Raw genomic sequence first — 280,871 nt, forward strand, 5'->3', positions numbered from 1 at the left:
CGATCCGGTTTGGTGGCGGTGCGACAATACTACGCAGCGCACCTTGCCCGACGTAGCTCCGACGCATGGATTCGGAGAAAATCCATTTTTCGCGTGTCGAAAATTCCGGTTTTCAACTGTGAGAATAATATACCTCAAGAAGCGCAATATCCTTTTTGAACCAGCCTAAGGTTATCCAACGTCAACACTGCGGTCGTGTCTTGCACACAGCCATCGAGTCATTACATGTAGCGGACCCCCAACGTGCGAATCCCCACTGTATCCCTTATCCAGCTTTTTAAAAGCGCTAATGGCTGCCGCAAACACACTCATTTTCTGGTAGGGATCAGTTGATTTGACGTTTAGCTTGGGTCGTTTTATACAAGGGTGGAGGGCGGCTGTCAACTGGGAGTAAAATTGAAAAGCCGCCAACCTACACTGTGAAATAATACTAAACGACAATTGTTTAAAACTTAATATATTTTGACTTTCGTGAAGTTTATACATGCCGCAGATTAAGAGATACTCTGCATTTGTTTAAAATGTTAAACTATATTAGACTGATGCTAAGATAATGTTGGCGATGTATTGTGTCAGTGGTTGAGATCGTTTGTGTCGTTGAGAATGTTTGCCATCATGTTTGCGCATAATTCCGATCATAATTGTAGTGTTTAGAAGTCCTAAATTGCAGTGAATTAAGTGCTTGGGAGGCCTAAGACTCCAGTAAGTCGAGAAAGAAATCATCGTTGATTCGACTTCCGTACCACCCGGAGCAGAACCTTACCATTCTTCATCTTCCACTGGTGGAAAATAGTTCCACGCAATCTGAACAAGATGTTTTTCCCGTTGGTATTCCGTTGCGCTTACTTCAATGGATTCGCTATCCATTCTCCAGTTATCGGTAAGTTATGACTACAGCAAAATGTGCATCAAATTAACAAATATTCTTCCCAACCATGTTTGCAGACAGACTATTGAAACGAAATACTAGCGAGTCCCCGGAAGCTAAGGATCAACTTCGCATCTAAAGTGTATGGCGTAAGTGGCCCCGGAAACACCAATTTTGGTTTGCGATGGAATAGTATGGATTTTAAAAACTTTCGCGGATGATTTCTGAACTATTGGAGTGAATAAACGATTTATGTTTCATTTGTTTTGATTTATCGTATTGGGAACCAAATAAGAATAATGGGAATAAATCCAGAAACAATCAATCACAAAAAGATAATCTCGGCGCATATAAATCAAACCTATACATGTCTCCGGTAAACTAAAGTTATACTAGGCCAGTTTTACCGCATTGAATACGGAACTTGGGGTCAACCAGGCGAATAGAGATTTAGTGTGACATGTAAACTATTTAGTTTAGATTTTTTTCAGAGTGTAAGTCCAGAACCAGTTTTAAGGCTTAACGCGAAAAAGTTAAAATCATTCTTCGCAAAATTACAGGTAATCAATGCGCTTGAAAGAAATTGTTTGCAAGCAGTTATTAGCTACTTGCTACTGCAGTGCGCTGTTGGCAATTTAATAAGAAAATTCTGCTAAATTCCCAAAATAGATGTTTGCAAGAAAATTGATTACGCCTTCACCATTGTTTGGTCGTTATTTTGTATGGTTTTTTACATTTTAGAACCAGTGACATGTTGGGGTAGCAATAAAGAGCCGCCAGTTCCACCCTTGGTTTTATATTGAATGGACCCAAGCCAAACGTCATATCGATAGCTCCCTACCAGAAAGTGAGCCTGTTTGCGGCAGCCATTTCGCTCAAGAAAAGTAAAAATTTCTGCGGAAGAAATGGTAAAGAAATTTCTTACAGTGAGCTCCATTTGAAATGACATTTCTTTTCAACTGCGTACTGCGATCAAAGAAAAATGCTTTTCTTGACCATTTCTTGCAAGAAATTTTCCACGCATCGAGATAGGCGATTACTTTTCTGTTGAAGTGCATGCATTGATAAAAAATACCTAGTAATGTCAACCATAACTGCATATTTAACTTTACCATGCCACAGTATGGTAACAATAAACACGTATTATTTGATTTTTACCACATTATAGTAATCATTACTATGGCTTAACGCCAATTCAAATGGTAAATTTAACTACATATTTTAGTCAGCCATCCATACAAAAACTGTCAGTTCCAAGTTTAAAGTTCGTGCACGACTTCATAATTATAAAAGAATTGAAAATAAGGTACTTTCTTCAAATTGTTACTTTAGAAGCTCGAAATTCAATTATTTGATTTTAGAGGACGGAGCAAGCCAACTGAAGCAACTGGAGAACGATAGAGGAGACTAATCCACACCGACAATAACGCCACCCTTCCACCACCGGTTCAACTAGCTTCATCTGGGACCAACCGGAAGAGGTGGAATGGAATGCGAGGGCTGCGGGACATCACCGCGTCGAACGATAGACATCTGCTGCCGGAGTTCGGCAATGAGATCCACAGATTCCCGTCCGGAGGGTGAAAGCGCAGAGATGAGATTACCGCCTGATGAGCTGAAGTGCATGTTAGATCCCCTTGTTTGGGATCGCAGCTGCTAGCGGTCTACATTTTCATGAATTCACCGGGACTAACCGGAGGGTAGAAATGGTTTCAGGCGGTTCCGGAGGTTCTCACGATGCATAGTTGTTGAGATTGGCTACTGGTGGCCAGAGTGATGTTGGCGCTATCACTCTGCCCACCAGTAGCCAACCTCAATAGCGATGCATCGCGAGAACCTCCGGAACCGCCTGAAACCATTTCACCTCCTCCGGTTAGTCCCGGTAAATTCATGAAAATGTAGACCGCTAGCAGCTGCGGTCCCAAACAAGGGGATCTAACATGCACTTCAGCTCATCAGGCGGTAATCTAATCTCTGCGCTTTCACTCTCCGGACGGGAATCTGTGGATTCCATTGCCGAACTCCTGCAGCAGATGATTATCGTTCGACGCGGTGATGTCCCGCAGCCCTCGCTGCTGCAACAGCATCAGATGCAAATCCAGTTGGAACGGCAGCAAGTTACGGTGTAAGCTGTGACTCTCGCTTTGTTGATAGCACCTTATTTTACATCATTCAGCAATCGATTTTATTTTATTTGATGAAACTGTTATTCCTCCCCATGTAACAATAAAAAATAAATTACAAAATACAAAATTTACCAATGTAAACAAACCAACTAAATTGCATATATCATACAACTACAAACAGGGGTTGCTTTTACTAAATCCATATAATCATTATTACCAGCAACATGGTAAATTTTACTACGACGGAACTCACATAGTAAATTTCACGATGGTATAGTCACGCCAATAATAAAACATGTTCTGTTGAAATCAAGTGGTAAAAATGTTTTAATTTCACCCTCGACATGGTTGGCGTTACTATGCTTTTCCTTTCAGTGTGCACTCAGGTGGAGAGGCACTTCTAGCGGAAATGGGTAAATTTTTGACCCATTAAAGGGTAATCGCAAACCACCGTGCACTGCTCATAAAAATGGGTACTTGGAATCCATTTAAAGGGTACTTCCAAGTTAGCGTGTAGTGAAAAAAGCATTTTCGTCTCTTTGTTTACACCGTGGATAGGTCCTGTAAATGTTTGAGTTGTTAAATATTTAGTTGCTGAAAATTATGTCTCAACGAAATTTGACGGATTTGTATTCCATGCTACGAAATAATGTTGTGTATAATAAACATTTATATACGGATACGGTAAGTTTATTTTTATTTTACTGTTTCTGCAATGCAACCCCCCGAAGTATGCGCTACACTCAGGCAAATTAATTAACGAACTTCATAAATTTTCTCTTATCCCGGATAAAAAATACAATACAAAAACAATATAACGTATTGCAACAGTACCATTCAATATATTGGAAATGCAATACAGTAAATATATTGAAAAATGACAATACAATTACAGTACAAAATATGAGCCTATGCATGCTATAAAACGTTTGACTTTTACTGTGCGCCCTGTTTTCAAGTTTCCCGTGAGAGAGAGCGAGACAGCACCAACACACGGCGCACAGTAAAAGTCAAGAGAACAAAAGAATTTATGGCACGCGCAGAGGCTCATTGTTTTGAACAGTTCATTGTATGGTATATGAGATTTTTGCAATATAATGTATGGGTGGTTAAGTATCGTAACAATACAAATATAGATATTTTCTCATACAAACATTTTGAAAATACCAAACGATATATTGTTCATGATTAGCAATTCGTGTATTGTTGTACAATACAAAAACAATTCAACGAACTGTATCATGGTTGCATTCGTCGTTACAGCTAATGTCAAGTGACTTCTAAAAAATTACTTATTTTTACTTTTTGAATATTTTTCACCCAACATTTCTTGCTTTCTGAACTTGTTTTGTTTATCTCTTTCAGCAAAGCTACATTGAAAAAAGCAACAGTTGTTTTACGCGAAAATAGGAATTTGACCAAAATTGTAAGGTATAAAACCAATTAAAAACAATACAATGTTCTGTTAAAAATATTATATTGTTTTTGAATTGTATATCTAAACAAGAATAATATTGCTTCGACATTCAATTACAATACGCTGTATTGTATCCAATGCGTTATATTGTACATTAATGGTTTATTCCATTCACTGAATGATACGTTTTTATCCGGGATGAAGCCTGGAAAAAATCTATAAAAACGGATTTCAAAAGTCTAATATGGATTTCATACCATTGAAATGGGAATCATAATCGAAAAAATAGTTGAATATAATAAACGCCTACAAATTTTATTGCGCCCCTTATGAATTTCATTGCTATTATTAGTCATTTTCATTGAAATCATGATTATAATCAAGTAAGAAGTTAAACCTAATGAACAATTACACATTTCAATGTTTGCCTTATGATTTTCATTGATGTTATTGGTCTTTTTCATTAAAATGATAAATAATCAAAATCGAGAAAATAATTGAGCTTAATGTATTGTGCATCCCGATAAAAATCAGAAAGAGCGCTTCGCTCAATTTCCACTTCTTTATTGTGCATCCCGATAAAAATCAGAAAGAGCGCTTCACTCAATTTCCACTTCTTAAGCAACGAACTTAAGTCATTGTGACATCCATGAGCAATCTATGTTCAAACTATCGTTGAAAAGAAAATATTTCTGTTTTATATCATATCGGTCATTCGGTGATCTATCGGATCATATGCTTTCTAACAACAGGCATGTTGATACACTTTCAGTTCATCTCTGTCCGGTAGAACGGGATTCATATCCCCAAAACTACAAAATTGATTTTCATTTATGAAAAGCAAATAGTTGCACCTTAAGCACCGCCAACAAATTTTCAATCGGAAGGATTTTGGCGCGCTCGAACTGACAAATCCTCCGTTGTGGTGAAACTTCTTCCGCCGACGTGATGTCGGACTGTTTTCAAAAACAGTCGAGATAAAAGCCGAGCCGGCAGAGCAATGACAGTTAGTTTGTTCAAAACCAAGGGGGTGGCATGAGCCAATATTTACCAACCCAACATCAATTCAACATGGCGTCCAGGGTTCTTGTTTTGATTATTTTGGAAGGACAAAACATATGTTTTTATGGGTAGGAGACATCAATGATACCTCGCTGATGCGTAAAACATTCAACAAAATGATGAACAAGTGAAAAGCCTCATCAAATACGACGATTCAATGCGATATATTTATTTGCCAGAATCTAGCACTAGCAGCACATGAGCCGTATGCTCGAAAATCAGGAGCAAAGTTAGGGCAAACCGACCAGAAAGTAGGTACCAAAACGATGTGAGGAAGAGCCGAAATGTATGCAGGATGACATTCGTGTCAGTCCCCTGTTCAAAACTTCGCTTCAGTCCAACCGGCGAACTCCAGATTGGTGCTGCGAAGTAATATTGACTTCGCAGCACTAAGGGTTCATTCAAATATTACGTAACGCAAAATTTGCCAATTTTTGACCCCCTCCCTCCCCCACGTAACAGCTTTTGTATGGAAAATTTTATATATTTGTATGGACCGTAACACAATGTAAGACCCCCTCCCTCCCCCTGTTGCGTTACGTAATATTTGAATGATCCCTAATCTGGAGTTCACCGGTTGGACTTCCGAAGCGAAGTTTTGAACGAACTAACTGTCATTGCTCTGCCGGCTCGGCTTTTATCTCGACTGTTTTTGAAAGCAGTCCGACATCACGTCGACGGAAAAAGTTTCATCACAACGGAGGATTTGTCAGTTCGAGCGAACCAAAATCCTTCCGATTGAAAATGTGTTGGCTGTGCTTAAGGTGCAACTGTTTGTTATCCATAAATGATGACCAATTTTGTAGTTTTGGGGATATGAACTGAAAGTGTATCAACATGCCTGTTGTTAGCAAACATATTTTGCATCCGGTAGAAATCAAGATCAACACTTATTTGAAATTATTATTTTCTCGGGCCCCGAGCGTCACAGATAATATGTGAACAGTGCGCTATGTTCTTAAAATCGTTAGAATGCAGCGCCACACTAAAAAAACTGATTTCAAAATGCGGCGAGTTGAGGCGCGTCGCGAGTCTCACTGGCGCGATCCGGTTTGGTGGCGGTGCGACAATATGATCCGATAGATCACCGAATGACCGATATAATATTGCGATTTTTTTTACCACTTATGGTGGTAAGCTCCATCGCAGTTAATACGCCAATCGCGTATTATCCTCGATTTTATTATAGTAAAATCGAGGGTAATACACGATTGGCGTATTAACTTCGATGGAGCTTACCACCATTAGACTTTGATGATCTGAATTTCGTCTTTCTCAGATTTCTCCTTCGATTTCGCTGCCCCTTTTCGATCACCGCCGCCCATGCAATTATCCTGATGTTCATGACAGTTTACTCCGGCCGGCTCAGTGTTTACCATTTTCTCTTTGTTCTCGACTCACCAGCTGGTCTGGTTTACATAACAAAACCAGCTGGTCTTCCGATGTTTACACGTTTACAGTCATCGTCATTGTTCTAACATCCAGCTGGTGGTCGAAACTAAAGAGTCTAAATTATAAAGAGACGAAATCTGATCATATTCAAAATAAATCAGCTAGCAACTATGCCAAATCTATTACGCAGCACTGCCAATATTGAATCCCACGCTAAAAGTGGGTCACAGGTTTTATGTGTTGAGTTTTCACAGGTTTGGGTAACGAATGAAAAATTGACTGAATGTCTGGAAAACCAATGTAATGAGTAGAGCATTCAACCGACACTCAAGTCTTCAGAAAATATGCTACTTCAGAAGAAGCAAAATTTTCGTGGGAGGTAACATTTTTGTGTGAGTCGTTTTCAGCTTGTGTGAAAAAGTGTTTGACAAGTCTCCTGCTCGATTGGAATGACATTGACAGTAAACTTGGAATTCCAATTGGAACATTTCGCTTCTTTGCTTATAGTTTCTTTAGTCGAAACCAGCTTGTAGTGACAGAAATCAAGGATGAAAGGTAAATGGTGTTTGAAAATGTACCATCAGTACATCATTGGCAGCTTCTCAATTTCGTCATGGAAGTCTAATCATTCGTGAAAATTACAATATAAAACAGAAATATTTTCTTTCATCGATAGTTTGAACATAGATTGTTGTGAGTTTATCGTGTGTTACCTTAAGGCGAAGTAGGCCGTCATTGAAATTTGTACGCGTCGTTGATGATTGTTGCTAATTCATCTCACGATTTCGAATCAAAGAAAATCAGTTGGTTTTGCACTGACACAGCTGAAAAAGTATCAGCATACTTTATGCATGTAAGTGCGTACGGTGATACTTTTTCAAGTCAATATAAACTATCAAGACTGAGTTTTATCACTTTGAAATGCAAGCTGAAAAATCATCATTATTGCCAAAACGAATGACGGGCTACTTAGCCTTAAGTTCGTTGATAAAGTAGAGGAAATTGAGCGAAATTCTCTTTCTGAATTTTATCGGGATGCACAATAATACAGGCCATAGACATCGGTGAATGATTATTAAACAATATGATGCATCCGCAGACTGTAGAACAAAAATCATTAATTTTTAAGATGACTTTCAGTACATATCCGTATGACAATGTGTTGATAGTTGAACTTCAACAACATGGCATTTCTGCCATATCCCAAATCAAAAATCATTCAATTATAGTTTAAAGTTTCATTTGGAAAGCAAATGGTCCTAGAATTGAAATCATCCTTGTCAATCAAAACAAAAACATTGCGGCAACAGCGGGATTTAGCATTTCTCCGCGGGTTTCGCAGGTAATTGTCCCTTCTTTATTGTAGTATTATAAAGTATATTCACTTTGTATCTTTTCATTATTATCAAGGGGACCAAGAACAACTCATCGCCCTTATCCAGCGACTTTGGTGTGGGTAATGCGGACACTTAATGATCGCTTCAAGCAGATATATTACAGGCAGCTCATTAGTGTGTTGATTGTTAACAAGCGTAATCCATCCGCTCCACAGATTTTTATATGTATGTATTGTCATAATAATCAAAATAAAAGATGATTTGTCGATATTATGAATGATTACATATTTTCAATTCGATTTCTTTAAAATCCTAAAATAGAAAGCAATGTGGTTTGTTTATATACGTGTGTGATAATCACTCAATTTTAGGCATATTTTACTTGAACATAAATCATTTTTAGACTGGATGATTATGCGATGCGATTTGTAAACAAACGATTTTGACAGCGATGAAAATCATCTTGATTATGTCTGAAAATAGGTATGGGGCTCGGATGAGGCAAACATCATTCAATTGATAGCGGGAGATTTCGTTCAGTGTACCAGAAAGCGATCTTCTTTGTGCCGGCCATCGCCCATTGCACGGTGACGTCATCAGAAAATCGCTCTCTTTCCCTCCTCCGAGAAATCTGAAAACAACGGTGCCAGTTCCTGTCAAAGTTGACAGGTACTGGCACCATTGTTTTCAAGTTTCGTTGAAGACCGAAAGAGAGAGAATTTCGCCGTGAAATGCCTAATTAGCGCTCGTAAAAAGCTGGATACACAGTGATCTTCACGGAGAAATCAAATTACCCAAAAAATAAGTTCTTTTTACTCAAATTCGGGTAAAATGCATTTAGTTTTTACCCACGGTTGGGTTGTTTTGCGCCTCCCGCAACAGCAATGTTGTCAAAAACAGAGAGAGACGCTCCGACCCAGCGTCGAAGTTCAATGTATCGTGGTTTTGCCTAATGGTGGAGAAGGACTACGAATGGATACCGGTGATGCATCACTTTGTAATTATAACACTTTGCTTTAGTTCTAAAGATGGTCACGGAAGGTGAACCTTCTTCATCAATGTCCGAAGTTGGAATCGTCTTTATTCAATCATATACTTCAAACGTAAACATAACAATCAAGAAAAGACCGAAAGTTCCTGGTTCATAGTTTACCAAAACTAGGTTAAACAACATCGGCACCAAATTCCAATGTGTCAAATATTTATAAACTTTCGCGTGGTGTTGTTCCACACATGCTACGTTTGAGTAACATGTTATTGAACAAAACGCACTTCAGCGACTTCCTATGAATTTGATCAATTCATCTACTAATATTGAATACATTACTCAACACCTTCCCCTTTTAGGAGAATGATGTTATATCATTCTATGACCAAGTACTTTTTGTCTTAAATTTTTATTAGTCGATTTTTGTGTACAATTTGGTTTTGATTTGTAAGCATATTTTCTATAGTAACATTTGGGTCTATAATATTTTTAACAATGTATGGTCCTGAATATAAAGCATCTAATTTTTTTCTATTTTCGACTGTCAACCCTACTTTATCTCCTACTATTATTTCAATCGGTTTTACATTTTTTTGATTTTGTATCGTTTTCAATTTTGTTTGTTCCAAATAGTCTTTAGCTCTGTTGTAAGCAATTTTTAATCTGTGTTGAAATTCTTGATGGTAATCATCTACGTTATAAATTGGATTTATTTTTGTTGATAATAGTTCCTTATTAATTTTTTCTGATCTGCCAAATACTAGTTCAAAAGGTGTATAATTTGTTGAGAAATTTGGCGTTGTATTATAAGAGAAACAATAATAATTTGTCCCTTCATCCCAATCATTTCTGTGTTCATTGGAAAAGATTCTTAAATATTCGTTTAAACATTTATGATTCCTTTCCAGTGAGCCAATTGTTTGGGGATGATATGCTGTTGAGGTGATATGATTAATTTCAAAAAAAATGTTTATTTTTGTAAATAATTCGTTTTTATATTCTGTCCCTAAATCTGTTCTTATTGCCTTTATTGTAGTTCCATATATCAACATAAAATGTTCAACTATTGCTTTTGCGATTGTATGTGCTTCTTTATTTGGTGTTGGAATAATGACTATGTATTTACTAAGATCACATTGTATTGTGACTGCGTATCTATTGTTGTTTATTGTTTTGACAAATGGTCCAACGGTATATATACTTATAATTTCAAATGGTTTAAGTGGTGTAGTTGTTTTAACAAATTTTTCACAAGTTTTTTGCTGGTTTTTATTCATTTTACACGCGTTACATTTTCTTACGAACTCTGCGATTGTTCGTTTCATTTGCTTCCATTCATATTCTTTCCTAAGTTTTTTATATAATTTGTTCTGTCCTATATGACCTCCGGTTGGTGTGTTATGGTTTTTCTCGAGAATCTCGGATATCATATGGGAATCAATAATTATTTTTGGTCGTTCAAATAGTACGATGTTTAGTTTTTTGAGTATTTTGCTTGCAAGTTTCTTCAATATATCGACGTCTAATAATTTCATAAACGTTGTGTTAACATCAAGACCTATTTTGTGCATGCTTTTATTTTCAGCAGCTATTTCAATATCTCGAACCATGTACTCTAATGCGACAGGTTCTTGGAGACAAATTCTGTACTCTCCTACTAATAGAAGAGACTTCTTGTAGTTTTTATTCATAATATATACTACACATTGTACGAATTTCTTGTTTCTTTTTATAACTTCGATTTCAAGCTTTGGAATACCTCTAACCTCCTCATTTGACAACGAGTCATACATCTTGAGTTGATCAAGCTGCAAGGTGACTGTTTGATTTGGGTTTGGGTTGTCTTGTTCTTTGACCATGCTTCTAGTTAAAACGAACATGGATTTTAAATCATCTGAATTCAACTTTATTCGTGATAAAGCATCAGCGACTATGTTTTCTTTTCCTGCCATATATTCAATTGTAAAATCGAATTCTTCAAGATCCAATCGGATTCTGGTTAGTTTAGAAGTTGGATTTTTCATTTTTCATTTTTCATAAACTAATGGTCTGTGGTCTGTTCTAATTTTGAATTTACGTCCATATAAATATGATTTAAAGTAATTTATAGACCAGTGTATAGCAGCTAATTCTTTTTCAATTACAGCTTTGTTCTCTTCACCTTTTGTAAAAGTTCTACTAGCAAATGCTATAGGTAGATCTTTTCCATTGTGGTTTTGAGACAAAACTGCACCACATGCGAAGGATGAAGCATCAGTGGTTAAAGTAAAATCTTTCGAAAAGTCGGGAAATTGTAAAATTTGAGGTGAAAGTAGTTTTTTCTTCAAATTTTCAAATGACTCCTGGCATTCTGATGTCCATAAAAATTTTACATCTTTTCGTAATAATTTATTTAACGGTCGTGCTATTAAAGCAAAATTTTGAATGAATTTCCTATAATAGTTACAAAACGCGACGAATCTTCTAACTTCATCAGCATTTTGTGGTGCTGGATATTTTTCGATGATTGAAAATTTTGCGTCATCAGGTGTTATACCTTTATCTGAAATTTTGTGACCTAAATATGTGACTTCACTTTTGAAAAAATCACATTTTTCAGGATTTAATTTTAAATTGTACATTCTTAAACGTTCGAAGACATTTTCTAGATTTCTAAGATGATGATTTTCTGAACAGCCTATCACAACAATATCATCTACGTAAATAAATGCACATTCCGGTGATAGTCCAGCCATTGCGATAGTCATCATCCTTTGAAAATTATTAGGAGAAATATTTAGTCCAAAGGGTAATCTTGTATATTGATAATGACCATCGCTAGTGGAAAAAGCAGTATACTTTTTTGAATTATTTTCCAAAGGTATCTGGTGAAATCCAGACATTAAATCTAATGTAGTAAAATAGCGTGCTCTACCCAGTTGATCAAGAATGGTTTCAATCCTTGGCAGTGGAAATTTATCGGGTAAGATTTTTCTATTCAATTGACGAAAATCTATAACTAGACGCCATTTTTTACCAGAGTCAGATTTCTTTGGTACTAATAATATGGGTGAGTTAAAATGCGGAACAGATGGTTCAATGATACCATCATCGAGCATTTTCTTAACTTGGCTATTTATTTCAGTTTGTTGGGAATGAATCTGTTTGTAGTTAGGAATGTAAACGGAGGTATTGTCAATTAATTCTATTGATTGTTCGTAAAAATTATTTGCTGTTAGCCTATCCTCTGATATATGAAATACATCATTATAGTTCATCATCAATTTGTAAAGATTTTTCTGAGTTTTGTGTGAAATATTCCCAATTTTCACTTTAGTAATTAATTCTTCAATCCTATTACTATGCTTAATGTTCGAATTTGAGACGTTCATTATTTTATAACAACTTAGTTGTTCTAAAGTAGGTTTGAAGGGTTTTACTACTACATGCTCATTTAATGTATTAATAAATTTTACGTAAGGATTTTTCTTATTTATAATGGAGTTTCCTATAAAAATTCCATGCTGAACTTCTTGTGAGCAAACAAGTAGTTCATCTTCTTCATTATCTGGAACGTCAATTCTTTTCACCATTTCACATCTTCCAGGTATAATAAATTTTCCATCTACGTTATCTTCTATGGGAATGGTAAAAACTTCGTTACTTATACTGATATTAAGCAACCATAAATCATAATCTATTGTACAACGATTATTTACAAAAAAATCTCTTCCTATTATACCATCTGTCGGTATTGGAAAGTCGTTTTCAACTATGTGAAAAATTTGATCTATCATATGTTCACTAATATTTATTGTACTTTTGGTACTACCTAGAGAGGCTATTGTACCTTCACCTATACCTACTATATTACAATTTTGGTTTGGGAAGTATGTTTTGGTGGGCTTAACACATTTCGCTTTGATCACTGATATATCAGAACCACAGTCTACAATAAATGTACACTGAGTGTCTGACAGATCAGTTTTGAGCAAGACAAAATTTGATGCTGAAACTCTTATTGAGTACGCCCGTACTGTACCTCTAAAAAAGGATTGTTTGTCACTTGTTGTTGGTTTGATTGGTTTGTTGATTGTTGTTGACTAGAATTTTCCTGTGCAACATACACACGAGAATTCGTACCTCTTCTACCTCGGTTATTTGATTGATGACTGTGGTTTCTATCAGGGAAACTGTTTGTTTGCGGTCGTGGCTGATACTGGAAACGATTTGCAGTATTTGTGTTTCGTCCCCTATAAGTTGATCTTCTACCTCGATAAGTAGAAGTTATCATCCTAGGCTGGTGATTTGAAAAGGTTGGACATGGTTGATAACGTGGTTGGTGGCCATTGGTCCAGAAAACTTGTTTCTGTTGACTTTGATCAGCCTCCAATTCAGTTACCTTGGTGATTGCAGAAGTAAGGTTTTCAAATTGTCCGGCTTTAAGTATTAGTTGGATTTCGGAGTTCTTTACTCCATTGGTCAACGCTTTTACGGCAGCTTTAGATGCTAACCTGGTTGCGGATGCTAATGGAACGTTTTCTGTTAAATAAGTTTTTTCCAACTCCAAAGCGAGTTTTTCAATTTTGTCAGTAAAATCTACGATAGTGGAAGTCTGTCTAGTTGCGTTCAATTTTGCAACTACAGCTTCAGGAGACTGCGTAATTCTGCATCTCTGTTCCAAACTTGTAATGATTTCGTTGACAGTTGCAGGAGCAGCATTAACAGCTGATCGTGCTTTGCCTTCCAATCTTGAGAGTATCACCTGAATGGCGATAGCTCTATTATTATCGTTTACCATCGTATCAATAGCTCTCAAGGCGGCGGTCGTACCTTCAAGCTTATCTGCATTGCCATTGAATTGAGGCAAAAGCGTAGCAATAAGCTTCACAATTTCCATATTATTTGCCATGGTAACTTTTCGACTCCCTTTTTTAAGAATTTCAATTGCAAGTACTATTTGTGCTACTTGTTTGAACTTCAACAGATGAATACCTGTATCAAGCCTGGTATCAATAAAAATTTTAATCTGGCTGTAAATATCACGTACAGCTTTGGTTAAAAATCTTTGTCTTGTTTCATCAATTAATTGAAATAATTCTATAAGATTGTCATAAATTTGTCGACTTTCACTTGCTTTAGCTTGCAAAGTACTCTTTAGATATTTTCGGTTTGGACACTTTTTTAGATTTCTCAAAATATTGGAAAGTTTTTTAATTAATGGATCGATATCTTCATCCATTGAATTTTAAAACACGAAAAACCATTACACACTTTGTTCAAAGATTACCGGTTTTACACATTTACAATTTAACACCTTTAACACAATGATTTATACTACGTCAAACGCATTTTACAAATTTACAACATATTACTTAACACTATCTATTTCTACTAACCTTTGATTATAATTATCCACTCCATTACTTTGTATGTGTAGTTTGATGCGCTCAATCCTGGATCAACAACAGCCGTATCAGCAACAGTAGCGGGTTTACAGTTAATCATTCTACCACTCAACGGCTCTACCGTGGGTTGTGCGGGGGACTCTGCTTTGTTGATGCCTTTGGTTCGCAATGATGTGACGCTATCCATAAGCGCAGTGTGGTTGAATTTGACGATATTGTTAACTTTCGCGCACTTCGCGATGACATTACGATTTTCACACTCTACCACATTCGCTATAGCGATTGCAACAGCTAATTTAAATGATTCAGTTCAATGTTTTGCACTTTATTTGCGGTGCTTAATGCTTTAAGAGTTTGCTTCTTACAGCATTTCCACATCATTCTCACTAATTTTAATGTTAATAAGGCACTCGTTATAAATAAAATTATCCACAGTTTTATATCGTGCTGGTTATGAAGCTGTGTGCTAATTTGCTGATTTTCAATAATAGTGACTTGCTAGTCACCTAACTGTTTAACGTGTGTGTTTTGGTCGTTACTTTCCGTATTTCCCATTTCGTTCGTTTAGGTGGCACTTTTTTCGAACGAGGCCGGGCAATGGAATCGCACTTTAACTGTGTCGGTTACAGGTTGTGGATGGTAATGTTTTCTCTGGCAATGTTCTTCGCTTCACTTTCTTACGCGAACGTAATTCTTCTTGCTTACCAATGAGCAAACAGATGGGCGAATTTAGCCTTATCGGTCACTTCTTTCTGCTCGATTATTAATTGCATTACTATTTTACACATTAATGCCATTAGTACAAGTCCAATAATCAGTACCACACACGGCACTTTGCCTGAAGGCCGCCAATTATCGGTCATGACGAATATATTTTTTGGTTACCGATTAATGGCACATTTTTGCTCACTGTTACACCAACTTCACTTTTTCGATAACTACGAAGACTGTAGGCTTAGGGCACGTGTCGCCATATCGTGGTTTTGCCTAATGGTGGAGAAGGACTACGAATGGATACCGGTGATGCATCACTTTGTAATTATAACACTTTGCTTTAGTTCTAAAGATGGTCACGGAAGGTGAACCTTCTTCATCAATGTCCGAAGTTGGAATCGTCTTTATTCAATCATATACTTCAAACGTAAACATAACAATCAAGAAAAGACCGAAAGTTCCTGGTTCATAGTTTACCAAAACTAGGTTAAACAACATCGGCACCAAATTCCAATGTGTCAAATATTTATAAACTTTCGCGTGGTGTTGTTCCACACATGCTACGTTTGAGTAACATGTTATTGAACAAAACGCACTTCAGCGACTTCCCATGAATTTGATCAATTCATCTACTAATATTGAATACATTACTCAACACCTTCCCCTTTTAGGAATAAGTCATATTTGGGTTCTTTCGAGTTTACCTAACGTTAAGTTGTTTTAACCCATCACGGAGACTTCGAAAGCTAACGCTGGGTAGATTTTTTTTGCACTGGGTTATTTGTTTTGCCGTTGTCAAATGAAAACAACCTAGCGATTGGTATAAGCCATTTTACGAAGCCTGGTCAAATGACAGGAGACCTGGGATTTTTCAATCATCGACGTCAGTTTTCGCGATGATGATGGTTGATGACTGTGCGCATTTCTAGCGTAGCTTTTCATCCAGGCGAAAACTTAAATGGAGAAAAATTATTAAAATATTTCTGATCACAAAAGTACTTTTTTATGTGCAATATGGGTAACAAAGAGGTAGCTGATACAATAACTAGGTGTAATGTTGCAGTAACGAACATTTTTGGATCTCTTTTTTGTCATTTTCTCCATGTCCTCGTTTGGTAAGATGAGGCGTTATTGAAAATCACGCTGGATTTAATCCCAGGTCTCCTGTCAATTGACGCCGTTGCGGCGATCAGCTGTTCCGAAACGTCTCGTAAAATGGCTCATATATCAGTTTACCCAAGAACTTCGCTCAATTTCCTCTTCTTTATCAACGAACTTAAGGTAACACACGATAGACTCATCGTGGCATCCATGAAACAAAGCGTTATATTGACTTGATTGACATAGAAGATCTGAAGACAACATCGAAATTTTGTTTGTTTTTTTTTTTTGTACGCAGGTAATTTTAGATATCGTTTCCAGATCTTTTATATATTATATCTATCAAGTTAACTTTTAGCTATCAATATTATATTTTTTTGTAAGCTTTTTTCGCCTGCTCGCGTTGTTGTTCCGTACAAGAAAAGTGGAAATTTCCTTGACAGAATTGATTAAATAAATTTCTTTAGCGAGCTACATTTGAAATGACATTTCTTCACAACTGAATAGTGCAAACTAAGACAAATGATTTACTTGGCCATTTCTGAAAAAATCCCACGCGTCAATATATTTGAACATTTTTCTATAAGCCATTTTACGAAGCCTGGTCAAATGACAGGAGACCTGGGATTTTTCAATCATCGTCGTCAGTTTTCGCGATGATGATGGTTGATGACTGTGCGCATCTCTAGCGTAGCTTTTCATCCAGGCGAAAACTTAAATGGAGAAAAATTAATAAAATATTTCTGATCACAAAAGTGCTTTTTATGTGCAATATGGGTAACAACGAGGTAGCTGATACAATAACTAGGTGTAATGTTGCAGTAACGAACATTTTTGGATCTCATTTTTGTCATTTTCTCCATGTCCACGTTTGGTAAGATGAGGCGTTGTTGAAAATCACGCTGGATTTAATCCCAGGTCTCCTGTCAATTGACGCCGTTGCGGCGATCAGCTGTTCCGAAACGTCTCGTAAAATGGCTCATTCAGGCGCATAGTCCTCAGAACACTTCAAATGATTTAAGTATATTCATACAGAGGACTATTTCTTTAATGCATAATAGGTTTATAAAAAATACAAATCAATAATATAATTAATTAATTCAAATATAATTTATAAAATAAATGAATTTCAATTTAAGTTAATGAATCATTCAAATTGAAGTTTTGAACAAATTATTTGAACAAACTTATTATGAAATTAGATTAAGGTGAAGATGCATCGAAGCCAAACCTCAAATTTTCAAGAACATAAATCTATAGAACTAAACATCCGTTCAAGCTGAAAACTTAATCGATTGATCACCACCAGCGTGTGATCAATCGATTAGGTTTTCAGTTCGAACCGCTGCACTGTCTGGTTCTCTAGATTTGTGCTCTCGAATATTTGAGGTTTGACTTCGATGCATATTCACCATAATCATTTCAGACTGATTTCGCTTTGTGTAAATGAACATTATTTTTTACCATCATTGACATAAATTTTCTCACTGTGCGCTAAAAATAGCTGACTGAACTCAGCTTGGATCCGCACTAAACAGCAGCTGAATATTGCGGCGCTCATTTTAAATCCACATTCAGCGGCGGCGGTAACGCGCAGAAGATATGCGCGCAATTCAATCACAACGTCAAAATTCAAGTAGGCTTGGATTTTTTTTATTCTTCAAAGACGCAAATGTTTCAAATTTACTAAATCTGAAACATTTGGTGATTTACATTATCACTGCGACGGTATATCGATATTTTCAGATAATCGCATTACGTGGATTTATCTTGCAGAGCACAATAATATGCTTGTTCAGTTGTTGATTAGCGTACCATGTGTTGATTAGGCGATGTCGAATAGAAGCTCAAACATGATCAATATTCAGCTATGTGAGGTTTATATTTTGCACTGGGCGATTTATTCATCAATTCTAGGATGGCGCAGATGGCAAGGCATACCGCTGACGATTGAAAGGTCTCGAGTTCGAATCCAGTATCCAGGTTATGGTTGTTATATCATAATAATTGGGTATACTATATTTGCAGCGCCTAGAAAAATATTTTTTTGTTTTTTATTTGTTTTTAATTATTTTTGGACCAGTCGTATAAAAGCTGAACTAAATGCTTGCAAAACGTATTAAAAGCTGAAAAATAAAGTTGGAATTCAACGACATGCTTTAAAGTTTCTCCAAATTTGTGTGAACAACGCCTGAACAAAGGTTGGCCATGAAAAATATTAAAATGTTATTAAACATGATGCTGAATAAAACTGCCATAATGGTGTTTGTTAAATGAGTGAATGTTAGTTGGGCAATCTCCATATTCCTCATTTTGAATGATTATTAAACAATATGATGCATCCGCAGACTGTAGAACAAAAATCATTAATTTTTAAGATGACTTTCAGTACATATCCGTATGACAATGTGTTGATAGTTGAACTTCAACAACATGGCATTTCTGCCATATCCCAAATCAAAAATCATTCAATTATAGTTTAAAGTTTCATTTGGAAAGCAAATGGTCCTAGAATTGAAATCATCCTTGTCAATCAAAACAAAAACATTGCGGCAACAGCGGGATTTAGCATTTCTCCGCGGGTTTCGCAGGTAATTGTCCCTTCTTTATTGTAGTATTATAAAGTATATTCACTTTGTATCTTTTCATTATTATCAAGGGGACCAAGAACAACTCATCGCCTTTATCCAGCGACTTTGGTGTGGGTAATGCGGACACTTAATGATCGCTTCAAGCAGATATATTACAGGCAGCTCATTAGTGTTTTGATTGTTAACAAGCGTAATCCATCCGCTCCACAGATTTTTATATGTATGTATTGTCATAATAATCATAATATTATGAATGATTACATATTTTCAATTCGATTTCTTTAAAATCATAAAATAGAAAGCAATGTGGTTTGTTTATATACGTGTGTGATAATCACTCAATTTTAGGCATATTTTACTTGAACATAAATCATTTTTAGACTGGATGATTATGCGATGCGATTTGTAAACAAACGATTTTGACAGCGATGAAAATCATCTTGATTATGTCTGAAAATAGGTATGGGGCTCGGATGAGGCAAACATCATTCAATCAGCCTCCTGACACCGCCCATACAACCCCATTGAAAAATAACGAGCAAACATCTCTGGTTCCCGCTGGGAAGTGGTTCCCACTGACAGCTCAATGTTTGTAAACAAATAACCGTCTGAGGAATAACAATCGATGATGGCGAAATCTTTTTCTCCGAAATTTTTTTTTTTCGCATAACAACAGTTGTTCGAACAAACAAACGGTTACAAACTATTGGATTGCAGTACAGCAAGTCGATTTGGGTTGATGTGATCAGCTAAAATCACATTTTAGTATTGAAGGAAAAATTCCCTAATATGATTAGGCCAATGTACGTTGTTGCTCTTGAGTATGATGCTGACCACGAAAACATGGCTGCCTAGCACCGGGTTGCATTCAATTGATAGCGGGAGATTTCGTTCAGTGTACCAGAAAGCGATCTTCTTTGTGCCGGCCATCGCCCATTGCACGGTGACGTCATCAGAAAATCGCTCTCTTTCCCTCCTCCGAGAAATCTGAAAACAACGGTGCCAGTTCCTGTCAAAGTTGACAGGTACTGGCACCATTGTTTTCAAGTTTCGTTGAAGACCGAAAGAGAGAGAATTTCGCCGTGAAATGCCTAATTAGCGCTCGTAAGAAGCTGGATACACAGTGATCTTCACGGAGAAATCAAACTACCCAAAAAATAAGTTCTTTTTACTCAAATTCGGGTAAAATGCATTTAGTTTTTACCCACGGTTGGGTTGTTTTGCGCCTCCCGCAACAGCAATGTTTTCAAAAACAGAGAGAGACGCTCCGACCCAGCGTCGAAGTTCCATGGAATAAGTCATATTTGGGTTCTTTCGAGTTTACCTAACGTTAAGTTGTTTTAACCCATCACGGAGACTTCGAAAGCTAACGCTGGGTAGATTTTTTTTGCACTGGGTTATTTGTTTTGCCGTTCAGTTTACCCAAATTTAGGGTATCCCACGGAAGAGTCGAATTGCGTCAAAAGAAGTCAAAGTTGGGTTGATTTGCGGCTCCGTGTTCGTAGCCAGGATGTCCAGGGCGATAAGTGAATATCGCCCACTGTCAGTTGTGACAAATGTGAAAATATCAAAAATATAGACCATTGCTTTGTTTAATGTTTGTTATGGTTTGATTATCAATTTTTGATATCGTCAAATCAGCCAATAATGTGCCAAAATGTTGAAGCACATTCAATATTACAATGGTTTTGGAAGGAGAGCAAACTTTCAAAAGCATCCTGCAAGCCTCCAACTGATTGCATAGTTATTTTATTGCGTCGCTTCTTCGATTACGGATCATAAACATTAAACAAAGCTTCGCATTATGATTACACTCTCGATTCAATTTAACCGAAAATGGATAAACACATCAAGATGTTGACTACGCTAGAAGTAAGGAAACTATTGCAGAAGATTGATTTTGCTGGGAGCCCGGCTTGATCTTCCAAAATTAATTTCGACGAAAATGATGCAGTTTGCGAGTAAAGGCTCCCCCAAATCAACGCGATTTTATACGGCGACAGCGACAAAAAACTCGCCGCCATTTCGCTGCAGTTGAGCGTGTCTAAGACATAGCTACGTGATTTCGCAGCGATTTTCGTCTCTCTGGTCTGGATGGTTCCATATAAGAGTGCTTGCAGCTACAAAACAGCGATTTTTTGATGCTGTCGCTGAAACAATCGGGCTGAGTTGAGGGAGCCTTAATTTTTTTTCTTTTTTTTTTTAATTTCTTTATTAGTATCATTCCAAATATTACATTCATTTCTTATATATAGGTGTTCTGCGTTATTAGAAAACACTATCATCCCAATTTGGTGAAATAAATTTAAGATTTTATTAACATTTTGTTAACAACATATTACATTTTAGGCGGCATCCATTTATTACGTAACGCTAAAATTTGAAATTTTTGACCACCTCCCCCCCCCCCTCCGTAACGCTTTTTGTATGAAAAATTTCAAATTTTTGTATGGACCGTAACGCTTGAGCCTACTCCCCCCCTCCCCCTAGAGCGTTACGTAATTTGTGGATGCCGCCTTATTTGCCGTAGCAGTCCAGATTTTTTACAGGTGAGTTGATTTCACCTGCTTATAAGAGAAAAAAAACGCTTAAAATTTACTTAACCTAACTTAACCTAAATATATAACGCATTAATCGTGGCAATAGAAGATTGTAACGATTTTTGCCTGAAATTATTAATTACTTTATTTGACATTTGTTCCAATGTTTCAACATTGGATATTCTATGTAACTCATTGGTACTATACCAGGGAGGAAGCCTCAGAATCATTTTCAAAATTTTATTTTGAATTCTCTGCTGAGCTTTCTTCCTGGTATTACAACAGCTAGTCCATATTGGTACAGCATACAACATGGCTGGCCTGAAAATTTGTTTGAATATCAAAAGCTTGTTCTTAAGACAAAGTTTTGGTTTTCTATTAATAAGGGGATAGAGACATTTTACATATTTATTACATTTTGCTTGAATACCCTCAATGTGATTTTTGAAAGTTAAATTCTTATCTAGCAAGAGCCCAAGATACTTAACTTCATCTGACCAATTTATTGGAACCCCTCCCATCGTGACAAGATATCTACTTGAAGGTTTTTTATATCACCAGCTGTTATAAAACATGTACCGTTAGTAGTTAAAATGACAAAAAATCTAACAAAATTTGCACCAAATTAAACTTAAATATAACAAACACTGTTACAATTATATCAAAATTATCACAGACTGTGTTGCAAGAATGTTACAAAATAACAAAATTATTGCAAACTATGTTTCTGTTTATGACATCGGATGTTATTTGCAACAAACTTATAAATGCGATGTCAAAAATATAACAAATGTTGTTATAAATGTGTTACTAAAAATATAACAAGTTGAGTACAAAGCCATCTTGATATTATGTATCCGGTAGAAATCAAGACCAACATTTATTTATAATTATTGATTTCTTGGGCCCCGTGCGTCGCAGCTAATATGTGAATAGTGCGCTGTGTTCATAAAAATCGTAAGAATGCAGCGCCACACTAAAAAACTGATTTCAAAATCGCGCGAGTTGAGGTGCGTCGCGAGTCTCACTGGCGCGATCCGGTTTGGTGGCGGTGCGACAATAGCAAAATTTTATCAACTTCTGTTATTTGTAACTGATGCTGATAGGAATGTGTTATAATCTTGTTATGTGGTTCTGGTCGGGTTGACATCCCTGAGGTAACTCAGGTAAGTCAGATGTGAAAATATTGTATAATATTGGTCCCAAAATGCTGCCTTGGGGAACACCAGCTCTTATAGGAAGTCTTTCAGATCTGGAGTTCTGATAATTAACCTGAAGTGTATGATTTGACAGATAACTTTGAATTATTCTAACAATGTATGTTGGAAAATTGAAGTTTTTTTTTAATTTTACAATCAAACCTTATCAAGAACTTATTATAAAGATTCAAACAAATGTTTTCGTTATAGGATACAAGAGCCAAATCACGATCCAATTTACAACCTCACATATATAAGGATGTTCGGAAAAATGAACTGATTCCTGGTGTGCTGTTCAAAAGCTGTGGTTGTGGAAATACACAGAAAATGTCTGTACATTTCTATAATCTGATATACAAAATGAAGAATATTCGAAATAAATTTAATTACTATCAAAATGAATTTCATCCTTTTTTATGATTTTCAATCATCCAGATTTCAGATCATTTCGACTGCCTGCTGATAATAACAATGCGTTCGGTAATGATTCTTACAATTTGCTCGGTAACCATTAACGAACCGTTTGTAATATTTTGACAGCTGCGGTTTGGTTCAAATTACTGATTGTTCGGTGATTCTTAACTTTACCGAAATGATTACTGAGCGATCAGCGGTTTCTATTTCGGTAAAAAAAAATACCGGGGTCGGTGATATTTTCTAAGTGTGTATGCTAAAATATTTCATAAAATGCCAAGATAATGTTTACTAATGCCTAGATATTATTTTCTAATTTCAGAACAACTCTGATCATATCGCACTTCTTGACCATGGATTAAATGAAGCCGATGATCCTGAGCAACCCGCCTGGATTAGAATTTACGACGACATTGTTTGTTTACTCACCAGGTAATTTCAATGCCTAAAACTTCGCGTTCAAACCTAACGAGAAGTTTTCCGAACTGAAGCAGGATTCGAACCCATACTCCTTGACTCGATGCGGCTAAGTGCTTGGTAACACTAACCGCACGGCCAAGAAGCCCATGTATATAAAATCCCAGAGGTGTCTATATGTCAGTAACGTTTTGGGGTCATGCACAAATTACGTCACGCTCCAAGAAGAGGAGGGGGTCGAAATTTAGCGTGCCATAATTTGTTTACCATCACTTTGAAATTTTTCATTTAGCGTTACAACAGCAATGTGAGAGCATTACAACAGTCAATTACAACTGCAAATTGTGGAGCATTACAACAGTTATGACAGGATATTCTAGAGTTTTCTGAAACATTTTTATTTCAAATTCATGGAATATTCAAGACCTTTAAATCATTTTTGTTGTGTTTTGGGATCAGTCGAAACAGTGAAAATGTGGTTTTACACTAATTACTTAGAGAAAATTTATTCACGTCATCACTACTCTACGGTTCACAGCAAAAGATCCCGAGTTACGCTCGGGCAACGCGCAGGTTGCTGTGATTGAAATTCTGTAGCTAATTGGTCTTTTCACGAGATGTTCCTAATCAGCTGATCTTGAAGCACTTTGACAGTTTGTCTACACTGAAACTAATGTTGGAGTAAATACAACCGCTGCATAGCTCTTAAATTTAACGTGTTTTTCTTTACAAGTACTGCAATATTGTTTAAATTACTATGCCATCGATCGTGAGTATTCCATCATTGATCAATTTAATACGTTTTGTAAATTAATGCGATATTAACCATACACATGTATTACAGAAACTTTGAGCAATGATGAGCAGATTCTGCATATGCCGCCATGTTCCATCATAGATCAATGAAGGCAAATACGGACATAAAGTTCTCTACAGGACTCCACTACGATCGCGGTTTTTGATATCGAAAATTCCTGTTTTTAATGGACTAAAAACAAAATAAATTATCAGAGAATTTATTCTTCAATAAATAATTACGATTGATGTAATTGGATAGGTGTTTTTTTAATAGGTTGGAATAAATATAAGGAATACTTAAATTTACTGTATTATTGTGGCATGGGAATTTTGACTGATGGCTCAAATATCGTCGACATGGCAAAAAAGACCACGCTTCCCGTTTGAGATGGATGAGTAGTGTAGTCTGAACAAATCAAGTGGTGCAGCGCATTTAATTTAAACCTTCATCATGGTATTTTTACCGCAAAGCTGTTCTCAGTGCATGGAAATGACAGCACCGTGTATGCACCGTGTTGAGCGTGTAATGTTTCAATCGACCACCCTCGTATCTAGACAACATTTATGTTGTGGATTCACCATGATCGTGTGATGTCGAATGTTATAGGCCTATTCAAATGACGTCTCAAATCAGCTCATCGGGAAGCACTTTGACATTTATTCTATGAAAATGACAGGCCCGTGTTAGCACCGGTCCTCCACCGATGTAAACAAATGCATAGACGGATCTGTCACATGAAAAGGCCTATTGTTTATGTTTACATGTTCGTTCAGATCTACTCAAAAGTGAGTACGAGTACACTCAGAAACACGAGTAGTCACAGAATTACTAAATTTTAGTAAATAATGACTATAGGCCTTTTCATGTGACAGGTCCGTCTATGCATTTGTTTACTTCGGTGGAGGACCGGTGCATATACTAGGCTGTCATTTTCATAGATGAACTGTCAAAGAGCTTTCCGATCAGCTGTTTTGGAACGTCATGTGAATAGGCCTATTTTCTATCTGCATCAGAGGACTGACACGGCTGTAATAGGGTAAGTGTACCAGTTTTGGCCACCCTAAGGAAAAATATTGTTTATTTATAAATCAAAAGACCTTTGGTTACTGTCTGGACATTAAACGAAAGCTTTCAATCCATGCTCAGCAGGGAAAATATAAAAACTAATCAGAAATTTTGTTTTTGTATTAAAAATGGTGGTGGCGAATCCTGGACCACTTGCACCAGTATTCGCCACGATTTTGATTTCGATTCCTGAATTCGCCACTTACGTTGATTTCTTATGGAGGGTGGCGAATTCAGGAACAGGTGGCGAAAAATAGGTGCAAAGGAGCAAAAAGTTTAAGGAAAATGATTTTTTTCTATTATTTTCTGAGAAAATTTTGCGGTTTCCAAGAATGTTTCCGTATCATCTCAAAGCAATTTAGCAAACACTAAACAATTGGCAACCATATATGAAGTAAAACGGTATAAAATCTGGGGTGGCGAATAACTGGTACATGGCGAATACCGGTACACCTTCCCTACTGCATACATTTCGGCTCTTCCTCACATCGTTTTTGGTACTTCGCGTTTTGGCACCCACTTTCTGGTCGGTTTGCCTTAACCTGCTCCTGATTTTCGAGTATACGGCTCATGTGCTGCTAGTGCTAGTTTCTGGCAATAGACCATTTCCGTGAAAAAAAATTATTGGCTTATATGCTTTCTGTCAATTTACTGAACAAACTTTCCTAAGGAACCGATATGTTTTGGAGCCTTTAACTGTAAGAAAACAATGAAAAACTTGCGGCACGTTAGTGCACCCCTCGGTCCCCTACAATTTGTTTCACCTCGAAAAAATGCAGACCCCTTTTTCCCCTATGGTTTTGCCACCACGCTGTGGTGAATTTACGATCAGCTGGCATGACCAGATGATTTTTGTTTATGTTTTCATTCATCATAATGGGCTCCGTTGCGGTTTCGCTCCCTCCTTCCTTCACGGCTCCTGAAGTCTCCGTAATCACCGCGGAAACCACCTTCGCCGCTTCGGCCGGTTATGACCGCACCCGGCGAACACTACACGGTTCTGTAACGCAAGGATTGTAGTCGACAGATGCCTGGTCTCTCTGCTTTGTGCCGACGAGGATTGAAGGGATTGAATAAGCCGGAAGATTCCCGCCTAGAGACAGCAACAGCCGCTCAAAAATTCCTTGCGCGGCTGTTGCTGCCTCAAGGCGGAAATCTTCCGGATCAACAGCCAACAGATAGATTAAGGTATTTGCCGGCATGAATAGTAAAAAATAGCCTCTAATAGAACTAACGGTACCGTAATTGCTGGGTGGATGAGAGATTTATTGTTAGAAGGTGGTTTTGAATTTTGAATCTGTGGAGGAAAATATGTTTTCCTAAAGGAAGACTTGAATCGGATTGGAGTTGGAAGTGTGATTCAAAACCGGTTTGCGCCAGTTCTAACCTGGTTGTAACGTTTGTATGCGTAGTTTTTGTGGCGCTCCTGTTTGGGGCGCCCTGACCTGGATCACGGTCAGTTTGAGCGCGCACCTGATTTGACGTTTGCAAATGTAAACAAGCATCCCAATGCAGGGGTGGAATCGAAAAAATGTTGCAAAATCACCACGCTGATACCCATAGGGTTGAACAAACTGTGCCGCATCTCGAATTATTTTTCGAAATGTGGTGAGTATCCATGTTTTCAAAAATTTGTAAGAAAATCGGGAGTGCATATAAACAAAATCTGAAAGCGTTAATATTCATTAAAAATGATTGTCTTTCGAAGAAAAATACAAAAACTGGGGGTTAGATCTGACGGAAATGGTCTATTAGATATATTGCGTTGAATCATCGTATTTGATTACGCTTTTCCTCTTTTCAACATTTTGTTGAATGTTTTACGCATCAGTGAGGTATCATTGATGTCTTCTATCCAAAAAAACATAGGTTTTGCCAGTCCCAAAAGAATCAAAACAAAGACACTGGACACCATGTTGAATCAATGTTGGGTAGCTAAATATTGGCTCATTTCACCCCCCTGAGAGTAACACTGTCAAATGTAAAAATTAAAGTAACACTTACTCACTTCACATACAAAGGTATCGACCGTGATAATTTTATTTTGAATTTGTTTATCGGCATATCGGTCTATTTTGCTCGAAGTAAGAGGGAGCATGGAGAAGAAAGCAATGAATACTAGATGGATAGGTACCGTAAGGGAACGGCGAGAGAAATTGGATTAGATGTTGAAGAGGGCATACCATATGAAACAGTATTACTTGAAACGTCACTTCCTTGTGGCTAACGTCCCCTATGGGAACGGCTTGGGTGTGTTTTGAGAATGACACTGGCTGTCTTGCCGATAAACAAATTCAAAATAAACTTACTCACTTCGTTAAATCTGAAATTTGCAGGGGCCATCAAAAGACGATTTCCCCGTAGCTCACAACAAAAACACGTTGGAGATAGTTTCCCCTTTTATTTAGTGGCTTACACAATTGTTTACTCATTTACTTGCGCATTTCTAGAAATCGTGTAATGTTTTAGCAATAGCACACTAAAATCAATTCCGTCATTATGCGCCTTACCTAAGGGGCCCAGATAGCCGTAGCGGTAAACGCGCAGCTATTCAGCAAGACTAAGCTGAGGGTCGTGGGTTCGAATCCCACCGGTCGAGGATCTTTTCGGGTTGGAAATTTTCTCGACTTCCCAGGGCATAGAGTATAATCGTACCTGCCACACGATATACGCATGCAAAAATGGTCATTGGCATAGTAAGCTCTCAGTTAATAACTGTGGAAGTGCTCATAAGAACACTATGCTGAGAAGCAGGCTCTGTCCCAGTGGGGACGTAGCGCCAGAAAAGAAGAAGAAGAAGCGCCTTACCCAACTTAAACCCACGTTAATGAGTAGTTATTAGTTAACGTGAACAACCCTAAACTGTCAGATTTCCCAAAAGTGTCAGATAGGCCTTTTCAAGTGACAGATCCGTCTATGCATTTGTTTACATCGGTGGAGGACCGGTGCTAACACGGGCCTGTCATTTTCATACAAGAACTGTCAAAGTGCTTCCCGATCAGCTGATTTGAGACGTCATGTGAATAGGCCTATTCCCAAAAGTGGAGGGTCCGTGGAAATTTGCGAAAGTGAGTAGATGTCACTTACTTCAGAAATAATATATATTATGGAAAATAAATTTATTATTTTTATTTATAAATAGAATCAGAAAAAATATTCGAAAGGCATAACATTAATTTTATTATCTCACACATAAATATTTAAATGAATAGTAAATGAAATTATAAGTAATATAAATGGGATGTTTGATTCCAAATGTTTTCGCTTCTCTGAAAAGGAGGATATAAATCTCTGGGGGATCAATAGGGTTTTAAAGCCTAGTACCAATTTTGATGCCAAACGCTTAAGTTCATGCCAAAAACACATGTTTACTCAATTTTTAAATGTTTTTCGTTTGTTTAAGTTTAAGTTTTTTTTTAATATTTTGTCACATCCCGTGGCAGAGTTTATGAATGGAGAGTTCCGCAAAGAGAACTGGCAACAAGTTCCCCAATCACAAATCATTTAATTATTCTGGCCACCTATTTTACTGTGTGCGCTTTCCAGTGACTTCACTCAAATGCACTCTCAATTCGAAAGTTTTTTTTTACTAAGTCGCGAAGAACGAAATTGAAATTGATCTCTGGTTTTGTAATTATAAAGTAATAACAATGAAATGTTTAATAGAGAATTTCAACAACACATACGACACACAGAATGAACTCAACATTTTGATCGTTTTCGGTTTCCGCGCGACGAGCAACTGAATAAACAATGAATTTCTCTCAGCCGTTGGAATTGACCGAAAACAGTCGGATCTGTAGCGTAAATCTGGGTTGAATAACTAATATATAGTTTTCAAACTATCCAATTTTGTATAGTTTATTAAATTTCAGTTGCATTTCAACTATGAAACGGAGTTATATATTTCCACTGATGGAGGGAGATTACTTACATTACCGTTACATTACATGTAACAAGAAGGTGGTTCATTCACAAATTAAAGGCCCTAAAAAGCAATTATTTTGTTACATCATCGTATTACACCGTAACTTAAACCGTAGCAATATTTTTTTTTATTTCGTCACGATAACAATACTTCTCTCGCCCATCAACGTGTTTGTTTATTTTGCTCGATAGGTTGACGATTTGACGGTTCAATAGGTAGACTTGGTTTCAGTCTTCGCGCAACTCTCCATTCATCGACTCTGATCCCGTGGCTTAAACTCAAATTTTGGGTATATTTTGTTTTCCGTGTGTAAGCACATTGTGAATTCACGTTACCTTCATGACCGAAACTTTAATGAGACAACAATGTTTTACGCTCTTCTTGCGATTGCTTTCGTCTCCTCTCCAAAGAGAGATTTCTGAAAAGCTCGCGCGTGAACTAATTCAGTGAGTTCCATGCCGATCTCATTACGGTTGCGGGTGGTTGCTGTATTTTATAAAAGATGGGCAAAACAAGAGTCAAAATACGCTAGTACAAAATTTCTCGCATGAATTTTAGACAGCCCCAATACGGTATTTGAAGAACAAAGGGAGTGCAAATTATTAAACCTCCAAGGCCATAGGCTTTGTTTGAGTTGCAGAATAGCTAGCGTGGGTTTTTGATTTATTTAAGTGAAGACCATCATCTCAACAAGTTCGATAGTGTTCGGTGTGAGCCAAGTCAATAGTCACTTTTAAATTATTTAAACTTGTGCTCTTCGCAAACCACAGTTAAATTTTATGAAGGCTAAAATCGCTGCGAAAACCTAAATTGTAATCGAAGGTAACAATATCTGAAACGATGTAAATTGTGAATACTAAATTATTCAATTATAGTTAGGGCCAAACGTACTTCGGTAAAAAGCGATTCAAGACTGTGTGATTTGAGACAAATAAGTTGGGTAAGGTGCATCAAGTTAAACGTCTGGCGAAAATAATACAACTTTTGTCCGTTGAACAGATTTCACCCACTGTTCAGCGTGGGTGTAAGTGCTGGGCTGGCCAATCTACGAAATCGTGAATCAGCGTTCAATCTCCGCGCAGTTAATCCGGCCCTGGGAAGCACGTAGGGGATTTTCTCACTGAACGACATCTGCTCACGCCGCCCCGCCGAGAAGCGACCGATTCACCTTCGCCCACCTCGACTCTCCACACTGCCGCTCGAGCCTACAACTTACACCGTGAAAGCTCGTGTATGAGTCTATGCTCAACTGTTCTAAGCCCCTGGATGTCGGCTACCAGCGACTCGAGGTAACGCCGGCGCTGTTCGTGAGTATAGCGTGATAACGTCGTAGCATGCCGATTGGTCGTTTGGTTGGAGCTCCGGCTGATAACACAAACGGATGGTGAGCAGTGGTTGACAACCGCTGATAGACGTGCCACAGTGAGGTGAATCTGTCGAAGAATGCGAGCTGAGATTTGATTCGGAATTATCAAGGATCGGTCATCGTTGGAGCAAAGGCGTGGCATCTTAACGCCGTAGGGTGGCCCACCCCACCGAAGCAGGTCAGAATTTTCCGTTTTTCTTTTATGAGCTCGAAGAATGAAAATGTACATAGTGTGACGTCACCTTAGTTTTAAGCTAAAATTGAATTCGAATATACGCGTATAACAGAGTAGTTAAGCTTTAAAATAAGATAGTCGTTCATTATTGGATTTTTAGAGTTGATGCCTTCATTTAGGGTGATAGGGGTAAATTGATCTTGCATTTGTTTAATAATTTATTTCCCTTTTGGCTTTAGAATCGCGTTTGATTTAATGAATTTGTAAAGGTACAGCTGACCCTTCGTAATCGCTATTTGAGATCGTCGTGTTTGAGCATTTTTGACCCGCCCTGAAGAGAGCCTTAAGCCGGGCCTCTAAATCAGCATCAGCAGCCTCTTGAAAAAGAGTGGCGCTTAAGCTGTTGCATGCTAAGAGCATAAAACATACGTTACACGTGTCCCTTCCGAAATGTCAGATAGGAACAACCCCAGTGTTAAAACTTAAATCCTAGTGATCCTTTATATAGAGCTTAGTGACATTTGAACACACGTAGACTAGCATACGCTCGTCATACACAGTTTGTTTTTGTTTTCCTCAAAGAAATTTGCACACGCTTTTCAGACTCATCAAAATGCATATGGAAATATTACCCAATTTGAAAAATTTACACCCGTTATCTGGGTGTTTTTCGAGACTGAGTGCATATTGTTTTCCTCTAAGGTTCACAACTACATCTACACTAGGGCACCCATACTATTGGGCGTGATAACCGGAAGCGGAAGTAAAATGGAATGATTTGGCAACATACCAACAGTGCTGAGTTGGCTCAGCGTCGAGAACAATATTGTAACACTGACATGACTTCCTCATTGCTAAAGAGTGTATTTTGTTTCGTTATAGATCTTTGAGCTACATTACCAAACAAATAAACAGCAGAAAAAAACAACAGCAATAAATCGCATTGACAAAAATTCAAAAGAGCAAAATAATCCATTATTGTTGCTCTATGCAAAACAACTTTCACTGAAATAATTTCAAGCGGATTACATTACACCTCAAGAAAAGTTCAAAACAAACATAACGCATGTTCGTTTGGCTCACGCTTTGACAGTTCTCGCTGCTCGATTGGCTCACACTTTGACAGAAATGTCAGCTTCCGCGAATCTCTCTTATAAAGGATCACTATTAAATCCCTGTTGTGTTTTGTCGTCTAAGCGAACGTCAAACATGATCAAAAATATCAAGGTTCATTTATGGACCTAATTTTTAAATTTAAGTTTTTGATATAATAGGGTCAGTGTTCCCTTAGTGGACAGTCCCCTATAGTCGCACTAGTGGCTTTTTATGGCCATTTGGCTATAAATCTTTTCAATATATTTTCTGACATGAAGATCAGCTATTTATCTAAGTACCACTGAGACACAGCTTGATTTTGTTCAAAAAATGATCGAAATAATTAGTTTTGCTTAAAATTTGAGCTCCCTTGCGCCTATAGTAAACCCACAGACAAACAGACGTAACACTTAGAACAAATCTCAATCAAAATCATAGTCACGAGGACATGTACGCCAAATGCTAAAATATGTGTATTTGGCCGACGGGCCAACAGATGGCGGTAGTGTATAAACGTCAAACACGAACAAAAACGATGTGAGCGCTGCGGGTGGCAGATTGGCCACTTACCATATTTTTGAATCGACCGTTAAAAAGGTGGTCGATGGACAATGATGAGAGTGTGACGTCTGGTTGTCTGTGGTAAACCTATTGTTCCTATAGTAGCACTACTGAGAGAAACTATTTTTTATTAGGGCTTAGAGCCAGGGTCCAATTCTGACGTCTTATTTTCAAAATTTTTGTTTCTTAATTTTGCAAAACGTTTCTTGATTTCTTTCTGCAAATCCTGCCATATAATTTTCAAAGCAGGATCGCGTGTGCGTTGAAATTGCCTTCTCCTCACGTTTTTAAGGCGGATCAAGAGTTAAGGATCATCGTTTATAATCGTATGGTTGCCTATAGGCAAATATAATGCGCCACCATCATAGAGGTCGCTGGGGAAGAATGAAAGAAATGTCACTGAAAATGTTTCTTTACGTCCAAAATTCAATTTTTCAACCCAAAAATTGGGTAATAATCAATCGATTGTTGAACTATTTTCCATTGGCATAATCATTTAGAACCATTATTCTTGCGATACGCGTGATTTCACAACAAATTTAACCACTAACAAAGAATCCGGAAGTTTATAACCTATGTTGCCAAACACCAATTTTCCAATTTTATCCCACTAATCGTACATGAGCACTGACCGGATCTGTACATTTTCGTTGGAAAACAAGTTTATTATGTTTTTCAATGCTCTCTGATCGTCTACAAAATAACTATTCCGAGAAAAAGTTTAAATTGTGTGCTCCTTTCTATGCTGCACACGGTGCGTTCTCAACCCAACCTCTGTTTTGAAGGTTCTTCTATTAGCCGCCAGATGTCGGAGTGATCGTTTAGCTTTGAAAATATTTGCCTATTGTAATTTTCACGAATGATTAGACTTTCATGACGAAATTGAGAAGCTGCCAATCAATAGAAGTAATAAACCATAGAAGAAGAATGTCGCTGGCGTCGCAGCAGGAACATCTTTTGCTGGCGGAGATAGGCGGGGCTATAAATGTCAACGCGAAAATGTATGCAGTTTGACACTTATGTACCCGACATGTTTCTGAGCGAGAACAAAGGGAACATCAGCGACATTATTCTTCTATGGATTATTATTTCTATTTGCCAATCAATGAGAATATATACCGAGGTGGGGAAATGACATTTAGTGTGCGTGACATCCGTGTACGGTGCAAAATGTTTCACCAATACAAGCGAGCGAGCTCCCATAAGAAGACATGTAAATTAGTGACGTAGTTATTTTTGTTTACGTTTTTTTCTCTTTACTAATACACAGCCATTGCTTCTTCTTCCATACCTTAGTATATATTCTCATTGGCTGCCAATAATGTACTGATGGTACATTTTCAAACACCATTTACCTTTCATCCTTGATTTTTGACACTACCAGCTGGTTTCGACACACCAGCTGGAGGTTAGAACAATGACGATGACTGTAAACATCGGAAGACCAGCTGGTTTTGTTATGTAAATCAGACCAGCTGGTGAGTCGAGAACAAAGAGAAAATGGTAAACACCAATGAGAATATATACTAAGGTGTGGAAGAAGAAGCAATGGCTGTGTATTAGTAAAGAGAAAAAACGTAAACAAAAATAACTACGTCACTAATTTACATGTCTTCTTATAGGAGCTCGCTCGCTTGTATTGGTGAAACATTTTGCACCGTACACGGATGTCACGCACACTAAATGTCATTTCCCCACCTCGGTATATATTCTCATTGGGTAAACACTGAGCCGGCCGGAGTGAACTGTCATGAACATCAGGATAATTGCATGGGCGGCGGTGATCGAAAAGGGGCAGCGAAATCGAAGGCGAAATCTGAGAAAGACGAAATTCAGATCATCAAAGTCTAAGTGGTAAAAAAAATCGCAATACATGTTCGAAAAGTTTTTTATTCGTACCAAAAGTGTAGTAAACTTTGTGGATTTTGTTTTTGAGTAGATGCTACATGTAGTAAAGTTCAACGTTTTTTATTCATATCACCCAATATTTCGATGGTTTTGGAAGGAGAGCAAACATTTAAAGGCATCCTGCAAGGATCCAATCAAGCAATCAGTTATTTTATTGCGACGCTTGTGAGATTAATAAGCGGTTTCTTCACCACCGCTTAGGCATTAAACCTAGTTTGACCATATGGGTAAACGTGGTTTACGGCTTAAGCGAAGGTGAAGAAATTGGCCCTAAGGATCATAAACATCAAACAAAACTTCGCACTATGATTGCACTCTCGATTCAATTTACCCGAAAATGGGTAAACACATCGAGATGTTGACTACGCTAGAAGTCGTCCCTTGCCATGGGGCTGGTCCATATGCAGTTATGCAGTGGTCCATATGGGCAGTTAAGCGGGCACACAGGGAATAAAAATATATTGCGCACTTCACCCCAAATTGGAATACCACACAAGTCGTAGTGCGCAGAAAAAGTGCAAGTTTGCATCGGATCGTCTTGACGTATTTGATGCACTTATTCCTTGCACTTTAGCACCGAAAACACCTTCAGGATTCGACGTAACCCTAAGCTGCTATCACACCTTGTGCTCACTCCACACTTTTGTGACGCACCGATTTGGGGTGAAACCATTCCCAAGTAGCACACATGTTATAATTGATGCATAATAACTATTATATGACCAAATGTGGTCATATATCAGTTGATATGCCTTAATTATAACATGTGTGTTACTAGGGTTAAATATCCGGAGTCTAATTCCGGATTACCCAGATATTCTTCTCTTCTACGATTTGATCTACAACAATTTGTCGATGTAATATAATTTTCTTTTATCGTTTCAGAACTCAAACCAAAATTGACGATTTGGTTCATATTCAAGATGCTCCTGCTCGTTTGGTACTCAATGAAAACGGTGGTGACGAATTAAAGGTATGTATTTATAAAAATTCACGGTTTACTATATTAAGAAGGTTATATATTCCGCAAACTGACAGCTACTTGACGACGTCATTCCTAACCACCTCGAACAAATTTGCGAAAAAAAATGATCTAGTGGTCCGGAAGGTATATGGTATGATAGGAGTGACGTCACATGTTTACAAGCAAACTTGACTGTTTACATCAGTAAAGAGCCTGCCTTGTTAATTTGTATGCCGTGATAAAAACTCAGACGGTTCAACGTTGTTAGAAGAAAAGTCTAACGTAATAAGCTGCTAATAAGAGTAATAAAATCGCTTTTTAATGCGTCTTATTTTAAAGTATTAAGCTAGGTATTGACTTCGCAGCACCAATCTGGAGTTCGCCGGTTGGACTTCCGAAGCGAAGTTTTGAACGAACTAACGGTCATTGCTTTGCCGGCTCGGCTTTTATCTCGACTGTTTTCGAAAAAAGTCCGACATAACGTTGACGGAAGAAGTTTCACCACAACAGAGGATTTGTCAGTTCGAGCGCGCCAAAATCCTTCCGATTGAAAATTTGTTGGCGGTGCTTAAGGTGCAACCAGTGCCGTAGCGTGCTATTGGCCAGGTTGGCACTCGCTAAGGCCGCCAGGCTATAGGGGGCGCCAAAATGGGAAATTTTTGGAGATACACATTTCGTGACCGGATTTTTAGGAGATAGGGTGCAGAACCACTTGGGCACTTCCATGATTCACTTTCAGGGGGGTGGCATGAGCTAATATTTACCAACTCAACATCAATTCAATATGGCGTCCAGTGTTCTTGTTTTGATTATTTTGGGAGGGATAAAACATATGTTTTTATGGGTAGGATGATGCTGTAAAACATTAAACAAAATGGTGAACTAATAAAAAGCGTCGTCAAATACGACGATTCAATGCGATATGTTTAATTGCCAGAATCTAGCACTAGCAGCGTATGAGCCGTATGCTCGAAAATCAGGAGCAAAGTTAGGGCAAACCGACCAGAAAGTAGGTACCAAAACGCGAAGTACCAAAACGATGTGAGGAAGAGCCGAAATGTATGCAGGATGACAGCCGTGTCGGTCCCCTGTTCACTTTGGCATGGGGGGTTTTTCTTAACCAAATTGTCTGCAACTTTGCAATAAGAAGCACATCAGTACGACGCATGTTGTGGCCAAATATGAGCTCTGTAGCTTTCAAAAAACCCCACTGCCGAAGTGAATCAAAAGTGCCAAGAATAGGATCCGGCTCCCTATCTATAAAAATCACTAAATAATATATTTTGATTATAGTTCTCCATAGCAATTGTAAATCAGCTTATACACGGTGCCTATGTTAAAACATCCATAAATTTAGAGTCTATTAACTGATACCTAATTAAAATAGTAGAATTTCACAGAATTGTTGGAAAGGTTCTCAACCAACTTGTTGCAGGTTTGTAACGCGGACACGTTTGGAGAAGGACTTTTCTTTTAGTTCAGTATCCCTACTATGGTGAGCTACGAAAGTAGTCACCAGTAGAGACTGATCTTACACAGTTGATTGCTAGTCAAACATTGATTTGTATTTCGATTATTTGAGTTTATATAGGTCTGACAATATTTGGGTTATACTATATTGCATATGAGTTAGAATGAGACAACTGGATTGCAAAACGAACAATTTGTGCATCTTCGCAAGGTCGGCAATTTGGGTGCCTTGGTGGTCCAACCCGATATGCGCAATGTAAAGTCATTTGCATATGGGTGGAAAAAGGAATAGGGGAAGACTCGAGTGCAGTAGCCTCGATGCGTATAGCTTATGGTGCATATGGTTGCTATTCTGTTTTGTGTAACTTGATCTACAACGTTTCTTGTTTGGAGCTAATGACTTACTTTGATTTGTTTATGACTTGAATTGTTGGGTGATAGGTATTCACGTAACACCTTCCCTTTTTTGGAAAAAATTAGCGTAATGAATTGAATTGGAATGTAGCTAATTTTGTATAATATTTCGTACATCCAATTGTCTCTTTTCTTTTAAATTCAAGTTAATCAATTCATAATATTACTAATAATAATGTATTACTAATTAATAGCTAATGCTGAATTTCTCACGTCTAACCTAAAGGTTAGACTTTTGACCTATCTCTTTTTTCACTTATTTTTTCTTGTTCATTATTTTTTTTAGAGATTAGGCTCGGATTTATTATCTAGGTTTACAGTTACATTGTTCATCACTAATATGTGTGCAAGTTTTGAAAAACATTTATTTTTTGATTTTATGCATAGAGTACGTTTTACATTATTTTTTTTATACTTTTATTAGTCTATTTTTATGTACTATTTGGGTTTCTTCATTAGTAAAATTTTTGATTCTGACATTTGGATGATCTTCGGGACCCTAACGAAAGGCGGAAACACGAAAGGCGGAATCACAAAAGGCGGAAACTCAAAAGGCAGACTAACTTAGACGTGTAACAATAGGCGGAAAATAACATAAGGCATAATCTAAAAAGGCGGAATTGTTCAAAAACGATTTTAAAATGCTTACTTAAGCTTCCAAACGATAATTAGATTGAGCTGTTTAGGTTCCTATTCATATCGACGTTTTCAAAATCTCTAAGCGGACTTAGAATTACTTTTGAAAAAAGGTGTTTTTTTGTTTTTCAATTTATATGTAGGTATTAGCCACTATAACCAAGAAATATCTTCCCACACCAGGTTGATGTTAGGTGAAATATCCGGCGCCTGTTTCTGTTTCTTTTATTTATTGTCGACTGTTTCAGCCTTAGGTTTGCGCTAAATTCTCGAGAAATCTAGCCAATTTTATTGCTTTTTCTTCTTGGCACTACGCCCCCACTGAGACACAGTCTGCTTCTCAGCTTGAGTTAAATGAGCACTTCCACCGTTATTACCTCAGAGCTTTCTTTGTCAAAGTTGTCATTTTCGCATTCTTATATCGTGTAATTCTACGTCACTAGCCCGAAAGACACTTGCTCGAAAATAACATTTGCCCGAATGATGGGCATAGTCTATTCTTTGGAAAGAAATATCTAATACATTATCAGGGATTTTTCCTTCTTTTAATCATCGGCTATTCTTTCTGAACTTCTGAACTTCTGAACTGAACTTTTACCTTGAATATGTTTGGCGCCACGAGCAACTAAAGAGCCAGTTGAAATTGATTCTTGTTTGAAACATATACTGTTTTTTCACCTAATATTGCTGCTAGTGGTATTCAAGCTGCTCATATTCGCGTTAAGGTGAAGATGAATCGAAGCCAAACCTCGAATTTTCAGGAGCACAAATCTGAAAAACCAAACATCCGTTTGAGCTGAAAACATAATCGATTGGTCACTAGCTGAGTTTTTCAGCTGCTCTTGAAAATTTGAGGCTTTGCTTCGATTCATCTTCACCTTAATGTTATGGCACAGAAAAACAGACGTAACAGCTAGAACAATTACTCATTTGAAACTTTGTCTCGCAAATGTTCGCATTGGCTCATGGAAACATCGAGTCATGGAACAGAAATGCTTTGGAGAGCTGCACAGAATACAAAACTATTAAATCATACTCTTTACTCTACTTTACTTGTGAAACTCAAATTTGATTTGTGAACATGTGACATCATTCCTATCATAGCATTACCATCCGGACAACTAGATCATTTTTTTTACAAATTTGTTCGAGGTGGATAGGAATGACCGGGGGGGAGGGGGGGCAGATAGCCGTAGCGGTAAACGCGCAGCTATTCAAGATGACCATGCTGAGGGTCGTGGGTTCGAATCCCGCTGGTCGAGGATCTTTTCGCAAATGAAATTTTCTCGATTTCCAGGGCATAGAGTATCTTCGTACCTGCCACACGATATACACATGCAAAAATGGTCAATCGGCAAAGAAAGCTCTCAGTTAATAACTGTGGAAGTGCTCATAAGAACACTAATCTGAGAAGCAGGCTTTGTCCCAGTAGGGACATAACACCAGAAGGAAGAAGAAGGAATGACCTAGGAAAAGTGTAACAGTTATGGTGGTTATACTGCCGTGAATCGCAAGTCAGTCCCATCTGCATTTTCGTCAAAATTGAGTTGAGTTCAGTTTTCAACATCTCTTCCAATGCTCTTTCAGCTGCGCTAATAAAATAATATGATTTGTTCGGAAAAAATAGGAAAAAACAGCAAGTCAAATTGTCCCATAATGAAAAGTAATCACATGTCAGTCCCACTACAGACTTTCACACCGTGGAATACAAAAATGTAACTTGTCATCATTATATTTTTCTCGGAAAGATTTCGTAGTGAAAAGCAAGTTGTGAAAGTTTCATTAAGATTGGAAAATGTTCCTAACCTGGAATTTTTTGAATATCCGTATGGAAAACGAGTTTGAAAACTTCACAGCCCATTTTCTCAGTGCTTACTTTTTACAGATGGGACTGACTTAGGCGGACTTTTTGAACCAGCAGAGCAAACGGCCGGCCGTTTGCTCTGCTGGTTCAAAAAGTCCGCCTAATTTAAATTAGCCTTATGTGATTCCGCCTTTCGAGATTCCGCCTTTCGTGTTTCTGCCTTTCGTGATTCCGCCTTTTGTGTGTAGTCGCCTTTTGTTAATTCTGCCTTTTGAAATTCCGCCTTATGTGTTTCCGCCTTTCGTGTTTCTGCCTAACGTAGGACACCCTTTTTTTATACTTTTATTAGTCTATTTTTATGTACTATTTGGGTTTCTTCATTAGTAAAATTTTTGATTCTGACATTTGGATGATCTTCACTGATAATTTCAAACGGACCTGACTAAACTTTGTCTAATTTTCTTCTATTTTCATTTCTTAACCAAACTTTATCTCCTATTGTAATTTGTATTGGTTTCGATTGTTTTGACTGTACAAGAGATCTATTTTGTTTGGCTTTTTCAGACATTAATCTCGCCTTGTTGTTAATCAATTGCAATTTGTATTTTAATTCCGTTACATATGATTCATGATTGTAAATTGGGTCTACGATAACTGTTTCTGAAAAGTGTGTTGGTAATCTGGCTTGTTTCCCAAAAATTAGTTCGAAAGGTGTGAACAGATGTTCCGAATGAGGTGTGTTATTATAAGTAAAGGTATAGTAGATCAACCAATTGTCCCAATCATCTTGCTGATCATTAATAAAATGCCTTAGATATTCATTAAGACAGCGGTGATTTCTTTCCAGACTGCCTATAGTGATTATCACGCCCAATGGTATGGGTGCCCTTGTGTAGATGTAGTTGTGAACCTTAGAGGAAAACAATATGCACTCAGTCTCGAAAAACACCCAGAAACCGGGTATAAATTTTTCAAATTGGGTAATATTTCCATATGAATTTTGATGAGTCTGGAAAGCGTGTGCAAGTTTCTTTGAGGAAAACAAAAACAAACTGTGTATAACGAGCGTATGCTAGTCTACGTGTGTTCAAATGTCACTAAGCTCTATGGTTTGAGGATGATAGGCTGTCGAGAATTTATGTTCTATGTTTAGTAATTTACACATAGTTCTGAATATTTCATTCTTATATTCGGTGCCTAAATCAGATTTGATTTGTATTGGGCATCCGTATATAAGAATACAATGTTCCATTAAAGCTTTTGCCAATGTCGCTGCTTGTTTGTCTGGTATTGGTACGGCAATAATATATTTTGACAGATCGCATTGAATGGTCAAGGCGTATCTGTTTCCTAAGTTTGATTTTGTTATAGGTCCGATAGTGTCTATAGCAATTATGTCAAAACACTTACTCGGGGTTGTTGTTTCGATGAATATTTCATTGGTTTTAGGTCGATGTTTATTTTGAATACATTTGTTGCACTGTTTTACGTATTCTGTAATAGTCCTTTTCATATTATTCCAGTAGTATTTGGATCTAAGTTTATTAAGTAATCTGCATATACCAATATGACCACCCGTAGGCGTATTATGGTTTTCAGAGATTATTCGTTGAATTGTTTCATCGTCCGTAATAATTTTAGTCGGCTCATATATTATAATTGTGACGTCACTCAATATTCTGTTGCATGCTTGTTTAAATACCTCTTGTGGTATAAAACTGAATAATTTGTCATTGTTTTTTTATTGCTAGCGTTTTGATATTTGACTTTAGAGCCATTTCATTTATTATCTGCAGATAATATGTTAAATCAGTTCCACCATTTTGACAAGCTAAATTCACTTGTGAAATAAGCATTTTCAGGTTTTTAGATAAAATTCGTATGATTGTATATTGGTTTATCAATTCAAATGTTATCTTAGGTACTTTAAATGCATCTAAGGTATTTACTGAATCATAAGCTCTGAGGTGATCAATCTCAGTTGCTGATGAATCAATATTCGTTTTATTCTTTTGTATTTTCGTCATAGATCTTGTTTGAATTGGGAGGCATGGTATTGTTTTGAGTTCATCTGAATCAATAGTAATACGCGATAGAGCGTCAGCGCTGACATTTTCTTTGCCTTTCACGTATTCTATATTGAATGTATACTCTTCTAGTTCTAGTCTCATTTGTGCTAATCTCGAAGATGGATTTTTCATCGAGAACAAATATACAAGTGGACGATGATCAGTTTTCACGATAAATCGTCTACCGCATAAATATGGTCTATAATGGGTAATCGCCCAATGAATGGCTGTTAATTCCTGTTCAATGGTCGATTTATTTTTTTCACCTTTAGTAAAGGTTTTACTCGCATAGGCTATTGGCATTTCAATATCACCGTGCTTTTGTGTAAGGACAGCGCCACATGCAATTTTTGATGCGTCCGTGTAAAGAATAAATTGTTTTGTGAAATCTGGGAATTTGAGTATGACAGGTGATAAAAGTTTTTGTTTTAATTGTTTGAATGATTTTTTGCATTCTGGACTCCATTCTAATTTTGAATTTTTCTTTAGCAATGCATTTAATGGTGCTGCAATATCTGAAAAATAGGGTATAAATCGTCGGTAGTAATTTGCGAACGCAACGAATCTTCTAACGTCGTCTGCGTTTTTCGGTTCTGGATAGTTTAAAATAGTGGAATATTTTGATTTGTCTGGCTGGATTCCTTGATCTGAGATATGGTGTCCGAGATATGTGACATCAGGACAGAAAAAATGACATTTATTAGGGTTAAGTTTCAAATTATATTTTCGTAATGCTTTAAAAACTGTTTCCAAATTTGATAAGTGATGATTTATCGAACATCCAATAACGATAATATCATCGATGTAAAGGAAAGCGCATTCCGGCGGAAGACCACTCAAAGCTATAGTCATCATCCTTTGGAAGCTGTTAGGAGAAATGTTTAGACCAAATGGTAACCTACAAAATTCAAAATGACCAGACGTTGTCGAAAATGCTGTATATTTTTTTGATATTTTTTCCAGTTCAATTTGATGAAATCCCGATGCTAAGTCGAGTGTGGTAAAATACTTAGCTCTTCCCAGCTGATCAAGAATTTCGTCTATCCTTGGAAGAGGAAATTTATCGGCAATAATTTTCTTGTTCAGTTGTCTAAAATCGACAACTAAACGCCATTTTTTATCAGAATTTGTTGACTTCTTCGGCACTAGAAGGAGTGGAGAATTATAAGGTGAAATGGAGTGCTGAATAATACCGTCATTCAATAGTTTTTTAACTTGATTGTCTATTTCCTGTTTGTGTACTTCTGGACTTCTGTAGTTTTTTAATATAAACAGGACTTTTGTCGTTTAGATTTATTTTCTGTTTAGAAAAGTTGTTGTGTGTCAAAGTATCGGTTTGTAATGCAAAAATATCGTTGTATTTTGCACATAGTGTAGCTAATTTATCTCTGACTTGAGTATCGGTAATCGTTTTGTTTAAATTCAATTCCTCAAAGGGTATATTAATTCTTTCATTTTTTTGTGTCCACATTCTGATTAAATGTGAAAATATCTTAATCCTTTAATGGTTTCAGACCATTTGGGATAGTATTTTGAATTGCAATCGGTTTATTTGTTGTATTTATAAATTTGATTATCGGATTTTCTGTATTTATAATCGCATTAGCGCAGAAAACTCCTGGCTTGATTTCTTGGGATGTAACTAAAGATTCACCGTTGATGTTTTGTGTGTTGATTTGTCGATAAACTTCACAACGTGGAGGTAAAACAAGGTCACCTCTCAAATTATCCTCAATAATTAATTCGAATGGTTCTGAGTCATTAGTTCCGGTTAAAATCCATGTGTTATAATCAATAATACATTTGAATTTGACCAGAAAATCACGACCCAAAATTCCATCTGTTGGTATAGGTATGTCTTCTGGTAGTACTTGAAAGTTTTGTGGTAATTTAGTTCCAATAGGCAATTGTATAAAAATAGATATGGTGCCTAGAGTTCCGATAGTATGCGAATCAATTCCTGCTATACTACATTTGTTATTTTGGTTTCGTTAGAGTTAATGTTTATATGTTTGATTTCGTTAGAGTTAATGTTTATATGTTTGATCAAAGATATTTCTGCGCCAGAGTCAATTAAAAATGTACTGTGTGTTTTTGATGCGGCTAGTTTTAGCGTTACGAAATTACTGTACGATGCATGTACTGCAAATATTTTGTTTACCTTCGAGATACTAGTTGTGAAATTGGAATTTGATTGGTTGATTGTTGCTGTTGTTGTTGGAATTGGGTGGGTTGATGAAACCCCAACTCACTTTGTTAGGGTTACCATCCGTCCTGATTTAGCAGGACATGTCCTGATTTTGAGCTTCTTTTGAGGCGTCCTGATTTATTTTTCATATTTTAAGATTTTTCCTGCTTTTTCAACACAGATAGTAGCAACAACGGAATTTCCTACCTTCGTTTCAATATTTTGATGCATCACAAAGAGGGATTTCCTCCATCTAACATCACGTGCCACATACCACGTCTAATCAAAGTTTCTGAAGAGATCCTTCACGAATGTTTCGGAGAATCGTGTAGAAAAAACTGTCGGTTTCCAAAGAAAATCTTTGACGGATTTCTCCCAAAAACTTTGAGTGATATTTTGTAGAACTCTTCATGAATTCCTGGCGAGATCTTAAGCGATCTCTTACAAGATCTCTATGGAAACTTAACGGAAGATTTTTTTTATGAAATTCGTAAAAAGATTTTTAGCATTCTTGGCATTATTTTGTCTTATAATCTCCTAAAAGATTCTAGGTGGATTTCATTTAAGTTTTTATTAGACTCTATGAAATATACTTGGCTGTTTTTGACATTCTTAGTTATTTCCTAGCGAAATCATGATCAGACAATTAACCTTTTTTTAAATCATCGGTAAATTGCTGCAATAATCTGCAGGATTTCGTGGGATATCTAAATTTGTACGTATACTCATACCTGTTAAACAGAAGCGTCTCGTGATTTTACATTACCTGTCCCCGACATTAAAAATTGCTAAAAAATCTTTGAAAATGCTATTAGGAATTTGAAATATGAGTCATATTTGGTATTTGAGCTTAACCAGAACTTGCACAGGTAGGGTCGGATCCTATTCTTGGCACTTTTGATTCACTTTGGCAGTGGGGTTTTTGAAAGCTCCACCTCATATTTGGCCACAACATGCTCCTATTGAAATGCTTTTTTTTACAAAGTTTCCGGTTGTGAAAATTTTTAAATGTCCTGATTTTGAGTTTTCAGGAGATGGCCACCCTACACTTTGTTGATTCGTAAATGGTACTTGTCCAGCTTGCGCTGCTTGTGGATTCACTGAGTTGTAGTAAAATCTTGGAAAGTTATTGTAATAACTTCTGTTATTGCCTCTGGATTGATTGTGGTAAAAGCCTCGTTGGAATCTGTTTTGCCCTCTGAAGTTTCCTCGACCTGTGAAATGTCTGTGGCCCCTGTAATTTGTATGGCCATTGAAGTTGCCACGTCCATTTCCTCTGGACGGACCATTCTCATATCTAGAGAATTTGTGGTCTGTTGAACGAATATGAAATATTTTGGTGGATGTTTGTGGTTCGTATTCATTTATTTTTTCTATTGCTGATGCCAGGGAAGTAAATTGTCCGGCTTTCAACAATAACTTTGTTTCGTCGTTTCGAACACTTGATACGAGAGCCTTTACTCCTGCTTTGACTGCCATTCTTGAAGCCGTATCAACTGGAACTTGCTCATTTATGTAAGCTCGTTCTAGCTCAGTAGTAAGCTTTTCGATTTCCTGAGTAAATTTTGTAATTTCGCCAATTTGTTTTGTGGCGTTCATTTTAGCCACAACAGTTTCGGGAGTTGTTGTGCCTTTACACTTGTCGTTCAATTTTCGTATGATTTCTTCCACGTTTTGGGGAATATTATCAATTGCTGATCTAGCTTTACCTTCAAGTCAAGTCTTTTTTTTTTTTTTTTTTGGTAGCGATAGGGGTAGTACTGGCACTCTTAATCTGCCCTAAGCTCCTTCCCAGCATTTGCTTTTATAAGCCTCTATTGCGTTCATCACACAGACGTTCCTAAGCAATGTTGCTCAAATGGTCACTGTGTACGCTAGCAGCAATCAGCCCTTGCCGTAGTTTTGCAGTCTAGTATTTCAGACTACTATCAAACTATGATAAGGCCTGAAATGCTACTAGAGTGGTTAAAGTGAAGAACGAAATAGTTTTATTAAAAGGTCCTCATTCCCCATTTCATTTCATCACTCACTATCGTCACTTTTATTTTCGACAATATAACATATATCACTCATCAACTTTCGTAATACACTTCTGATATACTTTCCATTATATCACTTTTCACATCACACCATTTTCATATAAATTCATTGTTATTACCATTTACCATCTGTTACCATTACTAAGTAATTAAAAGATATTCAATTTAAATGTATCATTATATTGTTGCTGTAGAGTCATTACTATTCAAACTACGATTTAGCACTATGATCAAGAAATTTACCGTAAAAAAATCACTTCGATCCATTCTTCTGCACTTGCTGTCATTATTAACACTTTTATCATGCACGTTTGAAGAGCTAGACAATAAAATTTATATTCAGAGAAATGATTGCACAAATGCACAATGTATTATGGCCATTGTTAAATTAGTAGAGTTCACATCATTATTATTATATTTTTAACAAAACTATCAGAATCACTTCCACTTTCATTTTTAAATTTTCATCACCTTAGATTTTATTATAAAATCACTATTAGCACCATCACAATCACTAAATTTAATAACGACGAGTGTAACGCACAGTTCCACCAAACACCCATTCTTATGTTGTATTATAAAACGATTTATCACACGTTGGCTTCGAAACTTAACCACCATTGCTGATTAGTACAAAGGATGCTACAGCTCGTGTAAACGAACTGAAACATCAACAACCAGCACTGGTTTATAAGTAACTAATGAGCCCTGGCGGTCCCTCGGTTCGAAGAGGACCTGATAATATGCCGAAACATATTAACAGATCCTCTGCCTGAATGCAGCCGTTTCATGATAAATCATGAACCGTTGGAGGTGTGCCAAAGTATTGGGAAGGTGATATGTTTCACAGACGGGTATTATTATGGTGCACCTTCTACTTTGGCACCGTCAAACCCTGTGATCGTGGCCAGGGATTATCAATTGCTAATCTAGCTTTACCTTCAAGTCTTGATAATATAGTATTAATAGCCACTTCTTTGTTTGCCTCATTAATTAGTGATTTACAAGCATTCAACGCTCCAACTACACTTGCTAATTTTTCACCATTACCATCGTAAGTTGGTACAAGCGCTGTAATTATTTTAATTATTTCGATGATGTGATTTGCCTTATTGCTGGGGTCTCGGATATAATTAAATGTTCAACCTACTTGGTTGGGGTCTCGAGCAAGAATATATTTCAAATTCAAAACTTAACTCTATCGAGTGTGGTCGCGATGCACAATTTTTGCTGCGTATGCAACGTGGTAGGTTATCGCTCTCCAACGACGGATGTTTATGCTCGCGAAGCATAACACCCGTCGTCGTAATTCGATCCACCTCATCGCATAGGCGTAGTTAGGGGTGCATCCACCACACGCCCTATTTATTTTATTTTAAATTTTTATCTATTAGTTGAAAATTCAAAAATATTAATGCTTTATCAAATATATAAAGAATACGTTATGATACTTGTTGAATACCTAATGATATTTACCTAAATTGAAATTTAAATCATTAACTGCTTGTAAACATGATGTTTCAAAACAATATGTCATTGATACCTCATATCGCCGACACCACCTCCTCAAAGTATGTATGAACTGATTACTCCACAAACATTTAACTTCAAAAATTCCAAATTGGATTGTATATTAATTCTTCTTATTCTTCTTCTAATTCTTCATCCACCACACGCCTTATGAAAGGTTTAATCCTACTTTTATGTACAATGTCTTCTTTGTCTTTAATTAAAATCTTCACATTTGGTTCTAAATCTTCCAAAATTTCGTATGGTCCGTTAAATTTTGCCTCTAACTTTTTTCCTGTCTCGTTTTTTACCCATACAAGATCTCCATTACTATACATTTTCTGCTTCGCAGTTTTATTGATTTCACCTGTTCGCTTGGTTTTTTCTTGAATTAACCTATCCTGTACTTCTTTGTGACAAATTTGCAATTTTGTTTTCATCTGTTTGCTATAATCGTCTATGTTATACACTGGTTCCGGAGTTGCTTCTGCTAAATTGGAAGGCATCTTGGAATGTTTTCCGAATACAAGGTAGAAAGGTGTATAGTTAGTGGTTGAATGAACAGTATTATTGTAGGCAAATTCATAATAAGGAATCCAACTTGACCAGGAAAACAGTTTATTGTCGCATTGAATTCTCAGAAAATTCCCAAGACACTTATGACTGTTTTCCAATGCACCTATCGTTTGATGGTGATACGCGGTACTGTTTAATTTTTCGATGTTCAGGAGTTTTGCTACTGAGGAAAACAAATCCGACATAAACTCAGTTCCTCTGTCAGATGCTATACGATTTGGTACGCCATATTTCAGAATGACGCTTTTTACAAATGCTTCAGCTACTGTCTCTGTTGTTTTGTTCTTAATAGGTGTTGCAGTAATGAACTTTGTCAGTTCGCACTGCGTTGTCAATATATATTCATATCCATCAGAGGGTATAAGTGGACCTACTAAATCCAAATAAATTTTATCAAATGCACTTTCAGCTGTCGTGGTTACGATCATTGGTGGTTTCGCAACATTGATTGATTTAAATTTCTGGCATTTTTTACAAGATTTTATAAATTTTGCTACATCTTGGTTAATGCCTTTCCAATAATATTTCTGCCTAATGGTGTTAATTATTCGTTTAATACCTGCATGACCTGCAGTAGGCAATATGTGATAATCGTTCAGGATTAACTTTTTCGTAGTGTCGTCAGTGATGACTTTAACTTTATCTGAAATTTTCAATATTGAGGGTACCCTTTCCGCTAAATCATTTTGCATAATATTTTCATAAAATTTGTGCGCACAATCATCGTTAATTCGAATATATAATTCTTCGACACTATATTTTTTACATATTGAACCAAGTTCCTCCCTTGTTCGCCGTAACGATTCCAAGGTATCTGTTGGTTTAATTATAATTTCTTCTCTTTCAGGAATCCATGTAACGTTATCAGAAAAATTGTTTGTTTTTATTATCAGTTGAACTATTTTTCTACTTGAAGCGTCATGGCCATTGATCACCTCTTTAGTAGAATTAGTATTTTTCTTCTTCGCCTGCATTCGGGTTGTTACGAATGCCTCATTGCTGAGTTTTTCGTGCATGTCTCTCAATTCGGTTGTTGAAATACGTGATAGCGCGTCCGCCACGGCGTTTTCACAACCTTTCTTGTAGAAGACTTCAAAATTGTATTCTTCGAGAGCCAGACGAAATTTCGTCAACCGACTCGAAGGATCCGTTAAAGTGAAAAGGTAAACTAAAGGTTTATGATCGGTATACAACTCAAATTTTCGTCCATATAAATAAACACGAAAATGTTGAATTGCCCAGACTATGGCCAACAGTTCTTTTTCGATTGTTGAATAATTTTTCTCAGCACTATTTAAACCCTTGCTGGCAAAAGATATGGGTTTATCATTTTTGTTGCTTAATACTGCACCGATTCCGTAACCAGATGCGTCAGTGTGTAGTTTAAATGTGTTTTTCTCGATAAAATCTGGATAATCTAACACAGGGGGTTTGATGAACCGCTCTTTCAATTGTTGAAATGCAGTTTCACATTCTTCACTCCAATTGAATTCTATTCCTTTTCCAGTCAAATAATTTAATGGTAAACACAAACTAGCAAAATTTCGTATATGCTTCCTGTAGTAATTCGCAAAAGCTACAAATCTCTTAACTTCATCAGAGGATGAAGGACTCTTCCAATTTTTAATAGTTTCAATTTTCTGTGGATCAGGTAGTACACCTTCCTTTGAAATAAAATGTCCTAAATATATCAACTCCTGCTTCAAGAAATTACATTTAGCGGGGTTGAGTTTCAAATTGACTTCTCGTAGTCGCTGAAAAACAGAAATCAAATTCTTATTGTGTTCGTCAAATGTTATCCCGAACACAATAATATCATCGAGGTAAATTAAACATTTAGTTAAATTTAATCCTGACATTGCCACTGTCATTAATCGAGAAAAGGATGATGGGCTTGTCTTTAATCCCATCGGTAGCCTGGTCATTTGATACTGACCGGATGGCGTCGCAAACGCTGTAATGGGTCTGTCCTCCGGTTTTAATTCACACTGGTAATAACCTTGTGACAGATCCAAATGAGTAAAATATTGAGAACCTGCGAGGGAATCGATTACTTCCTCTATATTGGGCAATGGAAATTTATCCCTGTCCTTTGGTTCAGAAAGGGGTATGGGAGCGTTCTGCCAACTCGGTCGAGGCAGATTTCTTGTGTGAACAAGTTACAACATGGACGTTCTAAAGTGCCAGAATGAAGTGTTGTGCTTGTGGGGAGCACTTGAAGATGGGATGGAAGGTCATTACTTCGCGTTCGTGCTTTACTCCTGCTTATCTTAAAAGTTATATACAATAACCTACCCTAAGTTTAATTATCGAAATTAACAGTTGCAAATACAATAATCGTTCTGAGCTCACTAACATGTCGTCGCGTTAATTTTATCATAATGATCTTTTATCTACATCCGTCGAACCATTCTGAATGGCCGTTGTGAGAATATCACCAAGAACTTCTCACATGCATTAAAGCTGAATTGTACTACATTGAAGCATTGAGGTTTTCGCTCTTTTGGATTCATTTTTTGTTGTTCGTCCTCAGTATTGTTGAGATGTCCTGAATGCCGCACATGGCGTACAGTGATCATTGCCATGGAGTTTTTCGTAAGCTGCATGGGGATTGTTATCATGGGAATCCAAAGAGCGAATTTTCTATGATTTCATTGTAGGCCAATGCAGCAATAAAGCATGTAACAATCACTAACATTTATTCTCTCTTTATCCTTGTTTTCATATCTAACCCGCTGTTCCTTCGGATAGAAGTGAAATTAGCACTGTGGACTGTATTTTTAACAATTTTTATTTAGCGATAAAATACGCGTACTGATCACGGCGTTGTACGCAAAGAAACTGAAAAATTGTCTCGGTAACTGACCCCTCTATTACTCACACTAATAAATTCAATTGTATAGGGTGGCCAGTTTATAACTGAAAGAAATGCTCGTTTTCACTCGTAACATACACCCCCGCGGTGGGTAAGACTCGCAGGATACCCTCAATCCACGATACTCGTTACACCTCGTCATTAATGGGTAGAACTGCTATCTTCGTGGTAGCTCGTCGATAAACTCCGCTGCTTGTGCGCACATCAACTACTCTAATTACACCGTCGGGGCCGGGAAATACCTCTTCAATGCGACCCAGCTTCCACATTGGAGGTGGCATGTTGTCTTCCTTGAGTATTACCATTAAACCCTTTCGCAATGCCGCAGGTTCTTTATACCATTTACCACGTCTCTGCAAGCTGGTTATGTATTCGCTTGACCATCGACGCCAGAAGCATTGCTTCCTTCTCTGCACTAGTTGATATTGTGACAGACTCATTGGCGTAGGAACAGGGGGGGCCAGGGGGGCCTGGCCCCCTCCAGAACCATCCAGGCCCCCCCCAGAATTTTTGATGATAATAAAATAAAAAAAATAAAAAAAAAAAAACAAACAATTTAACTTGCAGCAAAATCTTCTGAATCAATCTAGGTACATGACTCTTGTTATTGACAAAAATTTCTTCAGTAGTTACGTTATTTTATGTTGTAGAACACTATAGCGAGAAAACCTCGCTTGTCTTATACAGCATCAGCGTGATAGTTCTGACTTTGGTGAATCACGCGACAACCGAAAGCTTATCCATCCGGCTGTCGATCGATTGGTTACTGTTAGAACTAGCTTCATGTTGTATGCGGTAAGCACATTTTTTCTGACATATCCATTACCAAAAATATCGTGGTATGAAAAAGTGGAAGTTTGATCCCAAAAATTAGTTTTTTTTTCTGAACAATCCAATTCATTCTGTTTCAGCATAGAGCAGCACTGCAGTCTGATTTCTCATGTTTTTGGAGGATACCCTGCTCGAGGTGTGTGGTGATGATGATTACCCTTATGAGAATCCACTAAAAAAATCCATTTAACTTCAACTCGTATGATGTCCGAAAAAAATAATTGAAAAAATAGACAAAGTTACTATAGGAATTTCTCAGACAATACATAGCGGGAATTCTTGTAGAAAAATAAGAATTTTTCAAGGAATTTCGGCATGGCCAAGTTTTCTTCAAATGAATGGTAGGAATTTAACATGGCGTGAAAAAAATGTAACAAAATCGACCATAGTGACCTTAGCTCTCTTTGATTTTGATTCAATTTTTAAGTAGTTTTGCATGATTAAATTTATTGCTTGAACAATATTTTTTCAAGAAAGATTATTAATTCCAAAATTATTTGATTAATATTCAACAAATTTGTAGCACAATTTTTCAAAAAACTTTTCGATATGCATTATACAATTTTAGTTTAATCAAATACCTCAAGGAATACTTCAGAACTATTGCAAATCTTTTCGAAATAAGTCAAACAATATTGTTGGACTTGTTCATACTTTCAAAGCGAATTCATCCTGGTGGACATCCACTCCTATGTCAACTTTTTATTATCAAATTGGTTTCGGAAAATGTTCCCAGATTTCCCCTTAAAATGTTACTTTATCTTTCAAAAAGTTTTTGCTCGCAATTCCTCCAAAAAATAATTAATTCTGTTAAATCTAATTCAGAGGTATTTCGCTGAAAGTTCTATTAGAAATTCTTCTTTGAATTGCTTTGAATAGTTTTCCCAAAAATTTTATTACAAATTCTTCCTCAAATTTCATCAAAAGACGTTAAGAAATATTTCTAAAATATTTCACAAATTGCGTGTTTTCTTTTTTAGAAATTTTGGTTCAAATCCCCGGATCATTCAAGAATTGTAAAAAAAAATGATTTCAAAATATCCCTTACCCTATATTATAACTGGGAAGAAGAAAATTTATTAAGATATTCGTAAAGAAATTTCTATTGATTTTCCTTAAAACACTTCGTTGGAAATTGGTTCTTGGTTTGAATTTTTGTGCGATACGAAAACGTAATTTCTAGAGGCTTTCTGGCAGAATCCTGGAAAACCATAAATCAAGGAAGGATAGCTTTTAAGGATAAAAAAGATTCTGATGGACCTTGAGAAATTTGTTTTATTTGTTAATTCATTAGAGAATATTTTACTATCCTGTAATTTACCTGTAGAGAAGATATTATAAATTATCTTTCATTGTACCATTGCCCACCTATTGTTCGACTTGCTTCAACATTTTAATGTTTCTTCTTCCTTCGCAAACCACTTTGAGGAACCTCGTACAAATATTTCCATACTCCAAAAAGCATCGTTTTAAAGAATCTAAATCTAATTATACAAATTGTGAAAAATTACAGAATTCTTATGCGTATGGTTTCTTATTCCTGAAAATCCATCAGGAATTCCTCAACAAAATTTCAGAGTAATGCAGAAGTTTTCACTAATATTTAACCCTCTCTTTCCCATGGTAGCACAGGTGCCACCGATTTTCAACGAACGGTAGCTAAACCGAATTGGTACGAGTAGCTCAATAATGATTGGAATAAATTTATTCGCTCATTTGTCTTATCAAACATCGAAATAAGTGACCTTAGGGTCAAACTATTGGAAAACAATCAACTAACTATTGAAAAACAATAAAAAAATATTGTGATTTTGAATAATATAGCTTATTTGTAAAAACTTTTTGTTTTTTGAAACGCCATTTTGATAGTTAAATTGTCAAACAAAGCTGTGGGAAAGAAAGGGTTTAATTAGAATCTTGCATTTTCACGTTAAACTTCTACAGTACTACAAAACAGTCGATAATAAAACCTTCAAAAAAGTTTGTTTGGAATTTCTAGAGGTAGGAAAAAATGGGTTCTATATCAATATGTTCACCATAGTATCATGAATCTTCAGAGTTCATACTAAATATTATATAAGACTCAAGTTACAAATACTTTTAGTAAAAATTTCATACGTTTTAACATGGATCATTTTCTATTATAAAAGACGTCGAAAAAGAATACGATTTTATGTAGTAAATCCTACAAGAACCACTTGAGCTTTTCTGTGAGGTACATTGTTAACATGTTTCAGAAATTCTTAAATTTTACGACAGGAATTCAGTGATATTTTCCGAAGTATGTTTAAGCTGCAATTATTCAATAACTTATCAACAAGGTTATTTCAAACCTTTCGTTACTTTAGAAATCTGATATGGAGTGATTCATAGAGGAATTTATAAAGCAATCCCTAAAAATATTAAGTTTTTCCAGGAGTAGTTTTAGACCCAAAAAATTGAGTGTTTACATTTTTATATGTCTTTTTTTATGGAAGATTCCTGAGATTTATATTCGCAAAAAAAATGAGTTATTTCTAGAACCTGAAAGAATACTTGATGGAACTTCTGGAGATTTTTTTTAAGATTAAGAATGAATTGCAAGTGTTCAGTGAATCTGACGAAAAAAATGTTCAATTAAAATCCCAAAAGAATCGTTAGTGCGGTTTTATGAAAAAAGCTCTGGAAAATGCTAAGATGAATCTTTGGTAATTTTTCAGAAGAATCTACAAGAAACAATAACATAATTCATTAATAAATCTCTGTACAAATTACTCGGGAATCTTTGACTATTTTCACGGAAGAGATGTTGCACCTTAATTTTAGATAAATCAAAAAAATAATTATCTGTGAAAAAATACAGATTTCTTGCGGAGAGCTTCTCTGAGCAATCATGAATAAAATTTCCCAATTGAATTCTTTTAAATTGCTCAGGAAATTTTTGTGGAATATTGCTAGGAATCCTTACAGTAACACCTGGAAGAGCCAATTAATATTTTTGCAGGATGTCTGGATAATTTTGCTACGATTTCTTCAAACAATTCTATAGAGAAACCTTAGAAAAAAATTCAAAAGCAAAGTTGGAAAAACTGTTGGTGAACTCTCTGAAGAATTCGTGGAATGAATCCTTACTTGTTGATTGTGAAGTCATTTTTGGTGAGAATCCTATATATTTTTGTTCTATATTTTGGAGAAATCCTTAGAAATCCTAAACAAATTATTTATGAACACAGGGGGATACTTTAAACTAACAATTGGAATTTATATGTAATGTGTACCTAGAGGACCTTCGAGGAGAAAGTATTAAAAGAATTTGTAATGAGGAGTTCTTCAAACGATTTTTTAGGCAGTTCGATAGAGATTCTTCGAGAATTTTTCTGATGAGATCAAAAAGTCTGAGAATGATTCTCTTGGGGAATCCCAGGACGAACTCAATGAAAACTAGTAAAGGAGTTCTTGAAAAAAAAAACTGAAAAGTGCGAACATAATTCATGAATAAATTCCCGTAGGGATTCTCAGAGGAAACTCTTCAAAGCACATGATTTAATTCCTGAAATAATCAAAGGAGAAACACAAAAGACAATCCTTGTGAGCTTTTTGCTAGAATTCTTTAAAAAATTTTGACTGGTTGTAACCTGTTGAATCTGTTTCGTAGCGACGATTGAAATTTACAAATATCACTGATATGCCACGAAATGAGACAAAATTATAAATGAATGAAATCGATACAAATCTGTAAAAACTACCAAATTTGTGAAAATCGTGATTATTGCGACCGACATTACTTCTGTAAAACAAGTATTTGCTAGGCCCCCCCTAGGCCCCCTCCAGAAAAAATTCCTAGCTACGCCAATGGACAGACTTGTCTCGCGTAGATCTTCGTAGACTGGCTCAGCAACAGCAGTTAGTTCGCGGCCGATTAAAAAATGGCCAGGGCTTAAAGCCTCGTAATCCAGTGGATCGTCGGTTAACTGTATGAGGGGTCGAGAATTCAATATTCCCTCTATTTGAACCAACAAGGTGTTCATCTCTTCATATGTAAGATAACTCTCGTTCAATATCTTGTAAAGATGAGTTTTCATACACTTTACGTTCGCTTCCCATAATCCACCATGGTGCGGGGCGCGTGGGGGAATGAATTTCCAAGTAATTCCTCTTGGCTGGCAAAATTCGTTGACCCGTTGCTGATGAACCTGAGATCTCAAAAGTGTAACTAATTCCGTGAGTTGACGATCGGCACCATGGAAGTTGGTTCCATTGTCTGACAGAATTTCAGACGGGTTGCCACGGCGTCCAGCAAACCGATGAAGAGCCGCAATGAAACCATCCGTCGTTAACGAGGACACCAATTCAAGGTGTACAGCCTTAGTGACCATACACACAAATAGGCCAACGTATGCCTTCAATTTGATCTTCGAGCGTGCACCCACCTTTAGCAGAAACGGCCCAGCATAATCAATTCCTGTTCTTGAAAACGGTTGAGCTACAGTTACACGACAGGAAGGCAGATCGCCCATAAACTGTTGCGTTTCTGGAGGTTTAGTGCGAAAACACGTAATGCATTTACGCAGAACTCGATGAATTGCTCTCTTTGCACTAATAGGCCAGAACCGTTGCTTCACAATGGCTAAGAGGCCGTTCAGGCCGACGTGCAAGTTTTCAACGTGTAGCGCTTCAACGAGGATGTCTGTGAAATGGCTGCGTTCCGGGAGAATCATTGGATGCTTTTGATCCCTTGGTAGATCAGAATGCCTAATCCGACCACCAACTCTGAGTAATCGCTCGCAGCTGTCGTAGAACGGGTTCACGTTTCTCAACGCTCTACTGGCCGGTTTCTGTTTCTGAATCTGGTCAATATCATCAGCGAGTTCACAGTGCTGGACAACAAACACAATTGCAAGCAAAGCTTCGTTGTGTTCAACACTGCTCAACCATCCATATCGTCGCTCTTGTTGACGCTTCAATGCTCGGCAATTGAAAATAAATCTTTTCACATAGCCAAACAGTCGTTGCAACTTTCTCAAACTGCTTGAATTCATTATAACGTTGTACATTATGTTTTCTGTTACAGCAACGCTCGCTACCTGATCAGGTACAGGTTCTTCGAAGTCGGCGTCGACAGCAACTGCTACCGCTTGTTCAGTAGTAAACTCTTCAACGCTGTTAGATTCGTAATCTGCAACTTGAAGAAACGCAGGACCCGTCCACCAAATGGTACATCTCGTTAGTTCGTTAGGAAAAACACCTCGCGACACTAAATCTGCCGGATTTTCTTTGGTCGCTACATAGTTCCACTTAACGTTCGGCATCAAATTACGGATCTTCATCACTCGGTTTCTCACAAACACTGAAGTCTTCAAGTTCAATTTTCTTATCCAACACAGCACGATTTTAGAATCGGCCCATAGCACCACCCTTTCGGTGTCAAATGCTAGGGCTTCGCGCACTTTCTTCATCTGTTCCACCAATAAAACAGCCGCACACAGCTCGAGCCTTGGGATGGTCATCTCCTCAGGTTCCGCTTCGGTATTCATGGTACGATTCTGCTCCTTCATTGGTGCTACTTTCGACTTGGCACAGACCAGCTGCACTTGCACAGTACCGTCCATCTTCACGCTTCGTAAATATATGCAACAGCCATATGCCACCATCGAGGCATCAGAAAATCCATGGAGTTCTTCTTTCACCATACCATCAGCTGTCAGCCTCCGATCGATTTTGAATGAACTGATGTTGCAAAGCTCAGATCGTAGTTTCATCCAGTTGTATAATTCCTCTTCTGGAAGAGGCTCATCCCAATTCATCTTCTCGCTCCATAACCGCTGCATTATCATCTTAGCAATTACCACAGTTGGCGCCAAAAATCCCAATGGATCGAACAATTTGGCGGTCTCTGACAAAACCGACCGTTTTGTCGGTTTTGCAACATTATCATCCATCGGCCTAACTCGAAACATGAAGGCATCTTTCGTCGGATCCCAAAGTATTCCCAGAGTTTTAATCACAGCACTCTCGTCACCGTCGCAGAACTTCAGCAATTTTTCTTGTGATTGTGCCGGAATCTCTTCCAGAAGTGCTTCATCGTTCGCACACCACTTGTGCAGTTCAAATCCCCCTCTAGCAAGAAGCATTTTCAAACCATTCTGTAACTGCTTTGCATCATCCAACGTGTTTGCGCCGTCGAGTACATCGTCGATATACACCGATTTCAGTACAGATTTGCTTGCCGTCGGAAAATTGTTCTGCTCGTCTTTTGCTAGCTGCACAAGTACACGTGTGGCCAGATACGGCGCTGCAGCGGTTCCATAGGTCACCGTGCTCAGTTCTAGTTCCTTCAAAGGATCGGTTATGTTTTCTCGCCACAATATGCGTTGATATTTCCTATGCTCAGGATTCACCAATACCTGCCGATACATTTTGGAGACGTCGGCAGTAAAAGCATACTTAGGCATTCGAAATCTCAACACAATATCAAATAGGGAATCCTGAACGGTCATGATCATCATGACGTCATTCAGAGAGAGCTCCGAAGTGCTTTTCACAGAGGCATCGAACACCACTCTCAATTTAGTGGTGGAGCTATCTGGTTTTATAACGCAATGATGGGGGAGATAATACGCACCTTCTGTTGAATGCTCTGCTTCATTTATTATTCGACAGTGCCCTAACGTCAGATACTCGTTGATGAAGTCCACATACATCTTCTTCATCTCGGGAGACCGTTCCAATCGTCGTTCTAGTGAGTGGAACCTCTTCTCTGCTTGCATTCGCGATCCACCCAAATCCCCAAGATTGTTACGAAAAGGTATCATTACAACGTAACGTCCTTCTGGTGTTCGTGTGTGTGTTCGCATAAAATGTTCCTCACAAAACTCGTTGCTTTCATAGCTGGTTTCGTCCTGCTGGTTGTCAATAGCCCAAAACCGTTTCAGTAACTCGCACAACTGCTCGTTGCTAGTGTCCGTTGGCGAAGCGTGACACACTTCCACATTGTTGAGTGCAGCTCCACCAGCTATTGGGCCTCCTACCAGCCATCCTAACGCGCTTTCTTGTAGTACTGGCAAGTCTGACGACATTCGGTACTGTCCTGCTCGTATCAGTTCAAAAAACATTTCGGCTCCGATCAACATATCGATGCGGCTTGGCTCATAGAACTTTGGATCGGCCAGCTCCAGTGCATCCGGCATCGGCCAGCTCGATGAATCGATTTTCGTTGTCGGAAGCGGTCCAGTCACTCGAGGAACCACAAGATACTCCACAACAAAACTATGATCGCTGGTTCTGGAAGCCACCTTTGCGCTAATCTTGAACTTGACCATCGTGTTCATTCCATTGACGCCAACAATTGGTACATTTGCACTCACTCTGCGCAGGTTCAGAAGATTCGCCATCCGCTCCGAAATAAAGCTTGCCATGGCGCCTGAATCGAGCAGCACACGACAATCGTACGAAACACCACAAGAATCGAACACTTTCACGACAGCCGTTGCCAACAGAATCTGTTTTTTCGTTACGGTCGGCTCGAAAGGAATAACACATTTCGCTGCTGTCAGTGGTTGGTTGCCAGGGTTATCACCACCTTGTTTACTTTCTACGGGGGGATCGGTGCTGACAGATTTTTTTTCTTCGTAGTGCATGAGTGGATGATGCTTCTTTGGGCACGACGGACAAGCTGGTTTGTTCTTGCAATTACTCGTCCGGTGGCCCCTTTTGAGGCATCCGAAACACAAACCCAAATGCTTCGCCTTTTCGTAACGTGCACTCACTAGTAGGCCTTTGAAAATATCGCAGGATTCAATCAGATGCTTTCCTGAGCATATTAGGCATCCATCATCTGGTTTTACGACTGTAACAGTGTGCGTTTTGTGTGCAGCAACTCCAGATGGTGATTTCGAAATTGAAAGTTGACTCCTTGCTTTAACCGAACCAGTTCCTTGTTCGCAACGCTCCAATACGTGGCAGTGGTTCCTCAAAAACGCAATAGTGTCCTTGTACACCGGTAGTTTACCGTGTTCGACCGACAGCTCCCAAGCTTTCCTTGTGGCAGGATCCAGTTTCGACGCCAATAGTGTGATGATGATTGCTTCACCCATCGTATCCATTTTTAGTTTGTGGAATTGAAGCGATTCCACTCGTTTTACACAGTCGTCTATCAATGCTCGCAACTCATGGGTGGATTCCTTAGCCATCGGCTTCAAGTTTAATAACTTCGTTATGTGTCCATGGATTACCATCGGCAGATTCTCATAACGGTCGATCAGTATCTTCCAGGCACCATGGTAGTTATTGTCGTTCAAAGTTTGTTCGTCGATCGCACCCTTTGCTTCTCCAATCAAAGCTTTGTCCAGGTGATGTAGTTTCGTTGCATCCGAATCAAATACACACCTGTCAACAATATCACGGAATCTTGCTTTGAATTTGAACCACTGATCGTAGCGTCCATCAAATGTGGGCAAAGGTGCTTGCTGCAAAATCAACGAAGGCGGATTTCGTGTTTGAGCATTTGATGCGCTGCTACCCGGTTAACTGACGTCGCCGTCGTTCGACGTATTCAGCATTCTTTTTCGCTCCGCGATGGAAACTTCCGCAACAGCTCGTTGTTCCTCTTCGAAGGCTTGAATCATCTCACACAACGCAATCCGGGTGAATTCGTAGAGCTCCTCGAAGTCAATGAAATGGTTTTCAAACTCAGCTTTGCGGGAAACATCCGTCAAATAGATGCGATTCAGGAATCCATTAAACTCATCGTAACAAGCATCCACAGTCTTCAAATATAGCTTCAAAGCATGAAAGCTGAATTTGGTGTGGTCTTGGTTCGATGCAGCAATTGCCACCCGGATCCTTTCCACCTTGTTCCTAGACGCTTGGCAACACTGGTGTAGAGCCTCGACTGTGTCGGCCATGTTTTTTTCCTTATTTCGACGTTCTTGCTGCTCTCTCTGTTCACGAACACTTTGAACCGAGCTCGAAACTCTCTCTTCACCACGCGGTGTCAAAAATGGAGTCGTATTTGCAGGGAACAAAACTTTTTTCACCTTTCCGGATCGGAGGAACATATCATCACTTCCTCCGTCAATCACGATCAAGGAAAATCGGTTCTGCTTTCAAAGGGACACAAGCCCTTGGAATCAAATTTCGGCGCTCTCCAAGCCGATCACTTTTTCGCACTTTTCTGGCACTACTTAGCCAGAAATCAACTCGCGTCGCGAACTGTGCCGAACTTCCGTCGACCCGTCGAAACACGTCAATATTTTCCTGATCGCGCACGAACAGCAGGAAATCAAAGCGCTAATTCAATATCCGGTACGTCAAGGACCAATGTTCCTTCGGATAGAAGTGAAATTAGCACTGTGGACTGTATTTTTAACAATTTTTATTTAGCGATAAAATACGCGTACTGATCACGGCGTTGTACGCAAAGAAACTGAAAAATTGTCTCGGTAACTGACCCCTCTATTACTCACACTAATAAATTCAATTGTATAGGGTGGCCAGTTTATAACTGAAAGAAATGCTCGTTTTCACTCGTAACACCCGCCATTACAACGAGGAAACATCCATTGGAGAGAAAAGACATGGCAGCGTATTGACCGAGAAAAGATAAGTATCATATTTTTGTAAATATTATTATTACTGATTGCAAGGTGAATCAGATTAACTAAATTTTTAACTAATAACAAACTTGTTCCACAGCTATTTACAAAACACCACCCAAAATCCCTCCTTTCCCATATCCTTAGGCAAAACACTTCACTACCGCTATATGTATGACTGATTCATGTTCTTTTGACCTTGCATCATTCATACGTGTATTGGAAGTCAAGAGTAGAAGCAAAACTTAAAGAACCTTCTAGTCAAAGATGTTGCGTTGCCTACTTCCCAAACTCCAAAACCCCCTCGGTGTATTATGGACGGTGTGAGTTTTCAAACTTATGCTTGAGACTTGGCCCCTGACCCCCTTGTACATCAATAAAATAAAATAAAATAAAATAAAAATATATTGGGCAATGGGAATTTATCGTCTTGAAGATTTGTATTGACTTTCCTATAGTCAATAACTAATCTCCAATTCTTTGAATCATTGTCTGATTTTTTGGGAACTAGCAATAAGGGACTGTTCCACTCAGATTTGGTTTCTTCAATGATACCATCTTTGAGCATATTTTCCACCTGTTTGCAGACTTCTTTTTTCTGAGAGAAAGGAAGCCTGTAAGGTTTACTAAATGCTGGTTGGATGTTTGGCTTGACTGTTAATGACGGGCAATAAACATTGGTGGTACCAAGCTTATCGCCTTTCAAACAAAATATATCGGAATATTTCAAGCAAATTTGTTTAATAGCTTTTTCATCACTACCAGATAAGTGATTTAATTTTAATTCTTCCAATAATTTGCTCGCTCGAATTTTATCATATTTTTGACCATCATTTTTCAATTCGATAACATTGTAGTTTTCAGCTAATGTTATCTTTGGTTTCACATCTTTAATAACAACTGGTTTATTTGAAATATTCACCAACCGCACTGGTATTTTACCATTCACGGGATTTGCTATAGAATTAGCCACAAACACATTTGGTTGAACCACGCATGTTTCGGCTAATTCCATTTCTATGTATGTAATGTATTCATACCTTGGTGGTATTGTTAGATTTAATTCTCCATTCTGAATAATGAATTCCATTTTCATTTTTGCAAAATCAATTTTTGCTCCAAATTGTTTCAAAAAGTTTGTACCAATCAAACCAATAACGTTCGATGGTAACTGTTCCATAATGTGAAATCTTATGGACCAATGCACGCGTTCACTATTTTACGTTTGAGCGGTGCCGTGTTATTTATGTGACCATGGCAACTAGTGAATTCGGCACCGCTCAAAAGTCAAATGAGTGAACTCGTGCATTGGTCCATAGGATACTCTGCCAACTCATGATCTAAAGTTGTATCCACATATCCCAATGTGTGTGTAATTCCATTTACTCCTCTGACTTCAATGGTTGATGATGTGTTTGTTCTTAAATTTTTCGGAACATACTTCTTGTCTAGTAGACAGCAGGATGCTCCGCTGTCTACTATCAATTCTAAATTCTTACTGAATAATTTAAATTTAGCCCGTAGAGCCTTTTTCACACTGAAATTAGCGAAAAAGATCTATCAGATTTGCTTCTTCTGCTTGATTTTGTTGTCGGTTTACAGGTTGACGGTTTTGAGGTTGCTGAGATGTTGACTGACGAGGTTCCTCTTGAGTCTGTTCAGCCACATTTGCAGTATGGGGCCGATTGTTGTGGTTGTTGTTATAACGACCACCCCTATTGTTTCCGCGATACCCTCGACCTTGTTGCGAATTGCTCATTTGGGGCTGGTATTGCTGGTTCTGATTCTGATAGTAACCTCTACTTCTCCCGTGAAAATTCCGGTTGCCACGGTAACCTCTGTTGCCTTGGTAACCCCTACTATAATTGTTCTGGTACTGGTATCGTGGGTACTGCAAACCTCTTGAAGGGCCTGCAGACATCCACATTACACTCTCCGAGTCATCCGTATTCACTTCCAAGGCATCACTTATTGCCTTTGTCAGTGTATTTGGATTTCTCGCTTTCAAGAAAAATTGTGCTTTTGGATCTCGTAATCCATTCATGAAAGTTTTTACGGCAATCGGCTGCACTATGGCGTCCGCCGCTGCCTCATCTGCAAATGTTCCCTTTGAGACATGAGCTGCAGCAAGTTTAGCTGCTAGCTCATTAATTTGTTGCCCATATTCCGAAAGGGACAACTTTTTTTTGTTTGATGCTTGCCATCTCTGATTCGATAGCTTGGGGCGAAAATTTTATGGCGAATTTGTTCTTCAACAACGTCTTCGCCTCTGCTAGGGTTGCAGCACCATTGATTACCCCATGTGCGGGTCCAATCAATCGTGTTTTGAAAAATTTGAGCAGATCTGCCTCCGGCACATTCGAATAATGATCCTTAAGCAAATCAACTGCCTCAAAACAGCTGGTCAACTTCTCCGCTTCACCATTAAATTTCTCCACTAGTTTTAGGGCTATCCCTAAATCTAGCCTCGTCGTCATTTCCAATAATTTTAATTTTTCCCACAATAATTTATTTAAATCCTCGTTCACAGTTTGCAACTTATTCTGGTAATACAAAAATTCTTCCGTAGGAATTTTGTATATTAACTCTTCCAACAAATTTTCTGCCCTTTTAAAAATTTGATCACAATATATTTGTTTTTTCACTAAAGTTGCTTGCAAATAACTCCTATGTGGATTATTTTTTTAAATTACTCAAATTTACTACAAGAAACCCAATGAGTTCTTGTATTTTTAATATGTCCATTCAAAACTACACACCAAAATACCATTTCAAACACAGAAAACAGCACAAAACGCACTTACCTTTTGTACCTTTTACGGCGTGGTGGTAAATGTGTCGTACCTAAAATAAAACACGCTGTTTAGTATATTTTAGCTACTCATAACTACTTTTGATACTTCCCGGGTTTACAAATCCATCACTTGTCGGTATTGTTCAATGGCCATTTGTAGTTCTCGATGGTGAAATAGAAGGTCCTCTTGCATCTCCTCGGGATTGGTTGATCTGACGGCTAATCTCGCTGCTACGCTGAACACTGCTTCAACAATTTCCATCTTGGCTGATAATTCCTCTGCTGTACATGTAATTCTCTTTGCCAGCAACCTGTCCCAATACTGACCCTCGCGGAAGAAGAATTGTTTACACTGTTTTAATTGTTCCTCTTCCAATGTTCTTCTCTCAGCCATTGTACACCAAATGATTCAGTTTTTTTCCAATGTTTTATCATATGTTCATCTCCTCAGTTCTGTTCTTCGTCACACTTGCGCATTAAACTTGTGCAGCTGCTCGTCGCGCCGCTTGTTCCGCCACACGTTCCGTGTGTTGGCGCTGAATTTTGGCAAAACCGCGGAACAAAATGTAGCCCACAGCAGCCACAGCCAATGAACACAGTGCAATCGTTTGCGCTGTATGATGGCCTTCGCTCTTCTGTGCGACACTTGTGGTGGGTGCGATTATTTCATCTGCACTAAACCACCCCATGACCGAATTTGTTTCAGGTAATTACTGTCAATAATTATCACTCATTTACCGAAAACGCTTAACACTGGCTTAGTTGTACGATTTACTTTACGGCACGAATTTGCACGGTTTTGAACAACTGTTTACGGATCTCCAAGACGAATTGGCAGGATCGCCATGATTTGACTTAATACTTGGGTCTCGGATATAATCAAATGTTCAACCTACTTGGTTGGGGTCTCGAGCAAGAATATATTTCAAATTCAAAACTTAACTCTATCGAGTGTGGTCGCGATGCACAATTTTTGCTGCGTATGCAACGTGGTAGGTTATCGCTCTCTAACGACGGATGTTTATGCTCGCGAAGCATAACACCCGTCGTCGTAATTCGATCCACCTCATCACATAGGCGTAGTTAGGGGTGCATCCACCACAGATGGAAGCCATTTTTGTATCCTTTAATTTGGTTAATCGATTACAGAATATTATTGATTGAGCTAAATTTTTCAAACTTAGACCTTTCTTTGCAGTGCGTCATTTTAGGTCAATAATTCTATTTATTTCATCTACTAAGCTTCTACTAGTTTTCACAAAAATATTAAACTTGCTATATTCTAAAGCTGTTTCGTGTTCTTGAAGTTTTTCTAATATTGTCTCATATAAGTTTCGTACATAGGTTTTCTTGGTTATTAGAGTATTATGTAGAAATTTTCTATATGGGTTTTTTACAAAATTCGTTTTGATTTTGACTAAATTTTCAATATAGTTGTTGAGTTCGGCCTCAACTTCCATGTGTTTGTTTTTTGACTCACCGACTCACTCCACGATGCTGTTCCGTTGTTTCATTCAGTCCTCGAAGCCGCTTCGGTGCCAGTTTCCCCAGTTTTCCGCTTCAGCTGGATCACTTTGTAACCACTTCGGTCAAATTGGCCAATGATTTGGCAGAAAGTTTGTTAGCCCGTCTTCTTTCTCTTTTCACTAGTAGCTTATATATTACTAGCGCTAGTTGCACTGTCACTAACCCGATAACAATGTTCAGTTTTATGTCATGGCTTAAGTGCATGTCAGTATGCACTTCTTGGGTATTGATGACTGTTAGGTCATGATCACCACTATTTTTCACTTCTGGTGATGATTTTTCGTTTCCCATTTTCACTTATTTAGTTTTTTTTTCAAATTTAGAATGCGAAACCTATTATTTGTCCACCTAATTTATTTTCTTGTGCTTCGAAGTGTGTCATTATGCCCTGACTGGTTGTCACCAACAATCTGCCTGTTATAGTTGGCATTATTTTTAGCACATGTGCATGTAATTCTCTGCTTCTCACTGATAACACTGAAATTATTGGTTCGAATTTACTTGCTTCTTCTGATGGTTTCACCTTCACTTCGACATCATTTCGATCCACTATTTGTACCAATCGTTCTATTTCTAATAGGTTCAGTAAATTAACTATATTATAGCTCACTGGAAAGTTCGTTGGTCGTTTGGTAGAGATCATTTGGTCGGCGTTAAGTCAGAGTGGACCAAGTCACATTTTTCATATTTTGAGAAAAATGGGTTTAAAGTTTAACGCTCTGTAATTTTTGAACTCGTTTTAATTTAGGTTCAATATTTCTACACCTTTTTATATTACTTCCAAACAATATAATGTGAAGTGATATTCATGAAAAATCATAATTCAAACCTCTGATAGAACGATTTTTCGATGGACTTTGTGTACTTGGTCCACTCTGACTGAACTAAAGACCACCGTTCAGTGAGTTGGTTCACTCTGACTGAACAATTTCTAGGAAAATAACAATCATTTAATGCTTGCATGGTCAAACTGGGTGCATATTTCTAAGAAAAGCAGATTCCCGAGGAGGAAAGAATAACTCGCAATAACTTATGCATACCATATTTTGGTATCATATCACAATTAGGCATTGTTCAGTTATCAATACCTTATTTTGGTATTATAATGGTATTTGAAAAAATGTTAAAAATACTTCATTTTGGTATTCGTTAGTTATTGAGGACTGCTGGAGGTATTGAACTACTATTGAAAAATTTCACTTTTATATGAAAATCCATCAAGTATTATTTAGGTATTACAATATTTCATCTAATTATCAGCTTGGTATTTGTAGAATATGCAGAAGGTATTATTTGAGGTATTTTACCTCTTATGCAAGGCTCATTCATACCTCATTCAGGTTGTAATTATTGGAAATTATCTGGTATGGAATACCCCAATTTGGTATTCAGTAGTTATTTTCTTCTGCTCGGGTTATCAAGAACCTTCGACACCAGTATTGTAAATTCTTTTATATTCCATTGGTCAATACCGAGATCAGTGGCATTACGGTAGCTTGAAAATTAAGGTTTTACAGGGTCAGGGCTGGGAGGGAGAAACCGATACAAAATTTCTGTACGTCATAGTGAGCCGAGATTCCGCTGTCACGAACTGTCACTGTGAGCCCAGATCTCTAACATTGGACTAACATGAAAAAAGCGCGTAACTGATTAAAACACATTTTCGCATTTTATCAAAAGTGACAAAAATCGAATGATTATTATTTATCTTTATTTGAGTGGCTTTTCGCCCTTGGCGAGTTCGCCACTTTAAAACGGCAAAAAATCTGGCCAGATGGGCTAGCCTAGGCAGATTACATTGAAGATTTTCACAGATTTCACGATACTAATTACTTTACAGTTAACACATTCAAACAAACAGGTAAGATGAAAGGAACAATACTACAAGTTAAAATTTGAATTGAATAAAAAAGAAATCACTACAACGTATTTTTAAACGTTTAACGTTTACACGCTTCTTCTTTCTCTCTTGTTTCCACCAATTTCGGGCAAACTCCGGGTCTGTCCAAAACCGCCGTGGACTGGTCAGTACCAGTGATGGACTCGTGGGCGTTGGTCGCCAGCATTCTGTTCCTCCTACGAAGATGTGCCCAGCGAAAGAGGCTATGACGGGTGCGGGGAAAGACCACCCACCAGCTATTGGACCGATGAGCGACCGGTAGCAGCGGTGAGGATTCAGTAAAAGGTTGATCCTGACAGCATCCCTGATTCAAGACGATATGCCTTATGTAGGAGGCTGTTTCTCTCCTCCAAAACATCGTATCGTATCGTGACGGAGGGGAGATCGACTGACAGCCTGGGTGAGTTGGCTACAAAGTAGCACAATTGTGCCTAACTTATTGATTTTTGTTTCTTTTCAAGATCCAAATTTCTTTCTTGTTGTGTGTTGTTCAGTATGTTGATACGGCCGCAGACGTGGGACTTACCACCTGAGTTTTGGGTGCTCAGGGTGCCCAGTTACGGGTTTCGTTGCCTACTCAATGGTAGGTCAACGTTTTCACTGGCGTAGACGTGGGACTTACCACCCAAGTTTAAGTGCTTGGGGAGCCCAGTTGCGCTTAGGTTATCCGAAAACTCTAAAGTTCCGTCGGTTAGATGAATAGATTCTGTTTTTAAATTTCGTCAAAAAGTTTGGCATCTTTAAGGAAACAGAAAAGCGTAGCCTCGCTGCTTCTATCATCCTGTAAGATCGTTCGAATGCTTCCCATATCGTACTGCTTTCTCAGGAGTTCCAGAGTGGGACAGGTGTACAAAAAGTGTTCGACAGAGTTATGCACCTGGCAGGTCTCGCAGATTCTTCGGAAATTGGGTCCGCCACTCATCGAGTGGGAGACTCGCGTATGTCCCGTTCGAAGTCGGGAGAGGATAACTTGTTCCCTTCTGTCTGGGCGATCTTCCCATTTTCTAACATCCCCCTTAATTTTCCTGGTGAAGAGACTCCTTTCGCTGTGCCACTTTCTCCTCCATGCGTTGTTGATTTTTTCCCGTAGCCACAATTTGAGGTCGTCGCTCGGGACGGTGTCAGTCAGACGCGCGCTGTCTCGACCGGTGTTGGCACACCTATCCGCTTCCTCGTTGCCTGCAACTCCGCTGTGACCGGGTACCCACATAAGCGTGATGTTTTCGTTATCGTCAAGCACCTCTTGTATCTCCTGAATCCAAGGGTGCTTGTTGGTGTCCGATAATATTGCTGCGATGGTACTAGCTGAATCGGTGGCGATGAGTACCGGCCCGATGAGGTCCGATGGTTGCAAGATTGCCTGAAATATGGCAGCTGCTTCTGCCGAGAAAACCGAGCATTGGCTAGGAAGGCTCCTGCTTTCCCAAAAACCGATGCCGCACCAGCCTATCCCCACTTTTCCTAGGGCCTTCGACCCGTCCGTGTACCGAAAATTATATATTCTGTACTTGGTTCTGATCCGGTCCAGGAAAAGAGCTTGTGCGAGCCTTGGGTTGCCACCTTTCTTGAGTTTTTGCTTCAGATAATTATCCACCTTTACTTTCATGGCAGACCAGCTCCTGGCTCCGTTACGGTGTCGCTCAGATACCGGAGGGAGCTCTATGCCGGCCACGGACCTTAGGATCTGGTTGGCCTGTATTTCGATGCAGGCCTCCGATCCGTCGTTCTTGGTTCATTCCAAGAAACTGATGGCCCTACTACCAATGCTGTTAGCCAATTTGTATCGAAAAGGTAAGACTCCGGCTTCGGCACAGGCCGAGTCGGCTGGCGTGGAAGGCAGATGTCCAGAGATTATCCGGATCGCGTTGTTGTAGGTTCCCCCTAGGTTGCTGACCAGTTCGTCGAAGCGTAGACCAGTAATTTCGATCCCGTAGAACAATCGGCTGTTAACGATTGCGTCGGCAACTCGGATTCTGGACGTTCGATCGCTTCTTTTCCTTTTCCCGGATATAAGCTTCATTAAGTTGATTCGGTTCTTGCATGCCGATCGGACATTATTAAAGTGGGCTTTGAAAGAGAGGTGCCGATCGAGGGTGACGCCAACGACCTTAACGGTTTTCTTGTTTGGCATGGCAGTACCGTTGACCGTGATCGGCTTTTTTGGTGGTTGGTGTTTCGAATTGCAGATGTGTAGTCTTGCGCATTTGGTTGCTGAGATTTCAAAGTCCACTTTTTTTGCCCATTTGGCGACTGCATTTACGGCTGCCTGCAATTTTCGCCTGATCATCTTCGGGTGTTTCCCTGTGGCTAGCAGCAAGATGTCGTCAGCGTAGACCAGTACGTATACGCCTTTCGGCAACGATTGGAAGACACCATTCATTCCAACTAGAAAGAGCGTAACGGCGATAACCGATCCCTGTGGAACACCGGTTTCTTCGGGGATTTCTTTGGATTGATAATTCCCGATGCTGACTCGGAAACGACGGTTGGTTAGAAAATTTTTAACGAAGCTGGCAAGATTCCCAGTAACGCCCCAGTCCATTAGGCACTTTAAAATCCCCGGAGTCCAGGCTCGGTTGTAGGCCTTCGCCAAGTCCAAGGAGGCCATTTCAACGTGCTCATTCCTTTCTAATGCCCCATTGAGGATATCCCCAAGAGCCGCGAAATAGGTTCCGGTGCCGAAACCTGCCCGGAAAGCGTGTTGACGGTTGTCCAGAAGATCGTTTTTCTCGAGGTACTCAACCAGTCTTCGATTTGCCATGCGCTCCATCATTTTTGCCAAGCAGCTTGTTAGGGCTATTGGGCGGAAATCGCTGGGATCGTAGTTTGTACCACAAGCCTTCGGAATAGGCACTACCAGGCTGCATTTCCAGCTGTCGGGTAGGGTACCAGCTAACCATTCGCTGTTGATTAGGTCTAGTGCCTTTCTTTTTCCTATCGGGGGTAATTTTTTCAACATAGGATATCCAATCTGGTCTGGGCCGGCAGATTTTCATTTTGCCTTACTCAGGGCAAAGAGGAGTTCGTCCATGGAGAATTCTTTGTTGAAGTCCTGAACGGGGAAACCTGGCACTTGTGTCATAGCCAAAGCGGCGTTGGTGGGTTGATGTTTTTTTTGAAAGTCGATCGGGTATCGATGAAAGGACGAAAGTTCGCCAAAGTAGTCGGCCAGGGTGTCACCGACAACGATAGGATCCCGGGTCGTCTGGTTATCGGATCTGAGTGCTAGACCTCTGTTTTGGCGCTTACCCTGGATGGCGTTCACCCTACTCCATAATTCCGCGGAGGACTGGTTGTCGTTGATTTCGCCAAGGAAAGTGGTCCACGATTTCTCTTTGGCTTCCCGGATGATAAACTTGCATCTGTTGTTCGCGTCTCGATATTTTTCCATCGCAGCAGTTTTCTCCGGGTGGTCGGCCGGTAGTCGTCTGGCTGCGCGGAGTGCTTTGCGTCTTACTTTGACCGCTTTCTTTATGATCTCAGACCACCAACAAAGAGCCCTTCGCCCGGGGTTGGGACTAGTCCTTGGAATGGCTGCCGTAGCAGCCTCGATGATGCTGTTCGAGAATTGATCGATGGAAGACGGAGGGGAAGACTCCAGAATTTCCTCCACTCTGTCTTGAAAGATTTCCCAGTTGGCTTGGTCATAGAGCCAGCGAGGTAGACGGGAGGTTTTTGGAGGTGACGAGTTAAGTTGGATCCATATTGGGAAGTGATCGCTCCCCGACAGATCGTTGTCCACAGACCAAAGCAGCCGATCGATGATGTAGTGGGACGCTAGCGAGATGTCGATGGATGTTTCTACGCGACCACGGATGAAGGTTTTAGACCCATCATTCAGGACGCATAATCCTGTTTCGGTTGCAGTTTCAAAAATTGCGGAACCTCTGGCGTTGTTAACGCGACTGCCCCAGGTAGTGTGGTGACCGTTGCCGTCCCCAAGGATAATCTTTGGGTCAGGTATTTTATCGAAGGTATCGATCAGTCGGTTTTTTAGGTTATCTAGTTTACCGTTGGGAAGGTAAAAGCTGACGATTGCCATCGGGAAAGGCCACGAGATTCTGATAGCTACAATGGGTAGATCGGTGTCCAGTTGTAAAACCTCGTATGGGATTTCGTTGCTAGTCCCTAACGCAACCGAGTGGTAGAAATCGAATGAAAATCAATTCATGCACAAAATGTAAGTAATGTCACGTGAGCATCTTTTAATCTGATTGAATATAAAGCATTGAAAAACGTATCGTTTTACTTTTTCCAATGAAAATGAATATTTGGTGCATAGAAAACTGTGGCCCTTTTTTCATGTTTATCATGAAAGATCGAAGGTACACAACGAAAGAAAACTAGCAATTTTCCCCAAGCCTGCCTTGATTGTTGTTGGCAAGTTGTAGTTATCTTGCAGTTTAAACAAACGTTGTTTTATATTTCGTGTGTAGTATCTGTGCCTCCCTCCCAGGGTCAGGGCATTGAAGACCAGAAATATTCAAATATGTGTTCAGTCAGAGTGGACCAAGTGAAAATCTTGAGTACCGATCAAAATATACTGGTCCAATAAGCGTGTTCTAGCACACTCCATACATACACCACAGAACTACCATAAGCTTCTATCGGACTCTGAAATTGATTTAAAAAAATGCAATAATCAATCAGTTTATTGCTTTTAAACACTTGGTCCGCTCTGTCTGCACAGAAATTGTTGCAATTTCTGACCACCCATCCAAATATGGTAAATGGTCAAAAATCAAAATCAAATGCATCGAATTAAGTAATATTCATAAATTTCTATTGATGAATAAGTAAAAGAATCATTCGATGTCGAAAAATCTGACAAATCTCTTGAAATGTTTTCCATTTCCTAGCATTCCTCAGCGCGCTGATCATTTTCGCTATTCTGGTAATAAGCACTTGGTCCACTCTGACTGCACACTTTATCAATTTTTATTGATCATCCAAAGTAAATTTGTCACATACCTCTCGCAGTTTACAGCATTCATCAAATCTGGTCAAAGTGAAACGGAGGTAAGGTAATTTCGCATCTAATGAGATAATAATCCATTTTTTCCAAATTTTGTGCTTGGTCCCCTCTGACTTAACGCCGACCATTTCATCTAATTGCACTAGCACTTGTTGCATTGATCTAAGTGCCATTTTCAGTAAAACACTATTTGCCCATTCACGAAACGCGACGCGAGACAAGACATAACACTTATAGTTCTTACTAACGTCAAGAAAGCTTAAAAATTACCTTTCTGTCGACCGGTTTCGGGCGCGATGTAGCCCATCTACGGGACAATGTCCGACTGTTCTCGTACGTTGTTCGTACGCGTCCGAAGAGAAAATGTTACTGCATCGTCGTATCTATCAAATTGAACAGCTTCTCGTACGTTGTTCGTACGCGTCCGAAGAGAAAATGTTACTGCATCGTCGTATCTATCAAATTGAACAGACACGACGTGATGGGTGGATCGTCTTCATTCATCAGCGGTCCTTCGTCGTTGCTGATGAACATAGATTCCCATGCGTTCAAGTGCGAAGTTTTCTTTACGCTCTTTATAAGCTTCGCACTTTCCCAATCTATTTCATGATTGGATGTTATCGCATGGGCTGCTACACTCGATTCGTTAATTTTATTGGCCGATACTGCATTTCTGTGTTCTTTAAGTCTAACTTTCACTTTTCGGCGAGTTTGGCCTATGTAGGCAGCGGGACAATCCTTACAAGGGATCCGGTATATTCCAGATTGCTCGTCCGGTGGAACTTTGTCTTTAAGGTTGCACAATAGGTCACGTAGGGTCCTGTCGCTCTTGTGTACCACCTGTAGGCCTTGTCGATGAAGTGTGCTTCTAATGGGATTCGTTATTTTCGGGAAAAAAGGCAAACTGATCCTCCTTACATTTTCAGTTTCAGATCGTAGTGTTGTTATGTTTCGTCTGTGTTTTTTGCGTTTGTGTTTCTGCAGAATTTTATTCACAAATGATCGGTCATACCCGTTTATTTCGGCGGCCACGTGAATTTGGTGTTTTTCTTTGTTGAATTCGTCTGGTTCCATAGGTATGTTGTAGAGCCTATGTGCCATAGAGTGAAATGCGGCTTGCTTTTGCGCACCGAAGTGGTTGGAGTCGGATGTTATGTAGCGATCAGTGGAAGTGGGTTTGCGATAAATGCCAAATTTTAGTGTGCTTCTTCTTTTCTGCTTATCATTAGATCTAGAAAAGGTAGCTTTCCATCGACTTCTTTTTCTACTGTGAAATTTATTGTGTTGTGTTTGGCATTTAAAATGGTCAGTGTTTGCTCTAAATATCGCTCCTTCACAGGTGCGAAAATGTCGTCTACATAGCGCCACCAGATTCTTGGAAACAATTTTTCCTTCTGGGCGTCGACCTCGAAGTCACTCATGAAGACATCTGCTAACAAAGGCGAGAGCTTGCTGCCCATGCTCAACCCAAAGGTTTGTCTATAAATCTTTCCTCTAAATGTGAAATAATTCTGATTCATACACACCTGAGCAATGGACAGATACGCATCAATGTGGTTTGGTGGAGCTCGATTGCGTTCCAAATGACGACGGAGACTTTCCAGGGCTTCGGTGACAGGCACACTTGGGAACAGCGCAGCAACATCAAACGAAACCATTTTTCCTTTAGCGATCATCGTTTAGTCTACACATTTTACTTGCACTGATCACTGCGCGGGTTCACATCGCGGTAACTTGTCGTTTTAACCGGCGTAAAACGCGTAACTTCATTCAACTAAGTTTAACCTGAACGGCTCGCCATGTTGCAGGTTTGTAACGCGGACACGTTTGGAGAAGGACTTTTCTTTTAGTTCAGTATCCCTACTATGGTGAGCTACGAAAGTAGTCACCAGTAGAGACTGATCTTACACAGTTGATTGCTAGTCAAACATTGATTTGTATTTCGATTATTTGAGTTTATATAGGTCTGACAATATTTGGGTTATACTATATTGCATATGAGTTAGAATGAGACAACTAGATTGCAAAACGAACAATTTGTGCATCTTCGCAAGGTCGGCAATTTGGGTGCCTTGGTGGTCCAACCCGATATGCGCAATGTAAAGTCATTTGCATATGGGTGGAAAAAGGAATAGGGGAAGACTCGAGTGCAGTAGCCTCGATGCGTATAGCTTATGGTGCATATGGTTGCTATTCTGTTTTGTGTAACTTGATCTACAACGTTTCTTGTTTGGAGTTAATGACTTACTTTGATTTGTTTATGACTTGAATTGTTGGGTGATAGGTATTCACGTAACACCTTCCCTTTTTTGGAAAAAATTAGCGCAATGAATTGAAATGGAATGTAGCTAATTTTGTATAATATTTCGTACATCCAATTGTCTCTTTTCTTTTAAATACAAGTTAATCAATTCATAATATTACTAATAATAATGTATTGCTAATTAATAGCTAATGCCGAATTTCTCACGTCTAACCTAAAGGTTAGACTTTTGACCTATCTCTTTTTTCACTTATTTTTTCTTGTTCATTATTTTTTTTTTAGAGATCAGGCTCGGATTTATTATCTAGGTTTACAGTTACATTGTTCATCACTAATATGTGTGCAAGTTTTGAAAAACATTTATTTTTTGATTTTATGCATAGAGTACGTTTTACATTATTTTTTTTTATACTTTTATTAGTCTATTTTTATGTACTATTTGGGTTTCTTCATTAGTAAAATTTTTGATTCTGACATTTGGATGATCTTCACTGATAATTTCAAACGGACCTGACTAAACTTTGTCTAATTTTCTTCTATTTTCATTTCTTAACCAAACTTTATCTCCTATTGTAATTTGTATTGGTTTCGATTGTTTTGACTGTACAAGAGATCTATTTTGTTTGGCTTTTTCAGACATTAATCTCGCCTTGTTGTTAATCAATTGCAATTTGTATTTTAATTCCGTTACATATGATTCATGATTGTAAATTGGGTCTACGATAACTGTTTCTGAAAAGTGTGTTGGTAATCTGGCTTGTTTCCCAAAAATTAGTTCGAAAGGTGTGAACAGATGTTCCGAATGAGGTGTGGTATTATAAGTAAAGGTATAGTAGATCAACTAATTGTCCCAATCATCTTGCTGATCATTAATAAAATGCCTTAGATATTCATTAAGACAGCGGTGATTTCTTTCCAGACTGCCTATGGTTTGAGGATGATAGGCTGTCGAGAATTTATGTTCTATGTTTAGTAATTTACACATAGTTCTGAATATTTCATTTTTATATTCGGTGCCTAAATCAGATTTGATTTGTATTGGGCATCCGTATGTAAGAATACAATGTTCCATTAAAGCATTTGCCAATGTCGCTGCTTGTTTGTCTGGTATTGGTACGGCAATAATATATTTTGACAGATCGCATTGAATGGTCAAGGCGTATCTGTTTCCTAAGTTTGATTTTGTTATAGGTCCGATAGTGTCTATAGCAATTATGTCAAAACACTTACTCGGGGTTGTTGTTTCGATGAATATTTCATTGGTTTTAGGTCGATGTTTATTTTGAATACATTTGTTGCACTGTTTTACGTATTATGTAATACAGTGAAACCTCCATGAGTCGATATTGAAGGGACCATCGACTCATGGAAATATCGAGCAATGGAACAGCAATCCTTTGGAAACCATGAAATTTTGTTTTTAGTATGGTTCCATGAGTCGATATCGAGTCATGGAACATCGACTCATGGAGGTATCACTGTAGTCCTTTTCATATTATTCCAGTAGTATTTGGATCTAAATTTATTAAGTAATCTGCATATACCAATATGACCACCCGTAGGCGTTTTATGGTTTTCAGAGATTATTCGTTGAATTGTTTCATCGTCCGTAATAATTTTAGTCGGCTCATATATTATAATTGTGACGTCACTCAATATTCTGTTGCATGCTTGTTTAAATACCTCTTGTGGTATAAAACTGAATAATTTGTCATTGTTTTTTATTGCTAGCGTTTTGATATTTGACTTTAGAGCCATTTCATTTATTATCTGCAGATAATATGTTAAATCAGTTCCACCATTTTGACAAGCTAATTTCACTTGTGAAATAAGCATTTTCAGGTTTTTAGATAAAATTCGTATGATTGTATATTGATTTATCAATTCAAATGTTACCTTAGGTACTTTAAATGCATCTAAGTTATTTACTGAATCATAAGCTCTGAGGTGATCAATCTCAGTTGCTGATGAATCAATATTCGTTTTATTCTTTTGTATTTTCGTCATAGATCTTGTTTGAATTGGGAGGCATGGTATTGTTTTGAGTTCATCTGAATCAATAGTAATACGCGATACAGCGTCAGCGCTGACATTTTCTTTGCCTTTCACGTATTCTATATTGAATGTATACTCTTCTAGGTCTAGTCTCATTTGTGTTAATCTCGAAGATGGATTTTTCATCGAGAACAAATATACAAGTGGACGATGATCAGTTTTCACGATAAATCGTCTACCGCATAAATATGGTCTATAATGGGTAATCGCCCAATGAATGGCTGTTAATTCCTGTTCAATGGTCGATTTATTTTTTTCACCTTTAGTAAAGGTTTTACTCGCATAGGCTATTGGCATTTCAATATCACCGTGCTTTTGTGTAAGGACAGCGCCACATGCAATTTTTGATGCGTCCGTGTAAAGAATAAATTGTTTTGTGAAATCTGGGAATTTGAGTATGACAGGTGATAAAAGTTTTTGTTTTAATTGTTTGAATGATTTTTTGCATTCTGGACTCCATTCTAATTTTGAATTTTTCTTTAGCAATGCATTTAATGGTGCTGCAATATCTGAAAAATAGGGTATAAATCGTCGGTAGTAATTTGCGAACGCAACGAATCTTCTAACGTCGTCTGCGTTTTTCGGTTCTGGATAGTTTAAAATAGTGGAATATTTTGATTTGTCTGGCTGGATTCCTTGATCTGAGATATGGTGTCCGAGATATGTGACATCAGGACAGAAAAAATGACATTTATTAGGGTTAAGTTTCAAATTATATTTTCGTAATGCTTTAAAAACTGTTTCCAAATTTGATAAGTGATGATTTATCGAACATCCAATAACGATAATATCATCGATGTAAAGGAAAGCGCATTCCGGCGGAAGACCACTCAAAGCTATAGTCATCATCCTTTGGAAGCTGTTAGGAGAAATGTTTAGACCAAATGGTAACCTACAAAATTCAAAATGACCAGACGTTGTCGAAAATGCTGTATATTTTTTTGATATTTCTTCCAGTTCAATTTGATGAAATCCCGATGCTAAGTCGAGTGTGGTAAAATACTTAGCTCTTCCCAGCTGATCAAGAATTTCGTCTATCCTTGGAAGAGGAAATTTATCGGCAATAATTTTCTTGTTCAGTTGTCTAAAATCGACAACTAAACGCCATTTTTTATCAGAACTTGTTGACTTCTTCGGCACTAGAAGGAGTGGAGAATTATAAGGTGAAATGGAGTGCTGAATAATACCGTCATTCAATAGTTTTTTAACTTGATTGTCTATTTCCTGTTTGTGTACTTCTGGACTTCTGTAGTTTTTTATATAAACAGGACTTTTGTCGTTAAGATTTATTTTCTGTTTAGAAAAGTTGTTGTGTGTCAAAGTATCGGTTTGTAATGCAAAAATATCGCTCCTGGTTTTCGAGTATACGGCTCATGTGCTGCTAGTGCTAGTTTCTGGCAATTAAATATATTGCGTTGAATCGTATTTGATTACGCTTTTCCTCTTTTCGACATTTTGTTGAATGTTTTACGCATCAGTGAGGTATCATTGATGCCTCCTATCCAAAAAATCATATGTTTTGTCAGTCTAAAAGAAACAAAACAAAGACACTGGACGCCATGTTGAATCAATGTTGGGTAGCTAATTATTGGCTCATTTCACCCCCTGTTCAAAACTTCGCTTCGGAAGCCCAACCGGCGAATTCCAGATTGGAGGTGCGAAGTCAATAATAAGTTTTTGTACAGAAATTGTGATATTATTATCCTCCGTTGCATTGAATATTATGACTGAATCATGGCTCGCCGACTGCCAACCGATGAACCTGGATTGAAACGATGTGAGTTTTTATTTTAGTAATGTGAACATTGGAATTATGAGGATTCTAGGTCTTTAAGGTGATTATAGAACGAAGCCACACCTCAAAATTTCAAGAGCACAAGACCAACAGCGCCTCTCGTTGAAAATTTATCCCATTGGTCACCACCAGCAGGCAAGAAGTTTGATTGATTTTCAACGCGAACTGTTGTCAGATTCTCCAGTCTTGTGCTCTTGAAAATTCAAAGTTTGGCTTCGTTTTATAATCACCTTAAAGCGAGCCGAAAAAGATTGTTCTAATGGAATTACTTCGTCGGTGAAATTATTCGCTCCCAAAACGACAATTCGTCCGCTGGGATGTGCTGCTGTCGTAATGATTATGGTTTCCGAAAGCAATGTCAAACCCATTCATGGTTTCAAAACATTCGAAACAAAATATTTATTTTCACCGCTTAAGTGAAGTTATGTATGAAATTGAATGAGATCCAATGGTAGAGAATTCATTTATCTATACCCACTGTTATTTTTAGAGGCAGCGGAGAATGTCCCGAAACGTATTTTATTCTAGTACGAAAATCGTTCATGCGAAAACGCCTCCAAGCGTGCAACTCAACATAAGGTTACCCGAGGAGGAACAAATAACTCCCTAATAACTTTTGCATACCATATTTTGGTGATATACAGTGACTCAATTTCATTTTCGTACGCGGCACTGTTTTCATATCAAGTTGGTAGAAAACTAGTAAATGATGCAAAGATTCCGATATACTTTATCAATAACGAAGGTCATAGGTGTCATCTATTGTTTGGCAATGAAAAACTGTATTCATTTGCTTAAATCTTTGGAATAATGGAAAAGTATTGAGTTTGTGTCTATAAATTATCCAATTCCATATTCGTATACCTAACGAAAAAGAAATATACAACATTCAAAACTAATTTTTAATAGACTAAATGATTGCTTAAGTTCTTCGTTGTGTTGTTCAGATGTATTAGAGTACATTTGGAAAATTTATAAGCGGACATATTTGAAACTCAAGTAAATTTAAGAAAAATACCACTTTTTCCATGGTTTTTGCTAAAATATTCGGTAAGTCGAACAATAACTTACATTTTTTCAACGTCACTTACTTAAGAATGATTACTGCGAGTATTGAACAAGTTTCAAAAAATCATAATCAATTTTAGAGTAGCTAGGAGTGAATATCGACAACTTGTACTTTTGAATCTTAGGTAATATAACATTTGAAACAAATCCAAAACCCAGGGTGTCTACTACCTGGAAAAACCTGGAAAACCTGGAATTATCAGGGAATTTTGTTAAACCTGGAAAAAACCTGGAATTCTCAGGGAATTTCACTAACAATCAGGGAAATTTCTTTGAGGCAGTAATTCATGGTAGAATGTGTATATGACAGTGGATTTTCACGTCGAAACTTCCCAAAAAATTTCGGCTGCGCCGCTATCAAAGGGGCGTTAGCAGCTTAGTAAATCTTATCGACTTCTGAAGACATGATTGTCTCTATTTTTGATGAAGGGTCTCTGAAGTACTTTTTTAATCAAAATGCATATCTTGCTTGCAGTAAATTCTGATGCAAAATTATGTAAGTACCGTAATGTCCAATAAATTTCGACAAAACCAGTATTCCATTGATCTCTATCAGTTTATGCAATTGACTTTTCATGAAATAATATTTAACATATCATAAAAATAGTTTTAATATCAAAAAATTAGAATGACACATTGGGGCGAAATTAATAATCATAAAACAAAGCAGGTTTAAGAATTAAAAAAATTCCCTATCTAATAAATTTGGGTCACCTGAATCTGAATATGAAATCAAAATTCTTACAACTCGAGTATTTGATCATTTTATCGCAAAACTAAATTTTGATAATATGCTTAATACGCCTAAATGTAGGCAATTTCCCTTGAAATAAGCAGATTATTTGAGAATAAATGGTTTTATGAGCAAAACACTATAATTGCTATGCTGTATGATATCAAAAATTAGTTCAGTGGTTCATACTTAAGCTTACACAACATTTTAAACACTCAAAGTTGACATGTAGGCATAGCACCAGTGGATTGTTTAGCACCGACATTTCTAACTGTATTATTTACACCTTCAAAAAGTATGAATTCCTACTAAATTAGAAATTCGTACCCTAATAAAAATGAAATAGTTCAAAATCATCATTAGGCTTCTATAAACTTTAAAACATGGAATGTCTGTGGTGCCAACGAAACCTTCAGCATCCTTGGGAGGAAATGTTTTTTGGCATCAACCTGATGAAATTCACCCCAGTGATCAATTTGCCCCCGGATTACGGTACCGAGAAACCTTCAGAGACTGTCACGAAACTTTTCAACTAATTCTTTAACATTTTAATCTCAGATTTCTGGAGGAAAACCTTCAGGAAGAATCATAGTTGTTTCTCCGGAGCTTTCATCTGGAATACTTCCAGGAATTCCTATCGGGATCTCTCCAGAAATTCTTCTAGAGATAACATTAGAAATAATCGAAAGTGCGTTTGAGTCGTTGTCCGTTCATGAAGTAAACATTATCACAACGTAGGGAAAGAAATCCTGGCCGCAACATTCTTCTAGAGATTCCTCTAACAATTCTCTTAGAAATTCTCCCAGAGATTTTTATAGAATATTTTGAGTAATTTATGCAAAATTTGCTTCAGGAAACACTATATTAGAAATTTCTCTCGATATTTTTCCGTTAATCCTTCAACCGAATTTTCTAGTTGTTACTCTAGGAGATCTTCTAAGGATGTATTTTTTTTCCAAGAAAAACCGCAAAGGTCAATTCCAGAGTTTTTGAAAGAAACCCGACAAGAATTTCTACGTCATTTTATCCACGGTACCTCCAAAAAATTGAGAACTTTTCAAAGAATTCCTCAAACTCGACCCTGTGTTTCATCGTGGAGTTCTTCTAGACTTTTTTCTATAAATTACTCCAGAATTTAACAGAATAATTACAACTGCAGTTGAGTCTAGTACACGACACCAAAGACGACATAACAGTTGAAGTCGAAATACACGTATCTGTCAAAGGATACAAACTCTAGTGGAATTAAATGGTATAGTACTAGGGCAAACGCTCCCTTAGTGGAGGTAGTGTGTTTTGGCATGTTTCGTACTAAGAAATGATTATGTGATATTTTTCTATGATGCACGATGCGAAAATGATACAAGTAATCGAATAATATTCAAGAATTTGGCCCGTAAAACTATTTAAAACAATGATTATGCTTAATTTTTTTGCTCCTTTGCACCTATAGTGGTGCATCAGTACCCATAGTGGAGGGTCCCATAAGAAATCAATGGATGGCGCCACTAAAGGAACCATTCCTAAAACATACCTCCACTAAAGGAACAGTGTTCCTATTATTGGTGCAAGGCTTTTTGCAGGGAAATTTCAAATGAATCGTGATTTTTATACATTTGAGTGATAGAAGGATTTGAGATCTATCGAATGATACATTAAAATCATATATTTCATGGTTTTAACACCATGTTTTACCAGTTTTCCCTTAGGTGCACCACTAATGGTACACTTGCCCTACATTCGGTTTTTTATTCACTTACAAACGCAGTTCTTCCAAACATTTCTTCAAAAATCCCATGGAACTTACAAAAATGATAAAAATTTAGGTTCCATACTGATTAACACTGTAACATTTTGCCAGACAATTATACACATTTTTTTTGCTTTTTATTCAATTATCCCAACAATTTAACAAGAAAATCTTCTAAAAATTCCTCAAGGGTCTATGAGTTCTTCTAGTAACCGGGTGACTTAAAAACTTAAACAAGTTACATCAGAGATTGCTTTAGAAATACCTCATAAATAGAACATTTTCCCAAATTTCTGAAAAATTTCATTCACATTTCCACGCAGAAATGCCTAGTAAAATTCCTGGAAGAATACTTGTACAAATCTTTAAAGACTTCCTTGAGAAATCTTAAAGAATTACTGTAGGAATTCCTAAAGAAATTCCTAGAGTTATCCTTAGAGAAATTTGAAGTTGGAATCTTAAAGAAATTATGAAGGACAATATTTAAGAAATCTCTATAGGCATCTTTGGAGATAATTCTGGTTGTACAAGCTCGAAACGGAAGTCTTAAAGAATGTCCTAGGAAAATCGATGGAAGAATCACGGGATAAAATCTTGGACGACTTAGGGCTTCCTTGAAAAACATCCGAAAGAATCAGTAAAGACATTCCTGACGATCTCTGAGTTAATTTCTGCGGTTATATTTTTCAAAAAGCCAGGTTGTGTTTTTGAGAAATCAAAAACAAAATTATTTTACGAATTTCTTAGAAAAATTCTCGAATGGATTCCATGGATAAAAATTACTACATGAACTCATGAAGACATATAAGAGGTGAGCTAGCCTCGTGCTGGAAATCCACCTATTCTAGCCTAAGTAAATTTTTGGAGTAACACCGTGATCTTTGGGCAAATACTTGAAATCATTTCTGGTGAAATTCTTTGAGAAAATAATTGAAAAAATGACGAAAAACATGTTTTACAACATGTAAATTTAATTGTGAAATATTGTGACAAACATCTGTAAGTATTTTCGCCCATTTAGCTGTCTCAAGTAGGTATCCAAACTGCCCATGAATACTATTTGAGATTTCTTATCTGTTTTTGCATAAGTACGCTATAATCAAGAAACTTTAAAGGTTAAGCATATTGAAGCACTTCAAAGTTCCGTTAAGTTTACTATGATGATCAGAGCTCTCACAAGCGATATAAAAATGTGTCTTCTTATCAAATATAATTATGGCTTTGTATCAAATACAAATCAGTTGGAAAAAACTTAAGCTTTGATATTGTTCCACCTTGAAATAGCTTCAACATGCATTAAAAAGTTTGGAAGCTTTTGAATCAAATTATTTTGTCAATATTTTTTGTATATCTGAAATTGGAGTATTTCGTAAACCTGGAATTATTTTGTAGACCCTGGAAAAAACCTGGAAATATCAGGGAATTTCATTTATGTAAACGAGTAGACACTCTGAAACCAATTTTTTTTTGTCAATTTCTCTCAGTTTCGCTCCTAAATTGATAAACATAATCCATAGTTAATGTTCCGGTCAAAACATTGCCTAATTATTATTTTTATTTTACATTTCACTACCAAATATGTTTATAGAGATTTATAGAATAAATATTATTGCCGTAACCGCAACACAAACATTTTTTAAAATGATGAAAACAGCAGGATATTTTCTAGTAAAAAGTATAGCAGAGAGCATTGCTCATTCAAGTTATTCTGTATTTTTCTTATAATATCAATAAATTGCCAAATAGGGTGCTATTTTGGAAATAATTTGAATATTCAATCAAAGATAATTGAATATTGCGATAACATCAATTACGAGGAGGTATGTACAGCGTAGTTTAGGGTACTTTATTGTAAAACGAAATTTGTAGTTCAAATTCTTTTTACAGACAAGTTCAAAACTAACCTTTACCTGTTGTTTAGAATGAAAATTTGATTTACATTTGAATATAAATATAATTTTAGAAGAGTTTTAAAGCTATGGCACAATAATTTTCTGAGCTCGAAAGGGATGTAAACTGTTTATGATTCTCGTAAACTGTATACATTTCAACTAAATTTGTATCAGAGCCCACAAATATAATTAATAGATTGGATCCAATGACAAAAATGAACGTAATTGTTCGAATTATTGGATTTTATGGTAAAAATCATTGGAAAACCGGCATTTCTCATAATTTTACCTAAATTTCATATATGTCCGCTAATAAATTGTCCAAATGTACTTCACTACATCTGAACATCATATTAAAGCACTTCAGCAATCAAATAGAGCTTTTAAATTTGGTTTTGAATGTTGCATGTTCGAATTTTGATAGTTGTACGAATATGGAATTGGGTGATTTTTAGACATAAATTCAATACTTTTCCATTCATCCAAAGATTTATGTAAATGGAAACATTTCGTGATTGGCAAATAATTGATGACACCTATCACCTTCAATGTGGATAAAGTATTTTAAACTCAATACATTATTTAATAGTTTTTTACTAACTAACAATCCAGCTTTTTACGAGCGCTAATGGCTGTCGCAAATAGGCTCGCTTTCTGGTAGGGATCAGTCGATATGACGTTTGGCTTGGGTCCGTTCCATATAAATCGACCCAAGCCAAACGTCATATCGTCTCCTCCTTACCAGAAAGCGAGGTCGTTTGCGGCAGCCATTAGCGCTTTTAAAAAGCTGGATAGTTTCCTGTACGAATATGAAATTGGGCCACTGTATGATTTCTCTATACCATTGGATCGCATTCGGTTTCATACATTACTTCACTTAATCGGTGAAAATAAATATTTTGTTCCGAATGTTTTGAAACCATGAATGGGTTTGAAATTGCTTTCGGAAACCATAATCATGACGACAGCAGCAAACCCTAGCGGACGAATTGTCGTTTTGGGAGCGAATTATGCTGCTGTCGTTGAAGTGCGTGAAGATACCGATCAAGTCTGCCGGTTATTGCATTTGTCTAGTTCCATAATTCAAGGGACTGTCTAATAAGCATATTGTGTATCCAGTATAAATATTCCGGAACCTCACGAAACATTCGTCATAAGACCATGAACTATAACGTGCATAAGTGCGTGAAGATACCGATCAAGTCTGCCGGTTATTGCATTTGTCTAGTTCCATAATTCAAGGGACTGTCTAATAAGCATATTGTGTATCTAGTATAAATATTCCGGAACCTCACGAAACATTCGTCATAAGACCATGAACTATAACGTGCAAGCTTTTTATTTGGCCATCATTTTCTCCTACAACATCAAATACTGTTCCATGTTGGATGTTGTTCGGTGGAGACAGTGAGAACACATAAATCTTTGGTTTGGATACGACACGATATTTACGTTGAGGAGAATTTGCGTTTTAATAATTGGTTAAAATAAGCCATCAATAAAAAGTAAACCAGAAGATATGGAGATGGAGTTCGATTGTTGAACTGTTTTAATAAATAATATATTCACTTAACAAAATCTGAACTTATGTATTGCTCGTCTTCTAAGGCTGATAGAAATATTGATTTTCTTTTATGTCACACCCCCTTCAAAAATTCGAAAATTTTGAAGGGGAGAAAAAAATTTAAGGTCAGTTAGGTTTGTTTAATTTTTAAAATAAAAACCAGGTAAAATAATTATCCAGATGACGATTGGAAAAAGTTTGAGGTGATTATAAAACGAAGCCAAACTTTGAATTTTCAAGTGCACTAGACTGGAGAATCTGACAACCGTTCGCATTGAAAAGCAATCAAATAGCTTGCTTGCTGGTGGTGAGCAATGAGATAAATTTCCAACGCGAAGCGCTGTTTGGTTCTCAATTCCTGTACTCTTGAAAATTCGAGTTGTGGCTTCGTTCTATAATCACCTCAAAAATAAAAATGCGAAGAAATAACTTTTTTTTCATTTTTATTTTTTTGTCCCTTATTTATTTTTATTAAACCCCCACCCCACCCTTGTACCTTCCAAGTGGTCTCGGACATAAAAGAAAATTAATATTTGTATCAGCCTAACATTGCGATTTTTTTCACCACTTAAGCCTGATTCGCTGCTGACAAGTAATTTCTTGGCCTATCTTGATGCACGGGAAATTCCTGCAAGGAATCGATCAAGGAAGCGCTTTTTTCTGATCGCAGTACGCAGTTGAAAAGAGATGTCAGTTCAAACGGGAGTCGCTGTAGAAAATTTCTGCAAGGAATTGGCGAGAAATTTCTTTAGTGATTCCTGTTCAGCAGCAAATCAGGCTTTAGACTTAAGTGATCTGAATTTCGTTTTTCTCAGATTTCGCCTTCGATTTCGCAGCCCCTTTTCAATCACCGCCGCCCATGCAACTATCCTGATATTTATGACAGTTTTCTCCGGCCGGCTCAGTGTTTACCATTTTATCTCTGTTCTCGACTCACCAGCTGGTCATGTTTACACAACAAAACCAGCTGGCCTTCTGATGTTTACAGTCATCGTCATTGTTCTCGTGCTCCAGCTGATCGTGCTCTCGTCTTAAGGACATATAGGAAGGAATCCCTGTCATGGCAGGAAGAATGGCTTCCTCACACATACAAACACATTTGATGCTGGTTCACATTTTTTTCTCAAATTATTTCACTTACCTATAATTAATCACTCCCAAAATGCTAAAGGAACATAAGAACACTACTACCTTACATTTTTTATAGTTTTGTAACTAGTAACTAGTCTAACTTTCACAAATCGTGCTAATTTTCAACACGAATGACAAACTTTGCTACGTTTGTTTACACTTATTCACCCGCGAACGGAGGAAACTTTTCGCACAATTGTATCATTTTTGCTACACGTAGACCACTGTACACAGTTTACTTTCATTATTTGTTTATTGAAGAACACTTTCTAACTGATTTATGAAGAAAACTACTTAAAACTTTGCAGAGCCGTGCTTGAAACAATCACCTGATCACAACTTTTCACTTTTTTTTATTTTTCTAATTTTGGGTCGGTTGACCAAATGCAGTGCTGTCAGGAATATTGATGATTGAGTACGACATCAAGCAATATTATTTAGTTGAAGTGAAAAATACTCAAACTGATGCATTGATAACTGGCAACTATGCATTATTAATTACAACTTCACTATTACCAGCATGTTTCTTGTGTACCACTACTTTCACACGGAAATTTACGGATTCAACGGAGTTTCACCTTAAAACCAGCTGGTAGGGACTGAAATCAAGGATGAAAGGTGAATGGTGTTTGAAAATGTACCATCGGTTCATTATTGGCAGCTTCACAATTTCGTCATGAAAGTCGAATCCTTCGTGAAAATTACAATAATTATTTGTCTAGAATATATTGGTACAAACAACATCAAATCTTAGTTTGTTTTTAACAATGCATTTGATTGATACAAAGTTAAATTTTGTGTGTGCAAAATTCATACTAATGTTTTGTTTGAAATCAACTAATAATTGGTTGTATTTACTAATTATTTTTCTCCGTGATGATATAATTAATTTCGAAATTTTTATTTTCAGATCCAACAACTCTCTAAGGATGTATCTTTGTTGCTATCCGCCGTTCATGGCAAAATTAAGGCGTTGAAATCAAACAGTAGAGGTAAGTACCTTCGAACTGATTATAAATACGTGAGTTATTTTGTGGAATAGGGTAAGTGTACCATCGCTATAGTAAAAATTATGGCAATAGTAGGAACAAAAAGCGATTTATGTTATTGTTTCACTAGAATATTTCGCAATGCTTTTCGTTAAACGAACATTTCGCAACATTGAATCACGCATATGTCTCCATCTTAGCAGTTTGCTGACACCCGCACAGAAATTTATGTTTTCGTCTGATGAAACTATTAACTGGTCCGCTGGATATGATACACCGCGCGGCTGTTGTAAGTTTCCAAAAAAGCGCATTTGTCCAAAATTCCACGCGGCGAATGGTCAAGGAAAGGAACAACCGCGCTTGATGAAACGCCGCAATGTTATCTACCAGAAGAATGAAGTAAAAAGGGAGCAAAACCGCGGTTATTCCTTTCCTGTGGGGAACGCCGCGTGTCCTTTTGAGCAAATGCGCTAATACTTCAACCGATGAATGGTTGGTACCAATTTAGCTGGTGAGCAATTAAATTTATCAATGAAATACAAAAAGTAAAGCTATTTTACGGATGACTTCCATGGTTGAGTAAAACATTACTGTTGGCGCGGTAAAAAATAAGAAACCGTTTCACACCGAAATTGGGGTTTCCTAACTTAGAATTGTTGGAACAGAGCCACCCTACCAGGTTCTACAGTGGAACACTCAACAATTCACAGACTAGCAATGTCTTTCGCGTACAAAGAAAAAGCAGTGATTCCTTAAGGTGATTATAAAACGAAGCCAAACTTTGAATTTTCAAGTGCACAAGACTGGAGAATCTGACAACAGTTCGCGTTGAAAATCAATCAAAATGCTTGCTTGCTGGTGGTGACCTATAGGATAAATTTTCAACGCGGAGCGCTGTTCGGTTCTCTCGTCTTGTGCTCTTGAAAATTTGAGGTGTGGCTTCGTTCTATAATCACCTTAAACTAATGTATTTATTAACTTAAACAGAGATACTAAAAATAATAAAAATAAGATAAACACTTGCTCTCAAACCAAAACAAAACAATACTTTGTCCGTTCAATGACAACCTCGTCTAAGGGGTCGCACACTACACTGAAATAAGCTTGATGGTGAAAATTACTACAATGGGGGTTAGTATTGACAGACTCGCACCAACGATTTTCAACCGAAGTGATTTCATGATCAACATAAAAACAAGTATTGTATTTTTTACCATTATGGCAGGGGGTTTTTAAGGTTGTTGCCTCTACTAACGAATCTACTATTGAGTAGTTAAATTTACTAGAAAATTGTTATTTTCAAATTGTTGCAGCATGGTAATGTTATTTATGGCATTCGGTGACAAATAAATTGTGTTTTATAAAATCCAGCATAGAGAACAGTTTATTGTATTAACAGGTACATCGAAACGACATAGTATCAAAAACGTCATATATCGGAAACTATACGCATATTTGATTTGGGGCATAGGCGTTCTGCTGGTGGGTGAGTTCGATCGATTGGGCACCATGAAAATACTTCTCGACAATTGATAAGCGTCTGACGAGGAATTAACAAATCCATGCACAACTGAAAAAAATAAAAAAATAGCACTGAAAGAGCGACCATAAAATATGCAAACGGATACTATTTTACCATTAACATCTTTTTCATCAGCAAAAATTGTAAGTGGTACCAGATGATCTTGTTTATCTATCTGTTACGAATAAATTTCCAACTGAGTCAGGAAGTGGGCTTTATTTGCTGGAAGGAAAAAATCGCCAAATGGACTCTGAATGGGTTACATGCATGCCCTGATTCGCTACTCGCCACATAGTAACGCACATGCGCTAGTGTTTATGTACGAAAAATCGCTAACAGATAAAGCGAAAAATATTTGTATGGCGAAATGCATCTAATGAATTATTTCTCAAAATTGGGTACTATTTTCGAAAAAAATATTTGGTACCTGTTGTGCGTAATGATGATGGCTATCACGCCTACCAAATATTTTGTCGATAAAAGTTTCCATTCAGAAGATATTTGAATGTAGATGCCTTTCCCCATACAAAATAAAATGAGAAAACTTCTGCTGATCAACTGTGGTCAAGAGCAAAGCAGGTAATCCATTGAAACACACTTACCACCAATAAATTTCTCTACTACTCGGCCAGCGCTACTCAGTTAAACAAATTCTAGTGTTTTTGAACATTATTTAAAACAGAAAACTTCAAAACTTTGCCGGCGTTTCAACATTTGCACAACCAGATCGAGAATAAAATGGAGGCCAGTCTGTTTATAAACACGATTGGAAAATAAACATCGATGTTGAAGATTTAAACATGAATACCGTCAAATTGAGAATAACATGATATTATAGACAACGGAAATAGTTGATTGAGCTATAAATTGTTGAAATTTGTATAAGCTATTTAAAGACTTTGTGTTGTTAAATTTACTACGAAAGGATGACTATAAAAATTGTGAAAATAATAAAATGTGGATAATTTTAACTGATTTTATAGTAATTTTGCAAACATTTGGCCATAGTGCATTTTACTATTTGGTGGTCGTTCGTTTGACGATGCAATTTGTTTCAGTGTACAGTCTAGTATGAGGGGCCGGACACTATTCAACTTCCAATACTCCTCCTTAGTGTCGATCCCTCATAACACAACAGCTCCTCCTAAATCAATGCTGAAAAACTTCAAATCTGCTCTTGAATAGAATATCTCTTGAATTTATCCTGTTATCAAAACGTTAATTTAAGCTATTCGAATTCCCATTCATCCTTGCCTCACAACAAACAACGCACCTTTCCTCTCACCAGTTAGTATAACCTCTTCTCCTTTCATTATTCTGCATCCACTAGATGTGAAACAAACTGCAAATCCCTCATAAAGGATACAACTCACCGATAAAACATTTGCTTGCATCTTAGGGTCTGTCTCAATTGGGTTATTAAAATTAATTCGCACTTAAATTTGACAGTTCGGAAATTAGTCCCCTTCCAATTAATTAATGAACTGTCAAATTTAATTTTTGTCTGGTCCAATTCGCAAACGTTGCCTATTCAAAAAAATCAACCCATCAAGTGCGAGTTAACACAAAAAGTTATTCGAATATGAGTTTCTCATTCTTTATTTTTTTCTCTTGTGAGTTGCTCCACTGTTGGATAATGATTATGACTGATATCCTGGACGCGTATTGTGCAAACATGAATATCTATCCAGCATTCAAGAAAACCTGCACGTATCCATACAGATTTTCCACAATGCTCAACTGGGAAAGGGCCTGCTCCTTCGCTTAGTGTTCAATGAGCACTTCCACAGTTATTAACTGAGAGCTTTCTTTGTCAAATTTGCCATTTTCGCAATCGTATATCGTGTGGCGGATACGATGATACTTTTTGCCCAGGGAAGCCAAGAAAATTTCCATTACGAAATGATCCTGGACCGACCGGGAATCGAACCCAGGCACCTTCAGGCTTAGCTTTGTAGCCGCGGGCTTTAACTACACGGCTAAGAAAGGTTCCTGGAATGCCATGTAACTAAAAAAGAGACCGCGAAGTGGAGCTATCCACGAATAGAGTTAAAATTTGTGTATCTCTATATCTCCACGTTTTATACTGCATTACTGCGTGGTCGTACAATTCTTAGGATGGCAAAGATTTGTTTTTTTCCAACACATCAATGATTCTAGTAAGCTATTTTATCCTCCCCCTAGAGCGTTACGTAATTTGTGGATGCCGGATTTCTTGTGCAAATTAATGTCTGACACATTTGTTAAATTTTCTAGTAAAATTCTTGAATCCAATTCTTAATAAATATCTGAACTAACTTCCCGGTGAACTACTATTACCCAGACAACCAAAATGTACGTATAACGAAATCACCTGGAGGCTTTGTATGTGCAACATTTCACTTATAAGATGTCGCGAAATGCCCTAATACGTACAAAAGTGGAGGCGATATGCGTGCATATATTATGTGATGAATAATAACATACAATGCGAGTGTATAAATATTCCACCGAACTAACCTGCGATCTTATGCGACTTAACTTATGATAACAAATGTCGATTTTACAGCTGCTACGAATTGATTCGACTTACTTTGCACGATTGTACGGGACGAAACAAAATGTACAAATGAACTCAGAAAAGAAGAGTTTTATGCGAGGAAGCTCATCAATCTGACGAGTTTATCAACAATGTTTTGCGAGTTTAATGTGATTAGTATGAATAAACGAGTTGTAACATGAACTTTCATGCGATTTCTGGTTGTCTGGGTATAATAGACATAATTCCTGAACGACAAATTTGATCAATATTTTTTGGTTTCAATTTCAGTGAAGTGTAAGGCTTCTTTCATGAATTACTTTCTGTTGAGTTTCCTTCAAAAAGTAGGTCAAAATCCCTTCGGGCTATTCTCTAATGATTTCATCAGATATTACCACTAAATAAGCTCATTATGGTGGTCAGAAATTATGATGACACTTAACTTTCAAAAAATACCTAGAACTTATTAACAAAACCCAACAAATAAATTCCAGATATTCTGTCAAAAATGTCTGCGCAACATTCACCTGAATCTAGCAGATAGTTAGCAAAGAATGTTTGCATTAGAATAACAAAAAGCTTAAGAAGCTGATCCAGATTATCGTTTATTCATTATCAGACCACGAAAATTGTGACTTTAGTTACCATTTTTTTAATGAAAAAAGTTACTAGTGACTTTTTAGTGGCCAGGTCCGAAAATTTACCAAGTCACTAATAAGTGACTCGCTATCAGCCCTGTGAGCATAGTACGATGTTAATACTTAATTGGTATGTTCCTTCCATCCTAGCAAATGTACACTAATTAACAACACGGGTTGTCTGCATCCTGAAAGGACGTTATTTGTTAACTACATATTTCTTCCATAGTCGGTAATTTCAGTCAGAATGGATTTTACTATGCATCTCATGCTTCAGGGATTAATAACGACGTATTCTCCAAGAGTCATAGTGTAGTATCGTACTCGGTTTCATTAGGACCTCTGGTATTCTGTCCTGACTTGCGTCCAAGGCAAACTTGATTTTAGAGCATACTGGTCGCCTTGCCGTCATGCTGTAATTGAAAAAATTGGAATTAAATTATTTCTGAGAGCGGAGTTCATGGGAGGAGGTGAGCACACTTTGCAGGAAAAACTATCTGGTACCTACCGTTTCGTCACCGCTTCCGTTTCGACCGAGCAGCAATCTATTGCCCCACTTGCTGTGCCGTTCTGTAAGAGGAAGCATCGCTGCTATAAACAGTCATATTATGACCAGAATCTTTTTCCGTACTTTACTTACTTGTCGTGGTTTTAGTTCCGATCACATCCTGAAGCCAGCTGGAAGGTCAGACCGATGATTATATCGTAAACACCGTAAACACCGAAGCGCGAGCAAAAAAAGTAGACAACAAACACGAACGAGCGAATAATTCGCAATCTGTCAAAAATAAGTCTCCTCGGAAGCAGACTTATTTTTGACAGATCGAAATCAGAGGAGGGATAATTTCCAAACTGTCAAATTTAAGTTCGGACTAATTTTAATAGCCCAAATGGGACAGACCCTTAGGCACGTACAGCACATTCTTAAGTTTAACATCCGTTCGACGTCCATTTTCATCCTCCAACAAATCTACCACGACCCTTGACGTTGACAACTACATTCCTACCATAAGCCATTTTACGAGACGTTCGATTGACGTTTTCCGGCGGGCCGCTCATTGTTGTTGTTCAAAAAACTAGCATGATATCTGAATGGCGCTGGTCACATTTTTGTTAGCGATGACGTCCCCGTCTCTTTCAGCGCATGTTTCTACCTGGCTTACATGTATTATGTTACCTGTAAATGAAAAATACCTTCCCTGCTTGCTGATTTCAATTTTACATGCGAAAATTAAAAACTTTGTTTCATTGCCACCAGCGCCATTGTTGAATAAGCTCCTTCCAAATGTAACGCTAGAAGAAACGTAAATACATCGGCCCGCCAGAAACTTTCAAAGCTGGTAAACAAACGGAAACCATATGATTCGAAACGTCTCATAAAATGGCTTATCCGCTAATGTGACCTTCTCCTAACAGCGTTCCGCCTCTTCCAGAAAATGTCAATAAAAACTGTCCATCGAAACTTTGATTATGTTGCGTTGAAATGATAAAACATACTTGTTTCCATCGCTTCCATTTCTGCGTGAATCACCTTCACGTCGCTGTCTTTCCCATTGAGCTCGCCGGCCGCTGCTAACTTCTCACAGTACTGACGAATATGTCTCTCCTCTTGGCAAAAATAGCATACGCGTCTCATATTTCCTGTTTGGCTTCCGAGAATTACACGCCGCATTGCCGCCTCCTGCTTGCTCTCCTTGCACCTCTTCATTTTCACATCTCCGGCGCCACTCATCCAAAAGTTTACCTTTAACGTAAGGTACCGTGGGGCAAGTGGGTAATGGATTTCGCATAGTTGGGATTCTTCAAATTCTAGAGACCTTAAATTAAAACAAATGAGGTCGCGTATATTTTTTAGCTTGACTGCCACCAAATATGAGCCTATGCATGCTAAAACGTTTGACTTTTACTGTGCGCCCTGTTTTCAAGATGCCCGTGAGAGAGAGCGAGACAGCACCAACACACGGCGCACAGTAAAAGTCATGAAAACAAAAGAATTTATGGCACGTACAGAGGCTCATAAGCAGTATAAGCCATTTTACAAGACGTTTCGGAACAGCTGATCGCCGCAACGGCGTCAATTGACAGGAGACCTGGGATTAAATCCAGCGTGATTTTTAACAACGCCTCATCTCACCAAACGGGGACATGGAGAAAATGACAAAAAAGAGATCCAAAAATGTTCGTTACTTCAACATTACACTTAGTTGTTGTATCAGTTACCTCTTTGTTACCCGTATTTCACATAGAAAGACACTTTTGTGATCGAAAATATTTTAATAATTTGTCTCCATTTAAGTTTTCGCCTATATGAAAAGCTACGCTAGAAATGCGCACAGTCATCAACCATCATCATCGCGAAAACTGACGACGATGATTGAAATATCCCAGGTCTCCTGTCATTTCACCTGCTTCGTAAAATGGCTCATACTGAAATTGGTGTTTATGTAAAATTGAAGAAAAAAGCACAGACAAACAGACGTAACACTCTAATTATTTTCATCGTACAGCAGAATAGCGCCCAATTCTAATATTTGGTAGTTGGTCGACGGGCCACTCGTGGCTCTCGCATCACTTTTGTTACAGTTTGACGTTTGCTCACTACCGCCACCTAGTTCACGGTTGGCCAAATGAGATATTTTTAGCATTGGGCGTAAATGTTCACGTGACTATATGGTCGGTATGAATAAAAAGCGTTGAACTTTACTACATGTAGCATCTACTCAAAAACAAAATCCACAAAGTTTACTACACTTTTGGTATGAATAAAAAACCTTTCGAGCATGTAATACCTACTACTTTCGAACATGAGCAGTGACTGATACTGCACGTTGAGAAAATTCTATTCAGAGCGCAGAGTGATGCTGCATGTTAAGAAAATTCCATTCAGAGTGACACTTAAAATCAATAAAATCATGCATATATGCCAAATTTATCGCTTATTTCACGCTATGTATTGTAACCGTTTGGTTACAAATTGTTGGTTTTTGTTTTATATTTATTAGTTCGTTTCGGAACCTTCACGTTTCTCGTGTAAAAACAGAAGAAGATACCACAGAAGCGTTAGGGGTTGTGCCGCTGCAAATGTCTTCGTCCGCTACCAACTATTATCATGGCGGAACGATGATACATATATGAAGCGAGATGGCATGTAATCATATAAAATATGACGGATGTGGGAAATCTTTAAAAGGACGGCCATTGCCCAATTTCGGCCTCTTTTTATATCAGGCGACCATTCCTTGCTTAGCGCTTGCACGAGTCGGTTGACAGGATCCCGGTCTCATCGCACGGCACTTTTTGCAAAGTTTAGTTAGGCCTTTTTCCCCACCGCCCGCGTGGGTTTTTGGTTTATTTAGTGAGAAAATCAAGTCTCAGTTTTGTAAAGTGAGTGCTTAGGCGATCGCGCTTCGCGAAGGAAGCGAACTAGTGAAACTAGTGTCGTTCCACCGAAAAAAAATCATCGCCCATCATCAACTCATCGGTGATTTTTTCTCCCGCGCCGTGAACAACAACAAGGCAGAAGACCGACCCGGTCGGTTTGCTACCTACGGCGCGTGGACGTTCTCCTGCTGTAGAACGGATAAGTATACAATTTGTATTTGTATCTATTGAATTGCTTTCGCATCTCCGAACATACAGTGTTGAGTTCAAGGTTGTTTGTTGCTTCTCCTCTGTCTCTCTCCCAGTGCAATTTTGCCCGTATAGGGGAGTTGGGTACAAAATAGCCCACTGAGTGGTTAAGTTTTTTTTATCTTTTTTTTCTTTGTAATTTTGCTTTTCCCATTTAGGGGAAGTGTGTACAAAATAGTCCACTGATAAGTTATTTTTTTTGTTTTTTATTATTATTTTTTTTTTTGGTTGCGGTTGATTTTTAACCCGCATGGACGAATCGGATGGAGGCGATACGCCTCCTAAAGATCTCGTTGCTCGAACGCGGTTTTATCAACCGTCTTCGGCTGGGCCTTGGGTTGTCTATTTCCGGCGCAAAAACAAGATTTTGAATGTGCTCTCGATTTCTAGAGAGCTGACGCGTAAATATCATGGGACCGTTATTCACCAAGTGAAGCAATCCAAGCTGCGTGTAACTGCACCTAGTTACAAAGCAGCTAATGAGATTGCTCAGCATGAGGCTTTTACTGTGGAATATTTTGTGTATATTTTGGCCAGAGAGGTTGAGGTGGAAGGGAAAATTATCGACGCGAGTCTGACATGTGATGACATTAAGACTGGCAAAGGCGTTTTTGAAAACCGGTCCATTCCTGATGTGGCTATACTGGATTGTAAACAATTACAATCAGTTTCCATGGAAGGAAATAAGAAAGTGTTCTCGCCGTCAGCCTCGTTTCGTGTAACTTTTCCTGGTTCCGTTCTCCCGAAATTTGTTTGCATTGATAGTGTTTTTTACCCAGTGCGCCTTTACGTGCCGAAGGTATTCAATTGTACCAACTGCAAACAGCTTGGTCATAGTGCTAGCTTTTGCGACAACAAGCCCCGTTGTGGCAAATGCAACCAAGCTCACTTGGAAGATGATTGCACACAGGAAGCTGAAAAATGCAGCTACTGTCGTGAGGATCTTCATGATTTGCAGAAGTGCCCGGCATACAAAAGGCGCATTCGAAATGAGAGTCGCTCCATTGTGAAGCGCTCCAAGAAGACGTATGCGGAAATGGTGAAAGCTTTAAATCCGCCTGCAAAAGAGTCTTCATCAGCCATCCCAGTTGGTAACTCTTTTCAAGAGTTGTCTTCCGACGAAGCGAACGACGACGAAACCGATGGGGGAGCAAATTCGAAATTGCCGAAGAAACAGGTCTTTGATGCTTCCGTTCCGTGTTGCAGCAAAGATCTGCCGCCCCCGCCTCCACCGATTAAATATACTTCGAAAAGAAGCTCTAGGCAAGATAGCAAGAAAAAAGCTACTGAAGTTCCTCGCTCTTCCTCGAAAACCCCCCGGGCCAAACGAGGACTGATAACTTTTACGGCCCTTGTGGATCGCATATGTGATGCCCTCGGAGTTTCAGACTCATTCAGAGGCATACTCGACCTTTTCCTCCCCGCAATAGAAGAGTATCTCAGGGAATTGACTATCTCGTGGCCCCTCCTTGCTTCGATCATATCTTTCGATGGATAATTCATCGAGTGAGGTACAAGATATGATCACTGTTTTTTTTTTTTTTTTTTTCATGCATCTCTAGGAGTTAAAAAAATCTTCTCAAGACTGGCCTGTATTTGTTCATGCTCATGCCACAGTGTATGGTTTGGCACTGTGTGGGATTCGCAATGGGGCGCCTACCCACTAAAAAACAGTCTCCTAGGTACACCGTCACCGTAAAGAATTCTTCTCCGGCACCACCTTGCGGTATTACTTCGAAGAAGAGGCGACACATGCTACGCGCACCCTTCATTAAGCCCTTCGGCTCCATCATTAATTTGTTAGTTCCTAATCCATGCCATGCTGAGCCCTTCGGCTCCCATTAATAATTTGTTAGTATTCCTTGTTTGTGATCTAAACATGCCATATTCAGCCATTCGGCTCACGATACCATGGGTGCCAGAAACTCCCTGACGAAGGAAGTTCTCTCGGTGCTGGACGCATGCCATTTAGCACTCCAGGTTCTCGCGCACTATTCGGATAGTCCCCGGCGGTGAATCTACCCTACCCCGACGAAGACTTCCCCGGAGGTGGAAGTTCTTCCGGTACCGATGCTGCCCGGATAGGTGCCAAGGTCGATCCTGCGATTCCGGTTGGTGGATGACTTCCGGTTCACAGGTGCCCTGACGACCAATTTGGCAAGACAATTTACACCGTCTTCAGCTCAAGGCTGCACAGACTGAACAATCACAAACATTAGGCAACGGACAACACGAAACACCCAGTAGCCCAATGATGAATTTTCCGTTTGACGAAAAGTTTCCACCGACTGGAGTGGGAATCGAACCCACACTTCATGGCACAATATGCCTAAATGACTGACGCCGCTAACCGCACGGCCACGAAGCCTACAATTTCCGGGGCTTTTCCACGATCTACTCGGTCTTGTCCCCGACGGTGGATCAAGCTTACCTACCGGTTGGGTGCCGAGGTCGGTTCGGCGATTCCGGTTGGAGACTGACTTCCGGTTCACCGGCTTGTTCCTCCCTCCACTTCCGCTGAAGCAATGACATTATTTTCGTCACCGCCATGTTCACCGCGTTCCACATCACCTCATCGCTACACATTCTATCCACTACGTTGTCTACGGTTACGTCAGCACCGCAGACCGCTGTCATCTCGCTACGTTCCGCAGCAAAACGTGGACACTCGAAAATGACGTGTTCCGGCGACTCCTCTACGACTGGGCACTCAGCGCAGAGCGGCGACTCTGCGTGGCCGAACCTGTGCAGATATTTCTTGAAGCAGCCGTGACCTGACAAGAACTGCGTCAAGTGGAAGTTGACTTCTCCATGGGATCTGCTCACCCATTTCGCCAGATTTGGAATAAGGCGATAAGTCCACCTTCCCTTCTCAGCGGTATCCCACTCGCGTTGCCATTTCACCATCGTGTCGGCTCGGGCAATCTTCCGGGCTCCTCTAGTACTACTAGCTTCGTAGCACTCCTTATCCTCTTCCAAAACGTAGCCGATAGGGACCATTCCGGCAATCACGCATTCTGCCTCCGAAGATATGGTTCGGTAGGCACTCGCTACCCGCATGGCCATCAGCCTATACGTGCTGCTAAGCTTGACTCGGTTCCTCTTCGTCTTCATTGCGGTTCCCCACGCCGGGCTAGCGTACCTCAGGATCGAGGTAGCCACGCTAGACAATAGCCTCCGCTTACTGCTGCAAATCGCCGAGTTATTCGGCATGATCCTGGACAGCGCTGTGACTGCCCTTGCTGCTTTCTCGCACGCGTAATCGACATGGCAGTTGAAGTTCAGCCGATCGTCGATCATTACGCCGAGGTGTTTTAGCTCCCGCTTTGAGGCTATGGTGTGTTCTCCCACTGTAATCTCAGCCTTCTGCACCACTTTTCGATTGCTGATAAGCAACAGCTCCGTTTTTTGGTGGGCTATCACCAGTTTCTTCTCGTACATCCAGTTTTCGACTGCGTCCACTGCTTCTGTAGCGAGAACCTCCACCCTTTCCAGTGAGTCACCAATGACCACAAGCGTGATGTCGTCTGCAAATCCAACGATTTTGACGCCTGTTGGCAGCCTAAGCGTCAGCACTCCGTCGTACATAGCATTCCACAACGTTGGACCCAGGATAGAGCCCTGTGGAACTCCCGCATTTACCGACCTCGTCTTCTGTCCTTCGCTAGTGCTGTAGCTCAAGACCCGGTTTTCAAAGTAGCTTCCTAGTATCTTGCACAGATAATCCGGAACCTTCATTTTATGTAACGCCACAGCAATGGCTTCCCAGCTTGCACTGTTAAAGGCGTTTCTCACATCTATCGTCACGACAGCACAGTAACGGTTACCTCTACGTTTTTTTGTCCTTGCTTTGTCGGCTGTGTCAATCACTGTTTTGATGGCATCTACCGTTGACTTTCCTTTCCGGAGATATGATCACTGTGTTACAGTGGAACTGTCATAGTCTTAAACCTAAATTAGACACATTTAAGTTTTTGCTTCACAATTCCGATTGTGATATATTTGCACTCTGTGAAACATGGCTTTCTTCTGAAGATGATCTTAACTTCTACGATTTTAACATTATACGCCAGGATCGAGATGATAATTACGGGGGTGTGCTTTTAGGGATCAAAAAGTGTCATTCATTCTACAGAATCCCCATCCCGACTCATCCAGGCATAGAAATCGTTGCTTGCCAAATAAACGTAAAGGGTAAAGATCTTTGCGTAGCTTCTGTTTATATTCCTCCAAGAGTATCAATAAACCGCCGTCATCTCTGGAATGCAGTCTCCATGCTCTCATCCCCAGTTTTAATACTGGGTGATATGAACTCACATGGTACTGGATGGGGCGAATCTTATGACGATTATAGAGCGGCTATTTTCTATGACTTATGCGACGATTTCAACTTGAACATTTTGAACACAGGTGAAGTGACACGTATTTCATCCGACGGCAAAGAAAGCCGCATCTTTGGGTTCAAGTTCGCTATCATTCGATTGCATGTGGAAGGTGATTGATGATCCCCATGGTAGTGATCACTTGCCCATAATAACTTCTATCAGAAATAATTGTGAAAGGTCAGAACAGTCAATTCAGGTTCCTTACGACCTCACTAGGAATATCGATTGGCAAAAATTTGCATCAGCGGTAACTTTTGGTATCGAAACATTCAACACACTCCAACCGTTGGATGAGTATCGATTCCTAACAGAATTGATTTATAAAAGTGCATTAGAATCCCAAAAACAACGAGTTCCAAGTGCATCCTTCAAAAGACGACCAGCCACACCTGGTTGGGATGATGAATGCACTCAGTTGTATCGAGAAAAATCTAATGCCTTCAAAGCTTTTCGTAGATATGGTACCTCAGAACTTTATTTAGAGTACTCGAAGCTCGAAAAAAGACTGAAGAATCTTATTAAAGCGAAGAAGCGTAGCTATTGGCGACGTTTTATCGATGGCCTCTCACGAGAAACTTCAATGACGACGCTTTGGAGAGTGGCTCGCAACATGCGAAACCGCTCATCCTCAAATGAGAGTGACGAATACTCCAATCGTTGGATATTCAACTTCGCAAAAAAGGTCTGTCCAGACTCAGTTCCAGCTCATCCGCCTTTTTGGAAAACTCCAAGAGACGACTCTTTGGACAGACCATTCACTATGCTGGAATTTTCTATGGCTCTTCTTTCATCAAACAACTCCTCTCCGGGACGCGATATGATTAAGTTCAATCTTCTTAAAAATCTCCCCGATATCGCTAAAAGACGGTTGCTTGACCTGTTCAACTCATTCATGGAACGCAACATTGTTCCACCTGAATGGAGACAGGTCAAAGTAATAGCTATTCAAAAGCCTGGGAAACCAGCGTCTGATCATAATTCGTACCGCCCGATTGCTATGTTATCATGTTTAAGGAAATTGTTAGAAAAAATGATCCTATCCCGACTCGATCACTGGGTCGAATCAAACAATATGCTTTCCAGTACTCAATTTGGCTTTCGCAAGGGCAAAGGAACAAATGATTGTCTAGCGTTGCTTTCATCAGATATTCAACTAGCCTATGCTGACAAGGAGCAATTGGCTTCGGTTTTCTTGGATATTAAGGGCGCTTTTGACTCAGTTTCCATATAAATATTGTCAGAAAACTTGCACAATAGTGGACTACCTGGAATATTGAATAATTTCTTGTACAATTTGTTGTCAGAAAAACACATGAGCTTCACTCTCGGTCAACTGACAACTTCCAGAATTAGCTATATGGGCCTTCCCCAAGGCTCATGTCTGAGTCCCTTGCTTTATAATTTTTATGTTAAAGATATTGACAACTGTTTGGAAGAACCATGCACGCTTAGACAACTTGCAGATGATGCTGTGGTCTCTATGAAGGGCCCACGAGCAGAAATCCTGGAAAGACCATTGCAAAATTCCCTTGATAATCTATCCACTTGGGCTAGAAATTTAGGGATCGAGTTTGCGCCGCAAAAAACTCAACTGGTTGTATTTTCAAGGAAGCGGAATCCAGCCCAACTAAAGCTTAAGCTTTTGGGAATAGACATCGACCAGTCTTTGACTTCAAAATACCTTGGGGTCTGGTTTGATTCAAAAGGCACTTGGCGAACCCATATTAGGTATTTAACGGAAAAATGCCAACAAAGGATCAATTTTTTACGAACAATTACCGGAACATGGTGGGGTGCTCACCCGGAAGACCTCATAAAACTCTATAAAACAACCATTCTCTCTGTTCTAGAGTATGGCTCTTTCTGTTTTCTCTCAGCAGCAAAATGCCACCTGATCAAATTGGAACGAATTCAATATCGTTGTTTGCGTATCGCCTTAGGGTGTATGCACTCGACACATAATGCGAGCCTAGAGGTTCTGGCAGGGGTTTTACCGCTACAAAACCGATTCTGGGAGCTCTCGCTAAGAATACTTATCAAGTGTGGAGTGAGCAACACACTCGTCATCGAAAACTTCGAAGAATTGCTCAAACTGAATACTCAGTCAAAATTCATGAGAGTTTATCTCTACTACATGTCATCTGACATTAGCCTTCCATGTTATAACCCTCCACGTGTACGCTTCACCAATGACAGTTCCTCTGTTGAATATGATCTGTCCATGAAACAAGCTATTCATGGAATTCCAGATCAACTTCGATGTATAACTATTCCACGTATCTTCAACGCAAAGTTCCAGAATGTCGATTCCTACAGGAGATATTTCACTGACGGGTCACGTATAAATGGATCCACTGGCTTCGGTGTCTTCAATGAAAATTCTTCCGCCTACCGAAAACTTCAAGAACCTTGCACGGTTTATGTTGCTGAGCTGGCAGCAATCAACTTCGCTTTGGGGATGATCTCTAACATGCCCGCAGACCACTTCTTCATCTTCTCGGATAGTCTCAGTTCTATTGAGGCACTCCGATCGATGAAACCTGTAAAGCATGCATCTTACTTTCTTACAAAAATAAGAGAGCAGATGTGTGCACTGGTCGAAAGATCATATAAGATTACCTTTGTATGGGTCCCGTCACATTGCTTAATTTATGGCAATGAGAAGGCGGACTCTCTCGCAAAGGTGGGCGCTGAGGAAGGTGAGATTTATGATAGACGAATTTCACACGATGAATTTTTTCATTTAGTACGTCAAAGTTCTCTTCACGGTTGGCAAAGCGATTGGCTAAATGGCCAACTGGGACGGTGGTTACATTCCATAATTCCTAGAGTTTCTTTGCGAGCCTGGTGGAAAGGCTTGGACGTAAGTCGAGATTTCATTCGCGTGATGTCAAGGCTTATGTCCAACCATTACTCGCTAGATGCACATCTACACAGGATTAACCTCGCGCTGAGCAATATTTGTAACAGGTGTGGTTCCGGTTATGATGACATCGATCACGTAGTTTGGCAGTGCTCGGATATAGACGCCTCCAGAGCGCAACTTTTGGATACCCTTGCGGCCCGAGGTAGACAACCCTATGTTCCAGTTAGAGATGTGTTGGGAACCCGCGATCTTATTTACATGGTCGCAATTTACGATTTCCTTCGCTTGTGTTGCATAAAAGTTTAATTCTCTTGTGTTTTCTTCCCCAGTTTTTTTTCTGTGTTTTGTCCCTTTTGTGTTGGATTGAGGATCCTGGCCATCCGGCAGTCGAATACCGGCAAGAAATCGCTACCAACGCCATGAAACGAAAATCAAGATGCCACGTTATACCTCCCGGATGAGCTGCTGAGAACCCTGATCCCAATCCCTACCATGTCCTTCCTTAAAAAATTGTGACCACTAACCTCGAGTTGCCACGAGTACCCTGGCTCCATCCCATATTAATGTTGAAATGAAAAAGCCAATTAATTGTATGTAATTAAAATACAAAAAATGAATTTCGGCTCCGTAAAGCGTTAAACGCATTTGAGCCTCAAATAAACGAAATAGTTAAAAAAAATATATCAGGCGTCCGTGTGCTGTGGAGAAGTGTTCAGTGCAGTGTAGTGTAAATGTGCATGTGAATTTTATGATTTGACAACAAGGATTTTTCTGAGATCTTTGGAATATAAGCTATAACTCTGTATCCCATGAAGGAATCATGAGATTAAAGTAATTGTGGAATTATAAAGTTCCTACAGGGTGTCTACTACCTGGAAAAACCTGGAAAACCTGGAATTATCAGGGAATTTGATTCAACCTGGAAAAAACCTGGAATTCTCAGGGAATTTCGACTATACTCAGGGAAATTGTTCTGAAGCAGTAGTACATGGTAGTATTCAACCAAAAAATTTTCTGCTGCGCCGCTATCAAAACGCTAGTTGACATGTTTGATTATTTTAACGTTTTTCATTTATTCAGCATAAAACATGTTTAGACAAGGAACCGAATTTCAGATTGCCAAATTGGTAAAGGCAAGTAAAGTTCCAGTTGGGTGTCGTTCATGAGCATATGAAACATAGGTGTAAACATTTCCTGTTGTTACATTAGAAGATTTCCCACAGATCCTGCACGTTCTCTTTAAAGAGTTAAAAAAAAATCGTTTTGACGTTTTCCAAGAAACTCTACAATAATTCCTATGCCTATTTTTCATTTAGACAAATTCATCCATATTGAATTGCTCCAAAAATCATTCAGGCATTGTTCGATGAAATCTATTATAAACTTTTCCAAATATTCCTCGATAAATTTGACCTGGGATTCCTCATTAAGTTCCCCTAGAACTTTCTCACTGCATTTCTTCTGCATTTCATCAAAATATGATTGCTGCGGTTCAAAGATTCCTCTAAAAAAATCAATGAAAATTTTCAAATCTCTATGGATTACTCAAAACTTTGTTCAAGAGAGACCCGACATGAATGCCCTGACGAGGGTAAAGTGTCGATAATAAATAATAATAATAATAATAATTTGTTCAAGATTCCATACAAGTTAATATTATAGCAATTATTACAGGTATTGCTCTGATCATTCATAGATAGTTTTTTCAGTAATTCAGTCAGAATTTTTCAAAACTTCTTGTAAGACATTACTCCGAGATTGTAATTGTTTTCAGTTATCTAAGAAATTTATCAAGAACATTCTAAGAATAATTTTATCAAAAATATAGGAGTTCTTTCAAAGATCATTGTAGAAATTCATCAAGGCATACTTAGAACTCACACAAGTTTCATCAGAGGTTGCTCTAGGCTTTTCTTTCGAAATTCCTCGCGCACATTTTTAACAGTTTTCTCCAAAACAATCTGAAAAATTTCCTTGACATTTCTCCTGTATGAATGACTGTAAATATTCTTTGAAGACCTCCTTGAGTAATGAAAAAAAAAAAAAATGGAAGGAGTTATGAATCCTTGAAGGTGTCCTAATCGGGAATGTTGGAGGAAGCCATAGGGATTTCAATGGAATATTTTTTGGAGAATTTGATGCATTATTGAAAAATGTCTGAAACGATCTTTGTATGGATTCTTTATAGAATTTTCAAAGTAATTTCTGTAAAAAAATCCAGATTGAATTTTTAGAGGTATTTAAACCCGATTTGTTTTGGAAGAATTACTTAGAAAATTCGTGATCCACAGTATAACGAGCAGTTACACTTGTAATGTCACAAGGTATTCCAAAAAAGTCTTAGAAATAGTAGAGTAAAGTGGGGCAAAAGTTTGAGTGGGGTAAGAGTTTCTTTTTAAGATTTCTAGCTCAATTCAAACCAAAACTCATAAATGTCATGGTGGTTCGAATGCTATTCAAGTAAGAGACTTTTACTCTAAGTATCACAAAAATCCATTGAGATTTGGAAAAGTTATGGCTTATTATTGTTTTCGACGTGAATATTGTAATTTTTGGTCAATCTTTCGTTACATAGAACCAATTGAAGATAAAATCTTTTTCAATAGTTTATGTACGGGCATTTCTAGGCCTATATGTGGATTTTAGGCAATTTGCCAATTATTCCGTGAGTTTAAACATGGGTCGAACTTTTGCCCCACACTTGATTCGAACTCTTGCCCCACCGGTAGGGCAAAAGTTCGTTTAAGACAATCAATTTTAAAACTGTTATAACTAAAACTGGGTTGATATTTTGACACAAGTTTGTTCAGCAAAATTATAGCCAATATGTTGAAGGTTCACTGTATGGTATTTGTTTTGTTTCAACTGGTATAGTTTCTCTGGAAGCTTTGATTATACCACTAAGGTCGAACTTTTGCCCCACCTTACTCTATTTTAAAAATGTCTGTTCAACTTAGGAAAACTAACTCTTTCATGTCGTGGTTCTTGTTAGGTTTCTTTTTGCATTCATAATTCATATCAGTAAGACCTCGTGTTGGTTCATAATTGTTTCATTTTCCAAACAAGAGGTCTCTCAAGTTCTTATTTTCAAGACAATAAGTCGCTACCAGCCCAGGGTTTTCCAAGTTGTCAATAACAAAAAACACAAATTTTCTTCAGAGAAATATTCTGGGTATGTCACTGATGTCCATAAATCTTAATTTCATTTTAAACGAAATGTTATTTCTTCCTCAAGATCGAATAGACTGGGGAATATCTGGCTTTGATGGTTAAAAGCATTTTCAGATCAGTTGATAAACATTCTTGTTTTTTGTCGAAATTAAGTAAAAATCATCAATATTTTCGAATGTTTTTTTTCCTATGCTGCTTACACGTTTAGAACAAAACAGATAATTTTTAGAAAGGAAAAACATTTTCCAAACTATCGTTGCATAATTTCTTTCACATAATTTCATTGAAAATATATTTTGGTCATCCAAAACTAACTATTCGTCGATCATTTATGTTGGAGTGTCCATTTCCCGGTCATTTTGCTCGTCCCGGGATTCGGGACAAAAATCTATGCTTGTCCCGGGAAATCCCGGGATCCCGGGATTTATCAAATTTTCAATAAAACTAGCATTTCAGTTGAAATGAAATGGAAGTACAAATTTAACAATACATTTTTCCAAGAAAATAAACAGATAATGTTACTTAAAGCAAATGTTAATTAAAGCAAATCACATTTCAGATAAGACTTTCTTATTCTGATGAAGTAACCTAACAAAAATCAAAACTTAGCTGGACTAATTACGGATTTACTATGGATTTTTTCAAACTCTCTATAACACTTATGAACGAAAGTATGCGAAAAACTTGAGTAATAATTTTAAAGAAATTTGCTTCAAATATTTGAAAAGCCATGAAAACTTTAGAACAAAAGAAACGATTAAAGATCATTGAAGGTATTGCAGATCATTTAGATCAAAAGTTAATTACTGAAAATTATTAACGGAAGTATCGTGAATCGTAAGTCAGTCCCATCTGCATTTTGGTCAAAATTGAGTTGATATTAGTTTTTATAATATCTTCCAAAGATCTATCAGCTGTACTAACGAGAAATCACTATTTGTTCAGTAAAACTAGGGAAAACACCAAGTCGAATTGTCCCATAATGAAAAGTAAACGCATGTCAGTTCCACTGTAGATTTTCGCATCGTTTAACACAAAAATGAATTGTTATTTAGGGATTTTTTTTTCTTGGAAAGGTAACGGAGTGAAAAGCAAATTATGAAAATTTCATTGAGATCGAATTATGTTCCAATCTTCTGGAAGTTTTTGAAAATTTGAATGGAAAACAAGATTGAAAACATCTCAGTCAATTTTCTAAATGCCTACTTTTTACAGATGGTACTGACTTGCGATTTGCGGCAGTGCACTTTTAAATATGTTATCTCAGCATAGGCTTATAAAACGGCTAATGTTTAAAAGCATTAAAACTTTTCAACTAGACAAAAAAATGTGTTTGTTACTGGATGCATTGATCTTTTGATGAAAATAATAACTCGTTTATTCTATTTTTCATTATGCTTTTCTACTTTATCAAATTAGGTTGATAGTGAGGAAAAATGTAATTGTTTTTCATTGAAATTTAGTGGATTTCATCAAATTCTACGTATATTTCGGGAAACCCGGGATTCCCGGGATGTCAGAAATAAAATCCCGGGAAACGGGAAATCCCGAAATTTGTCGAATCCCGGGAATTTTTGTCCCGGGATGTCCCGGGATGGACACTCTAATTTATGTATTTTGGAGAATTTTTTTAACCTGGATTTTTTTTCAAGTCCTGGAAAAACCTGGAAATATCAGGGAATTTCATTTCGGTAAACGAATAGACACCCTGTTCCTAACATTTTCAAGATTGAAGTACACTGAGATGAAATCTCCATTATGTTTTATGTGCGGAAAACAGATAAAATGGGTTCGAGGGCCTTAAACTTAATTTTATTATACATTTAAATGCCATTAATTTACAATAAAATTTAATGTCTAGGCATCTATTTTTTACATGCTCTGCAATGTTACATAGATTAATTGCATTTATTATTCAAAACCGTATAAATATATTTTAACATGACGGTCATGAGTAACAACAAACAGAAACAAAGCATGTTTCGAGCTGTTTCGCACAATTCGCTGATCGCACAGGCTCATCGATACTAAACCGTAAGTTAACGTTTATCATAATGCATCCATGAATAAATGGTTTTACCTTGTTTGCAGAAGGTTTTTAAAGACAAATGTACAACCACAACTGGCATTTAGCGGCAGACTGCAACAGCAAACCAGGAGACGACGCTAGAAAACCTGAACTCAATCTCGGATTGATGCACCAAAAGCAAGATCACGCTTCAAATTACAAATTATGTACACAATATTATCTAAATATTATTCAATAAACATTCAACTTAATTCTCATTTTGTTTTCTTTTACCGATGATCAGATAGCAAACAAAGAAAAAAAAAAACAAAAAGCGAGTCATTTGTTGCCGCACTTAAAATATAAAAGTAAGCTTATATGAATTCAATTGAATCCACCCTTCTATTGAATGTGCGTCGCATGTAAAATTGAAAGGTTACTGAATGTGATTCTACCTGCATCATTATTGGAATTTATGTGCAAAGCTTGATTGCAAAAATCTATGGGTGCCGCACATATAAACTAGATGGGGATTATTCTCAGTGTACTGAGAATTTGATGAAATAGCGGTAGAATTTTGAGCTTCCTCTGTGAATTAAAAAAAAAACAGCATGTTGAACGTCGATGATGGACATGGAATTCTTAGTATTTCTGTGGTATTCTCGATATTTCGGTAGGTTTCCTGGCAGTATCCCTGGAATTCTTAGGAATAAAAATAAATTCTCACAATAGTGGTTGAATTAAGGATTTTTTTTTACATTTTCACATTCAGACATTTAAAGGTTTATATTATAATTGAAGATTTCCTCCGAAATCCCAACGGAACTGGAAATCAAAGGGATCAAAAGTTTACAAGAATTCCAAAGATTCGGACCAGAGTTTGCAGGAATCTCACTGAAATCTCAGAGATTCTTACAGAAATACCGTTTTGAAGATACCCGAATAATTTCAAAAGATTAATAGCCAGATCAAATACCAGATTTACAATATTCCCAAAAGAATCCCAGAATGGCTTCCAGAATCCCAGAATTGTTATAACAAATCTAGAATGTCTATCGGAAACCCAGAATAACTATAGGTATTCCTGAATTCCAAAGGAAATCAGAGAATCTGGGATGTCAGAATTCTTACATAAAATTAAGAATTACTTTATAACTAGCTGAAATCCATCCGACATCCGAGAATTCCCAAGAAACAACATCATTATCGTAATGCCAGATTGAACATTATTATCGTAATGAGTATCTTCGTATCTACCACACGATATTCACGTGCAAAATGGTCAATTGATATTGAAAGCTCTCAGTTAAAAACTGTGTAAATAAGTATAAGAACACTAAGTTTGTCACGGTTGGGACTTAACGTCAGAAAGAATACCAGATCTCTCAAATAAATTTAAAATTCCTTACCGGAATCTCAAAATTCTTTTCGGAATATCAAAATTTCTACGGAAGTTTCAAAATACCTTTCGAAATATCAAAGCTGACATCGTTTTCCCATGATATTTACTCAAATTTTAATTATTCCATTCATTTCAACAAAGCATGAGTAGCAACCTCTGAAGCTAACTACCAGTAGCTTTGTAGTAAATGCTACCTTTATTCATAGCAACGCGTTGTTTGTAGTATGTTCGAAAGGTGTAGAAAGAGAAATGACACAAACATGTTCCACTCGTGTTCCACATATAGCGTTTACTATCGATAATATAGTAAACTCAACTTTACTACATTTTTATTCATACGGCCCTATGTTTTAAATTGATAATTGTTCTAGCTGTTACGTCTGTTTGTCTGTGTTATAACTGCAACATTTCCAATGTTAGTTCTTACATCATGGGACTGTAATTGCATTTCTGCTCTGTAGAATTCCCAACGCTCGTTATTTGTTTTTAAGAAAATCGGATATGACTCTTCGAGAGAAATCAAACGGGATCCTTAAATAAAGTATTTAGAAACTTTTTTATGTGGATAGACCTATACCACATTATTTATGTTTCGAACTAGTTTTACACAGACATTCCACGAGATTTGCGTGCGTTCTCTCATAATGGAACTTTTCAATCAACGTCTTCCTTTTAATCGGCTGTCAGAAGTATACATATTAATATCGTAATGTTCGGCAACCTTATTTTTAGAGAAGTTCCATGATTTGGCCATGATAATAGCATTTAAAGCTTTGAGTATAGTGTTTCTTGAATTATCAGCACGTTCTGTTGTTCTATGATAATAGCGAACCTTGTATACTTAAGAGAAAACACAAATTCAATCTCTAATTAGAAACTTTTCACTTGCACCACGTGATTTGAAAATTGGCAGTGTTTCATTTTAGTTATTTTTAGGTCTATGTCGAATTAATTTCAAAACTTTTTTTATTGCAGTTTAAAACTGTCAGAGGGGACAACTGAGAAGTGGTACAGAAAATTATTTTCCGCACCTTTTTTTCAACTGAAAATATTTAAACAAGATTGCACGCTGCCAACTTGTTACGGAGTGATAGTTGACAGGTTAACAATATTCGCTCTATTATGCAATAATTCCTGAAAAATCTCAGAAATCTTTTACCTATCGTAGTGTTCTCAATGGCCTCAAAGGTTTACGCATGAGTTTAAAACGTTTATTCACATATTCAGTAAAATATATCAATTATTTTCACATAGCTAGAGAAATTGTAGGAGAAATGTGTATTAAAGTGAAAAGGTTTTAGTTTAAGTATATTTTCTCCAATTGGGATTAAAAATTGCACATGAGAATTTCATTTATTATTTTCTCATAATTAGTGGTTTGTCAGATTGGCCCTTATCGCGAATCCCTCTCGATTTATTACCTTAAACAGAGATACTAAAAACACTTGCTCCCCCATTAAACATTTGGCGGTGCAACAATCGACCGATTTTTCAACCAATTTAGTCGGCTGTTGAACTGTCAAATGTTTAATGGGGTCTCAAACCAAAACGAAACAATAAGCCATTTTACGAGACTTTTCGGAACAGCTGATCGCCGCAACGGCGTCAATTGACAGGAGACCCGGGATTAAATCCAGCGTGATTTTTAACAACGCCTAATTTTACCAAACGGGGACATGGAGAAAATGGCAAAAATGAGATCCAAAAATGTTCGTTACTGCAACATTACACCTAGTTGTTGTATCAGCTACCACCTTGTTACCAATATCTATATAAATAAAAATGGAATGGTGTTTGTATGTCACGAAATGGCTTGAGAACGGCTCAACGGTTTTTCACAATTTTTTCACTGTTGCAATCGTCCAGGGTTCCGACGTGTTCCTGCGTCGAAAAAGTTTAAGGAAATCTTCGGAATAGTCGTAGTAACGGGAGAAAACTAATGTGTCATTTTGTATGGACCGATGCACGAGTTCACTAATTTGACGTTTGAGCGGTGCCGAATTCACTGGTTTCCATGGTCACATAAATAACACGGCACCGCTAAAACGTCAAATGGTGAACCCGTGCATAGGTTCACAGGAGATTGCATGTCATTTTTCAACAGCCTACTTGATGGCAAGACGAAGTTTGCCGGGACCACTAGTTGCACATAAAAAGGCACTTTTGTGATCAGAAATATTTTAATAATTTTTCTCCATTTATGAATAGCCTATATGAAAAGCTACGCTATAAAAGCGCACAGTTATCAACCATCATCATCGCGAAAACTGACGACGATGATTGAATTCTCCCAGGTCTCCTGTCATTTGACCTGCTTCGTAAAATGGCTCATAGGCCTTTTCATGTGACAGGTCCGTCTATGCATTTGTTTACATCGGTGGAGGACCGGTGCTAACACTGGACTGTCATCTCCATAGAAGAACTGTCAAAGAGCTTACCGATCAGCTGTTTCGAAACGTTTTGTGAATAGGCCCATACTTTGTCCGTTCAATGACAACCTCGTCTAAGGGGTCGCACACTACAGTCTAGTATGAGGGGCCGGACACTATTCAACTTCCAATGAGCCATTTTACGAAGCAGGTCAAATGTCAGGAGACCTGGGACTTTTCAATCATCGTCGTCCAGGCCCATGACAACCATATATCGATACACAGTGTTCTTCGTAGCCAGGATGTCCCGGGCGATAAGTGAATATCGCCCACTGTCAGTTGTAAGAACTGTGAAAATAAAGACCATTGTTTTGTTTAATTGTTTGCTATGGTTTGATTATCAATTTTTGATATTGTTAAATCAGCTAATAATGTGCCAAAAAGTTGAAGCACATTCAACATTTCGATGGTTTTGGAAGGAGAGCAAACATTAAAAGGCATCCTGCAAGCCTCCAAGCAAGCAATCAGTGATTTGATTGTGAATCTTGCTCGATTATAGATCACAAACATTAAACAAAACTTCGCATTCTAATTGCACTCTCGATTCAAATTACCCGAAAATGGGTAAACACATGGAGATGTTGACTACGCTAAAAGTCGTCCCGTGCCATGGGCCTGTCGTCGTCAGTTTTCGCGATGATGATGGTTGATGACTGTGCGCGTTTCTAGCGTAGCTTTTCATGCAGGCGAAAACTTAAATGGAGAAAAATTATTAAAATATTTCTGATCACAAAAGTGCTTTTTAAAGTGCAATATGGGTAAAAAGAGGTAGCTGATACAAAAACTAGAGCGTCGTTGTTAATTGTACCACGATTTTCTGGTGAGTTTATTTTATTTATTTATTTAACACCGTCTTCAGCTTTGCTGTACAGACTGAATACCCCTTATCTTACTAATACATTTGTCTCACAATATTCTTAAAACGATTTCTATCAATAGTAAAATCAAAAATATCTACATCATTTAAAAGATTAAAACATTTTTCGAGTGGATGATTTTGGCCGAAAACAGTACGGTGTCGACTTATCCTGATTAAAGAACGTTGACGTAAAAGACGCGCTGGGACAAAGAAATTCGCCTGTTGCAGAAGCTCTGGGCAGTCGATCCGGCTACTTATTACGTCATATGCGAACATCCTTTGAAGGTAAACTCTTCGATGGCGTAGTGACTCCAGCCCTATTAGTTGGCGCCGACTATCATACGCAGGCAGCACGATCGGGTTTGACCACGGTAATCTCCTCAGGGCATATCGGACGAAACATCGTTGCACTCTTTCTATACGAGCGATTTGAGTTTCGTGGTAAGGAGCCCATACTTGAACAGCATATTCCAGGATGCTTCTTACGAGCGAACAGTAAGCGGATTTTAAAGCATATGGATCACGGAATTCGGATGCGTTTCGTCGAATGAATCCTAGTACAGCAAAGGCCTTGGCAGTGGTCGCAGCAACGTGCTCGTTGAAATTCAACTTTTCGTCCATAACAACTCCAAGATCTTTAATAGATTTTACGCGGTCCAACAACGTTCCATTCGCGCTATAGTCGAATCTCATTTGCGCCCGCGATTTGGTGAAACTAATCACTTTACACTTTATCGCATTCATCTCCATACCGTTCAATACACACCAACTAGATACGGTGTCGATGTCTTGCTGTAGCGCGGCACAATCGATCGACGAGCTTATAATTCGATATATTTTCAAATCATCCGCATACATGAGACGATGTGAATTGATTCGATCGATTAAGTCATTGACGAAAATTATAAATATCAAGGGTCCCAGGTGGCTACCTTGTGGGACACCCGAAGGAGTTGGAAAGCGCGTAGACTCAACAGACTTTAAATTAACATAAGCGGTTCTATCACGCAGGTACGATCTCAACCAGTTAATGAACCAATCAGGAAAACCTAGTCTATCGAGCTTTCTTAGGGTTAAGTCGTGCGGTACCTTGTCGAACGCTTTAGAAAAGTCCACGTATATACTATCCACTTGGAAGCGTTTTTCCATACTGAGGTTCAGCGAACTAACATACGCCATCAAGTTGGTAGTAGTAGAGCGATTCTTCATGAAGCCATGCTGATACTGTGAAATTAGGGGCTTGGCAGCCGAATACATTCTGTCGTGAATCAAGCGTTCGAAAGTCTTCGCTAAGCAGCAGAGGATCGAAATTGGATCGAGTTGCAAGCTTGGTGGCAATGATGATGTCGCGCTACACGATGATTGTTCATCTGCAACAACCAGACAGCTCACCAATCCACCCCGAGGTGGATCGTGCTGAGTTGTTGAGTTGAAGGAGAGCAAAAGAAGGAAGGCACAAAAGCCTGATTTGACAGCTCTGCAGAATGCGCGTGCGCACGGAAAGAGCGCCAGTTCGGCTCGATTTGCAATGATCGGTTATTATTATTATTTTTCCGCTATCGGATATTCTATGGTTTGGTTGATCGATGTAAAAGTTTGTTTTAAAAGCAGCTCCACTTATTTTGAAACATGTTGCCGTGTACAATAGTAGACAACATACCTAATTTAATTAAAATAATTTGAAGTCATAATTAGTACATAAACGAAAGGGGAAGAACGTTTATGCTGGTTGTGCATTACGATAAAATCTCTTAACTTAAGCAATGCTCGTTGTTGGTTCTTGTGGAAGGATCAACATGTTCGGCTTGACTAATCTTATTTTAAATCGAATATCACCACATGCATTTGAACAAAAAGGATGTGATTACAATAGACTTTTGATATTTTCAATTCTGAACCACCGCAAAAAATATATTGGGAATCAAAATTCTCCTGAGAGGAATGATGTGGTGGAGGCTCATTCTAATTAATATTGTCGTTCAATTATGGGGATAAATTAAAATTGTTATTGTTCTATACGTACTTTTTTATTATAATTACTTGTAAATATTGATACAGCACAATTCAAGTATTTAAATGTCAAATAACAAACATAAATATGGTCGGTGTTCAGACAGACTAAACCAAATGTTTTTTTTAATTGAGGAAGAAAAATGTAACCCAAACATGTGAAACATCAAAATCTTATATATATATATATATATATATATATATATATATTAAACATGGAACCATATATATATATATATATATATATATATATATATATATATATATATATATATATATATATGGTTCCATGTTTTTAATAATTTGAGGGTCGATAGGTCTCCATGAGATATGAAAAAGTGCCCATGGAACATAGGGTCGCAAATCACTGCTAAGTGAGTTATTCACGATTTTAAGATTTTCAACTTGGTCATCTTTGAAACCTCATATCTAATTAACTATGCGTCATACATTTAATCTCAGCGCATGAATCGAAAGTTTCTTGGACGTGAATTTTGTAGAAAATGATCCAAAGGCTCAAATTACGAAAAGTTTGCAAAAAGTGACGGAAAAATCAGCATTTTTCGACGTATTTTCATAAATTTTATTAAAATTATCGTTATTAATGTTAAAAAAGTTCTTCTACAAAATATGCATTAACTTATTGGCTACCAAAGTGTCTTTGAGAGAAAAAGTGTATCTCTTGTAGATTCGTCACAATGGGTGATATGAATAAAAAACTTTGAACTTTACTACATGTAGCATCTACTCAAAAACAAAATCCATAAAGTTTACTACACTTTTGGTATGAATAAAAAACTTTTCGAACATGTAGTACTTACTACTTTCGAACATGAGAAGTGACTGAAGCTGCACGTTAAGAAATTTCCATTCAGAGTGCAGAGTGATTTTGCACGTAAAGAACAATCTATTCAGAGTGACGCTTAAAATTAATACAATCATGCATATGGAGAAAATGCATGGAATCTAATCGATTACGCGATAATTTGCACAAATTATGAAGGTGCTGTTATTTGACAAGATTTGTAGTGTAATTTTGCGATTAGTCTGGTATTCTCTTTATGTCTGTGATTTTATGATGATGGTACATCAAAGAATTTTCTGGGTGGTTTTCGGCCTTTGCCAACGCCAGTGATTGATGATTTTTTAAATACTAGCTTAACATCTATGAAGAGATCTTGAGCTTATAGCTATCACATTTGAAACCACAAAATGCCAATTCGAGTGACAATTAGAAGTTCGGCAATCAAAACTTCGGCGAAGTTCGGCGTCGGCATTCTAATTTAGTGCTTCGCCGACGCATAAAGAATGCCTTTGTCGGCGTAGCACTTCGGTAGAATGCCGACGCCGAACTTCGGTGAACTTTTGTTGGTGATATTTCATTTGTCTTATGAACTTCGGTCTAAAGTTAATCTGAATGCACAATATTTTCTAGCACCAGTACTGAGATTCTGGTGAAATTGCGGTAGAATTTTGATGCTCCCCGTGTGTTTTCTTAACAGCATGTTGAATTCCGGAAGTTCTAAGTGTTTCTGTGATATTCTCGTTATTTTGGTGGGATTTCTGATAGTATCCTTGGAATGTCGAGATTTTTATGGAAATTGTAATGATTTTATTGATAGTCGTTAGAATTCAATGAGGATCTCCCCTAAAACACCAGGGTTCCCTTTGAAATTATTAAAATTCTTATCGATTTCACAAAAAATCCCATTGAAATCTATAAAATATTTCAAAACGTTTATATTAAAGCTTTGCATTGAAATACCAACGGAACTGGAGATCAACGGAATCTTAAAGGATTTTTCAATAATTACAAAGATTGATTTTCAGAATTACAAATATTCACACAATAATTCGCAGGAATCCCACCGCAATCTCATATTCTTACAGAAATACCGTCTCAAAGATACCCACAGAATTCCAAGAGATTAATATTCCATCCATTTCCATCCCATTCCCACCCCAATTCTAGAGTTTTTACCAGATTCCTAATATTTCCGCAATATTCCTAGAATGGTATTTAAACTTCCAGAATTATCATAAAAAATCCCACATCCCTATCGGAATCTCGAAGTTCCTACAGGAATTCCGGAATTCAAAAGGTCAGAATTTACACGTAAAATTCAGAATTACATTATAAATATCTGAATTCCTACCGACATCCTAAAATTCCTAGAAAATAACATAATTATCGTAATGCCAGAATTCACACGGATATTACAAATTGCTACTGCCGGTAATCTTACCGGAATCTCAGAATTGGTGGGGCGCGAATGTTGTCGTAACCTCAGAATGCCTAAGCAAAATTCAAAATACCTTCCGAAATATCAAAACTCATATCGTTTTCCTATGATTGTTACTCAAAAGTAAATTATTCCATTCAATTCCGCAATCTCAAAGCATGTGTAGCAACCTCTGGAGCTAACTACCAGTAGCTTTGTAGTAAATGCTACCTTTATTCATAGCAATGCGTTGTTTGTAGTATGTTCGAAAGGTGTAGAAAGAAAAATGACACAAACTTGTTCCACTCGTGTTCCACATATAGCGTTTACTACCGAGAATGTAGTAAACTCAACTTTACTACATTTTATTCATACGGTCCAATATCGTGTTGAAAGTTCGCAAAAGTATCAAAAAAATTGACGGCTGTTTACCCTATTCGTTCGTCCGTTCGTGTGTTGATGCCTCCGCGTGTGAATGAAGTCTGGAGCTCGATGTGAAAAGGTCGTAAGTAACAAAAGTAAAAAATCGCGTTTATTTCACCATTTGGTAGATTCTGTTCAGCTTATCATGCTGGTAAAGTATCATATCGATATCATATTTCTTCTAAAATAAAAAAATAAATTGACACTTTGACGTAATTAACAAAAATTAGGAATAGTAAAAATTTGTTCATTCGTCCTATTGCGCATAAGGTCCAATGTAGCAAAAACACCAAAATTAAAAAAACGCGTATTCGACCTTTTTTCTTTCATCTTGGGTTTACAAAATCCCCCCATAATCAAAACCTGCTAGCTCAACACAGTTAACTATTTACTGGAACTCGATTTGAAAAGGTCGAATGTGACATTTTTGACTATCTGAGATAACTCTCCATGAAGTTTCTCAAACAAAATTCAATTCCTATTTCAAGCAAATAGCTCAAAAGTGTTCAATATACGTATTAAGACGCAAAATAAAATCCCCTTCAATAAACTATCGAACAAAACCATTAAAATACACTCAATTTATTGATTTATGATCATAAAAAAGCTTTCCGTCGATATAACATTGTTTGTTGTTCATTCGACCTAATCGATACGACCTAACGCTAGTCACCGCTGCACTTCGAACGGGTACGTTCAGACGTTTGACATCTGAAAATATCCATACGTCAAAGTACGATCGGACTGATTGGTGTCCAGTGAAGTACATACGACCCACCGTTGTAAACAAAAATAAAGAATTTCAAAGAATTTCTGAAGTTTTCTGCATGAAGGTATGTATTTCGTGAAGTTGGCAAACGATTTATGCGATCAGCGATGTTGCTCAGAGCAAATCCCCATCTGCGCTGAATGTCTACTGTAGAAAAAAAGGCAACGGAAGCGATTATGGATGGGTTTGTCGGATGGATAATGGATTCATTGTATATGTTATATCGTTGCAGGAACATTCATAAGGCATCATTAGTACTTCTGCAGTAATGCTAAAGGCCGAAAATTAAACCAAAGTTGAACGAAGAGTGCAAATTGTCACGGAGTGGATCTTTAAACCTTTCCCTAAGGTCTTCCAAACAATCGGAAACGCTGTAACTTGATTTCCTAGGAAACGATACAGCACCAAGTGTTGCTTTGCTGTTTGCCAACATCTCAGTATAAATTTTATTTGCAACGATATAACATATACAATGAATCCATTATCCATCCGACAAACCCATCCATAATCGCTTCCGTTGCATTTTTTCTACAGTAGACATTCAGCGCAGATGGGGATTTGCTCTGAGCAACATCGCTGATCGCATAAATCGTTTGCCAACTTCACGAAATACATACCTTCATGCAGAAAACTTCAGAAATTCTTTGAAATTCTCTATTTTTGTTTACAACGGTGGGTCGTATGTACTTCACTGGACACCAATCAGTCCGATCGTACTTTGACGTATGGACATTTTCAGATGTCAAACGTCTGAACGTACCCGTTCGAAGTGCAGCGGTGACTAGCGCTAGGTCGTATCGATTAGGTCGAATGAACAACAAACAATGTTATATCGACGGAAAGCTTTTTTATGATCATAAATCAATAAATTGAGTGTATTTTAATGGTTTTGTTCGATAGTTTATTGAAGGGGATTTCATTTTGTGTCTTAATACGTATATTGAACACTTTTGAGCTATTTGCTTGAAATAGGAATTGAATTTTGTTTGAGAAACTTCATGGAGAGTTATCTCAGATAGTCAAAAATGTCACATTCGACCTTTTCAAATCGAGCTCCAGAAGTGCTCGGAGACAACAGATGTCGGTCGTGCCGAAGCGAAAGGGAAATGAAATCGCTTCGCAACATGCGCCATTTTCTCTTCGCTGCGGCGTCTGGTTTGCAAACAGTCGCATAAATAGATTTAGTGTGGTCGCCGCACGACCTTCGCAGAAGCGAAAGTGTGCTCATAAAGACTAATCCTTTTAAATTCTTCGCACTAGTAGCTGAGCTACGGTGCAGAGCAGATGGAGGGTGCGCTTGCGCGTGTAGCGAGAACTCAATTCATGCATTTCTCGCCTATGACGTTGAACTTTTGATGCATTTTGAAGGGTTTTAGGTCGTCTATTAATAACATAGAGGTGGACAAGGGAGAGTAGAATTTATGACGTGCCATGCACGCCGTTGTAAAAGTACAACATTACCAAGTAAACCTCGCCCGTGATACACAGCACGAGCGAGGTGAATTCTTAGGTTCAATAAAGTAATTTAGGTATCGCACTAATGCTCAGCGTGAACTGTTGGAGCAGCAGGATGAACTATCTCACAAAATTAGTGACCGTCTATCCTACTACAGCTTGGTTTTCTGTATAAGGTTGCTTACAAATTATGTTCAATAGATCAATAATCTCTCAGTGAACTATTTTTATAAAATCAAATAATAGACCTACATGTAATATTTCATATAATTTGCAGTGACGTATCCAGAAAATTGCTCAGGGGAGACGAACGACGCAAAAAAATAGATGTTTTTACAAAAGTTGGGATGGCTTCAGACAGTTCAACCAAATCATTTTGTTTTTGTTTTGTCCAGTTAAATAATAAAATAACTGCATAAAATGAAGATTTTTTTTTGAAATTGAGATTTTGACAACTGTCTTAATAGGTATTTTGTGCAGTCACAACAATTAAAAGTCACAATTTGTAGATCAGCACTCTTCTTAAAAAAAAACAGCTTTGCAATGTTTGTAATACGAAATCAAATAATTCATCAAATTCCATCATTTTTAAAACAATTTATGATAGATTGAACGAAAACGGCACAATTTTATCAAACAGGTTGATGCGGTTCTTGTACAAGAATAATAAAATATAAATAAACCTTTGTTATGCTCTAATTCAAATAGTAATCAGATCAGTAACTATCCAAATAATTGTAGTTCAAATTTTTCTTTTTTTTTCTTTTCCTGTTGAGTTACTGAGCCTTATTTTTTAGATTTGAATTAAAAACCAAGAGAAGTGTTAATTTTGAACGATAACATTTGAAATATTTGCAGTGTGCTCTAATAGATAGAAAATTAGAAATCAAATTGAACATAATTTAACAATTGAATGTATTAAATGAACTTAAAACAGTCACAGTCACAATTAGAAATTGAAGCTCTTTCCAAACATTAGTCAAGTTTTAATCATCAAGTTAACTGTTACTTTAGCGATGGCAAAATCATTTGAAATTTGACTCATGGAGCACATTTACGACATAAATGTGTATGATTTTACACGAATTAAATTATGAAAAAAAAAAACCTGCTGGAAACCCACCAAAACCCGGAAATATGAGAATATGTCATTTTTAAAACAAAACTAGTTTCATGTTATTCAAAGCTCCCGCAGCAAATTACGGATGCTAATGGTCGTCACTATGGCAAGCCTGTAAAATTTCGTGAAGGGAAATATCCTTCATCATTTTGGTAACAGAGTCTCCGAATTGTCAACCCTCCGAGAGGGCGAAAGTGTAAACCAGAGTTGCTCGCTGTCACAATCAACGCTTAAAATTTGCTGATTTGCACAGGCCGACTGCGATACAATTCGGATCAATCGACATCATATCAGTATCATGCTGTCTACTCCATCACAAGCGCATTGATGGCGATAGACTATGGATATCACTGATGGATTAAGTTTAGCCTTAAATTAAGCAGTTTAAATGGAAATTTATCAGTACGATATTTTTGACAGTGTTGCAGATAGGGTGAAACTATTTGTTGGTCACTGAAAAACAGTAATAGCATGGATAATTACCACGTGATCACTCATTCCGCAGTAGACTGGCCCATCTCAGTATGGAAGAAAAATAAAGTTGTATAATTCCACGGGGCACCCCCCAGAATTATTCCTTAAGGTTAGAGGTCGTTCCATGAGCTGGTGCATTTGAATTGAAGTTAATATGGGATTCCCAGCTCAAACATATGGGAAACAGTACATCATCTACTGTTTGGTTCAGGAAAACTGTTGATCGCGTTCAATTGAACCCAGAATGTCAAAAACTCTACTTGATACCATAGCGAACAATATTGTAGAAGGTTGTATCATGATTAAAAGTGATAAAGTTGGTGTTTTAACTATTTGAAGTATATATACGTATATATATATATATATATATATATATATATATATATATATATATATATATATATATATATATATATATATATATATATATATATATATATATATATATATATATATATATATATATATATATATATATATATATATATATATATATATATATATATATATATATATATATATATATATATATATATATATATATATATATATATATATTAGAGTGGTTCAAAAAACGTTTTTGCTCCACACCGCTCATTCGATTCTAGATCACATTATGAGTGTCCTCCCTGCACAAGCCCTTCAAAGTTAATATGGGAATTACTATGAGAAAAGCAACCAATTCATTCAATCGGTCATAGTATTTGCCCATGTGCTCTTGGAGATTAGAACTACGTTGATACTGTGAGATACATTCATCAGCTACAGCTTTGCCGAAGACCGTTTTCAAATCGGACGCCTCAGTTATTAGTTATTGATTTATATCCAGTCACAAATTCTTCAGCAGTGCTCATTTAACTTCTGAACAGGCAACATTGCTGCACCTGGCGCGAAAGATAGCACGTACAAATCATGGCTACTATGTTTCACTGCATATATCCAGTGATGCCTGCAGAGCAGCCCAATAATTATAGCCAAAGTTTTATAACTCATTCAAAAATCAATTACTAATTACTGGGGCGTCCGACGTAAAAACGGTCTTCGGCAAAGTTGTAGCTGATTACTGTATCTCACAGTATCAACGTAGTTCTAATCTCCAAGAGCACATGGGAAAACACTATGACCGTTTGAATGAATTGGTTGCTTTTCCCATAGTAATTTCCATATAAACTTTAAAGGGCTTGTGCAGTCTCAGTTTTCATCCAAATGAGGTCAAATTTCGGGAGGACACTCATAATTTGATCTAGAATCGAATGAGCGGTGTGGAGCAAAAACTCTGTATGTGATTTTGCGTGTATCTCCCTAAAGATTACTTTTGAAATCCAGGAAATTAAATTCTTTGAATTTCTTGAAAATTGTTTTAGAAATACTATGGAAGATTTTACCAAAAATCCTGATGCAATTATTTTGGATATTTAAAGAGGATTTCTCGCATAACTTCTGATCTTGCCCTAAAAGCCATTGGTAACCATGTATGTAGCTCGTTGTTTCTGAGCATTTGAATGGATTTTCATGCTATTTAACAACGCTATGGGGATGAAAGGATTATTATCTTCCTTATCGTGATGTTGGTTTGGATGCTTATTCTTTCTTTTGCTCAGAAACAACGAGCTACACACGTGGCTACCAATGGCTTTTAGGGCGTTATCTCAGAGTATGCGAGATTTTATCAAAAAATGTACGACTCTACTAGAAATTCTTCGAGAATTTCTCCGAAAATAACTCTAGATTTTTTTCCGGAAATACTTCTGGTATTCTTATGAGAATGCCTCTGGTATTCTTCCGGAAATCACCTGATATGCCTTCGGAAATCTTTTTAGAATACTTTCGAAAATCTTTCTGAAATTCTTCTAGAAATTCGACTGAGATTTTTACGTCAATATCTCTGAAATACTTCTGGGACTCTTCCAAAAATCCTGTTGGAATTTTTTGGATATCTTTCTATTCTTTCGGAAAACCTTCTGGGATTCTTTCGAAAATCTTTCTGAGGATCCTTCAAATCCTTCGTGCTAGATTTTTTGAGGATTCATGCAGAAATTCTTCCCGAATTACCTCTAGGATCCAGGAGCATCCTGAATTTTTCATAAAACTCTTTATTCTTTCGAGTATCTCCCTAGCATTCTTTCGGATTTTTTTCTGAGATACCCCCAGATTACTTTCTGTTATCCTGCTGGAGGACTTCAAAATATCTTTCAAAGATGCTTCCAGAAATTTTGCAGGAATTTTTCATTGAATTTTGCTGGGATTGTGCCCTAAAACCTGCTGAGATTCATCCAAAAATACGACTGTCATTCTTCCGGATATCATTCAAGAATTCTACCGGAAGTTTTCGTGAGATTCAACCGTAAATCGTTCTGGTATTTTTTCAGAGATTCCATTGAGATTCTTCGGATTCTTAAAAATATCCTTCTGATTTTTTTTTCTGAGAATTGCTATGGGATTATAAAAGAATTTCCGAAAGAACTCCAGGTCGATATACAGAAGAATCACTTCTGCATGAACTATTTTCGTAAATATCTGAAACAATCCCATGAGAGTTCTATATCCAAATTACAGTGATATTCAAAAGAATCCCAGAAGGTATTTCGCAAGAATCCCTGAAAGATTTGAAGGAAATTCACAGACATCCAGAGAATTCATGAATATTTTCCAGAATAATTCCGATGTCCAGAAGAACTGCAGAAAGATTCACGGAATAATTTCAAAAGGAATTTCCAGAACCAATTGAAAGTAAATTTAAGAAGATTCTCAGAAAAATAAATCAGTAATCAAAGTAATCTAAAAAATCTCATAACTTCAAGCAATGCTCGTTGGTTCATGCTGAAGGATCAACATGCTTAAAGAATCTTATTTTAAATATTGAATGACACCACATGCAATTAAACTAGTCAATTGTCAATTGAAATGGAGCTCACTGTAGAAAATTTCTTGACCATTTCTTGAGCATACCTAGCTTAAATATTGATACAGCATATAAAAAAAAAACATTGGTCCAGAAATTACTCTAGAATTCTTTAGAATTTTCCCCTAGGGATTCTTCCTTAAATCACTTATGAATCCTTCAAAACCTCTCTGGGATTGTTCTGGAAATCTTGAAATTTTTCCTTTTTTATAAGTTCTTCTGGAAATCACAGAATACTTCCAGATATCGCTTTTGGATTCATCTAAGAAAAATCGTTAGCATTCCGGTACTATTTTCTTTCGGATATGTGATTCTTCTGGACATCTTATTGGAATTTTTGCAGAAATCTGTATGTGATTTTTCGTTTATCTCCCTAAGGATTACTTTTGATATCCTGGAAATTAAATTCTTCAAAATTCTCGAAGATTCTTTCGGAAATTCAATGGAAGATTCTACCAAAAATCCTGATGCAATTCTTCTGGATATTTTTAGAGGATTTTGCTTAAAAATGTACTACGACTCTATTAGAAATTCTTCGAGAATTCCTCCCAAAATAATTCTGGCTTTTGTCCGGAAATACTTCTGGGATTATTATAAGAATACCTCTGGTATTCTTCCGGAAATCACCTGAGATGCTTTCGGAATCCTTTTAGAATACTTTCGAGGATGCTTAGGGGTCATGCACAAATTACGTCACGCTCCAAGGGGGGGAGGGGGTCAAGCCAAGCGTGACAAGCCTTACCAAAATTTCGGAGGACTCATACAAAAAACGTGATAAGGGGGGGAGGTGGTCAAAGAAGATGAAATTTAGCGTGACATAATTTGTGTACCATCCCTTACGAAAATCTTTCTGAAATTATTCTAGAAATGCCACTGAGATTTTTACGTCAATATTCTTGAAATTTTTCTGGGACTTTTCCAAAAATCCTGTAGGAAACAGGCTTCAAATCTATCCCTATCATTTATCATTATCACGTCTATCTTTTGATACTATCAAATGATACTATCCCTATGGGTAGTGATAGGGATACTATCACTTCTTGAAAAATGATGGATAGAAGATAGACTATACTATCTCTATCAATTGATAGACGGATGGAGATACTATCAGCATTTTTTCATCACTGATGGATGAAGCATATCTTTATCATCTATCTTTGGAGAAAAAGCTACTATCAGCAAATTTCCATAGCTATCCCTATCTATACTATCATTGAAACAAAAAGCGAAACCAAAATCTTGCGCATAATGGGAAAGAGCTAATAGAAATTACTCAAAGTATGTTCGCATAGGTATTTTCGGAACTGGCACGACGAGGGGATGACGAAAATCGATGTCCGACGCCATTTTGAAATCAAAGATGGCGGCCTCCGGATGAGTAAAATCATTGGAAACCCATGCAATATGGGTATTTTCGGAACGGGCGCGACGAGAAGATGACGGAAATCGATGTCCGGTGCCATTTTGAAATCCAAGATGGCTGCCTCCGGATAAGTGAAATCATTGGAAACCCATGCAATATGGGTATTTTCGGAACGGGCACGACGAGGGGATGACGAATAAATTTTGAAATCCAAGATGGCGGCCTCCAGATTAGTGAAATCATTGGAAACCCATGCAATATGGGTATTTTCGAAACGGGCGCGACGAGAAGATGACGGAAATCGATGTCCGGTGCCATTTTGAAATCCAAGATGGCTGCCTCCGGATAAGTGAAATCATTGGAAACCCATGCGATATGGGTATTTTCGGAACGGGCGCGACGAGGGGATGACGAAAATCGATGACCGACGCCATTTTGAAATCAAACATGGCGGCCTCCGGATTAGTGAAATCATTGGAAACCCATGCAATATGGGTATTTTCGGAACGGGTGCGACCTGGGTACTGCGGTCTGACTCAATATGCTTGTCAAGCGGGAGCCTGATTGTCGGAGCCAAACATTCGAGATTGTGGTTATGTTACTTGTGCGAGAGTAATGTGATCACGTGAGAAAGTATTGTAATCTCAGAGATAAAATATATATTTATTTTTGTTGTTTTTTTTTATATTGCAACAAATTGTTTCATAGTCTAAATAATATTCAAGGAATATACTTATTTCAACAAAGTATACCTAATATACACACAAGGATAAATACTTGACATTCTATGCGCAATATTTCAGACTTGTCACTTGAGTATTTCTTCTCCATGCTTTTGGCCACCCAAAAAATCTTCAAAATCAAATCGTTCGAATCGTCGTATTCGATGTTGTTCGGTTTGATGCTATGAATCGAGTTTATACATCTTATTAGCCCACCTTTTTGATTGAGGGGGTATGCTACGGCCGGAATAATAAAACCATCGATAGAAGCTGACATGCTCCTTTCAATTGCTCCTCCGGCAACTTTTGAACGAACTCATCGTTGTAATCCACAAGCACAGTCATATAAAAATGGAATAGATCCACGCACTTCTCGCAGACCCAGTATTAGCCGATTTCACAATGGGAAAGTCATTCGAGCTAGGACGTATTCAAGCTCTCCAGAGAGAGATCAGAGAGCGAAATTTGATAAACAGAGAATTCAAAGTGACGTTTGAGGGAGTAATACGACAAGCTCAATTCTTCGCAAGAAGCATGTTTCAAGATTTGCTTGAAAATGAAAAGGGATTCACTTCGCAGCACCCAGGGTGCGACGAGAAGATGACGGAAATCGATGTCCGGTGCCATTTTGAAATCCAAGATGGCTGCCTCCGGATAAGTGAAATCATTGGAAACCCATGCAATATGGGTATTTTCGGAACGGGCACGACGAGGGGATGACGAATATCGATGTCCGACGCCATTTTGAAATCCAAGATGGCTACCTCCGGATTAGTGAAATCATTGGACACCCATGTAATATGGGTATTTTCGGAACGGGTGCGACGAGAAGATGACGGAAATCGATGTCCGGTGCCATTTTGAAATCCAAGATGACGGCCTCCGGATTAGTGAAACCATTGGAAACCCATGCAATATGGGTATTTTCGAAACGGGCACGACGAGGGGATGACGAATATCGATGTCCGGCGCCATTTTGAAATCCAAGATGGCTGCCTCCGGATGAGTAAAATCATTGGAAACCCATGCAATATGGGTATTTTCGGAACGGGCGCGACGAGGGTATGACGAAAATCGATGTCCGACGCCATTTTGAAATCCAAGATGGCGGCCTCCGGATTAGTGAAATCATTGGAAACCCATGCAATATGGGTATTTTCGGAACGGGCGCGACGAGGGGATGACGAAAATCGATGTCCGACGCCATTTTGAAATCCAAGATGGCGGTCTCCGGGTTAGTGAAATCATTGGAAACCCATGCAATATGGGTATTTTCGGAACGGGCGCGACGAGAAGATGACGGAAATCGATGTCCGGCGCCATTTTGAAATCCAAGATGGCGGCCACCGGATTAGTAAAATCATAAGATACCTGTGTTAATTTATCATTTACAGTATGCTATGACTTGAAAGAACATGATTATTATTATTCAAGTTGTCAAGCAGTAAAGACTGGAAGTTTCACATTGGCGACGATAGAACCCACGTTCTTCTGTGATTTACGAAATTTAGTTAATTTGGCAAGAAAAAAAGTATTTGAAGAATATGATGGAGTCTTCAAGAGTTCAATTGAAGAATTAAAGAAGAATGTCAATATTGGATGTCGAGATGAACGGATTACTAAGACCATTTTAGCTATCAGTTGAGCAAAAAGGACATCAAACATGTAAGTCAAATAAGTAAAACTTCGGGGAAGTTGCCTTAGCGGTGGATTTGATCCACCGGGTCAGGCTGTTAAAAAAAATGCTCACAGCCGAAGCGACAGTTTCGTGCTGTCGGGTCCGGCGAGTAAGCAAATAATGCTCACCTTTAGAGAGAGCAGCCGTAGCGACGGATACGATCCGTAGGGTCCGGCGGAAGCAATAAAACTCGTTTCAAAACAAGTGTCGAAGCTGCAGATTCGATCTGTCGGGTCGGGTGGACGTTTGAAAATGCTCGCTTTAGAAAGGAGCTGTCAAAGCAACGGATTCGATCCGTTTTGTCGGCGAAAAGAAAAGCTCGCCTTAGAAGAGAGCGGCCGCAGTGACAGTTACGAATTGTCGGGACCGGCGGAAAAGTAAAAGTTTGCTCGCCTTAGAAGGGAGCAACCGGAGCGGATACGATTCGTTGAGTCCGGTAAAATTTGAAATGCTCACCTTAGAAGGGAGTAGTCACACCAAAAATGTGTGTTCGGATCTAGCGAAAATAGAATAATGGCCTGAGTAGGAAGCACTGAACATTTGTTGGTCATCCAGGTTCAACGAAAAAACAAAAATGTATTTGAAGGCAGTGGGGTACGACCACTTATGTCCAATGCGAGTATAACTCGTGCAAGTGTGGTAAATTACACACAGATTGTAGCAAGTAGCAACAAATGTTTGCCTTAGTAAGGCGCAGATCTTGAGCGGCGTGTGTGGTAAAGAATAAGCTCATTGGGCTCATGGAAGCAACTAGTTACACACTTCATCGTAGAATTTCATTTCGGTAAACTTAAATGACGAGTTCAGTCGGTAAAACATATTTTTACTAAAATCTTGTTCAAGTTTGACACATGAGCGGTATTGACAGATGCAGATTGACGATAATCGGTAGTTCACATGAATTACTGAGACTCGGTAATCTATTTTGCCACAACAATCAGCAAACAAATATCTTTACTGAATTTCGGCAAAGTACATCTGTCAAATCAAGCTACCAAAACCAACACGTGCTCGAAATTTTTCAAAGCGATTTTGGAAAAAGCTTGAAGAGAGCGCCATTCATACAATTTATTGTATTATGGCATTATTATGGCTTTTTTATTACCTTTTTAGATATATTCCCTGGATCTTCTACTCCTCACAATGAAAGTGCAGCAAAAATGGTCGAGCTGCTTTTCTATTTGCTTCAAACGTAAATTGTGCATTTGCGCATTATCTTAAATTCAGTGAAAAATTGAATGCTTACAGTGGTGGTAGCTCATACATTTGTAATAATATGGTATATTTAGTTAAATAAATTTGTTTCCATTATTAAAATTTATGTGTAGTTTTTTTTCTTCTTATTCTTCTTCCAACCAAAAAAAATTGTTTACCGAATTTCGGTAGTGGTGTGCTGAGATTTTCGGTAATGGATTTCCGATCTCTTCGTCAGATTTTGACAGCTGGGTTGATTTAACATTTTACAGCGCAATCGGCACTTCCAACTTTTACCGAGATTTTTAACGAGATCTCAGCTGTTGGGTTCTCGGCGAATATTTTTGCCAGCCTCGACGAAATAAATTAAGTGTGTAGTCTTTGGCACCAAATCCTCGAAAGATTCCGAGTTCAAATTAAACCCAAATGATTTTTTTTATATTGACATCATAACTAACAAATTCCTTGGAAGAAAAAGAGATGCGGTAATTTATCATTTACAGTATGCCATGACTTGGAAGAACATGATTATTATAATTCAAGTTGTCAAGCAGTAAAGAAAGTAAGGACCCGATTTTGTCAGCCCCTCGATGAATTTTAGGCTGACAAAATGGGGAACCTGACAAAATCGGGTCATTTTATATTGTTCCTGTTTTATAAAATTTTGACGTGTTACAAGGTTACATGAATTTTAAGAGGGCGATGGACATGGGCGTAGCCAGTTTTTTTTATCAGGGCTCCCCCCTCTCTAAGATTGGTAATATCGATTTTTAACACTTAATAAAAGGCATTGTCATTGTCCCCTCTGGCTACGCCCATGCGTGCATGACATCAAACATCATCATCAATTTTAATGTAAACGTGATAAAACATGACGATAACATTTTTTTTGACAAATTTAAAATAGGCTGACAAAATCGGGTCAAAAAGCTGACAAAATCGGGAGTAGACAAAATCGGAGGCAGACAAAATCGGGGGCTGACAAAATCGGGTCAGTACTGTATGGATTTTTTCAGAACGGACGCGACGAGGGGATGACGGAAATAGAAGAGAGAATGATTTTACTAATCCGGAGGCCGCCATCTTGGATTTCAAAATGGCGCAGGACATCGATTTCCGTCATCTTCTTGTCGCGCCCGTTCCGAAAATACCCATATTGCATGGGTTTCCAATGATTTTACTCATCCGGAGGCCACCATCTTGGATTTCAAAATGGCGTCGGACACCGATTTTCGTCATTCCCTCGTCGCGCCCGTTCCGAAAATACCCATACTGCATGGGTTTTTAATGATTTTACTTATCCGGAGGCCACCATCTTGGATTTCAAAATGGCGTCGGACATCGATTTTCGTCATCCCCTCGTCGCGCCCGTTCCGAAAATACCCATATTGCATAGGTTTTCAATGATTTCACTAGTCTGGAGGTTGCCATCTTGGATTTCAAAATGGCGTCGGACATCGATTTTCGTCATTCCCTCGTTGCGCCCGTTCCGAAAATACCCATATCGCATGGGTTTCCAATGATTTCACTAATCCGGAGGCCGCCATCTTGGATTTCAAAATGGCGCCGGACATCGATTTCCGTCATCTTCTCGTCGCGCCCGTTCCGAAAATACCCATATTGCATAGGTTTCAAATGATTCAAATGATCCGGAGGCCACCATCTTGGATTTCAAAATAGCGTTGGACATCGATTTTCGTCATCCCCTCGTCGCGCCCTTTCCGAAAATACCCATACTGCATGGGTTTTTAATGATTTTACCACAGACAAACAGACGTAACACTTAGAACAAATTTCGATCAAAATCATAGTCACGAGGACATATACGCCCAATGCTAAAATCAGCGTGTTTGGCCGACGGGCCAACAGATGGCGGTAGTGTGTAAACGTCAAACACGAACACAAACGAAGCAAGCGCTGCGGGTGGCGGATTGGCCACCTAACATATTTTTGAATCGATCGTTAAAAAGGTGGTCGATGGACAATGATGAGTGTGACGTCTGTTTGTCTGTGATTTTACTCATCCGGAGGCCGCCATCTTGGATTTCAAAATGGCGTCGGAAATCGATTTTCGTCATTCCCTCGTCGCACCCGTTCCGAAAATACCCATACTGCATGGGTTTCCAATGATTTTACTCATCCGGAGGCCGCCATCTTGGATTTCAAAATGGCGTCGGACATCGATTTTCGTCATCCCCTCGTCGCACCCGTTCCAAAAATACCCATATTGCATAGGTTTCCAATGATTTCACTAGTCTGGAGGCCGCCATCTTGGATTTCAAAATGGCGTCGGACATCGATTTTCGTCATTCCCTCGTTGCGCCCGTTCCGAAAATACCCATATCGCATGGGTTTCCAATGATTTCACTTATCCGGAGGCCGCCATCTTGGATTTCAAAATGGCGCCGGACATCGATTTCCGTCATCTTCTCGTCGCGCCCGTTCCGAAAATACCCATATTGCATAGGTTTCAAATGATTTTACTAATCCGGAGGCCACCATCTTGGATTTCAAAATAGCGTTGGACATCGATTTTCGTCATCCCCTCGTCGCGCCTTTTCCGAAAATACCCATACTGCATGGGTTTTTAATGATTTTACCACAGACAAACAGACGTAACACTTATAACAAATTTCGATCAAAATCATAGTCACGAGGACATATACGCCCAATGCTAAAATCAGCATGTTTGGCCGACGGGCCAACAGATGGCGGTAGTGTGTACCGCCGATTTTCGTCATCCGCCGATGTACCGCCGATTTTCGTCATCCCCTCGTCGCGCCCGTTCCGAAAATACCCATATTGCATGGGTTTCCAATGATTTTACTTATCCGGAGGCCGTCATCTTGGATTTCAAAATGGCGTCGGACATCGATTTTCGTCATCCCCTCGTCGCGCCCGTTCCGAAAATACCCATACTGCATGGGTTTCCAATGATTTTACTCATCCGGAGGCCGCCATCTTGGATTTCAAAATGGCGTCGGACATCGATTTTCGTCATCCCCTCGTCGCACCCGTTCTGAAAATACCCATATTGCATAGGTTTCCAATGATTTCACTAATCTGGAGCCCGCCATTTTGGATTTCAAAATGGCGTCGGACATCGATTTTCGTCATTCCCTCGTTGCGCCCGTTCCGAAAATACCCATATTGCATGGGTTTCCAATGATTTTACTAATCCGGAGGCCGCCATCTTTGATTTCAAAATGGCGCCGGACATCGATTTCCGTCATCTTCTCGTTGCGCCCGTTCCGAAAATACCCATATTGCATGGGTTTCCAATAATTTCACTAATCCGGAGGCCACCATCTTGGATTTCAAAATGGCGTCGGGCATCGATTTTCGTCATCCCCTCGTCGCGCCCGTTCCGAAAATACCCATATTGCATGGGTTTCCAATGATTTTACTTATCCGGAGGCCGCCATTTTGGATTTCAAAATGGCGTCGGACATCGATTTTCGTCATCCCCTCGTCGCGCCCGTTCCGAAAATACCCATACTGCATGGGTTTCCAATGATTTTACTTATCCGGAGGCCGCCATCTTGGATTTCAAAATGGCGTCGGACATCGATTTTCGTCATCCCCTCGTCGCGCCCGTTCCGAAAATACCCATATTGCATGGATTCCAATGATTTCACTAATCCGGAGGCCGCCATTTTGGATTTCAAAATGGCGTCGGACATCGATTTTCGTCATTCCCTCGTTGCGCCCGTTCCGAAAATACCCATATTGCATGGGTTTCCAACAATTCTTACACTCCTGAAGCCGCAAAATATGGAATTTAGTTAATTTTCTATGCCCATAGTCCAACAATTTTTATTCTTCAATATTATCAATTGATAGAGATAGAACCTCTATCATTATTAATTGAGAGATGTTGTACTGATAGTATCATGATGAGAAATTTTTGGGATAGGGATACTATCTCTCTATTCTCTATCTCTGATAGAACCGTTCTCTCAGTGATACTATCAGAGATAGTCAAGAAGTGATAGTATCATCTGGCTGAACTGATAGTATCACTTGTCTATCAGATAGATGATAGTATCATCGTCTATCTGATAATTTTGATGCCTGGTAGGAAATCTTCCGGATATCTTTCTGCATTCTTTCGGAAAGTCTTCTGGGATTCTTTCGAAAATCTTTCTAAGGATCCTTCAAATCCTTCTGTTGAGGATTCTTGCAGAAATTCTTCCCGAATTACCTCTAGGATCTGAGAGCATCCTGATTTTTTTTCAAGAAAACTCTGTTATTCTTTCGAATTTTTTCTGAAATACCCCCAGATTTCTTTCTGCTGGAGGGCTTCAAAACATCTTTCGAAGATTCTTCCAGAAATTTTACTGGAATTTTTCAAGAAATTCTGCTTGGATTCTTCCGTAAAACCTGCCAAGATTCATCCGTAAACACGACTGGAATTCTGCTTGAATGATAAGTATTCAAGAATTCTACCGGAAGTTTTCGTGAGATTCAACCGTAAATTGTTCTGGTATTTTTCCAGAAATGACACTGAGATTCTTAGGGAAAAATATCCTGGATTCTTAAAAATATCCTTCTGAAAATTCTTCTGGAAATTGCTCTGGAATTAAAGGAGGATTTCCGGATTTGGGATTCGGTCGATTTACAGAAGAACCAAAGAGAAATCACTAAAATATTATCAGGGATTTCTAAAGGAATTATTTTAAGGATTCTCGTAAATATCTGAAACAATCTCAGGAGAATTTCGAATGGATTTTGAATGTTTTTTTTTACAGTGATATCCAAAAGAATCCCAGAAGTTATTTCGCAAGAATCCCTGAAAAATTCAAAGAAAAGTCACAGACATCCAGAAGATTTTATGAATATTTTCCAGAATAATTACGATGTCCAGAAGAGCTCCAGAAAGATTTACGGAATAATTTCAAATGGAATTTCCAGAACCATTTAAAAGTCACTTTCAAAAGATGCTCAGAAAAAGAAATCAGTAATCAAAGAATCTCATAGGTATTTTTTTAAAGTCTCAGTGGCTGTCCGGTAGTTTTCTTGGAGGATTTTCATTTGAACTCAAGAGGGATTTTCAGAAAATTCCGCCAAGGATTTAAGAAAATTTCCAAGGAAAATCACTGATAAATCACGAAAAAAAAAAAAAAAACACTTCCTTATGAATTTCCAGAAGAATCACAGAGTTTTTTTTTCTCAAAGAATCTTAGAAAAAAAATTCTAAAGAATCACGAAGGAATTTTTGGAAAAATTCTGGATATACATCATTATCTCAGGCAGAAACAATAAAATCAATAGCAATAAATCTGTAAGAATATAAGAAGGATTTCTGTAAGAATATAAGGAGGATTTCCAAACAATTACAGAGGAATTTTCGGATGATTTCCATAAAAAAAGATTAAAAAAAACCCCGACATCTGGAAGCTTCTTAGCAGGATTTTCGGAAGTATTCCACAGGAATTTCTGGGAGAATTCCATTGGGATTTACAAAAGAATTCCAGAGGAATTTCCGAAAGAATCCCAAGAATTTGCACGGAAGAAAGTGAAGTGAAATAATAGATTTTTTTATTATAGTCTAACACAATAGTTATGAACACCGCTAGCGCATGACGGCTCACCATAGTAGCATGTCCGAAAGAACTTGAAACTATTGAGAACCAGAGCTACAGGTCCAAAGCCCTGATAAAGGTGGATGGTTGTGATGGCTATGACCCTGATCATCATGTAAAGAACAAGCGGACGATGCTGTATCGTGTCAGCATCGAGGAGGCAGCCCCTCTAGCACGATGTAGGTAGCGCAACCCTGGTTAGGTGGCCTATCGAAGACTCTTCACCAACCAAGAAAGGCAAAAGTAGAGCAAACGGATTGATTTTACGGCAACAGACCCGGCAACGAATAAAGGACAACGATTGGAAAGTTGGATCTTGGAACGTGAGAACTTTGAATGAACCCGCGCGTGTTGGGCTCCTGGCTCGTGAACTGCGGAATGTCGGCGTGAACGTGGCAGCTATCCAGGAAATACGCTGGCCGAGAACCGGAGAACGCGAATTCCGAGCGGTGGACCCCATCGCCAAAACTTCATTCAAGTACCACATCTACTACAGCGGTGGCGACAGAGCAGAACGTGGAGTTGGCTTCATAGTGATTGGGAAGCAGATGAAGCGAATTATTCGGTGGAAACCGGTAAGCGACCGAATCTGTGTGTTGAGAATGAGGGGCAAGTTCTTCAACTACAGCCTGATCAGCATATATGCGCCAACGAACGATAAGCCCGATGACATGAAGGATGAGTTCTATGAGAGCCTGGATAAGGCCTACGGAGAGTGCCCAAAACAAGACGTCAAGATAGTCATTGGCGACGCAAATGCGCAGATCGGGAAAGAAGATTTCTTCCGACCCGTTATTGGAACGGAAAGCCTTCATTCCGTTACCAATGATAATGGCCTGCGGCTAGTAACCTTCGCTGCTGCTAGAGGGATGGCAATCAGCAGTACCTACTTCGCACGAAAGAATATCCGCAAACACACCTGGCGACACCCGAGTGGCGATGCCTGCTCCCAAATAGACCACGTGCTGGTTGATGGGCGACATTTCTCAGATGTCATTGATGTCAGGACCTTCCGAGGCCCTAATATCGACTCGGATCATTATCTCGTTGTAGCTAAAATTCGGGCGCGGTTATCCAGCGTCACGAGTTCCGCAACGCACAGAACGCTACGCTTCAATATACAACGCTTGTCGACTGATGGGGTAGCTGCGCAGTACCGTCAGCAACTAGACGAGAAGTTGGGAAGAGTCAACGTTGCTGGAGACGTCGACAGCCTGTGGGACCCTATCCACGAAGCTGTGACAACAACGGCGCGGGAAGTGATCGGCACTGGTCAACGACGAAGACGGAACGACTGGTTCGATGAAGAGTGCCAGAGGGTGACAGACATGAAGAATGCTGCCAGAAGCCGTATGCTTGTGGCCGGTACCCGACAGAACAGAGAGCGGTACAGGGCAGCGAGAGCCGAAGAAAAGCGAATCCACCGCAGAAAGAAAAGGCAGCACGAAGAAAGTGTGGTAGCTGACGCACAAGAAAGCATGAACTGAAATGATATGCGGAGATTTTATGCAACGGTCAATGGTGCGCGGCACAATACCGTACCAGTGCCCGCCATGTGCAATGACCGAGAAGGGAATTTGCTGACCGATAAAACGGCGGTGGCTGCCAGGTGGAAGGAGCACTTCCAGCAATTGTTGAACGGTGAGAATGGAAATGTAGCGAGGAACAGGATGAACATAGATGATGACGATCAAGCTGTGGACCCACCGACCATAGGAGAGGTTAAAAAGGCTATCAGCGAGCTGAAGAACTGTAAGGCTGCTGGGAAGGACGAGATCCCGGTCGAGCTTCTCAAGCACGGAAGCGAGCAGCTTTACCAGTCGATCCACCGAGTACTTCTGAAGGTATGGGAGGACGAAGAATTGCCCACCGGCTGGTTGGATGGCCTCATCCGCCCTATCTACAAGAAAGGGCACAGACTGGAGTGTGCCAATTACAGAGGAATTACCCTGCTGAATTCGGCGTACAAAATTCTGTCGCGCATCCTGTTTAACAGACTGAGACCGCTCGAGGAGTCCTTCGTCGGCGAATACCAAGCTGGTTTTCGTGAGGGCCGTTCGACAACGGACCAGATGTTTAGCTTGCGAATGATCCTAGACAAATTCCGGGAGTATAACTTGCAGACTCACCATCTGTTTATTGATTTCAAGGCGGCGTACGACTCAGTGAAAAGAAATGAGCTTTGGCAGATAATGTCTGAAAATGGTTTTCCGGCGAAACTAATTAGGCTGATACGTGCTACGCTGGATGGTTCGAAATCAAGTGTTCGGATCGCAGACGAGGTGTCAACCTCGTTCGTGACGTTAGACGGATTGAAGCAGGGAGACGCACTTTCGAATTTACTGTTCAACATTGCACTTGAGGGTGCTATTAGGAGATCTGGCGTGCAAAGAAATGGCACTATTATCACAAGGTCGCACATGCTCCTTGGCTTTGCGGACGATATAGACCTGATTGGAATCGATCGCAGGTCAGTGGAAGAGGCCTTCGTGCCTCTGAAGAGGGAGACAGCGAGGATAGGCCTGACCATCAATTCTACCAAGACGAAGTACATGGTTGCAGGTAGAGATAGAGTCAGGCATGGTGGTGTAAGTGCTGAGGTAGTGTTTGATGGGGATGTGTTTGAAGTTGTTGAAGAATTTGTTTACCTTGGAACACTTGTGACATGTGACAACGACGTTTCCCGCGAAGTGAAAAGACGTGTTGCGGCTGCGAATAGGGCCTTTTACGGACTACGTAACCAGCTTAAGTCCCGCAGCTTGCAAACCGAAACTAAATTCGCCCTGTATAAAACATTGATTCTTCCGGTGGCTCTCTACGGGCACGAAGCGTGGACGTTGAAAGAGTCAGACCGGAAAGCTCTCGGTGTTTTCGAGCGTAAAGTGCTGCGGACAATACTCGGTGGGAAACTCGAAAATGGTGTGTGGCGCAGACGCATGAATCACGAGTTGTATCAAGTGTACAAAGATGCGAATATTATCAATCGTGTAAAATACGGCAGACTTCAGTGGGCTGGTCACTTAGTGCGAATGTCGGAAGAAAGAATTGCGAAAATAATATTCAGCAGGGAACCCGGTAGAGGCCGGCGGCTTCGGGGAAGACCACGAATACGCTGGCTGTACGCAGTGGAAGAGGACCTGGCGACCCTAAACGTTCGGGGCAACTGGAGAAGTTTCGCCCAAGACCGACGAAGATGGAGCTCTACAATACGCCCGGCAATGGCGTGATGCTACGCTGTAGCCATCAAGGTATCAAGGTAGGTTTTATAGTCTCAGGCGTCTTTCCGAGACTATTCCAGAATAATAGGTATAATCTAAGACTTTTTTCGGAAAGAATCTCAGAGGGATTTTTGAAGAACTTTCAAAGAGTTTCACGGAAGAAATACTGAAAGATTACGAGGAAAATATCAGAATTTAAATAATAATTTCGATTGGATTTCCAGAAGAAATCCCGAGAAATTTTGTGAGAATCCCCGAACCCAGATGAAACCCAGATTTTTAAAATAGATTCCATTACACTGGAAAGCAATCATTAAATCATTTTTGGCAGAATTCCAGAATTTTACGGCAGAATTCCAGAATCTTACAGCAGAATCCTGAAAGGATTTCCATAATAACCCAAGATGGATTTCTGGGGTAATCCAATAGGAAGTCCCAAGGAGGTTATTGGAAAAATCAGAACGATCAAAGAAATAACTACATATAATAATTTCAGAATGGTTTCTGAAAGAATCTCAGTGGATTTTCAAGATGTCCTCTAGCACCACAACTAATATATACTAATATATACAACTCAATACTTAATTATAAATTGCGTTTAGCTGAGTGTACGCCATCCAGTTTGGGGGCGGATTGACGGTATCGAAGTGAATTAAAAACAATTATAGGAGAACGTGTGGAAAATAAATATGAACTGCGCAGAGTACATCAGACCGATTTACCATTGCTGCGCACTTCTAGAAGCATTTTATTTTTATTAAAACGTTTGATAATAGTAGAACGACAATGATCATCAGTTGATTTTCCGCTACTGTTTTTTTTTTAAATCACAATTGTTATTTCTTTCCGTGCACGCGCTCGGGAAATTAATCTGGCCAATTAATGGTGCAACAACCGCGCTACATTCGATGAATCCTATGCGACAAAAATTGTCGGCGCTATCCGTCAAAATCACTCACCAAAGACATTTTGGTGGATTTACCATCACAGCTAATTTCAAGTGCATTGATTACCTCTAATTTTGCGCATAATTATTTTTACTTTTTCCGCGTTAAGCCTTAAAACTGGTTCTGGACTTGGCGGCTTTTCAATTTTACTCCCAGTTGACAGCCGCCCTCCACCCTTGGTTTTCTTGCGTTTGACTTCTTTTTTGAATTCTTGGATTGAGCACAATGGTCAGATGAACTTATTTTGGTCAAAATTAATCACTTTTTGTTGTTTACTATGAAAAAGGACGAGAAATTAAAAAAAAATCAATAGAAGTTTGGCACACTCAATTATATTTAGGTATTCAATTTTTTTAAATGTGAAAATATCGAAAAACACCTAGAAATTTTAATAACGTTTACTTGAATTTTGACGGTTTTTCACGCTCTGCCCTTCGAATGTGCCGGTTTTCCAGTGACAGTTAATGATAGGTTCCCTTGACTTTTGGGAGCTCGCAATCAAAGCCAGCTGTCTCCTCTCTCTCAGGGTCCAATGAGCCTATGCAGGCTATAAAACGTTTGACTTTCACTGTGCGCCCTGTTTTCAATTTTCCCGTGAGAGAGAGCGAGACAGCACCAACACACGGCGCACAGTAAAAGTCAAAAGAACAAAAGAATTTATGACATTACATTAAATTTTGTTTTTATTGAATAATACGATAGAACGTGTTCTTGCAATTTTGTTAGGCAATTTTCCCGCATCGATGATGAATTTTGATAAAAAATATACACAATTAACATTTATTTCCATTTTAGGTAAAAATCATCTGGAAATAGTTTTGCAGCAAAACATGGAGAAAAAACTGCTGATCTCATTAAAATGTGCAACAGTACGAGTACAACAGAATCAAGCAAGATTTAACGATAATCAAAACAATATGAAGCATAATTCAGAGCTGGTTTTTGGCGATTTGCCAGTACTTAATTCAGTTGACACTTTCGACAATTTTCTCAACATGAATGTAACAACATCATCGAAGAGTATTCCAGATGACAATGAAGCCGAAACATTGGACGAATATTTCCAACTACCCGCGACAGGACTGAATGTAAATCAGAAACAACTAATGATAATTGAAGCTGATAACTCTAAAATGATTAGAACTAGAGAATATGAAGTGTCAAGAATTGTTGACTCAATAGATAATTTGAATGTTGTATTCAAGGATCTTGCACACATAGTAATGGAACAAGGTACAATTTTAGATAGGATTGATTATAATATTGAATGCACGCAAACTAAAATTTTCGAGGGATATGAACAACTTAAAATTGCTGAAATATATCAAAGAAAAAATAAAAGAATATATTGTATATGCGTTTTAGCGAGCATGATTATGTTCATGATAATTTTAACAATGTTCACTAAATTATAATTTTTTGTATTATAAATAAATTTCAGTTGTTTTGTTACGGATAGAGAAGAGGAACCATTAACATGAAATATATGAATAAATGGAAAAACACAAATTCGTGCAGTTTTCTATCTATCTATCTAGCTAAGCGCTTGCACAGCCAGTATTGAAAAGCATCCTGGAAATACTAGGAATAATTCTTGTATTTTCTTCTCGACATTAATATTTGCAGCATAGGGTAATCAAAGTATTTTGGACAGACCGTTACGCGTATATAATTTGGCCATTTACGGCAAAATCAAATGGAAGTGGCCAAATTATATACGCGTAACGCTCTGTCCAAAATACATACAATACCCTATCGATAATATGATACAAATGTTAAAATGGCAAGGCCTACTGTGCAGACTTGGGTTTGAAGATAATTAAAAAAAAATCACGACCATCAGGTTATTCACGAATGAATAACATGATGAGCGAAAACTTTTCTCTTTTACAAGAGAGGAAACGGGGACTACCGTACCAACCGTTTCATTGAGGGGGAGAGGTAATCGTTGGAAGTGGCGTAGCTAAGATAATTAATGCACACTCCATTGTTATTCTCGCCTTGGGATGGGACACAGATATTTTTTTAGTATGCCCTGGCTCGAAAGCCTTGGCTAAAGCGCCATTACTTGCTCTCTGAAACGAAAAGAAAACTATCTGATCACTCTCCAATTATTCAACCATTTAAGATAAACGTATGAAAATCCCCAAGTTTACTAGAATGTTGAAAAGATAAGGATAAATTGGAAATTTATCACCAAAGTTGCAGCTCAGCTTCAATCCGTATGCCACAGCAGTAGCGTAATAGGGTCCTAAAGCCCTGTCTCAATTTTAGTGCCAAACGCTCAAGTTAGGCCAAAAACATATGTTTACTCAATTTTTCAATATTTTTCGTTTGTTTAAGTTCAAAAAATATTTTTTTAACGTTTTCTTTAGATTTTGTCACACCCCTTGGCTCAAACTCAAAATTTGGGTGTATTTTGTTTTCCGTGTCCCTTCCGAAATGTCAGATAGGAACAACCCCAGTTTTAAAACTAAGAGCCCTGTGGTGTTTTTGTCGACTAAGCGAACGTCAAACATGAGCAAAAGTGTCAAGATTCATATATGGACCCAATTTTTAAATATGATATAGCCGTTATTTGAGCGGGAAAAATTGCTAAAATAGTTGCAGTAACATTCTCTTTCGTGTTATTGAATAAAAACAAGACTTCATTAAACATTTTAGGCCCCTATTCATCAACAAACTCACTACATAATGTTGACAAATTCATGCTTGAATGGGTCTTTTAGCACACGCATTTAATTTTTCACATAACGAACTCAATCACATCAAACTTGGTGGGGATTGCTCATCAAACCTTCCGGTCCGCCTCATAGTTACGTACTATTTGGTGCTGGGTGTAGTTCTTGTTTTTCCAGCTGTATTGAAAAGCATGAGCCATAGTCTTTGGCATACAATCGGATCTTTCTGTAGCAGAAAAGAACCGAAATGTCTATCGACGACCGGTGATTGCTAGCAGATATAGTGGAGAGCTTGTCTTGAAACGTTCATCGCTTCAAGCTAGTTGAAAAACTGAATACACTGATTGCCTGTCGATCAGAGCCGAACTAGGCATAGATCGTATACATACATCTGAATCTACATGTCTCCGATGTATTACATCGTTCCAGGTGGGAGTTATCTGATATGTGAATATGGTACCATAACAGAATTTTCCATCTGAACGAAGTGATAAATCATAATATTCCGCAAACTGTATCACACATCTACAGAATGTATTGCGTGAAGTTAAGACACAGCAGAGTATTGGGTACATAGGACCAAGTCCCTGCCGGGTGGCGCGAAACTGATGAGCGATAGACAATAGAATCAACAACACTGCCATAAGGGATAGTAAGCATGTGACTATTGTCGAAACTATGATTAGGAGGCAAATCAACATCCCAAGATCAAATTTTTGTTACAACCAATGTAGGTATTATTAAATTAGGCTGTAGAAAATGATAAATATCTGATCACTTAGGAATGTGTTGCAAGGTAATAAATGCTCGTAGTCTGTTTTCTTCGAATACACATGTATAAATTGTTAAAATTGCCGAATCATACGCGGAATTTATTAAACGGATCATGAAATTAGGACTGAAATCATAATGATGATAGATTATCAACTTTCCTTTCGTCGTGCTATTTGTTACCGTTAGAATCATTAAACTGATTGGTTTCCCACTACATACACCAATACAACAGCACGAAAACTGAAGTATTATAATCGCGCGTTGAAACTTATTCAATATCCATATATTACATCAATAGTGAATTCTTGTATATAGCTAGTATAAATAACAATATCATTAACTTCTTAAACATTCTTTAACTGAAAACAGGATGCTTGTTTTATCAAACATGCTCAATCGGCACCTAAAATCTCGGATCCAAATAGTTTGCTGAATAAAAATTGTGTCTAAATAAAACGTGTAGGCCAACAAAACATAATTGAGTAGGAGTTTAAAAGTTACTTAACACATGAAAAGCAGTTTAAATTAATCTATTAGTAGATCAACACTAATGCTCACATTTTTATATTCTAATTTCATCATGGTCCTCATTGCTCGAGCGGAGACGAACACCCTGGAGATGGAAAAATCGACAGCGCTACGATAAGGAAACGTAACAGATGAGAAACTATCGATACATTTATCAATTATAAAACCCCGTTTTAATGTTAACACTTTGTTTCTGTTTTTTCGTTTCAGCAATCAAAAACCGAACCAACTCTACTACCTTTTCATTTCTTCTTCGTTATACTTATAGTCCCTCTGGCACTGAACCGAGTGGTGCGCCTTCCGCTTTATTACTGGTGCTGTCTTTCCTGTACATTTGGCATAGTGTCGGAGGTGGTGTACTGTATTTGCTATACAACGCGCTACTTTCGATATTGTGCTTGGTGTGTGGGGAGGCAGTACTAGTGGTGAAGCGGAGGGCGCCATTCGGTTTAGTGCCAGAGGGACTATATCTATTTAATGTATCTGAAGCTTGTGGGACCGCTTTAATTCCGGCGCCTGCTTGTGGAAGATCCCGGTGTGCTAAACGGTATAGGACATGTTAACGGGGGAGGCTTGGTAGGTCCTCACCCAGCCCGTGTCTAGATGGGCGGATAATTGTCTGCCAGGGTGTGGATTGAGCAATTACAATTACAATTACAATTACAACGAACTCAATCACATCAAACTTATTCTAATTCCGCTACAGTTCAAAATTGTTTCACAAAAACTTCTTCTGTGTCTTCTTGTCACACATAATGTTAAGTATCATATACTCATCATTTATTGCGCAGTTCCCACCTTATTGGACCCCGCACTTCAGAAGTGCGGGCGGGTTCATAAGTGCGGAAACGTCAAACCCTTTGTTTTCGCCGTTGGCGGGCAAGAAAAGGCAGTGAATCGGTTTCGCGCCAACTAAAATTGTTTATGTTTTATCAAAAGCATGTGCTCTCAGCAGGGTTGCTAGTTTGTTTGTTTCATTTGTTCCACGAAAACTTGCTTGTAAAACATTTGTGAAAGCATGTCTGCCATTTGAAATAGGCTTGTTCGATTATAATTAATTGTGACAATGATGCAGTCAAGTGCAAATCTGCATTTGGATAAAAAAAAAACCGTCGCGTAAATGTACATTTGAAGAACTTTGGGTATGGATCCATTTGCTAAGAAACATATTGGAACCACTGCTTGGTGACCTTCGAAGTGCGATACACAACTTTCCCAATAATCCATTTATCAAAGCAAAGCACAATACTCAAAACCGTAAACCTCACAAATTCGTTGAGTTTTCTAAGAAGAAAACAAGAATAACAATATAACAATAATATTGACTTCGCAGCACCAATGGACCAGTGTACGAGTTGATTATTTGAGCCATTTTACGAGACGTTTCGGAACAGCTGATCGCCGCAACGGCGTCAACTGACAGGAGACCTGGGATTAAATCCAGCGTGATTTTCAACAACGCCTCATCTTACCAAACGGTGACATGGGGAAATGACAAAAAAGAGATCCAAAAATGTTCGTTACTGCAACATTACACCTAGTCATTGTATCAGCTACCTCTTTGTTACCCATATTGCACATAAAAAGGCACTTTTGTGATCAGAAATATTTTAATAATTTTTCTTAATTTAAGTTTTCGCCTGTATGAAAAGCTGCGCTAGAAATGCGCACAGTCATCAACCATCATCATCGCGAAAACTGACGACGATGATTGAAAAATCCCAGGTCTCCTGTCATTTGACTAAAGAAAATATAAGCAAAGAAGCGAAATGTTCCAATTGGAATTCCAAGTTTACTGTCAATGTCATTCCAATCGAGCAGAAGACTTGTCAAACACTTTTTCACACAAGCTGAAAACGGCTCACACAAAAATGTTACCGTCCACGAAAATTTTGCTTCTTCTGAAGTAGCATATTTTCTGAATACATGAATGTCGATTGCAATTTTCATGCTTTCCATAAAGAATGCTCTACTCATTTCATTGGTTTTACACACATTCAGTCATTTTTTCATTCATTACCCAAACCTGTGAAAATTCAACACATAAAACCTGTGACTCCCTTTTAGCGTGGGATTTAACATTGACAGTGCTGCGTCATAGATTTGGCATAGTTGCTAGCTGATTTATTTTGAATATGGTCAGATTTCGTCTCTTTATAATTTAGTCTCTTTACATTTGACCTGCTTCGTAAAATGGCTCATTGTACCTCGTTTTTCTGGTGAGTTGCAAGCTTGGTGGCAATGATGATGTCGCGCTACACGATGATTGTTCATCTGCAACAACCAGACAGCTCACCAATCCACCTCGAGGTGGATCGTGCTGAGTTGAGAGGAGAGCGAAAGAAGGAAGGCAGAAAAGTCTGTTTTGACAGCTCTACAGAAAGTGCGCGCGCACGGAAAGAGTGCCAGTTCAGCGCGATTTGTAATGATCAATTATTATTATTATTATTCCGCTATTGGATATTCTATGGTTTGGTTGATCGATGTAAAAGTTTGTTTTAAAAGCAGCTTCACTTATTTTGCAACATGTTGAAGTTATAATTAGTACATAAACAAAAGGGGAGGAACGTTTATGCTGGTTGTGCATTACGATAAAATCTCTTAACTTAAAGCAATGCTCGTCGTTGGTTCTTGTGGAAGGATCAACATGTTCGGCTTAACTAATCTTATTTTAAATATCGAATAACACCACATGCAATTGAACAAGTATGTGATTACAATAGACTTTTGATATTTTCAATTCTGAACCACCGCAAAAAAAATATTAGGAACCAAAATTCTCCTGAGAGGGATGATGTGGTGGAGGCTCATTCTAATTAATATTGTCGTTCAATTATAATTACCGTGATGCTACCATATTTCGCGCACACTCCTAATTTCATTCACTGTCATTTTATCCACATTTGTTGATACATATTGGACTATCTAATTGCACGTTATGTAACCATGGCTGAAGTAGAATTATTCAAAATACTATCCAACAAAAATGTCTTCAAAACATGTTTAAAATATCAGTGAGCGAAATATGGGTACTTTACGGTATGGGGATAAATTAATTTTTTTATTGTTCTATACATACTTATTTTTTATAATTACATGTAAATATTGTTACAGCACAATTTAAGTATTTATATATCAAATAACAAACATAGATATGGTCGGTGTGCAGACAGACTGAACCTGACTGAAGACTGTTTTAATTGAGTAAGAAAAATGTACCCAAACATGTGAAAAATCAAAATATTATATATATTTGCTTTAATAATGGAACTTATCTATTTGATGATACATTTGTATTAAAATAACATGGAAAATATAAAATTGATGGAGTTCTTTACGTATCCTTGGAGCTCCAAAATTCGTCTAGTCTGGTCTGTCTAAACACCGACCATATGATCCTCGAAAACTCATGAGAATGGTATTTTACTCTTTGAACTGTTATTTAATTTGGATGTGCTTAAAAGATTTATAAATTATTTTTTTTCCTTAAATCACTCATGAATCCTTCAAATCCTCGCTAGGATTTTTCTGAAAATCTTGAGATTATTTCTGAATTTTCTTCCAGATATCGCTCTGGGATTCATCCAAAAAAACGTTACCATTCCGGTATTACTTCTGAGATTCTTTCGGATATCCCTTTGTGATTCTTCTGGACTTCTTATTGGAATATTTGCAGAAATCTGTAGGTGATTTTGCGTTTATCTCCTTAAGGATTACTTTTGAAATCCTGGAAATTAAATTCGAATAGAAATTCTCAAAGATTTTGCGTTCAATGGAAGATTCTACCAAAAATCCTGATGCAATTCTTCTGGATATTTTTAGAGGATTTTGCCAAAAAATGTACTACGACTCTACTGGAGATTCTTCGAGAATTCCTCCGAAAATAACTCTGGCTTTTTTCTGGAAAAACTTCTGGGATTATTATGAGAATACCTCTGGTATTCTTCCTGAAATCACCTGAGATGGTTTCGGAATCCTTTTAGAATACTTTCGAGGATGCTTCCGAAAATCTTTCTTAAATTATTCTAGAAATGCCACTGAGATTTTTACGTCAATATTCTTGAAATTTTTCTTGGACTCTTCCGAAAATCCTGTAGGAAATCTTCCGGATATCTTTCTAGCATTCTTTCGGGAAGCCTTCTGGGATTCTTTCGAAAATCTTTCTGAGGATCCTTCAAATCTTTCTGTTGTTCTGAGGATCCTTTAAATCCTGTCTGTTTCTTGCAGAAATTCTTCCCGAATTACCTCTAGGATCTGGGAGTATCCTGAATTTTTCAAGAAAACTCTGTTATTCTTTCGAGTACCGTAAAATGGGGTGTTAAGGGATGAAAAAAAAATTCCACTTAAAATTCGAGCAACTTCTAGTATGCCAATGATTGAACAAAATACAGTCCTACCATTCTCCCGACGTGTATATCAAAAGCCAATTACAATGAAGACGATCTTATAGCAGATTTCTGAGATAATCATGCAAATGTGTGAATTTTGACGAAAATGCAAAATGGGGTGTTAAGGAATTTGAGCTTTGGATATAAAACTATATTTTGCCAACAGCAATAAAATATTATTTTGGTCAACATCGTTGATGTGTCCCTTCAACTCAAAAGGTCTTGTTCAATCTAAAGATGATATCACTTCAATATAATTCAAGTTGGAACTCCTGAAAACGCTTACCGTTTTATTTTAACTGCTAAATCTCTCATACATATTGATTCTATTTTTTAGCAAGCTATCACCCAAGTAACCAGTAAGCACGATAATGCGGCATGGTAACAGCATTATATGCGCATATAGGGTAATCATTTGATGCATGTCAGTTTTATATACGCATATAATGCTATTATAATGCCAGAAAAGGCGAAATAGCGTGCCATTATAGTGCCAAGATACAACCGTGCTTCTCCCCGCATAAATAAGAACCATATTTGTACTGTTTTCAATATTATCCACAACCATTTGGGACAATATGTGTACAGTTTCATATATAACCTAAAATAACAATAAGTCTACGCTACCACAAACTGTTTTTACTGATTGGGAAATGGTAATTCGAAAAATAACAGTATGGGGAATAGGCGGTTAAGTTATGTAACCATTCCAAATTCCCAATTTTCCCGAACAAATTTTTCTGTTTACCGTTCATCAAATGGTGCATATACCATCCATTTTTTAACCAATTTATTGTAACGCAAACAGTTCAAAAACAGTTTAACTGTATAGTTGCAATGCAAACCAATAAGGTATATGTAATAATTGATTTATGGTGTGTTATAGTATTTTGACCATTTACTATTCTGTCTTGTTATGTTTATACAATAAGAGTATAATTGATATTTAAATAAAATAAGATAAAATGTAACAAGTAAATACGTGTATGCTAGTCTTAATTGAGTAGAAAAATTGCATGTAATTTTAACTATTTTTTTGTACTACACGTGTTACTTTTTTCGTTGTCTTATTCAAAGCCCAATAAAAACGTAGTGTATTATTCGAAAAATAAATAAATATAAAAACATTTTTTCGTCACTCAATTGTATTACACAATAACTAGAACTATTTACATTATCGAACTGTAAAGTTTTTTTCTCAAACTATGTTGAATTATTTTTCCGGATGGATGGAGAAATTGAAACTGTCGTCATTTCGAACGCTGTGATCCATACAGTTCTAATCAACTCCCCCCGGATTTCACTCAAATTTGACTGCCACACTGATGGTTGGATCGAGTAAAGCCGAAATATCTGCGTGGATTTTGCTGACTAGGAACACTCGGCTGTGATCATTTTCAGCATTCTGCGGAAGCGGCACTGTTTTTGGTTGAATCGAGTCCACTGTATTCTGGAGTTTTAGAAAATATTCTGCAAAGAAAGCGACACTAAGACGATAAGTTTGAAGGAAAACAAAAACATGTATCGTTGTGCCTACCTTTTGCAAAGATATCCAAAGCAGAAGCAACACATCATTTATTAGCAAGGAACCGAAAAGTTTTAATGGCAAACTGACGATTAAATAAAAAAAATCTTGCAGGCACAATAATTGTCTAGATTTTTGAAACTTTTAAACAATATTTTGGCTCGCTTGTGATTTTAGAGCTTCACTTTGTTTTGACAGACAGACAGAAGCGAACTTGCTTTGTGAATACCAACACTATTTTGTGCTAACGTTTGCCAAACTGTTGGAAAACAGTTTCATTTAGTTAAATAGATTAGTGTATGTGTGTTATTTCAACCCGTTTGCCGTATGGTGATTTTATTTTGCAACCGTATCCATCGAATTTTTATCGCAATATCATTCAACCGAATCGGAGCAACATGATACATTGTAATTCTTCTTCTTCTTTCTGGCGTTACGTCCCCACTGGGACAGAGCCTGCTTCTCAGCTTAGTGTTCTAATGAGCACTTCCACAGTTATTAACTGAGAGCTTACTATGCCAATGACCATTTTTGCATGTGTATATCGTGTGGCAGGTACGAAGATACTCTATACCCAGGGAAGTCGAGAAAATTTCCAACCCGAAAAGATCCTCGACCGGTGGGATTCGAACCCACGACCCTCAGCTTGGTCTTGCTGAATAGCTGCGCCACAGACAAACAGACGTCACACTCTCATCGCTGTCCATCGACCAACTTTCAAACGATCGATTCAAATTTTGGGTAGGTGGTCAATCGACCACCCGCAGCGCTCGCGTCGTTTTTGTTCGTGTTTGACGTTTACACACTACCGCCACCTTTTGGTCCATCGGCCAACTACAGTGTTTTTAGCATTGGGCGTACATGATTTCGCGACTATGATTTTGATCGAGATTTGTTCTAAGTGTTACGTCTGTTTCTCTGTGGCTGCGCGTTTACCGTTACGGTTATCTGGGCCCCGATACATTGTAATTATTTGGGGTAAATTGTTCAAACCGTTAATTATTGTATGAAGCTCGATGATTCATACTGTCCAACATAAAAGCAACTGTTCAAGATATACTAACCTTAACCGTAATGAGAAATTTACTGTTTGGAATGTGAGTGAAATTGTATTTTTTTATGCGGGTCTGCACCACTAATGCTGATATAAGACCACGTGAGAAACGTCAGTTGTTTTCGCCAGGTTTTTAGGGCGAATATTTTGTGCTTTCGCGTATTGCGATTTTTTTTACCACTTATGGTGATAAGCACCAACGAGGTTAATACCAGATTTAATCTGGATTTTCACAAATCCTAAATTATTATCCTAAAGCACGCAGCCACGTGCGTCTGTGTGCGTGTGAGAAAGAGGAGCAAAAATGAAGCTTGAAAAATGACATTTCTTATTGTAGAAGGAGTTGAGTAGGCGACGAAAAACTTGTACATAGCAACCAAGTCTTGTTGATCAAGTTAACACAGACAATGTCATGTATGAGTATAAATAGAGGAGAGCTCAATAAAGTTATTCATTCGTTGTTTGACCATTGAACAGTTAACAAGTTGTTTCAATTCGATCTACGACATCTAAACCTACCAAGAGGTTATGGGCCTTTAAGAAACTGAAATTTGGATTTTCAATTCTGAAGAACTCTGAATTTAAAGATTGGTCGGAACTTTGGATCTGTTTTCAAGATGGACGCTAGCAAGGTCATGATGGAACGTCTGAATAACGCCAATTATGAAGCTTGGAGATTCAGAATTGAAATGCTCCTGATTCGTGAAGGATTGTGGAAGCACATCTCGGAGGAGGTACCCAATCCGGTCACAAGCGAATGGAAGCAAGGGGACGATAAGGCCAGGGCGACTATTGCTCTTTTCGTCGAGGACAACCAATATCCGATTATCCGGGATTGCAAGACTTCGAGAGAAACTTGGGAAGTTCTGAAGAAGCATCACCAGAGTGTGTCTCTCACATCTCGGGTTACGTTATTGAAGCGGATTTGCCAGTTACAGTTCCGGGATGGTGACGACATGGAACAACATCTCCAAGAAATGGAACGGCTCTTCTCCCGCCTATCTAACGCTGGCCAGAAGCTAGATTCTCAGTTAATGGTCGCGATGGTATTGAGAAGTCTACCAGAATCATACGACACTCTCACGACGGCTCTTGAAAGTCGCTCAGATGATGAGTTAACTATGGATTTGGTGAAGTGCAAATTGATGGACGAATCCATGAAACGTAGAAAATATCCGTCACGGGGAGAATCTTTATTGCGCGTCGAATCCTCGAAGAAGCAGATTCTTTGCCATAACTGTGAAAAACCTGGTCACGTCAAGAAATACTGTCGACTGCAATCCTATCAAAAGGTAGATGAATCCCGCCGGAAGTTCAAACCTAAAGCAAGAACTGTGAAAGAAGAAGAAAGTTCAATGTTCTGTTTCACGGTACGTAACAAGCCAACTACGATGAACTCCTGGGTCATTGATTCTGGTGCAAGTACACACATGTGCGCAGAAAAACGTTTTTTCAAGCACTATAAGACATGCTCAGGGATAACCGTCACATTAGCCGATGGCAGTGAAGTTAGTGTTGCTGGAAAGGGTTCTGGAACACTGCAATGTACTGTAGACAACCGTGAAACGCAAGTAACAATCACCGATGTTCTCCACGTTCCGAAGTTGGACGCAAATCTGGTTTCAGTCGGTAAGCTAACTGAGAAGAATGCAGAGGTGATTTTCACTGGAGAAACATGCAAAATTTTGAAACATGGACACGTTGCCGCCATTGCAGTGAAGAAGTTAGGTCTATATCAACTGGAAACATTGAACAACAGCAAATCGATAACCGCTATGTCAGTGAAGCATGCCGAAAATTGTATTCATAAATGGCATCGAATCCTAGGGCACCGAGACGAAGGAGCCATTCATAAACTGGTACGTGATGATCTAGTAACTGATATTCAGATTCAGAAATGTGAAGTTGACGCCGACTGCGAGTGTTGCCTGGAGGGTAAGATGACGCGATTGCCTTTCCCAAAACAAGCTGGCCCCCAATCATCGAAAATGTTGGAACTCGTGCATACCGATTTGTGTGGACCTATGAATACCGTCACACCAGGAGGCGCCCGATATTTTATGACGGTTATAGACGATTTTACCCGATATTGCACTGTGTATTTTCTTCGAAAGAAATCGGAAGTGACAGAAAGGATGGAGGAATACATCCGGATGGTTGAAACACGTTTCGGAAAAACACCTGCTATCATTCGATCCGATTGCGGCGGAGAATATAAATCAAGCAACCTGGACAGATTGTACCGCCAAAAGGGAATCATTCCGCAATATACAGCAGCCTACAGTCCTCAGCAAAATGGAGTTGCGGAACGTAAGAATCGAAGTCTAGTCGAAATGGCGCGATGTATGCTCATCGATGGTGGTATGGATTATAAATACTGGGCAGAAGCTATCAACACCGCCTCACACATCCAAAATTTGTTGCCAACTAGATCTACTGCAAGAACACCATATGAAGCCTGGTATAAGAAGAAGCCGGATTTGAAACATTTGCATATATTCGGGAGCAGTGCGTTCATCCATATTCCTGACCAGAAGAGGACTAAGCTGGAGCCAAAAGGAATGAAGCTTACGTTTGTAGGATATTCCGACAATCAAAAAGCATACCGCTTCGTGGATCTAGCAACCAACAAAGTCTATCACAGTAGAGATGTACGATTTGTGAATGAAGGAAAACCGTTGAAAATTTTTTCGAAGCCTTCCATCTTAGTGGAGTACGAATCAATTCTAGAGCCAAGTATTTCAAACGATCTGAGTATTAATGAAGGTAATCAAGAATTCGAAACGGAAGATGATCAATCAACGTCAGATGAATCTTATCTAGACTGTAATCAAGGAATCGATACGGAAGATGAACTAGTAACCCTGCAAACACCACCTGAGAATATAAGACGTTCGGAGAGAAGCACGAAGGGAATACCACCCACACGTTATTGTGAAGTTGCTGATATGATAAAGAAGAATATCCCTGAACCACGCACAATCAAAGAAGCGCTAGCGAGTCCGGAAAGCGAACTTTGGAGAGCTGCGGTTGAGGAGGAGTTGCAGTCGCACAAAGAAAACTGCACTTGGAATATTGTATCCCTACCACATGGACGTAAAACAATCGGCTGTAAATGGATTTTTAAAAGGAATATAGATGAAACTGGCAAAGTTGTTCGTTATAAGGCAAGATTGGTGGTCCAAGGCTTTACGCAAAAATTTGGATCAGATTACGATGAAGTTCTTGCCCCCGTGGTGAAGCAAACTACGTTTAGAACTTTGCTGTCTGTGGCTCACCAAAGGAATATGCTAATCAAACACGTGGACGTGAAGACGGCTTACCTAAACGGAGAACTCCAGGAAACTGTTTATATGAAACTACCTCCTGGTTGTGATTATGGAGATCCAAGTCTGGTGTGTCATCTTCAGAAAGGACTATATGGATTGAAGCAAGCCGCAAATATTTGGAACAAGAAGCTCGATTCAGTTTTACGAAAACTTGGATTCAAGCCCTCTGAAAGCGATCCGTGTTTGTATTCGAACCACAACGATGATGGTACGACGTCTTTCATTGCTGTATATGTGGACGACCTAATCATTGTTTGCGAGTCCGAGAAGGAGCATGAGGCCATTTTCAAGAATTTGAATAGTCACTTCAAAGTAACATCACTGGGAGATATAACACATTTTCTTGGCATCCATGTAATACGTTCGCAAGATGGTGTGTCATTGAATCAGAAGGCGTACATCCAAAAACTTTTGACAAGATTTGGACTACAAGATGCAAAATCTTCGAAGATTCCACTTGATCCCGGCTATATACAGTCAAAGGAGGAGGAAACAGAAAGATTACCAAACAATCATCAGTTCGCCAGCCTGATCGGAGGATTGCTGTACATAGCCGTGAATACCAGACCAGATATAGCTGTGGCAGTGTCTATCCTTGGACGAAAAACTAGTAACCCAAGTCAAGATGACTGGAATGAAGCAAAACGAGTACTTCGCTATCTCAAAGGAACCATCGATCATAGGCTAGTATTGGGCATCGACTCATCACAGCTAGAAGTATTTGTTGATGCTGATTGGGCAGGAGATTCCAAGGATCGCAAGTCAACATCTGGTTTCCTATTTCGTTATGCTGGAGGAATGATTGGATGGAATGCAAGAAAGCAAGATAATGTGACACTCAGTAGTACGGAAGCCGAATACGTAGCCATGGCAGATTGCTGTAAAGAACTCACCTGGATACTTCGTTTGTTCAATGATTTGAAGATCGCAACAACATTGCCGGTGAAAATCAATGAGGATAATCAAAGCTGTATCAAGCAATTAAGCGCACCGAACATCAACCGAAGATCCAAGCACATTGAGACAAAATATCATTTCATCCGACAACTCAAACAAGACGGAATTATCAATCCTCAATACTTGCCAACCGAAGACATGATAGCCGACATGATGACAAAACCATTATATGGAATTAAGCTCTCAAAATTTCGGGACCAAGCAAGAGTAATTTCGTCGAGGAGGAGTGTAGAAGGAGTTGAGTAGGCGACGAAAAACTTGTACATAGCAACCAAGTCTTGTTGATCAAGTTAACACAGACAATGTCATGTATGAGTATAAATAGAGGAGAGCTCAATAAAGTTATTCATTCGTTGTTTGACCATTGAACAGTTAACAAGTTGTTTCAATTCGATCTACGACATCTAAACCTACCAAGACTTATCACTGTTTTGTTTTGTTTCTATGATTCGCTGCTGATATGATTGATTCCCCAGTAAATTTCCAGCTTCGTCTGCAGTGATATTTTTTGATCAAATTTTCGTAGTGCCGGTAACTCCTAAATATTTAGAGATACTGTGTACTCAGCGGCAAGAAAAATGAATGCGAATGAAATTAATACGAAAGAAGCCTGAATATGCGACGGCGAGTACTGCAAGAAGCTTCGGCAGCAAAAAGCGTATGTACATAGGTAACTGTTTATCAAATTAAAAATTGATAGTTCAGGCCAAGAGGTGCTGGAATTCGAGATACCTGACTGATCCGTGAACGGTATCAACATCATAACTTTGGCAACGAATTGCGGGATGTTCAAACTATGCGACCGTTATGGCTACGATGATCACGAAGAAAATAGTGGCGCGAAACTGAAACCAGAAACATCCGCAGAAAAATCATCCGTTCTATGAACGTGAAAAAGGACCAATGTGTCGATGATTTCATTCAGGATTAGGCATATGATTTCACGGAATGTAGGAAGTGACATACACAAGAAAGCAAACAGCTCTACGGATTTCTACGGCAAATGCTGCGGAGATAACGTGCACCACTCGCTGCGATGGTGGAACTTGATTGCATCATGAAGTTGGAAATCGTGCTGGGGGATGATAAGCTGTGGTCCCTACCGGATCGCGTTTTCATTTTGCATTGGAAGTTCTCCATGGTAATGAACATATTTTCTCATAGCTCTTCTGTCAATCTTCGACTAGCATAGGTAATTGCGCTTGCTGGCTCCATACACCCGTTTATCAGGTAAGAATAATTGGCAGGTGCAGTTTCTAATCGTTCTAGATCACTAGCGCTGCGTATATAGACCTGTGAGCATGGCCGTAGCCAGGATTGCCGGGGGGAAGGGGTTTGTTTTAGCGGCCCTAAAAGATCATTGCGCAAAAACGATCTTTGTACACAACCTCAGTACCCATTTTGCATGAAACGTTGAACTATGAAGGAAATCTATCCTTTTTCATTCACAGTGAGGAAAAAATTGGGATCCAAACACGACAAAAGAACGTAAATTTGATTGGTAGAGATCCTAGATCCAAGAGATCGACTAGCAATTCAACAAATTATTGACAATTCATACGATTCCTTCAATGATTCCTAAGATACATTTCTTCCACAAATAACTCTCGAATTACACAGGCATTCCTTAAATATGTAGTTTATCGAAGTATTCCTTTAAGGAATCCGTCAGGAATTCCCCCAAAAAACTGTTGCTGGATTTCTGTAGAGATTTCTCCAGGATTTGTTTTTGATACTTCGTCTGGTTATGTACCGTTTTGTCTCAAATTCCGAACAGACTCATATTCCGAACACTCGGTTTTTGTATGGCGATTTGGTTGAAATGTTTCGCTGAAATATGTCACCAAATAACAAGGAAATGACAGTCAATTGCAATTCAATTTTAACGTCTCCAATATAATTTATACTGCGGGAGTAGTGATGATTCACTAGTTTGAGACCAGTAGAACTAGCTCAGATAAATTTATTTGTGAAATTATTCATTTGAATACGGTTTATTCGTGCTGTTCGGAATTTGAATCAAGGTGTTCGGAATATGAGACAGAATCAACACAGTGTTCGGCATTTGAATCAGAATGTTGTTTCATACTTTTACGTTAAAACAATACTAAAACTAATTGAATCAAAATTATTATCGGTACACGCACCAGCTAACAGTTAGGCTTTGCGAAGAAATTAAAATTTACCTAAATATCTGCTAATTTATGCCAATCGATTCCTTGTTGTGCGCTCGAACAAGTCAGTTCAGTTTTTCGCAGTCGGCATATTCATTGGTTTTTTGCTCCACCGTCCGTGTGGTTTTTACCAGTTTTTGTGCCTCTTGAGTGTAGTGCTTAAAACCGCGCACCGCGAAGGAAGCGAACCAGATTGACAAGGGTCAACTGGTATCGTGCCACAATAAATTGTCACCTTCATCCCCCGGTGATTGGTTCCCCCCGTGCAAATCAACAGCGAAGACGGCGATACGATTTTTTGCCTACCTACGACGTGGAAGGCTAGCTGCTTTGCTGTCATCGAACGGGAACGGATAAGTAGCAAATTTCTATACCTATCCATACTGCTTTCGCATCTCCCAGAACAAACAGTGTTGAGTTCAAAGTTGTTTTTCGCTTCGCCTCTGTCTCTCTCCCGGAGCTATTTTGCTGGCTCTGTTAGGGGAAGAGTGTACAAAATAGTCCACTGACTGTTTTTTTTTTTTTCGAAAGTTTTTTTTTTTTTTTTTAGTTTTTTTTTTGGCCCTTATAGGGGAGGTGTGTACAAAATAGCTCACTAATTGATAAGTTTTTCTACTCATTTTTTTTTCTTATTTTTTCCTCCACATTTTTTTTTTTAATTTTTGTTGATTCGGTTGCGGTTGAATTCTTTTCCGCATGGACGAATCGGATGGAGGCGATACGCCTCCTAAAGATCTCGTTGCTCGAACGCGGTTTTATCAACCGTCTTCGGCTGGGCCTTGGGTTGTCTATTTCCGGCGCAAAAATAAGATTTTGAATGTGCTCTCGATCTCTAGAGAGCTGACGCGTAAATATCCTGGGACCGTTATTCACCAAGTGAAGCAATCCAAGCTGCGTGTGACTGCACCTAGTTACAAAGCAGCGAATGAGATTGCTCAGCATGAGGCTTTTACTGTGGAGTATTTTATCTACATACCTGCCAGAGAGGTCGAGGTGGAAGGGAAAATTAGCGACGCAAGTCTGACATGTGAAGACATTAAGACTGGCAAAGGCATTTTTGAGAACCGGTCCATTCCTGATGTGGCTATACTGGATTGTAAACAATTGCAATCAGTTTCCATGGAAGGAAATAAGAAAGTGTTTTCGCCGTCAGCCTCGTTTCGTGTAACTTTTCCTGGTTCCGTTCTCCCGAAATTTGTTTGCATCGATAGTGTTTTTTACCCAGTGCGCCTATACGTGCCGAAGGTATTTAATTGTACCAACTGCAAACAGCTTGGTCATAGCGCTAGCTTTTGCGACAACAAGCCCCGTTGTGGCAAATGCAACCAAGCTCACTTGGAAAATGCTTGCACACAAGAAGATGAAAAATGCAGCTACTGTCGCGAGGATCTTCATGACTTGCAGAAGTGCCCGGCATACAAAAGGCGCATTCGAAATGAGAGTCGCTCCATTGTGAAGCGCTCCAAGAAGACATATGCGGAAATGGTAAAATCTTTAAAAAAGTCCGCAGAAGGGTCTTCATCGGATTTAGGACATTTCGTCGAATGACAATTGGTCGAATGACGTTTGGTCGAATGACATTTGGTCGAAAGTACATTTGGTCGAAAGGACATTTGGTCGAATGGACATTTGGACGAATTGCTTTGGAACATTTATTTTGGTTGAATGACGTTTAGTTGAACGGAAATTTGGTTGAAAGCTTAAATGGTTTATTGAAAGATCATTTGATAAAATTTATTATTAATTTCTAAGTTTTGCGAAGTTGGTAAGATAACGTTTTCTTTGGAACAATCTGAATCAGTAACTGTTGTTGAATAAAAAAGGGACAATTTCATACATCTTTGGATTTGTAATTTGGAGTTATGCCAAAATCTAGGATTTCGATGATTATTCAAATGAACTTTTTAGAAGTAGTTTTTTTTTTGTACATTGACTGAAATATTTAGCTCTAGTGAATTTATTATTCTTTGAAAATATCATCATTCTTCGACTGCTCAACAAGCTGTTATTTTATTAATCAACGATGTGAACATAATGTTTTCATTGTTTACTATTCTTTTCAAATGTCATTGTTCTTCGTAATAAACTTATGATCTTCATTTGATAGAAGAATTCAGAGAGAGTGCTAGGGATCTTTCTTTGATTTCCGGGTCTTGTAGCTTACGGACGTGGGTAAGATTTTTGAATGTGGAAATCAGAATTAAAGTGGCAGGAGAAAATTGCTTTAAGGAAAACCTTTATGACAAAGTGAATTCTAGGTATCGGTAACTCTACATATGGGTATGGCCAATCGGATCATTGTGACTTCCAGCCTATTAACATTCCTCAAGCAAATACATAGCTTTGCTGGCAGTGTTGATGACCTCGGGTAAAAAACTGAGTTTGCTGTAGAAGCTATGAATTATTAAAAATGAAAAATTGTGCTAATTCTATGTATCGAGTAAGTGAAGACGAGTTGACAGAGGAGACAAAAGTCGGCTTGCTTTCATTTAGGATCAGCTTATCTAGAATCGCAGAACATACCTGAACGAAACATCAACATGAATCATTAAAACCCAAGAGCTTGATCAGTATGTTGGATCGGCTTTAGGACATTTGGTCGAAAGACATTTGGTCGAATGACGTTTGGTCGAATGACATTTGTTCGAAAGTACATTTGGTCGAAGGGACATATGGTCGAATGGACGTTTGGTCGAATTACCTTAAAACATTATTTTGCATTATTTTGTAAAAAAAATGTCGTTCGGTTCAACAGATAAATTGTGCACAATGAATAATCGTTAGTCTATTTTGGGCAAACATACTTTTCATCAGAATCCATTGACGAATCTATCTGTACTTTTTTGCCTACGCTACCTACCTACGAAGCGTGGTTAGCATGCATGGATTAGTGTCTATATAGGATTATTTATTCTTGTACATGTACTCATTCGTCATCCAATTTTTAATCGGAAGATGGGACGTTTTATTTTACACAATTTAGCAGAAGTTCAAAGGTAATTGTTTCTGGTATTCATTGTTAAACATTTCTTTTCCTTTCAAAATATCCTTATTATCCTTTATATCCTTAATATCTTTGTTGCTCTGTTATTGTAATATTGAACAATGTTGAATTTATTATTCTTCAAAAATGTCATCGTTCTTTATATCTTGATCTTTATCCTACGACAACTTCGTATGTAAGTGCTCGGAAGCTTTATTACGTATCAAGTTTTACAGCGTACGACTGTGGTAAGAATTTAAAATGCGGGGACCAGACGTGAATCGGTTGAGCATGGTCACGTTGAATTGAAGAGAACGAATTTTGATGGCCATGGCTTTTAGGAAACGATTTTGACGGAGTCCATCGGAAGTTCCGCCTGTAGGATACGTTTCCTACTCATGGTGAATTATCGTTATAATTGTTACTTCCAGCTAAATCACATTCCTTGGGCAAACATGTGTGTTTGATAGCAGTGTTGATGACTTCTATCGATAATAAGTTGATTATTAATTAAATCGAAAGTAATCAAACAAGGTAATTGTGTTTATCCCATGTATCGCGTGAGGTGCGACGAGTCGACTTGGGTTATTAAAGTTTACTTGCTCCTATTTGAAATCAGATGACATCAAGTGACGTCAACAATGTCGATTTTGTAGGGAGTCTGGAAGACCAACTGGAATCCCAAAATATCGCTCGTCGTTTATTAAAAGCCTGAAGTTTATTCAATAGATATCAGTAAACCAATGCAGATTTCTTGTACACTATCATGTTGTTCTTGCATCTGCAACCTCCAGTAATAGCTCCTACCATACATGCTTTCCGCTCTTTCAATCTCAATCACTGTGTATTAATGTCAAAATATCACTCTGAAAATAATCTGAAAAATTTGACCAAATTCTCGACTGGATCAAATTTCATATGCTTCTTGAAGCAATTATATTCTTTTCGACCAAATGTCCATTCGACGAAATGTCCATTCGACCAAATGTACTTTCGACTAAATGTCATTCGACTAAACGTCATTCGACCAAATGTCATTCGACGAAATGTCATAGATTCTGTTGGATCAGCGTCCATCAAATTGAATAACAAAATGTTACTAATCGCATAGAGATTGTTGGTAAAATGGCTGATACTTTTTCAATTATTCAATCACTTTGTCACTATTGTCGACACAATGCTACTCTCGAAATATGTTATGCTTTCTGTTGCAACTAAACCTTTTCGACCAAATGTCAATTCGACGAAATGTTCGTTCGACCAAATGTACCTTCGACCAAACGTCATTCGACTAAATGTCATTCGACCAAATGTCTTTCGACCAAATGTCATAGATTCGTCTTCATCAGCCATCCCAGTTGGTAACTCTTTTCAAGAGTTGTCTTCCGATGAAGCAAACGACGACGAAACCGATGGGGGAGATTCCTCGGAGGTACACGCACCCGGTAAAAGAAAGTCTCCATCTTCTCCGGGACTGCGCCGTAAGGTATTGAAATCTTCCCTCAGAAGTTTGCCTAATTCCAAAGGAGGTGGGGCAAATTTGAAAATCCCGAAGAAACAGGTCTTTGATGCTTCCGTTCCGTGTTGCAGCAAAGATCTGCCGCCCCCGCCTCCACCGACTAAATACACTTCGAAAAGAAGCTCTAGACAAGATAGCAAGAAAAAAGCTACTGAAGTCCCTCGCTCTTCCTCGAAAACCCCCCGGGCTAAGCGAGGACTGATCACTTTTACGGCCCTTGTGGATCGCATATGTAATGCTCTCGGAGTTTCAGACTCATTCAGAGGCATACTCGACCTTTTTCTCCCCGCAATAGAAGAATATCTCAGGGAATTGACTATCTCGTGGCCCCTCCTTGCTTCGATCATATCTTTCGATGGCTAATTCATCAAGTGAGGTACAAGATATGATCACTGTGCTACAGTGGAACTGTCATAGTCTAAAACCTAAATTAGACACATTTAAATTTTTGCTTCACAATTCCGATTGTGATATATTTGCACTCTGTGAAACATGGCTTTCTTCTGAAGATGATCTTAACTTCTACGATTTTAACATTATACGCCAGGATCGAGATGATAATTACGGGGGTGTGCTTTTAGGGATCAAAAAGTGCCACTCATTCTACAGAATCCCGACTCATCCAGGCATAGAAATCGTTGCTTGCCAAATAAACGTAAAGGGTAAAGATCTTTGCGTAGCTTCTGTTTATATTCCTCCAAGAGTTTCAATAAACCGCCGTCATCTTTGGAATGCAGTGTCCTTGCTCTCATCCCCAGTTCTAATACTGGGTGACATGAACTCACATGGTACTGGATGGGGCGAATCTTATGACGATTATAGAGCGGCTATTTTCTATGACTTATGCGACGATTTCAACTTGAACATTTTGAACACAGGTGAAGCGACACGTATTTCATCCGACGGCAAAGAAAGCCGCATTGACCTATCTTTGGGTTCAAGTTCACTATCATTCGATTGCATGTGGAAGGTTATCGATGATCCCCATGGTAGTGATCACTTGCCCATAATAACCTCTATCAGAAATAATCTTGAAAGGTCAGAACAGTCAATTCAGGTTCCTTTTGACCTCACTAGGAATATCGATTGGCAAAAATTTGCATCAGCGGTAACTTTCGGTATCGAATCATTCAACACTCTCCCACCGTTGGATGAGTATCGATTCCTAACAGAATTGATTTATAAAAGTGCATTAGAATCCCAAAAGCAACGAGTTCCAAGTGCATCCTTCAAAAGACGACCAGCCACACCTGGTTGGGATGATGAATGCACTCAGTTGTATCGTGAAAAATCTAATGCCTTTAAAGCTTTTCGTAGATATGGTACCTCAGAACTTTATTTAGAGTACTCGAAGCTCGAAAAAAGACTGAAGAATCTTATTAAAGCGAAGAAGCGTAGCTATTGGCGACGTTTCATCGATGGCCTCTCGCGAGAAACTTCAATGACGACGCTTTGGAGAGTGGCTCGCAACATGCGAAACCGCTCATCCTCAAATGAGAGTGACGAATACTCCAATCGTTGGATATTCAACTTCGCAAAAAAGGTCTGTCCAGACTCAGTTCCAGCTCATCCGCCTTTTTGGGAAACTCCAAGAGACGATTCTTTGGACAGACCATTCACTATGCTGGAATTTTCTATGGCTCTTCTTTCATCAAACAACTCCTCTCCGGGACGCGATATGATTAAGTTCAATCTTCTTAAAAATCTCCCTGATATCGCTAAAAGACGGTTGCTTGACCTGTTCAACTCATTCATGGAGCACAACATTGTTCCACCTGAATGGAGACAGGTCAAAGTAATAGCTATTCAAAAGCCTGGGAAACCAGCGTCTGATCATAATTCGTACCGCCCGATCGCTATGTTATCATGTTTAAGGAAATTGTTAGAAAAAATGATCCTATCCCGACTCGATCACTGGGTTGAATCAAACAACATGCTTTCCAGTACACAATTTGGCTTTCGCAAGGGCAAAGGAACAAACGATTGTCTAGCGTTGCTTTCATCAGATATTCAACTAGCCTTTGCGGACAAGGAGCAATTGGCTTCGGTTTTCTTGGATATTAAGGGCGCTTTTGATTCAGTTTCCATATAAATATTGTCAGAAAATTTGCACAATAGTGGACTACCTGGAATATTGAATAATTTCTTGTACAATCTGTTGTCAGAAAAACACATGAGCTTCACTCTCGGTCAACTGACAACTTCCAGAATTAGCTACATGGGCCTTCCCCAAGGCTCATGTCTGAGTCCCTTGCTTTATAATTTTTATGTTAAAGATATTGACAACTGTTTGGAAGAACCATGCACGCTAAGACAACTTGCAGATGATGCTGTGGTTTCTATGAAGGGCCCACGAGCGGAAATCTTGCAAAGACCATTGCAAAATTCCCTTGATAATCTATCCACTTGGGCTAGAAATTTAGGGATCGAGTTTGCTCCGCAAAAAACTCAACTGGTCGTATTTTCAAGGAAGCGGAATCCTGCCCAACTAAAGCTTAAGCTTTTGGGAACAGACATCGACCAGTCTTTGACTTCAAAATACCTTGGGGTCTGGTTTGATTCAAAAGGCACTTGGCGAACTCATATTAGGTATTTAACGGAGAAATGCCAACAAAGGATCAATTTTCTACGAACAATTACCGGAACATGGTGGGGTGCTCACCCGGAAGACCTCATAAAACTCTATAAAACAACCATTCTCTCTGTTCTAGAGTATGGCTCTTTCTGTTTTCTCTCAGCAGCAAACTGCCACTTGATTAAATTGGAACGAATTCAATATCGTTGTTTGCGTATCGCCTTAGGGTGTATGCACTCGACACATAATGCGAGCCTAGAGGTTCTGGCAGGGGTTTTACCGCTACAGAACCGATTCTGGGAGCTCTCGCTAAGAATACTTATTAAGTGTGGAGTGAGCAACACACTCGTCATCGAAAAATTCGAAGAATTGCTCAATCTGAACACTCAGTCAAAATTCATGAGAGTTTATCTCTACTACATGTCATCTGACATTAGCCTTCCATGTTATAACCCTCCACGTGTACGCTTCTCCAATGACAGTTCCTCTGTTGAATATGATCTGTCCATGAAACAAGCTATTCATGGAATTCCAGATCAACTTCGATGTATAATTATTCCACGTATTTTCAACGCAAAGTTCCAGAATGTTGACTCCTACAGGAGATATTTTACTGACGGGTCACGTATAAATGGATCCACTGGCTTCGGTGTCTTCAATGAAAATTCTTCCGCCTTCCGAAAACTTCAGGAACCTTGCACGGTTTATGTTGCTGAGCTGGCAGCAATCAACTTCGCATTGGGGATGATCTCAAACATGCCCGCAGACCACTTTTTCATCTTCTCGGATAGTCTCAGTTCAATCGAGGCACTCCGATCGATGAAACCTGTAAAGCATGCATCTTACTTTCTTACAAAAATAAGAGAGCAGATGTGTGCACTGGTCGAAAGATCATATAAGATTACCTTTGTATGGGTCCCCTCACATTGCCTAATTTATGGCAATGAGAAGGCGGACTCTCTCGCAAAGGTGGGCGCTGAGGAAGGTGAGATTTATGATAGACGAATTTCGCACGATGAATTTTTTCATTTAGTACGTCAAAGTTCTCTTCACGGTTGGCAAAGCGATTGGCTAAATGGCCAACTGGGACGGTGGTTACATTCCATAATTCCTAGAGTTTCCTTGCGAGCCTGGTGGAAAGGTTTGGACGTAAGTCGAGATTTCATTCGCGTAATGTCAAGACTTATGTCCAACCATTACTCGCTAGATGCACATCTACACAGGATTAACCTCGCGCTGAGCAATATTTGTAATAGGTGTGGTTCCGGTTATGATGACATCGATCACGTAGTTTGGCAGTGCCCGGATATGGACGCCTCCAGAGCGCAACTTTTGGATACCCTTGCGGCCCGAGGTAGACAACCCTATGTTCCAGTTAGAGATGTGTTGGGCACCCGCGATCTTATTTATATGGTCGCAATTTACGATTTTCTTTGCTCGTCTTGTATAAAAGTTTAATTCTCTTGTGTTCTCTTTCCCAGTTTTTTTTTTGTGTTTTGTCCCCTTTGTGTTGGATTGAGGATCCTGGCCATCCGGCAGTCGAATACCGGCAAGAAATCGCTACCAACGCCATGAAACAAAAATCAAGATGCCACGTTATACCTCCCGGATGAGCTGCTGAGAACCCTGATCCCAATCCCTACCATGTCCTTCCTTCAAAAATTGTGACCACTAACCTCGAGCTGCCACGAGTACCCTGGCTCCATCCCACATTAATGTTGAAAAAGTCAATTGATTGTATGTAAAAAAAAATACAAAAAATGAATTTCGGCTCCGTAAAGCGTTGAACGCATTTGAGCCTCAAATAAACGAACTAGATAAAAAAAAAATTATGCCAATCAGATGCATTTGAAGTCACTGTTGACCTTAAGTGTTCGGAATATGAGTCAAAACGGTATTCTATCAAATTTAAAAGTTATGAAACGACTAATGCCTCGTTCATGCAAACGACTAATGCCACTTCATGCAATTTATTTAAACATTGTTGTTGTTTTTCTCAAATAATATTTTTAGGATTCCTCTAATTATTTGTCAAGGAGTTCCATTACTGCGCATTAAATTCCTCATCAGATTCCTTCTAATACGTCCTCTTGAGGTCTTTCAGAAACTATACTCGGAATTCTGGCATATACATGTTCCAGAATTGTTCCAAGATTCTTCCTACGATCACTCTGGAGAAATTTCTTCAAAGATTCTCAACGAAAAACGTCTAAGAATTTCTCCAAAAGTTCTTTTAGGGATATGTTTGAGAAAAACTGTAAACGTTCTTTAAATATAGTTTTTGATTTTTTTTTTTGGCATACTATTTAGGATTTTTTTTAGAATTATTGTTATTGTTACTTAAAAATCAAGAACTGCTAAATCATCATAAATCCTTCATAGCTTCTATAAGAGCTTCTCTGCTGATTTCCCAATTGTTATTTTCTCAGGAGCTCTTCTTCTTTGAATATAATTTAAAAGATTCCTCCATAATTTAACCCAGAAATTTTTACATAAATTTTCCCTAGAATTTCTTAAATGTACACGAGAAATTAATCTAGCATTTCTTCTAGTAGTGCCCTTTGTAGAAATTTATGGAATCCAAGATATAATAACATGAGTAATATTCTTTGGATTCTGTGCATTCATTTAAGTTGGTGTTTTTTATTAGAATTTTTTTTATTTATTCGATTTTATAAGTTTCAATATTGATTAGGGTAAGTGTACTAGTAATGGACATAATGGTTTTTCGCCATACGTGATAATTTGTTTATTTTCAAATTTTTAATCATTCTGTGTGTTTTGTTCCAACAAATCTGAAGGCTATTCTCTTCTAGACATTATTAATTAATTTTTAATTTAATATTTAATTAAAGAACTTTAATTTTCCAACATACATTGTTAGAATAATTCAAAGTTATCTGTCAAATCGTACACTTCAGGTTAATTATCAGAACTCCAGATCTGAAAGACTTCCTGTAAGAGCTGGTGTTCCCCAAGGCAGCATTTTGGGACCAATATTATACAATATTTTCACATCTGACTTACCTGAGTTACCTCAGGGATGTCAAAAATCTTTGTTAGCGGATGACACAGGCCTCTCCGCCAAAGGACGAAGTCTGCGTGTCATCTGTAGTCGATTGCAAAAAAGTTTGGATATTTTTTCTTCATACTTGCAAAAATGGAAGATTTCTCCTAATGCTTCCAAAACTCAACTAATAATATTCCCACATAAACCAAAAGCTTATTATTTGAAATCTTCAAGTAGACATGTTGTCACGATAAGAGGGGTTCCAATAAATTGGTCAGATGAAGTTGAGTATCTAGCATTATAGATAAGAATTTAACTTTCAAAAATCACATTGAGGGCATTCAAGCCAAATGTAACAAATATGTCAAATGTCTCTATTCCCTTATCAATAGAATATCAAAACTTTGTCTTAAGAACAAGCTTTTGATATTCAAACAAATTTTCAGGCCAGCCATGTTGTATGCTGTACCAATATGGACTAGCTGGTGTAATACCAGGAAGAAAGCTCTGCAGAGAATTCAAAATAAAATTTTGAAAATGATTCTGAAGCTTCCTCACTGGTATAGTACCAATGAGTTACATAGAATATCCAATGTTGAAACATTGGAACAAATGTCAAACAAAATAATTAATAATTTCAGGCAAAAATCGTTACGATCTTCTATTGTCACGATTAATGCGTTATATATTTAGGTTAAGTAAATTGAAAATGTGTTTTTTTCTCATATAAGCAGGTGAAATCAACTCACCTGAAAAAAATCTGAACTGTTACGGCAAATTATATGTAATATGTTGTATTATTATTATTATATTATTATAAGTGCTTGCACAGCCAAAATTGAAAAGCATCCTGGAGATACCGAAATTGTCTTCCAGTATTTTCTTGTCAACGTCAACGGGTCTGTAGCCTTGAGGTTACGCTTCCGCTTCATAAGCGGAAGGTCATGGGTTCGATTCCCAGCCCCTCCACAAAAAAACCCGTCCAACCACCAGAAGACGCCTCACGGAGCACATCCATCCTCCGTCAGTATCAGATGGTGACTGAGACAAACTGACCCTCTTCGCAGGCAGCTAGCCTCACTAATAGCAGAGCTCTCTTCTACCTGCTCGGTGTGAGAGTAAAAGAGTAGGAGAGAGTGAAACTAGATGTAAATATAGTTAAGTTGAAAATAGATCTGTATCGATAAAGCAGCTACAGATCAACTGAGTCCGGCACAGTAGTGGCCACAAGCACGGAGCTGCCTCAAAAAAAAAAAAAAAAAAAAAAAAAAAAAAAAAAAAAAAAAAAAAAAAAAAAAAAAAAAAACATTAACAGGGTGTCGACTACCTGGAAAAACCTGGAAAGTCAGGGAATGTCAGAGAAATTAATTTTTGACCTGGAAAGTCAGGGAATATCATTTTGAATAAACGCTCGAGAAAGTTATCTGACATGTGTATTTATTTATTTTATTTTATTTTATTGATGTACAAAAGGGTCAAGGGCCAAGTCTCCAGCATAAGTTTAAAAACTCACACCTTCCATAATACACCGGTGGTTTTGGAGTTTGGGAAGTAGGCAACGCAACATCTTTGACCAGAAGATTCTTTAAGTTTTGCTTCTACTCTAGACTTCCACTACACGTATGAATGATGTTAGGTCAAAAGAACATGGAATCAGTCATACATATAGCGGTAGTGAAATGTTTTGCCTAAGGATTTGGGAAAGGAGGGATTATATGTGGTGTTTTGTAAATAGCTCTGTGGAACAAATTTGTTATTAGTTAATCTGATTTACCTTTCATTTTATGATAAGAAGGATTATAGAAACGTTATACTCATCGTTTTCTCGGCTATTACACTGCTATGAAAACGATCTACTTATGTAGCTAAACAAGCAGTAAAGCAAGTAATCTGTTATTTCGTAACTATTCATCTGAACTACGTGTATTAAAGTTTTGCTCAACGTCGTTGCTATACCAAAATTTTGTTTTGTCATGTCATTTGTATGATATTTCCAATTTAAGTATTGTCTGTCGAATTAAATCTTCATTCTGATTTGTCGTTTCAGTAATGGATTCAGGTGGATTCCAACCTTGTTATCTAAACTTCTACAAACAAAGTCAAGTAAACTACATGTGTAACTAATTATTTAATCTGAAATGATTTGTTTTACGCCCAAAGTTTTTTTTACTCATATTCCCTTAAAGTAGATGAAAAAACCGAATTTAGTACACGACACTGAAGACGGCCTTACAGTTGAGGTCGAAATACGCGTATCTGTCAAAGGATACAAACTCTAGTGGAATTAAATGGTATAGTACTGAATTCGTTTTTTTTTCATCTACTTATAGGTATTCTACTAAACAGCTCGAAGATTTTTTTATCTTTATTAACGAGATTTTTAGCCCTGGGCTAGTTTATCTCGGGACCAACGGCTTTACTTCCCTTCCGAAGGAAGTCGTCACTGAAATTTTTTGTGACTATCTCGGGGATGGGGTTCGATCCCAGGTCCTCGGCGTGAGAGGCGTGTGTTCTAACCACTACACCAGACCCGTCCCTCTAAATGCTCGAGGATTTATTATCATATTCCCTTGCTTTTTTGAAGAGGAAACATTGTGAAAATAAGTCATCCCGAATTTGTTTGAAAAAGTAGTGTCATTATTGTATTATTACTGTCTACTCGAAATAATTAAAAACAATTTGTCATTTAAGTGTACTTTTTAGTCATGCTACTGTGATTACCCTTGTCTTTTACGTGAGATTATAGTCTTAAATGTCAATGTTAAATTGTTATTTAAGTCTGAACCAAATTATACTAAAAACTACCGAAAAGCTGAACAATACATATACATTGCAATTGGATTAAATGGACAAATTGATGTGAAGCTTTGCGAAAAAGTTACACGTCTTCTCAGTGAGAATCGAACTCACGACTTCCTGATTTCTAGTTAGGGCGCGTTACCCCTACGCCATGAGAGGACTCATGGACGCAGAGATTAACCTGAATTAGATTTCAGCTCAATAATCACGTGGTCCTTTTTCGCAAAGTGCACCTTTTTCGGAAGAATTAGATGCCGATCCAAACACAACGCTTTCTATATATATATATCCAATGCCTAGCCCGAGAGCGCATTATTTTTTAGGTAGTGAAATGCCACACATCACTCTACACTGACGTGGTGGCTGAGATTTCTATTGTGTAGGCTTCCAATGGGTCGCGACGTTCTCAAACGACCGGTTACGGAGCATGAGTCCGTTGCTCGATAAATATAGGGGCCTTCCTTAGCCGAGTGGTTAGAGTCCGCGGCTACAAAGCAAGCCATGCTGAAGGTGTCTGCGTTCGATTCCCAGTCGGTCCAGGATCTTTTCGTAATGGAAATTTCCTAGACTTCCCCGGGCATAGAGTATCATCGTACCTGCCACACGATGTACGAATGCGAAAATGGCAACTTAGGCAAAGAAAGCTCTCAGTTAATGACTGTGGAAGTGCTCATAAGAACACTAAGCTGAGAAGCAGGCTCTGTCCCAGTGAGGGACGTAATGCCAAGAAGAAGAAGAACTTTTTCGCAAAACTTCACATCAATTTGTCCATTTCATCCAATTGCAAAGTATATGTAATGTTTAGCCACAGAGAAATAGACGTAACACTTGGAACAAATCGCGATCAAAATCATAGTCGCAAAAACATGTACGCCCAATGCTAAAAACACTGTAGTTGGCCGATGAACCAACAGGTGGCGGTAGTGTGTAAACGTCAAACACGAACAAAAACGACACGAGCGCTGCGGGTGGTCGATTGACCACCTTCCATATATATTCGAATCGGTCGTTAAAATGTTGGTCGATAGACAGCGATGAGAGTGTGACGTCTGTTTGTCTGTGGTTTAGCTTTTCGGTAGTTGTTAAACTTCCACTCGGCTGGTTAGCCGTAAACCACGATTCATAGTTAAAAACAAGTGCAAATTATACTGTTATATCGATACTTGTCCTATTCAGCTGGAAGTTGGTGCGATCCTTCGTTGATCCGTTGGTTCCGACGGTCGTTCCCGTATCCGCGTTTCCTCGGCCATTACGCTGCTAAGATAAGGGATGTTCTTCCTCTCCGATGAATCGTTGCTCGTGGTAGTGGCGGGTTAAATATGAAAACAAGGATGGGGAGAGAATAAATGTTAGTGATTGTAACATGCTTCATTACAGTATTGGCCTACACTGAAGTCATACAAAATTCGCTCTTTGGATTCCCACGATAACAATCCCTGAAACTGATTATGAACCACATAAAATTTATTCGAAAGAGCAAAAATCTTAATGTTTCAATGTAGGACAATCCAGCTTAATTGCATGTGAGAAGTTCTTGGTGATATTCTCACAACGGCCATTCAGAATGGTTCGACGGATGTAGATAAAAGATCATTATGATAAAATTACCGCGACGAAATCTTGTTATTTCCACTACTACGCTCACGATAATTATGTTATGATCGTTAGAATAAAACAATAGAGGTTACTACTACATAACAGAAATACTACCCAAAGAACGCTAGTGTCGCCAGTGTTGGTGTGATAAATGCAAAGTAGTGCAAAAACGCTTAGAGAATTAATTAATTATAAATTACAGCATTTTGTTCAACAATATTATATAATATTATGAAATACATTTAGAAATGAAACATTTCAGTAACAACAGCGTCATCAGTTTTCTAATTATTATACATATATCAGTAACACTACTAAACTATCTCTAATACCGCTACAACCTACCTAACTAGATAACGCAATACCGTAAAATGCCGTAATCCAGAACATTTTAGAATATTTCTCAAAAATCGTAAATTATTGGTAATGATAATTTTAATTGGAATTTTGATGCATTACCATCATATACAAATAGCGGTATGGGCAAATTTCTAAATTTTTCTTAAATTTCGGACCAAATACGCGGATTTAGGCGATGCGCTGAATCACGGCACCTTACACACTAAGCTCTTACGGTGAATTTCACCGTAATCTCAACAGCTGAACAGTTCGGTAAAATAAAACACCATAATTCCGTCGAAATTTTACGGATTCCGGTGATTTTTCACCGAATACTGTAAAACTTTACCGTACTCCGTTAATTTATTTCACCGAACTGTTCAGCTGTTGAGATTTTTACAGGAATCCGTAAAATAATTTAAGTGTGTACGGTATTACTAAGGTAATAATTACTACATTGTTAGTAAACCTAACATAAAAGTCTATTTTCAATTACCTGTGAGACGCAGAGACCCCCTGCACCCACTCTTGCGCCTCGTGGTCTACTGAAAAAAGATTTATGTATATTGAACTTATACTACTAAGGTACCGCGGGGCAAGTGGGTAAATGGGGTAAGTGAAAACAATTGATATATTTTACTGAATATGTGAATTAACGTTTTTAACTCATGCGTAAACCTTTGAGGCCATTGAGAACATTACGATAGGTAAGAGATTTCTGAGATTTTTCAGCCATTATTGCATAATAGAGCGAAACATTGTGAACCTGTCAACTGTTACTCCGTAACAAGTTGGCGGCGTACAATCTTATTTTAATATTTTCAGTGGAAAAAAGTTGCGGAAAATAATTTCTTGTACCACTTCTTAGTTGTCCTCTGTGACAGTTTCAAACTGCAATAAAAAAAGTATTAGAATTAATTCGACGTAGACCTAAATATAACTAAATTTCAACACCGTCAATTTTCATATCAGGTGGGGCAAGTGAAAAGTTTATCATTAGAGATTGAATTTGTGTTTTCTCTTTAAGTAGCCATAAGTAAACATAGTTCGCAATTATCATAGAAAAACATAACGTGCTGATAATTCAAGAAACACTATACTCAAGCGTTAAAAGCTATTAGAAATCATGGAACTTCTCTAAAAGATGTTGCAAAAAATTACAATATTAGTATGTCTACTTCGGGCAGCCAAGAAAGGAAGACGATGACTGATAAGTTGCAATATTAGAGAACACACAGAAATCTTGTGGAATGTCTATGTAAAGCTAGTTCCAAACATAAAAATGGGGTATAGGTCTATCCACATAAAAAAGATTCTAAATACGTTATTGAAGGATTCCGTTTGATTTCTCCTGAAAAGTTATCCGACGTCATAACCGACTTTCTCAAAAACAAATAACGAGCGGTGGAAATTCTACAGAGTAGAAATGCAATTGCTGTCCTATAATGTAAGAACTAACATTGGAAATGTTGCAGTTATAATGTTGTCGAATCATTTCAACTAACATAACTGAACAGAAGAAAATTCAAGTGAAAAGAATAACATTTTCTTTGTTTACATGTTACTTATGTTATTGTTCATTGGGAAGCCTTAAGGCGCAAGAAAAAATGGCACAAATGTCAGAATTGAAAAAGCAGTTTTCTCCTGTTAAAACAACAGATTGATGAAAATAAAAACACACAGCCTTTTTATTTGGCAAATCAAAGAGCTGTGTGTTTTTATTTTCTTCGATTTGTCTATTTGAAAAGAGAAAACTGTTTTTTTAGTTTTGACTTTTGTGCCATTTTTTCTTGCGCCTTAACAAATGTTAAAGCTAATAGAAATCGTGAATATAACTGTTTGTGTTTGAATTTATTGTTCAAAACGGTAAACTTTTCACTTGCCCCAAAAGTAAGGAGACATTTTTCAAAAACTTTTTCTGTACTTTTTTCTTCAATTTTTCATAAAAATCAATTTCAGCATGCTGCTTATATTTGGTGGGAGTCAAGCTAAAAAATATACACGACCTCGTTTGTTTCTATTTAAAGTCTCTAGAATTTGAAGAATCTCAACTATGCGAATTCCATTACCCACTTGCCCCACGGTACCTTATTAGAAATAGTGCTACTGATGAAGGTGATCGTTGGTTTCCCAGTCTTGTTAGTGTTTTGAGTGTTAGTAGAGACTGATAGTAGGCCCTGCCGGTCCCTCCAGCATTACGCGTAGTTATCTGGTGTTAGATCATGCGACAGTAACGAAACACATGCTGAAGGTGTGATAAATCAAGTGTAAAACATATTTAAGCATTGAAACACGTGTCATTATTTAACTTAAAACTATTAGACTAGCTTACATTTTATAAGTTATAATTACAATAAATTTTCGCGATCAATATATTAGCATTAGAGTAATTTTTCACAATATCAACAATATGTAATCACTTGATGAATCACCGTCAAGCCCATCACCTATGGGCAGGGCATTTGCAGCATATCAGTGATTTGATACAAATATTAAAATGGGCAGGCCCACTGTGTAGACTTGGGGTTTGAAGCTAATTTAAAAAAAATCCGGCGATCAGATTATTCACGAATGAATAACATGATAGACGGAGTATTTTAAATATTGTGAGGGAAGAAACGGGGACAACCGTACCAACCGTTCCATTCAAGTAGATCGGGCAAAATCGTTGGGAGTGGCGTTGCTAAGAAAGTTAATGCGCACTCCATTGTTGTTTGTGGTCCTCTTCCACGGATGGGACACAGGTATTTCTCCCGTATGTCCTGGCTCTGAAGCATTGGCTTAAGCGCCCTTATTCGCTCTCTGAAACGAAAAGAAAAGTCACTCTGATCTCCCTCCCGTTTTACAGAAATCTATAATGTATATATCCTGAATAAATGAAACCCTTTCATAAATTGTGTTGGAAATTTAAAAAAATGTGTGTAAAAATCATCAAAGTGGCATTTTGGATCATTCCCCCCTATTCGTTTTGATGTGCAAACAACTTAAAAAAAATCAGAACAATCTCACCAAGTTCATCGATGGCCACGGTGTAGCTGTCATGGGCATGTAAGCTTCCATCTACTGCGTTTCGATCCCCATTCCCGCGAGAAAATGGTCACGATCGATCATACGTCAGTAGGCGAATTCCGGCGAACAATTTCTTCGAAGAAAAGAAACTTTCTTCCATTACCCACCACCAAGAAAAAAAATTTTTCTTCGTAGAAAATAAGCGCCGGAAATCGCCTACAGGTGTACATTTTTACACTTTTTCCAAATCACATGGATTTAACATTATGTGGCTTTTTATTTACCAGGAATTGTTGAAAGCACAAGCTAAATTGCGAAAAAAATCCCAATGCGAAACGCGGAATCACACTTATCACAAATGAATGATAAAAACTAAACAGGTGGCGTAATGCCGTCCGAACCACCAGCGAAATTACGTAACAATCTAGAACGCAGAATAACACAAATTTTCTTTAAAATAAATCTCCGCGAATAAAACCACTTTTATTACTTTAAAAACATTTCTTCACAGAACATCGACAAGTGGCATAGCACCATCAGCCGATCCGACAGCAAATAATATGTAATATGTTGTTAACAAAATGTTAATTAAATCCTAAATTTGTTTTACCAAATTGGGATGATAGTGTTAAATTGACGCTTATATTGAGCTGTTCGGTAATCCAATCCGCATGGTTATTAAATTAGCTTAGTTGGTAAAGCGCTCGTCTAGCATACAAGAGTCCTGGGTTCAAATCCCAGCCGAGCACGTGGATTTTTTTCATAATTTCACCCATAATTTGTCCATCTTTACCACGCGTAATGAATTAATGATAGTGTTGTCTAACACAGAACACCTAGACATTAGAAATGAATGTAATTGGAATGAAACTAATAAAGAAATTAAAAAAAAAATACCGTAAAACGGGGCGAATAGAAACACTTTCCGACATGTTTGAATGTGTACAACTTAAACCGTGTGGATAAAAACCAATTTGATTAGCCTTAAATATAGGTCGCTACTCCCTTTGCTAAGACCCCAATTGCTGTTGAAAAATAAAAATTATATCGTACCAAGATTTATGAAAATGTTGTATGTTTCCCGCAATGGGGCGAATAGAAACACTGTTCAGTAAATATCAATACTTTTTTAATTTTAATGGAAAAATAAACACATTTTCAAGTGCATCTTGAACAAATATCAACATGTATTTACTTAGTGAAAAAAAAATGTTTTTTTTTAAAACCAAGTTCAATTTTTGATCATTTTTGAAATCAGCCAAAATGGCGGATGTTTCAAGCTATCAAAAATGATTGAGATTTCAATATTTTCTTCTCAATTTTTTAATGAGAAATGTAGACAAATTTTTAATTTGAAAATAGTCTAGCGATACTCTGTTGTTATTGAACTAATGGAAAAAAAAAATATTTCAGTAGGTTTTTAAAGTTTATTATTACACAATAGTCGCATTTCTAACTGAAGGTCGCTTTGTTTCTATTCGCCCCATTTTTTCTATTCACCCCGTTTTACGGTACTCTATAGTTTTGCATTTGCTTTGCTTAACATATTAACGGAAATCATGTTATTTCGTTCATTATGTTGTGGAATCAACCTGACACCCCCCCCCCCTGATCGATTTTCTGGATACGCCACTGGTACAGGGATTCCTCTAGGTTTCCTTAAAAATCCCTATAAGGATTCCACCAGAAATTTCACTAGGACTTATTTCAAGAATTCTTCCAAGAACTCTTTTAGGGATTTGTTCATGAATTCCCTCAGGTGTTTCCCCAGAGATGTCTTCAGGCCTTCCTCCAGTGATTTTTTCAGAGATTCCTCCGGGTCTTCTCATATCGTTTTTTCCAGCAGTTCCTCGAGAATTTTTTTCAGAGATTTCTCTTGGAATTTTCCCAGGGGCTACTTCAGAAATTTCTTTAGAAAACTGGTCGGTGTTCAGACAGACCATACTAGGTGATACTTTGTTGTACTACATTTGCTTTAAGGACTCAATCCTTTTTTATTTTCCCGATGCCATTTTTATTCAGATGCATCCTCAAATAGATAAGTTTACCATTACTACAGCAAATAATGCGAATATTTTCATGTTCCGAATGTTTGGAATAACTTTTCCTGAAACCAATAAAAAACACTTGGTCCAGTCGGTCTGAACATCGACCAATTGATCCTTGGAACATACTTGGAGGAATGTTGTGTGGTATCTCTGGAGATATTCATGGTGTCCTATCGGATCTCCATAAAAAAATCGGCAAATTATGGAGGAATCGTTAGAAGTATTCCAGGAAAAATTCCTGAAGAACCTTCAAAATAAATTTATGTACCTTATTGCTTAGCCGAGTGGTTAGAGTCTGCGGCAAAGTCATGCAGAAGGTGTCTGAGATTGATTCCCTTAGGAATTCCTTAAGTAGAAATAATTTTATGTTTGGTATTTGGCATGGCGTCTATTCATATTCAAGCATGGTTTGCAGAAGAGCTCGAAAATGTTCTAGAAAAAATATTTTCCCGATGACCATATCAAATTCCAGTTTATTTTTTGACTTTTTAACAGAGAATTCCCAATTTTTCCGGCTCGGTGGCCTCCTGCTAAAGCTTTTGGAAAGTTTTCTACTATGTCCATACATAGAACGCAACAGAAGAATTGTACCTCAGTTAAAAAAAAGTAAATAAAGAAAGTCTCTCATTATTAGATAGGCTTCTTTTGAAAAGTTCGAGAAATCATATCGATTCAAGTACGTACTTTCCATTTGTAATAATGAATGATAACGCAACTCAAGAAAGTTATAAAATGAACAAGCTTTGCGTAATGTTACGTTATGAGCTCTTACAATGTGCAATATTTCTAACGCGCCATACAATTTATTTTTAATTTTCATACAAAAAATCGTTGGGGAGGGGGGTTTAAAAATCAGATAAGCCTGAGTATCGTTTGCGGCACGCATGTATATGAGGAACAATAAAGATTTTGCACGGTTCAATCTTCATGTACACGGCAAATTCCAGCGAATTGATGAATTCTGGACAAACATTTGAAAAGGGCCCAAGAGGTCTTGAGCCTTTTTTCTGAAACGTTGCTGTTGAGCCCTTTTTAGCCCACCCACGCAAACTAACACCACTATCAGAAAGATTAGTGTTAGCTCTTGCTGATAGTGCTATTGGTGAGTGTGATCGAGTTGAATTGGGCACAACAGCGGCTTGCAAAGCCAATGTTTACCAATGTCGATGTGCCCTTTTGAAATGTTTGTCCAGAATTGTGCTAGAATTTCTTCCAGCTAAGGGCTCATTCATTTATTTCATAACGCTGAAATTGGCCATTTTGGACACCCACCCACCCCCTTGTAACGCTTTTTGTATGAACGTTATTCAATTTTTGTATGGGCCGTAACATCGTTAGGACACCCACCCACCCCTCTAGCGTTATGAAATTTGTGAATGGGCCCTAAGGTGCTCGAATGTAAGGAAATATTTCTGGGCATCACTGACTACCCATCCAAGAGGTTGATTTCGTGGATCAACTGTACGAACGTCTACAAGTGCAGTTTATCCTCAATGTTCCAGCTGCGCTACGGTTGGTCTTTGATGATCAAATCACAATAATCCACTGCGGAAGGTCCACATTTCGGCTACTTTGTAGTAATCCTTCATCGATGGTACTCCGGTCGGAAAAAAGTGTACCACAATCTATCTATCCAGTCGGATCTTCTGCATCGCTGAACGAGGTCGGCAGCCAGCCGATCGACCTGAACAAATACCTCTCCGTCTCGGTGAGCAACGTGATCTGCAACATTATCATGTCGGTGCGGTTCTCGCTGGAGGATCCCAAGTTCGCCGGATTACACACCATCGACTACATCCCGCAGATCCAGTACCTGCCCGGTAACGTCAAGAACCGACAGGAAATGTTCGACTTCTATCGCGAGATGATCGACGAGCACAAGCAGTCGTTCAATGCCGAAAACATCCGGGACATCGTCGTGCCTACTTGGACGAGATTCTGAAAGCGCAAGCCGAAGACCGCGACCAGGAACTCTTCGAGGGAAAAGATCACGAGATCCAGACGATTGCGGATCTCCTCTCTGGATATGAAACATTGTGTTGGGAGGAGGTAGCAGGTTGAATCGACCGTCGTTCGGGCGATGCGATTTTGTTGTTCGGAATTTCGTAGCAATTCCTTCCTTCCTAGTAATTTCGTCCTCACCGATGTTAACGGTGTCCACACGAAAAAAAATGTTGTAAAATGCTCCCTACTGGAGCTGTTCCTACTCCGGCAGAACAACCAAAACACGAGTGTTTTGATTCTTCTCTTTTGGCGTTTTCTATGTTTCTATGCGAATGCATTGGTATGCGTGTAGGTAAATTGATGCACGCAGCCATTATTTGGAAAATCTCGTATTAACTTTAGAACGGCAAAATCGGCGCACTAAAGTTAATACCGGGATTAAAATCTAAGATAATACCGTTTGATGCTTAGCAAAATCGAGGATAATACTCGATTGGCGTATTAACCTCGATGGAGCTTATCACCATTAGACTTTAGTGATCTGAATTTCGTCTTTCTCAGATTTCGCCTTCGATTTCGCTGCCCCTTTTCGATCACCGCCGCCCATGCAATTATCTTGATGTTCATGACAGTTAACTCCGGCCGGCTCAGTGTTTACCATTTTCTCTTTGTTCTCGACTAAACAGCTGGTCTTGTTTATGCAACAAAACCAGCTGGTCCTCCGATGTTTACAATCATCTTCATTGTTCTCACGCTCCAGCTGATCGTATTCTCTTGCCAAAACCAGCTGGCAGTGACCAAAATCAAGGATGAAAGGTAAATGGCTTTTGAAAATGTACTATCAGTACATTATTGGCAGCATCTCAATTTCGTCATGAAAGTCTAATCTTTCATGAAAATTACAATACGCAGCCAGAGAGCTTTCGCGTATGCGGCCAAGAAACTGGTACACGAGGTAAATAAATGAATGAATGAAAACGGAAACCTCTTATAGTGTGCAAAAAATGTAATAAAATGATACAGATAGTACTTCTCCGTATCAGACATATTCATTTTGGTAGTTATCATCCTTTTGAGGACTTGTAATTGCCACATTTTGATCCTCGTTTTATGATGATGAAATTCCTCATTTTGCGTCTCGAACCTGCGACACCCGTACTGTTGAGTTGTTGTCCTGCTTCTTTGCTCCTACGGCCACATAAGATGAATAGTATTGGAAAGAAAAGTGACCAATTTAAACCATCACTTTTCCCCGTCATAAAACCTGCAATTGTAGTAGTGAGAAGATTTATGTTTGACTCCCTCTTGTTGGTGGGGGCGATATTTATTAACGCCACCACTGCGATACCAATGATGAGTCGACAGAGTCGACGAACAAGAGAGAAACAGTTACAAATGTACCGCGAACGAATAAAGTTGTATTTAGACCGAGCTCCGTGTGTTAAGTTTTTTCTTTTCTTCCCTCGTTGCGTGTCTCCCGTAGAGAAGACTTTTGTCGGGTATTTTCCGCTGCGTTAACCTGCTGGTCGTCGGTTTGCCCACAGGTTATGAGCCCAGGAGAGGCCGAAGAAAAGTGCCAGTGAGATTTTCCCACGGAAAATTGGAAAATAGTGCGATTTGTGCGAGGAAACAATTTGGCTTGCTTTCGGTGTGGGGAAGCGGACCGCTAGTTGAGTCGGTGACGTTGGCGTCGGTAGCGTCGGCGGCGGTACGAACAGTTGCCTGTGTGTGTGTTGCTCGATTGGTTGGGAGTCGAACCGACGCAACACGAGAAGAAAATTTGTGGTTGTGGTTCGCGGTGAACGACGCGAAGCCGGAACCGGTCACCCCCGCTTGGGCGATAGCGGATCAAAAGGCGTTGGCGTCAATTGTGTTGCTCTGTGAGGATAATCAGCTCAAAATTTGGTTAAAAACGCTGAATCGGCCAGGGATGCGTGGGCCGAACTAAAAAAGTTCCACAGCAAAGCGACAATGACATCCCGTGTGTCGCTGCTTCGGAGGATCTGCAGCCTGAATATGCCGGAAGGTGGAAATGTGGAGCGACACCTCTTCGATTTGGAGGAGCTGTTTGATCGGCTCGAATGCGCTGGTCAGAAGCTGGAGACTCCGCTAAAGGTGGCGATGATTTATCGCAGCCTTCCGGAATCATATGGCGGATTGGTGACGGCGATGGAAAGCCGTCCGGACGCGGATCAGACCATCGAATTCGTCAAGCAAAAGCTTGTTGACGAATATTTGCGCCGAGTGGAACGCTCTGGCGGGGAATCAGGTGAGAAAGTGGTGAAGCTGCAGAAGAAAAAAGTGTGCTACGGTTGTGGCAAGCCCGGCCATTTTCGTCGTGACTGCCAGTCGCAGCAAGAGAAGAAAGAAGAAGATTCTCGAAGTGATAAAAAGAAAAGTGCGCGTAAAGCCAAGCAGGCTGTCGAAACGGAAATCCCGATCTGTTTTACGATCGGAAGCAATCGGAGCAGTGGTTCGTGGTACGTCGATAGTGGCTGCTCGAGCCACATGACGAACGAGCGAGCATTTTTCCGCGAACTGAACGAAAAAGTGAAGATTGACGTTGTGTTGGCTGACGGGTCGGTGACGAGATCGGCCGGTATCGGAAAAGGAATTGTGAAGTGTGTTGACAGTGACAGCTGCGCGAGAGACATTACCTTCACGGAGGTTTTGTACATTCCGAAGCTAGACAGTGGCTTGTTGTCAGTGCGAAAATTAACGCAAAAAGGACTGAAGGTGGAATTCGGCGGGTCGAAGTGCACGATAGTGAATACGGATGGGAAAGAAGTGGCAGCGGCAGTGCTTAGTGGAAACCTGTACGAGCTGAGTGTGGCGCACGATGCCAAGCTGAGCAAGGAGGCTCGGCATTCGGATAGCTGCCAGCACACATGGCACCGGCGGTTTGGACACCGCGACCCGGCGGTGCTGCAGCGCATCGAAGCAGAAGATCTCAGCGATGGCTTTCAGGTGACGGATTGTGGAATTAGGCAAGTCTGCGAACACTGCCTGCAAGGTAAACTTTCTCGTACTCCTTTTCCTAAAATGTCAAGTAACAGAGCAGGTCGTATTCTGGACCTGGTGCACACAGACGTGTGCGGCCCCATGAAGTGTGTCACGCCCGGAGGTTGTCGTTATTTGATGACCCTTATAGATGACTACAGCCGCTATACTGTGGTCTGTCTTTTGAGACAAAAGTCTGAGGCGGCCGGGTGCATCAAAAGGTTTGTGGCATACGTAAAAACGCATTTTAGGAGAGCACCTTGCGTCATTAGATCCGACGGCGGAGGCGAATACGTGAATGAAGAGCTCAAGGATTTCTATGCCTCGGAGGGAATCCAAGCTCAGTACACGGCTGCCTACTCCCCACAACAGAACGGGGTTGCAGAGCGGAAGAACCGCAGCCTCCAGGAAATGGCAACCTGCATGTTGCTGGATGCAGGCCTCGATAAGCAGTATTGGGGAGAGGCAGTCATGACGGCAGGCTACATCCAGAACCGGATGCCGTCGCGATCAGTGGACAAGACGCCGTTCGAGAGATGGTTCGGAAGGAAGCCATCGCTGAAGCATTTTCGGGTGTTCGGGAGTGCAGCATACGTGCATATCCCGGATGTCAAACGTGGCAAGTTGGACGCGAAGGCTCAGAAGTTGTTGTTTGTGGGCTACTGCGAAGACCACAAGGCTTACAGATTCCTCGACCCGGAGACCAACAGGATTACCATTAGCCGAGACGCTCGATTCGTGGAGCTGCAGAATGGTTCTTCGACAGTGGATCGTCGGAACGCCCAGGATGGTGAAGAGTGTGTGGTACTCGACTGGGGAATGACCAAAGCTAAGGTTCAGGAGGAGCAGGCCGCACAACAGCAGGTTCAGGAGGAGCATCAAGAGTCGGACGAGGAATATCACGATTTGGAGAGCGAGGATGAAGTTTCTGTTGGCCGAGCCGTGCAAGACCAAAGTCGGAGACCTGTTCGGAGCACAAGAGGTGTGCGTCCGGAGCATCTTCGAGATTATGTGGTGGACGTTGCAATGGCTGTCGAGCAGGAATCTACTAGCTACGTGGAAGCGATTAAGAGTTCCGACCATGCGTTGTGGAAGGTCGCAATGGAAGAAGAGTACGACTCGCTCATACAGAACGGGACCTGGAAACTTGTGGAATTGCCTACCGGAAGAGAGCCCATTGGATGCAAATGACCCGTTTTAAAGCTCGTCTTGTTGCGCAGGGGTTCTCACAACGCCCTGGTGTAGACTTCGATACGGTTTTCGCTCCGGTGGCAACCCAGAACACTCTACGGGTTCTGCTTACCGTGGCGGGGCACAAACGGATGAGCGTACACCATATCGACGTGAAGTCGGCGTATCTCAACGGGCGGTTGCAGGAAGACCTGTATATGGAGCAACCGAAAGGATTCGTACAGCCAGGCAAGGAAAAGCTAGTCTGCAAGCTTGAGAAGAGCCTATACGGTTTAAAGCAGGCGGCTAAAGTGTGGAACGAAACCATCAACGGAATACTGAAGGAGTTGGGGTTCAAGCAGTCACATACTGACCCGTGCTTGTATGTTAAGGTATTGCGAAATGGCGAGCGAATCTATTTGTTGATATATGTGGATGATATGTTGCTTGCGAGTACCGATGCTGAGGAGATAAAGCGAACCCAAAGGGAACTGGCGAAGCGGATGAAACTTTCGTCACTTGGAGAGATATCGTTCTTCTTGGGGATACGCGTAACCAAGGACGCAGATGGGTTCTACAACCTGGATCAAGAAGTCTACGTGAGTAAGATTGCGAGCCGATACGGATTAAGCGAAGCCAAGGGATCGAAGCTGCCTCTAGATGTTGGTTACTACCAAAGCCGGAAAAACAGCAAGAGTTTGCGGGATAACAAGCGGTACCACAGCCTAGTTGGAGCGCTGCTCTACGTTTCGATTAATACTCGGCCGGACATCGCAGCGAGCGTTGCGATTTTGGGAAGATGTGTGAGCAATCCTCTGGAAGCTGACTGGAACGAGCTTAAGCGCGTGGTAAGGTATCTGTTGAGTACAAGCCACTACAAGCTGAAGTTGTCTACGAACAGATCTGAGCCGATCAAGCTAATCGGATATTGCGATGCGGACTGGGCTAGTGATAGTTCAGATAGAAAATCGAATACAGGATACGTGTATCAGGTCGGACAAGCTACAGTGTGCTGGGCCAGCAGGAAGCAGGCGAACGTTTCCCTATCCAGCATGGAAGCTGAATACATCGCGTTGTCCGAAGCTTGCAAGGAGGTGGTATGGCTTCGGAGACTACTGGCCGAATTGGATGCGGAACAACGTGAGCCGACTGTCGTCTACGAGGACAATACCAGTTGTATTAGTTTCGTGGAGGTCGAGCGCCAATCAAGACTATCCAAGCACATAGATACGAGAATGCACTATACCAAGGACATAGTGCAGAACGGAGTGGTTACCCTGAAGTACTGCCCCACGGAGACGATGATTGCCGATGTTCTGACCAAGCCGGTTGGAGGCGTGAAGCAGAGAAAGTTTGCGACTGCTTTAGGTTTGACTGACGAGGATGGTCGAGCCGAAGGTGGTGCGTAACATCAATATCGAGGAGGAGTGTTGGTGGGGGCGATATTTATTAACGCCACCACTGCGATACCGATGATGAGTCGACAGAGTCGACGAACAAGAGAGAAACAGTTACAAATGTACCGCGAACGAATAAAGTTGTATTTAGACCGAGCTCCGTGTGTTAAGTTTTTTCTTTTCTTCCTTCGTTGCGTGTCTCCCGTAGAGAAGACTTTTGTCGGGTATTTTCCGCTGCGTTAACCTGCTGGTCGTCGGTTTGCCCACACCTCTTACCACTATATGCAAACACAAAGCACGTGGTATATCTGTCAAAACACTGGATGGCATTTAAACATGCCCTGTATGGGAATATAAAGCCAATATAGTGCTTATTTAATGACTGTATGCATCAGGCTTAGAAGCATTAATGATGCTGTAATAGGGTTTCTATGCAGCGTAAGTTCTGTTATAAGGTGTGTAAGCATTTGTGGTGCTATTATAATGCATGTACGCATCTATGATGCTGATTAAGGGCTTATTATTAGTGCTTATGGTTACTTGGGAAGTGCATCGCACAATTGTCTTGAAAATGTTATACTTATATGCATTTTTATACTTATATGCAGTATTCGTATCCTAGAACAGTGCAGAACAACCTTGTCATGACTTGTCAAAAGAAGGATGATTTCAACAAGCTTTGAGTTTGAATAAAGTAAGTGTCCAATTTGCCTTTTAAATAAAGCACCACACCAAATAATGGATTTATATGTAACACCTAGTTGCATCATCGGGAAAAATCCTAACGAAAAGTTTCCAATCTAGAGCGGAAATCGCACACGCTATATCACACTACATATTTTCCGAAAAGAGCTCGGAAATAACCTTATATTATAATTGTTTATCTAGGACCTAGGTTGTGCTTGAAGGAATTAATAGCTCCAAAACCATCTAGAATAAGATAATCATAAGTAGGTGAAAACCGAAATAAGTACTATACCATTTAATTCCAATATAGTTTGTATCTTTTGACAGATACGCGTATGTATTTCGACCTCAACTGTAAGGCCGTCTTCAGTGTCGTGTACTAGACTCGACACTGAAGACGGCTTACAGCTGAGGTCGAAATACGCGTATCTGTCAAAAGATAAAAACTATAGTGGAATTGAATGGTATAGTACTAAATTCGGTTTTTCATCTACTTATAGGTATCCCACTAAACAGCTCGAAGATTTATTATCAAGACAATCATTCATATTTGCAATCTTTTCACCAATGTGATGGAACAACTTTTGAAAATATTATCATGAAAACCCATATTCACATTAATCAGTTTTTATCTACATTTTCCTACCAATTTTACCAAATTTTGAGATAAGTCATTTTTGGTGATATTTAGAGACTTACGAAATAGATCCCTTAACTTTACATTGCAGGTCAACTTCACGGAACAACTCAAAACTATATTGAAATATATTACGGCATAAATTTAATGAGTTTAGTAACTTTGAAAAGTTAGAATAGATAATTCCTTAACACCCCACTTATTTTCAAAACGAGACTTTTTTCATAAAATTTCCTAAAAATCGGAACCCAGATATAATTTTAAGAAGTTTTTGTCTGTACTATGATCTCAATTAAATTTCCTTATCTTCTACCTTACTCACGAATTTTTCTGAAATATATTTCATGGTTTTGTAGATAAATGTATTTAGCCCATAAAATTCGAACAAAAATGTTTAGAAAAGTTTTCAATTTCTACAAACCACAATACTTCATATTACTAGACAGCTCCCATTACATAATGCAGTTCACAATCCTCTGAATAAATCGAGCATTTCAGATGACTTATATATCGGATTTTTAGGTTTCTGTGATTTGTCGAACTTAATTGAGAAGTTCAATCCCTTAAAACCCCATGAGTCCTTAACACCCCATTTTACGGTATCTCTCAAGGATTCTTTCGGAAATTCTCCTGAAATACCCCCAGATTTCTTTCTGTTATCCTGCTGGAGGGCTTCAAAACATCTTTCGATGATTCTTCTAGAAATTTTACTGGATTTTTTCAAGAAATTCTGCTGGGATTCTTCCGTAAAATCTGCCAAGATTCATCCGGAAATACGACTGGAATTCTGTTAAAATGATAAGCATTCAAGAATTCTACCGGAAGTTTTCGTGAGATTCAACCGTAAATCGTTCTGGTATTTTTCCAGAAATTACATTGAGATTCTCTCCTACCTGCTCGGTGAGAGAGTAAAAGAGTAGGAGAGAGTGAAAGTAAGATGTAAATATAGATAAGTTGAAAATAGATCTGCATCGATAAAGAAGAAGCTACAGATCAACTGATTCCGGCACAGTAGTGGCCACGAGCACGGAGTGCCTCTAAAAAAAAAAAAAAAAACATTACAGGAATAGTTTTTTGCCCATAAAACCGTTTATTGTTGAATAACGTGCTTATTTCAAGGAAAATTGCATACATTCAGGCGTATTGTGCAGATTTACAAAGTTTAATTTTGCAATAAAATGATGATATACACGAGTTGTAAGAATTTTGACATCATTTTCAAATTCATGAGACCCAAATTTAGTAGATAGGGAAATTTTACATTCTAAAATATGCTTTATTTTATAGTGATCAATTTCGCCCCAATGTGTCATTTTCAATTTTTGATAGTAAAACCAATTTTATGAAATGTTAAATTTTATTTCATAAAAAATCGATTACATAAACTGATAGAGATCAATGAAGTACTGATTTTACTGAAATAATTTTGACATTTTTTTAATTTCAAAGGAAACCATGTCAAAGAGTTGTGAAAAAGTGATCAATTTGCCCCCGGATTACGGTATAACAAAAATCCCCGATTTAAAAAAAATCCGACAGGATTTTCGGAAGTATTCTACAGGGATTTCTGGGAGAATACCATTGGGATTTACAAAAGAATCGCAGAGGAATTACCGAAAGAATCCCAAGAATTTGCACGGAAGAAAGCGAAGTGAAATAATAGTAAAAATTAGAGTGTCCATCCCGGGACATCCCGGGACAAAAATTCCCGGGATTCGACAAATTTCGGGATTTCCCGTTTCCCGGGATTTTATTTCTGACATCCCGGGAATCCCGGGTTTCCCGAAATATACGTAGAATTTGATGAAATCCACTAAATTTCAATGAAAAACAATTACATTTTTCCTCACTATCAACCTAATTTGATAAAGTAGAAAAGCATAATGAAAAATAGAATAAACGAGTTATTATTTTCATCAAAAGATCAATGCATCCAGTAACAAACACATTTTTTTGTCTAGTTGAAAAGTTTTAATGCTTTTAAACATTAGCCGTTTTATAAGCCTATGCTGAGATAACATATTTAAAAGTGCACTGCCGCAAATCGCAAGTCAGTACCATCTGTAAAAAGTAGGCATTTAGAAAATTGACTGAGATGTTTTCAATCTTGTTTTCCATTCAAATTTTCAAAAACTTCCAGAAGATTGGAACATAATTCGATCTCAATGAAATTTTCATAATTTGCTTTTCACTCCGTTACCTTTCCAAGAAAAAAAAATCCCTAAATAACAATTCATTTTTGTGTTAAACGATGCGAAAATCTACAGTGGAACTGACATGCGTTTACTTTTCATTATGGGACAATTCGACTTGGTGTTTTCCCTAGTTTTACTGAACAAATAGTGATTTCTCGTTAGTACAGCTGATAGATCTTTGGAAGATATTATAAAAACTAATATCAACTCAATTTTGACCAAAATGCAGATGGGACTGACTTACGATTCACGATACTTCCGTTAATAATTTTCAGTAATTAACTTTTGATCTAAATGATCTGCAATACCTTCAATGATCTTTAATCGTTTCTTTTGTTCTAAAGTTTTCATGGCTTTTCAAATATTTGAAGCAAATTTCTTTAAAATTATTACTCAAGTTTTTCGCATACTTTCGTTCATAAGTGTTATAGAGAGTTTGAAAAAATCCATAGTAAATCCGTAATTAGTCCAGCTAAGTTTTGATTTTTGTTAGGTTACTTCATCAGAATAAGAAAGTCTTATCTGAAATGTGATTTGCTTTAATTAACATTTGCTTTAAGTAACATTATCTGTTTATTTTCTTGGAAAAATGTATTGTTAAATTTGTACTTCCATTTCATTTCAACTGAAATGCTAGTTTTATTGAAAATTTGATAAATCCCGGGATCCCGGGATTTCCCGGGACAAGCATAGATTTTTGTCCCGAATCCCGGGACGAGCAAAATGACCGGGAAATGGACACTCCAGTAAAAATTGACGCTTATATTGAGCTGTTCGGTAATCCAATCCGCATGGTTATTAAATTAATTAACTCATTACGCGTGGTAAAGATGGACAAATTATGGGTGAAATTATGAAAAAAAATCTACGTGGATTTTTTTTCATAATTTCACCCATAATTTGTCGATCTTTACCACGCGAAATGAGTTAATTAATTTGAAATAATAGTTTTTTTATTATAGTCTCAGGCGTTTTTTCCGTGAGTATTCCAGAATAATCTAAGACATTTTTCTGAAAGAATCTCAGAGGGATTTTCAAAGAAGTTTCAAAGAGTTTCACGGAAGAAATACTGAAGGATTACGAGGAAAATATCAGAATTTAAATAATAATTTCGGTTGGATTTCCAGAAGAAATCCCGAGAAATTTTGTGAATGAATGTGCAGCAAAATCGTTCATTTTCTGTAAACGCGGCCCGCAATAAAGGTTTTCTTCCCGCTGAAAGTTGCAGCGTGACGTCATCGTAGATTAGTTCATTGCCCATTGCACAGTAACGTCATCAGAAAATGGCTCTCTTTCCCTCCTTTGGGAAATATGAAAACAACGATGCCAGTAGTCAAAGTAGACAGGTACTGGCACCATTGTTTTCAAGTTTTGTTGAAGAGCGAAAGAGAGAGAATTTTGCCGTGAAATGCCTAATCTGGAGTTGGCCGGTTGGACTTCCGCAAATCCGAAGTGAAGTTTCTATACTGAGAAAAATCTACACGTCAAGGTCGTGTGTTTTACTCAAGGGACTGTCAGATTGTGATGCTTCCGTAGCCAGCATCAAAACTATGCAACACTGCTTTGAGGTTGGCTGTCAGCTTGGGCCTTTGGCTTGAGCCTCGTAATGCTGGCTACGGAAACATTGTGTTGGTTGGTATAGTGCTGCCAGTCCCTTGGTTTTACTTATAGATTTGCGCGATGAGGAAAACCACATGACTTGAGTGTGGTAGCCATATGGGTTTCGTCATTGACTTCACGGTATAATAACATGTGTATCAACATTAGATTGTCATGTGAAACAAACATTAATGTCTAAACACAGAGAAACAGACGTAACACTTAGAACAAATCGCGATCAAAATCATAGTCGCGAAAACATGTACGCCCAATGCTAAAAACACTGTAGGTGGCCGATGGACCAACAGGTGGCGGTAGTGTGCAAACGTCAAACACGAACAAAAACGACGCGAGCGCTGCGGGTGGTCGATTGACCACCTACCATATTTTCGAATCGAACGTTAAAAAGTTGGTCGATGGACAGCAGTGAGAGTGTGACGTCTGTTTGTCTGTGGTCTAAATATTAAATCATGAAAACCAACTGATTTGCTTATTGAATTCGAAATGTAGTGGTTTTAGATAGTCATGTGTGATAGAACATGAATGCCATGATACTAAAAGAAGAAATTGGATGGAAGAACTCTCACTCCCCAAAATATGGATTCGAGGCTCCTCTGCTTGTCGCAAGCTCCTTGAATGTTTTTTTTTCCAAACAAGTGAGTCAGCAACAAGCGGGGCGCCGCAAATCCATAATTTGGGAAGCCTGGGATTAGCATATTTCATTTTATTCGAAGCTGAAAGCTAGGAAAATCTGTTAGTGGAATCCGATTTTTCTCTAACACCATGCATCTACCCAATCCTGGAAGTAATGCATTTTATTTATTGAAAATTAAAATGAACTCCTTATCTTCACTCGGAAATCTTCACTAATAGAAAGAAAAACGAATCCACAAATTTTCCTCCTTCAGAATTTACTTCTTCTCTTTGGAACATGATGATGACTGTCGTTCGACACGAGGTCCAACCGCAATTTAGTTCGCTATGGACTTATCCACGGTCTTCTTTTACTGTCGACTTTCTTTTTCTTTTCCGCTCTAAATGCGGGCCGTGTTTGCATAAAATGAGCCTCTGTACGTGCCATAAATTCTTTTGTTCTTATGACTTTTACTGTGCGCCGTGTGTTGGTGCTGTCTCGCTCTCTCTCACGGGCGCACAGTAAAAGCACTAAAAGTCAAACGTTTTATAGCATGCATACACGCAAACAAATTTTGTTGTATAACCTACCGAATCCATGGTAGAATTAAGAACTGCACCAACGATTTTCAACCGACTACAAAAATCTGTTAAGTTTACTATTGACCGTTCAGTTCCTAACTGTTCGCGACCGTTTGAAACAGTCGTCGTTCTAAACGGTCGGTGAAGCATTCGCTGTCAGATTTGGCAGCATCAACGAGCGAGAAGTTTTTCGCGCGCAAACGAGCACCCCTACTCTTTCAAGTAGAGCAACAAGGACAGCAGAGTGGGCGTCGAGTCAGATTTCCAAAACAGCTGTTGTTGACACTCGGCTGCCGGCTGCACGGCTCGGAAAATGAGGGGTGGTTGGATGGAATGTTTATGAAAGTATGTTTCACTAAACAAAATTCAACTTGTAATAAATATTTTTAGTGGTCAAAATACAGGTTCAATGAAACAATTCAATTGCTGGCAATAGTTTATTGCGCGTAAGGTATGTATAGTTAACCTAATTATGTGTTTCTACAACATTCGCAACATTGTTTCATCTGGATGGAATACATTGAGATTCCCCTCGATTTTCAACGACTGTTTCGAACTTTTTCTCGGAATAGTTATTTTGTAGACGATCAAAGATCATTGAGAAACAGAATAAACTTTTTTTCCTTTGAAAATGTACAGATCCGGTCAGTGCTCATGTACAATTAGTGGGATAAACTTGGAAAATTGGTGTTTGGCAACATAGGTTATAAACTTCCGGATTCTTTGTTAGTGGTTAAATTTGTTGTGAAATCACACGTGTGGCAAGAATAATGGTACAAAATGAGTGTGCCAATGGAAAATAGTTCAATAATCGATTAATTATGAACAAATTTTTGGGTTGAAGAATTGAATTTTGGACGTAAACAAACATTTTCAGTGACATTTCACTCGTTCTTCTCCAGCGACCTCTATGACGGTGGCGCATTATATTTGCCTATATATAAGCTCCTCCATTCTGTCAATGGTTGGAATTTTGCTGCAGCCGGCTGGAACCGAGGCAGGAATAACAGGAAAATCTGAAATGTCTGTGTAGTTTGAGATCAATATAAATTTAACATTACTATATAAGTCAATAACTTACCTCTTTTTTGGTCGCTGTATTTACAAAAAAAAGGGAAGTTGAATTTAAAGATTTATAATTATGTTCAATCTTCGGAACTACAGCTGTGTTATCTATGGAATATTGCAACGTTTGCTTTAACTATTTTTTCACCCATAAATGAGTTTTCAAATACCCATTTTTAATCTGCAATGGCCAAAACATAATGGGTGTTTATTTACCCGTTTTTCATTTCTGAATTCACCCACTTTTTGACAGAAATGTGTGCTATTTGAAAATGGGTAAATTTTTACCCATTAAAGGGTATTCGCAAACCACCGTGTTCTAAATAGCCGGGATAATCCAACATTCAAGTGGATATACAATATAATCTGGTAAAAATCACTGAGTCGTGTAGTAAATGTGACTATGCCCATAGTAGCCGCGACTACAAAGCATTGTATTTCAATCCGTGACACCCACCGTACAACACAGTATGGTGAAAAGTACAATGCCAAACTTGTCAAATCTAGAATGTTTCTAGTCATAAATACTACAACTCTGGTTAAATAAACAGAATATATTTTCTTGTTGACTATGTTATGGTAGAGTTAACAGATTAATGTAGTCGGTTGAAAATCGTTGGTGCAGTTCTTAATTTTACCATGGATTCAGTTGTTTCTACAATAAAATTCATTTCAGTGTAGGCTCATAGGCCAGGAGAAGTGGATGAACTTATCATTTATTTTCCTGTCAATTTTCATACAAAATCTACTTTTTCTCTGCTATAAATTCACTTCCCCTGGCCTATGACATCCGGACCAACATCCAGCGAAAGAATGTTCACCGGATGAACATTTAGTGGATGAATGCGCAGCAAAATCGTTCATTTTTTGTAAACACGGCCCGCAGTAAAGGTTTTCTTCTCGAAGTTGCAGCGTGACGACATCGTTAATTAGTTCATGGGCTGATCACTAACAATTGAGAAATTTGGAACATAGAAATCGGCAGCAAGCTCATCGATTTAAAATCGACCAACTTGAACATGATGATCATCACCCGGTCAACCATATCTTTAACAACTATACGGTATAGTTGTTTTTAGCAATATACTGTCTAATCAACTATATTTATAGTTATCTCTAAATTAATTTTAAAATATAGTTAACTTGACCGGAAAAAATATTTCGAACATAGTGTTTCCCTGAACTCCAGAAAGATTTACGGAATAATTTCAAATGGAATTTCCGGAACTATTTAAAAGTAATTTTCAGTAGATTCTCAGAAAATCAGTAATCAAAGAACCTCAAAGGTATTTTTTAAAGTCCCAGTGGCTGTCCGGTAGTACTCTTGAAGGATTCCCTTTTGAACTCAAGAGGGATTTTATAAAATTTCCAAGGAAAATCACTTATAGATCACGAAAAAAAAAATCAAGAACACTTCCCCATGAGTTTCCAGAGGAATCACCCAGTTTTTTTTTTTTTTCTAAAGATTCACGAAGGAATTTCCGGAAAAATTAATTCAAAATTATCTCAGACAGAAATAAATCAATAAAATCAATAACCATGAATCTCTCAGAAAATAAAAAGAATTTCTTGAAGAGTGCTGGAGGATTTCCAAACAATTTCAGAGTATCACCAGTATCCGATCATGCCCCTATTTCCGCTCACTAGTGTAATAATTGATTTTTCGTGCCAAAAACCAACATTTTTCGCACGGATATATTCTAGCAATATTAACAACTTTCAAATGATGTCGTCTCACATTATTTTCATTTGATAAAATAAATCTTTATAATGACAACACAAGACCTCTTGAGCGGTTATTGGGCCACTTGGTATTTTTATGTGTTCCAATAACCGCTCATGCAAAAAATTAAACAAAATTTTGAAGAAATGTTGATTTTAATATACAGCCTTCTTTATTGCATTAGTAGCTATTGTTTGACCATAAAAAATGTCAGGATAAATAACGAAATTCGAAATAATGCATTTTTTATTAAATTCGTCAAGAAATCTGTTTACCGTGAGCGGAAATAGGAACACTTGGATGCAGTAATAAATGTAATTAAATGATTTTTTCTGAAAGTTTTTCAAATTCTTTTTATTTTGCCGCTGATTACTGATACTTGAAGCTACATTGTGAAATAATAAAAAGTATTGATCGGCAATAGTTATCAATAGTTATTTTATAATAAATATTTGAACACATAACTTCCCTTAAATGAGCGGAATCTGGTGCACTGATGGTAATTTGCTGAAAAATTTCGGCGGGATATTCATAAAAGAGATTTTCAAAAAAATCCCCGATAGGCATCTTAGAAGTTTCTTAACAGGATTTTCGGAAGTATTTCACAGGGGTTTCTGGAAGAATTCCATTGGGATTTACAAAAAAATGCCAGACGAATTTCCGAAAGAATCCCAAAAATTTGCACGGAAGAAAGTGAAGTGAAAGAATAGATTTTTTTATTACAGTCTCAGGCGTCTTTCCGAGAGTATTTCAGATGAATAGGTATATTTAGGGACAATGGAAATTGGCGGCAAAATTATTGAAATTTCGCGTGTGACAAGGCGATAAATCCAAGATTTCGCGGCTATGTCGCGGTCCCATACTTTTGGCCACATTTTATCCAATAATACACATTTTCAGTAAGGACAGACTTTATATGTGTAAATTTCGCGGAATTTCATTAAATATTGTTTTTATTTTACAAATTAAGATGATAAATTCAATTTCAGAATAGAAATGCAAAATTTAAAACGAAAGTAGCATACCAAAAAGACGTCCAAGTTAAAATTAAACGTTTATAAATACAACAATACACGAATTGCTAATCAAGACAATACATGAACAATATATCGTATTGTATTTTCAAAATGTTTGTATGAGAAAATATCTATATTTGTATTGTTACGATACTTAACCACCCATACATTATATTGCAAAAATCTCATATACCATACAGTGAACTGTTCAAAACAATATATTGTACTGTAATTGTATTGTCATTTTACAATATACTGTATTGTATTTTCAATATATTGAATGGTACTGTTACAATACGTTGTATTGTTTTTGTATTGTATTTTTTATCCGGGCAGTGTTCTTCGTAGCCAGGATGTCCCGGGCGATAAGTGAATATCGCCCACTGTCAGTTGTAAGAACTGTGAAAATAAAGACCATTGTTTTGTTTAATTGTTTGCTATGGTTTGATTATCAATTTTTGATATTGTTAAATCAGCTAATAATGTGCCAAAAAGTTGAAGCACATTCAACATTTCGATGGTTTTGGAAGGAGAGCAAACATTAAAAGAGTGGGACTCTTATGCGAGTACTTTTGATATGGGACTAGGGTGACCATATCTTGCAGATTGAAAATCAGGACATTTTGCAATTCTCATAATTTCCATGTGCAAATTCCATTTTGTCTCAAATTTTGAACATGCCTCATATTCGTAACAGCAGTGATGACAAAGATCTGGAGGTACTTTTAATAAGCGGCTATGAGCATAAGAATAAATTTTTAAATATCACTAGCCTTTTGCTAAGACAGTAATCTATCACTTCTCAGAAGACACTAGGGTGTAGAATTAGGCTTGGTGTCTGACCATGATCTCACTAGGAAATTACAAAGAATGTAAAAAAAAACATCCAAAGATTGTCAAAAGTATATTTAATGGAATCTGAAAAAAGCGGATTTTGAACGCTTGAAGTCTTTTTGGAGGTTTATTACAGATCATTCATGGTAATGCCGCTTGGAATAATCGATTCATGATTTCACAAATAATCTGCTAAGAAGCTTTTTAAAAGTTTAAGAAGTATCCGTTAATTTTTCTTTGAGACCTCGTGATAATTTGCCAAAGATCACGCAAGAAATTTATGAAGTACTCCAAAAATTAAATAAAATTTCTGGGAAATATTTGACAAAGATCTTTACTGTAAACTGACAGATTTTTCAGCACGTTCTAAGAGACATTCGTTAAGAATCTCTCAAGAATCTCATGGAGTGCGAGATACTAGTCGGCCGTGCTCTCCTTATTTAATTTATAGTTTCGGGCTGTTTCGGCCATGGTTTTTTTTTTATAAATATTAAGTTCATTGAAAGATCAATCAAATGGTCTCAGTTTAAATACGCTCAAAACAGAAAAAAAAACTCCACTGAACATTCAGATTGTGCGTTTTGAACACATCTTCCATGAGGGCAGCAATCTTCAAGCTTTCTGAATTGATATTTGAACACAATTCCTGCATTAGAGCTTATCTATCATGAACGATTGCATCAATTCTCTCTTACACTAATAATTACACCAAATTAAATAAAAAAAAACTAATATTTCTTGTTCTCAAGCAAGATGATGTGATTCTGAAGAGAATCGATCAATGCAGTTAAGCCCTCATGAAAAATAAATGTCGATTTCTTTGAGTTCCAAAAATATAGCAAAATATTGTGATCTCTAACAATCTGATAGCGAATAAATTCTGTTAAAATACACCGAAAATGGTAACTTGTAGTTTAGCTCAAGCCTGCGAAGACGGAGGAATTGGCCTGGTCGATGTGGAAAGTAAATGTAAAGCTTTGTTCATAAAGAACATTCTTTACGATTGTGATGGGGCTACAAATCCTGAAGAAAACTATTTATTGACACTAAATTGCTTAAGCATGCTCACTAGAAACGCAAAAGAGTGGATAATGGAAGCCAAACATTTAAAAGAAAGCTTTGATTTGACGTCTGTAAAATTGCTTTATTGGTATTTTATTGATAAGAGGAACTTTGATCCAAAAGTTGAAAAAAATTTCCCCAAATAGAATAGGAAAATGTTTGGGAAAACATTAATTCGTCTTTCGTATCATTAGAGGATAAATCCAGGCTTTACTATTTTGTTAACGACTTAATTCCCAATAAGGAAAAAATATTCAATTACGGTATTGGCCGTCTTCAAAATCCGAACTGCGAAACGTGTTTAAGAGTCGATAATAACACACATCGCATCATGGAATGCTCTACTGGTGCATAGCAAGTCTGGGAATGGACAAAAGAAGTTCTAAGAAACCATCTCAAAATCAAATTCAAAAACGCGGAAAATATTTTATCGTGGAAGATAAATCCCAAAAATAGTAGACAAAAAATGGCCTTGTTTATTGTGTGTAGGGCAATTAGTTTTAATTTGTATAAGGAAGGGGGTTTGTACAGTTTTAAAAAGCAACTACGAGAGATGCGTTGGAACCATAGAGTTGCTTTTTAGCAACATTTCGGAAAGTTTTGTAATGTGTGCTAGTTTAAATAAATGTGTGAACATAATTATGCATAAGTTACGCTATGTTATGGATAAAAATCTCTGTATATGCTTAACTTTAATTAAATAAAGATTAAAAAAAAGCCCTAAGAAATCTATTAACAACATCAGAATCGTCAAACCTCGACTGATCCTGATGATTTTGTGATACAGTATGTAAGACATCCCAAAGTTTATTTGCAGCTGAAGTCGATTTTTGAACCACAAAACACAACATGGATTATTGAAAAGATGCCATTTGAATATTCTTGCTGTTTTTTATATTAGGATAGTTTTTCATAACTCGAAATATCGCTTACATCTCACGTTGTTTTCCAACCAAGAAAAAGCAGGACAAAACTTGAAATATGAAAAAATAAATCAGGAAACCTCAAAAGAAGCTCAAAATCAGGACATGTCCTGCTAAATCAGGACGGATGGTAACCCTAATGAGACGCACATGATTTGGTATTGTTTTCGCATTTTGTCCATACAAAGATACAATTTTAAGTATGATACCATGAAGTACACTAATAATAAACATAATTCATGAAGAAAAATCAAACGTGATGAAAATTCAAATGGGACTGTTTTGCGAGTATGGGCAGTACAGTCGGTGCAAATGAATCGTGACTCTTTTGAAAAGAACCGTGATTCGTTCACTCATTATCGAGAGTCGATCCTTTTGAATGATTCGTGAGTGAGTCTCCCATCTCTAGCGTGTGAGGTGACACGAGTCGAATGAAGTGACAATTGTCGACACGCTCGCTTTGGATTAACATTAGCCATCGCACGTCAATCGCGTTGTGAGCGACTCGTCTCGACTCGCACGTCGCGCAGAATAAGCACATATACAAATATTTTGGACCAATCCACGAGTTTATTATTTGACGTTTGAGCGGTGCCGTGTTATTTATGTGGCCATGGTAACCCGTGAATTCGGCACCGCTCAAACTAGTGACTCATGCATCGTCAGAAAGGAGTGTACTCAAGGTACGTCAGAAAGGGGTGAATCCAATACAGAGTCAGAATTAGGGCGAATGTGAACACTAATACATTGTCAGTAAAATCGGTTTGAAGTTCAGCGAATACAATTTCAATTCTATATTATGTTTCCGATCGATTTAATCGCATGATGCATTTTTGTATGATCCATTACAATATTATTTCTGTAACAAACCATTTGATTTATTTTCATATAGGCCTTTTCATGTGACAGATCCGTCTATGCATTTGTTTACATCGGTGGAGGACCGGTGCTAACACGGGCCTGTCATTTTCATAGAAGAACTGTCAAAGTGTTCCCAATCAGCTGATTTTAGACGTCATGTGAATAGGCCTATTATGTACAACATGTTTAAATAAATAAAAAAGCATCATGCGCCATTCATCAAAATTGAGGATTGTTGCGCCCCTCGGTTTTTTGTCTCCTTCAGTTTGACAGCCGTGATTGCGCCTTTTGACTAGAGATGTACCGAATAGCACTATTCGGCCTTTGGCCGAATACCGAATAGTTGAAATATTATTATTCGGCCAAACGAATATTCGGGCGAACATTCGGCCGAATAATGACTCAATATTCGGTCAAATAAAACCTAAATATTCGGCCGAATAACACCCGTATGTGCGTCCAATTTCTTAAAAACTACATTTTTAATTCTGAGTCAATATAAAAAAGACAGTAGGGAAAGCTGAAGAGTTAAACGAAGTATAAATGGAAATGAATGATCGTCTTCTTGAGCTTTTGAAACCGTTTGCAGAAATCATAAGTATTTCTGTATTTCTGAAGCTAGGAAGCTGTATCCTATTGTTGATTTTTGTTTAAGAAATTTGGTTTACTATTCATCCGACTTTTGGAAGTGTTTCAGAAAAATTGAAGCAAATAGACCGCAGACCCCTGACTTTCATGATAATAGAAGAACGTGATCAGTAGGTTTTGCTAAGAATATAGAACGTATTGACTGTTTAACGATAAACTTGCAACGATCGACGCGCCACCATATTTCATATAACGGAGGGTATTAGAACTAACTTGGAGGTGATGATTTGGAGGTTATTTGGAAAGTTGGAGGTTAAAATCACCTCCAAACACTAGCGATTTTGCGGTGGGATGTTGACGTTTGATCACGAATAGAAAGTCCTGATAATTGACGGACTTTAAGGTGAAGATGCATCGAAGCCAAACCTGCATCAAAGAGCATAAATCTAGAGAATCTGACAGCCGTTCGCGCTGAATATTTGAATGATTGGTCAACACCAGCGATTGACCAGAAGGTTAAATTTTCAGCATAAATGGTTGTCTGGTTCTCTAGATTTGTGCTCTTGAAAATGCCGGGTTTAGCTTCGATGCATCTATACCTTGAAAACAAATTTTCAAACGCTTCTAACTAGGCAAGCGGTACGTTACAGCTCCCGCAAGATGAGATATAATTTGATTTGCAGAAAATGGTAACGCCATAGGTCATCACTTGAATAAATTATTGATTTTATAAATTTTCCTTACATAAACATAATATTTTTTTACAGTTAAGTTTATTTTGTTATTATTCGGTCACTATTCGGCCTATTCGGCCGAATAACGGATTTAATTATTCGGTAGAACGAATATTCGGCAAAATAAAAAAAATCGAGATATTCGGCCGGACGAATATTCGGTACATCTCTACTTTTGACCTCGTCCTTCTGTTTTGACTATCATCAGCTTCGCCGTTCTGCTACGCTCTTTCACACGAACCTTCTTCACTATCGACCTTCTGCACGCTCAGTTTTAAATGCGCCCTGCTGCCACACTCAATCGCAAATGCACCCGGTTATCGCAAAGGGGGAAGATGGGCGAAATTGACATCAGAGTTCGTATCGAAAGAGAATATCAAATGCGCCTTTATGTTTTTCTCACTTATTTCGTGAAAAACGTTATTTTTAAGAAACAGTTGTGCATTATATGATTGTAATTTATCAAATAAACTGTTAGGTGAATAAAACTCAATTTGTTTACATTTGTCAGTTTGGCCGTAAATCTGGTACTTATTGAATCAAAGATTATAGCAAGCTACCGTAAAAAGCTGGATTGCACTGGAATCAAAACCTTATACTATACATGATCAAATTGCATGAACTTAGTGTAAAGCATTTTAAGTGTGCACCTTGAAAATGGTTTCCAGCGATACAAGTAAACAAACAACGGTTAGCACTGGTGGAAAAATTTGTGTTCAAATTGTATGATAAAAATGTTCGAGACCGCACCCCTCGAATGATTAGGTAATAAAAAAAGTGGTTTGAATCAAAAACGAAAATTTAAATTGTCAAGTAAATAAACACTCAATTAAAGTTTCAAGTGCGCATCGTACCTTCGTGCTGTGCGTACACGAATTCTCTCTGCTCTTGGAAGTTTTTTTAAAAACTACCTAAAGCAATAAATCAGTACTTTTCAGTGCTACATAAACAGTACTTTTCAGTGCTAAAATTAAAAACGGTACTTTTCAGTGCTACTAAAACAGTACTTTTCAGTACTGTTTTTTCTACTATTGATCCCTTTACGATCCTTGTTTGGACCCGTGCCTTCGATTTTTCGTTGGACCCGTTGGCGAAAGCTAGCGGTGGTAATCCTTCTTGGACACCGTCTTGGGAAAAAACCTCTCGAAGGTCACGTCTTCTTTCGTTTATTAACTAAACATGGTATCAACAACTAACAAAAGAAAGGGTGAATCTCTGAATTCACTTCTTCCTACCAAAAAAGTGGGTTTTAAAACAGTCACTACACGTGGCAAGAATGGAAGAAAGGACGCTTCCCCGGAATGCGAAGTTTCTTCCAAGGGTGAAATGAATAATTGTATCGAAATGATCAATCAGTTCGATGCTCTAGACAAATTTTCCGAACACCAAATCGAAGTTGCCTCTAGCCCAGGCTCTTTGATTCAAGTGAGGAAGCAAAGAGTGCCGCCTATCGTGGTCAGTTGTTCCGAATTTGGAGGATTTAGGCAGGAGATCTTGAACTCCATTAGGGGAATCAAGGTTTCCTTCCAAATCGCAAAGAAAGGAGACTGTCGCGTTTTGCCGGAAACTCTTAAAGATCGTGAACTTCTTCTCAGACATCTTGAAGAGAAGAAGTACAAATATTTTACTTATGACGACAAAACTGAACGTTTGTTCAAAGTTGTCTTGAAAGGTCTCTCACCTGAAGAGATCAAAAATGGAATAAATGATTTACTTGGATTTTCCCCAGTCCAAGTAATCATTATGAAAAAGAGAACCCAATCTGGCATTGTTCGGAAAGGGCTTTCTCAAGAATATTATTTAGTTCACTTTAACAAAAAAGAACTAAATAATATTAAAGCTTTAGAAAAAGCAAAACTTATGTTCGATGTCCGTGTGACATGGGAACATTTCCAGAAACCTGGAGGAAATTACCAGAACCCCACTCAGTGCCGTCGGTGCCAAAAGTGGGGTCATGGTACAAAAAATTGTCGCATGGATGCTAAATGCATGATTTGCGGAGGTTCTTCTCACGCTAAGGACGTCTGTCCTGTGAAAGAAGATACCAGAAAGTTTGAATGCGCCAATTGCAAGGGCCCTCATAAAGCTAACTTTTGAGAATGCCCTTCACGCAAAAGAGTCATTGAGGCTCGTGCCAGGCAGATGAAAGATAATATCCGTTACGATAACGGTCGTTTCCGCAATTTGCCTGGTAGAGTATCGAACAATGCTCATTTTTCAGTTAACGATCGCTTGATCATGAATCATACCCATCAGGAAGATCATAATCATGCTCATTCACAAACTAATTTTAATCCGTCGGGTAGCCGTTCGAATCTTTCAATTTCGAATGTATCTACCCACGGTAAATCAAATGGAAAAAAACCCTACCGCCACAGGTAATTCCGCTTCTTCGTCTACCGGAAATTCTAATGGGAAATCACATGACATGTCTGCCTCTGATTTTAATTTTCTAACTGAACAATTGAATCTAATGATTGATGCAATGTTCAAAGCCACCACTATGACTGAAGCAGTCCAAGTAGGTGTAAAATTTACAAATCAAAATGTTATTGGATTACGTTTTTCTTATGGATCCAAATAATAATTTAAATATTTTAAATTGGAATGCTCGTTCTCTGAATGGTAAAGAGGACGAGCTGTTTAATTTTCTTACGGTTAATAACGTGCATATAGCAGTTATTACCGAAACGTATTTAAAACCTGGATCTAAACTCAAAAGAGATCCTAACTTTTTTGTTTATCGTAATGATCGACTTGATGGGGCATGTGGGGGAGTTGCAATCATCATTCATAGGCGTATATAACATCAACTGTTTTCATCATTTGACACTAAAGTTTTTAAAACTTTAGGTGTTTCTGTTGAAACACAGTTTGGTAAATATACTTTCATAGCTGCCTATTTGCCTTTTCAATGCTCTGGACAGCAAGTTAATTTGCTCCAAACTGACTTGCAAAAATTGACCCGCAATAAGTCAAAATTTTTTGTCATTGGTGACTTTATGGCCAAACATCGGTCATGGAATAATTCTCAAAGTAATTCCAACGGCAGAATTTTATTTGATGAGTGCTCTTCAGGATATTTCTCAATTCAATACCCTGATAGCCCTACATGTTTTTCCTCTTCTAGAAATCCATCTACGATTGACTTGGTCTTAACCGACTCTAGTCATCTTTGTAGCCAATTAGTTACTCATGCTGATTTTGATTCTGATCATGTCCCTGTTACATTTCAAATATCCCAAGAAGCGATTCTAAATCCTATCAGCTCCACTTTCAATTATTTACGAGCCGACTGGAATATATATAAAACGTATGTTGACTCTAATCTTGATGTTAACATTTCTTTAGAAACTAAACTTGATATTGACAATGCTCTTGAAACTTTAACAAATTCCATTGTTAACGCCAGAAGCATTGCAATTCCAAAATGTGAAGTAAAATTTGAATCCGTGATTATAGACGATGATCTTAAACTCTTGATCCGTCTTAAAAACGTGAGGAGAAGGCAGTTTCAACGCACTCGCGATCCTGCTATGAAAATTATATGGCAGGATTTGCAGAAAGAAATCAAAAAGCGTTTTGCTCAATTAAGAAACAAAAATTTTGAAAATAAAATTTCTCAATTGGACCCTGGCTCTAAGCCTTTTTGGAAATTATCTAAAATCTTGAAAAAACCTCAGAAGCCTATACCGGCATTGAAAGAGGAAAACAAATTATTACTAACTAATTGCGAAAAAAGCTCAAAAACTTGCTATGCAGTTTGAAAGTGCGCACAATTTTAATTTAGGACTTACTAGTCCAATTGAAAATCAAGTTACTCAGGAGTTCGAAAATATTCTTAATCAAGAGAACGTTTTCGAAAATGCCTGGGAGACTGATTTGGAAGAAGTGAGAACTATTATTAAAAAATTAAAAAATATGAAAGCTCCTGGCGATGATGGAATTTTCTACATCCTCATCAAGAAACTTCCAGAAAGTAGCTTATCATTTCTAGTTGATATATTTAACAAATGTTTTCAATTAGCATATTTTCCTGACAAATGCAAAAATGCTAAGGTTGTTCCAATTTTAAAACCAGACAAAAATCCTGCAGAAGCTTCTAGCTATCGTCCAATCAGTTTGCTTTCCTCCATCAGTAAACTTTTTGAAAAGGTTATTTTGAACAGAATGATGGCCCACATCAACGAAAATTCAATTTTTGCCAATGAACAGTTCGGATTCCGCCATGGACATTCGACCACTCATCAACTTTTACGTGTAACAAATTTGATCCGTTCCAACAAATCTGAAGGCTATTCTACTGGTCTTGCTCTTCTAGACATAGAAAAAGCATTCGACAGTGTTATGAAGGTTTGATTGTAAAATTAAAAAACTTTAATTTTCCAACATACATTGTTAGAATAATTCAAAGTTATCTGTCAAATCGTACACTTCAGGTTAATTATCAGAACTCCAGATCTGAAAGACTTCCTGTAAGAGCTGGTGTTCCCCAAGGCAGCATTTTGGGACCAATATTATACAATATTTTCACATCTGACTTACCTGAGTTACCTCAGGGATGTCAAAAATCTTTGTTTGCGGATGACACAGGCCTCTCCGCCAAAGGTCGAAGCCTGCGTGTCATCTGTAGTCGATTGCAAAAAAGTTTGGATATTTTTTCTTCATACTTGCAAAAATGGAAAATTTCTCCTAATGCTTCCAAAATTCAACTAATAATATTCCCACATAAACCAAAAGCTCTTTATTTGAAACCTTTAAGTAGACATGTTGTCACGATGAGAGGGATTCCAATAAATTGGTCAGATGAAGTTAAGTATCTAGGGCTCATGCTTGATAAGAATTTAACTTTCAAAAATCACATTGAGGGCATTCAAGCCAAATGTAATAAATATGTAAAATGTCTCTATCTCTTTATTAATAGAAAATCAAAACTTTGTCTTAAGAACAAGCTTTTGATATTCAAACAAATTTTCAGGCCAGCCATGTTGTATGCTGTACCAATATGGACTAGCTGTTGTAATACCAGGAAGAAAGCTCTGCAGAGAATTCAAAATAAAATTTTGAAAATGATTCTGAGGCTTCCTCCCTGGTATAGTACCAATGAGTTACATAGAATATCCAATGTTGAAACATTGGAACAAATGTCAAATAAAATAATAAATAATTTCAGGCAAAAATCGTTACAATCTTCTATTGCCACGATTAATGCGTTATATGTTTAGGTTAAGTTAGGTTAAGTATATTTAAAGCGTTTTTTTTTTCTCTAATAAGCAGGTGAAATCAACTCACCTGAAAAAAATCTGAACTGCTACGGCAAATGAAATGTAATATGTTGTTAACAAAATGTAAATAAAATCTTAAATTCGTTTTACCAAATTAGGATGATAGTGTTGTCTAATAACACAGAACACCTAGATATAAGAAATGAATGTAATGTTTGGAATGATACTAATAAAAAAAAAAAATTAAAGTTTCAAAAAGTATTTCCTTCTTTTCATAAGCAACAGTTCTGGTGTTCAAAAATCCCCGTTCGAAAGAATGCCCAAGTATTTTTTTTACCCTACCAAATAACAAAACACATTAATACAGGTATTAATATTTAATGGATACTATACAAAAGCATATAAAAATGAAACACTCAACGTCAAAAGTATTAAATTCGCTCAGATATTTTTCCAGCAACTGTTCGCAAATTTCCATACACTTTGCTGGCAGGCGATCCTAAGATGAGATGGCTGACTGCACGTTTTGCATGCTGTATGCTTTTGTAATTTCCCAGAATATGAATCTTAGAGTCCTGTAGAACAATTCGCGTTTTAGTTGAGTTTTCCAGAGTAAACTTGGTTCGTCCTCCTTTTCCAGCTAATCTTCCAATAGCGCGACTTAAATGATCCCCTGAAATGAAGAAAGATAATTATTATGGATCCGGTAGAAATCAAGACCAACATTTATTTGAAATTCTTGTTTTCTTGGGCCCCGAAAGTCGCAGCTAAAATGTGAATAGCGCGTTGTGACCATAAAAATCGTAAGAATGCAGCGCCACACTAAAACACTTATTTTAAAATGCGGCGAGTTGATGGCGGTGCGACAATATAGAGTTGTAATGGTACACTGAAATGAATTTTATTTTAGAAACTACTGATTTCATGGGACGTCATGCTCTCACAGATGTCCATTTTTGTAGTCGGTTGAAAATCGTTGGTGCAGTTCTTAATTCTACACACTCAGAAACACGGGTAGTCACATAATGACTAAATTTTAGTAATTTTTGACTATTTTCTAACTGCCTCTCTTTCATTCTGAAGGGAATTTTATTCCTATTTGTCAATTCGCCTGGGTTGAAGCTTCAACCCAGGCGAAATGACATTTAGTGTAGAAATTCACAGCAGAATGAAAAAGAAAATAGTCATTAATGCATAAACTTTAGTAATTCTGTGACTATTTTTATTTCTGAGTGTAGATGATAAATACAACAAAATTGCTTACACACTCAAACATGTTTGCCCAACATTCGGTAAAAAAATCCCACTAATTGGAATCAAACAAAGCAGCAATCAAAGGTCATTAACATCTAAAGACTACCACCGTACGGTAGATATAAGTACACTGAACTCAATCTCCAATTGGAATTTATGTGCAGCACCCATAGATTTTTGCAATCAAGCTTGGCATTTGCAATTAATTAGTCACGCACATAAAAAACAAAAGTTTTGTCAAGCTCATTTTTAAATGCAGTGCACACATAAAGCAAATGCAGGTGCAACTTATTTCAAACGATCACGCTAATATATTTTATCTGTGATCGCGAGTAGTAAATAAATGAATTAGTCGAAAAAATTTACGATTTTTCTTTTTGTAAAAAAATGATGATGAAAATCAAATACGCATACAGTAATACACATTTATTAAGGAGAATAAAAGTTAATACATATTCTAACGGGATCCAGTTAGAAATCCACGAAATAGTAAATTATCTGGTCGTGTTGATGTTAGCAGCTACGGGGATGATACCAACAAGAGCGTGGGAGTCTGTACGAGTGCTGCTGGAGAATGTGGGACCACTGTGTTCTTCCATTGCGTCCAGCGCATCGCATGATTTAACCAATAGTCATTGCATGAGCGGGACACATGTTCATTGGAGTTCATCGTCTTAGAATTTGATTCCGACGCGATTGCATTTTTTTGGACAGCTGTAACATAAAAAATAGCTTATTAATCTGTAATGTTTCAACCATTTTATAATACTTACAACTTATTCTTGCTATCCCAGATATAATACACTGAACATCCACATATTTGGCTGAAATGCGATGTGTATTACTGTTAATGATAATACTTTGGGAAAACTCGTACAGTAGCAGCGAAGAAATAAGATGGCGATACATTTTTGCAACCGTTGGTATACAAGTTTGTGCTCTTCAAAAATATTGGCAGCTTAAATAGGTTGTACTAATGTAACCTTTATAATGCATTGCAATGCTAGTGGTATACACATGCATAGACTTTGAAATTTATTGTCCACAAATAAAATTTAAAAGTGGCACATAAAAGATTGTTGGAGGCAGAAAACCTGCTTCTATATGGTTTTCGCACATAAATTATAATGGAGTTTTAATATCAGTGTAGGTAACAACTATTTTTTTTTTCTTTATAATAACTATACTGCCGTAAATCGCAAGTCAGTCCCATCTGCATTTTCGTCAAAATTTAGTTGAGTTCAGTTTTCAACTTATCTTCCAATGCTCTTTCAGCTGCCTTCTTCTTTTCTGGCGTTACGTCCCCACTGGGACAGAGCCAGCTTCTCAGCTTAGTGTTCTTATGAGCACTTCCACAGTTATTAACTGAGACCATACTATGCCAATGACCATTTTTGCATGCGTATATCGTGTGGCAGGTACGAAGATACTCTATGCCCTGGGAAGTCTAGAAAATTTCCAACCCGAAAAGATCCTCGACCGGTGGGATTCGAACCCACGACCCTCAGCTTGGTCTTGCTGAATAGCTGCGCGTTTACCGCTACGGCTATCTGGGCCCCATCAGCTGCCTTATGAGATAATAAAATTTGTTCGGAAAAAGTAGGAAAAAACAGCAAGTCAAATTGTCCCATAATGAAAGGTAATCGCATATCAGTCCCACTACAGATTTCCACACCGAGCAAAACACAAAAATGAACCGTGTTTTTATCATCTTCATATTTTTTCTCAGAAAGATATCGTACACTCAAAATAATCCAAACGTCATGTCTACGTGAAAAATCACGTAGATCCCCTACAAATGAATATTCGCCCAGTTCACCTGCCAACAGTAACAATTACCAAGGCGTAGATAAGAACGACTGCACCCACAATAATATTCACTGTTGGCGATTGTCACTCTTATGTGAAAAGCACGTACGTGAAAATGAACCAAAAGTTTGCCAGTTCAACTTACAGTCCATTTTATGTTGTGATGAGGTGCGTTCGTTGAAAAACCAAGTTGTACAGCATTAAAACGATAATGGTAAGTAAGCTTGATTAAACATGAACATTTAATCTTAATTAATTTATTTTATTTTATTTTTTTTTTCAACATGTTTCAGCAGTGAGCAGTTTGATCAACGGTAATCGTGGTTTGGTTTTTTGTATTGGTGCCTGCAATCGAAACTGCAATCATACACCCTAAACTGTGTCCGCCGGTTTTGTCAACGCGCATTTATGAAAAAAAAAAGTTTTGTGGGTAAACTTTAATAAATGTTTGTGTTCCATTCAAACTAATTTGTTTCATTCAGAAATCTTTCCAATAAATTAAAACAAAACACATATTTAGAGAATCCTAAAACAAACGTCAGTTCTATCCAAGGTTCCCGTAATATTCATGGGTAAAATGTATCGAATCCAATAAAACGCTCCGTAAAGTTTACGCACACATCACGTAGTTGCTACGTGAAACTCCGGTCGAGAAAAGTTCATCAGTTCGTGTGTTCATTCGTTGCCACCTGTTATTCACGTAAGTGCTACCTGAAAAGTGCGATGAAAAAAAACTACGTATGTTTTCGCGTAGCCTTGACGTGGATTATTTTGAGTGTAGTGAAAAGCAAATTGTGAAAGTTTCATAAAGATTTGAACATGTTCCAATCCTCTGGATTTTTTTTAATATTCGTGTGGAAAACGAGTTTGAAAACTTCACACTCCATTTTCTTAATGCCTACTTTCTACAGATGGGACTGACTTGTTGAACTTACTGCGATGCAGTAGTATGACCATGGACCAATGCACGAGTTCACTCGTTGACGTTTGAGAGGAGCCGGAAAGGAACAACGACGAGTGTTACACATAAACTCACCGAATACTCACTTTTAAGTCACATCATAAAAAGTTGGATCATGCGTTAGTTTCGAAACTTATCCACCGTTACCGATTAGTACAAAGGATGCTACAATTCATCTAACAAACTGCATAAGTAACTATTGAGCCCTGGCGGTCCCCCCATTTGAAGAGTAGCTGATAATATGCAGAAGAATATTAACAGATCCTCAGCCTGCAAGCAGCCGTTTCATAATAAATCATGACCCGTTAGAGGTGTGCCAAAGTATTTGGAAGGTGATATAATTCACAGACGGACATTATTATGGTTCTACTTTGGCACCGTCAATCCCCATGATCCAGGCCAGGGATTTTCAAAGCTATTTTATATTGTAAGAAACGTAAATTTGTCGAGGAAATTCTTCGGGTACTTTTTGATTACTATTGTAGCCAAATATATAAAAAAAAAATAAAATGAAAATTTAAATATTTTACTAGATTTTGATGGATTTTGGTGAAAGTGCGCAGAGTTAGGGGCCTTCACACACACTTTATTGATTCAGCTATCCACTTGCACATAAGTGCAATTATAGTTTGTGTACACTCAAAATAATCCAAACGTTATTGTTACGTGAAAACATACGTGATTTTTTTCCATCGCACTTTCCACGTAGCTCTTACGTTAATCATAGGTAGCCCAGAATGAACGCATGAACTTTTGAAGTTCGTCCATTCCACCGTCGCTAAACGTAAGAGCTACGTGGATTTTCCGGTAGCCTTTACGAAGCGTTTCAATAGGACCTTAAATTTAACTGTAATAAATACCAATCTTATTTCGAATAGGCTTTGGAAGAAAACTAATTCCCAATGTAAACAAACTTAAAAGATTGTGATATTTTTATTGTCAATCTGAGCATTTTGAATCCTGTTTCCCCAATTTTGTGAGTTTGGTCTGCCTTGTTGTAGCCTTCGCGTGCTATAATTGGGTCCTAAAATTTTTAATGAAATCTTGTTTTTATTTAATAACACGAAAAAGCATGTCACTGTAACTACTTTAGCAATTTTTCCCGCTCAAATAATGGCTATATCATGTTTAAACTTTAATTTAAAAATTTGGTCCATAAATGAACCTTGACACTTTTGATCATGTTTGACGTTCGCTTAGTCGACAAAAACACCACAGGGGTTTTGGATCGACCACTGGGGTTGTTCCTATCTGACATTTCGTAAGGGACACGGAAAACAAAATACGCCCAAAATTTGAGTTTAAGCCAAAGGATGTGACAAAATCTAAAAAAAATGTTTTTTGGGCTTAAACCAACGGAAAACATTAGAAAATTGAGTAAACATGTGTTTTTGGCCTAAATTTAAGCGTTTGGCACTAAAATCGGGACAGGGCTTTAGGACCCTATTGATAGAGGTTATACATCACGTATAAAATATGAAGTAATGCAGGGATTCTTCGGTATCCAAAGCATATTTGGAATTGAATTCAATCTTACACAGTGTTTAAGCAGCAGCAGCTTTTGAAGTTCTTCAAAAATCAAGCGGGCGCCATCTTAGGATTTGAGCTCAACACCGAATGTACGTACACTATGCAAATGTCAAAATGAACTCAGGCACCTACGTGAATTCCACGTAAGCGCGATAGGTAACCTCAGTAAACATTACCGAGTCACTATTTGGTGGTTATGAATGGTTTAGTGATCTTTAGCTTGGTCAGGTGAAGTGGAGGTAAAATGAATTTGGAATGATCTACGTGATTTTTCACGTAGCAATGACGTTCGGATTTTTTTGAGTGTAGAGTTTCTTAACTGTATTGCTTGACAATAGAAGTAATAAACCATAGAAGAAGAATGTCGCTGGCGTCGCAGTAGGAACATCTTTTGCTGGCGGAGATAGGCGGGGCTATAAATGCAAAGCGAAAATGTATGCAGTTTGACACTTACGTACCCAACATGTTTCTGAGCGAGAACAAAGGGAACACCAGCGACATTATTCTTCTATGGTTTATTATTTCTATTTGCTTGACAACTTGGCAGATACTGTGGGGATTCGCTCGTTGGGGGTCCGCTACATGGAATCACTCGATGGTTGGATGTTCGCTGGTTGAAAAAAATTCTAACTACAAAAAGCACTCGAATGTCAGGAGAAGATGTCAAACTTTGACGTCTGACTACCGTCGCATTGAAATCTCCATATATAGAACAAATGTGTATGTTTATGTGCGTTTCGTGACGATTTGCGTTCCGGATGCGTTAGTCTGGAGCATTTTCACCAGCTGTCAGTCGTTCCAACTAACGGGTCGGATTCGTTAGATGGAAGGCAGTCGTACTCCCACCAGCGAATCCCCGCTGTAATAATCTTGTTACTGCGATTCTGATAAATTACCACATCTCTTTTTCTTTCAACGGGTATTGATGTATACCCACGTTTTTGATAGATTCAGAATAGCATTAGATTGTATTGAAACTTAAAAAACTTCTGCTGAGCAGAACTGAAACAAACCTGTATGTTTATACATCAATTCGCAAAGTTCCCTCCATGAATAGTTGTATATCTTTATTTGTATGTTTTCAAGGAAAATATCAATTTTAACATCTTTATTTTGATGTTTTCTGTATAGCTGCGAAACTTTAGTACTTCCACTATGTTAGAGGATCAGTGATCACCGAACTGTCGTCCGCAGAATATTCTGAGATCATTGGGGTGGTTCATACAACAAGTTACCCCAAGGACCACTGCAGTAGACCTTACATTTTCACTAACCGGGTACACTGAAACAAGCGTTGAAGTAATGAGAACCATGAACGAGTTTTTAAATTTACTATTCCAACCACGATTGAGCTATCATGAACGCTTTTTATTTGCATTTTGTCATTGGTATGTCATGCAATAACTAATCAATAACAAAATATACTATCATGGTATAATTTGTTTTTTTTTTTTTTTTTTTTTTTTTTGTCAGTAGCGATAGAGGTAGTACTGGGACTTTTAATCTGCCCTAAGCTCCTGCCCAACATTTACTTTTATAAGCCTCTGTTACATTCATCACACAGACGTTCCTAAGCAATGTTGCTCAAATGGTCACTGTGTACCCTAGCAGCAATCAACCCTTGCCGTAGTTTTGCAGTCTAATATTCCAGACTAGTATAAAACTATGATAAGACTTGAAATGCTACCAAAGTGGTTGAAGAGAAGAATGAAATAGTTTTATTGAAAGGTCCTCGTTCCCCATTTCATTTCATCAGTCACTGTCACATAATTACCACACTTTTGCTGTCGTCACTTTTTTAACACTATCACTAATATCACCGATTATCACTCATTAACTTTCGTAATACACATCATATATGTATACTTTACATTATATCACTTCACTTTCACTGCTACAATTTTTTATCAAAATAACATCACACTACTTTCATAATAATTCATTTTTGTTACCATTTACCATCTAACCATCATAACTAAATAATTAAAAAAAATATTCAAACTACGATTTAGCACTACGATCAATAAAGTTACAGTAGAAAAATAAAATCACTGTGATTAATTTTACTGCACTCACTGTCATTATGAACACTCTTATCATGAATGTGTTAAGAACTAGGCAATAGTTTTTATATTCAGAGAAATGGTTGCAGAATGTATTATAACCATCAATAATCTAGTAGCATAAGCATAAGCATAAGCATAGATGACCGTACAATTCGTAGTTGCTACTCCGTGATTGACCAGAACAATCGAAGTTGCACAGGGAATTAATGAATGGGGCTTGGGATTAGCTTACCATTCTTCAATGTGCACAAATCGAGAGCTCAAATTTAAAAGTCAATAACGGCGCCGGCCACGTCCTTACGGTCATCGGGGAAGGGAAGGAATGTTAGTGTGACTACCGTTGTTACTAGAGACCGAGATCACCTCTGCATCTCCACGGTTGTCATGGAGAGGATATTGGGTTAGTGGGATAAGGTAAAGATCTGGGAGTCACCAATGTTTGGTGATGCGAGCCATGATATAATCACGCCCAACCGGATTCGCGAAATAATTCGATGATCGCATTAAACGCCGAACAAGTGTTCGTCACTCGCCCACGCAAGAGCAAGCGACGCGATCAATAGATCAAACACTACTAGCGATCCGCGGCGCTTTTTCATTTCTCTGAGCGAACGACGCGCGACAAGTTTGATCCTGCCCCCATCGCCCGCCCCCGCAGGAGCAAGCGTCAAGGTCGAAGGATCAAACACTACTTACGAACCGATCACTTTTTCACCGCTTCACTACCGACGCGCGACATATTTGATCCTGCCCTCATCACCCGCTCCCGCAGGAGCCAGCGTCAAGGTCGAAGGATCAAACACTACTCTATTCAAAAGATGTTTTTATTAATGACGAAAACTGAAAATTACATGTATATATTTTAAATTATATGAAACAGGAATAATGCCGACACTTGTAGTGACGAACTATACATAGTTTGTTTGAAAATTACATATGAGTATTACTGTGCATTTTGTCTCGATATGGTACAAGTTTTAAAAAATACGTCAACATTCACAATGTCGAACAATTCAAAAGATAATTTTTAATAACATATAAAAGAGACAAATATATGTATATTGAAATTGTATAAGAAAAAAACATAATGCCGACACTTATAGTGACGAACCATACAAAGTTTGTTTTAAAATTACTTAAAAGTTACGCTTTCAAGAAAATATGTGTTATCACAAGAATGAAACGAACTCACCAGTAGGTAATCCATCCTCGACTGAACACAAAACTGATACTGACAGCAAAACTTCTTGGCGTCCCGAAAACAAACCGTCTTGCTTGTGCCTTCCAAATACCTACCCAGCAAGACGCTCCAAAACAGAAAAAAAAATCTTAGGAGCCGAAAACACGCGCGAAACCGTGAGCCAAATCTATCGGACGACGCAAAACCGAACTGTCCTGCTTGGGCTTCACGAAGCACTACCCAGCAAGACGCTTGAAAACAGGAAAAAAAAAAAAAATCTCCGGCGACGAAAACATGCGCGAAAACGTGAGCCAAATCTATCGGACGACGCAAAACCGAACTGTCCTGCTTGGGCTTCACGAAGCACTACCCAGCAGGACGCTTGGAAACAGGAAAAAAAAATTAGAGATGTACCGAATATTCGGCCGGCCGAATATTCGGGCCGAATATCTCGATTTTTTTAATTTGGCCGAATATTCGTTCTGCCGAATAATAAAATCCGTTATTCGGCCGAATAGGCCGAATAGTGACCGAATAATAACAAAATAAACTAAACTGTAAAAAAAAATATTATGTTTATGTAAGGAAAATTTAAAAAATCAATAATTTATTCAAATGATGACCGTATTTTTCTTTTTATGGATACTTTGAATAGACTTCGATGTCAAATATTGAAAAAGTGAGAATTTCTCTGTTCTATGGCGTTACCATTTTCTGCAAATCAAATTGTATCTCATCTTGCAGGAGCTGTAACGTACCGCTTGGCTAGTTAGAAGCGTTTGAAAAATTGTTTTCAAGGTATAGATGCATCGAAGCTAAACCCGTCATTTTCAAGAGCACAAATCTAGAGAACCAGACAACCGTTTGTGCTGAAAATTTAACTTTCTGGTCAATCGCTGGTGTTGACCAATCATTCCAATATTCAGCGCGAACGGCTGTCAGATTCTCTAGATTTATGCTCTTCGATGCAGGTTTGGCTTCGATGCATCCTCACCTTAAAGTCCGTCAATTATCAGGACTTTCTCTACGTTCTATATTCTTTGCAAAACCTACTGATTACGTTCTTCTATTATTATGAGAGTCAGGGGTCTGCCGTCAATTTGCCTCAATTTTTATGAAACACTTCCAAAAGTCGGTTGAATAGTAAACCAAATTTCTTAAACTAAAATCAACAATAGGATACAGCTTCCTAGCTTCAGAAATACAGAAATCTTCAGAACTTATGATTTCTGCAAACGATTTCAAAACCTCAAGAAGACGATCATTCATTTCCATTTATGCTTCGTTTAATTGTTCAGCTTTCCCTATTTAAAAAACTGCACATACGGGTGTTATTCGGCCGAATATTTAGGTTTTATTTGACCGAATATTAAGTCATTATTCGGCCAAATGTTCGGCCGAATATTCGTTTGGCCGAATAATAATATTACAACTATTCGGTATTCGGCCAAAGGCCGAATAGTGCTATTCGGTACATCTCTAAAAAAAATCTCCGGCGACGAAAACATGCGCGAAACCGTGAGCCAAATCTATCGGACGACGCAAAACCGAACTGTCCTGCTTGGGCTTCACGAAGCACTACCCAGCAAGACGCTTGAAAACAGGAAAAAAAAAATCTCCGGCGACGAAAACATGCGCGAAAACGTGAGCCAAATCTATCGGACGACGCAAAACCGAACTGTCCTGCTTGGGCTTCACGAAGCACTACCCAGCAAGACGCTTGAAAACAGGAAAAAAAAAAATTTCCGGCGACGAAAACATGCGCGAAACCGTGAGCCAAATTTATCGGACGACGCAAAACTGAACTGTCCTGCTTGGGCTTTACGAAGCACTACCCAGCAAGACGCTTGAAAACAGGAAAAAAAAAATCTCCGGCGACGAAAACATGCGCGAAACCGTGAGCAAAATTTATCGGACGACGCAAAACTGAACTGTCCTGCTTGGGCTTTACGAAGCACTCTATAACCATCAATAATCTAGTAGCATAGACAAACAGACGTACCACTGAGGGTTCATATTATGTATTTTCAACAAAACTATCACCATCACTTTCAATGCAATTTACAAATATTTTTATCATCACACATTTCTTCAAATGTCATTATTAGCACCCTCACAATCACCTATTTTAAAACGACGAATGCAATGCACAATTCCACCTATGGAGCTTAGTGACATTTGAACACACGTAGACTACCATACGCTCGTCATACACAGTTTGTTTTTGTTTTCCTCAAAGAAACTTGCACACGCTTTCCAGACTCATTAAAATGCATATGAAAATATAACCCAATTTGAAAAATTTACACCCGGATTTTGGGTGTTTTTCGAGACAGCGTGCATATTGCTTTCCTCTAAGGTTCACAACTACAACTACACTAGGGCACCCATACCATTGGGCGTGATAACCACTATTCTTATGTTGCATTATAAAACGATTGATCACACGTTAGCTTTGAAACTTAACCACCATTACTGATTAGAGCAAAGGATGCTACAGCTCGTGTAAACGAACTGAAACATCAACAACCAGCACTGGTGTGTAAGTAACTACTGAGCCCTGGCGGTCCCTCCGTTCGAAGAGGACCTGATAATATGCCGAAACATATTAACAGATCCTCCGCCTGAATGCAGCCGTATCATGATAAATCATGAACCGTTAGAGGTGTGCCAAAGTATTGGGAAGGTGATATGTTTCACAGACGAATATTATTATAGTGCACCTTCTACTGTGGCACCGTCAAACCCTGTGATCGTGGCCAGGGAATAACAAAATATACTATCATGGTATAATTTGTTATTTGTGCAAAAATACTAAAAAACATCAAATCTTGATTACCGTGAACGTACCATATTTGACGCGGGTCCAAACTTGACGCATTTTCTAATTATTTTTATTATAAATTAATTCTAGTTCAGAATAGCATTCAAAAATTTATTCCTTAATCTTCATTTACATGTTATTGTAAGATATCAATCAAAAAAAGTTTATTTTTGATTAATAATAGGCAAAAAATAAAAATTATTTGAAAATTCATCCGACAAGTGCGTCAATTTTTTTCATTCCTTAGTGAATGTGCTAAATATTATTAATCAATTTTCATGAAAATATTGTGCTGTTTTACAGCAATATCATCAACAACAATCAGTAATATTCTTTTATTCATAAATTGACGTCGATTTTTTTTCTATTTTTAAGGTTTAAGACACATTTTTGTATGAAAATCTTGTGCGTCAAATTAGGCACACAATGTTCCTAATTATTTGCTATTTTGTTCAGCATGTTTTGTTGAATCGATAATAGCAAAAGAAATATTTATGGTGATTGCAATTAAAAAAATCCGTCCGCAGAACAACCCAATGCTTTATGTAATCACATGTAAAGGGTCATCCATAGATTACGTAACGTTTTTAGGAAGAGGAGGAGGTTCAGGGAAATGCAACGATTCATACAAAATATTCGCACTTTTCATAAAATAAATGTGGCCAAGGTTGAGAGGGGTTGATAATTGAACAATTTATCGCGGTTTATGGACGTCCCCTAATGTTTCAAGGAAGCTTCAATAAATGCGTCAGAAGGTGAGGTGTAGGTTCAATGGTTTGTTTCGTATTATTTATACAATAGGGGGTGTCCATGAGATACGAGTCACCAAAAAATACCATTTTCTAGAAAAACCCCGGCTATCCGCCCTACGTCACACTTTTTATATGGAGCCTTCAAAAAACTTATATGATTCGTCACATCGTGCAGAACACCTCCTACCCCCTAATAACATGAAGTACTTTATGGATGACCCCATATATGGTTCTCGATCTATTTCGAAGACCATACTGCCGTTAGTTCTACGCATATTTGTCCCGCGGTCCATAAGGGTGACATAGAACATGGGACAAGTAGGCGTAGTTCACGTGTAATAAGTAACGAAGATTCTTAAACGGATATTTTTGGAACCGGTTGTTTTCGTTCTAGTTTTTGACCAATTTTTCCTTATTTTAGAAACTATCTTCCCCGTTCCAGCGCAACGTAGTTTTCAAAACTTTCCCTTGCCTGATATCGCGACGAAAATGCATTAAACTAAACAATAATGCTTAACTATGGATTGAACTCAATCGCCGGTGTTATTTTCTACACTAACTAAACGCATAGCAAAAGTACTACCGGATAACGTCATTCAAAACTTTCTCCAAAGGTTCTTCTAACTTTTATGTCCACTCTAAAGCGCTTTTTTCAATTAATTGAACTATTGAATACTGAAACTCTTGTATATTTTGAACTTTAGCAATTATTTGTAAGTGCGTCAAATAAGGAACATAGTGCGTCAAATTAGGCACATTGAAGAATTGATGCGTCAATTAAGGAACCTAATGTGTTCCACAAAAAGTCAATTAACCTTCCTTAGTCCCTAACAAAAAGTTACAAATTGTGACTTAGGGTCGTTTTCGACCCGAAAATTCAAACAGCTCGCAAAAATCAGTGTGTTGACCGAATTTAGTTCTGTTGGGCTTAAATGAAGGGCACACATCTCTAGTTTCAGAAACCCTCCCGGAGATCCGGATTTAGTCACTGTGGCCACCGGGAACCTGCTACATATGAAAAAAGTCCCTTAAGAGACCCTTACTTTGACGACCTGTAGTTTCGTAACTAAACAAGTAATCTAAACCGTCCTCATATTGTTGAACAGGTATTCACGTGGACTGTGAATAGAGATTCTCAAATCGCTTAGTTATTCATACCCGGTTCCGGAAACCCGGAACATCCGAAAAGTAAGCTTCTATCGTAGTTCTGTATATGTAATTCACATCGGTGCTATTCGGTTGATGGATATTTTGGCATAATTTTTTTCTGTAATAAGGAACCAATTGCCGGCGCACATCCCCTGAAAAATTCGATCCAGTAAGGTCAATGCGGAACCGGTTCCTGGAGTCCCGGGAGGTGGCCAATCTGGACAAATCGATGAAATTACTCAGATTTGAACCCCAAAACCAAATGAATTGTGTCCAATTCTTTACGATTTCTTATGTTTGGATGTATTTTGCCGAAAAAATGAATGAATGGTTATTCTGGTCCTTTTGGAGCACCGGAATGGCCACCGGGAAACCCGTAATATGGGACCACAATATTTTAGCACCAAAAATAGGCATGCGACGGCTCAATCTTCATGATTTTGCATCCCCGTGACACTTATAGTTCAATTATTGATGAATGACCACTTTGGTTCTTCTGGCCCACCGAAATAACTCAAGAATGGCCACCGGAAATACCCGTATTGTGGGACATATCAGTTTTTGCACCAAAACTAGGCATGCGACAGATCAATCTTCATGATTTTGCATCCCTGAGACTTTGCTAGTTCAACTATTGATGAATGACCACTTTGGTTCTGCTGGCCCAGCGAAATAACCCAGGAATGACCACCGGAAATACCCGTATTGTGGGACATTTCAGTTTTTGTACCAAAACTAGGCATGCGACGGCTCAATCTTCATGATTTTGAATACCTGTGACTCTGCTGGTTCAATTATTGATGAATGACCGCTGTGGTTCTTCTGGCTCATCGAAATAACCTAGGAATGGTCACCGGAAATACCCGTATTGTGGGACATTTCAGTTTTTGCACCAAAACTAGCCATGCGACGGCTCAATCTTCATGATTTTGCATCCCTTTGACACTTCTAGTTCAATTATTGATGAATGACCACTTTGGTTCCTCTGGCCCAGCGAAATAACCCAGGAATGGCCACCGGAAATACCCGTATTGTGGGACATTCCAGTTTTTGCACCAAAACTAGCCATGCGACGGCTCAATCTTCATGATTTTGAATACCTGTGACTTTTCTTTTTCAATTATAGACGAATAATCACTCTGGCTAATAGTGAACGAATATAAAATCTGAAGTTCGTAGACATAAAAGTCAATTTGGACAAATTGAGATGTAAAATTTGCGATAAATAATGGAATTATTCTAGTGAGCTTCGATCCCACGACCCCCAATACGCTAGACTGGGCACGTTAATCAACTACGCCACAGAACGGGTAACGATTCTACAGCGTAGTCGTCCAACCTGAAACCTGAGGACCTGACTGGACTTTTACTTATTATTGTATGAGAAAAGCCACATGCCCGAAAAACTAGGAAGATTGAGCCGTCGAATTTCTTGTTATGGATCAAACACTAATGTACCCCACGATACGGGTTTCTTTGGTGGACATTCCTGGGTTATTTCAGTGACAGCAAGAGACCAGACTGGCCATCCATTCATTAGCATGTGAGATGGATCACGTGCTCAGAAAATTTGGAAAATTGAGCTGTTACATGTCAAGTTTTGGAACAATATCTGAAATGTCCCACAATAGAGATAACACCGATGGTCATGCCTGGGGTTTTCCGGTGGTTATAATGAGCCAGAGTAGTCATTCACTTATAATTTAACTAGAAGAGTCACAAGTATTATAAATCATGAAGATTGAGCCATCGCATGCCTAGTTTCGGCACAACTATTTCAATATCGCATAGAATGGGTATCTAAGGTGTAATTCTTGGGTTATTTTGGTAGTACAGAAGAACCAAAGTGGTAATTTATCTATAATTGTACTAAAAATGTCACAGGTATTCAAAGTCATGAAGATTGAGCCTTCGTATACCTAGTTTTGGTACAAAACTGAAATGTCCCACAATACGGGAAACTCCATTGGCCATTCCTGAATAATTTAGGTGGTCCCGAAGAGCCAGTGCTCATTCTGCTATAATTGAATTAGAAGAGTCACAGGTATTCAAAATCATAAAGAATTATTTGTCCCATGCCTAGTTTCGGCACAAAAAACTATATATCCCACAATACGGGTATCTCCAGTAGTCATTCCTGGGTTATTTCGGTGGTCCAGAAGAAACAAAGTGGACATTTATCAATAATTAAAATAGAAAAGTCACAGGTATTCAAAATCATGAAGATTGAGCCGTCGCATGCCTAGTTTTGGTACAAAAACTGAAATGTCCCACAATACGCGTATTTCCGGTGGCCATTCCTGGGTTATTTCGATGGGCCAAAAGAACCAAAGTGGTCATTCATCAATAATTGATCTAGAAGTGTCACAGGTATTCAAAATCACGAAGAATGAACCGTCACATGCCTGGTTTTGGTACATAATCTGAAATGTTCCACAATACGCGTATTTCCGGTGGCCATTCCTGGGTTATTTCGATGAGCCAGAAGAACCAAAGCGGTCATTCATCAATAATTGAACTTGCAAAGTCACAGGTATTCAAAATCATGAAGATTGAGACATCGCATGCCTAGTTTTGGTACAAAAACTGAAATGTCCCACAATACGGGTATTTCCGGTGGCCATTCCTGGGTTATTTCGATGAGCCAGAGGAACCAAAGTGGTCATTCATCAATAATTCAACTATCAAAGTCACAGGTATTCAAAATCATGAAGAATGAGCCGTCGCATGCCTAGTTTTGGTACAAAAACTGAAATGTCCCACAATACGGGTATTTCCGGTGACCATTCCTAGGTTATTTCGATGAGCCAGAAGAACCAAAGTGGTCATTCATCAATAATTGAACAAGCAAAGTCACAGGTATTCAAAATCATGAAGATTGAGACGTCGCATGCCTACTTTTGGTACAAAAACTGAAATGTCCAACAATACGGGTATTTCCGGTGGTCATTCCTGGGTTATTTCGATGAGCCAGAATAATCAATGTGGTCATTCATCAATAATTGAACAAGCAAAGTCACAGGTATTCAAAATCATGAAGATTGAGCCGTCGCATGCCTAGTTTTGGTACAAAAACTGAAATGTCCCACAATACGGGTATTTCCGGTGGTCATTCCTGGGTTATTTCGCTGGGCCAGCAGAACCAAAGTGGTCATTCATCAATAATTGAACTAGCAAAGTCTCAGGGATGCAAATCATGAAGATTGATCTGTCGCATGCCTAGTTTTGGTGCAAAAACTGAAATGTCCCACAATACGGGTATTTCCGGTGACCATTCCTAGGTTATTTCGATGAGCCAGAAGAACCAAAGTGGTCATTCATCAATAATTGAACTATAAGTGTCACGGGGATGCAAAATCATGAAGATTGAGCCGTCGCATGCCTATTTTTGGTGCTAAAATATTGTGGTCCCATATTACGGGTTTCCCGGTGGCCATTCCGGTGCTCCAAAAGGACCAGAATAACCATTCATTCATTTTTTCGGCAAAATACATCCAAACATAAGAAATCGTAAAGAATTGGACACAATTCATTTGGTTTTGGGGTTCAAATCTGAGTAATTTCATCGATTTGTCCAGATTGGCCACCTCCCGGGACTCCAGGAACCGGTTCCGCTTTGACCTTACTGGACCGAATTCTTCAGGGAATGTGCGCCGGCAATTGGTTCCTTATTACAGAAAAAAATTATGCCAAAATATCCATCAACCGAATAGCACCGATGTGAATTACATATACAAAACTACGATAGAAGTTTACTTTTCGGATGTTCCGGGTTTCCGGAACCGGGTATGAATAACTAAGCGATTTGAGAATCTCTATTCACAGTCCACGTGAATACCTGTTCAACAATATGAGGACGGTTCAGATTACTTGTTTAGTTACGAAACTACAGGTCGTCAAAGTAAGGGTCTCTTAAGGGACTTTTTTCATATGTAGCAGGTTCCCGGTGGCCACAGTGACCAAATCCGGATCTCCGGGAGGGTTTCTGAAACTAGACATGTGTGCCCTTCATTTAAGCCCAACAGAACTAAATTCGGTCAACACACTGATTTTTGCGAGCTGTTTGAATTTTCGGGTCGAAAACGACCCTAAGTCACAATTTGTAACTTTTTTTATGGAAGCTCCCCTAGGGGTCATTCAAAACTTTTGTTTTCGCAAAAACAAAATTTCCAACAAAAAAATAATTGTCAGAAAGATTCAAATTGCTAGATTATTTCAATCAAAAGTTATATTGATTTGAATTTTGAAATGGGTCGAAAAAGACCCAAGGTCCTTACTAAGGTTAAACATGAATAAAAAAACGTTTAATATTTTTTTACTGATTTTTCCCTAATTCTATAATAGTTGAGCTAGCATATGTTCAATTTTCAACAAAATCGGAAAGATTTAGACGATTTGACAAGTGTTTGAATTTAGAATTTTCTTAACCGCGTCAAATATGGTACGTCCACGGTACTTTTTTAAATCGACGTAAGTAACTTCCTTACGGTTTTGAGAAAATTAATTCAGAAGAATCACAACCTGTCTTCTAAAACTGTTTTAAAATGAATCACCTTTTTAATATTTTTTTCGTAGTGTACATTGCTTAAATTTTGCATACAATATGCTCGCGTTCAAAAACTATGGAGTTACTGTTATTTCCCACAAAAATTTTTATGACAAAATGATAAGCCATTCCTTGTTGAGCTACCGTGCGAGACAGTCGATAGTTCTCGTGTGTCCGGGTTCACCCCCGTTTTTCCAAATCTTTGGTATTTCGACGCCTATTGCAAAGTGTTTTTAGTGCAGTGAAGAGCCTTAGTTCGGCTTGGAAGCGGAACACTTTTGGCGAAGCCATTGTGTTGCCGTTTAATCGAGTTTTGCGCAAAAGTATTGAACGTTTTCGCCATTGCGTGGTTATTTTCCGATCACGTGTATCGTAGAAGACAGCTTGCACCTCGTCCCGTGTGCTACCTGAGTGATCATCGTTTGTGGTGTGCATATAGCGTGCACAGCGGTGCGCTCTCCACGCCGACAGTGGTCACCATCGTTATCGACGCCTGTGTTAGTTGGTGGCAGGCAGTGAGAGACCAACCACACATACACCGTACCAGCGAACCAGGAACCAGACCGTCCTTTTTTGATCACGTGTATCATCGAAGGCAGCTCGCACCCCGTCCCGTGTGCTACCTGTGTGCAGTGCAGAGTTCATCAGTGCGATCATCGTCTGTGGTGTGCGTATAGCGTGGACAGCGGAGATCAACCACACATCTACGCGTCCCAGCGAATGGTCGTACGTTACTTGCTACCTCTCCCCAAGCGTAGACGCCCATCGGTTACAGCATCGACGACGCCAGCGTGGATAGAGTAAAAGATAAGTACCTCTCGTTGTTCTTCTCCTCTTCACGTCTTTTTTGATTAGTTTTTACTGCGTGTGAAAGTTTTCCCTCTTCCCTTTCCCCTTTGTATGTGTTTTTTTTTTCAGTTTGATTCAATTTCCATTTCTGTGAATAGTGTTAGTTTGAGTTATTCGTGCGCCCTTTGCGGTGTTAAGCTACCGCAATGGGTGTAGATGATGATGGCGGGGGAACGTCGTATCCCCTCACTGAGTCTTCGAATGTGTTGAACCAACAAAACACAAACACCTCTATGCCCAATCCATGTGTGTCCCCTCAATCTGATGTGTCTCAAATGGACACCAATATTCTACCATCTCCGACGTCCCCTCGCCTCAAGGCCTACCCGCCCGACTCTGGTGGGCCTTTTGTTGTTTTCTTTCGATCCAAAGGCAAACGGTTGAACACTATTCAGATCAGTAAGGATCTGACTAAGCGATTCTCTTCCGTTGTCGCCATTGACACAGTGGGTTCTGGTAAGCTGCGCGTCACCGTCAGTGACCGTAAACAGGCCAATGAGATTGTGGCCTGTGAGCTCTTTACTAGGGAGTATCAAACTTATCTGCCAAGCCATCGGGTTGAGATTGCGGGAGTGGTCACCGAAGGCAGTATGACCTGCGAAGAATTGATGCAGGGTTGTGGTCGCTTCAAAAACCCTTCTCTCCCATCTGTCCCCATACTGGAATGCAAGCAATTGCATTCCGTATCCCTGGTGGGAGAAAAGAAGATCTATTCACATTCTGAATCCTTCTGTGTGACCTTTTCCGGATCTGCTTTGCCGAATTTTCTTGTAATCGGCAAACTTCGTTTACCTGTGCGGCTGTACGTACCGAAGGTAATGAATTGCACAAATTGCAAGCAGCTGGGCCATACTGCCCAGTATTGCTGCAACAAACCTCGCTGTGCTTCTTGCGGGGAGAGACATGTGGATGGTGCATGTAGTATACCGCCAAAATGCGTTTATTGCAACGAAAGTCCACCACATGCCCTCGAAAACTGCCCGACGTACGTACGCCGGCAGCAACATCAGCGACGATCATTAGAGCAGCGCTCTCGGCGTAGTTTTGCCGAGATGTTGAAAAAGGCTGCTCCGTCTGCTGAATCCCAAAATATCTACTATTCTCTGTCTCTTGATGATCAGGGCTCCGACTCTGAGGTTGGTGAAGGAATTTCCTTCGTTTTCAAGGGTTCATCGAGGAAGCGTGTGAGACTCCAGAGACCCACAAAAAAGCCTCGGAATCTGTCTAGCAGTGATGACCCACCAGCCATGAAAAATACTAAGCCTATCGCGAAAGTCTCAAAGCTTTCACCTCCTGGATTCAAACTCCAAGAGAAAAGAGACTTTCCGCCACTACCGGGAAAATCTAAAATCCCAAATATTCCAAAATTTCAAACTGCTCTGCGCATTCGGAGCCCCTAGGGCAACCTCAGGGCGTTCCAATGTTTACGCTTTCTGGCATTGTAGATATCATCCTTAATTTCTTCAATGCTTCTGACCCAGTGAAGAACATTGTCAAAGGATTGCTTCCATGTGTGACTCCTCTTTTGAAGCAACTGGCTTCTAGAATGCCCCTCCTTGCAACGATCATATCTTTTGATGGATAATTTTTTTTTTTTTTTACTTATTCGTTTATTTGAAGGCTCAAGCGCCCTAAGGCATTACGGAGCCGAAATCATGATAATCATACAAATAAAATAAATTATTTGATAATTGAAAATTATTGTTTTCTAGCATTCTTCTTGGGTGGAGATTGCAGTTGATTTTCCACCGGAAGTGTTCGATGATGTTGAGACAGATCTTGTTTATATTTCTCTTGCCGACTTTTCCTCTCCGCTTCACATTTCTCCCAGTGCTCCTTCTGCTCCTTTTCCTGCCTTCTCAAATTTTCTTGGTACCGTCGCTGCATGGATTTTTCATTTTTCCGGTATTCTTCTTGACGTCTCCGCTTTTCTGCTTCGTGCTTCGCCCAATTTTCTGCCAAATTCTTTTCATATTTGTTTCTATAAACAACCGGTTCCGTTTCTATCGATGCTCCTTGATCTTCGATGTGTGTAATCTCCGTTGAAGCAGGTTCCAACTGCACCTCTTCAACTACTTCTTCCTCCAAAACTTCTATGATTTCCGGTTCAGTTAATACGGGACTGCCCTGAATAACGGCAGCAGCATAAGTATTAACTGATTTATTACCTTGTCTTTCTTTCGTATGTTGCTTCCGTGCCGCATTTTGTGGACAGGAATTTCTACGGTGACCCTCCTGTTGGCACAGAAAACATTTATTTTTCAGCTCCTCATAGAACACCTTCCCTCTCCATTGAAGAACGTCCACCGTCGGGGGGATGTCTTTGTCAACTTCCATGTACACGCCTCGTACACCATTGAACATATGGTCGAGGCCTAGGTTCGGTGGGAACTTCTCTCGAATCACTCTTTCAATTTTTCCATACGCTCCTAGTACCAACGCCACATCCTCGTCAGAAACCTCTGGAGGGATATCAAAAATCCGCACGTAACGAACGTTGGTTCCTGCCGGAGACATAAGAACGTCTACCGTTTTTCCATTGGAATAGCTAAATTTGGCTGATTCCAGGTTAGACTGCAGTGCATCCTCCATTGCGGCAGTAGTTCTGAATTTAATGCACAGACTCCTGTCCTCCCCCATCTTATACACGGTTTCCATGTCCATTACATCGGCATTTAACTGCTTTACGAACACAGAAATTTCGATCCACGTTGGACGTGGTGCCGACGTAGGAAAACGAAATTTCACCGTGTTTTCAATCATTACGATAATCGATTGGTGTTGAAATACCGCACAAAAATAACGAGCGATACGAACTTGAATACAAAGCCGTTTGATAAAATGCAAAAACAAACTACCGTGTGCTATTCATCAGCACTCCGTGTACCGGCTGCTGCTGCGTCTGAATGCGACGAGAGCAAAACAACAACTCATGATGGATAATTTATCCACAGAGGTCGAAGATATGATTTCTGTTCTACACTGGAACTGTCGTAGTATTATGCCTAAATTAGATAGTTTTAAATTTTTAGTTAGTAATTTACAGTGCGATGTTTTTGCGTTATCAGAAACATGGCTAACACCTGATGTGACCCTTCCTTTCCATGATTTTAATATTATTCGCCTGGATCGATCCGACTCATATGGAGGAGTGCTTTTGGGGATCAAAAAGCATCACTCGTTCTACAGAGTCGATCTGCCGCCGATGTCAGGCATTGAAGTCGTTGCATGTCAGGTGACTATCCGAGGCAAAAGCCTCAGTGTCGCCTCCATATATCTTCCTCCGAGATCGGCGATATCTCGCAGAGATCTCTCTCACATCTGCTCTGTAATGCCTGAACCACGGTTGTTCATTGGGGATTTCAACTCCCACGGAACAGGCTGGGGGGAACTGTATGACGACCACCGATCAACGTTGATATATGACCTCTGCGACGACTTCAATATGCCAATTCTCAACACTGGGGAAGTTACACGAGTGGCACCTCCAGCTCAAGATGGAAGTCCTAGGGATAGCCGTTTAGACCTCTCAATATGTTCAAGCTCGTTATCACTGGATTGTTCATGGAGGGTAATCCAGGATCCCCATGGTAGCGATCACTTGCCGATCGTAGTTTCAATTTCCAATGGAACACAACAGTCTTCATCCATCGATCTCGCCTACGACCTCACAAAGCACATAGACTGGGAAAAGTACGCGGAAACGATCATTGATGGAGAACAAGCGGTAGAAGTACTTCCTCCGTTGGAAGAGTATCGCTTTTTATCCGAGTTGATTCTCAACAGCGCTCTTCAAGCCCAACGCCGTCCTGTGCCTGGTCCGTCGGTTCGCAAGAAGCCTCCCAATCCGTGGTGGGATGAAGAGTGTAAGGCACTCTATCGCGAGAAATCCGCCGCGTTTAAAGGCTTCCGGAAACGTGGTTCAATTGACAACTATGAGCGCTATTCTTCCCTTGAACGCAAGTTTAAAAGCTTGGTCAAAGCGAAGAAAGGCGGTTATTGGCGTCATTTTGTGGAAGGATTATCACGTGAGACCTCGTTGAGAACGCTTTGGACCGTCGGAAGAAGAATGCGTAATACATCGTCGGTTAATGAAGATCGAGAGAGCTCTCCTCGGTGGATTATCGATTTCGCTAAGAAAGTTTGTCCGGATTCCGTTCCTGTTGATCGCGTGCGACGAGATATTCCGGTGGATAGGGACGCCATGGATAGACCTTTTTCGATGGTTGAATTCTCACTTGCTCTCCTTTCATGTAACAATTCCGCTCCAGGAATGGATCGAATAAAGTTCAATTTGCTTAAGGGCCTACCTGACGTCGCAAAGAGGCGCCTATTGAACTTGTTTAATCACTTTCTGGAGTGTAACATTGTTCCGGATGACTGGCGGCAGGTGAGAGTAATAGCCATCCAAAAACCCGGGAAACCCTCGTCGAACTATAATTCGTACCGCCCAATTGCGATGTTGTCGTGTATTCGCAAGTTGTTAGAGAAGATGATTCTCTTTCGGCTGGATAAATGGGTTGAATCGAATGGCATGCTGTCAGATACACAGTTTGGTTTTCGCAGAGCCAAAGGAACGAACGACTGTCTTGCGCTGCTTTCTTCAGAAATTTAACTTGCCTTTGCCCAAAAGGAACAGATGGGTTCAGTGTTTTTGGATATTAAGGGTGCTTTTGACTCAGTTTGTGTTGATGTCCTTTCAGACAAACTCCACGCAAGTGGCCTTTCATCAGTTTTGAACAATTTTTTGTACAATTTGTTGTCCGAGAAGCATATGAGTTTTACTCATGGCAACTTGTCAGTTTCACGAATTAGCTACATGGGTCTCCCCCAGGGATCATGTCTGAGTCCCCTTCTTTATAATTTTTATGTGAGAGACATTGATGACTGTCTCATGGAAAATTGCTCGTTAAGACAGCTTGCAGACGACTGTGTTGTTTCTGTCACATGACCAACAGCAGCCGAACTACAAGGACCCTTACAAGATACTCTGGACAATTTGTCTACTTGGGCCTTAAAGCTGGGTATCGAATTCTCTGCGGAGAAAACTGAGATGGTTGTCTTTTCAAAGAAACACAAACCTGCCAAGTTTCCGCTTACAGACAATCACTCATAGCTTGTCTTCTAAATATCTCGGGGTCTGGTACGACGCCAAATGCACCTGGGGGAAACACATTGTGTATCTGACACAGAAATGCCAAAAACGAATCAACTTCATGCGAACTATAACCGGAACATGGTGGGGAGCCCATCCGGAAGATCTGATCAAGCTGTACCAAACAACCATCTTGTCGGTCTTAGAGTACGGTAGCTTTTGCTTTCAAACCGCGGCGAAAACACATATGCTGAAGATACAGCGGATTCAGTACCGCTGTCTTCGCATCGCGCTAGGCTGCATGAACTCGACTCACACAATGAGTTTAGAGGTACTTGCAGGAGTACAGCCCCTGACAGATCGTTTCGCGGAGTTAACACTCAGGTTCCTCATCCGTTGTGAGGTTCTCAATCCATTGGTTATTGAAAACTACGAAAAGCTGCTTGAACATAACCCTCAAACTCGTTTCATGAGTGTGTACTACTGGTACATGGCGCTGGAGGTTAGCCCATCTTCGGTTAACACCAATCGTGATAACTTCCTAGAATTCGACTGTTCCTCTGTAGTATTTGATTTGTCCATGAAGCAAGATATCCATGGTTTACCAGATCACTTTCGTTCAAAGTTTATCCCTCCCATGTTTGCAAGTAAATTCGGGCATGTCAGCGAGAGCCGACAGTTCTTCACTGATGGGTCAAAAATGGATGATATCACTGGTTTCGGTGTTTACAACGTTTCTCATAGCGCCTCCTTCATGCTTCAAAAACCATGTTCTGTATATGTTGCTGAACTAGCAGCTATACATTACACCTTAGAGTACATCAGTTCTCTCCCACCCGAGCACATCTTCATTTTTTCCGACAGTTTAAGTTCTCTGGAGGCTGTTCGGTCAATGAAGCCGGTGAAGCACTCAGCGTACTTCCTGAATAGAATACGCCAGGCATTGAGTGCTTTGTCAATTCGCTCTTACACTATTACCCTAGCTTGGGTCCCTTCGCATTGCTCCATTCCTGGCAATGAGAAAGCGGACTCTCTGGCTAAGGTAGGCGCTAAAGAAGGCGATGTTTACGAGCGTCAAATCGCCTTCGAAGAATTTTTTGCATTGGCCCGTCGGGAGACCTTGATCAGCTGGCAACAGAAATGGAGAGACGGAGAAATGGGTAGATGGCTGCATTCCATATTTCCACAGGTGTCGAAAAAGCCATGGTTTAAGGGGTTGGGCATGAGCCGTGATTTCATTCGTGTCATGTGTCGGCTTATGTCCAATCACTATTCGTTAAGCGCGCATACCCACCGTATTGGGCTCTCAGAAAGCAATCTCTGTGTTTGCGGCGTGGCTTACCAGGATATCGAACATGTTGTGTGGGGATGCGTTGAGCATCGTGGCGTCAGATCTGAGCTGACTGAAACTCTCCGGATCCGAGGAAAACAGCAGAAACCTGTCAGGGAAGTGTTGGCGGGCCTTGATTTAGAATATATGAATTTAATCCATCTGTTTTTGAAGCGTATCAATATCCGGGTTTGATTGTGTTCGTTCCCTGTCTTTCTTTTTCCCATTCAAATTGTCCTCTTCTCGTCGTGTCTCCCACAAACCGTTTCTGTTTAGTTTCATTACAGATCTGGACATCCTGTCCCTTCAAGCTTCATCAGCTTAGTAGTCTAAGTAGCTTAAGTAATTCCAAAAAATCCTTTCCTTCCCTATTTCAAATGTATCCACTAACCTTAAAACTTCCGCAAACTAACATAGTTTTTAAAATAAGTTCAAATTTCAAAATGTAAATAATGTAAAAAAAAAGAAAAGATTTCGGCTCTGTTATGCCCTACGGCGCCTGAGCCTGCCAAATAAACGAGATAAGTAAAAAAAAAAAATGATAAGCCGATTTATTCAGGTACTTGCGACGTTTTTGTACCAGTGTAAAATCGACTCAAGTAGTGTTTTGTTTTGATTCGTGGTTAAGTCACTTTGTCTCTCCATACAGCGGAGCGGCGAAAATAGTGGTTAGGTTGCAAAAGTTAAAAATATTACTTTCGTCGTTTTGTAAATCCGGAAATTAAACGTTCTAAAAGTGAAAAATCGAGTTGGTTTAGAGCGAAATTTGTAGAATTTCGTCTGCGAAACACGTAGAATCGATAAAGTAAGTTTGTATACTTTTTTGACTTGAATCTATTTGAATAAGTTTTAGAGAAATATCTAAAGAATAACAAACATCGCTATCACAGTAAAAGATGTCATTATTTTAATAATTGAAAACATTACATATTTAAATAATTCAAGCCTAATTTTTCAAATCGGCGTATCTAACATTTGGAAGGATTCGAGAAACATGCGATGCAATATATTGTAAAGCATTTTAAATCCTGTTTAAAATGTTTTGCATTTTTTCTATTGCTGTGTCTTCTATAAGTTGAAAAAAAGAACACCGTTTCTAACCACTATTAAACAATTCCGATTTGTTTTGAATTAGATTGAAAAACTGGTGAAATTATCGAATAAACCCTTTTGCTTTGTGCTGCACACATACACCATGATGATTCGTCGATATCATACCTTGCTTGATGCGTCGGTTTGACAGTTCATTTATCACATGCGTCACGTCATATACACCAGTATTGTTTTGAAGTTGCACATACACCGGTTTGCAAATTCCCATAAAACATAATAAAGTTTGTTCTATTCGTCAGTTTCTACGTTCAACTACAACGAATATTGAATGTTTACAATTTCAACTCGACTAACAGGAGCACCGGACGGAGCCGTGAGTAACAAAAGTAAATGGAGAACAGTTCTTGTGAAAAATTTGGTGAGAAATTTGTCTAAAACCGAATACTGATGATGTTCCACATCAGTTTGCCGACCCGTCAGCTTACTGCAGCTGTGAAAATCCGAATCTCTCGATTTCCAACATGTTTAGTAATTCGAAAACAGTATGACGTATCTGCTGATTAAAATTTTATGTTTTGATTCTGCATATAGGTCGCTTTGCTATGAGCATATGTACGGTGTATGTGCTAGCATGAAAAATGTTGACAGTTGAGTCGCTTTGCAATGGTAGGGTGTATGTAGCCAAATTAAAAATACTGAGTAAAGTGCACATAGGGCAGAATTGAAATTTATTTCAAAAAATCAAAAAAATGTTTTAGGATTACTTTTTTGGACTCAATATGTAGATTATGCGTTTGTCAAGCCCATGCAAAGCAAATCTCGATTTGTTTATTTTTGCAGTTACGTCGGAATGAAGAATTATGCTTGAATTCATAAAAACAAACCAATGCCATAATAGCTCATTTAACTATTCGTACACTCAAAATAATCCAAACGTCAAGGCTACGTGAAAACATACGTAGTTTTTTTCCATCGCACTTTTCCCGTAGCACTTACGTGAATCAAAGGCAACCATGAATGAACTCATGAACTAATGGACTTCTTTGATTTCACCGAAGCATCCGGTAGTTGTTACGTGTTTTTTTCGTGAGTTTCATAGGATGTATGAGTAAAACAAAAATGAGGCTTCAGTGCATTGTTTCAGACATACATATATAAATAAAGTTGTTTTTCATTAGATTTTATTATGTTTATTGAAACAAAATTAAGTCGAAGTGATTTTGTATCAGATATTTTTATTGTGTTTTTCTGCATGCATGGTTTATTGATTTATTATTTCATATGCTGGATTATTGACTTATTATTTCACGTGCGGTCTGGATATTCGTAATCGAGTATTGTTTGCCCATAATTGGGAGTCCGGCTTCAGTTTCACCGTTATTTTTGGTTTTCGGTTTCTGCAGAACATGAAAATCTATATTATTTGAATTATTAAACTTAAAAAATTTACTTACTTTTGATATTAGACAATCGAACAGAATCAGTTGGAAGTTAACGAACGGATTTTGGTTCGTTCTTGAGTTGGTCCATCGGAAGCATCGTCCTTTAAAAATACCATTTACCACATACCGATTTCACACTTTTACAGCAATCTAATCCAATTTCAATTATTTTACTCCAAAATTGCACCAACAAATGGATTTCAATGACTAGCAAGCTTTTTATAAACACCATCTTTACACACTGGTACCTGAACTACAAAATGAATACAAACAACTGAAGCTGTCAAAATGAACATGGCTAGGTACGTGAGTTTCACGTAAGGGTGATAGGGCACCACAGTAAATACGATCGACATTTCATTCAATTTTGATCCATGTAACGGTGATAGTTACAGTTGTCAAGTAAATCCTGGCCAAATTCATTTTTTAAGGGTTTACGTGATTTTTCACGTAGCCTTGACGTTTGGATTATTTTGAGTGTATATGATGTTCATTGAAGTTTTAAAGAGCAAATCAATACAGAGTCAGAATTAGGGCGAATGTGAACACTAATACATTGTCAGTAAAATCGGTTTGAAGTTCAGTGGATATAATTTCAATTCTATATTATGTTTCCGATCGATTTAATCGCATGATGCATTTTTGTATGATCCATTACAATATTATTTTTGTAACAAACCATTTGATTTATTTTCATATTATGAACAACATGGTTAAATAAATAAAAAAGCATCATGCGCCATTCATCAAAATTGAGGATTGTTGCGCCCCTCGGTTTTTCGTCTCCTTCAGTTTGACAGCCACGATTGCGCCTTTTGACCTCGTCCTTCTGTTTTGACTATCATCAGCTTCGTCGTTTTGCTACGCTCTTTCACACGAACCTTCTTCACTATCGACCTTCTGCACACTCAGTTTTAAATGTGACCTGCTGCCACACTCAATCGCAAATGCGCCCAGTTATCGCAAAGGGGGAAGATTGACATCAGAGTTCGTATCGAAAGAGAATATCAAATGCGCCTTTATGTTTTTCTCACTTATTTCGTGAAAAATGTTATTTTTAAGAAACAGTTGTGCATTATATGATTGTAATTTATCAAATAAACTGTTAGGTGAATAAAACTCAATTTGTTTACATTTGTCAGTTAGGCCGTAAATCTGGTACTGTATTGAAATGTTTTTTTTGCAATAAGGCAAAAAATTCATTTACTGCTTCGCTAAAATGGGTGAACCTTCGTGCGAAGTTTTATTTTTGACCAACTTCGCCGCGTCACTTCGCTATGAACTAATCTACGATGACGTCACGCTGCAACTTCCAGCGGGAAGAAAACCTTTACTGCGGGCCGTGTTTTCAAAAAATGAACGATTTCGCAGCGCATTCATCCACTCAATGTTCATCCGGTGAACATTCCTTGACTGGATGTTGGTCCGGATGTCATTTTATGTAAACACGGCCCGCATTTAGAGCGGAAAAGAAAAAGAAAATCGACAATAAGAGAAGACCGTGGATAAGTCCATAGTGCGCATCGATGCCCTCCGCCATGTGCATTATGCGCACTATTGAGAATCGAGTTGCGACGCACAGTGCGTTGAACTTATGGAGATGCGGGACAAAAATCAAAGCTTGAAAATCAAGCCATTTGAGCACCTTGGTATGGAAGGGTAAGTTGTTTCTGATCAAAAGAGCAACAATTTGCATAAATGACAACTACTAGACGCATAATCGCAAAACTGTCCCAAGCGCCAATTTCTGTATTTGCCCAGAAAAGTCTTGCAATTTGTACTTTTATTGCTTATAATGATGTAAGAAGTTATTTGCAAGTATGTCTCTTCTCACTCGTAGCTGCAAAAGTGACTTATACGCCTTTGTGCAACAAAATCGCATTTATTTTTAATTTTTCAGTTTTTAATATGAAATTTGAATAAAATCTTGAAAACTGCATTTAAAATATATTATTTTAAGCATGAACTAGCTCTGGTGTAATGTCTGGTTGAGCAGTAGAAGCATTAACCTAAGAATGCTAATGTCGCTACTGTTCGTGTTACCAACATCTACACTGAGAAAAATCTACACGTCAAGGTCGTGTGTTTTACTTATAGCTTTGCGCAATGAGGAAAACCACATGATATGAGTGTGGTAGCCATATGGATTTCATCATTGACTTCACGGTATAATAACATGTGTATCAACATTAGGTTGTCATGTGAAACAAACATGAATTTCCAAATATTAAATCATGAAAACCAAATGATTTGCTTATTGAATTCAAAATGTAGAACCATTAGATAGTTAGGTGTGATAGAACATGAATATCATGAGACTGAAAGAAGAAATTTGATAGAGAACTCTTGCTCCCCAAAATATGGATTCGAGGCTCCTCTGCTCGTCGCAAGCTCACTTGAATGTTTTTTTTTCAAACAAGTGAGTCAGCAACAAGCGGGGCGCCGCAAATCCATAATTTGGGAAGCCCGGGATTAGCATATTTCATTTTATTCGAAGCTGAAAGCTAGGAAAATCTGTTAGTGGAATCCGATTTTTCTTTAACACCATACGTTATATCCAATGCTGGAAGTAATGCATGTTATTTAGAAAATTAGAATGAACTCCTCATTTTCACTCGGACATCTTCGCTAATAGCGAGAAAAACGGATCCGCAAATTTTCCTCTAACACTTTCAGCTTCAGAATTTGCTTCTTTTCTTGCGAACATGATGATGACTGTCGTTCGACATGAGGTCCGACCGCAATTTAGTTCGCTATGAGTTGATCACAGACAATTTAGAAATTTGGAACACGGAAATCGACAGCAAGCTTATCGAATTCAAATAGACCAACTTGAACATGATGATCATGACACAAGATAATCATAAGTTAAACACACTGAATCCGTGTTACCAAGACAAGTGTTTGTTCTCAAGTGAGGCAGAGCATGCATGCATATAGTATGCAAGTGACAGGAGCGTGTTACTAAGAGAAACCAATATCGCCAACATGACAGTGTGCATCACATTTGAACGTATTAAACCGCTTGCTGTGATCAATCCTATTATCACTTCCCAACGCACATCGGACCATTTTTGCATGTGTACATCGTGTGGCAGGTACAAAGATACTCTATGCCCTGGGAATCGAGAAAATTTCCTTTACGAAAAGATCATCGACCAGCGGGATTTTTTTTTCAAAAAAAAATGTGTTTTTTATGCTTGTCAAGAGTTTAATTGAAGGATAAAATTCATCTGTCAGCTAGTCTCCTTTTGGGACAATCAACACTCTCAATTTTTGTTACTTGGCCTTTCGCACAAAAACACATTTATCGTATTTTCCTTTTCTCTACAAAGAATATTGTTGGGTTATTTACCATACAACAAATTAGACGTTGTACACACATGCTCTGACGTTTGCATAAGGCAAAACAATATAATCGTTCTAGACAGCAAATATTGACAGTTTTCTTTCCAACAAAACGCTTCAATGTTCTGGAATTACATTTGCCCATAAAAATATAAGAATAAAACATTGCTTCTTTATAACATTGCAGCACGCAGGCAAGCGCTAAAAGTATCCTATCTGATACTTGAACAAACCGAACAGAAAAAATAACAATTCTCGTTATTCGTTTGCGGACATTTCCGACGCTCCTTTTTCCTCACGGCAAACAACACGCTGTGATCTTCCGATCTGACATTTGCACACAGCAAAACAACAAGATCCACGAATGCTTGCTATTAGACAGCGGGCATTGCCGGGACTCCTCTTCCCCAACAGCAAACAATAGCTCTATCTTTCTGACCTGACATTTGCACTTAGCAAAACAACAAGATCCGCGAATTCTAGCTTTTCAGCAGCGGATATTGCCTGGGCTCCTCTTCCCCCACAGCAAACAACACGCTGTAAGCTACTGATCTGACATTTGCAAATAGCAAAACAACAAGATCGAATAAATTTCGCTTTTCGGCAGCGGACATTGCCGGGACTCTTCTTCCCTCACGACAAACAACTCGCTGTAAGCGTCCGATCTGACATTTGCACCAAGCAAAACAACAAGATCGACGAAATTTTGCTTTTCGGCAGCGGAAATTGCCGGGAATTTTCCTCCCCCACGGCAAACAACACGCTGTAAGCGTCCACACATCAATGCTCTTTCTCGGGTTGTCTCTTCATTGTAACCTTTTTTTTCACGAGCGGGAAACAAATCTGATACGGAGTCAGAAATTTTCACTCAACAAACACCACGCTGCGGGCTGCACTTTTGATTTCACTTTTCACAACGCGGCAGGGTGATTCCGCCCAATGAAAAAATGTAAAATAAGCCAGGCATCTTTCCACAAATTAGTAGAAAACTGGTAGGATCGCCAATGTGGAGTTTCGATAATACCCGGGAAAGGAATCACCCTCCACGCGATGCTCACACAACTTACCAAGACAAGTGTTTGTTCTCAAGTGAGGCAGAGCATGCATGCATATAGTATGCAAGTGACAGGAGCGTGTTACTAAGAGAAACCAATATCGCCAACACTGTCATCACATTTGAACGTATTAAACCGCTTGCTGTGATCAATCCTATTATCACTTCCCAACGCAGTGGATTCTATATTCTACAGAACTGATGTGGAAAACTTTGGAATTCATGTTGTCGGTTGATGAATCAGTCCATGAAGCAAAACTAAAGAATTGAATGTGTAACACACACGAAGTTTGTAAGAAAATCACAACAAATCGATATAGACGTTCATGAATCGATCCATAATTTTGAACACACGGATCAAACGTGTGGATTTTTTTCAGTGTAGTTTGCCACGCGCTGACAGCTTGAGTACCGGTCCTCAAAGTGTCAAATAAATTTTAAAATCATCCACTACAACATGGCATCGAACAAACAATGTAAAGATACAGTTAAAGGTAATAATAAACTAATTCAGTTTTGTGAGAACAGCGCCATTAGCGTTCTACTACTAATATTTCTATTGGTTGAGCCAAGACTACAAAGCGATGCAAGATTTTCGGATTTTTTATCACAAACAACTCATTTTCATGCTTGTGCTGGTTAAGAAGTATACCTAAAAATAGTCAAAAACCTCAAAGAGTTGCAGCTGTATCTTTCAGACCTCTTAGAGGACACTTTAAGAAACATGTCTGTGAGTGATTTAGCTTGGAACTCGGTAGAACTTTTTTTGAATCGATAATCAAAGTTACATGTTTCGGATTCGTAATCTAGCATTGAGAATGAAGCATAGAAAGCTGATCCAGTCGGTTTTCGTTCGTAACGGTTCAGTCTCTGTTCGACTACCGAACCAACCCCGTTACACTGAAGTAAAAGACGTCGACCATCTCATCGAACTGACCCACGGATAAGGGGAACAATTCTTCAGTATTTTTTGATGCAGTTGGTTCGGATTATTCTGCCGTATCCGTTTCTACATCCTAAAAGCACTTGCAGACAGACGACTACATTCCAAGCCTTATGTGCAGAATCAATCACGCTTACCTTCGTATCGGGCACCTCAACGTCAGAAGCCTAGAACGCCATATCGATGGCGTCAAAGTTTTGCTCGATTCCTCCCAATACCACTTCTTTGCCGTAACGGAAACTATGCTCCGTCCTTCATTAGCCACCGGCCCAATCCGGATCCCTGGGTTCAACTTTGTCCGACATTCTCTATCCTCTGGGCGTGGAAACAGAGTAAGAGCATTCGGTGGTGTCGGACTATACGTCCAGAAAGGGATCAAAACAACTACCATAATCAAGTCAACCTACGAAGCTGGAGAGAATAGCGCTACTCGACTCGAATTCCTTGCAGTACAAACCAAAATCAACAACTGCAACATTTGCATTGTGGTTGTGTATAATCCGAGCGGATCAAATCCATTGTTTGCCCAACGCTACGAAAAACTTCTCGTCGACCTACAAGATTTCGATTTTGATAGAGTCTATCTGGTTGGTGACTACAACATTAACGTTGCCGCACATCACCTTTGTGGGAATGCAGAGCCCTCGCTCGCATTCACTCTACTTTTAATCTAACCGTTCTGCCAACAGCTGCTACACGAATCACCGAACAAAGCGCAACAACTATTGACCTCCTGGTGACCAATTCTCCATCATCGATCCGTACGTCTAAGACTCATTACGGAAGCTCCATCTCCGATCACGAGGTTGTTTATCTTATTGCCGACATCCGAGTACCACGAGCAGCTCCCCAAACAGTAAAAGTCCGCAACATGCGAAGAATTGATGTGGTTCGACTGCAGGTGGACTTTCAAACGACGGATCTCCAGGAAATCTCCGACGCAAACGATGTCAATCGGAAAGTCGAACTGACAACTGCAAAATTACAGTCCCTACTAGACGCTCATGCTCCTGAGCGAGTTATCCAAGTGCGTGATAAACGAACACCTTGGATCACCCGAGATATTGAGCAAGCCATCGCTGTGAGAGATCTTGCTTTTGCGTTATACGTCCGTAATCCCAACCGATCCAGAGACAGCAATCAGTGGCGAAAATATGAACGTGCCCGTGATCGAGTGAAGTCGCTGATTAATAGTGCCAAAAAGCAGTATGGCGATACACATTTTTCAGCTGACCTTCCTGCCAAAAAGCTATGGAGTAATATGCGTAGAGAAGGAGTACATATCAATGCGAAGAAAACAGATTCCTCCAACGACTTCGACGCGCATCAACTTAACCGTTTTTTCACTGAAGGACACCTAACACTGCAAAACAGTGGTGTCACTCCAACAGCGCCAACAACTCGAGAAGCTGCACCAGCCATCGTTCAAGAAGAGCTACGTTTCCAACCCACCAGTGTAGAGGAAGTTGCCAAACACATGTTCGAGATAAGTTCAAATGCAACAGGATGTGACAATCTCCCAATCTCCTTCGTGAAGATGCTGAGCCCATTCATACTACCATTATTGACTCATTTCTTCAATACGATCATTGCTGACAAAACTTTCCCATCTTCCTGGAAAAAAGCAGTAGTAACACCGATCCCCAAATCGCCCAACCCTACGTCTCACAAAGATTTCCGCCCCATCAGTGTTCTTCCATCGATTTCGAAGATCCTTGAAAAGATTTTGCTGGCGCAGATCTCCCATCATCTGGACAACTCCAACCCTCACCTCATGGCCTCACATCAATCAGACTACAGACGCGGTTATAGCACCACAACTGCACTGGCAGAAGTAACACATAATATCTATGCTAATCTTGACAATCACCACTGCACAGTGATGGTGCTAGTTGATTTCTAGTTAGCCTTCAACTACGTTAAGCATGGACTCATCCTAAGGAAACTTAGCCAAGAATTCGGGTTTTCTGCAGCGGCATGCGAGCTGATCTCGTCATTTTTGATTCAGCGGAGTCAAGTAGTAAAGCATGGGGATACTACTTCTACAGAAATGCGGTTGACTGACGGAACACCTCAGGGCTCGTGTTTGAGCGCCCTGTTATTCAGCCTGTTCATCAATAGCCTGCCGAATGATCTCAACTGTAAGTACCAACTCTATGCTGATGACCTCCAGGTTTACATTTCGGGACCTATCGATCAGGTTAACAGGCTGGTTGACATCATTAACCAGAACCTGAGATCGATCGAAGCCTGGACCCAAAGCAATATGCTGACGCCAAACCCTAAGAAAACCCAAGCAATCGTGTTTAGCAAGGAGGGAGACGTCATCCCACAAAATCGTATAGTATTTTGTGGAGAACCCATCCAAATTTTGGCTAAGGTTACTAACCTGGGACTTGTTATGGACAACAGACTCAACTGGACACATCAAGTAAACGATATAGTGAAAAAGGTCTATGGCACCCTGCGGACCTTTCGTCGTTTTCGGAGTGTACTATCGCTACCCACACGAAAAAAAACTTGTCCAAGCTGTCATCGTACCACTGTATACGTACTGCGACGTGGTATACTACCCAGCATTAACGGAAGCGCTAAAGGAGTAATTACACCGAAGCTTCAAATCAGCCGTACGATTCGTCTACAATCTTCGCCGACGTGATACCACAGCTGACATCCGTCATACGATTCTAGGCAGAAATCTCCTAGACAATTATAGACTGCGCGTCTGCTGCTTCCTACGGCGCGGATACCTTCGAGAGCTACCCCAATACTTACTACAACACCTCCAACCAAGAATGAACAACCGAGCACGCTCCTTCGTCTTGCCACACCATACGACGGCCAGTAGGAAAAGTGTGCTTATCAGCGGAGCTTCAACATGGAATCATTTGCCTTTAGCCCTTAGGCAACAATCGACGCTTGCAGCGTTTAAGAGAAGCTTCACGTAGATTTATGGAACTAGAAATCTTACTTGTAATTGTACTGATTCCCTTTTAAATTCTCTAGACAACACCAAATTTTTCCGATCACTTTAAATTTTCCTGTTAACCTTTCCTTGACCTGATCAAAAGTTTGTAACTAACAGGCTTACGTTGAATGAATGAATAAATTACAAATTACATGTTAGTATTTCATAAGTTTGATTTTATAGCCAACTCAACGTGCCAATTTCTCATATTCAAAGTTAAAATTGGTGTTCTTATCACATCAAATATACTTTACTAACCATCAGTCATGTTCTCTTTTAGATTTTGATTGAATAGATTGATTACGACACTCTCCGTGCTAGTTGAAAGGAATGCTGAAAACATGCGACAAAATTTGATTTTTCTGCTACTTCGACAACTGTCTCTTTCGACGCTTGTTGTAGATGTTTTAGTGCTTTGTAAAGCTTATAAATACTTGTTTCGATAACGGATGTTATCTATAAACACTTGTGGATACTTATTATCGCCGAAAAAAATAACTTGAAATTTGATTTTTGTCTATGGAGCAACGCACTGTGCGACGTGGCGAAGTTGGTCAAAAATCGAACTTCGCACGTTGGTTAACCCATTTTTCAACGCTAAGCAGTATGGTATTTAATACTTAACAAGAGAATTCAATACAATGTAGACTGAAATATATAAAGAGATAATTTGATGTATTATAAACATACCTTTCAACATCTTAACATCATTTACTTCGAAAGATTCGATAAAAAGGTCGTCAAGACGAAGCAGAGCCAAAGCGTCTTCCACCTCAAAACCGAGAATAAATGCGCGTACAAAATCTGCTCCTTTTTGCAAGTTAGATGGATTTTTAGATTCGGGTCCCAATCGCAGTTCCACTTGCTTGCTTTTTACATTATATCTTATCTGAAGTAAAAGTTGGTCCACGACTGGAGTGAATATTTTCATCCATTGTTCCTTCAATGCGGATTGTCTGTGGAAAATAATGAAACATTGTATACTAGATTTAAAATCCTTGTATTGCTTACCTGGAACGAGGTACAAACACTTTCCGAACATCATTTTCTATCTTAGGCTGTTTTATTTTCGTTCTTTCGCCACTTGTAGAAATAACCTGTACATCAACATCCATTTTGATGACTTGTTATAGTTATATTGTCTTTTTTCTATAGATATACGCAGTAATACAAAATTAAAACACAAGTTTTAGAATCAAATATTTCCCAAGCAGCACATGTTCAGGATAGGAATTCGCGACTACGAAACAAAAAGAGATTCATAAGGCACTCGCACTTAGTCAATGAGACTAAGGTATGGAAGAAGAAGCAAAGGCTATGTATTAGTAACAAGAAAAAACGTAAACAAAAATCTACGTCACTATTTCACACGGCTTCTTATGGGAGCTCGCTTGCTTGTAGTTGTGATACATTTTGCACCGTACACGGATGTCACTCACGCTAAATGTCGTCTTCCTCACCTCGGTATAAGCCATTTTACGAGACAGTCGGATGACGTTTTCTGGCGGGCCGCTCATTGTTATTGTTTTAAAAACTAGTATGATATGTGAATGGCGCTGGTAAAGTTTTTGTTGGTGATGACATTTTTATCTCTTTCTGGCTATTTTTCTACGCGGTTACATGTCTGATGTTACCAGTAAATGAAATAAATTCTTCCCTGCCTGCTGATTTTGATTTTACTGGGGAAGATTGAAAAGCTCGTTGCACGCCATTATTGAATGAGCTCCTCCCTAATGTGGCGCTAGAAGAAACGTAAATAAATGGGCCCGCCAGCAAGTTTCAAAGCTGGTAAACAAACAAAAAACATATGATTCGAAACGTCTCATAAAATGGCTTATATTCTCATTGGAGCTTAGTGACATTTCAACACACGAACATTCGCATACACTGTAAGACTAAAGTACTCTTTAAAGGGTAAAAAAGTACCCTCTTTGAGAGAAACTAGTTTAACTCATAAAAAGAGTAAAGGGCCTGTACCCATTAAAGAGTAAACGGCTTGTACGTCAATCTAACGAGTAAATTTTACCCATTATTCGAAATGAATTCAGTTAGGAAAGAGAGTTTGTAGTTTTACGACTTATAATAATAATTTGAAATTAATTTATGAGTAACAATAATAATGGATAAAGGACAAAAACACATACAGCAGTTTTACATTTTATTAATAAATAAATATTGCTTTTGTTTGATATTAATTAACATCAAGTTATATATAAAAATACCGCTCTCGGGCGTTTGGCCGCTGTTTCCTATCTGGATCATGCTCCTGAATGTAAAGGCGAACAGCAACGAAATTTTTCGTTCTTTAATCCATTCTGTAAAAACAACAGCGTTTCTTCAAATCAGATGAATAATGTTTTTCGATTTTGGACTCACCTGCATATCTAGGCACTCCTCCATTATCAGCGACCCAGATGCGACTCCAGTTACAATGGAACATAAACGGACTGAAGAACAGCATCCGCCAAAATATCTCAAGAATTTTTTCACTCATTAAAAGAAACCATCAGAACTTACAAATGAGCAAAATTTACCCACTATGCAAAATTTCAGGCCCATGGCACGGGACGACTTTTAGCGTAGTCAACATCTCCATGTGTTTACCCATTTTCGGGTAATTTGAATCGAGAGTGCAATCAGAATGCGAAGTTTTGTTTAATGTTTGTGATCCATAATCGAGCAAGAGTCACAATCAAATCACTGATGGACTTATCCACAATTTTGGACAAATTCTAATTTTCGCGTAAAACAACTGTTGCTTTTTTCTATGTAGCTTTGCTGAAAGAAATAAACAAAACAAATTTGTCGTGACCCAGTACACTGATGGAGATTTCGGAACGTTTCTCACTCGGACCATCGGACCAATTTAAACAATTTTCGCGTTATTGTTCTCCAATGTATTTCTGTTCACCTTTCTCCTACAAATTCTGTCACAAAACTAACAACATTTTTTCACCTCAAAATCAATGCCTACTTGCCAAATCTTAATTCTTTCTAACAAAACATGGTTTTATGTAACAGTGTCAAACTTTCTAAATATCCTGATAATACACTCATCTTATTCTCTACAAAGTTCAGAAAGCAAGAAATGTTGGGTGGAAAATATTCAACAAGTGAAAAAATAAGTGATTTTTTAGAAGTCACTTGACATTAGCTGTAACGACAAATGCAACCATGATAAATACAGTTCGTTGAATTGTTTTTGTATTGTACAACAATACACGAATTGCTAATCAAGACAATACATGAACATTATATCGTATTGTATTTTCAAAATGTTTGTATGAGAAAATATCTATATTTGTATTGTTACGATACTTAACCACCCATACATTATATTGCAAAAATCTCATATACCATACAGTGAACTGTACAAAACAATATATTGTACTGTAATTGTATTGTCATTGTATTTCCAATATATTGAATGGTATTGTTACAATACGTTATATTGTTTTTGTATTGTATTTTTTATCCGGGAATGTTTGCTCTCCTTCCGAAACCATCGAAATGTTGAATGTGCTTCAACTTTTTGGCACATTATTAGCTGATTTAACAATATCAAAAATTGATAATCAAACCATAGCAAACAATTAAACAAAACAATGGTCTTTATTTTCACAGTTCTTACAACTGACAGTGGGCGATATTCACTTATCGCCCGGGACATCCTGGCTACGAAGAACACTGTGTATCGATATATGGTTGTCATGGGCCTGCAAAATTTCGAACTACCCTTTATTTTGACAGCTTCATATATCAGAAAAAAGTGGGTACTTTTTACACCTTAAAGGGTAATGAGCCTCTGTACGTGCCATAAATTCTTTTGTTCTCATGACTTTTACTGTGCGCCGTGTGTTGGTGCTGTCTCGCTCTCTCTTACGGGCAACTTGAAAACAGGGCGCACAGTAAAAGTCAAACGTTTTATAGCATGCATACACTGTAAACTTGGCTCTACCCTTTAAGGCGTAAAAAGCACCCATTTTTTCCTCATGTATGAAACTGTCAAAAAATGGGGTAGTTTTTTGTTTAGGATAATGGGTATTTTGTATTCTTTTATTAGTTCAAACGCTTTACTCTTTAATGGGTGAAGAATGTCTTTAGGATTTCTGATGAACACTCTTAGCGTCCATTATCTTTTGTTCATCACCCAAGTCGTATTCGGATCGCTTATTGTGGACAGTTGTGGACAAATGGACAAGTTTTTACATTTTCGGGTAAGTTTAAAATCGAAAAACTTCATTAATTTCGTCGTTAGCTAAAGAAATGCCGTGATCTTTGCAGGTTTGTTGAAAAACGCAGTTGCGGACTGGAGCCATGGCAGATTTCTACGGCCAAAAGCGGACGCATAGAAAACTGTATTCCGGTCAATGCGAGGACTAATGTCTGGAATTAGTATAAACTGCAGATTTTTCAGCCTTGGAGAAAATTTATAGTTAATAAGATGATGAAACATTGTAGCATTGTAGGTTAAGTGCATTACGTTATTATTTTAAATTTTATATAAGCTATAATAAAGTGTTTTATTGCTCATTGATTTTTATTGCTCTTGCTCCATTTATTTATTTTCATTTGATTCATATTAAAACGTTTAATCTAGATAATGAATAAAAGGGTATATTTTACCCACTTTTTAACTGAATTAATTCCGAATAGTGGGTAAAATTCACTCGTTGGTTTGACGTACAAGCGGTTTACTCTTTAACGAGTAAAGGCCCTTTACTCTTTTTATGAGTTAAACTAGTTTCTCTCAAAGAGGGTACTTTTTTACCCTTTAAAGGGTACTTTAGTCTTACAGTGTAGGCTCATGCCAGGTTTACAGTGCACGCTAACTTTGAAGTACCCATTAATGGGTACTTTCGTACCCATTTCAATGAAAAGTGGTTTAACTCATTTAATGGGTATTGGCCACTTACTTATTAAAGGGTATTTGCCTCGAACTTCATAAAATGGGTATTATTTACCCCTCATTGATTTTACAAAAATGGGTAAAAAATACCCCCCTCTTGCCGACACATACGGAAAACAAGGATTCTAAAGAAATTTTTTAAACATATCCGACGACACAACATATAAGAGTCTAATGAAAATAATTTTATTAGATTATTACTTTTAAATAAAGTGCTAATTGGAGTATTAATAACATTGATCCATCTGAATCCGTGGCGCTTGCTCCGTATCTTCCTGTTCCAGATCCCGGATGAAAAATCGCTCCTAAATTGCCGCTTTTTGTGCTTCTTCGAGGGTCCTGTTATAAGGAATAGTCAATTTAGTCTTCGATGTAAATATTGACTTCGCAGCACCAATCTGGAGTTCGCCGGTTGGACTTCCGAAGCGAAGTTTTGAACGAACTAACTGTCATTGCTCTGCCGGCTCGGCTTTTATCTCGACTGTTTTTGAAAACAGCCCAACATCACGTCGACGGAAGAAGTTTCACCACAACGGAGGATTTGTCAATTCGAGCACGCCAAAATCCTTCCGATTGAAAATGTGTTGGCGGTGCTTAAGGTGCAACTGTTTGCTATTGTTACCGACGATATCGGCAACAATAGAGGCCTTCTTAATTTGAGTTTTCAATAAATAATTGTATTAGTATTCCCTTAGCTTATTAGTTAAAATAACTTATCATATGATATTAAATAACTAAAACTTATCCTATTGTTAGTGTTTCACATAAAAAGATTGTTAGTAATTAAAGAAATAAATAAAAGAAAGCAATGTTAAGTTAGGTTGAGAACCACTGCTATAGGCTAAAATTGAATTCAAAACCCAGTTAGAGAAATCATTGTACTCCCCTCGGTTTGAAATGTTTCAAAAACACAACAACACTAAATCCTGTAGGATTGTAAAGAGGAAGGGAGTGGAGCAACGGGAGGAATGGGATGGAGAGGGGGACTTGTAAAAGGAGAGTAGAGATCGATCGACGGGGGCTCGTTGACTTAAGTCTGGGATCGGAAGCAAACAACAAGTTAAGCGAAGGTTCCTCTCAGAGGAAGTGAGTTGCTAAATCGGACAGTTAAATTCGTGGTGTGGAAGACTCTTTCGTGTGTAATTGCCGAGCCCACGGACTCCAACGCAACGGTGCTTCCATATATCACCAGGACCCCCCCCCCCCCCTTCAGTGGCCATACGATAACGGCCTGCGAAAGAAGGGCTGCAAACCCGCTTCGGATCGTGATAGTTTATCCCAGTGTATCCTAGTGTGTACGATACACATCCCCATAGTGACCGCCGCAAACAAGCCGCGGGGCGGCGCGAAGATGACCGACGAAACGACAAATTCGGCCGTCAGTGCGAAACCCAGTACACTCTTCGCCGGCGAGCGATGCCGACGCCACTCTTTCCGACGTCTCTCCAACGAAGTCTAGCACGTGTTGCAGCAGGTACGTCATCATCTCCTCCCTTCCTCCACCACCAAACACCACGACGCTATGGGCCCCAACGAACAAAGAAATTGTAATTAACCCTTAAACACCCCACAATAGATTTATTAGATCAAATTTGATTGGTTTCCTTAACTATTGTTTGTGAGAGATTATCCCTCTGATTACTTTGGCCTTCCCTTTATTCGTCCGATTGTTGGCAGGTAAGTGTAGGGTTTCTCAGTCCTCCCGGGTCTAAAGCCGATCCTGAGGTGACTTCATAGGAGAGCTGGCCGAGGCGTATGGACGTCGACACCCCAGGATGTGTGGACGTCCATGGGTAGTTACAATTGGCGATCCAACGAAAGTTATTATAGGTTAGAATATTTCAATCAATGGAATGAAATATTCTTCCTACCTCGGGGAGACTCGAGACAACCCTACATTTGTCTCGATTTCAGTTTTGTTCACGAACGGCTTGCATGACCTTGCCGATTAGCGACTGTTAGAATCATGAGCAGACAAAAGGTTATTGCGTTGCTTATTGGGAGTCAAGGTATTCTATTGTTCATAGACACCACACTATATCATGCTATTCGGTGCACGTTTTTTGTGAGAGTTAGGCGCATGTATTTTGGTATCGAGTGCTTGTATTAAAGTCTCACCCACAGATTCGCATCGCTCTATTGTCATTTTGTTTGCCAGGTTTAGGTGACTGTATATAACAATAGGCGTTAGAGAAATGCTACCACAACTTGAGAGGATAATGGAATATCCATCAGAACCCTTCGTATGCGTTGAGAATACTATGACGATCCAAGTATTCGACCAGGAGAGAGGAATAGGCGACGAAATTGTGTTGAGATATGAGTGTAGCCATCGGGAGATAGGCGCTGCCGATGCGACCTACCCAAGTTCGATTTACCCAACTAGCCATGCGAATTGCATACACTCTCAATAGCCCTTTAGAACCCACTACCACTCGATGAGAAGTGAGAGTCAGTTTCATTAAAATTTCGTCCCCGTAGTTCTGAACAGTTGCTAATTTTCGTATCTTACGTTCAAGAGCCAGCGGGTTAGTCAAATGAGAACTCCTAGGATTCAATTTGTGACCAAACAAGCACCCTGTTCCTGTAACAGTGGTCCAGCTTAGTGAAGTAGATTCCCCATCTCATCATAAAATTTTACCAAGCCCACACCAACAACCTAATAAACCCGATATCAGAGACGTAACGAAACCCACCCCAAACTTGCGATGTGTGCGGTTCACAATAAGAAATTTGCACCGGCACTAATTCGAAGTAAATTCTATAATATTTCTTAGTATTCACTAACAGCTTTTCCCAATTTATTTTCGTTGTTACTGTAAAACAGTCACAAAATAGATAAAAGTCTCTCACATTTCACTTTAGTCGGTATAGCGATGTTTAATCGTTGTTTTAAAAATCGTTTGGAATTCGAGGTAGTCGATGGAATAAGGGTTTCCGCGAGCCTCCAGGCCCCAACAGGCATCCAGATTTCCCTGAAAGTGGAATTCACAAATAAGGAAATCACACAAAAATTAGAATAATAAATTTAAATATACAATGGAAGTTATAATAATCAATACAGCTTTGTTTTGAATATGCTGCGATTCAGTCGAATCAGCTGATACGGAGTGACAGACACAGCTTCGCTCAAACGTATAGCGTTTTCCATCAGCCCCCACAATTTTTGTGGAATGACGACTCACATCTCTCAATGAAAGAGGTTGCGAGTGCGTTTAGTAGACCCCGAATAATGCCCGGGTACCTTGAATTGAACCGAATAAGTTTCTTATGAGCTCGAATTACAAACTATGTGTTGGACATTTAGAAGCAGTAAGATGTGATTTCAAGGCAGATGGGCCTAGAAATTAGAAGGCAACCATGCTGACGTGCAACTATTTAGTCACTGGTTCTGTATAGCAATTCCACGCTGACGTTAAAACTTTTGGTCACTGGAACTTAGGTTAGATAAACCATGCTGACGTGCGTGTAGTCACTGGTTCTATAGGTTTACATGCCATGCTGACGTTAACTAATTAGTCACTGGATATAGAATTAAATATGTTAAGATTTATTCCCCGGGTTTTAAACTAGAATAGGTTGATGTTAGTGAGCTTAGAATAAAAATGGAATGACGAACGCGTCTAAAGTTTTTTTTATTAATACAGATACAAGTGTAAATATTTGATGGTTTTTTTCAAACTTTGGGCTTGAGGTGATAGTATAATCAATCGATAACAAAGGTTTTGCGTTTCCATACTCTGTAACCAACACAAATGAATAGCAATGAAATAAGTGATGATGGTTTATAACAGTATAATTACCGACATTCACCAACAAGGAACACGGGGTTCCATGGATAAGGTCCAGTCACTGAATTGTCATGTGCTTTGAAAGTCGTTATGAATTAAAATAGATTTCCAACGAAAAATTGTCATAACAATTTTTCTCCTCTGGCGAGGGGAGAATTGTTACCGACGATATCGGCAACAATAGAGGCCTTCTTAATTTGAGTTTTCAATAAATAATTGTATTAGTATTCCCTTAGCTTATTAGTTAAAATAACTTATCATATGATATTAAATAACTAAAACTTATCCTATTGTTAGTGTTTCACATAAAAAGATTGTTAGTAATTAAAGAAATAAATAAAAGAAAGCAATGTTAAGTTAGGTTGAGAACCACTGCTATAGGCTAAAATTGAATTCAAAACCCAGTTAGAGAAATCATTGTACTCCCCTCGGTTTGAAATGTTTCAAAAACACAACAACACTAAATCCTGTAGGATTGTAAAGAGGAAGGGAGTGGAGCAACGGGAGGAATGGGATGGAGAGGGGGACTTGTAAAAGGAGAGTAGAGATCGATCGACGGGGGCTCGTTGACTTAAGTCTGGGATCGGAAGCAAACAACAAGTTAAGCGAAGGTTCCTCTCAGAGGAAGTGAGTTGCTAAATCGGACAGTTAAATTCGTGGTGTGGAAGACTCTTTCGTGTGTAATTGCCGAGCCCACGGACTCCAACGCAACGGTGCTTCCATATATCACCAGGACCCCCCCCCCCCCCCCTTCAGTGGCCATACGATAACGGCCTGCGAAAGAAGGGCTGCAAACCCGCTTCGGATCGTGATAGTTTATCCCAGTGTATCCTAGTGTGTACGATACACATCCCCATAGTGACCGCCGCAAACAAGCCGCGGGGCGGCGCGAAGATGACCGACGAAACGACAAATTCGGCCGTCAGTGCGAAACCCAGTACACTCTTCGCCGGCGAGCGATGCCGACGCCACTCTTTCCGACGTCTCTCCAACGAAGTCTAGCACGTGTTGCAGCAGGTACGTCATCATCTCCTCCCTTCCTCCACCACCAAACACCACGACGCTATGGGCCCCAACGAACAAAGAAATTGTAATTAACCCTTAAACACCCCACAATAGATTTATTAGATCAAATTTGATTGGTTTCCTTAACTATTGTTTGTGAGAGATTATCCCTCTGATTACTTTGGCCTTCCCTTTATTCGTCCGATTGTTGGCAGGTAAGTGTAGGGTTTCTCAGTCCTCCCGGGTCTAAAGCCGACCCTGAGGTGACTTCATAGGAGAGCTGGCCGAGGCGTATGGACGTCGACACCCCAGGATGTGTGGACGTCCATGGGTAGTTACACTATCCATAAACAATGATCAAATTTGTAGTTATCAGCATGCATCAACATGCCTGTTATCAGCAAGCATATGATCCGATAGATCACCGAATGACCGATATGATATAAAACAGAAATATTTTCTTTTCAACGATAGTTTGAACATAGATTTTTCATGGATGCCACGATGAGTCTATCGTGTGTTACCTTAAGTTCGTTGATAAAGAAGAGGAAATTGAGCGAAGTTCTGTTTCTGAATTTTATCAGGATGCACAATAGTTTCTTCAAGAAATAGCTACTTACCATGATGCTTTCAGTTAATTAATGAAATATAATTCGTGGTAATAACACAGACAAACAGACGTAACACTTAGAACAAATCGCGATCAAAATCATAGTCACGAGGACATGTACGCCCAATACTAAAATCGGTGTGTTTGGCCGATGGACCAACAGATGGCGGTAGTGTGTAAACGTCAAACGCGAACGAAAACGATGCGAGCGCTGCGGGTAGTGGATTGGCCACCTACCATATATTTGAATCGGCCGTTAAAAAGCTAGTCGATGGACATCGGTGAGAGTGTGACGTCTGTTTGTCTGTGGTAATAATTTCAATCTTTCTGCTCAAAATAACGACAAGGGGCTTTTTCACCCATTATTGCTGACTGAAGTCATTCCTCAAGAAGAGTAAAATGTACCCTTTTTAATGTCAGAAAATAATACCCTTTTTTTGACAACTCAGTACAAGCAATAAAAATGGGTACAAGAAACCCATTTAATGGGTACTTCAAAGTTAGCGTGTGTACGCTCGTCATACACGGAGAAATCAGAGTCGATGAATGGAGAGTTGCGCGAAGACTGAAACTGAAACCAAGTCTACCTATTGAACCGTCAAATCGTCAACCTATCGAGCAAAATAAACAAACACGTTTATGGGCGAGAGAAGTATTGTTACCATGACTAAATAAAAAAAAAATTGCTATGATGTAACAAAATAATTGCTCTTTAGGGCCTATAATTTGTGAATGAACCCCCTTCTTGTTACATATAATGTGAGTAATCTCCCTCCATCAGTGGAAATATATAACTCCGTTTCATAGTTGAAATGCAACTGAAATTTAATAAATTATACATAATTGGATAGTTTGAAAACCATATATTAGTTATTCAACCCAGGTTTACGCTAAAGATGCGACTGTTTTCGGTCAATTCCCAGAGGGCAAACGGCTAAGAGATATTCATTTTTTTCAGTTGCTCGTCGCGCGGAAACCGAAAAAGATCAACATTTTGAGCTCATGCTGTGTGTCGTATGTGCTGTTGAATTTCTCTATTAAACATTTCATTGTTATTACTCTATAATTACAAAATCAGATATCAATTTCAATTTTGTTCTTTGCGACTTTGTAAAAAAAACATTCGAATTGAGAGTGCATTTGAGAGAAGTCACTGGAAAGCGCACACAGTAAAATAGGTGACCAGAATAATTAAATGATTTGTGATTGGGGAACTTGTTGCCAGTTCTCTTTGCGCAACTCTCCATTCATAGACTCTGGGAGAAATCAGACTACCCAAAAAATAAGCTTTTTTACTCAAATTTGGGTAAACTGCATTTAGTTTCTACCAACGGTTGGGTTGTTTTGCTTCTCTCGCTACAGCAATGTTGTCAAAAACAGAGAGAGACGCACCGACCTAGCGTCGAAGTTCAATGGAATAAGCCAAATTTGGGTTCTTTCGAGTTTACCTAACGTTAAGTTGTTTTAACTAAAGAAACTATAAGCAAAGAAGCGAAATGTTCCAATTGGAATTCCAAGTTTACTGTCAATGTCATTCCAATCGAGCAGGAGATGTGTCAAACACTTTTTCACACAAGCTGAAAACGACTCACACAAAAATGTTACCTCCCACGAAAATTTTGCTTCTTCTGAAGTAGCATATTTTCTGAAGACTTGAGTGTCGGTTGCAATTTTCATGCTTTGCATAAAGAATGCTCTACTCATTACATTGGTTTTCCAGACATTCAGTCAATTTTTCATTCGTTACCCGAACCTGTGAAAACTCAACACATAGAACCTGTGACCCACTTTTAGCGTGGGATTCAACATTGGCAGTGCTGCGTAATAGATTTGGCATAGTTGCTAGCTGATTTATTTTGAATATGATCAGATTTCGTCTCTTTATAATTTAGACTCTTTAGTTTTAACCCACTTCGGAGACTTCAAAAGCTAACGATGAATAGATTTTTTTGCACTGAGTTGTTTTTTCGCTGTTGTCAAAGGAGAACTACCTAACGATATGTCAGTTTACCCAAATTTGGGTTATCCCACTAAAGAGCCGAATTGCGTGAAAAGAAGTCAAAGTTGGGTTGATTTGTGGCTCCGTGTACAGTTTGTTTTTGTTATCCTCGTTTTCCTCAACGAAACTTGCACACAATTTCCATACTAATCAAAATGCTCATGGAAATATTACACAATTTGATATATTTACAGACATATTTGATATGTTACGAGACAGAGTGCATATTGTTTTCCTCTACACGCTAAGATCAGTTTACCCATAAATAGGTAGTTGTTTTACGCACATTTGGGTTTGTGGAGTTTTCATGTCTTCACTGCTTGACAGTTTTATAATAATTATGATCCTCCAGATTAGCACGGCCTACTCAACAGTATGCTAAATCACCACATCTCCTGTTCTCTTGAAGAACACGGCAATTCGGCTGGTTACGTGTCCGTCCGTGTGCGCCAATGCGTAGGGTACTCTGTCCAGGTTCAGTCCGTACTCGCTCGTCGCTTCGCCTTCGAGGTTGACATTTCCATCCTAGCTGACATCCTGATAGGAGCTATTCCACTGATGACGACATGTGTGCCGAATTTCCCAGATGCCGTCAACCTCTCGATTGCCAGTGCCAACATGGTGTCTTCGCGAAATTCTTGAAGCTCGACGAAGGAATGGGCTTCAACGGACAAGTTGCGCTGATCGGAGGCTCCATGGGTGGCGTCATGGCTTATTTCCACATTTATTTCAATGAACCGTACTTGGGCAGATAGGCGTAGCTCTCAGTGGTAGTCCAGAAGTCCAGAAGTGTCGTTTAGTTTGGTGCAAGGATTTCTGACGCCTTCCACCACCCTCTTTTCCCAACTGAGTATCATTCGAGAGTGTTTGATCAGCTGTGAAGCGAAGTATTGCAGCTCCATGTTGCACCAAATTATCAAAGCACTAGTAAAGGAGCCCCTGCTGCTGAAGACTCCGAGGAACTCGTTGGCGCTACATCGCAGAAGAGTTCCGAAACTGCAAGATTGTTGCGGCGAGCTTGTCTCTGTAAAGTTCTCACAGCGCTGCTACACACTAACAATATTTCGCATGCTTCCCGGGCTTTCTCTATCCCGACCAGTGTCTTCAGAGGTTGTTTGATTTTGATTTTTTTTTCTCCGATATCGGCCGCTCCGCGGCACCAAATACTACTCGCGTTCCTGCACCAATGCCAGGCGATCCTCGAAGTGTCGCTGGGCGATCTCCACATGGATTTCCCCTGGCGCCGAAGCTAACACCTGTAAGGATATTTAACAAAAACTCATGTGTTAGAATGTTTGCCTTTTCAAAACAGCTTTAATCCTTTTTATTTATAATCAGTTGAGTTGAGGTTGAGTCCACCTCTATAATACCTTCCTCTTCTAACGAGCAATATCCTTGTCCGCCGGACCCAACGGATAGAATCCGTTGCTACGGCAGCCCCCTCATAAGGCGAGCTTGTTTTTTTTTCCGCCGGATCCAACAGATCTAAATCTGTTGTTACGGCAGCTCCCTGTTACGGCGAGCTTTTTCGTTTTTATTTCGCCGGACCCAACGGATGGAATCCGTCGCTATGGCAGCCCCCTTCTAAGGCGAGCTTGGTTCTTATTATCGCCGGACCCAACAGACTAAATCTGTCGCTTCGGCAGCTCCCTTCTAAGGCGAGCTTGATTTGTTTTTTTTCACCGCCGGACCCAACAGATCAAATCTGTTGCTACGGCAGCCCCCAAATATGGCGAGCTTTCGTTTCCGCCGGACCCGACGGATAAAATCCGTCGCTACGGCAGCCCACTTTTAAGGTGAGCTTGAACAATTCCGCCGTCGCTACGGCAACCCGTTTTACAACGAGTTTTTATTTCAGTTCCGACTTACACTGTTTCAAACTGCATAATTTCGATGGCTACTTCATTTTCTTCAATAGATATGCTGGAATCTTAGTATTTAATTCGAAGAATATTCTCCTTACTGCAACACGCAGGATCACTCGTCGCCAATGTGGAGTTTTCATGTCTTCACTGCTTGACAGTTTTATAATAATTATGATCCTCCAGATTAGCACGGCCTACTCAACAGTATGCTAAATCACAACAGGGTTGTTGATGCAAAACCTATTTTATGGGTGAATTATACTGAGAAAAATTGGTAGAATTCACTCATATTACAAGTAAGATAAGTTTACCTATTTATGGGTAATTGCAATTACCCATATTTGGATGAAAAAAATATCATTATTCATTTATATCAAAACAACTCCCACTTAGGGCAACTTCACCGGTGGTCCAAATCCCGTGTTGGTTCCAAATTTTTGGACCACGCTCAAAATTGGAGCTTGCACCGGTGTTGCAAATAATGTTCCAATTTTATTTTATACCAGTTTTCTGGTCTATTTTTTTGGAACAGGCTAGCTGCGTGTTCTATTTTTGGTCAGATTTGGACCAAGATTTGTGCTGTTCCAAAAATGGTTTGACAAATGTTTGTTTACCAGTTCGAATGTTTCTCGCTGAAGCAGTCACAGTCTTTAATGGACCAATGCATGTGTTCACTATCTAACGTTTGAGCGGTGCCGTGTTATTTACGGGACCATGGCAACGAGTGAATACGGCACCGCTCAAACGTCGAATTAGTGAAATCGTGCATTGGTCCATTCCTACTCATTTGAGGTAAGTAAAAATAGGAACAATATTTAATTGCTGCTGTTTTTTTACAATATTTATTCCCTTTCCCGCAATAGATCTGATTGGGGAATTCGTGTTCCGGGAGGACCAGCGAGGCGGCGGCAAGCGGTCACTCCACGGCTGTCTCCAATTGATGAGTTCAAGCTAGTGACTTTCGACCTGAAACGGATGCCTCTCGGAATGCGGTGTTCTTTTCGCTTTTTGGTGTACCTTAATTAAGAAAAAGGCCAACTGGTCGCACCTCCTGATCTTCAGCTGAATGGGTTCCTGAAAATCCGGCACTTTTCGAGTGCACTGAACGACCAGCATGAGGCTAATCATCAGCACGCTGCAAACGGAAATGGAATCTCTACCAAAATGGGCCAATCATTCAACGAAGAGTACATTCACAGCTGCCTGGCCATCGCGTCGCGGTGCATATTCGGAAACATTCCTCAACTTGTGTGTCGCCTTGAGACACTCCCGAGCAAGATCCAACTGCTGCAGATCATGATCAACGCCAACAAGACTGTGGAAGGCACATCTACATGCATTCAGTGCGCCCGCACCAAGGGGCGAGATTGCGCCAGAAGCACCACCGGGGACGTTCTCCATAAATTGCTCCGAAGATTGCCTCCATCAATTCTTCCGGGAATTAGCTCCAGGAATTCCTCCGGTGAATTTTACCAAGAATCCCTCCAGGGATTTCGTCCAAAAATTCATCCGAAGATATCCTCCAAGAATTTCACCGGGGATTTTCTCCTAGAATTCCACCGGGGATTTCATTAAGCAATTTCTGTGGGGTTTTTCTTCAGAAATTTCTTCGGAGATATTTTTAGAGAATTTTTCCGGAGTTTTTCTCCAGGAATTTTTCTGGGAATTTGCACAAAGAATGTCTCCTGAGATTTCCTCCAGGGATTCCTCCGGAGATTTAAAAGATTCCTCCGGGGATATTCCCAAGAACTCGGGGATTTTTGTCAGGAATTCCTCAGGAGATTTTCAGTAGCAGTTTCTCCCATAATTTCCTCCAGAAACTCCTCTGACCAAATGCTCCAGGAATTAATCCTGGAATACCTCTAGGAATTTTCTCCAGGAATTCCTCAGGGGCTTTCCAAAAGCAATTCCTCTGGGAATTTCGTCCAGAAATCCCTCTGGGGATTTAGTTCTGAAATTCTTCTGGGGATTTCGTCCAGATTCTCCGGATATTTCATTAAGAAATTTCTCACGGGATTTTCTCAAGAAATTCCTTGAGAAATTTTTCAGAGAATTTCTCCGGAATTTATCTCCAGGAATTTTTCTGGGAATTGCACCAGGAGTTTCTCAGGAGATTTACTCCAGTAATTCCTCCTTGGATTTCCTTCAGAGATTTTTTCAAAGAAATCCGTCCAGGAATTCTTCCGGGGATTTAGCCCAGGAATTCTTTCAGTGATATAGGGACTTTTTCCGGGGGGTTTCTTTAGTCCTCTGGAGGGCTTTTATATTCTGGCGATTTGCTCCAGGAATAAATCCGGAGATTTTTTTTCCAAGATATCCTCCGGGGATTTCCAATAGCAATTCCTCCAGGGATATTAAGAAGTTTTTCCGAGGATTTTCTCTAGAAATTTCTTCGTGTTTTTTATCAGAAATTTTATCCGGAGATTTACTCCAAAAATTCCCATGAGAATTGAACCAGGAATTTCTTCGGAAATTTACTATAGGAATTTCTTCAGGATTTTCTCCGGGGGTTTCCTCTAGAAATTCCGCCAGAAATTCCTCCGGGGTTTCCTCCGGAAATTTCAAGAACTTTACCGGGGATTTTCTCTGGTGATCCCTCAGGGGATTTCGTCCAAGAATTCTTCTGGGGAATTCATCCAAAAATTCTTCTGGGGATTTCATCCAGAAGTTCTTCCGGGGATTTCCTACAGGAATAATTTCGAAGATTTTATTAAGAAGGTTTTTTTCCAGGGTTTCTTTGCAGGAACTCCTCTAGAGGTATTTTATATTCTGGCGATTTGCTCCAGGAATTATTCCGGAGATTTTTTCAAAGATATTCTCCGGGGAATTTCTTCAGGAATTCCTCAGGGGATTTCCAATAGCAATTCCTTCAGGGATATTAAGAAGTTTATCCGAGGATTTTCCCCAGAATTTCCTTCGTGTTTTTTTTTCAGAGATTTTATCCGGAGATTTCCTCCAAAATTTCACTAGTGAGTTGTACCAGGAATTTCTTCGGAAATTTACTCCAGGAATTTCTTCAGGATTTCCTCCGGGGGTTTTCTCCAGATATTCCTCCGGGGATTTCCTTCGGAAATTTCAAGAATCTTTCCAGAGATTTTTCCCGGTGATCATTCAGGGGATATCGTCCAAGAATTCCTCTGGGGTTTCGTCCAGAAATTCTTCCGAGGATTTCCTACAGGAATTCCTCCTGAGATTTCCTTAAGAAATTTCTCCAGGGATTTTCTCCAGAGATTCCTTCGGTGATTTTCCAGTGATTTTATCTGGAGATTTTCTCCAGAGTCCATGCATTTCTCCGGAGATTTCTTTCAGGGATTTCTTGCAGGAACTCCTCTAGAGACCTTTTATATTCTGGCGATTTGCTCCAGAAATTATTTTGGAGATTTCTTCCAAGATATTCTCCGGGGAATTTCTTCAGAAATTCCTCAGGGGATTTCCAATAACAATTCCTCCAGGGATATTAGGAAATTCCTCCGAGGATTTTCTCCAGAAATTCCTTCATATATATTTTTAGAGATTTTATCCGGAGATTCCTCCAGAATTTCCCTGGAGAATTGAACCAGGAATTTCTCCGGAAATCCACTCCACGATTTCCTTCGGGGGTTGTCTCTGGAAATTTCGCCAGAAATTCCTCCGGAGATTTCCTCCGGAAATTTCAACTTTACCGGGGATTTTCTCTGGTAATCCCTTACTGAATTTCGTCCAAGAATTCCTCTGGAGATTCCTTCTAAGAATTTCTCTGGGGATTTCGTCCAGAATTCCTCCTGGGATTTCCCTAAGAAATTCCTCCGGGGATTTTCTCCAGAGATTTTTTCAAGAATTTATCCGGAGATTCCCTGGAGACTTGAATCAGGAGTTTCTTCGAAAATTAACTACAGGAATTTCTTCAGGATTTCCTCCGGGGGTGTTCTCGGGAAATTTCAAGAACTTTACCGAGGATGGTAATCCCTCAGGGTATTTCGTCCGAGAATTCTTCCGGGGATTTCCTACAGGAATAATTCCAAAGATTTTATTAAGAAATTCCTCCGGCGATTTTCTCCAGAGATTCCTTCGGTATTTTCCAGAGAATTTATCTGAAGTTTTTCTCCAGGAGTTTCTCCAGAACTTCCTCCGGACTCCTGGATTTCTTCCAGGGGTTTGGTTTCTTGCAGGAACTCCTCTAGAGGCCTTTTATATACTGGCGATTTGCTCCAGGAATTATTCCGGAGATTTTTTCCAAGATATCCTCTGGAGAATTTCTTCAGGAATTCCTAAGGGGATTTCCAATAGCAATTCCTCCAGGGATATTAAGAAATTCCTCCGAGGATTTTCCTCAGATTTTTTTTTTTCAGAGATTTTATCCGGAGATTTCCTCCAAAATTTCCCTGGTGAGTTGAACCAGGAATTTCTTCGGAAATTTACTATAGGAATTTCTTCGGAAATTTACTCCAGGAATTTCTTCGGAAATTTACTCCAGGAATTTCTTCAGGATTCCCTTCGGGGGTTTTCTCTAGATATTCCTCCAGGGATTTTCTCTGGTGATCCCTTAGGGGATTTCGTCCAAGAATTCCTCTGGGGATTTCGTCCAGAAATTCTTCCGAGGATTTCCTACAGGAATTGCTCCTGAGATATCCTTAAGAAATTCCTCCGGGGACTTTCTCCAGAGATTCCTTCGGTGAATTTTCAAGAGAATATATCTGGAGTTTTTCTCTGGGAATTTCTCCAGAACTTCCTCCCTGAATTTCTCCGGAGATTTCTTGCAGGAACTCCTCTAGAGGCCTTTTATATATTCTGGCGATTCGCTCCAGAAATTATTCTGGAGATTTCTTCCAAGATATCCTCCGGGTAATTTCTTCAGAAATTCCTCAGGGGATTTCCAATAGCAATTTCTCCAGGGATATTAGGAAATTCCTCCGAGGATTTTCTCCAGAAATTCCTTCGTATTTTTTTCAGAGATTTTATCCGGAGATTCCTCCAGAATTTCCCTGGAGAATTGAACCAGGAATTTCTCCGGAAATTTACTCCAGAAATTTTTCCAGGATATTCTCCGGGGGTTTTCTCTGGGAATTCCTCCGGGGATTTCCTCCGGAAATTTCAACAACTTTAGGGATGGTACATAAATTATGTCGCGCTAAATTTCAACTTTCTCGACCCCCTCCCCCCCTTTGTCACACTTTTTGTATGAGTCCTCCGAAAAATTTGTAAGGCTTGTCACACTTGGCTCAACCACCTCCCCCCCCCCCTTGGAGCGTGACGTAATTTGTGCATGACCCATTACCGGAGAATGTCTCTGGTAATCCCTCACTAAATTTCGTCCAAGAATTACTCTGGGGATTTCGTAGAAGAATTCCTCTGGGGATTCCGTCCAAGAATTCCTCTGGGGATTTCGTCCTGAAATTCTTACGGGGATTTACTACAGGAATTCCTCCTGAGATTTCCTTTAGACATTTCTCCGGGGATTTTCTCCATCGGTGATTTTTCCAAAGAATTTATCTGGAGTTTTTCTCCAGGAGTTTCCGGAACTGCGTCCGGAGATTTCTTCCTGGGATTTCTTGCAGGAACTCTTATAGAGGATTTCTCGGTGGATTTCCAATACTAATTCCGCCAGGGATATTAAGAAATTCCTCCGAGAATTTTCTCTAGAAATTCCTTCGTATTTTTTTTTTCAAAGATTTTATTCGGAGATTCCTCCAGAATTTCCCTGGAGACTTGAACCGGGAATTTCTTCGGAAATTTACTACAGAAATTTCTTCAGGATTTCCTCCGGGAGTGTTCTCTAGAAATCCCTCCGGAAATTTCAAGAACTTTACCGAGGATTTTCACTGGTAATGCCACAGGGTATTTCGTCCAAGAATTCCTCTGAGGATTTCTTCCAGAAATTCTTCCGGGGATTTCCTACAGGAATCATTCCGAATATTTTATTAAGAAATTCCTCCGGCGATTTTCTCCAGAGATTTCTTCGGTGAATTTTCCAGAGAATTTATCTGGAGTTTTTTTCCAGGAGTTTCTCCGGCACTTCCTCCGAATTCCTGGATTTCTTCCAGGGATTTCTTGCAGGAACTCCTCTAGAGGCCTTTCATATTCTGGCGATTTGCTCCAGGAATTATTCCGAAGATTTTTTCCAATATATCTTCCGGGTATTTCTTCAGGAATACCTAAGGGGATTTCCAATAGCAATTCCTCCAGGGATATTAAGAAATTTCAAGAATCTTTCCGGGGATTTTCTCTGGTGATCCCACAGAGTATTTCGTCCAAGAATTCCTCTGGGGATTTCTTCCAGAAATTCTTCCGGGGATTTCTTACAGGAATTCCTCCTGAGATTTCCTTAAGAAATTCCTCCGGGGATTTTCTCCAGAGATTCCTTCGGTGATTTTTCCAAAGAATTTATCTGGAGTTTTTCTCCAGAACTTCCTCCATAAATTTCTCTGGAGATTTCTTGCAGGAACTTCTCTAGAGGCCTTTTATATATTCTGGCGATTTGCTCCAGGAATTATTCCGGAGATTTTTTCCAAGATATTCTCCGGAGAATTTCTTCCGAAATTCCTCAGGAGATTTCCAATAGCAATTCCTCCAGGGATATAAAGAAATTCCTCCGAGGATTTTACCCAGAAATTCCTTCGTTTTTTTTAGAGATTTTATCTCGAGATTCCTCCAGAATTTCCCTGGAGAATTGAACCAGGAATTCCTCAGGAAATTTATTCCAGGAATTTCTTCAGGATTTTCTCCGGGGTTTTTTTTCTGGAAATTCCACCAGAAATTACTCCGGGGATTTCCTCCGGAAATTTCAAGAACTTTCCGGAAATTTACTCCAGGAATTTATTCAGGATATCCTCCGGAGTTGTTCTCCAGAAATTCCTCCAGGGAATTCCCCCGAAAATTTTGACAACTTTACCGAGGATTTTCTCTGGTAATACCTCAGGGTGTTTCGTCCAAGAATTCCTCTGGGGATTTCTTCCGGGGATTTCCTACAGGAATAATTCCAAAGATTTTATTAAGAAATATCTCCGGCGATTTTCTCCAGAGATTCCTTCGATTATTTTTCAGAGAATTTATCTGGAGTTTTTCTCCAGGAGTTTCTCCGGAACTTCCTCGGAATTCCTGAATTTCTTGCAGGAACTCCTCTAGAAGCCTTTTATATTCAGGCGATTTTCTCCAGGAATTATTCCGGAGATTTTTTCCAAGATATCCCCCGAGGATTTTCCCCAGAATTTCCTTCGTTTTTTTTTTCAGAGATTTTATCCGGAGATTTCCTCCAGAATTTCCCTGGAGAACCAGAAATTTCTTCGGAAATTTACTCCAGAAATTTCTTCAGGATTTCCTCCGGGGGTTTTCTCTATATATTCCTCCGGGGATTTCTTTCGGAAATTTCAAGAATCTCTCCGGGGATTTCCTCTGGTGATCCCTCAGGGGATTTCATCCAAGAATTCCTCTGGGGATTTCGTCCAGAAATTCTTCCGGGGATTTACTACAGGAATTCCTCCTAAAATTTCTTTAAGAAATTTCTCCAGGGATGTTTACTCTCACTAACCATCTCATTTTTATGTCAGACAAAAGTTCTTTATCCATTACTTTCGAGTTAAGCCGGCTCAAGTCCAATCCAAATTAAGTCCAAACAAAATCAAATCCAATCCAATCCAAACCCAATCCGAATCTAAATCCAAATCTAATCCAATCCATTCCAATCCAAAACCAATCCAATTCCAATCAAAATCCCATCAAAATCCAGTTCGAATCCATTTCAATCCAACACCAATCGAAATCAATTTCAATCCAATACCAATCCAAATACAGTTCAAATCCAATCGAAATCCATGCCAAATTTCATCAAAACCCAATCCATGTCAAATTCGAGTCCATTTCAACATCGATTCAACCCAAATTCCATCAAAAGCCAATCCGAATCCATTTCAATCCAACACCAATCCAAATCCATTCCAAAGCCAAGCCAAATTTCATCAAAATTCAATCCATATCAAATTCTAGTCCATTTCTACATCGATCCGATTCGAATTCAATCAAAATCCAGTTCCAACCCAATCCAATTTATTCCAAATCTAATCCAATCCAAATCCAATCCAAATTCAATCCAAATTCAGTCCAAATCCAATCCAAATCCAATCTAATTCCGAATCCATTTCAATCCGACACCAATCCAAATCCAATTAAATCCCATCAAAATCCAATCCATATCAAATTCAAGTCCATTTCAATTTCGATCCAATCCAAATTCATTTAAAATCCTGTTCCAATCCAATTCAAATCAAATCTAAATCAAATCTAAATCCAATCCAAATCCAAACCAAATCCAATCAAATCCAAATCAAATCCAAATTCAATCCAAATCCAATCTAAATCCGAATCGATTGCAATCCAATACGTTTTTTTGGGAAATTTCTTTAAGAAATTCCTTCTGTATTTCCTCCAGGAATTTCTTCGGAAATTTCAAGAATTTCTCCGAAGTTATCCCCCAAGAACTCTTCCGGACATTTTCTCCAGGAATTTTTCAGGGGAATTCCAGTAGCATTTCGTTCAGGACTCCGCCTGGAATTCCTTCGGAACTCCACCGAGAATGCCTCGAAATTTCTCCATTCGGGAATAAGTGGGAGTTCCACTGGAAATTCACCAGAAGCTCCGGAGTTTTTTGACGTAGAAGTACGTCTTTCTTCTCTATACAGGAGTGAAATTGGAATTTCAAAACCAAGAGCGTTACGCTGGCATGAAATATTTTAAACGTTTATAACTTTTCGCTGGCCTAACGAAATTTCTTGATTAGCACCTCAATCGAAAGCCAAGACATCAAAGCTTCATGTCGTTAACTTACTGAATCCCACATACCTGTCCAAATAGTTTAATAACTGTTTTAAAATAGAACTTTGATTTCAAGCAAATCTATAAATAGGGGTGGCTAGAGAAAATTTGACGTCATTTGCTTTTCACTCTCCGATTGGCTCGCATCTCAGCAGGCGACAGATCGGCTTGCTCTGACCGGGCGTGCTTCTCAGGCACAGACATCGATAGTGAAGGACGCCCCCGTTTGTCTTGCTTCGCTCAAATCAAACTGTCGAGCGAGCGAGAGAAGATGCCGTCCGAAGCCAAAGCCATCACCGCTGTCGCCGCCTAGAAGAAGAAGAGGAAGCAGTCCACAGGTGAATTTGCGGTCGAACTGTGAACACGGTCGGGCGAGTCATTCTCGCTTTGTGCTTCACCGCTTGTTTGCGTTCACCCAGCCATCGTCATCGCCGCCGCAAATTTCATCGGCCGAGGAGCTGTTGACCCGCGCTTCAAAATTTCGACTCGTGATGAAATCATCATTGGTGGTCAAGAAGCAATCCCGTTAGAAGCACATACCAGAAGCCCCCTGAGTTTTGCTGGTCCGAGAAGTTCCGTAACAACATCGAAGCTAACAAAGCCATCGGTTCTTTTCAGAGCCATCAAATTTGTGGAAAAGAGTTAAAAGAGAAATATTTACGACTTTATTTATAACTTCTAATATTCCTAAATCAATTTCACGGCTTCATACAAAATTTCATTTGTCATGAATAATTTATGACTCAACCATTTGAGATTGTACTCGCGGACGCTGCTGCAGTGCCGTCGGGGTGAGTGTTCAACATTTCACAACGATTGTAAAATAGAGTGGCTTTTCCAACAGCGCCTTTTTTGTTCCATATTTTATGGGAACACTTTGATTAGGAAAATTATCCCATGTAACAAAATTGCGACATATTAAGAATGCTTTTGAAAAGACATTCTCATTGAACAATTGTAATAATTTTGGCACCCATGGATCAAAAATTTACCGTCATAATAAAGAAAACTATTGATTATCAATAGCTCGTATTGAATATTTAGGGAATGCCAATCATTCCAACAATTCATGTTCGACCAATTTCTCACGTATTAGTATTCTCCACAATTTTTAAGTAATTCCAAGCCCAACACATTATTAGCACATACCCATTTCCCAGATTGGTCGATCAGAAAGCGAAGAGCACAAAAGGGAGGAGCATCATCTGCTATTCCAAGGTTATAAAACATGCTGCCTTCGTTGGATTCAGTTTCATTCCATTTCCGCTTTCGAGCTGATAAGAGCTCCTCCGAACTTGCTTAGCGAGAAGTACCTCGCTGCTAGAAGCCTGCTGACCCGTTAATCCATAATCTGGTTTGCGAAATCGCTCAAGATTTCAAGATTGAGCTACGTTTCCAGATTTCAACTTAATCCCTGTGATCCGCTACCCTGTTGCTGTTGCGCACCCATGAAATATTTAGCTGGTTTGTCGAATAAACTGAGAACTTATTCACATCTTCTTATTCTTCTTCTTCTTGGCATCAACGTCCTCACTGGGACAGAGCACCAATCGATTGCATATCTTTCGAATCTACTCCAACAACTATTGATTATCATGACTAAACTTTTGAAAAATTGGGAAATATCGAAGCATGTCTTATTTTTCATAGAAAAGCACATTTTTCTTGTGTATTCCTGACACATACATCATTGCGCGATATCTTAGCCACTTTCGTCATTCAAAAGGAAACGCCTCTTTCGGTCTTCTTCGTACTTCTCTTTATTATCTCGTGTTCAGTCGAAGCCAACCAAACTCGACTTCACGTGCGCATCAGTCAATCGTTGACCAGCAACCGGAGAAGGACTCATATCGGAATAAAATTTACACGTTCGTCGCTGCTGCTGCTGTTTATTCCCAAGCTAAAAGCTGCGGGTTCCGTGTAATCGCTCATCATGGCCCTTGGCCTTGGCGTGGAGAATGCGTCCAGAAACCTTGGTAATTACCGTCGGAGGAGTGAGCAAACCATCGAATACAAGGACGGACAAGAAAGCACAAAATTACCGACCACATTTTAATTTAATCGTTTTCGGTGATCTTTTGGTGTGTTTCTGTCTAACAAGGGAATGAAAACCCAGTTTGATCGACGGTGACTACCACCAACCGTCCTTTTCAGGACGACAATTTCATTTTAAAAGAGTTGTGAGAATTTTCCACCGTGAAGAGCGACATTTTGATGATTGGATGTGATTGATTTAGATTTTGGTCAGTCATTTGCACGCAACCATAAATGGGAAATAAATTTCCCATTGGCGGGCGCGAGGTGATCCTCGACAGTGTGTGCATGAGTCGGATAAATTGCGAACGGCACTTGAATGAAGAATCCCTCCCGGTTTGTTTCGCATTTAGAGATGATCGCATAATGCCGTTGTCGCCGTCGCTACCTAAATGATACTAGAGCGATCAGTATCAACTCGTCGAACACAGAGCTAAAACTAATAAGCAACAGCTTTGTTGACGTTTCGATTTGGTAAGACATTGTCGATCGAATGGAAATACGCACACAGAAAAGACTGCGAAAATGCTACCGCCGCCCGACCCCAACGACGGGAACCTATGTTAAACTTTGTTTGCCATTTATCTCCGTTGAAAACTAATCATCCGAAACTATAATTGATAACTAAATTAATTATTTAATCAATTGTGGCCCTGAAAAGGGCAGTTGTTTGAAATTGTGCTTCAATGCAATTTCAGCACGTTCGCCACGGATACGACGAGTATCTAAAGGCTTCGGAACCCACTTAAGCAATCAATCTTAGTGGATCATGCGTGGACCTTCAAGCGCAATATTTGTTTGTTGAGCAAACGTTATCGCTCATGCTTCTTCTTCCATCGACCGGTTGAAGAGTTAATCGAACCAACCAAATAATAACACAAAATGTTCATAATAGGTCAACAATGGCATGTAACAAATAGTGTGAAAATTGATAAGAAGAGCACTTATTTTCGACCTACAAGAATTCTGTGCCAATTTTCTTATTTTCATACAAAGTAGGCCAAAACCGTATCGAAAATCGGTCGAAAGTTAGTGTTGGGTCGAAAATTGGTGCTGTTCTCTCAGAAATCTTTCATAAGTTCGTGACAATGGTTCTCGGAACCACAGAACGACAAATGGTTCTTTTCAGGACTACCGAAATGAGTCCAAAAAGAGTATACTTCTGAAAACTTCATCCGATCAATAACAACACAAAACTAGTACACTTACAAATTCATACACTTGACAAATCAAATTATTAATCATCGTAGTTCTACGTCAACCCCGCGGTAATGTAATAGACATTACCCACCCCAATTTTTTCTGAAGATGACCGAAATAAAGTAGGTTGAAACGTAAAATTTCTATATCAGAAATCATTACCCGTCACCGAAAAATACCAATGAAGTGGAAAAGAAAAAATGGAGTAAATTTTACCCCGTTTTCAACATGATGTATTTCAGAAAGTGGGTGAAATTTACTCGTTGGTTTGACGTACAAGCCGTTTACTCTTTAAAGAGTACGGGCCCTTTACTCTTTTTATGAGTTAAACTAGTTTCTCTCATAGAGGGTACTTTTTTACCCTTTAAAGGGTACTTTGAGCTTACAGTGTAAGCAGTTCTTGTGTTGTTTTATTCGGCAGCTCACGAATGACGATAATTTCGTATGCATTTATTTCATTTAATGATTAAACCAATGTTATATAATATTTTTGTGAAAGATGAGATTCACAAGGAAGATTATAGTTCAAGGAATATGTTGAGTACATTGAAGTTAACTCTTGTCCCGTAGATAAATGTTGACAAGGACGATAAGTTAGTGCTACCGAAAATATTCTCAGGGTGACGAAGCCATCATTTACCCTAATTCCAGTCACTCCAATGCCACTTCAAAAGTTTCCCACAACTGATTGCTGCCACGCTCCGTCGCTTGCGGGCATATAAGTCAGTCAAGGGCGGCAGGCAATGAACGTGAAGAATCGGATGGAAAAATCTTTCAACTTTGCAGTTGGCGCGGAAGCTTTCCTTCTTGTTCCCTACGTGAAAAGTTCCATTCAAGCGAACAGTAATTTATTTCCTTCGCACTTTGTCACAATCTTACGCTTTACAGTTCCTTCGCGGTACCCAAGCCATGTTACTATCGACATGGTTTAAATTATCGCTGCGATTGTTTACTGTGCCTTACAATTTAGCGGTAACTAAGGAAGGGAAGGTAAATTTGTAAATTCGAAATCAAATTGAGTGCTATTCAAAATAAATTGGAAAAATGTATACTCTAGATTGGGGCACGGTCGTTGAAAACATAACAGGTGTTCCTATCTGTTAAATGTGTAAATTCTCATACAGAATTCTTTTGCTTCCATGGTTCACTTTGGCATTATTTTTTGACGTAGAAGTACGTCTTTCTTCTCTATACAGGAGTGAAATTGGAATTTCAAAACCAAGAGCGTTACGCTGGCATGAAATATTTTAAACGTTTATAACTTTTCGCTGGCTTAACGAAATTTCTTGATTAGCACCTCAATCGAAAGATAAGACATCAAAGCTTCATGTCGTTTACTTACTGAATCCCACATACCTGTCCAAATAGTTTAATTACTGTTTTAAAATAGAACGTTGATTTCAAGCAAATCTATAAATAGGGGTGGCTAGAGAAAATTTGACGTCATTTGCTTTTCACTCTCCGATTGGCTCGCATCTCAGCAGGCGACAGATCGGCTTGCTCTGACCGGGCGTGCTTCTCAGGCACAGACATCGATAGCGAAGGACGCCCCCGTTTGTCTTGCTTCGCTCAAATCAAACTGTCGAGCGAGCGAGAGAAGATGCCGTCCGAAGCTAAAGCCATCACCGCTGCCACCGCCTAGAAGGAGAAGAGGAAGCAGTCCACAGGTGAATTTGCGGTCGAACTGTGAACACGGTCGGGTGAGTCACTCTCGCTTTGTGGTTCACCGCTTGTTTGCGTTCACCCAGCCATCGTCATCGCCGCCGCAAATTTCATCGGCCGAGGAGCTGTTGACCCGCGCTTCAAAATTTCGACTCGTGATGAAATCATCATTGGTGGTCAAGAAGCAATCCCGTTAGGAGCAAATACCAGAAGCCCCCTGAGTTTTGCTGGTCCGAGCAGTGTTATTTATCCGTAACAACATCGAAGCTAACAAAGCCATCGGTTCTTTTCAGAGCCATCAAATTTGTGGAAAAGAGTTAAAAGAGAAATATTTCCGATTTTATTTATAACTTCTAATATTCCTAAATCAATTTCACAGCTTCATACAAAATTTCATTTGTCACGAATAATTTATGACTCAACCATTTGAGATTGTACTCGCGGACGCTGCGGCAGTGCTGTCGGAGTGAGTGCTCAACACTTCACAACGATTGTAAAATAGAGTGGCTTTTCCAACAGCGCCTTTTTTGTTCCATATTTTATGGGAACACTTTAATTAGGAAAATTATCCCATGTAACAAAATTGCGACATATTAAGAATGCTTTTGAAAAGACATTCTCATTGAACAATTGTAATAATTTTGGCACCCATGGATCAGAAATGTACCGTCATAATAAAGAAAACTATTGATTATCAATAGCAAGTATTGAATATTTAGGGAATGCCAATCATTCTAACAATTCATGTTCGACCAATTTCTCACGTATTAGTATTCTCCACAATTTTTAAGTAATTCCAAGCCCAACACATTATTAGCACATACCCTTTTCCCAGATTGGTCGATCAGAAAGCGAAGAGCACAAAAGGGAGGAGTATCATCTGCTATTCCAAGGTTATAAAACATGCTGCTTTCGTTGGATTCAGTTTCATTCCATTTCCGCTTTCGAGCTGGTAAGAACTCCTCCGAACTTGCTAAGCGAGAAGTACCTCGCTGCTAGAAGCCTGCTGAGCTGTTAATCCAGAATCTGGTTTGTGAAATCGCTCAAGATATCAAGATTGAGCTACGTTTCCAGATTTCAACTAAATCCCTGTGATCCGCTACCCTGTTGCTGTTGTGCACCCATGAAATATTTAGCTGGTTTGTCGAATAAACTGAGAACTTATTCACATCTTCTTATTCTTCTTCTTCTTGGCATTAACGTCCTCGCTGGGACAGAGCCTGCTTCTCAGCTTAGTGTTCTTACACTGAGGCAAAAATACTTAGGTTTTCCATAAATCATTACTTATGAACCAGCCAAATTATGGTTTCATTGAACGCTTAACCATTTCGAATATGGGATCATAAGTTTCATAAGTGAGAGCTTTGAATTATTTAAAAGCCATTACTCAAAATATGTTTTCTAGCAATCGCTAGAGGAACTGCCCCGCTATCGATGTTGGGTACAAGTTAATCGAAAATAGGTCACATGTTATTAAAACTTGTCAATTTTTGAGCACACCTAAAATGAAAGCCATACATTAGTGATATTTTATAAAATAATTTAGACAATTTTCATTAAATTGGTTACAGATTTTCATTGGTTGACTTATGAAATTTAGTAATGAAATTCTTCACCAAAATCAAAAGTAAAACTTAATAATTTCAACAATAATCGTTGTGGCGCCAGATCATAATTATTCCCTAAGAAATTATTAAGTTTTTTTGCCTCAGTGTATGACACTTCCACAGTTATTAACTGAGAGCTTTCTTTGCCAAAGTTTCCATTTTTGCATTCGTATATCGTGTGGCAGGTACGATTATACTCTATGCCCAGGGAAGTCAAGAAAATTTCCATTACGAAAAGATCCTGGACCGACCGGGATTCGAACCCAGACACCTTCAGCATGGCTTTGCTTTGTAGACGCGGACTCTAACCAGTAGTTAGTAACCACTCGGCGATGGAAGGCCCCAACTTATTCACATGCATTTGCAACTTTTTCGATTTTCCATACAAAATGACCAACTTTGGTAAGTTAGATCTCAGTTATTTATGGAAATATTTTCGAATGAAACTTTCACAGAACATCAGATGTAACTTGAGTTTTAACAAATATTTTTGAATAATTTTTCCAATCACAAGTTCATAAGTAATAACGGGTTGATTAAACTGTAATTTTCGACGAAAAATTCAAAACTTTTTACCTAAAATCTGATAGCCTTACACAAAAACTGTCTTCAGCAAACTTATTCATCTCGTCAAAATCTACAACTTTGCTGAAGATACCATGAAGCTATTCCTTCCATATGTTTAGTTATGTCAATCATAAAAAATCGTCAAAAAATTCACTTTAGTCAAACCGTTACTGCTTTTCAACGTGTGATTGGAAAAATCACTCAAAAATATATGTTAAAATTTAATTTATGTCTGATATTCTGTGAAAATTTCATTCAAATCGGTCCATAAATAATTGAGATATAGTTTATCAAAGTTGGTCATTTTGCATGAAAAATCAAAAGAGTTGCAATTTTTTTTCTCAGCGAAGAATCACACCATCAACGAAAATAGCGCGAAAGCAATAACCAATCGCATGCGAGTAGCGAACGGAGTGACGAAACAACCAAGCGAGAACCCCACCACTCGCCATCGGTGAACGGAGCTCGAGCAAATAAAACCACTGGTTGTTCTGCTCCCAGCTCATTCACAAATCGATCGGCATAACGAACGGATCAAGCAGCGGAGCAGCGAACGGAACCAGAGAGCAACGAACCGAAAGCAACAACTGAAAAACATTCAGTGGACGGATTAGTAGTCAGCGCCTACCGGCGACCTGTTGGAATCTAACGCCAGCGAAATATACACCATCTGCCTCTCCTTACCATTCATATTCTTGTACTTGATGAATTCAATGAAATGGTTTGGTTTGGCGATGGAGCAAAGAGTTATTTAGGATGATTTTACTTGACAAAGAGTTGTTGATAAATATTCCAATCAAAAAGAGTTGTTTTGAAAAGTTCACTTTTAGCAGAATTTTCCTCGGAAAATTTCTGCTTTACCAAAGAGTTGTTAATGAAATTTCTACAGCAAAGGGTCGAGTTTCTCCCCACGAATATTTCCAGCCAGGACCAGTAATGGAGGACAATCCATCCCGAGCATCACGGCCCCCGCTTCCAAAATTCTCGAGTACGGAAATTGGAAAATGTTTTAAAACTGCGACAGATTTTAAATACTGTTCAATAAACTGTTTCTTGACCAATTGTAATGAGCAACTATTGATCTGAATTGATTTTTCTACATATTGTCTATTGCGTTAATCTGAGAAATAGGCTATATGAAATTGATGTCTTGGCAAGGGATGTACAAGATGAGCATTATGCTGTTATTGCATCCCGACGGCAGTGCAGCAGCGTTCTCGGACCATCCTCAAATTGTCGTATTGTAGATTATTCGTGAAAAATCAGAAGTTGTATGATGCTACGAGATGAATTAAGAGATTATAGCAAGTATGTGGTAAGCACATTAAGAGATATTACTAGCTATACTATGTTTATCACGAGAAGTTCTTACTAGCTCGAAAGTGTAAATGAAATGAACCGAATCCTGTTTTTTTGTTACAGAGGGATTTTAATCCGAAGGTCATTCTTCCCTTAAATGAACCGAATCTGTCGAAGATAGTATGTTTTACATAATTTGAATTGCAGACGATGCTCCTCCCTTTCGTATTCTTCGCCTTCTTCTGATTGACCATTCTAGGATAAGGTACATGAAGTTGATGTCTTGGTTAGGGATTTACATATCTTGGAAAATTCACATGCGCGTTCGTATGGACAGTAAAAATATCAACATTATTTTAATAGCTTATAATATATTGAAATCACGCATGTTTTGGTTTCGTGCACATTTTAACTATTTCTGATCAATGTTTAATGTGTTCTGATATATACTATGACATTTGCAATAGACTAACATGTAGAAAAGATCAATAGTTGCTCACAGTATTTAAAATCTGTCGCAATTTTAATACATTTTCCAATTTCCATGCTCGAGAATTTAGGAAGTGTTCCCCCATTATATGATAAATCAACGATGCTGTTAGAAATACCATACAATGCTGAGTAGTATGATGTTATTACGGTCCGAAGGCGCTGCAGCGGTAAATTCTCAAACTCATGTAATAATGTGGGGTAAATTATGTGAACCAAATTGTAGTATACCGCGATATTTACATCAATAGATAAATCAGTAAATATCATCCAATAAACCCTTTTATGAACGTATGTTGGCCCTGAAAAGGGCCGATTGAGCTTGGATGCTGTGACCACGAGTTTACCACGATTCGAAATCTAGAAGCACGGATCGGTCAACCTAGAAATCTTGAGCGATTTCACAAACCAGATGCTGGATTGGCAGCTTGGAGATTAACAGCTCAGCAGATTTCTAGTAGCGAGGTACTTCTCGCTGAGCAAGTTCGGAGGAGCTCTTACCAGCTCGAAAGCGGAATTGGAATGAAACTGAATCCGGCGAAGAAAGCATGTTTCATAACCTCAGAATAGCAGATGATGCTCCTCCCTTTTGTGCTTTTCGCTTTCTGATCGACCAATCTGGGAAATGGGTATGTGCTAATAATGTGTTGGGCTTGGAATTACTTGAAAATTGCGGAGAATGCTTATGCGTGAGAAATTGGTCGAACATGAATTGTTGGAATGATTGGCATTCCCTAAATATTCAATACGAGCTATTGATAATCAATAATTTTCTTTATTATGACGGTAAATTTCTGATCCATGGGTGCCAAAATTATTACAATTGTTCAATGAGAATGTCTTTTCAAAAGCATTCTTAATATATCGCAATTTTGTAACACGTGATAATTTTCCTAATCAAAGTGTTCCCATAAAATATGGAACATCAAAGACGCTGTTGGAAATGCCACTCTATTTAACAATTGTTGTGGAATGTTGAGCACTCACCCCGACGGCACTGCAGCGGCGTCCGCGATTACAGTCTCAAAATGTTTAGTCATAAATTATTCATGACAAATGAAATTTTGTATGAAGCTGTGAAATTGATTTAGGAATATTAGAAGCCATATATAAAGTCGGAAATATTTCTCTTTTAACTCTTTTCCACTAATTTGATGGCCCTGAAAAGGGCCGATGGCTTTGTTAGCTTCGATGCTCTTACAGATAAATAACACTGCGGGATGTTATCAGTTGATTGCCATGGTCAAACGGGGAATCCTCAACTCAAATGTATAAATTTGAGCAAGTTATTTGCTTATACGACGAACCTAAAGTTCAATGGTTCTCGGAACCACAGAACGACAAATGGTTATTTTCAGGACTACCAAAATGAGTCCAAAAAGAGTATACTTCTGAAAACTTCATCCGATCAATAACAACACAAAACTAGTACACATACAAATTCATACACATGACAAATCAAATTATTAATCATCGTAGTTCTACGTCAACCCCGCGGTAATGTAATAGACATTACCCACCCCAAATTTTCCCGGAATTTTTCCGTAGTTTATTCAAGAATTCAACCGTACCTCCTTCAGGAATTTCCCTGCGAGTTACTCCAAGAAACCCGCTGGCAGTTTTCTACCGAATTCTACCCAGGAGTTCCTCAAAAATTCTTATCGGGAGTTCCATCGAGAATTCCTAAGTCCGTCTCCTAGGTTAGAGTTCCTCCGGAAATTATTCGATAAGTTCCACTACACGCCAAGAATCCCAGGATGGATGAACTCTTAATTTCTACAGAAATCCCTCCAGGGATTCAGCTGGAATTTCACTTTGTTCAATCATCACCAACATGTTTGTTTTTGTGATCACGTTCGAAATGGATCGGAAAAAAATTCAACACCGGTGCATGCTCGTGTGGTTTGGTCTATTTTTACTGGTCTAATTAATTTTGACAGGTCCATTTTTGGAATATATTTGGAACAAAAAATAGACCACCGGTGAAGTTGCCCTTAGATAGTGAACACATGCATTGGTCCATTAAAGACTGTGACTGCTTCAGCGAGAAACATTCGAACTGGTAAACAAACATTTGTCAAACCATTTTTGGAACAGCACAAATCTTGGTCCAAATCTGACCAAAAATAGAACACGCAGCTAGCCTGTTCCAAAAAAATAGACCAGAAAACTGGTATAAAATAAAATTGGAACATTATTTGCAACACCGGTGCAAGCTCCAATTTTGAGCGTGGTCCAAAAATTTGGAACCAACACGGGATTTGGACCACCGGTGAAGTTGCCCTAACGTTTGAGCGGTGCCGTGTTATTTACGGGACCATGGCAACGAGTGAATACGGCACCGCTCAAACGTCGAATTAGTGAAATCGTGCATTGGTCCATTCCTACTCATTTGAGGTAAGTAAAAATAGGAACAATATTTAATTGCTGCTGTTTTTTTACAATATTTATTCCCTTTCCCGCAATAGATCTGATTGGGGAATTCGTGTTCCGGGAGGACCAGCGAGGCGGCGGCAAGCGGTCACTCCACGGCTGTCTCCAATTGATGAGTTCAAGCTAGTGACTTTCGACCTGAAACGGATGCCTCTCGGAATGCGGTGTTCTTTTCGCTTTTTGGTGTACCTTAATTAAGAAAAAGGCCAACTGGTCGCACCTCCTGATCTTCAGCTGAATGGGTTCCTGAAAATCCGGCACTTTTCGAGTGCACTGAACGACCAGCATGAGGCTAATCATCAGCACGCTGCAAACGGAAATGGAATCTCTACCAAAATGGGCCAATCATTCAACGAAGAGTACATTCACAGCTGCCTGGCCATCGCGTCGCGGTGCATATTCGGAAACATTCCTCAACTTGTGTGTCGCCTTGAGACACTCCCGAGCAAGATCCAACTGCTGCAGATCATGATCAACGCCAACAAGACTGTGGAAGGCACATCTACATGCATTCAGTGCGCCCGCACCAAGGGGCGAGATTGCGCCAGAAGCACCACCGGGGACGTTCTCCATAAATTGCTCCGAAGATTGCCTCCATCAATTCTTCCGGGAATTAGCTCCAGGAATTCCTCCGGTGAATTTTACCAAGAATCCCTCCAGGGATTTCGTCCAAAAATTCATCCGAAGATATCCTCCAAGAATTTCACCGGGGATTTTCTCCTAGAATTCCACCGGGGATTTCATTAAGCAATTTCTGTGGGGTTTTTCTTCAGAAATTTCTTCGGAGATATTTTTAGAGAATTTTTCCGGAGTTTTTCTCCAGGAATTTTTCTGGGAATTTGCACAAAGAATGTCTCCTGAGATTTCCTCCAGGGATTCCTCCGGAGATTTAAAAGATTCCTCCGGGGATATTCCCAAGAACTCGGGGATTTTTGTCAGGAATTCCTCAGGAGATTTTCAGTAGCAGTTTCTCCCATAATTTCCTCCAGAAACTCCTCTGACCAAATGCTCCAGGAATTAATCCTGGAATACCTCTAGGAATTTTCTCCAGGAATTCCTCAGGGGCTTTCCAAAAGCAATTCCTCTGGGAATTTCGTCCAGAAATCCCTCTGGGGATTTAGTTCTGAAATTCTTCTGGGGATTTCGTCCAGATTCTCCGGATATTTCATTAAGAAATTTCTCACGGGATTTTCTCAAGAAATTCCTTGAGAAATTTTTCAGAGAATTTCTCCGGAATTTATCTCCAGGAATTTTTCTGGGAATTGCACCAGGAGTTTCTCAGGAGATTTACTCCAGTAATTCCTCCTTGGATTTCCTTCAGAGATTTTTTCAAAGAAATCCGTCCAGGAATTCTTCCGGGGATTTAGCCCAGGAATTCTTTCAGTGATATAGGGACTTTTTCCGGGGGGTTTCTTTAGTCCTCTGGAGGGCTTTTATATTCTGGCGATTTGCTCCAGGAATAAATCCGGAGATTTTTTTTCCAAGATATCCTCCGGGGATTTCCAATAGCAATTCCTCCAGGGATATTAAGAAGTTTTTCCGAGGATTTTCTCTAGAAATTTCTTCGTGTTTTTTATCAGAAATTTTATCCGGAGATTTACTCCAAAAATTCCCATGAGAATTGAACCAGGAATTTCTTCGGAAATTTACTATAGGAATTTCTTCAGGATTTTCTCCGGGGGTTTCCTCTAGAAATTCCGCCAGAAATTCCTCCGGGGTTTCCTCCGGAAATTTCAAGAACTTTACCGGGGATTTTCTCTGGTGATCCCTCAGGGGATTTCGTCCAAGAATTCTTCTGGGGAATTCATCCAAAAATTCTTCTGGGGATTTCATCCAGAAGTTCTTCCGGGGATTTCCTACAGGAATAATTTCGAAGATTTTATTAAGAAGGTTTTTTTCCAGGGTTTCTTTGCAGGAACTCCTCTAGAGGTATTTTATATTCTGGCGATTTGCTCCAGGAATTATTCCGGAGATTTTTTCAAAGATATTCTCCGGGGAATTTCTTCAGGAATTCCTCAGGGGATTTCCAATAGCAATTCCTTCAGGGATATTAAGAAGTTTATCCGAGGATTTTCCCCAGAATTTCCTTCGTGTTTTTTTTTCAGAGATTTTATCCGGAGATTTCCTCCAAAATTTCACTAGTGAGTTGTACCAGGAATTTCTTCGGAAATTTACTCCAGGAATTTCTTCAGGATTTCCTCCGGGGGTTTTCTCCAGATATTCCTCCGGGGATTTCCTTCGGAAATTTCAAGAATCTTTCCAGAGATTTTTCCCGGTGATCATTCAGGGGATATCGTCCAAGAATTCCTCTGGGGTTTCGTCCAGAAATTCTTCCGAGGATTTCCTACAGGAATTCCTCCTGAGATTTCCTTAAGAAATTTCTCCAGGGATTTTCTCCAGAGATTCCTTCGGTGATTTTCCAGTGATTTTATCTGGAGATTTTCTCCAGAGTCCATGCATTTCTCCGGAGATTTCTTTCAGGGATTTCTTGCAGGAACTCCTCTAGAGACCTTTTATATTCTGGCGATTTGCTCCAGAAATTATTTTGGAGATTTCTTCCAAGATATTCTCCGGGGAATTTCTTCAGAAATTCCTCAGGGGATTTCCAATAACAATTCCTCCAGGGATATTAGGAAATTCCTCCGAGGATTTTCTCCAGAAATTCCTTCATATATATTTTTAGAGATTTTATCCGGAGATTCCTCCAGAATTTCCCTGGAGAATTGAACCAGGAATTTCTCCGGAAATCCACTCCACGATTTCCTTCGGGGGTTGTCTCTGGAAATTTCGCCAGAAATTCCTCCGGAGATTTCCTCCGGAAATTTCAACTTTACCGGGGATTTTCTCTGGTAATCCCTTACTGAATTTCGTCCAAGAATTCCTCTGGAGATTCCTTCTAAGAATTTCTCTGGGGATTTCGTCCAGAATTCCTCCTGGGATTTCCCTAAGAAATTCCTCCGGGGATTTTCTCCAGAGATTTTTTCAAGAATTTATCCGGAGATTCCCTGGAGACTTGAATCAGGAGTTTCTTCGAAAATTAACTACAGGAATTTCTTCAGGATTTCCTCCGGGGGTGTTCTCGGGAAATTTCAAGAACTTTACCGAGGATGGTAATCCCTCAGGGTATTTCGTCCGAGAATTCTTCCGGGGATTTCCTACAGGAATAATTCCAAAGATTTTATTAAGAAATTCCTCCGGCGATTTTCTCCAGAGATTCCTTCGGTATTTTCCAGAGAATTTATCTGAAGTTTTTCTCCAGGAGTTTCTCCAGAACTTCCTCCGGACTCCTGGATTTCTTCCAGGGGTTTGGTTTCTTGCAGGAACTCCTCTAGAGGCCTTTTATATACTGGCGATTTGCTCCAGGAATTATTCCGGAGATTTTTTCCAAGATATCCTCTGGAGAATTTCTTCAGGAATTCCTAAGGGGATTTCCAATAGCAATTCCTCCAGGGATATTAAGAAATTCCTCCGAGGATTTTCCTCAGATTTTTTTTTTTTCAGAGATTTTATCCGGAGATTTCCTCCAAAATTTCCCTGGTGAGTTGAACCAGGAATTTCTTCGGAAATTTACTATAGGAATTTCTTCGGAAATTTACTCCAGGAATTTCTTCGGAAATTTACTCCAGGAATTTCTTCAGGATTCCCTTCGGGGGTTTTCTCTAGATATTCCTCCAGGGATTTTCTCTGGTGATCCCTTAGGGGATTTCGTCCAAGAATTCCTCTGGGGATTTCGTCCAGAAATTCTTCCGAGGATTTCCTACAGGAATTGCTCCTGAGATATCCTTAAGAAATTCCTCCGGGGACTTTCTCCAGAGATTCCTTCGGTGAATTTTCAAGAGAATATATCTGGAGTTTTTCTCTGGGAATTTCTCCAGAACTTCCTCCCTGAATTTCTCCGGAGATTTCTTGCAGGAACTCCTCTAGAGGCCTTTTATATATTCTGGCGATTCGCTCCAGAAATTATTCTGGAGATTTCTTCCAAGATATCCTCCGGGTAATTTCTTCAGAAATTCCTCAGGGGATTTCCAATAGCAATTTCTCCAGGGATATTAGGAAATTCCTCCGAGGATTTTCTCCAGAAATTCCTTCGTATTTTTTTCAGAGATTTTATCCGGAGATTCCTCCAGAATTTCCCTGGAGAATTGAACCAGGAATTTCTCCGGAAATTTACTCCAGAAATTTTTCCAGGATATTCTCCGGGGGTTTTCTCTGGGAATTCCTCCGGGGATTTCCTCCGGAAATTTCAACAACTTTAGGGATGGTACATAAATTATGTCGCGCTAAATTTCAACTTTCTCGACCCCCTCCCCCCCTTTGTCACACTTTTTGTATGAGTCCTCCGAAAAATTTGTAAGGCTTGTCACACTTGGCTCAACCACCTCCCCCCCCCCCTTGGAGCGTGACGTAATTTGTGCATGACCCATTACCGGAGAATGTCTCTGGTAATCCCTCACTAAATTTCGTCCAAGAATTACTCTGGGGATTTCGTAGAAGAATTCCTCTGGGGATTCCGTCCAAGAATTCCTCTGGGGATTTCGTCCTGAAATTCTTACGGGGATTTACTACAGGAATTCCTCCTGAGATTTCCTTTAGACATTTCTCCGGGGATTTTCTCCATCGGTGATTTTTCCAAAGAATTTATCTGGAGTTTTTCTCCAGGAGTTTCCGGAACTGCGTCCGGAGATTTCTTCCTGGGATTTCTTGCAGGAACTCTTATAGAGGATTTCTCGGTGGATTTCCAATACTAATTCCGCCAGGGATATTAAGAAATTCCTCCGAGAATTTTCTCTAGAAATTCCTTCGTATTTTTTTTTTCAAAGATTTTATTCGGAGATTCCTCCAGAATTTCCCTGGAGACTTGAACCGGGAATTTCTTCGGAAATTTACTACAGAAATTTCTTCAGGATTTCCTCCGGGAGTGTTCTCTAGAAATCCCTCCGGAAATTTCAAGAACTTTACCGAGGATTTTCACTGGTAATGCCACAGGGTATTTCGTCCAAGAATTCCTCTGAGGATTTCTTCCAGAAATTCTTCCGGGGATTTCCTACAGGAATCATTCCGAATATTTTATTAAGAAATTCCTCCGGCGATTTTCTCCAGAGATTTCTTCGGTGAATTTTCCAGAGAATTTATCTGGAGTTTTTTTCCAGGAGTTTCTCCGGCACTTCCTCCGAATTCCTGGATTTCTTCCAGGGATTTCTTGCAGGAACTCCTCTAGAGGCCTTTCATATTCTGGCGATTTGCTCCAGGAATTATTCCGAAGATTTTTTCCAATATATCTTCCGGGTATTTCTTCAGGAATACCTAAGGGGATTTCCAATAGCAATTCCTCCAGGGATATTAAGAAATTTCAAGAATCTTTCCGGGGATTTTCTCTGGTGATCCCACAGAGTATTTCGTCCAAGAATTCCTCTGGGGATTTCTTCCAGAAATTCTTCCGGGGATTTCTTACAGGAATTCCTCCTGAGATTTCCTTAAGAAATTCCTCCGGGGATTTTCTCCAGAGATTCCTTCGGTGATTTTTCCAAAGAATTTATCTGGAGTTTTTCTCCAGAACTTCCTCCATAAATTTCTCTGGAGATTTCTTGCAGGAACTTCTCTAGAGGCCTTTTATATATTCTGGCGATTTGCTCCAGGAATTATTCCGGAGATTTTTTCCAAGATATTCTCCGGAGAATTTCTTCCGAAATTCCTCAGGAGATTTCCAATAGCAATTCCTCCAGGGATATAAAGAAATTCCTCCGAGGATTTTACCCAGAAATTCCTTCGTTTTTTTTAGAGATTTTATCTCGAGATTCCTCCAGAATTTCCCTGGAGAATTGAACCAGGAATTCCTCAGGAAATTTATTCCAGGAATTTCTTCAGGATTTTCTCCGGGGTTTTTTTTCTGGAAATTCCACCAGAAATTACTCCGGGGATTTCCTCCGGAAATTTCAAGAACTTTCCGGAAATTTACTC

The 280,871-nt window shown here is 38.8% G+C and overlaps 2 protein-coding genes and 8 long non-coding RNA genes across 19 annotated transcripts; 2 read left to right on the forward strand and 8 right to left on the reverse strand.

Annotated features, from left to right (window-relative positions):
• The first annotated feature begins 3,490 nt into the window (after positions 1–3,490).
• LOC5575427 (syntaxin-16) lies at positions 3,491–140,852 on the forward strand. 7 transcript variants are annotated; one of them, XM_021851303.1, is made up of 6 exons: positions 3,491–3,678; positions 23,459–23,568; positions 35,336–35,423; positions 86,529–86,743; positions 87,423–87,436; positions 87,755–87,837. In XM_021851303.1, the coding sequence occupies exons 1-6, from the start codon at positions 3,598–3,600 to the stop codon at positions 87,769–87,771; spliced, it is 525 nt and encodes a 174-aa protein (XP_021706995.1). In that variant the 5' UTR covers positions 3,491–3,597; the 3' UTR covers positions 87,772–87,837. The 7 variants fall into 7 exon arrangements, with proteins under 7 accessions (XP_021706995.1, XP_021707002.1, XP_021707014.1 ...); XM_021851310.1 differs by having other exon boundaries at positions 3,492–3,678; positions 86,550–86,743; positions 87,755–87,836; XM_021851322.1 differs by lacking the exon at positions 86,529–86,743 and having other exon boundaries at positions 3,495–3,678; positions 87,364–87,436; positions 87,755–87,836.
• Positions 86,644–87,766, reverse strand: LOC110678466. The gene is made up of 2 exons (XR_002501641.1): positions 87,423–87,766; positions 86,644–86,743 (listed from the first exon to the last, which is right to left on the reverse strand). It is a non-coding gene; the product is annotated as an uncharacterized LOC110678466 (long non-coding RNA).
• On the reverse strand, positions 89,200–90,838 carry LOC110678459. Its single transcript, XR_002501636.1, has 2 exons — positions 89,958–90,838; positions 89,200–89,577 (listed from the first exon to the last, which is right to left on the reverse strand). It is a non-coding gene; the product is annotated as an uncharacterized LOC110678459 (long non-coding RNA).
• On the reverse strand, positions 92,165–94,258 carry LOC5575431. 4 transcript variants are annotated; one of them, XR_002501628.1, is made up of 4 exons: positions 94,009–94,258; positions 93,152–93,189; positions 93,020–93,081; positions 92,165–92,924 (listed from the first exon to the last, which is right to left on the reverse strand). It is a non-coding gene; the product is annotated as an uncharacterized LOC5575431 (long non-coding RNA). The 4 variants fall into 4 exon arrangements; XR_002501626.1 differs by lacking the exon at positions 94,009–94,258 and adding an exon at positions 93,427–93,792; XR_002501627.1 differs by lacking the exon at positions 94,009–94,258 and adding an exon at positions 93,413–93,792.
• Positions 140,853–148,841: 7,989 nt separating the features above from the next.
• On the reverse strand, positions 148,842–149,635 carry LOC110674526. The gene is made up of 2 exons (XR_002498952.1): positions 149,252–149,635; positions 148,842–149,184 (listed from the first exon to the last, which is right to left on the reverse strand). It is a non-coding gene; the product is annotated as an uncharacterized LOC110674526 (long non-coding RNA).
• Positions 149,636–190,553: 40,918 nt separating this feature from the next.
• On the reverse strand, positions 190,554–192,057 carry LOC110678471. Its single transcript, XR_002501645.1, has 2 exons — positions 191,557–192,057; positions 190,554–191,500 (listed from the first exon to the last, which is right to left on the reverse strand). It is a non-coding gene; the product is annotated as an uncharacterized LOC110678471 (long non-coding RNA).
• A 12,811-nt stretch (positions 192,058–204,868) lies between these two features.
• On the reverse strand, positions 204,869–241,933 carry LOC5575428 (RNA-binding protein pno1). Its single transcript, XM_001655696.2, has 3 exons — positions 241,671–241,933; positions 241,350–241,615; positions 204,869–205,179 (listed from the first exon to the last, which is right to left on the reverse strand). Exons 1-3 carry the CDS (start codon positions 241,772–241,774, stop codon positions 204,938–204,940), a joined length of 612 nt encoding a protein of 203 aa, XP_001655746.1. The 5' UTR covers positions 241,775–241,933; the 3' UTR covers positions 204,869–204,937.
• Positions 206,166–206,928, reverse strand: LOC110678475. Its single transcript, XR_002501649.1, has 2 exons — positions 206,534–206,928; positions 206,166–206,474 (listed from the first exon to the last, which is right to left on the reverse strand). It is a non-coding gene; the product is annotated as an uncharacterized LOC110678475 (long non-coding RNA).
• Positions 241,934–244,813: 2,880 nt separating the features above from the next.
• LOC110674527 lies at positions 244,814–245,196 on the forward strand. Its single transcript, XR_002498953.1, has 2 exons — positions 244,814–244,876; positions 244,944–245,196. It is a non-coding gene; the product is annotated as an uncharacterized LOC110674527 (long non-coding RNA).
• A 3,151-nt stretch (positions 245,197–248,347) lies between these two features.
• On the reverse strand, positions 248,348–250,115 carry LOC110678479. Its single transcript, XR_002501654.1, has 2 exons — positions 248,607–250,115; positions 248,348–248,543 (listed from the first exon to the last, which is right to left on the reverse strand). It is a non-coding gene; the product is annotated as an uncharacterized LOC110678479 (long non-coding RNA).
• Between the last annotated feature and the right edge of the window lie 30,756 nt (positions 250,116–280,871).

The sequence above is a fragment of the Aedes aegypti genome, chromosome 1 (genome assembly GCF_002204515.2).
Source record: "Aedes aegypti strain LVP_AGWG chromosome 1, AaegL5.0 Primary Assembly, whole genome shotgun sequence".
NCBI classification, from domain to species: Eukaryota; Metazoa; Arthropoda; class Insecta; order Diptera; family Culicidae; genus Aedes; species Aedes aegypti.

Coding starts and splice junctions, on each gene's coding strand:
- LOC5575427 (XM_021851298.1), top strand. CDS start 3,598: ATGTCTCAACGAAATTTGACGGATTTGTATTCCATGCTACGAAATAAT. Junction 35,424..87,754: donor ACGGTGGTGACGAATTAAAG/GTATGTATTTAT, acceptor TTTTATTTTCAG/ATCCAACAACTCTCTAAGGA. Junction 87,837..140,138: donor GTTGAAATCAAACAGTAGAG/GTAAGTACCTTC, acceptor TTTCCATTTTAG/GTAAAAATCATCTGGAAATA.
- LOC5575428 (XM_001655696.2), bottom strand. CDS start 241,774: ATGGATGTTGATGTACAGGTTATTTCTACAAGTGGCGAAAGAACGAAA. Junction 241,616..241,670: donor GTGTTTGTACCTCGTTCCAG/GTAAGCAATACA, acceptor TATTTTCCACAG/ACAATCCGCATTGAAGGAAC. Junction 205,180..241,349: donor TGATGTTAAGATGTTGAAAG/GTATGTTTATAA, acceptor TCTTCATTTCAG/GGGATCATTTAAGTCGCGCT.